This window comes from Bombina bombina, chromosome 5 (genome assembly GCF_027579735.1).
Source record: "Bombina bombina isolate aBomBom1 chromosome 5, aBomBom1.pri, whole genome shotgun sequence".
Lineage (NCBI taxonomy): Eukaryota > Metazoa > Chordata > Amphibia > Anura > Bombinatoridae > Bombina > Bombina bombina.
In genome coordinates, this window is record NC_069503.1 from 943,272,001 (window position 1) to 943,560,358 (window position 288,358).

The window sequence follows — 288,358 nt, forward strand, 5'->3', positions numbered from 1 at the left end:
ACAAATATTGGTAAATATCCCCTTATCTTTTTAACATTTTGAATATATTGAATTAAAAATGTTGCTTATATGGAGTTGCATTCTGTAGAAATTATATTTTGCCATTTCAGGTAAAATAATCATTTAAAACAAATGTATGTTTTATTGAGTTTGGTAGCATATGGGTTTGATTGTTGTATTGAGTAGATACATATAAAAACATTATATATACTGTAATTAGAAAACAAAGAAAGTGTTTTCTCTTAAAATGCAGCTCATCATCAAATCATAGACTGTTTTTCATCATGTCAGTCAATACACATGCTAATTGTCCCCTGTCATTAATACTAAGCAGTAAGAATGCTAGAAAGATTGTGACATGTGAGGTGCATAGTTTCTGTTAGATGATATTAATTTAACTAAAATGTTATATTATTCTTAGTAAGCTACAATAGAAATGTTAGCATTTTTATATTAAAGAAAAAGAAAGATTTTCATTAGAAAAAACAAATATATATGATATGAAATCCTGTGCAAAGACTAAGCTTCATTCATTTTGTGATGTTCATTTAAAGCAATTATCTTCTGTATGACAAGATACTTAAGTGTAGAATATGGGAACATATATAATTATTTAACATTTATCTTAACATGCATTTTGGAAAATAACTATAGCCATTCCAGGAACTCTATATCTCTTAAATAAAATACGAATGGCTATTTAATATAAGTTATAAACATTCAATTATTATTAGTAGTAGTAGTTGTAGTAGCATTCATTATAGTATTATTATTACTGCTACTCATAATACTAATACTACTACTAATAATAATCCCTAGCTTTTTATTTAGGACTCGGACTCTAGCAATTCAAATATATCAGGAAAACAAAACAAGCTATTTTATTTTTACTGGAATGATCCACAATCCTTTCTTTATAAGTTTATTTTCTTTTAATTTCATGGGCACAGCTCTTTTTTTAAGTGACTTGGAAAAAAAATTCAGGGCACCTGTGTACAATACTTTTTATATTCTGTTTTAACAATGACCTAAAATATTAATTTGTTAACAATCTTTATGTAACTTGTTTCAAAATTCAATAAGCTTCAACTTCTTCATCAGAATACATTTTTATAATATACTTTAGTATATGAAGACAGTAAATAGTACAAAAATAAATGTTAAATAAACAAATTCAAAATGCAAATTACAAGAATTTATGTTAATGATAAATGTTTCTTATTCTCGATAGTCTACATTTTAATAAACAACAATTGTCTGATGTAAAAACTGTTCTTTATTTAAAACTGCTATGCATTGATGCAAATTATCTCATGTTGAAGTTTCTTTTTGTCTCAAAATCAGCAATATTTTAGTAAAACAGAATGATTCACAAAATAATCTTGGGAATTGTCCTCTCAAGGTGAATCAACCTGAAAGTGGTTACTAAACTGCTGAAGTGTTCCTTTGCTCTAAATATAAGCGTGAAGAAGGTGAATTGAACCTGATAAACCATTTCAGCAAGAACTGAAAACCATTCAAAATCTCCAGTTGTGCATAATAGTGCTTCACCTCAATTACTACAAAGTAACCACATGAAAAGCACTACAAAAAAAGAAGAAAAAAGAAAACAAAAAACAATCATATACAAAGCATCTGCCATTTTTAAATTGCTTTCTTGTACTATCAGTAATAAAAAGCAAAATACTTTTTTTTAATATAAAATCAAGATTTAAACTCATATTTAAAACCTAATATCAAACATAAAAAAATGACAATTTAAATTATTATTAATATTAGTTATAAATAAAAACATATAAACAAGCAATTTTAGCTAATTCAATCACATATGAAAACTACACATTTACATGAAGCATTGCATAATTTGTATGTATGTTTCTAAAATGTATTTCTCTTGACTTGCATAAATATTTTAGAATATTTTAAAATTGTATATTTATATAAAAAAAAAATGCTTGTGTATATTTTTGTATTCTCTCCTGAATTGAAAAGGTAAAAATATTTGTTAAAAAATAAAAGCTACTGAAAAATGTAATTTCCTGTATTTAGATCATTGAGATTTTTTATTTGTTTATCATTCACGGATGTGTTAAATAGATGACTGTCAGGCTACTAAAATATGTCAACAAGATATATGTTTTGATTTTGAAATACATTGCCTCATATATTTCAGTATAGCGTTTGCATTATTTATTCCTTGACCCCACAAACATTAAAATGACAAAATACTCTGCTCATGGGTATTGGTACTATGCAATTATCAATGTGATTTTTTTTATTAATTACATGAAACAAAATTGATTTTTTATTTATTATTTTAATTAAAATGAACCAACAAACATGAATCACTTTGCAGCATTCTAATCTTTTATATATGTATATAAAATATAAATATAGTACTATGTTAATATACAGTAATACACTTCTTAAAATATATTTTTACCTCTAATAATCATTTCAGTTTTAGGGAAAATAAATGATCCTGTATCTTAGGTTACACTGGTATTATTTGAAAGAATGATGTTTCAATAATATATTTAAATCTTGCTAGATTTTATATAATTTTTATATAATTTGATTTTGTTAAAATAATCATTACAATAATACAGGAATTGTGTTTTTCCCAGTAGCTTGTCAAAAAATAGCTACAACAAAAACAAAAACAATTAAAATGAAACAACAGTAATGTATATTTATGATCAATAGGTGGCAGTACAACCTAATAGCTGTATTCTAAATCGTGATTATGTTTAAATAGTCCATTTTGCATTTAAGTGTAGCTTTGTTAAAAAAAAGATAGACAATCAAAGTAGGTTTTATAACTTTAAATAACAAAGTTCATTGCATATAACCTCAGTATTCATAATGTTTACTTATTATACTTTACAGTTTACCTAATACCATTTGTATTTGCTAAACAAAAACATTATTCTTTAAAACAATGATATGCGTATCTTAAATGATTTTCATATAAATATTATTTATCTTGCTACCCTGATACATTAATATTTAGAAAAACTGTAAGTAGAAAATTAGAATATTTCAAAATTCATATAAAAATGTACTAACAGAAATACTTTTACAATGCTTTCCTATTTTATTACGTTACAATTTAAATTATGGCACTTAATCATTAACCCTTAACAAAACATTTATGACAAACAAAACTATTAAAAATAATTTCTGCAAAGCTTTGTTTATTTTTTTTAATAGACACACAAGGGCCAAATGCATGCCTGCTCTCACACACACACATGCACACATACATACAAACACACACTTTTTGGAATCCAGTTCAAATTTTAATTCTAAAAAAATGCAATTTTAAAATATGGATTTATACATAAATAATTAATAATATTAATTTGCATTTAATAATTTACTATTTAAACTGATTATTTTGTACATACTGTAATAGAGAAGTAAAATATGATGAATAATATCTTTACTTTTTGTAATATTTCCATCATTCAAATACTTAATAATGGCGATCTTTTCATGACAAGCATATATCAAACATGAAAATACAATTATTACACCAAATGTATTTTTATTTATTTTAAGAGAAAGATATTATCTATATTAATTTGTTATGTAAGTTATAGTTTTATCAATTTTAATGTGGAAATATACTTAAAATGATCAAAGATATTTCACGTACTAAACACAAAAGGATGTTTCAAATGTTTTCCCTTTTAAAAAAAAAAAAAATCATGTTCCATTGTTTTGTATTTCACAACTGACCATCCCCAACCCACTGAATCCCATCTGGTATGCTGAGGCCAAATGGTTTATTGTTACAGCATTATTACAAAACAGCTTTCATCATTAGTTTAAGCAAATTAATCCATTATCTATGCACATAATAAATGATGTAAGCATTAATATGTCTATCACCTTCTAGCTACACAATAACTTAAATTATAGGTGACTAATAGAAGGCCGTAACCTTGATCAGCTTTTCCTATGCATTTACAATTAAAATATTATTTCTTTAAGTGTGAACAAAAACAGAAATTGTCATTTGTGATGTTTTAATTCCTTATTAAAATATATAATTAAAACACTCTTAAAAAAATATTCTGTAATATATTATATCTAAATAGCCTTAGTACAAATTGTATACTGTTATCTAATCTGCTCTCAATAGTGGAATACAGCATTAATATTAATTTATCATTCTAATTTTGCACCTTTAAAATCTAGCAAATGCTATTGTGTGCAATACATATTTTATTGTAATTTAAAAATTAATTATATACTAATACAGTCATTATACATCTGACCTAGTGCAGCTTAATTTCCAATCTATACAAGTGGTTTATATTGGTCACTTCATCTGAGGTTAGGAAACAGCTACAGCTGCTCTGTGAACTAAATGTATTCCACATTTATGAAAGTGGTTTCAGTTTTTTATGATCTGTAGTGAAACCTATTAGAAAGCATTTCCTATGCTAAAAATCCCCTTTTTCCTCCATTTTGTTATAGCTTTGGGAATGCAGCAAAATGGTGTCTATTATTTTTTATGTGAAATGTAAATTCATGCCTTGCATGTGACCGGTCCTGATGTAGTTCTATTTGGCTGCCACTCTGTTCTTGTGCCTGCAATCTGAATGTATTTCACTGAATCTTAAGGAACTGTTTCATTGATACCCTTATATCATACAAACCATATTTCTTGTCTATTTTAAATATTGGTATAAGATTAGTGTTTGTAGATAGACAGATGATAGATAGATAGATAAATATATCCATACATACATACATATATTCATACATGCATACATCAGTTGTAAATGTCCTAAAATATTACATTTATTATCACATAAAATGTCAACTCATGCTCATGTTTAGTAGAGTATATGTAAATATAAAATTGGCACCCTTGGCATTCAGGATTGATTATAATTTAAATAGTTTATAGGATTTATATGTTTAATACTATATTGTGGGTTAGATTACGAGTGGATCGCTAACAGTTACAAGAGAGCAAAAGGGGTTTATCATGGGTTTTGTGCATCTTGGGTTATAACTTATATCTCTAGTATTACAAGTTGAAAGTAATTGTAATTGCTTGAACACAATTGAAGTTAATGCTCATCGGGATATCACGTCCTCAGAGCTCTGGCTAACTGTTTCACGAAAAAAAAAAGTTGAACAAAGCACATCAGTAATACATTCAAAATAATACAATAATAAAAAGTATTTTTTAAAAAAAAATATTTCACAAAAATGTTATAAGGGCTCAAAGATATGAGGTCTCAGGTGTTAGAGAAAAACATCTGCAAAGGCTTTTAACATAGAGATACATACATATACATCTCTAAATATGTATATTTATGTATATGTGTGTGTATATATACTGTATATATATATATATGTGTGTGTGTGTACATATTCATGTATTTGTATGAGTACTGTATATATTTATTTAGAGACATAAATGCGTTTGTACACACATAAAGACATATTTAAAATTGCATTGGAGCCCTTTACAGTTGAGTAGACGAAAACGTGTGAAATCATATTTATGCAATATTCATATTTAACAAGGTGTTATACTATGTATTTACTGTAAATATTTCAAACAAATATTCCAATATATATGTCTGTATATATCTATACCTCTATATAATAATCTAGGTATATATATATATATATATATTTGTGCATAGAAATATGTATTTATGAATAAATAGAACATATTCTTCAATGTCAGTTTAGCGCACTTCATGTCAGTTTAGCGCACTTATAAATATGCGATTGTGTTTGCAAACGATTAGGGTGTTAGTTTTTTCAACTTTTTTGCTCCATAGACTTCTATAGAGGAATACGTTATCGCACACGTGATTTTCTAAGTTCAGCTATTTATGCGTGTCAGGTTAGCGTATGAGCGAAAACACTTTACATTCAAAGTTCTAGCGGGAGCATTAAATAACACTCCACTTGTAATCTGGCCCTGTAATGGGAGCAGTAATGAAAATGCTAAATATTTGCATTGTTTTAAAATACATAATAATACAGGCTCATTAATTAAAATAAAACCTTAAAATACTTGAGAATAATTCCTCTGTGCACTTTTTAAGGAAGGCATGCATAAATACATAGGAATTACATGCAATACCAATATTGTGGGGCAACAGTAATAGGAATTTTCCTGTGAAATGAGGTATACTGTTGTAAATAGAATCACAGAGAGAAAAATATGATAGGGATCCTTAAAGGAACATGAAAATAAAATGTCTTTTTTTTCTTCATTCTCATGATATCCTTTATGGAAGGAGCAGCAATGCACTACTGCAGGCTAGCTGAACACATAGGTAAACCAATGGCAAGAGACATTTATGTGTAGCTGCCAATCGGCAGCTAGTTCCCAGCTCCTGAGCCTACCTAGGAAAGCTTTTTGACAAAGGATACCAAGAGAGTGAAGCAAATTTAATAATAGACGCAAAATGGGAAGTAGGTTAAAATTGTATGCTCTATGTGAATCATGAAATAAATATTTTGAGTTTGGAAGCTGGTTCCAAGGCAAATAGAAGACTTTGGTGTTTAGCTTAAATGAAACAACTGCATTCTTGATTGTGTATTTTTTAATATTACATCCTAAAGTAGATAGTGCCTGCAAACAAATTCACATACAAGGCATACAACAACTTTATATGGACTTTTCTGAAGATGATCTATGTTAAAGAAAATCAGAAAATAAATTATAATAATGTTACTTCTTGACACAATTGAAGATAGTATAGACCAGTGTTTAGCACTCTATCAATTGCTTCTTAAATATATTTCTCCCAAAAATATGATGTGGTTAGAGACTTGGAATACTTTCAAAAAATGTATGATCTTTAATTATTTGTTTATCATCTAATTAGAAGCATTAAGAATGATTTGCATCTCTGTATAAGTTAAACTTTTGGATTACATGTTTTTAATTTTGATTGATAGTTAAATGGTTCTGTCCACCAGAACATATCATCAGGATATAAAATCAGTCTGCATTCATGTTTGAAAATATCCAGGCCATAACACTGGTGCACCCATCTCATCATGACATACCTTACCCTTGTTTCTCTGTTAAGGGCCAGGGTATTTAATGATCCTGATCGAGCGTTATCGTCACTAGAAGTAAGCTTTTCGCTTACATTGGGTTACACTCGTATTACAAGTTAAAAGTAAACTGTTTTTGCTCATTTGCTAACCCGGCAAGCCTAAAAATCTGAACTTAGAATATTGGTCATGCAATAACATATTCACTCTTTGAAGTCAATGGAGCAAACTCCCTACTAGCTCATAATTAAATCAAAACGCATATTCTCAAGTGTGCTAATCTGACATGAAAATATAAATATTTCATATTCCAATTTTCTATACATAGACGAATATGCTCTATTTATTCATAAATATATATATACACAATTATATATAGGATATATATATATTGGAATATCTATTTAAATATGCTTAGAAAATATTCTGCTATGTGCAGATCAATGGAATGTGAATTATTTAAAGTAAACACTTAGGCCTAGATTTGGAGTTTGGCGTTAGCCGTGAAAACCAGCGTTAGAGGCTCCTAACGCTGGTTTTAGGCTACCGCCGGTATTTGGAGTCACTCAAAATAGGGTCTAACGCTCACTTTTCAGCCGCAACTTTTCCATACCGCAGATCCCCTTACGTAAATTGCGTATCCTATCTTTTCAATGGGATCTTTCTAACTCCGGTATTTAGAGTTGTGTTTGAAGTGAGCGTTAGACATCTAACGACAAAACTCCAGCCGCAGGAAAAAAGTCAGTAGTTAAGAGCTTTCTGGGCTAACGCCGGTTTATAAAGCTCTTAACTACTGTGCTCTAAAGTACACTAACACCCATAAACTACCTATGTACCCCTAAACCGAGGTCCCCCCACATCGCCGACACTCAAATACATTTTTTAACCCCTAATCTGTCGACCGCCACCTACGTTATCCTTATGTACCCCTAATCTGCTGCCCCTAACACCGCCGACCCCTGTATTATATTTATTAACCCCTAATCTGCCCCCCACAACGTCGCCTCCACCTGCCTACACTTATTAACCCCTAATCTGCCGACCAGACCTCACCACTATTCTAATAAATGTATTAACCCCTAAAGCTAAGTCTAACCCTAACACTAACACCCCCCTAAGTTAAATATAATTTACATCTAACGAAATGAATTAACTCTTATTAAATAAATTATTCCTATTTAAAGATAAATACTTACCTGTAAAATAAATCCTAATATAGCTACAATATAAATTATAATTATATTATAGCTATTTTAGGATTAATATTTATTTTACAGGTAACTTTGTATTTATTTTAACCAGGTACAATAGCTATTAAATAGTTAAGAACTATTTAATAGCTAAAATAGTTAAAATAATTACAAATTTACCTGTAAAAGAAATCCTAACCTAAGTTACAATTAAACCTAACACTACACTATCAATAAATTAATTAAATAAACTACCTACAATTAACCTAACACTACACTATCAATAAATTAATTAAATACAATTCCTACAAATAACAACAATTAAATAAACTAGCTAAAGTACAAAAAATAAAAAAGAACTAAGTTACAAAAAATAAAGAAATATTTACAAACATAAGAAAAATATTACAACAATTTTAAACTAATTACACCTACTCTAAGCCCCCTAATAAAATAACAAAGCCCCCCAAAATAAAAAAAATGCCCTACCCTATTCTAAATAACTAAAGTTCAAAGCTCTTTTACCTTACCAGCCCTGAACAGGGCCCTTTGCGGGGCATGCCCCAAGAAGTTTAGCTCTTTTGCCTGTAAAACAAAACATACAATACCCAAGCCCCCCAACATTACAACCCACCACCCACATACCCCTAATCTAACCCAAACCCCCCTTAAATAAACCTAACACTAAGCCCCTGAAGATCTTCCTACCTTGTCTTCACTTCACCAGGTTCAACGATCTGTCCAGAAGAGCTCCTCCGATGTCCTGATCCAAGCCCAATCGGGGGGCTGAAGAGGTCCATGATCCGGCTGAAGTCTTCATCCAAGCGGGAGCTGAAGAGGTCCATGATCCGGATGAAGTCTTCATCCAAGCGGGAGCTGAAGAGGTCCATGATCCGGATGAAGTCTTCTATCAACGGCATCTTCAATCTTCTTTCTTCCGGATCCATCTTGCAGACCTCCGACGCGGAACATCCTCTTCTCCCGACGCCTACTAGCCGAATGACGGTTCCTTTAAGGGACATCATCCAAGATGGCGTCCCTCGAATTCTGATTGGCTGATAGGATTCTATCAGCCAATCGGAATTAAGGTAGGAATATTCTGATTGGCTGATGGAATCAGCCAATCAGAATCAAGTTCAATCCGATTGGCTGATCCAATCAGCCAATCAGATTGAGCTCGCATTCTATTGGCTGATCAGAACAGCCAATAGAATGCGAGCTCAATCTGATTGGCTGATTGGATCAGCCAATCGGATTGAACTTGATTCTGATTGGCTGATTCCATCAGCCAATCAGAATATTCCTACCTTAATTCCGATTGGCTGATAGAATCCTATCAGCCAATCGGAATTTGAGGGACGCCATCTTGGATGACGTCCCTTAAAGGAACCATCATTCGGCTAGTAGGCGTCGGGAGAAGAGGATGTTCCGCGTCGGAGGTCTGCAAGATGGATCCGGAAGAAAGAAGATTGAAGATGCCGTTGATAGAAGACTTCATCCGGATCATGGACCTCTTCAGCTCCCGCTTGGATGAAGACTTCATCCAGATCATGGACCTCTTCAGCTCCCGCTTGGATGAAGACTTCAGCCCTCCGCTTGGGCTTGGATCAGGACATCGGAGGAGCTCTTCTGGACAGATCGTTGAACCCGGTGAGGTGAAGACAAGGTAGGAAGATCTTCAGGGGCTTAGTGTTAGGTTTATTTTAGGGGGGTTTGGGTTAGATTAGGGGTATGTGGGTGGTGGGTTGTAATGTTGGGGGGCTTGGGTATTGTATGTTTTTTTTTACAGGCAAAAGAGCTGAACTTCTTGGGGCATGTCCCGCAAAGGGCCCTGTTCAGGGCTGGTAAGGTAAAAGAGCTTTGAACTTTAGTTATTTAGAATAGGGTAGGGCATTTTTTTATTTTGGGGGGCTTTGTTATTTTATTAGGGGGCTTAGAGTAGGTGTAATTAGTTTAAAATTGTTGTAATATTTTTCTTATGTTTGTAAATATTTTTTTATTTTTTGTAACTTAGTTCTTTTTTATTTTTTGTACTTTAGCTAGTTTATTTAATTGTTGTTATTTGTAGGAATTGTATTTAATTAATTTATTGATAGTGTAGTGTTAGGTTAATTGTAGGTAGTTTATTTAATTAATTTATTGATAGTGTAGTGTTAGGTTTAATTGTAACTTAGGTTAGGATTTCTTTTACAGGTAAATTTGTAATTATTTTAACTATTTTAGCTATTAAATAGTTCTTAACTATTTAATAGCTATTGTACCTGGTTAAAATAAATACAAAGTTACCTGTAAAATAAATATTAATCCTAAAATAGCTATAATATAATTATAATTTATATTGTAGCTATATTAGGATTTATTTTACAGGTAAGTATTTATCTTTAAATAGGAATAATTTATTTAATAAGAGTTAATTCATTTCGTTAGATGTAAATTATATTTAACTTAGGGGGGTGTTAGTGTTAGGGTTAGACTTAGCTTTAGGGGTTAATACATTTATTAGAATAGCGGTGAGCTCCAGTCGGCAGATTAGGGGTTAATAATTGAAGTTAGGTGTTGGCGATGTTAGGGAGGGCAGATTAGGGGTTAATACTATTTATTATAGGGTTAGTGAGGCGGATTAGGGGTTAATAACTTTATTATAGTAGCGCTCAGGTCCAGTCGGCAGATTAGGGGTTAATAAGTGTAGGCAGGTGGAGGCGACGTTGTGGGGGGCAGATTAGGGGTTAATAAATATAATATAGGGGTCGGCGATGTTAGGGCAGCAGATTAGGGGTACATAGGGATAATGTAAGTAGCGGCGGTTTACGGAGCGGCAGATTAGGGGTTAATAATAATATGCAGGGGTCAGCAATAGCGGGGGCGGCAGATTAGGGGTTAATAAGTGTAAGGTTAGGGGTGTTTAGACTCGGGGTACATGTTAGAGTGTTAGGTGCAGACGTAGGAAGTGTTTCCGCATAGCAAACAATGGGGCTGCGTTAGAAGCTGAACGCGGTTTTTTTTGCAGGTGTTAGGTTTTTTTTCAGCTCAAACAGCCCCATTGTTTCCTATGGGAGAATCGTGCACGAGCACGTTTTTGAGGCTGGCCGCTTGCGTAAGCAACTCTGGTATCGAGAGTTGAAGCTGCGTTAAAAATGCTCTACGCTCCTTTTTTGGAGCCTAACGCAGCCTTTATGTGGACTCTCAATACCAGAGTTATTTTTATGGTGCGGCCAGAAAAAAGCCGGCGTTAGTTTTTCGGGTCGTTACCGACAAAACTCCAAATCTAGCCGATAGTTAAAACCTTTTTAAAATATGAATATTGCATAAAGATGATTCTACATGTTTTCATCTACTTATCTGCAAAGAATAAGCCCTTCACCTGCCTTTTTTAACACCTGAGACCTCATATCTTTGAACCCGTATTGCTTTTTTGTGCAATATTCTTTTTAGATATTTTTTATTAGATGATGTTATTATGAGTTTAACTGTACTGTGTAATATATTTTTTATGTGTTTTGTGACACTTTTTTGTTTTGAGTTTACTTTCAACTTGTAATACAAGTGGAAAACCCGATGTACCCAAAAACACCCATGATAAACTCCTTTTTGCTTGCACATAACTGTTAGCGCTCCACTCACAATATATCCCTAAATGTGTTAAATATGACAAAACTGTAGTTTACTATTTTATCAACATTTCAAAGAAATATTATAGAATACAATGGAATTAAAACATATTGGCCATGTCCATGTCATGGAATCACTGGGCCATGCCAAATTAGCCTTGTTTAAATTCATGATTGCCCGAAAGGGATGAAAATGCTTTGCATATTACTGTATGGTAACCCTCTCTGGCAGCCAACAAGTAAACACTTTTTCCCATATACACTGTGGGCTAGATTACAAGTTGAACAGTATTTACCACTTGAGCTCTCATACCACTAAAAGTAAACTTGTAACGCACACGGGTTAGCGAGCGTATTACAAGTTAAAAGTAAATTGTTTGCACACGAATGAAACCCAATGCTCACTAACCACTAGACTTTGGATACTGCAACTGCGTTAATTTTTTTCTACACATAGACTTCAATAAAGCACATTTAAAAAAAAACAAAATAACAAAAACCTGATCGTGTTTAACCAAGTACGCTCAACCCGAAGAGAGTTATTCATAAATATATTTTCTTGTAAGTGGAGAACATTGGAATGTAGAGTATTTACAGTAAATAGTGAAACACGTTGAAAAATATTAAAATTGTTTAAAAGTTATAATTTACGTTTTTAGGTATTTGAGTGGAAAGGGCTCCAAAGTGTATGTGTGTGTGTATATATATATATATATATGTGTGTGTGTGTGTGTGTAATATGTGTATGTATGTATTTACATGTGTAAATATGTATGTATATACATATATACCACATATAAACATATAATTACACATATATACAGATATATAAATATATATACACATATTTATACATGTATATGTATGTATGCATGTATATATAATATATGTATACACATACAGAGTATATATATATATATATATGTATATATATATATATATATATATATAAAACAAGAGAAGAGGGAAGGGCGCACAGAGACATTGGTCTTCTCTGGTGTAGTATATCAGGTATAAAACAGGAAGATATATAAAAGAACCAAATTTGCACTCACATGTATAAACCTCAACGCATATGAGGTATGGTAACAGCAGGGATGGCGGGAAGCTTTTTCTCCGCTTTAAAGGTTTCCTGGCGTTCTCAACAGAAGATAAACCCTTGTCCAGATTTGATCCCCCATCTTGCTGTAAACTCCCCAGTCAGTATGTAGATCTCTGAGGTTTGGTTCTTCTCTGTCCTTTTCTTGTTGGCCATACATGAATCAGCCCCAATACTCCAAGAACTGTTTCTGGTCTTTTATTGACGTGTGCCACTGAGTAACAGGTGCTCACCTTGTCACAGTAACACTGACCTATAACTGGTTACATAGTTGAGAGTGCACAAACTGCACTGATACAAAACGAACGCAAGTTCTTTAACCCCCCAGAATACCTTGTAGTAAACTTTAAGGCCATGGAACCACGGGAAAGACAAAACTACGATTCCCAGCATGAACAGTGCATGTTCCCAGCATGTATTTATATTGTTTTTGGTGAGTTTTTTATAACCCCTTACCCTTTATGCAAGATCTTCAGTTTCGCTCAGCTGAGAATTGATTGGCAGTATGTGTTTACTTTCAACCTGTAATATGGCGCATGTTAGTGCGGTTGCGATATAGCGTATCATTTCCCACGCTAACTATAGCGTGCCATTTGTAATCTAGCCCTATGTAATTGAAATTCTAGTACTTTTTTAAATCATGCATGCCTTTTAGAGAATCATATCAAATGCAGCAGTAAATATTTTTGCAGGTATAACATTTCATAGTAATTTCATACATTCACAGATACATGATATAAACAAAGGCTCAAAAGATAAAAGCTACATTATAGAAATAAACTCACAGGTAAATATTCACAGTTCACATTTTCATGGAATCACTGTTACAACCATATCACACAATAAACAGACTTCATTTTCACAATAATCACATCCTCCTGGGGGAGCAACTATAAGCAAAGCAATTGATGTAGATTGTTGCAAACTGATTGTTATGCACATTAGCATAGTGAAGCTAGTGAAAATACACTGATCACACCATCGGTCTGATGCACAGTGGAAGAGGCTGTTTGAAGATTGGACTGTTGGGGATACGCATCCGACATCAGCACCAGATGCTACATTTACAGTTGCTTAAAAATTTGAAAGGCCATCAAATAAGCTTAAATAACAATGATATAGCTATTAATGCAGCATGGTAAATACTACAATTTTTTAAACTCCCAGTTAGATAACAAACAATTTAATTAATTGACGTAGCTATAGGCCTGGAACCTCATCACATATCCAGAAACTTTTTTATCACCCCCAGAATGTGTTAAAAAAACATACCCATGAAACCCATGAAATCATTATCATTAAGACTATTTTTAAGTTGTGGTTATTTTTAAGAAATTATTGACTTCTTGAAACTTAAAAAATATAAATCCCCCAATAATAATTACATTTTCTTATTTTGTCAAGCGTCTAATATTTTTATATAGTTATCTACTGCACAGGTGAATAATCAGCTAATTAGTAAACATGGTTATTTTACCTGCTCTCATCCAAGGAAATCCTGAAAATCTGGACTATTAAGGAGACCTGAGAACAAGTCTGAAAACCAGTACTTTAGAGTTATCACAATCCAATTATGAAAAATGAAAAAGTTGGAGTTTTTTGCAGTGTTACTTTTACTTTGTGAATGCTAATATACCTGTATATAAATATATATAAATAAACAGATTTTGTTGATTCATTTATGCAGTTAAAATGATTCATTTAAAGTTGGAGAAAGTCTTTTCCACAGGTGGGAGATACTTCAAATTTAAACAATTCCATAACAATACAGCAATGTCCTTTACAGTTGATTAATTACTGTGTCAGCTTTTCTTTTCTTTTTTGACCAAGTTTAAACCCATAAATAAATATATATGTATATTTTTATAAAGCAATCTTTTTTGTGCTGCTGACAGCTTGTAGCAGTAACACTAGCTACTGGGTTTTTTTTACGTTTAAGCTGCTGTCTGAAGATGTTCCACATAGGAAATGTGGATGAAAGGATTTTGACTAACAAACAAATTTGTAACATCTCTATTAGTGAAAATAAAAAAAAAAGTTATTTTGTGTGTGTGATAAATCATCTGAAATAAAATGCGAAAGCATCAAATCCTGTTCCTGGTAAAGGCAATTTGCAGCACTATGTAATCCAAAGTTATAGGTTTTGCTTTTCGACCTTTTTAGGGAGCATAGGACAATCACACAAAAACAAGAGGTGTTTGATGTTCATTTAAACCACTCTACCAGTCCTGAATTTGTTGGAACCTTAGCTATACTCAAAACATTTTCCACTTACTTATTGCTAGTAAAAACCTTTATCAGCTACCAAAAAAATATTGTCCCAAGAAATATTGCAAAACTAAGCACCACTCAGTATTCAATTTAAGTAAAGACAACTTTAAAACTGAATTTCGAAGTCATTAGCCCAACTGAATTAGTTCTCATCATTATTTAATCCCATATCTGACAGTACATACCATCAGAAATAAAATACTAGGGGGCTCAAGAGCAAACACCGGCAGAAGTAAATTTTAACGCAGACATATTACAATTTGAAAGTAAAATGTTTGCACGTGAGGGAGAGCCGACGGATGCTAATTTCAGGACTTCGGATATAGCATTTGTGCTTACTTCTTCTCCTCATAGACTACAATGAAGAAGGAAAAGTAATTTACACAACCTTCAAAACATGTAAGAGCTACTGGTGAGAGGAAAGACGCATTGAATTAGACATATCTTGGCAGATACCTTTAGTGCTTGAAGAGGGCCCTCCCATAAGGCAACTTATGAATCCTGCAAGTAGACTATTACACCAACAAGTATTATTTCACCACTTGTGAATCTCGTTTCACTATTTGTTTGTTGGACTAGGATAGAAACTCATTTTCTCTTTATTATTTATTTATGATTCACAAGGCTTGGATCCAGTTTCATAATTCTTCATATATTGACTTATTTTTATTGCCCTTTCCAGCGAAATACCTTGTCATTTACCATATACCTTTTAACCGTTATAAACCTTTTTTTAATTAATATTTATAGTAAATATTGTCAGAAAGTGTATAATACGTTTTTTTAATGTATTTATTTTGTGCTTGGTACAACTTTTATTTTTAACTCTTACACTTTATGCTAGGGGGCCGATTAATCAAAGGCTGAATCGCCCTTGATGCCCCGGGTTCCACGCGAGTCTTCAGGCTTGCCAGAAACAGCAGTTATGAAGACCGCTGGTCATATACGATCGGGCTGATTGACACCCCCTGCTAGCGCCCGATTGGCCGTGAATCTGCAGGAGGCCCCATTGCACAAGCAGTTCACCAGAACTGCACTATTGCGATACTGCGTTATCATGACCCACGCTAATTTTAGCTCGCCACTTGCAATCTAACCCTATATAACTTATACCCTTTAGCTTATATAAAAATAATAGCATATATTTAATTGGTACCCACATATTGTAATATACATTAGCACACAATAATCATTATAGATTATCAATATAATTAACCCCTTAAGGACCAGCGATGTACAGGATACGTCACTGGTCTTTCTATGGGATTTGTGTGAGACCGTGCTATTTCGTTTTTTGTTTACATCAATGTCTTCACTGGAGGATTTCTGGCAGGGTGAATTCCCTATCTATTGGAAATCAAGAGAAGGACTGTTATATAGGATACAAAGCTGTTTTTAGAATGGAATTTGCACAGGCCAGCCAACCCCTTCTGATGTAGAGATGGTACCTCCTTCAGATAAGAGATGTTCATCTGTTATGAAGGGTAAGAAACCTAGATGACAATTTTGTATTTAAAATCTGCAAGAACACAAAACTACTTCCCATTTTAGGTGAGGCAACAATTAACATAAATTGTAGTGTCTGATTGGACTCGTAAAGAAGCTTTTCTATATTTTAGAGAATTGCCCAGGAAAATACTTTTCATGCAAGAGACTAGATTGGCTAGTATTAAAGAGACAGTATAGTAAAAAAATGTAGTTTCATTATTCAGATGCTTCGTTCTCTTGGTATTCTTTGTTGAAAGCTAAACCTAAGTAGGCTCATAGGCTAACTTCAAAGCCCTCGAAGGCCTCCTCTTATCTCAGTGCATTTTGACAGTTTTACACAGCTAGACATCACTAGCTAATATGTGCAATATAGATAGCATTGTACTTACACCCATTGAGTTATTTATGAGTCAGCACTGATTGGCTAAAATGCAAGTCTGTCAAAAGAACTGAAATAAGGGGGCAGTCTACAGAGGCTTAGATAAAAGATAATCACAGAGGTAAAAAGTATATTAATATAACTGTGTTGGTTATGCAGAACTGGGGAATGGGTAATACAGGTATTATCTATGTTTTTAAACAATAAAAATAGGGAGTAGACTGTCCCTTTTAAGGATTTTCTTGCCTGTAGCAAAGACTGGCTTTATGGTCCATCATTTTGGTTCTTTAATACTGAAAAATGTGGGGGTGTGGCAGTATTGTTAAAAAGTTATAATGTATCTTGTCACCATCAAGTTCTGAATAAAATGCCAGGAAGATGTTTATTGTTAGATGTATGCGTAAGAAAATATGAGTACTGCATGATTAATATGTATGGTCAGCAAACAAACATCTAGATTACAAGTTTTGTGCTTTAGAGGGTGTGAAACGAACGCAACAAAAGTTGCATTATTTCACCCTCCATAGCGCTGCCATTACTTATTACTTATTTTTGAAAAGCCGCCTTGTGCATGCGATATGGTGGCGATGGGCTCCATACAGCACAAAATTCAAGGGCTGCTTTAAAGAGTTATGTTTAAACCTAACACCCTAACATAAGCTCCACGTCTAAACACCCCTAATCTGCTGCCCCCAACATCGCGACACCTAAATAAAGTTATAAACCCCTCGCCGCTCCCGGAAATCACCGCCACTAAATAAAGTTATTAACCCCTAAACCGCCAGCCCCTCACATCGCAAAAAACTAAATTAAACTATTAACCCCTAAACCTAACAACCCCTTATCTTTAAATTAAAATTACAATATCCCTATCTTAAAATAAATAAAAACTTACCTGTGAAATTAAAAAAACCTAAGTTTAAACTATGTATTAAACTAACATTACTATTATACTAACATTAAAATAACTACAAATTAAATAAACTAAATTACACATTAAAAAAACCTAAAACTACTATACAAATTTAAATCTACAATTACAAAAAATACTAAATTACAAAAAATAAAAACACTAAATTATGAAAAATAACACACTAAATTACAAAAAATAACAAACGAAATTATCCAAAATAAAAACAATTATACCTTATCTAATAAACCTATAAAAATAAAAAAGCCCCCCCAAAATAAAAACCCTAGCCTACAATTAACTACCAATAGCCCTTAAAAGAGCCTTTTCCCTGTAAAAAAATACAAAGACCCCCAACAGTAAAACCCACCACCCACCACCCAACCAAGCCCCCAAAATAAAAAACCTAACTCTAACAAAAACCTAAGCTACCCGATGCCCTGAAAAGGGCATTTGTATGGGCTATTCAAATCAGCCAATAGAATTTCAGTAGCTCTCATCCTATTGGCTGATTTGAACAACCAATTGGTTTTCAGTAGCTCTCATCCTATTGGCTGATCAAATAAGCCAATTGGAATGCAAGGGATGCCATTTTGAAATCACTCCCTTGCATTAAAGATTCAGTGTACGGCGGCGACCGTATGAAGAGGACGCTCTGCGCCAGATGTCTTGAAGGATGGACCCACTCCACCGGGATGAAAATAGAAGATGCCGCCTGGATGAAGATATAAGACGCCATCTGGATGGATGAAGATCTTGCTGCCTGGCTGAAGACTTCTCGCCGCCTGGATGTCTGGACTTCAAAAACTGTAAGTGGATTGTCGGGGGTTAGTGTTAGATTTTTTAAAACTTTTTTTGGTTGGGTTTTTTTTATGGTTGGGGTTTTTTTTTTTAGATTAGGGTTTGGGCTATCTGAAAATAGCTAAATGCCGTTTTCAGGGCAATGAAAAAGAGCTGAATGTTCTTCGAAAGGCAATGCCATACAAATGTCTTTTTCAGGGCAATGGGTAGCTTAGGTTTTTGTTAGAGTTAGGCCATTTTAAGGGCTATTGGTAGTATATATATATAGGCTAGGGTTTTTTTTATTTGGGGGGGGCTTTTTTATTTTTAAAGGGCTATTAGATTAGGTGTAATTGTTTTTATTTTGGATAATTTTGTTTGTTATTTTTTGTAATTTAGTATTTTTTATTTTTTGTAATTGTAGATTTAATTTTATTTAGTAGTGTTAGTTTTAATATGTAACTTAGTTTATTTAATTTTTAGTTATTTAAATTTTAGTATAATAGTAATGTTAGTTTAATATATAGTTTTTTTTTTAACTTCACAGGTAAGTTTTTATTTATTTTAAGATAGGGATATTGTAATTTTAATTTAAAGTTAGGGGGGTGTTAGGTTTAGGGGTTAATAGTTTCATTTATTTTTTTGCAATGTGGGGGCTGGCAGTTTTGTGGTCAATAGGTTTATCTAGTAAACACTATAATAAATTTATTAACCCCTAATCTGCCGCTCCGGACAACGCCACCACTATTAAAATGTATTAACCCCTGTTCCGCCGCTCCCCAACATCGTTGCCACTATAATAAACCTATTAACCCCTAAACCATTGCCCTCCTGCATCGCAAACACTATTTAAATATAATTAACCCCTAATCTGCCATCCGCCCACATCGCCGCTATAATAAACCTATTAACCCCTAAACCGCAAGTCCCCCACAACAAAATATACTTAAATAAACTATTAACCCCTTAACCGAAAGCCCCCCAAAGAAATATACTAAAATAAGCTATTAACCCCTAAACCTAATGCCCCCCTAACTTTAGGTTAAAATTACAATTTCCCTATCTTAAATTAAATTAAAACTTACCTGTCAAATTAACAATTAAACAAAGATAATTATTAAACTACAATCAAACTAACTACCAATTAAATTAAACTAAACTACACATTAAAAAAATCCTAACAATTACAAAATATATCTAATTACAAAAAGTAAAATAACTAAATTACAAAAAAACAACCCTAAATTACGAAAAATAAGAAACAAATTATCAAAAATAATAAAGAATTACACCTAATCTAATAGCCCTATCAAAATAAAAAAGCCCCCCCCCCAAAAAAAAAAAACCCATAGCCTACAATAAATTATCAATGGCCCTTAAAAGGAACTTTTGTGGGGCATTGCCCCAAAGATATCAGCTCTTTTACCTGTAAAAAAAATACAGACACCCCCCATCAGTAAAACCAACCACCCCACAACCAACCCCCCAAAGGAAATAACTATCTAAAAAAACCTAAGCATCCCATTGCCCTGAAAAGGGCATTTCTATGGGCATTGCCCAAGGGCATTTAGCTCTTTTACATGCCCAGAACCTAAACTAAAAATAAAACCCACCCAAAAAACCCTTAAAAAAACCTAACACTAACCCTCGACGATCCACTTACAGTTCTTGAAGTCCCGCTTGAAATATTTATCCAGCCGGCGAAATACTCATCTATGCGGCAAGAAGTCTTCATCCAGACGGCCTCTTTCATCTTCATCCAGCCGGCAAAGTCCTCATCCAGGCAGCAAGAAGTCTTCATCCAGACGGTATCTTCTATCTCCATCCATCCGGCACGGAGCGGGTCCATCCTGAAGACATCCATCACGGAGCATCCGCTTCATACGGTCGCCGCCATAAACTAGAACTTCAATGCAAGTGACGTCATCCAAGATGGCGTCCCTTGCATTCCTATTGGCTGAAAGATTTCAATCAGCCAATAGGATTATAGCTACTAAAATCCTATTGGCTGTTCCAATAGGATAAAGATAGAAGATGCCACCTAGATGAATACTTCTTGCCGCATGGATGATGACTTCACCGGCTGGATGGATCCTTCAAGCGGGACTTCAAGAACTATAAGTGGATTTTCGGGGGTTAGGTTTTTTAAGTTTTTTTGGGTGGGTTTTATTTTTAGTTTAGGGTCTGGGCATTTAAAAGAGCTAAATGCTCTTTTAAGGGCAATGCCCATACAAATGCCCTTTTCAGGGCAATGGGGAGCTTAGGTTTTTTTAGATAGTTATTTTAATTGGGGGGCTGGTTGTGGGGGTGGTGGGTTTTACTGTTGAAGGGGTGTTTGTATTTTTTTACAGGTGAAAGAGCTGATATCTTTGGGGCAATGCCCACAAAAGGCCCTTTTAAGGGCCATTAGTAGTTTATTGTAGGCTAGGGTTTTTTTTTTTTTGGGGGGGGGGCTCTTTTTTATTTTTGATAATTTGTTTCTTATTTTTTGTAATTTAGTGTTTTTTTTTTGTAATTTAGATTTTTTTTTGTTGTTGTAATTTTAGTGTTTATTTTTGTAATGTTACGTTTTAGTGTAAGGCAGGTTAGGCTTTATTTCACAGGTAAGTTTGTATTTATTTTAACTAGGTAGTTATTAATAGTTAATAACTATTAACTAACTAGTCTACCTAGTTAAAATAAATACAAACTTACCTGTGAAATAAAAATAAAACCTAAGCTATTTACAATATAAATATTAGTTATATTGTAGCTAGCTTAGGTTTTATTTCATAGGTAAGTATGTATTTAGTTTATAATTGTATGATTTAGTTAATAATTGTAACTTTAGTTTAGCTGTATTTTAATTATGTTAAAGTTAGGGGGTGTTAGGGTTAGGGTTATGTTAGGGTTAGGGTTAAGTTAGGTTTGGGGTTAATGGTTTTATTTAGTGGTAATGATGTAGGAGGCCAGAGGTTTAGGGGTTAATAACTTAAGTATAGTGGTGGCGACATCGGGAGCAGCAGATTAGGGGTTAATAGTTTTATGTAGGTGGGGGTGGCAGATTAGGGGTTAATAACTGTATGTAGGTGGTGGCGATATCGGGACGGCATATTAGGGGTTAATAACTGTATTTAGGTGTTAGCGATGTTAGGGGCAGCAGATTAGGGGTTAATAACTGTATGTAGGGCGGCGATATTGGGGGCAGCAGATTAGGGGTGTTTAGACTCAGGGTTTATGTTAGGGTGTTTAAACGTAACTTGTTATTTCCCCATAGACATCAATGGGGCTGCATTACGGAGCTTTACATTCCGAGATAGAAGGTTAGGCTTTTTTTTTGCCAGCCCTCCCCATTGATGTCTATGGGGAAATTGTGCACGAGCATGTCAAAGCAGCACTTAATTTCATTGTGGTATGGAGCTCAACGCAACCATATCGCCCTCACAAGCCTGCCTTTTTAAAACCTGTAATACCAGCGCTATAGGGAGGTCGTTAAAATCGCTATAGCGCTCAAAACTCTTAATCTAGCTGTTTGTTTAATATCCAGTTTACCTGAAAAAAGAGGATATCTGTGGGAAAGGTAAATAAAAATAAAAATATGAATAAAGAAGCTAGAAAGTAAACTAAAGAAAAGTTGACTTTACCCAAATGTTTCTAGTGTGCACAAATTTCCAGAAAATTATTATAAAAATATAAACATTACAACAAGAGACGAAAATATTGTAAATCAAAAAATAATGAAAACATTGATTAATTTACTATGCAATAAGAATTTAATATAATGCAAGTATCTTCAGGTTAGGTGTTACCCCAAGTGGGTATTATAGTCCAAAATTTTAAAACGTAACATATTTTTTGTTGTTAAGGATGTCCCGAATAGTTCGCCGGCAAATAGTTCCCGGCGAACATAGCTTGTTCGCGTTCGCCGCGGCGGGCGAACATATGCGATGTTCGGTCCGCCCCCTATTTGTCATCATTGAGTAAACTTTGACCCTGTACCTCACAGTCAGCAGACACATTCCAGCCAATCAGCAGCAGACCCTCTCTCCCAGACCCTCCCACCTCCTGGACAGAGGAGGGACAGTGTAGCTGCTGCTGATTTAATAGGGAAATCGATAGCTAGGCTAGTGTATTCAGTGTCCACTACAGTCCTGAAGGACTCATCTGATCTCTGCTGTAAGGACAGCACCCCAAAAAGCCCTTTTTAGGGCTAGAACATCAGTCTGCTTTTTTTTTTCCTGTGTAATCTAATTGCAGTTGCCTGCCTGCCAGCGTGTGTGTCAGACTCACAGCGTATACTGTGCCCACTTGCCCAGTGCCACCACTCATATCTGGTGTAACAGTAGTGTACATTTAAAAAAAACAACACTTTTTTGACTGTGAAATAATAGCAGTCAGTTTCCTTCACACGTGTGCGTTTCAGGGCCTGCCAGGGCACAGTGTCACACCAGTGCAACTCATATCTGGTGTAACAGTAGTGTACATTTAAAAAAAAACTACACTTTTTTGACTGTGAAATAATAGCAGTCAGTTTCCTTCACACGTGTGCGTTTCAGGGCCTGCCAGGGCACAGTGTCACACCAGTGCAACTCATATCTGGTGTAACAGTAGTGTACATTAAAAAAAAAAACTAGAAATTTGACTGTGAAATAATAGCAGTCAGTTTCCTTCACACGTGTGCGTTTCAGGGCCTGCCAGGGCACAGTGTCACACCAGTGCAACTCATATCTGGTGTAACAGTAGTGTACATAAAAAAAAACTAAAAATTTGACTGTGAAATAATAGCAGTCAGTTTCCTTCACACGTGTGCGTTTCAGGGCCTGCCAGGGCACAGTGTCACACCAGTGCAACTCATATCTGGTGTAACAGTAGTGTACATTAAAAAAAAACTAAAAATTTGACTGCGAAATAATAGCAGTCAGTTTCCTTCACACATGTGCGTTTCAGGGCCTGCCAGGGCACAGTGTCACACCAGTGCAACTCATATCTGGTGTAACAGTAGTGTATGTACATTAAAAAAAAAACTAGAAATTTGACTGTGTAATAATAGCAGTCAGTTTCCTTCACACGTGTGTGTTTCAGGGCCTGCCAGGGCACAGTGTCACACCAGTGCAACTCATATCTGGTGTAACAGTAGTTTACATTAAAAAAAAAACTAGAAATTTGACTGTGAAATAATAGCAGTCAGTTTCCTTCATGCGTGTACGTTTCAGGGCCTGCCAGGGCACAGTGTCATACCAGTGCAACTAATATCTGGTGTAACAGTAGTGTACATTAAAAAAAAAAAAATAGAAATTTGACTGTGAAATAATAGCAGTCAGTTTCCTTCACACGTGTGCGTTTCAGGGCATGCCAGGGCACAGTGTCACACCAGTGCAACTCATATCTGGTGTAACAGTAGCGTACGTTTAAAAAAAAGTACAATTTTGACTGTAATAGATTGAATAGCAGTTAGTTGTCTGCAAGCGTGTGTGTCAGGCTTACAGCGTCTACTCTGCCAACTTCTGCCAGTGCACAGTGCCACTCATATCTGTTGTCACAGTTGCTTGCACACATAGTACCACTAATCGGAAAAAAAATGACACGCAGAGGCAGGCCACCCCGCAGGGGCCGTCATGGTCGTGGTGCTGTGATTCCCTTTGGCCCTAGAATAATGCCCAGTGTTCAGAGGCCACGTACCTTGAACTCGAAAAGTTCTGAGGACATAGTTGACTGGCTAACACAGGACACCCAATCTTCTACAGCTTCCGCTCGGAACCTTGACGCACCATCCTACTCCAGCTTAACTTCGGGCACCTCTCAAGTTACCACTCGCCCGCCTGCCGCCACCACCAACACTAGCACCACAGCCGCTTCACTTGATCTGTCAGAGGAGTTATTTACACATCAGTTGGAAGAAATGAGTGATGCGCAACCATTATTGCTAGAGGATGTAGATAACAGGGATATGTCTCAGTCAGGCAGCATTACACACATGGACATACGGTGGGATGATGATGATGTTGTACCCGCTGCTGCTTCCTTTGCTGAGTTGTCAGATGCAAGTGAAGCGGTTGATGATGAGGATGCGTCCGTGGATGTCACGTGGGTGCCCGCTAGAAGAGAAGAACAGGGGGAAAGTTCAGATGGGGAGACAGAGAGGAGGAGGAGGAGGAGACGAGTTGGAAGCAGGGGGAGGTCATCGCAAGGAGCTAGTGGCACAGTCAGACAGCATGCATCGGCACCCGGGGTCAGCCAGACAGCACGCCAATCAATGCATGCTGTTGCCACCACCAGAATGCCATCATTGTAGAGCTCAGCAGTGTGGCATTTTTTTGTCTGTGTCTGCCTCTGACAACAGCGATGCCATTTGCAACCTGTGCCAAAAGAAACTGAGTCATGGGAAGTCCAACACCCACCTAGGTACAACTGCTTTGCGAAGGCACATGATCGCACATCACAAACACCTATGGGATCAACACATGAGTACAAGCAGCACACAAACTCAAAGCCGCCATCCTCCTCCTGGTCCAGCATCTTCAGCCACGTCAACCACTGCTGTCCTCCTTGCCCCCTCTCAATCATCCGCCACTCCGTCTCTCGCCTTGAGCAGTTCCAGCTCATCTGCCCACACTCAGGTGTCTAGTTCAACCTGTAGATTGTAGCGCTGTATTATTTCTGTAATTTCACAGTCAGGTGTCTGTCAAGGACATGTTTGAGCGTAAGAAGCCAATGTCACAAAGTCACCCCCTTGCTCGGCATCTGACAGCTGGCTTGTCTGAACTCTTAGCCCGCCAGCTTTTACCATACAAGCTGGTGGAGTCTGAGGCGTTCCAAAAATTTGTAGCTATTGGGACACCGCAGTGGAAGGTACCCGGCCGAAATTTCTTTGCACAAAAGGCAATCCCCAACCTGTACTCGATTGTGCAAAAGGAAGTAATGGCTTGTCTGGCACGCAGTGTTGGGGCAAGGGTCCATCTGACCACTGATACCTGGTCTGCAAAGCATGGTCAGGGCAGGTATATCACCTACACTGCGCATTGGGTAAACCTGCTGACGGCTGCCAAGCATGGAATGCGTGGCTCTGCAGAGGAGTTGGAAGACAGAGTCAGAGGAGGAAGGTGGCTTTGAGGAGGTGGAAGACCAAACACAGCAGGCATCCCAGGGGGCTTGTTGTCACCTTTCGGGGACACTTGGTGTTGTACATGGCTGGATGGAGGAAGAGACCCTCAATGACATCAGTGAGGACAAGGAACGGGACATGGCTAGCTTGGTATCCAACCTTGTGCAAATGGGAAGTTTGCGGTTGTGCAAATGGACTGTTTGCGGTTGTTTGCGGTGCGTTAAATGGGGAGTTTGGTCTGTCACTGTGAAGCGGGCGTAACCCTTACACTACCTGATCGATACAACATCATACCTGATGTTTTAAAGCATGTTATTCCAAACAATTTAGGAATGTTAGGTGATGTATGCCCTTTATGGATTAAAACCAGACTCTGCATCAACTATGTAATTTTCCATGGGCGTTTTGCCATGGATCCCCCTCCGGCATGCCACAGTCCAGGTGTTAGTCCCCTTGAAACAACTTTTCCATCACTATTGTGGCCAGAAAGAGTCCCCGTGGGTTTTAAAATTCGCCTGCCTATTGAAGTCTATGGCGGTTCGCCCGGTTCGCCCGTTCGCGAACATTTGCAGAAATTCACGTTCGCCGTTCGCAAACAGAAAATGTTATGCTCGCGACATCACTATTGTTTAGGCAAAAACAAAAAAAACAAACAAAAACAGTTATTTTGTTTCACGTGTACATGTTATATATCATTATTAATACTCTTCCAGTAACATACAGATCAGTGATTGACATGACATATAAATATATTGTAACAATCAATTGCTTCATTCCAGACCTACAGAGCAGTAATTAATCTGTTTGTATAATTGAAATAAAGCAAATTGTTAACTCCCTTCTAACAGTAACAAACAATATTTATCTCCTATATGCTAGAGTCAGAGAGAGCTATCATGAACCACTTCATGTAAGCCGCATAGCATTGATTAATGAAAAGGATAAATTATGAATTAATAATAAACAGTCCTTGTTGTCCTGTTTAGAGCTCACATTGCAGTAATGGTTTGCAGCATCATGTAGACAGAAAAAATGGAATGGGTTTACTGAAGATATGGGAGAAGCTATACTCTGAGCCACTCCAATAAATGTATATACATTCAAGAATACTGGAAATACCTTTTTTCATGATTTGATATGTCCCAAAGCTACTCCTGCAGTTTTTAAAAGAAAACTCAATAAATGGGGAGCGTGGAAAGGGAGAGGTCACATGTAGGGATGGGCGAATGTGTCAATTTCGGAATTTCGAATGTTAGAACGAATGTTATTACCGAAATTTGAATTATAAATCTGAATGTTGATAAGAACGAATATTCTTAAATATTCTATAATCAAATGCTATTTACAGTTTTCGAATGTCACTTTCGAATTCGAATGTTTATAATTATATAGAATGTCCACATTCGAAATTTCGAATTTAACATTCTATTTAACAAATACTATTCAGAAGTTCAATAGTTAATGTGGTAGTAAATTGATACATAATAGATACAAATATATAATTTCAAATGTTTCTATATAGAATATTGCATAATTCGAAAATTACATTTAAAGAAAGCATTAGAAATACTATTACAAATATAAATTCAAATTTTTTGAAAATAATATTTTCGAATGTAATCGTAAAAATTCGAAACCGAACATTCGAAAATCGAATGTTAGAATGTTATGTAAAAATTTGAAATTCGATTTGAACGAATGTGTTAAAATTTGTTTCATTTTTCGAATGTTGCGAAACATTCGCCCATCCCTAGTCACATGCTGCCAAGCTGCTTCGAGAAATTGTCCTCTACCCATAATTCTCCATAAGACTGGATCTTGTTCTCTCAAACTAAATATTAGACATGAACATTTTTTTTATTTTTCTTGGTTTGTTGCTCAAATGAATCATAAATAGCTGCAGTTTGCAACATTCGGTTCATTCCAACCCTGGATTTACTTGAATCAACTGAAACATACCAATATACATGTAAATACAGATATATTTGTGATGCCCTTTTTTTCTAATAAATCCATTGTTAGGATGAATTGAGTGTTGCAAACCACAGCTATATTCAACCAACAAATCATAATTAAAAAGCTACGTGTACTAAATATGCTCCATTCACTTAAATTCTTAATATTAGACTTTTTCTTTTCTTATTGGTACTGTTACAAAAATATACAGTTTTGTAGCATTCTAGCTCCATACATATATAAATCCATGAGTAGCTATAAGGCTGATACTTGAGCCATGTCTGAATCCTCAATATACATATGAAGTTATAATTGACGATCTGGCTCTGTTAAATATAGTTTTACTGCTAGTGTTTCGGTTAAAGCTTTTGTGGCATGCAATATACTTAAGGGAGAATACTATAAAACAGAAAATTATAAACTATGTGTAATGTTTCATTTTTAATTTGATAGTAATTTGATAGTAAAATATACTGTATGCATATACCAAATGTGAACCTACACAGTGTATCACAAAATTATAGTGCTTACTATAAAAATACAGGCACTATAGTTTACTGATAATATAATCTGAACACTGCTCTTTATGATTAACATTTATTTGTAAAAGTGATGCCAAATTCTGTAGCTCTGGGTTCAAGAAAAGGGGCATGCAATGAAACTAATTCATGGTGAAAAAAAAGAAATAGATACACTAACAGACTTAAGAAAACAAATGAATACAGACGTTAAGCTCACTCCAAAGAGTTTATACTATGCACCCATTCTAAGCAATGTTTGCTTGTGTCTTTGCAACTCACCATTGGATTTAATATTAGCATTACTTTGCTAAGCACTCCCTAGGAATCTGGTGTTGCGTTATAGATTTTCTATGCAATGAACTTGAGTGCTGATCAAGCAAGTAAAATCAGTGTAGGAACCTGTGTGAAACTTTGTTTCCTGCAAAATGTACGTCTTACAGTATATTTTTGTAGTTTCATGATAAGAATTACACAAATATACATCTCATTCTCTCACCAATCAGTTGTTAATGGATACATTAAAACCACCACAGCTTCAGTGCAAAGTTGTTGAGGTGCTGATCCAACATCTGCCCATTAGATGGACAACATTATGGTTTCCTGATCCCCTGAGACTTCACCTTTAAAGGCTCTTGCAGTGCGATAAACAGCCAGCAAAATATCACTGTAAGGAAGGAAATTCCTATAAAACTCCCTAAGAAAACAATTACAAATCCAAACAAGCAGTCTGTAATATAAGCATAAACCAGAGGCACTGCTATAATAAAGTCCACAGTAATCATCTTGACTTTCTGTTTACAATTCAGTACTAATAATTGCAGGTTGTACCTATCCCTTTGCACCTTTCATTTGGTTCTCTTACACTGCTTTTTTGATAATTTATCCCTCACACTGATTATTTGAGTCTCTATCCCCTCATGCTTCTTATTGGGTTTTCACATCAAAATGTTTATTTTGGTTCTCAGTCTCCTCACACTGATTTTTCTGGATCTCTGTCTTCTCACTTTGTTTTTTTGGGTTCTCTATCCCCACACACTGCTTGCTTGGGCCTCTATTATCTAACAGTGCTTATTGAGTTATCTATACTATTCACACTCACTTAGATTACAAGTTTTGCGTTAGAAGCTTGCGGTGCTAATGAGCAGTTTAAGCTCACCGCTCCCTTGCAGACAGCGCTGGTATTACGGGTTTTTACAAACCCGGCGTTATCCACAAAAAAGTGAGCGAAGAGCAAAATTTAGCTCCACATCTCACCTCAATACTAGCGCTGCTTACATTAGCGGTGAGCTGGCTAAACGTGCTCATGCACAATTTCCCCATAGGAATCAATGGGGGAGAGCCGGCTGAAAAAAACCCAGCAAAAAAGCAGCGTAAAGCTCCTAACGCAGCCCCATTGATTCCTATGGGGAAATAAAAGTTATGTCTACACCTAACACCCTAACATGAACCCCGAGTCTAAACACCCCTAATCTTACACTTATTAACCCCTAATCTGCCACTCCCGGCATCACCGACACCTGCATTATATTATTAACCCCTAATCTGCCACTCTGGACACTGCCGCCACCTACATTATAGTTATGAACCTCTAATCTGCTGCCCCCAACATCGCCGAACCCTACATTATATTTATTAACCCCTAATCTGCCGCCCCCAATGTCACTGCAACCTAACTACATTTATTAACCCCTAATCTGCCGCCCACAATGTCGCCACCACTATAATAAAGTTATTAACCCCTAAACCTAAATCTAACCCTAACCCCCCCAACTTAAATATAATTTAAATAAATCTAATAAAATTACTACAATTACCTAAATTATTCCTATTTAAAACTAAATACTTACCTATAAAATAAACCCAAAGAGAGCTACAATATAACTAATAGTTACATTGTATCTATCTTAGGGTTTATTTTTATTTTACAGACATCTTTTTATTTATTTTAACTATGTACAATAGTTATTAAATAGTTATTAACTATTTAATAACTACCTAGTTAAAATAAAGACAAATTTACCTGTAAAATAAACCTAACCTAAGTTACAATTACACCTAACACTACACTATAATTAAATTAATTATCTAAACTAAATACAATTAATTACAATTTAAAAAAATTATCTAAAGTAAAAAAAAAAAAACATTAAATTACAGAAAATAAAATAATTACAAGATTTTTTAAACTAATTATGCCTACTCTAATCTCCCTAACAAAATAAAATAGCCCCCCAAAATAAAAATCACTACCCTACACTAAATTACAAATAGCCCTTAAAAGGACCTTTTGCATGGCATTGCCTCAAAGTAATCATCTCTTTTACCTGTAAAAAAAAAGTACAAATACCCCCCCAACATTAAAACCCACCATCCACACAACCAACACTACTCTAAAACCCACCCAATCCCCCCCTAAAAAAACCTAACACTAACCCCTTGAAGATCACCCTACAGTGAGACGTCTTCACCCAACTGGGCAGAAGTGGACCTCCAGGCGGGCAGAAGTCTTCACCCAACCAGGCAGAAGTGGACCTCCAAACTGGCAGAAGTCTTCACCCAACCGGGCAGAAGTTGACCTCCAGACGGGCAGAAGTCTTCATCCAGACAGCATCTTCTATCTTCATCCATCCGGTGCGGAGCGGGTCCATCTTCAACACATCCGACGCGGTGCATCCTCTTCTAACGACATCCGACGACTGAATGAAGGTTCCTTTAAATGACGTCATCTAAGATGGCGTCCCATCAATTCCGCTTGGCTGATAGAATTCTATAAGTCAATCGGAATTAAGGTAGAAAAAATCCTATTGGCTGATGCAATCAGTCAATAGGATTGAACTGGCATTCTATTGGCTGATTGGAACAGCCAATAGAATGCCAGCTCAATCCTATTGGCTGATTGGATCAGCCAATAGGATTGAAATTTAATCCTATTGGCTGATTGCATCAGCCAATAGGATTTTTTCTACCTTAATTCCGATTGGCTGCTAGAATTCTAGATAGAATCAGCCAATCGGAATTGAAGGGACGCCATCTTGGATGACGTCATTTAAAGGAACCTTCATTCAGTCGTCGGATGTCGCTAGAAGAGGATGCTCCGCGTCGGATGTCTTGAAGATGGACCTGCTCCGTGCTGGATGGATGAAGATAGAAGATGCTGTCTGGATGAAGACTTCTGCCCATTTGGAGGTCCACTTCTGCCCGGTTGGGTGAAGACTTCTGCCCGTCTGGAGGTCCACTTCTGCCTGATTGGGTGAAGACATCTCATGGTAGGGTGATCTTTAAGGGGTTAGTGTTAGGTTTTTAAGGGGGGATTGGGTGGGTTTTAGAGTAGGGTTGGTTGTGTGGGTGGTGGGTTTTAATATTGGGGGGTATTTGTACTTTTTTTTACAGGTAAAAGAGCTAATTACTTTGGGGCAATGCCCCACAAAAGGCCCTTTTAAGGGCTATTTGTAATTTAGAGTAGGGTAGGGCTTTTTTATTTTGTTAGGGTGTAGGTGTAATTAGTTTAAAAAATCTTGTAATTATTTTTTTATTCTCTGTAATTTAGTGTTTTTTCCGTACTTTAGATAATGTTTTTAAATTGTAATTAATTGTATTCAGTTTAGATAATTAATTTAATTATAGTGTAGTGTTAGGTGTAATTGTAACTTAGGTTAGGTTTTATTTTACAGCTAAATTTGTCTTTATTTTAACTAGGTAGTTATTAATTAGTTACATTGCCCAGACCCTAATTTAAAAATAAAACCCACCCAAAAAACCCTTAAAAAAACCTAACACTAACCCCCAACAATCCACTTACAGTTCTTGAAGTCCCACTTTAAGAATCCATCCAGACAGCGAAGTCAACATCCATGCAGCAAGAAGTCTTCATCCAGGCGGCCTCTTCTATCTTCATCCAGCCGGCAAAGTCTTCATCCAGACGGCCTCTTCTATCTTCATCCAGCCAGCGAAGTCTTAATCCAGGCGGCCTCTTCTATCTTCATTCAGCCGGTGCGGAGTGGGTCCATCCTGAAGACATCTGACGCAGAGCTCCTCTTCTTACGGTCGCCACCATAAACTGAAGCGCCAATGCAAGGGGCACGATTCAAAATGGCATCCCTTGCATTCCCATTGGCTGATTTGAGTGTTAAATTCAAATCAGACAATAGGATGCAAGCTTTTAAAATCCTGTTGGCTGTTCAAATCAGCCAATAGGATGAGAGCTACTGAAATTCTATTGACTGTTAAAATCAGCCAATAGAATTTCAGTAGCTCTCATCCTATTGGCTGATTTAAACAGGCAATATGATTTCAGAAGCTCGCATCCTATTGGCTGATTTGAATTTAACACTTAAATCAGCCAATAGGAATGCAAGGGACGCTATCTTGAATCAGTTTAGGGCAGCGACCGTAAGAAGAGGAGCTCCGTGTCGGATGTCTTCAGGATGGACCTGCTCCGCGCTGGCTGGATGAAGATAGAAAAGGCCGTCTGGATGAAGATTTCGCCAGCTGGATGAAGATATAAGAGGCCGCCTGGATGAAGACTTCTTGCCGCATGGATGATGACTTTTATTTATTTTATTTAGATGTGGCTTTGTCGGGGAGCGGCGGGATAGGGTTTAATTACTTTATTTAGGTTGCGGAGGTGGCAGGGAGCGGTGGTATAGGGGTTAATAACTTTATTTAGGTTGCGGCAGGGCGGGATAGGGGTTAAACATTTTAGTATAGTGGTAGCGTTTAGTTAAATGGTATAAATAAAGTTGGGAAAAACACTAGCAGCGTCATCGATGACTGTTAGTTAACAACAGTCCGATGCTCATTGCCCCGTACTTGGTGCTCATGTTTTTGATGCCTTTATTTATAAATATGGAGATCGTATTCAGATCTGAGGCCGTGATGTTTGGCGATGTTAGGCGAGCGTATTGACACCTGTGAATGCAATATAGTTGACGCTTTGATACATATCCTCCAATATTGGCTGCTCCAATCAGCCAATAGGGTGAGAGCTCACAGACCACCACTTCCTCCAAGATGATAATGATACCATAGGTAATTTGAGTGATAGACCCCTCACTAATGCTGATAGAAGTTTGCTGAATCGGGGGTTATGATTTGTACCATCCCAGGCCACTGATGATTTTAAAACTTATATTAATATCCTGAAGCATCAAAGAATTCTCAAACTTAACGATCATTTTAAAGAAGTGAGAGGTGACAAGGCATTACTGCCATTTAGACCCACCAGCAGATTTGATCCGGTAAACACTTATGCAAGTCTGAAAACCTATACTAGGTTATTATCATCTGATCTGCTATCTCCCCCGACAAGTCCAGATTTCACCAGAACTTGAGTCAGAAATAGAGAAAGGCAATCAGAACTCTAGCGAGTGAACCTATGATTGTTATTTGCCCCGCTGATAAGGGCGGTGCTGTCGTTATTATGAATTACAACCAATATAAAGATGAGATTTATGAGCAACTGACTGATCCACTAGTCTATAGCAAATTGGATAGAAATCCTATTTAAATTTTCCAAAAGACCATTGATGAATTATTGAAGAAGGCTCTCCAACAAGATTTTATTAATGATAACACTTACAAGTATCTGACCACTGAAACTCTGATATGTCCGATCTTGTACACTTTACCAAAAATACACAAATCACTTGAGAAACCACCTAGATGCCCGATAGTGTTATCTACAACCCTGTGTAACTATAATGTCCTCCTTCCTAAGAGATTCTTCTCAACTCATTGAGGAACTGGTGAGTGGACAATACCGGCTGGATTCTGACAGTCTTCTAGTAACTGCTGACGTAAATAGTTTATACACAATCATCCCCCATGAATTGGGTATTTGGGAGCGGCACAGAAAGTTCTTCTGAAGACCCCCTATGTTGGTCCACCTATAGATGTCCTCTTTGAGATTACTTTGAGATGCTGTCTTAAATTGAATTTTTTCAAATTCAAAACCAACTTTTATTTACAAATATCAGGGACGGTGATGGGGTTGATTATGGCCCCATCGTACACCAATATTTTTATGGAGGATTATGAGGAAGGTGTTATGAGAATTTCTGACAGACCACAGGTATCTATGTATCGTAGATACATCGATGACCTGTTGTTCATCTGGAATGTCACTGCACAGGATCTGGAAGACTGGTTTCTTGAGATGAATGCCCTTCAACATCCGGTTAAGCTTAAACTAAAATACCATGAAGCTTCCATAGAGTTCTTGGACTTATTGGTCTACAAGAAAGCGGATAAGTTGGCCACGACACTTTATGCCAAACCAACAGAATAAAAAACTCTATCCGGTGTGTTACGAGTGCTCACCAGAGGAGTCTGATTAACTCCATCCCTAAGGCCCAGATGTTGAGAACTGTGTGGAACAACACTGATCCTAGCAAAAAACTGGCTAAGCTAGAAGATATGGGGAAACTATTTGTTCATAGGGGATATTCTAGTATGGCGATCAACAAACTTTTTAAAGAGATGCAACATCTGACTCAAACTGAGGTTCTATCAACACAGAAAATGAATACAACTATGGAGGGTGAAATTAAGAGTATGTTATTCACCACAGAATATTCCCCTGACAAAAGACACTTTCCAGAGAATTTGAAAAGACACTGGATGGTGGTTAATATGGATTCAACATTACCTTTTAAGGAGTATGGTCCACCAATGATAGCCTTCAAGAAGGGCAGATCACTGAGAGATCAGCTTATGCTGACAGATCCGGAGCACTGCTACCAAAACAATTGGCTGGGAAGCATGAAGAAGGGCTGCTACAGATGTTCAGGATGCACCACCTGTAACTTAATGATCCAGGGGACACACTTTAGGCACCCCCATATGAATCAACATTTTGATATAAAGTTTTACCTTACATATACAACAACACATGTTTTATATCTGCTGAACTGTACATGTGAACATTTTTCAGTGGGAAAACAAGTGACACTATCCGCACGAGGATGGCGAATCATAGATGTTCTATCCGGGAGGCTATGAAGAAATAAACTTTTGATCAATCGGCAGCCAAACACATTTATGCAATTGAAACACACAGTCAGTGACTTAAGGTTCATACTGATTGATCACGTGCCACCCCAAAAGAGAGGGGGTGACAGGAACCAGTGCCTACTTCAAGTTGAATCAAAGTGAATTTTTAAACTGAAAACCCTTTACCCTCATGGCCAGAATCATCAGCTTGACTTCCAATGCTTTCTGTGACCTCCTGTTATTCTATCGTTCCAATAGGAGTACTGTTGGGAGCTCATACTTTTAATGGAGTGAAGAGAGGGACTTTGAGTGGGTTGGTGGAGATTAGCAACTTGAGCATTATGACACACACCTCCTCAGTGATATTATTATATTTACATTCATTTCCAGTTCTATGATGTTAGGATCCACTTGATGACCATCATTATCTTGGGGCTCTGTAGGTGGTAGACACTTTGTGCCTAGCCAGGTCTCTGATTTGAGTGTGGAAAGTGGTGAACATCTTGATTTTCCCAATTAAATTGTTTCCCATGTTTATCCTTTCGGATTTGGATAGTTAGGTGCCTATACACCTAGTCCTTATATTGGTGGAGTGATATACAATGTATTTATAGTGGTTTTATTATGGTAGTTCCCATTAGATATTGGTTAGTCTCAGGTTGTGAGTGGTAGCCACACACAGGGACCTTCATTCCTCCTGTGGGTTTATGTCAGATTTTCACTCTTAAATATGTGTATTTATTTTTTAGGACAGTGTCTGTTTGCCAGTGTAACATATATTACTGTTTAAACGTCAGAGGTACTGTGACTGATGATGAGCAGCTTAACTCCTCCCAAACACATGGGCAACGTCAACATTGTAAACAAGGCTGGTGATTAACTGTTGTATCCTAAGACTTTATCTTCAGAGTCACTGAGACCACTCCCATCAGACCTACGATGTTGTAATTTGTTTACATTATATATGGACATTTCTTAGATTTATTAATGCTAAGTTGTAACTGATGATTTGTGATTATGTGCAGATCGACTGTACCCTTGCCTTCACCGATTCCCACAGTGTGTTCGTGGGGGCTACATCGTTGACACCTAATAGGAGGTTCTATGACGTTTTACACTCAGGATCAGTTTTTGGCCATGCCCATGACGCACATGTGTGGCGGTTTTGGTATAAGCAATGGCTACAATGTATACTGAATTGTTCTGAGTAAGTATTTTTTCCGATTAACGTTGCTTGAACTACAGCAATATATGATTAGATTAAGATTGATGAGGCTTCTATACGTTGCATTCTTCAGCATAGATGAGAAACGCTATTTGTTTTTATGTTATATCTAGTAATATACTCTATTAGATTTTATTTCATTTATAACAGGTGGATATAGATCACTATTTATATATTTTTCTGCACTGATTCAGCCCTTGTATGTTATATTACACAGTTTGCATCAATGCTATTCAGTTTAGATTTGCTTACGAGATTTATTTGTAATTTGTATTTTGTAACTTTAATTTTATGTTTATTGTCTATTGTTGTATGTAAAAACATATGTATCACATGTTATAATGGGGCTGTCCTGTTCTGATTAGAGGGAGGGGCTAACACTTGATTTAAGCAACTGTGTTTGTTCACTTTTCACTTGGTCTGATGAAGGGGTGATAGATCCCTGAAACTTTACCTGTTTTTTGATGTGTAAATAAAAGCACTTTACTTTCACAAATCCAGTGAGTGCATGCCTTCTTCTAATTTTATACCTATATTTGCCTGCACCCTGGTAGATGCTGCTTGAGTGGGATTGCACTCTTTTTTGCAATATATATATATATATATATATATATATACACCCACAAATAAAGCCATTTGCAGTACTTTTTTTTCTAACACCTGAGATATTTTTAAACCCTAATAACTTTTTTATGTTTTGTTTAATACTTTTGATTACATAGTGTTATTATGAGTGTTTTAAATGTATTGTGACACTTTTTATTTGAGTGTAACAGTTAACCAGAGCTCTGAGGTCACGGTAATCATTCTAGCATAAATCGCGATTACGCTCAGGCATTTATTTTAAGCTTATAATATGAGCATAATTTAACTTGCGCTCAACCAGCCACAATAACCCGATATTATTAGCGCTCCACTCATGGACTAGCCCTTTAAGGGTACCTTTTATAATGATTGGTGAAACCTTTTTTTTCTGTAGGTTTCACTAATCATTTTGTATTGATATAAGGTATTTTTACCAGTTTACTTTAAACCCCTGCACAAATGCAATGTTTCAATGTGATCTGTTCATGAAATTCAAAATTCCAGGCAAAGGTACACTATAGTACTGTGTTATTCACATTTTTATTGGTTTCTAAATTGTTTCTATATTTATGGAACATGTTTATATTTAGAAAGTTTGGTATTTTAGCAGGCTGTCCAGTAAAATCTGATAAAAAATAATGAACAGTTAAATGTCCATTGGGTGGCAGATACATTTTAAAAACCTCCAATGCCCCTATGCATTACATCTATGGCCCAGAAAGAAGTGATACGTGATACTGCTCATTTGCTACTTTAAAAGCCAAGGAGTGTAAAAAAAAAAATCACTGTTTTATGTTGCTTTCATGGTGGTGGGTTAAAACACCACACTATGAGGCCGAATTATCAAGCCGTCAACTTTGTTGAATTTGACGGTACCAATACGCTCGCCTAACATCGTGGCCGCGGACCTGAATACAATCTCCATATTTATAAAAAAATCCAGCAAAAAGCTACGCACCAAGTACGGGGCGATGAGCAGCGGACTGTTGTTAACTAACAGTCATCTCTCTTGCTGCTATTCGGCTTTTTACCAACTTTATTTATATCCTGTCACTAAACACCGCCACTGTACTAAAAATGTTTAACCCCTATCCCGCCACTCCCGGAGCCCACCGCAACTTTAATAAAGCTATTAACCCCTATCCCACCGCTCCCGAACCCCTCAGCAGCTAAATACATGTATTAACCATTATCCCACCGCTCCCGGACCCCACCTCCACTAAATAAATGTATTAACCCCTAAACCCCTGGCCCCCCACATCACTAACACTTACTAAACCTATTTACCCCTAAACCACGAGCCCCCCACATTGCCATGATCTAAATTAAGCTAATAACCCCTAAACCTAACAACCCTTTAACTTTACAAAAATAATTACCTCATTCCTATCTTATAATAAATGTAAACTTACCTTTAGAATTAAAATAAACTATATTAAACTATTAATTAACCTACCCTAACTCTTATACTACACTTAAATTAAACTATATTAAACTATTAATTAACCTACCCTAACTATTATACTAAAATTACATTCAACTACAAATTAAATTAACTATATTACATATTTAAAAACCTAACCCTACTCAAATTATTTAAATCTACAATTAAAAATTACTAAGTTACAAAAATAAAAAACACTAACACCTAGATTACGAGTTTTGCGGTAACAGGGGTGCGGTGCTAACAAGCAGTTTTCCCTCACCACTCACCTACAGACAATGCTGGTATTACGGGTTTTTAGAAACCCGGCGTTAGCCACAGAAAAAGTGAGAGTAGAGCAAAATTTAGCTCCATATCTCACCTCAATACCAGCGCTGCTTATGGTAGCAGTGAGCTGGCAAAATGTGCTTGTGCATGATTTCCCAATAGGAATCAATGGGGGAGAGCCGGCTGGAAAAAAAAAGCAGCATTCAGCTCTTAACGCAGCCCCATTGATTCCTATGGGGAAATACTTTTTATGTCTACACCTAACACCCTAACATGAACCCCAAGTCTAAACACCCCTAATCTTACACTTATTAACCCCTAATCCACCGCCCCAGACATTGCTGACACCTACATTATATTATTAACCCCTAATCTGCCGCTCTGGACACCGCCGCCACCACCTACATTATACTTATTAACCCCTAATCTGCTGCCCCCAACATCGCCGACACCTACATTATATTTATTAGCCCCTAATCTGCCGCCCCCAATGTCGCCGCCACCTACCTACACTTATTAACCCCTAATCTGCTGCCCCCCAACGTCGCCGCCACTATATTAAAGTTTGTAACCCCTAAACATAAGTCTAACCCTAACCCTAACCCCCCCTAACTTAAATATAATTTAAATAAATCTAAATAAAATAACTACAATTAACTAAATTATTCCTATTTAAAACTAAATACTTACCTATAAAATAAACTCTAAGATAGCTGCAATATAACTAATAGTTACATTGTAGCTAGCTTAGGATTTATTTTTATTTTACAGGCAACTTTGTATTTATTTTAACTAGGTAGAATAGTTATTAAATAGTTATTAACGATTTAATAGCTACCTAGTTAAAATAAAGACAAATTTACCTGTAAAATAAAACCTAACCTAAGTTACAATTACACCTAACACTACACTATAATTAAATTAATTCCCTAAACTAAATACAGTTAAATACAATTAAATACAATTATCTAAAGTACGAACCCCCCCACTAAATTACAGAAAACAATAAAATAATTACAAGTTTTTTAAACTAATTACACCTAATCTAATCCCCCTAATAAAATAAAAAAGCCCCCCAAAATAATATAAAGCCCTACCCTATACTAAATTACAAATAGCCCTTAAAAGGGCCTTTTGCGGGGCATTGCCCCAAAGTAATCTGCTCTTTTACCTGTAAAAAAAGTACAATACCACCCCAACATTAAAACCCACTTCCCACACACCCAACCATACTCTAAAACCCACCCAATACCCCCTTAAAACTTAACACTAACCCCTTGAAGATCACCCTACCTTGAGAAATCAGTCCTCAATGAAGCCGGGCGAAGTGGTCCTCCAGACGGGCAGAAGTCTTCATCCAAGCTGGGAAGAAGAGGTCCTCCAGACAGGCAGAAGTCTTCATTCAGGCGGCATCTTCTATCTTCATCCATCTGATGCGGAGCGGCTCCATCTTCAAGACATCCAACGTGGAGCATCCTCTTCAAACGACGTCCAATTGAAGAATGAAGGTTCCTTAAAATGACGTCATCTAAGATGGCGTCCCTTCAATTCCGATTGGCTGATAGAATTCTATCAGCCAATCGGAATTAAGGTAGAAAAAATCCTATTGGCTGATGCAATCAGCCAATAGGATTGAAGTTCAATCCTATTGGCTGATCCAATCAGCCAATAGGATTGAGCTTGCATTCTATTGGCTGATTGGATCAGCCAATAGAATGCAAGCTCAATCCCATTGGTTGATTGCATCAGCCAATAGGATTTTTTCTACCTTAATTCCGATTGGCTAATAGAATTCTATCAGCTAATCGGAATTGAAGGGACGCCATCTTGGATGACGTCATTTAAAGGAACCTTCATTCTTCAGTTGGACATCGTTTGAATAGGATGCTCTGTGTCGGATGTCTTGAAGATGGAGCCGCTCCACGCTGGATGGATGAAGATAGAAGATGCCGCCTGGATGAAGACTTCTGCCCATCTGGAGGACCTCTTCTTCCCGACTTGGATGAAGACTTCTGCCCATCTGGAGGACCACTTCGCCCGGCTTCGTTGAGGACTTCGGCCCGGTTGGGTGAAGACTTCTCAAGGTAGGGTGATCTTCAAGGGGTTAGTGTTTTATTAATGGGGTATTTGGTGGGTTTTAGAGTAGGGTTGGGTGTGTGGGTGGTGGGTTTTAATGTTGGGGGGTATTGTACTTTTTTTTACAGGTAAAGAGCTGATTACTTTGGGGCAACGCCCCGCAAAAGGCCCTTTTAAGGGCTATTTGTAATTTAGTGTAGGGTAGGGCTTTTGGGGGGCTTTTTTATTTTGTTAGGGGGATTAGAGTAGGTGTAATTAGTTTAAAATTCTTGTAATTATTTTATTATTTTTTTGTAATTTAGTGTTTGTTTTTTTCTTACTTTAGATAATTTTTTAAAATTGTAATTAATTGTATTAAGTTTAGGTAATTAATTTAATTATAGTGTAGTGTTAGGTGTAATTGTAACATAGGTTAGGTTTTATTTTACAGGTAAATTTGTCTTTATTTTAGCTAGGTAGTTGTTAAATAGTTAATAACTATTGTACCTAGTTAAAATAAATACAATTTTGGCTGTAAAATAAAAATAAACCCTAAACTAGATACAATGTAATTATTAGTTATATTGTAGCTATCTTATGCCTAGATTTAGAGTTCTGCGTTAGGGTTAAAAAGCAGCGTTAATGGGTCCTGACGCTGCTTTTTAACGCCCGCTGGTATTCAGAGTCAGACAGGAAAGGGTCTAATGCTCACTTTGTTTCCGCGACTCAAGGTTACCGCAGATCCCCTTATGTCAATTGCGTGTCCTATCTTTTCTATGGGATTTGCCTAATGCTGGTATTACGAGTCTTGGAAGAAGTGACAAGACTCCAACCGCAAAAAAAAGTCAGTAGTTAAGAGTTTTATGGGCTAACGCGGAACATAAAGCTCTTAACTACTGTGCTATAAAGTACACTAACACCCATAAACTACCTATGAACTCCTAAACCGAGGCCCCCCCACATCGCAAACCCTATAATAATTTTTTTTAACCCCTAATCTGCCGCTCCGGACACCGCCGCAAACCTACATTATACCTATGAACCCCTAATCTTCTGCCCCTAACATCGCCGACATGTACATTATATTTATTACCCCCTAGTCTGCCACCCCCAACGTCGCTGCCACCTACTAGACATGTGCGGTTCGTTTCGGATTTATTCGGAAATTCGGAAAATTCGGTAAATTCGGAGATTCGGATCGATTCGGATTTCCGAATTAAAATACTTCCGAATCTACCGAATGAATCCAAAATAGCTGCCGTATCTCCGAATAAATCCGAATTAGCTCGGTAAAATTCGGCATTTCCCCATAGGAAACAATGGGAGTTTCGGCTGAAAAAAAAACTAACACCGCAGCTCGATTGTTTCCTATGGGGAAACACTAAGTCTGCATCTAACACCCTAACATGTACCCCGAGTCTCTAAACACCCCTAATCTGACACTTATTAACCCCTAATCTGCCGCCCCCGCTATCGCTGACACCTGCATTATTTTATTAACCCCTAATCTGCCGACCGAATATCGCCGCCACCTACATTATAGCTATTAACCCCTAATCTGCTGTCCCTAACATCGCCGACCCCTACATTATAGTTATTAACCCCTAATCTGCCCCCCCCAACGTCGCCGCAATATAACTACAAGTATTAACCCCTAATATGCCGACCCGATATCGCCGCCGCCTACATTATAGCTATTAACCACTAATTTGCTGTCCCTAACACCGCCGACCCCTACATTATAGTTATTAACCCCTATTCTGCCCCCCCAACGTCGCCGCAATCTAACTACAAGTATTAACCCCTAATCTGCCAACCCGATATAGCCGCCGCCTACATTATAGCTATTAAACCCTAATCTGCTGTACCTAACATCGCCGACCCCTACATTATAGTTATTAACCCCTAATCTGCCCCCCCAACGTCGCCGCAATCTAACTACAAGTATTAACCCCTAATCTGCCGACCGCAAATCGCCGCCACTATAATAAATGTATTAACCCCTAAACCGCCGCACTCCCGCCTCGCAAACACTATAATACATTTTATTAACCCCTAATCTGCCCTCCCTAACATCGCCGCCACCTACCTACAATTATTAACCCCTAATCTCCCCCCCCAACGTCGCTGCTACTATAATAAGGTTATTAACCCCTAAACCTAAGTCTAACCCTAATACTAACACCCCCTAAATTAAATATAATTTAAATAAAACGAAATAAATTTACTATAGTTAAATAAATGAATCCTATTTAAAACTAAATACTTACCTCTAAAATAAACCCTAATATAGCTGCAATATAACTAATAGTTACATTGTAGCTATTTTAGCATTTATATTTATTTTACAGGCAACTTTGTATTTATTTTAACTAGGTACAATAGCTATTAAATAGTTATTGACTAATTAATAGCTACCTAGTTAAAATAATTACAAAATTACCTGTAAAATAAATCCTAACCTAAGTTACAATTAAACCTAACACTACACTATCATTAAATAAATTAACTACAATTACCTACAATTATCTACAATTAAATAAGCTAAAGTACAAAAAAACAAACACTAAATTACAAAAAAAAACCACTAAATTACAAAAAATAAAAAAATATTACAAGAATTTTAAACTAATTACACCTAATCTAAGCCCCCTAATAAAATAACAAAGCCCCCCAAAATAAAAAAAAATGCCCTACCCTATACTAAATTACAAAAGTTAACAGCTCTATTACCTTACCAACACTTAAAAGGGCCTTTTGCGGGGCATGCCCCAAAGAAAACAGCTCTTTTGCCTGTAAAAAAAGACACAATACCCCCCCCCACATTACAACCCACCACCCACATACCCCTACTCTAACCCAAACACCCCTTAAATAAACCTAACACTACCCCCCTGAAGATCTCCCTACCTTGAGTCATGTTCACCCAGCCGGGCCGAAGTCTTCATCCGATGGGGCAGAAGAGTACATCCAGACCGGCAGAAGTCTTCATCCAAGCGGGGCAAAAAGAGGTCTTCCATCCATCATACAAGTACCAAAATACAAACAAACACTAAATTACCAAAAATAATAAAATATTACAATAATTTTAAACTAATTACACCTAATCTAAGCCCCCTAAGAGCTATTAATAGGAGCTACAATATAACTAATAGTTACATTGTAGCTATTTTAGGATTTATATTTATTTTACAGGCAACTTTGTATTTATTTTAACTAGGTACAATAGTTATTAAATAGTTAATAACTATTTAATAACTACCTAGCTAAAATAAATACAAATTTACCTGTAAAATAAATCATAACCTAAGTTACAATTACACCTAACACTACACTATCATTACATTAATTAAATAAATGAATCCTATTTAAAACTAAATACTTACCTGTAAAATAAACCCTAATATAGCTGCAATATAACTAATAGTTACATTGTAGCTATTTTAGCATTTATATTTATTTTACAGGCAACTTTGTATTTATTTTAACTAGGTTCAATAGCTATTAAATAGATATTGACTATTTAATAGCTACCTAGTTAAAATAATTACAAAATTACCTGTAAAATAAATCCTAACCTAAGTTACAATTAAACCTAACACTACACTATCATTAAATAAATTAACTACAAGTACCTACAATTAAATACAATTAAATAAACTAAACTAAAGTACAAAAAAACCCCACTAAATTACAAAAATAAAAAAATATTACAAGAATTTTAAACTAATTACACCTAATCTAAGCCCCCTAATAAAATAACAAAGCCCCCCAAAATAAAAAAAAATGCCCTACCCTATACTAAATTACAAAAGTTAACAGCTCTATTACCTTACCAGCCCTTAAAAGGGCCTTTTGCGGGGCATGCCCCAAAGAAAACAGCTCTTTTGCCTGTAAAAAAAAACACAATACCCCCCCACATTACAACCCACCACCCACATACCCCTACTCTAACCCAAACCCCCCTTAAATAAACCTAACACTACCCCCCTGAAGATCTCCCTATCTTGAGTTGTGTTCACCCAGCCGGGCCGAAGTCTTCATCCGATGGGGCAGAAGAGGACATCCAGACAGGCAGAAGTCTTCATCCAAGCGGGGCAAGAAGATGTCTTCCATCCATCAGAAAAGTATCAAAAAACAAACAAACACTAAATTACCAAAAATAATAAAATATTACAATAATTTTAAACTAATTACACCTAATCTAAGCCCCCTACTAGCTATTAATATAGCTACAACTAATAGTTACATTGTAGCTATTTTACGATTTATATTTTTTTTACAGGCAACTTTGTATTTATTTTAACTAGGTACAATAGTTATTAAATAGTTAATAACTATTTAATAACTACCTAGCTAAAATAAATACAAATTTACCTGTAAAATAAATCCTAACCTAAGTTACAATTACACCTAACACTACACTATCATTAAATTAATTAAATAAATGAATCCTATTTAAAACTAAATACTTACCTGTAAAATAAACCCTAATATAGCTACAATATAACTAATAGTTACATTGTAGCTATTTTAGGATTTATATTTATTTTACAGGCAACTTTGTATTTATTTTAACTAGGTACAATAGCTATTAAATAGATATTTACTGTTTAATAGCTACTAGTTAAAATAATTACAAAATTACCTGTAAAATAAATCCTAACCTAAGTTACAATTAAACCTAACACTACACTATCATTAAATAAATTAAATAAATTAACTACAAGTACCTACAATTAAATACAATGAAATAAACTAAACTAAAGTACAAAAAACAAACACTAAATTACAAAAAAATAAAAAAAATTACAAGAATTTTAAACTAATTACACCTAATCTAAGCCCCCTAATAAAATAACAAAGCCCCCCAAAATAAAAAAATGCCCTACCCTATACTAAATTACAAAAGTTAACAGCTCTATTACCTTACCAGCCCTTAAAAGGGCCTTTTGCAGGGCATGCCCCAAAGAAAACAGCTCTTTTGCCTGTAAAAAAAAACACAATACCCCCCCCACATTACAACCCACCACCCACATACCCCTACTCTAACCCAAACCCCCCTTAAATAAACCTAACACTACCCCCCTGAAGATCTCCCTACCGTGTCTTCACCCAGCGGGCCGAAGTCTTCATCCGATGGGGCAGAAGAGGACATTCAGACCGGCAGAAGTCTTCATCCAAGCGGGGCAAGAAGAGGTCTTCCATCCATCAGAAGTCTTGATCCAGGCGGCATCTTCTCTGTTCATCCATCCGGAGCGGAGCGGCAGCATCCTCAAGACATCCGACGCAGAGCATCCTCTTCTTACTTGATCCGATGACTGTACCTTTAAGTGATGTCATCCAAGATGGCGTCCCTTGAATTCCGATTGGCTGATAGGATTCTATCAGCCAATCGGAATTAAGGTAGGAAAAATCTGATTGGCTGATTCAATCAGCCAATCAGATTCAAGTTCAATCCGATTGGCTGATCCAATCAGCCAATCAGATTGACCTCACATTCTATTGGCTGGGATAGAACAGTGCAGTTTAGTGTGAGTGCTTAGTGACAGGCTAGCAATAAAGCTGGTTTATTTTACAGGTAAGTATTTAGTTTTAAATAGGATTCATTTATATAATTAATTTAATGATAGTGTAGTGTTAGGTGTAATTGTAACTTTGGTTATGATTTATTTTACAGGAATTTTGTAATTATTTTAACTAGGTAGCTATTAATTAGTAAATAACTATTTAATAGCTATTGTACCTAGTTAAAATAAATACAAAGTTGCCTGTAAATTAAATATAAATGCTAAAATAGCTACAATCTAACTATTAGTTATATTGCAGCTATATTAGGGTTTATTTTACAGGTAAGTATTTAGTTTTAAATAGGATTCATTTATATAATTAATTTAATGATAGTGTAGTGTTAGGTGTAATTGTAACTTAGGTTAGGATTTATTTTACAGGTAAATTTGTATTTATTTTAGCTAGGTAGTTATTAAATAGTTATTAACTATTTAATAACTATTGTACCTAGTTAAAATAAATACAAAGTTGCCTGTAAAATAAATATAAATGCTAAAATAGCTACAATGTAACTATTAGTTATATTGCAGCTATATTAGGGTTTATTTTAGAGGTAAGTATTTAGTTTTAAATAGGATTAATTTATTTAACTATAGTAAATTTATTTCATTTTATTTAAATTATATTTAAGTTAGGGGGTGTTAGTGTTAGGGTTAGATTTAGGTTTAGGGGCTAATAACTTTATTATAGTAGCAGCGACGTTGGGGACGGGAGATTAGGGGTTAATAATTGTAGGTAGGTTGCGGCGATGTTAGGGAGGGCAGATTAGGGGCTAATAAAATGTATTATAGTGTTTGCGAGGCGGGAGTGCGGCGGTTTAGGGGTTAATACATTTATTATAGTGGCGGCGATTTGCGGTCGGCAGATTAGGGGTTAATACTTGTAGTTAGATTGCGGCGACGTTGGGGGGGGCAGATTAGGGGTTAATAACTATAATGTAGGGGTCGGCGGTGTTAGGGACAGCAGATTAGGGGTTAATAGCTATAATGTAGGCAGCGGCGATATCGGGTCGGCAGATTAGGGGTTAATACTTGTAGTTAGATTGTGGCGACGTTGGGGGGGGGCAGATTAGGGGTTAATAACTATAATGTAGGGGTCGGCGGTGTTAGGGACAGCAGATTAGGGGTTAATAGCTATAATGTAGGCGGCGGCGATATCGGGTCGGCAGATTAGGGGTTAATACTTGTAGTTAGATTGCGGCGACGTTGGGGGGGCAGATTAGGGGTTAATAACTATAATGTAGGGGTCAGCTATGTTAGGGGCAGCAGATTAGGGGTTAATAGTTATAATGTAGGTTGCGGCGATATCCGATCGGCAGATTAGGGGTTAAATAATGTTATTATAGGGTTTGCGATGTGGGGGGGGCCTCGTTTTAGTGGTTCATAGGTAGTTTATGGGTGTTAGTGACTTAGTGTACTAAATGGGTGTTAGTGTACTAAAACATACCGAATTTCGGAACCGAATAGAACCGAATTCATCCGAATAAATCCGAAACAAATTTATTCAAATTTTGCCGAATCCGATTCGATCCGAACCGAAATTAGAAAAGTCCTAATCGATCCGAACCGAAAACTAACTGAATTTTTTAGCCGTGCACATGTCTACCACCTACCTACACGTATTAACCCCTAATCTGCTGACCAGATATCGCCACCACTATAATAAATGCATTAACCCCTAAACCACTGCACTCCCGCCTTGCAAACACTATAATACATTTTTTAACCCCTAATCTGCCCTCCCTAACATCGCCGCCACCTACCTTCAATTATTAACCCCTAATCTGCTGCCCCCAACGTCGCTGCTACTATAATAAAGTTATTAACCCCTAAACCTAAGTCTAACCCTAACTCTAACACCCCCCCTAAGTTAAATATAATTTAAATTAAACTAACTAAATTTACTATAATTAAATAAATTAATCCTATTTAAAACTAAATACTTACCTATAAAATAAACCCTAATATAGCTACAATATAACTAATTGTTACATTGTAGCTATTTTAGGATTTATATTTATTTTACAGGCAACTTTGTATTTATTTTAACTAGGTACAATAGCTATTACATAGTTAATAACTATTTAATAGCTACCTAGTTAAAATAATTACAAAATTACCTTTAAAAGAAATCCTAACCTAAGTTACAAATACACCGAACACTACACTATCATTAAACTAATTAAATAAATTATCTACAATTATGTAAACTAAAATACAATTAAAAAAACTAAACTATAATAAAAAAAAACCCCACTAAATTACAGAAAATAAATTTTTTTTACAATAAGTTTAAACTAATTATACCTAATCTAAGCCCCCTAATAAAATAAAAAATAATAATATGCCCTACCCTATCCTAAATTACAAAGTAATCAGCACTTTTACCAGCTTTTGAAAGGGCTTTTTGCGGGGCATTGCCCCAAAGTAATCAGCTCTTTTACCTATAAATAAAAATATCCTCCTTAAAAAAACCTAACACTACCCCCCCTGAAGATCACCCTACCTGGAGCCGTGTTCACCCAGACGGGCTCCGATGGGCCAGAAGTGGACATCCAGAGCGGCAGAAGTCTTTATCCGATCAGGGCAGAAGAGGTCCTCCAAGCGGCAGATGTCTTCAACCAAGCGGCATCTTCAATCTTCAATCAACCGGAGTGGAGCGGAGCCATCTTGAATCCATCTGATGCGGAGGCATCCTCTTCTTATGATTTCCTAAGGCTGAATGAAGGTTCCTTTAAATGACATAATCCAAGATGGAGTCCCTCGAATTCCGATTGGCTGATCAGCCAATCGGAATTAAGGTAGGAAAAATCTGATTGGCTGATCCAATCAGCCAATCGGATTGACCTTGCATTCTATTGGCTTATCGGAACAGCCAATAGAATGTGAGGTCAATCCGATTGGCTGATTGGATCAGTCAATTGGATTGAACTTCAATCTGATTGGCTGATTGCATCAGCCAATCAGATTTTTCCTACCTTAATTCCGATTGGCTGATAGAATCCTATCAGTCAATCGGAATTCGAGGGACGCCATCTTGGATGACGTCATTTAAAGGAACCTTCATTCGGCCTTAGGACATCGTAAGATGAGGATGGCTCCGCGTCGGATGGATTCAAGATGGCTCCGCTCCGGTTGATTGAAGATTGAAGATGCCGCTTGGATGAAGACATCTGCTGCTTGGAGGACCTCTTCTGCCCCGGTCGGATGAAGACTTCTGCCGCTCCGGATGTCCACTTCTGGCCCATCGGTGCCCGGCTGGGTGAACACAGCTCCAGGTAGGGTGATCTTCAGGGGGGGTAGTGTTAGGTTTTTTTAAGGGGGGATCAGGTGGGTTTTAGAGTAGGGTTATGTGGGTGGTGGGTTGTAATGTTGGGGGGGTATTGTATTTTTATTTACAGGTAAAAGAGCTGATTACTTTGGGGCAATGCCCCGCAAAAAGCCCTTTTAAGGGCTGGTAAAAGAGCTGATTACTTTTGTAATTTAGGATAGGGTAGGGCATTTTATTATTTTGGGGGGCTTTTTTATTTTATTAGGGAGCTTAGATTAGGTGTAAATAGTTTAAATGTATTGTTATTTTTTTTATTTTCTGTAATTTAGTGGGGGGGGTTGTATTATAGTTTAGTTTATTTAATTGTATTTTAGTTTACATAATTGTAGGTAATTTATTTAATTAGTTTAATGACAGTGTTAGGTATATTTGAAACTTAAGTTAGGATTTATTTTACAGGTAATTTTGTAATTATTTTAACTAGGTAGCTATTAAATAGTTATTAACTATTTAATAGCTATTGTACCTAGTTAAAATAAATACAAAGTTGCCTGTAAAATAAATATAAATCCTAAAATAGCTACAATGTAACTATTAGTTGTATTGTAGCTATATTAGGGTTTATTTTATAGGTAAGTATTTAGTTTTAAATAGGATTAATTTATTTAATTATAGCAAATTTAGTTTGTTTAATTTAAATTATATTTAACTTGGGGGTGTTAGACTTAGGTTTAGGGGTTAATAACTTTATTATAGTAGCGGCGACGTTGGGGGCGGCAGATTAGGGGTTAACAATTGAAGGTAGGTGGCGGCGATGTTAGGGAGGGCATATTAGCGGTTAATACAATTTATTATAGTGTTTGTGAGGCAGGAGTGCGGCGGTTTAGGGGTTAATACATTTATTATAGTGGTGGCGATATCCGGTCGGCAGATTAGGGGTTAATAAGTGTAGGTAGGTGTCGGCGAAGTTGGGGGGGTGCAGATTAGGGGGTAATAAATATAATATAGGTGTCGGCGATGTTAGGGACAGCAGATTAGGGGTTCATAGCTATAATGTAGGTGGCGGCGGTGTCCGGAGCGGAAGATTAGGGGTTAATAATATAATGCAGGTGTCAGCGATAGCAGGGGCGGCAGATTAGGGGTTAATAAGTGTAAGGTTAGGGGTGTTTAGACTCGGGGTTCATGTTAGGGTGTTAGGTGTAGACTTAGAGAGTGTTTCCCCATAGGAATCAATGGGGCTGCGTTAGGAGCTGAACGCTGCTTTTTTGAAGGTGTTAGGTTTTTTTGCAGCCAGCTCAGCCCCATTGTTTCCTATGGGGATATCGTGCACGAGCACATTTTTCCAGCTTACCGCTACCGTAGGCAACGCTGGTCTTGAGGGTTGAAGTGGAGCTAAATTATGCTCAACGTTCCCTTTTCTGAGGCTAACGCAGCTATTCAGACAACTCGTAATACCAGCGTTGGCTTAAGGGTGCACTGGAAAAAAAGCCTCGTTAGCACCGCGTGTCTTTATCGACAACACTCTAAATCTAGGCGTTTGGGTTTATTTTACAGGTAAGTATTTAGTTTTAAATAGGAATAATTTAGTTAATGATAGTAATTTTATTTAGATTTATTAAAATTATATTTCAGTTATTGGTTGTTAGGTTTAGGGTTAGATTTAGGTTTAGGGGTTAATAACTTTATTATAGTGGCAGCGACATTGGGGTCGGCGATGTTAGGGCAGGCAGATTAGGGGTTAATAATATTTAACTAGTGTTTGCGATGCGGGAGTGCGATAGTTTATTGGTTAATATATTTATTATAGTGGCGGCGATGTGCGGTTAGGCAGATTAGGGGTTAAAAAATGTATTTTACTGTTTGCGATGTGGGGGGGCCTCGGTTTAGGGGTTAATAGGTAGTTTATGGGTGTTAGTGTACTTTTAAGCACTTTAGTTAAGAGTTTTATGCTACGGCGTTGTAGTGTAAAACTCTTAACTACTGACTTTTAAACTTACTAAAAAAACAAACCACAGTATCAAAAATAAAAAAACAATTATACCTAATCTAATAGACCTATCAAAATAAAAAAGACCCCCCAAAATAAAATAAAAAACCCTAGCCTATAATAAACTACCAATGGCCCTTAAAAGGGCCTTTTGCTGGGCATTTCCCCAAAGAAATCGGCTCTTTTACCTGTAAAAAAAAAATACAAACACCCTCCAACAGTAAAACCCACCACCCACACAACCAACCCCCCCAAATAAAACCCTCTCTAAAAAAAACCTAAGCTCCCCATTGCCCTGAAAATGGCATTTGTATGGGCATTGCCCTTAAAAGGGCATTTAGCTCTTTTACTGCCCAAAGTCCCTAACCTAAAATTAAAACCCACCAATAAACCCTTAAAAAACCTAACACTAACCACCGATGATCCACTTACAGTTTTCGAAGACCGGATATCCATCCTCATCCAAGCAGCAGAAGTCCTCAGCAAAGCCGGCAGAAGTCTTCATCCAAGCGGGCCGAAGTCTTCATCCAAGCGGGCAGAATTCTTCATCCAGGCAGCATCTTCTATCTTCATCCATCCGGCGCAAAGCGGCTCCATCTTCAAGATATCCGGATGATAGAATGCAAGCTCAATCCTATTGGCTGATTGGATCAGCCAATAGGATGAAAGCTCAATCCTATTGGCTGATTGCAACAACCAATAGGATTGTTTCCCCTTTAATTCCTATTGGCTGATAGAATCAGAATGTAAGGGACGCCATCTTGGATGACGTACCTTAAAGGGAAACTTCATTCTTCGTTGACCATCGTAAGAAGAGGATGCTCCTCGGCGGATGTCTTGAAGATGGAGCCGCTCCGCGCTAGATGGATGAAGATAGAAGATGCTGTCTGGGTGAAGACTTCTGCCTGCTTGGATGAAGACTTCGGCCCACTTGGATGAAGACTTCTGCTGGCTTCACTGAGGACTTCTGCATCTTGGATGAGGATAGATGTCCGGTCTTCGAAAACTGTAAGTGGATCGTCGGTGGTTAGTGTTAGGTTTTTTTAAGGGTTTATTGGGTGGGTTTTAATTTTAGCTTAGGGACTTTGGGCAGTAAAAGATCTAAATGCCCTTTTAAGGGCAATGCCCATACAAATGCCCTTTTCAGGACAATGGGGAGCTTAGGTTTTTTAGATAGGGTTTTATTGGGGGGGGGTTGATTGGTTGGGTGGTGGGTTTTACTGTTGGGGGGGTGTTTTTTTTTTTTTTTTTACAGGTAAAGGAGCAGATTTCTTTGGGGCAATGCTCTGCAAAAGGCCCTTTTAAGGGCCATTGGTAGTTTTTTTTTATTTTGGGGGGTCTTTTTTATTTTGATAGGGCTCTTAGATTAGTGTAATTGTTTTTTATTTTTGATACTGTCTTTTTTTATTTTTTGTAACTTAGTGTTTTTTATTTTTTGTAACTTAGTTGTTATTTTTTTGTAATTTAGTAATTTTTAATAGTAGATTTAAATAACTTGAGTAGGGTTAGGTTTTTAAATATGTGATATAGTTAATTTAATTGTTAGTTTAATGTAATTTTAGTATATTAGTTAGGGTAGGTTAATTAATAGTTTAATATAATTTATTTTAATTCTAAAGGTAAGTTTTAATTTAGTATACAATAGGGATGAGATAATATTTCATATAAAGTTAGCAGGTTGTTAGGTTTAGGGGTTAATAGCTTAATTTAGTTTATGGCAATATGGGGGACTGGCGGTTTAGGGGTTAATAGATTTAGTTAGTGGTAGTTATGTGGGAGGCCAGGGGTTTAGGGGTTAATCAGTTTATTACAGTTGCAGCGGGATCCGGGAGCGGCGAGATAGGGGTTAATACATTTATTTAGTTGTGGTGGGCTCGGGAAGCGGCAGGATAGGTGTTAATATATTTATTTAGTTGTGGTGGGCTCCGGGAGAGGAGGGATGGGGTTAATACATTTTTTTAGTTGCGGTGGGCTCCGGGAGCGGCAGGATAGGGGTTAATATATTTTATGTAGGTGGCTGCGATGTCGGGGTGGCAGATTAGGGGAGTTTAGACTCGGGGCTTATGTTAGTGTGTTAGGTGTAAACTTTACTGGTTTTCTACCATAGAAATCAATGGGATATCTGGCAGCTTCGAACATAAGGTTTTGCTGCTTTCAGACTCCCATTGATTCCTATGGAATCAGCGGCCTCCAGGGTGGCGGATTGAAAACCAGGTACGCTGGGCCGGAATAGTGACGAGCGTACCTGTTAGAAATTTGATAAATGGCAAAAGTAGTCAGATAAAGCCGAATTTGTATTCGGAAAATCTTTAATAACGTAAGCATCGATCTGTGTCAGATTGAGACCGGCGGATCGTATGTTACGTCACAAATTTCAACTTTTGTCGGTCTGTAGGCTTTGATAACTAGGTCGAATAAGGCTCGCCACAATTAAGCTGCGGAATTCCAGCGTATTTGCGGTTGATGGCTTGATAAATAGGCCTTTTATTGTGTTGAATATGTAGCCACTGGGATAGCATATCTGATATTTGTGTGTGCCACTGGCAGTCTAAGGGAAGGTAAAGCACTTCCATTTGTGGTTGTTCATAAAGGTAAAAAGATAGTTTTTTTTAATTTTCGACAGCAAAGAGGAAAACATCACTGCTCAGCTGTGAAAATTATATTCAGTGAGGTCAAGGGTAGGGCCTGAGGTTGAGTAGAGTGTTTTTGTGGTGAACAGCTAGTATTCCTGCAGATTAATCATATCCGTACTATATACTATTATTCAAGATAGCTTAATTCCAAGTTATATATTAAATACTTTTGGTAAAAAAAAAAAAAAGATTTTAGAGCTTTATGAAGAAATTAACAAGATTACAAGTGGCATGCTAATGATAACGCGTTCACATTACAAGTTGAAAGTAAATGGTTGTGCTCAACTGATTATAGAGGCCAAAATAAGCATTGTGAAGGAATAGAGAGCCCAATAAGTAGTGTTAGTGGACAGAGACCCGAAAAATTGTGCCTGAAGACCTAGGATTAAGGGTTATAAAGAATAAATGGATAAAAAAGATAAAAAATTATTCTAAATGGAGATCATTGGAATGTAAAATATTCATAACTACCTTCAACTTTTGAGCAGTTTGTCCAATTCGGTGTTGGGTTAGCACGCAAGCGATAAGTGTTAGGCTGTTTTTTTTTTAAGTCTATGGGAGAAGAAGTTAACGTGTTAACGATATACTAAGTAACTATAGATTTAATTTCCTGATATTTTTTTTTACTTTTTTAAATATTGGTTTAACCCCTCAATCCAGTGTGACATATTTATACATTGTGCAGTACTTTGCTTATAGTACTGCACAATGTAAATATACATCGGAGCTGCAGGAAGCTCCAGCAGAGCTGGAGTTCCTGAGCTCATGGCATCTGCCTGCATATGGAACAGTAGCACGATTGGTGCTCTGGTTCTATATGAAGGCAGATGCCAGATCGTTACAGACTGTAATGATTTTCTGCTGGTGCCAGCAGGAGGTGTAGAAGGGAATCCAGGAGGTGGGTGGGCTGTCCAGCAGGCATACATTTTTTTTAGAGTACATCAAATAACAAGGTATACAAGAAGCATACAAAACAAGTTTAGTTTAGTGTATAACAGTCATGATACCAGCTCTTTCTCTCACAACTACCTGCTTGTCATGTATATTCTGCATACTTAGCCCAAACCACTTCCACTTCATATCCTGCACGCTGATGTTCACAGGTGCTTAGTGATTTTGTTAGTTACAAGCTGCTGAGCCACAGGAAACATTGTCTCCGTTAACTAAAGATTTCTTCGCTGAAAGACATCTTAAGTCAAGCTGGTATTCATTGTCTCACCCTAAATCTTTCAAAGTTGCTAATCTGTATTATCGAATTCAACTAACTAAACGCTAGCACTATTCCGTGCAAGGTGTGGTCTCATCCTCCTGACTACTTGCTTTCTGAAACAGAGTTGTGTTTACTTACCATCCAGATCAAGTAAATTGTTGTACTGGATCCCTCCTGATATTCTCATACAGGTCTGGTAGTGCTCTGCTAAACAAACATTTCACTGTCAGCTCTCCGTGTATCAGAGTAAAACTCCTCCTACTTACTACATCATTGTGCCTGTGCTGAACCGGATCTCTCCGAAAATCTTTTCTGCTCTCTTAGGCCTAGATTTGGAGTTTGGCGGTAGATGGGTTGTTAACGCTACGCGGGCTTTTTTCTGGCCGCACCATAAATTTAACTCTGGTATCGAGAGTCCAAAAAAATGCTGCGTTAGGCTCCAAAAAAGGAGCGTAGAGCATTTTTACCGCAAATGCAACTCTCGATACCAGAGTTGCTTACGGACGCGGCCAGCCTCAAAAACGTGCTCGTGCACGATTCTCCCATAGGAAACAATGGGGCTGTTTGAGCTGAAAAAAAACCTAACACCTGCAAAAAAGCCGCGTTCAGCTCCTAACGCAGCCCCATTGTTTCCTATGGGGAAACACTTCCTACGTCTGCACCTAACACTCTAACATGTACCCCGAGTCTAAACACCCCTACTCTTACACTTATTAACCCCTAATCTGCCGCCCCCGCTATCGCTGACCCCTGCATTATATTATTAACCCCTAATCTTGCGCTCCGTAAACCGCCGCAACTTACATTATCCCTATGTACCCCTAATCTGCTGCCCCTAACACCGCCGACCCCTGTATTATATTTATTAACCCCTAACCTGCCCCCCACAACGTCGCCGCCAGCTACTTACAATAATTAACCCCTAATCTGCCGACCGCAAAGCGCCGCCACCTACGTTATCCTTATGTACCCCTAATCTGCTGCCCCTAACACCGCCGACCCCTATATTATATTTATTAACCCCTAATCTGCCCCCCTCAACGTCGCCGACACCTGCCTACACTTATTAACCCCTAATCTGCCGAGCGGACCTGAGCGCTACTATAATAAAGTTATTAACCCCTAATCCGCCTCACTAACCCTATCATAAATAGTATTAACCCCTAATCTGCCCTCCCTAACATCGCCGACACCTAACTTCAATTATTAACCCCTAATCTGCCGACCGGAGCTCACCGCTATTCTAATAAATGTATTAACCCCTAAAGCTAAGTCTAACCCTAACACTAACACCCCCCTAAATTAAATATAATTTAAATCTAACGAAATTAATTAACTCTTATTAAATAAATTATTCCTATTTAAAGCTAAATACTTACCTGTAAAATACATCCTAATATAGCTACAATATAAATTATAATTATATTATAGCTATTTTAGGATTAATATTTATTTTACAGGCAACTTTGTAATTATTTTAACCAGGTACAATAGCTATTAAATAGTTAAGAACTATTTAATAGTTACCTAGTTAAAATAATAACAAAATTACCTGTAAAATAAATCCTAACCCAAGTTATAATTAAACCTAACACTACCCTATCAATAAATTAATTAAATAAAATACCTACAATTACCTACAATAAAACCTAACACTACACTATCAATAAATAAATTAAATACAATTCCTACAAATAACTACAATTACATAAACTAACTAAAGTACAAAAAATAAAAAAGAACTAAGTTACAAAAAATAAAAAAATATTTACAAACATAAGAAAAATATTACAACAATTTTAAACTAATTACACCTACTCTAAGCCCCCTAATAAAATAACAAAGACCCCCAAAATAAAAAAATGCCCTACCCTATTCTAAATTAATAGAGTTAAAAGCTCTTTTACCTTACCAGCCCTGAACAGGGCCCTTTGCGGGGCATGCCCCAAGAAAATCAGCTCTTTTGCCTGTAAAAAAAAACATACAATACCCCCCCCCCCAACATTACAACCCACCACCCACATACCCCTAATCTAACCCAAACCCCCCTTAAATAAACCTAACACTAAGCCCCTGAAGATCTTCCTACCTTGTCTTCACCTCAACAGGTATCACCGATCCGTCCTGGCATCCGGTGCTGAAGAGGTCCAGAAGAGGCTCCAAAGTCTTCCTCCTATCCGGCAAGAAGAGGACATCTGGACCGGCAAACATCTTCATCCAAGCGGCATCTTCGATCTTCTTCCATCCGGTGCGGAGCGGGTCCATGTTGAAGCAGCCGACGCGGATCCATCCTCTTCTTTCTGCGTCTCCCGACGAATGACGGTTCCTTTAAGGGACGTCATCCAAGATGGCGTCCCTCGAATTCCGATTGGCTGATAGGATTCTATCAGCCAATCGGAATTAAGGTAGGAATATTCTGATTGGCTGATGGAATCAGCCAATCAGAATCAAGTTCAATCCGATTGGCTGATCCAATCAGCCAATCAGATTGAGCTCGCATTCTATTGGCTGTTCCGATCAGCCAATAGAATGCAAGCTCAATCTGATTGGCTGATTGGATCAGCCAATCGGATTGATCTTGATTCTGATTGGCTGATTCCATCAGCCAATCAGAATATTCCTACCTTAATTCCGATTGGCTGATAGAATCCTATCAGCCAATCGGAATTCGAGGGACGCCATCTTGGATGACGTCCCTTAAAGGAACCGTCATTCATCGGGAGACGCAGAAAGAAGAGGATGGATCCGCGTCGGCAGCTTCAACATGGACCCGCTCCGCACCGGATGGAAGAAGATCGAAGATGCCGCTTGGATGAAGATGTTTGCCGGTCCGGATGTCCTCTTCTTGCCGGATAGGAGGAAGACTTTGGAGCCTCTTCTGGACCTCTTCAGCACCGGATGCCAGGACGGATCGGTGATACCTGTTGAGGTGAAGACAAGGTAGGAAGATCTTCAGGGACTTAGTGTTAGGTTTATTTAAGGGGGTTTGGGTTAGATTAGGGGTATGTGGGTGGTGGGTTGTAATGTTGGGGGGGGTATTGTATGTTTTTTTTTACAGGCAAAAGAGCTGATTTTCTTGGGGCATGTCCCGCAAAGGGCCCTGTTAAGGGCTGGTAAGGTAAAAGAGCTTTTAACTCTATTAATTTAGAATAGGGTAGGGCATTTTTTTATTTTGGGGGGCTTTGTTATTTTATTAGGGGGCTTAGAGTAGGTGTAATTAGTTTAAAATTGTTGTAATATTTTTCTTATGTTTGTAAATATTTTTTTATTTTTTGTAACTTAGTTCTTTTTTATTTTTTGTACTTTAGTTAGTTTATGTAATTGTAGTTATTTGTAGGAATTGTATTTAATTTATTTATTGATAGTGTAGTGTTAGGTTTTATTGTAGGTAATTGTAGGTATTTTATTTAATTAATTTATTGATAGGGTAGTGTTAGGTTTAATTATAACTTAGGTTAGGATTTATTTTACAGGTAATTTTGTTATTATTTTAACTAGGTAACTATTAAATAGTTCTTAACTATTTAATAGCTATTGTACCTGGTTAAAATAATTACAAAGTTGCCTGTAAAATAAATATTAATCCTAAAATAGCTACAATGTAATTATAATTTATATTGTAGCTATATTAGGATTTATTTTACAGGAAAGTATTTATCTTTAAATAGGAATAATTTATTTAATAAGAGTTAATTAATTTCGTTAGATGTAAATTATATTTAACTTAGGGGGGTGTTAGTGTTAGGGTTAGACTTAGCTTTAGGGGTTAATCCATTTATTATAGTAGCGGTGAGCTCCGGTCAGCAGATTAGGGGTTAATAATTGAAGTTAGGTGTCGGCGATGTTAGGGAGGGCAGATTAGGGGTTAATACTATTTATGATGGGTTAGTGAGGCGGATTAGGGGTTAATAACTTTATTATAGTAGCGCTCAGGTCCGCTCGGCAGATTAGGGGTTAATAAGTGTAGGCAGGTGTAGGCGACGTTGTGGGGGGCAGATTAGGGGTTAATAAATATAATATAGGGGTCAGCAGTGTTAGGGGCAGCAGATTAGGGGTACATAAGGATAACGTAGGTGGCGGCGCTTTGCGGTCGGCAGATTAGGGGTTAATTATTGTAAGTAGCTGGCGGCGACGTTGTGGGGGGCAGGTTAGTGGTTAATAAATATAATACAGGGGTCGGCGGTGTTAGGGGCAGCAGATTAGGGGTACATAAGTATAACATAGGTGGCGGTCGGCAGATTAGGGGTTAAAAAAATTTAATCGAGTTGCGGCGATGTGGGGGGACCTCACTTTAGGGGTACATAGGTAGTTTATGGGTGTTAGTGTACTTTAGAGCACAGTAGTTAAGAGCTTTATGAACCGGCGTTAGCCCAGAAAGCTCTTAACTCCTGCTTTTTTTCTAACGCTCACTTCAGAAACGACTCTAAATACCGGAGTTAGGAAGATCCCATTGAAAAGATAGGATACGCAATTGACGTAAGGGGATCTGCGGTATGGAAAAGTCGCGGCTGAAAAGTGAGCGTTAGACCCTTTTTTCAGTGACTCCAAATACCGGCGGTAGCCTAAAACCAGCGTTAGGAGCCTCTAACGCTGGTTTTCACGGCTACCGCCAAACTCTAAATCTAGGCCTTAGACTTTTGCTAAGTAAACAATTACTTGTTACCTACTGTATATAGGAGCGGAGGCTTCTTCTTGCATGAACTGATTTATTACTGCAGCACCTTGGGCATCAACTTCTGTGTCTAGCAAGTATAAAGTCTGATGTGTACTCACACTGCTACTCTAGTCTGACAGTCTGATCTCCTAGCAACAAGTTGCTACTTTGTTGCTTATCATTCTATGTGTCTCTTTGGATACATATGTAACAAATTCACTTCAGGCATTTCAGATTACTTAAATAAGGTTAATCATTTTCCAAGTGATACATTCATACCAAATAAAAATCTGAGAATTTGCAGCTGAGATCCTTAAAGGCATACGTACCCAGGATATCATATTCAGACCATTACATAATCACTAAGGCCCCATGGATCCAACAGATCTCCCCCAATTTGTTCACAACGTGTATACCAACTAGGCCAAGGCCTCAGGGACTTGCAGGTGGAAAATGAGACCCTACGAAAAGTCATCAGGGATTCAGTTGCAACTAAGTCCTCTCATCTTGATATTAACCCTGAACCTCAGGTTTCCTTGCCAGATTTATTCACTGGCGATAGGAGAGCATATCACCAATTTAAAAATGCTTGCCTTTTGCTATTTAATTTGAAACCTAAAACTTATCCAAACAATAAGGTAAAGGTTTTAACCCTTATATCGTTTCTAAGAGGAGAGCCCAGGGTATGGGCTGATTCGTATTATGAATCTGATGATCCAATATTTTTATCAATAAACGATTTCTTTGCAGTAATGGATGAACTGTACCTAGATATAAATATTCAAATAACTGCAGAAATAAAGATGAGAAGTTTGAAACAAGGGAATAGACTCGTGGAGTTATATATAACTGACTTCAAGCAATATGCAACTGATTCACAATGGAATGCTGTGGCATTAAGGAACCAGTTTAGACTCGGTCTTTCTGAATTGGGAAAAGACGAGTTAGCCCGAACCGAATTGCCTAATACTTTAAATGCCTTAATGAAGTTATCCATGCAGATCGACAGAAGGCTTAGGGAAAGAAAAAGTGAACGTCAGCACACTGAACCAGCCTATAGGAGGTACAGTAACCCAGTCCAACCTACAAGCTCACCATCAACTACCCCTGAACCTATGGACATAGGAATGATTAGGGGTCCTCTAACCCCTGAAGAAAGTCTGAGAAGGAGGTCAAAAATCCTGTGTATGTACTGTGCAAAAACCGCGCATACAGTGAAGGAGTGTCCAATTCTACTAAAAAAATAAAAAGAGTAAGTTTGATTCATCATTAACTACTGTGAGAGTAAATGACAAGCCTGTTTACTGTACTTTATCTTTGTGTTTACAGTGAGACCGAAACTGTTTGTTGACTGAAGCCATTATCGACACAGGAACCTACGGAAATTATATAGACACAACTCTTTTTAAGAAATTTTTTTTTCCACTTTTGTTGAAACAAAATCCTGTGTCTATATGTGTAGTTGATGGGTCTCAAATTTCTACCAGTCCTATTACCCACCACACTGTAACTATACAAATAACCACCCCTGAATCTCATCAGGAATACATTTCTTTTGATGTCTTACCTTCACCATTATTCCCTATTGTTTTAGGTCTCCATTGGTTGTAACTTCATCAACCCACGGTCAATTGGAAGAGTCTGGAAGTTACACTACAGTCTTCATACTGCCAAGAAACTTGTTTCACTCATCCTCTTTTATTACAAACAACCAACAAACAGAACCAAATATCCAACGCATACACTGAATTATCTGATGTATTTTGTGAATGGGAAGCAGAGAATTTGACCCCACACCGTTCATATGACTGTCCGATAGATTTGAAACCTGGAACAACTGTTCCTTATGGACATCTCTACCCATTAAGCCAACCGGAACTTACTCATCTAAAGACATATTTAGATGAAAACTTAAGGAAAGGGTTCATAAGGTCTTCCGTATCACCGACTGGAGCTGGTATGTTTTTCGTCAAAAATAAAGACCAAACACTCCGTCCAATTATAGATTACAGGGAACTTAACAAAATTACAATTAAAAATAGGTATCCATTACAACTCATCCCTCAATTAATTGAACGACTACACCAAGCTAAATTATTCACTAAGTTGGATTTGAGAGGAGCCTATAATTTAGTCCGAATAAGGGAGGGTGACGAGTGGTTGACTGCCTTTAGAACCAGATATGGTCTTTACGAATACCTGGTGATGCCGTTCGGTTAATGCAATGCTCCAGCCACCTTCCAGCATTTTATCAATGACGTCTTCAGAGATCTTCTTGATATCTGTGTAGATGTATATCTGGATGATATCTTGATTTTCTCACGTAACCTAGAAGAACACATCAAACATGTCAGGTGGGTTCTCTCTAGGCTTTGAGTCCATCAACTGTATGCAAAAGCAGAAAAGTGTGTATTCTATACTGATAATGTTTAATTTCTAGGTTACTCTATCAGCCCCAAAGGCATTCAAATGCAGGAGAACAAGGTAGAAGCTGTAAAGGATTGGCCAAGACCTACCAATAGGAAGGAGTTGCAACGTTTCCTTGGATTTTCAAATTATTATAGAAAGTTCATTAAAGACTTCTCAAAAATCGCTAAACGCCTTACTCACTTAACTAGTTCCATTACACCATTTCATTGGAATAAAGAAGCTTCTGAGGCATTCGATTACTTAAAGGAGTGTTTTACAACAGCACCAATACTCCGTTTCCCAGATCCTGCTTTGCAGTATATATAGAAAGTGGATTCTTCTGATCTTGCTGTAGGTGCTGTATTATCCCAGAGGTCAAGTTTCAACGAACCCCATCATCCGGTAGCAAATTTCTCTAAAGTAATGACTCCACCTGAGATCAACTATCCAATCGGAGAGAAAGAGCTACTGATAATCAATCGATCTTTTGAACATTGGAGGCACTTATTAAAAGGTACCATGCTACCCATCATCATATATACCGACCATAAAAACCTTGAGTATCTTCAAAAAAATAAAACTCTTTCCTCAAGACAAGTACGTTGGAGTCTCTACTTTAGCAGATTTAACTACAAAATCATTTACAGATCTGGGTCCAAGAATGGTAAGGCCGATGCTCTCTCACGTAAAGACCTGAGACCTCCAACAAACCAATTGCCAATCAGTATCATTCCTCATGAGAAATTTGTTGGCTTAATGCCAGAATTTACTAATCAGCTGCAAGCAGCTATACAAAGCGACAAATAACTACCACTTCTTTCTCTTGAGAAAAGGTCAAATGGGTTTTACTACTACGGAACAAGACTTTATATACCAGTGGAACTTCGAGAAACTCTCTTACAACAATATCATGATCCACCCCTATCTGGTCATCCCGGTATTAAAAGAACCAAGGAACTTTTAGAAAGGGAATACTAGTGGCCCAAAATGTCCCAAAGTGTAAAGGATTATATTTGAGGATGTACAATATGTGTAACATCAAAACCAGAGAAAAAAACCTCCTTACAGCTTACTCATGCCTATTCAAATTCCTGAAAGATTCTGGAGTCACCTTGGAATGGACTTTATTGTCGATCTCCCTACATCTTCAGGAAAAAATACTATTTTAGTAGTAACTGACCTACTCACCGAGATGGCACACTTCATTCCTTACCATAAACTTCCTACATCAGCTGAGACCATCCAACTCTTTTTGGACAATGTGGTAAAATACCATGGTATCCCTTCCATACTCACCACAGATAGAGGCAGCCAGTTCACCTCTCGCATTCGGAACAATCTATATAAAAAGTTACAAATGGACCACTGACTCAGTACCTCATATCATCCACAAATGAATGGGTGCTCTATCTTTCTATGGCAGAATTTGCTTACAATAATACCTTAAACTCCTCTACTAATTTGACCCCATTCTTCGCAAATTTTGCATATCATCCAAAGTTTTCTCTGTACTCCTTAGAAGGTTCTCTTTGTCCTAGCGTTGACAATTTGGCCCACAATTTATCTGAAAACTTCAAGACCCTTAAACAGAACATACAACTTGCTCAAACCACCCAGAACAAATACTATGACAAACGAAGGAGATCACCCCCTCAGTACTCTGTTGGTGACCTGGTTTGGTTGTCTACCAAAAAACATTAAAATGCAAATACCAAGTAAGAAATTGGCTGGCTTGTTTATTGGACCATTCCCTATCACACGTATAGTCAACCCTAACGCAGTTACCCTGCAGCTACCATCATAACTCAAGATCCACACCACTTTTCATGTATACATACTTAGACCTGAAGATACAAGAAGATCTACTAAGACAGTGCTACCTCCCACTCCAGCCCTGATGGACTCTGATGAATATGAAGTACAAGACCTGCTTGATTCCAGACTATACAAAGGTGAACTGTAGTACTTGGTCCGATGGAAGGGTTATTCCCCTGAGGATGACACCTGGGAACCATACACTCACATCAATGCCCCAAGACTCCTCTCTCTCCTCCATAGACGTTATCCTCTACGACCTCAGTTTCAAGCCATTGAATGGCTTGCTTGAAGGGGGGTCATGTCAGGATACCTGATCTCTCACAACTACCTGGTTGTCACGTATATTCTGCATTCTTAGCCTAAACCACTTCCACTTAATATCCTGCACGTTGACATTCACAGGTGCTTAGTGATTTTGTTAGTTACAAGCTGCTGAGCCACTGGAAACATCGTCTCCGTTAACTAAAGATTTCTTCACTGAAAGACATCTTAAGTCAAGCTGGTGTTCATCGTCTCACCCTAAATCTTTCAAAGTTGCTAATCTGGATTATCGAATTCAACTAACTAACTGCTAGCACTATTCACTGTAAGGTGTGGTCTCATCCTCCTGACTACTTGCTTTCTGTAAACGGAGTTGTGTTTACTTACCATCCGGATCAAGTAAATTGTTGTACCGGATCTCTCCTAATATCTTCATACAGGTCTGGTAGCTCTCTGCTAAACAAACATTTCCCTGGCAGCTCTCCGTGTATTGGAATAAAACTCCTCCTACTTACTACATCATTGTGCCTGTGCTGAACCAGATCTCTCTGAGAATCTTCTCTGCTCTCTTAAACTTTTGCTAAGTAAACAATTACTTGTTACCTCTCTGTATATAGGAGTGGAGGCTTCTTCTTGCATGAACTGATTTATTACTGCAGCACCTTGGGCATCATCATTTGTGTCTAGCAAGTATAAAGTCTGATGTGTACTCACACTGCTACTCTAATCTGACAGTCTGATCTCCTAGCAACAAGTTGCTACTTTGTTGCTTATCATTCTATGTGTCTCTTTGGATATATATGTAACAAATTAACTTCAGGAATTTCAGATTACTTAAAAAAGGTTAATAATTTGCCAAGTGATACATTCATACCATATAAAAATCAGAGAATCTGCAGCTGAGATCCTTAAAGGCATACATACCCAGGATATCATATTCAGACCATTACAATAACAAATGACAAGTTAAAGAGAATATAACAATAAGAAATAGAATTCTGACTTGAACATCGGGGTAGACTACCCTAGTCCACAGTGACCATGGGATTATTCTGCCCATTTTTCCGGTCACTGCTCTAACTAGTGCTAATCCCAATATTGGGCTATAATTTTCACCACTCTTCCACTTGACGTAATTTTACATGAACTGTCTTCTGATACAGAAGAAGGTGATTGAGAGTCTGCTGGAAGCAAAGAAGTATCCCAGCTGTGATTTGGCTGAAGAGAAGGCACCCTTCTTAAAACAGGGGATCCCACCGGTGGTGACTCTGAGGCATACAGTCCCAAACTCTCAGGTACTGGCTTAAGATGTCTTCTATTTTGGCATGTGACTGTCCCTCCATCAGTAAAGGCTACATAAGACCTTGGTTCTGGAGAGCGTCCAATTACCGTAGGAGGCGTCTTCCATTTCTTCTCATCATCCAGTTTAACACTGACACTTTGCTCCACATTCAGCTCCTGCAAGGGCCTCGCAGAGTGTTTTCTGTCATAGAAGAATCAATAACCCCTTTTATTCTCTTCATCCCTCCTAAGGACCTCATCCTGAGGAACAGAGCTGTTTGGCTGGAAGACAACCAGAGAGGGTAAAGTGGTTCAAATCTGACGTCTTAACATCAGCTGCTCAGATTGCTTAAAAATGAATTGCCCTTTCAGCCATTCCATTGGCATGTGGGTAATGTGGACTTGACATAGAATGGACAAAATCATATTCACTGCTGAAAGAACTGAACTCCATGGAAGCAAACTGCATTCTGTTATAACTCACTAACTCCATTGGTATGCCCCAATGGGTGAACAAGCTCTTGAGATGAGTGATAACAGCTTGACTGGGGATCTTATTCAAGGGTGCAATCTCCAAATACCTGGAATAGTAGTCAATCACGGCTAGGTACTTTTTCCTATGCAGTTCACACAAATCAGCAGCTATTTTCTGCCATGGGCCTGCATGCAGCAGAGTAGAAATCAAGGGATCCCTTCTCTGAGTAGGCCAGAGTTCCCTGCAAAAGGCACATTTTGCCACTTGGCTTGCAATGTTGGAACTGATCGCATACTGCCATAGCTGCCCTTTCTCTGCACTTTGTAATGCCCAAGTGGCCATCATGAATACTGCTTAACATCTCTTGCCGCATACTAACAGGAATAACAATGCGGTCCTGGAACAGCACCAACCCTCTCTGACTGATAAGAAATTAAAGACATCCAGGCTGCCCGGCTCTTGGGTCAACCTTCTTTTATATACATAATAACTTCTAGAAGATATGTGTCTAAATGTGTCTCCTTTCTTATTTGCTCTAGCTTCCCTGACAAAATGGATTTGGATGCCAGAAATGAATCCACATACACTTTCACATCTAATTCCGTTGAAGATTCTTCAGCAGCAACCAGCGTGAGCCTGGAAATTGTATCTGCCACTACCAGTTGTTTCCCCGGCACATGCACTGCTTGAACGTTGAACCTGAGCAGCCTCATCAGAAGTCTATGGCATCTTAGAGGTGTTTTGTCAATATCATAGGAGTTGATTAGAGGGACTAGTGGTTTATGTTCCGTCTCCAGACTAAATTTCTCTAAACCCACTAAGTAACACTGGAAGCGCTCACAGGCCCAAACTGCAGCCAGGCACTCTTTCTCAATTTGGGTGTATTTAGATTCAGCAGCCATCAGTGTACGGGAACAGTAGATGATGGGCTGTAGTTTGTTCTCATTAAGCTGCAGGAGGGTGGCCCCTAGCCCATAACTGCTCGCATCAGCACTAACCCTTTTAAGAAGGGTCGTAGAACCCTAACACTGGGGCAGACCCCAGCAGGGACTTGACCTGTACAAAAGCTTCTTCCTGTGAAGGACCCCATACCCAGGCAACATCTTTCTTCAACAACTCTGTGATAGGGTATGGTACTGTGGATAAACCTGGAAGGAACCTGACCACATAATTCACAAGGCCCAATATTTGTCTCAGCTCGTTTACATCAGAAGGCCTTTTCATCTGTTCAATAGCATTTATTTTCTCAGGGTCCGGCTTGATGCCATCTCCATTGATGATATGCCCAAAGTAACGTAATTCAAATTTTCTAAAATGACATTTCTCTTTATTTAATTTCAGCACGGACTCTCTAATGGTCTGTAGCACACAGCTCAATCCCTGATCATGTTCTTCCATTGTAGACCCAATACACTAAAATGTCATCCATGACAAATGACATGCCCTTGTGGTCCCTTAGGAGGGAACTCATCTCTCTTTGAAAGATTTCAGGAGCAGAGGATATCCTGAAGGGGAGTCTGCAGAAGCAAAACCGACCTACTGGTGTGATGAAGGTAGTCAGTTTGCGGCACTGTGGATCTAGAGATATCTACCAGAAGCCACTGGAAACATCCAGTGTAGAGAAGAACTTTGCCCCAGCCAGTTTCGGAGCTATGTCTTCAAGCGTTGGCAGCACATATCTCTCTCTCTTCACCGCATAATTCAGCCTTTTCAAATCTATGCAGATGCATACTTTCCCATTTTTCTTCACAACATGCACAATGAGGGCACATCAGTCAGTTGCTTCAACAACCTCTTCAATAACTCCCATAATCTTCAAAAGCAGAAGTTCCTTCTCCACTTGAGGCATGAGTGGGAACCAAATTCTATGAGGAGTGGTAATACTGTTTGGGACTGCATCACTTTTAAGTTATATTGGGACTGGGTTGCAATTCAGTAGGCCCAATTGATCAAACTTGTCTTTCGAGATCTCATTCACTCTGGCAACAAGGCCCAAACCACAGACTGCTTTTCTGCTCAATAGGTTGTTTACACACTGACCTCTAATTTCATGTACCCACACGGTAAATTTCCTCTGCTTGTACTCACAGCTGGCAAGACATTTCCCCGCACAATCGATGCAGCCACCATGACTATGAACTTTTGTTGTAACTTTCATCAGCTGAGGCTGTCGAGGCAGTTTTATGAATGCTGCAAGGAACATAACAACGGTAATGTCTGCTCCCATGTCAATCTTGAAGGCAACCTTGGCTCCCATTACAGTAAGAGTAACCCGCCAATCTTTGCCTGAACCAGACCATTCATCAACAAACCCTACAACTTATTGACCTTCCTGGTCACTATCCATCTGCATCTCCTTAATGTATTCAGTTTTACACTCCAATTCAAAATGACCCATTTGGTTACACTTTCTACATCTCTTATCTTTAGCGGGGCATATGACATTCTGATCATGGGTACAGTTACACCTCGTGCAGCGAGCCTGCTGCGCCCATCCACTTCTGGGCCTATCTGTTGTCCTTGGTCTACCGCTCACACTGTGCCTTTCACTTGCAACTCTCCTGAACAGCTGCACTTCATCCACAATACTCTCAGACCTCAGATAAGCACTTTGGTTTTTCACCAGTTCACTCTGGTGGGCCATCCTAATAGCCCCATCTAATGTTAATTCAGCCTCCAACTGAAGCTTCAGTGAGACCTCAGCATCTCCAACTCCTATGACTTTTCTGTCTCTGATTTGCTCTTCTTTAGCAACACCAAACTTAAAGAATTCAGCTAGTTCATACAGGCTGTGCACAAATGACTCCACAGTTTCTCCCACACGCTGAGCACATTTGTGAAAACAAGCCCTCTCATGAATCACATTTCTTTGGGCACAAAGTGAGCATTGAGTTTGTTAATAACTATTTCAAAGTCAAATTCTTCCCCTTCTTGGAAAGTAAAGGCATTGAACACTGGCTCCACATCTTTTCCCATAGAGTATAAAAGATAATTAACTTGTACTTCACCACTCTCCTTGTCCAGCTTGGAAGCAATCCTGAAGCGTTGAAACCTCTGATGCCATGTGGGCCACGCTGCAGGCTGAGAAAAATCAAAAGGCTCAGGTGGGGTAAACTTCGACGTCATCGTCGTCAACTCAGGAAAAAGAAGCGCAAGCGAGTACTTCTGACACCATATCATGCGATGCAGGACACAGCATAGAAGGTACAACACTCTTTTATTGCAGAGCATAGAAGTATACAGCTTGCATCACACATCTAATGTAGTAACTGCGACATAGACAATAACGGCTATAAGCCACGCTCCATCTGGTGACGTCACCTCCAACTCTCATCAAAGGTATATAAATAATTTCAGTAAGAAACCCAAAGTATGTGAAAAAGTTAACATTTTTTTTTTATATGATCACATTTGGCGGTGAAATGGTGACATAAAATATACCAAAATAAAGCTAGATCAATACATTGGGTTGTTTAATGTTTAATGACTGATATATTCTATTTATATATATATATCCAATTTGCAGAACCAAGCACTCTCGTGTTGAAAATTGTTGCCCAGGTGCAGGTACATAAAGATATGCATAAAATCCAAAGCAGAGACCGCACACTCAGGTCTTAAAAAAACAATTGTGGTTTAATTCACCATGACGTTTCGGGGTCTCCCCCTTTATCAAATATAAAACGGTTTTATGTTTGATAAAGGGGGAGACCCCGAAACGTCATGGTGAATTAAACCACAATTGTTTTTTTAAGACCTGAGTGTGCGGTTTCTGCTTTGGATTATATATATAAATATATATATATATATATATATATATATATATATATATATATATATATATATATATTATGTACATCTAACTGTTCCCCAGTTTAGATTAATCTTCTTTTCTTTTCTATGTACAACACACTATTGTTACTTTACTCTGCAGTTGATTATTTCATGCTTCTCTGTGTTTTTGTGTATGTACATCATTTTCCATTTTTTAGAAGGACATATTACTCTTTCAATAAACAGAAATTCTAAAGTTTGTTCACTGTACCAAAAAGGACTGATTGCGGCCCATCAATTGAAAATGTTGGACACCTTTGATTTAGGGCTTTGTAAGTGAAAACAGTCATTAAAACTTTTATAGAAACAATCTGGTGGCAACAATGCATTAAATCAGAATTTAGTTTATCCTTTAAATCATAAGCCTAAATCAATGACCCAGGGTAGAGTACACATCTGCACTACCTTATTATCTTAAAAAAATGCTATGTATGTCACCATCTTTCATTATCATTTATATAATGACTTTAAAGACTGCAAAAAGCATTTGCATTGCTTAGTCAATGTTATTAAACAATATAAAGAGTAAAATAAAGCCACACATCTTGTATGCAGTAGAGTTACTGTTCCTTTTAATTTTCAGTTGTTCATAAACATCTTACATGTTAATGGACACTGCATCTCAGATCAAAACATGAAAAAAATAAAACATATAGTAAAAAATGTAGTGATTTCCAGATTTATAAACATCTCATTCTATGCTAAAGTATAGTTTGGCATTTAGTATTTTAGTATTTTGATATTTGATAACATAGCTAGTTCATTATTAAGAACCTATGTTCCATGTAATCATTGGAACAGAAGGTTACATAATTGGAGATTGTATCTCCTAGGCTAGGAGTCTTAGCTGTATAGCTGGTAACTGAAGCTACCTTTGAAAATATTGATTTTGTAATTTCAGCAAATTAAGAACAAGACAGGAAACCTATTAAACCTTTCCACAATGTACTTCTTGATTTTTTTTGTCAGAGTTGACATCAAAATGGGATACACCTTTCTCTTTAAACTCCAAACATATACAAATGACAGCAAGATAGTGTCACTGAATGAATGTGTAAGTGTAGTCTTTTAAAATGTTTATAATTGCACATTTGACATGCAAAACTTTTGATGTCAGATAATATGAATTCCAACTAGCACATCTCAAATTTTCATAAATTATAGTGCGTTAGATGTTCTTTTATTACATTTTAACAAATTAAAATTTGCACAAAGCCAGAAGAGTTTTGTAATAACAGAAAGAAAGGACTTTGGTAATATTATTATCTGTCAGAACATTATGAATAATGATTATCTAAAAAATCTATATACCAAGAATAACAGAAAAAGAGATCAAATTATAATCTTCGGTGTCAAACTATAACACAGAAGTTATATTATGTTATTGCAATAGTGTAAGCCAAAAGGTATCTTAAAGGGATTATAAAATCTAGTTTTTTTTTCTTTAAACAGTCATTTTTATTGAAATATGCATTACATATATATTGTTCTCACTTTTATATATAATTCGTATTTCTTAGTAATAGCGTTCCTATATAAAAAAAATGTTTTGCCTTTCATTCAGCAGCATTTGAATTATGCAATTACTGGTTGTTAATCTGTCGTTGGTCTAAACATTAATAATCAGGTAGACTTTTGTTGGTAAAAAAAAGAAAGAAAAACAAGTAGTGAAATAGAGATTTTATCAAGTCACCTAACCTGCAGTGAAAGATGTCAATCATCAGACACTGGGTAACAAAGAAGTTTAATACAATTCAGTACATGATTAAAGCCATTAGTGTTGAGTCATTTCTGTAATGAAGACAAAGCTGTTTTCAGTCTTTTGTGCTCTTTGCAATTAAACACAGATTTTTATTTTCCTCTGAATTAGTAATAAAAATAATTTTTTGTGTTTTTCTTTGGCATTTTTTTTAAATGTGCCTATAAATAAAGGTATATGAAAGCCATATAAGACAAACATGCGTTGATTGATGGTAGGTGGTCACTATTGAAGTGAACCTTTTTACAGTCGCCCCTCTCCGCAAAATGATATGTTAATGATGACAAGTGGCTAAAAAAATGAGGTCCTCAGAAGCGCCTCCATGTGATCGATAAGAACCCATTTTCTTTACAGTTAATAGATTTTTATTTTTTTATTTTTATTTATTTATCATTATTTTTAAGCCTTATATAGGCTTCATAGGAATGGAAAAACTTGAAATACTAATAAAGGTTTTCAGTTTTAGTGAATTAAGGAGACTGTTTAGTTTATTAGGGCGTGTGACGTGATAGATATGTGATACATAGATTGCCAAGGGAACATTTAAGGAGGAGGTATACATAAGGATTCTAACTCCGCTAGAATTAAGGTTTTTGCACGTGTCGGGTAGTGCTTGTATTACAAGTTGAAAGTAATCAGTTTTTGCTTGCGCGTTAACCCAATCGTATATTCTGAAAATATAAAATAAAAACAAACAAAAAGCAATATGGATCTTACTCCCCTCTGAATGTAGAACCATTGCCATCCAGCAGTCTCTCCCAAAGATGTTTGTAGAGAAATGTGTTTATGGAACGAGGTGCTGGTTCACAGAGCGCTCAAAGAAATTCGAAGAGATGTTGCACGGTCTCCCAAAGTATCCCATTGAGATAAGGTGTCTTAATACATCAGATGATGTATGGGCAGACAAGTCCAACATTTATCCTTGAAAGCTGAAGACATGCCAGATTTTAAGAACACCCCTTTAATAAGCAAAGAGAAAGGTAGAAAGAGGTTCTGAATGGTGTTTGCTCACTGAGTAGTTATTGTGCATTTGAATACACCCTGGGGCCGATTCATCAAGCTCCGAATGGAGCTTGATGCAGCTTTTTCCATGGGAGCCTTAAGGCTTGCCGGAAACAGGAGTTAAGAAGCAGCGGTCTTAAAGGGACATTAAACCCAAAATATTTCTTTAATTATTCAGATAGAGAATACAATTTTAAAAAAATTTCAAATTAGTTTCTATTATCAAATTTGTTTAATTCTTGTGATATTCTTTGTTGAAGAGATGGAAAAGCTATACGGGTGTATAGTGATAGAGTGCGCCAGATAAAAACCCCAATTAGTATCAAAATTGTAACAGAGCAATATAGCTAATGGATCGCTGAGACCAACAAAACAAAAAGATATATAAAAAAATGGAATAATAAAAAAAAAATAACAAACCCAATATAAAAAACAAAATAATATAACAAAAAAAACGTAAAAAGTAAGAAAAGGAAATTAGAAAAAAAAAAAATGCAAAGTGAAAAAGAAGTTAAAAAACAAAACTAGGCTAAAACTTGCAATCAAAACACTCACAGTCTATAACAAAACATATTGTAAAATAAACATATGTGTAAATAAAAAAGTTTATCTTGCTTTTGGTAGAAAGTCCAAAAAGATAGTTGTAAGTGATGTTGCAAACGATAAGTAGAAATTCCTGTGTGATAATGACGAATTAGTACTGTAGGCTGCTAGTCTTGAAACTGCGTGATCAGTCAGTGTGGTCTAGAAAATAAACAAGGAAAGACAGCGCCTCATAGTGCAGATAAGTTTCGTAAGCTTGAAATAACAGGAACAACAAACAGTTGAAAGTATACTCACAAGAGTACTGGCACTCTTATGTAAAGAAGTGCGAATGAGCAGACTGACATTCAGCAGCAGTCAGTACACTGATCCAGGTGACATCCAAAGAGCACAGCCGTGGACTCTCCACCGCAGCAACCAGAGAATCAGCACTGTGTTTGAAAGTGCAGCTCCCACTGCGTGCAGCTTCCACTGGGTGTCAGTAGAACACCCAGTGGAAGTTGCACGCAGTGGGATCTGCACTTTCAAACACAGTGCTGATTTAGAAGATCCTCTGGTTGCTGCGGTGGAGAGTCCACGGCTGTGCTCTTGAAGTTTTGGATGTCACCTGGATCAGCGTTTTGATTGCTGCTGAATGTCAGTCTGCTCATTCGCACTTCTTTACATAAGAGTGCCAGTATACTTTCAACTGTTTGTTGTTCCTGTTATTTCAAGCTTACGAAACTTATCTGCACTATGAGGCGCTGTCTTTCCTTGTTTATTTTGTTGAAGAGATACCTAGGTAGGTAGCGTGCACGTGCCTGAAGCACTACATGACAGGAAATAGTGCTGTCATCTAGTGCTCCTGCTATTGTATAATATTGTTACAAAACTGCTGCCATATAGTGCTGCAGACACGTGCACACTTCTAAGCTTACATCCATCGTTTTCAACAAAGGATAACAAGAAAACTAAGTTAATTTGATAACAGAAGTAAAATGGAAAGTTGTTTAAAATTGTGTGCTCTATCTGAATCATGAAAGAAAATTTTGGGGTTTTATGTCCTTTTAAGGCTGCTGTTCCTTAACTCGTACTCCTCTTCTGAGACTGCGGACATGAATCTGCTCAATCGAATATGATCGGGTTGATTGACATCCCCTGCTAGCGGCCTATTAGCCGCAAATCTGCAGGGGGCAACATTGCACAAGCAGTTCACCAGCGATGTAGGCATTCAGCAATGCAGGGCGGACATGATCCACTACAGCGGATCATGTCTGTCCAACAAATGATAAATTGCCCCTATATTTCAACGGGATACTTTAGGAGACTGTGCGACATCTCAGCAAATTTCTTAGAGCCCTCTGTGAACCAGTGTCTACACACACACACACATATATATATAAAATTCTGGGCAAACGCGAAATGTTTTGGGTTTTTAAATTAAAAACTAGGGTACCCAAGGGGCTAAACTCAGAGTACGATTTAATTAACTATTGGAAATAATTTAACTAAGTTTCTCTATATGGGAAACTTGAATACATCCATATTCAATTGTACTCAGTTTCTAGTGGTTGATTTTTGACTACTCTGTGTTGAGCTGTCTACTTGAGAGAAAAATATATACTTGAAATATATATCTGAACTATATACAAGTAAATAAAACAGGAACCTTAAGGGCATATTGGCCGTCAAGTAATATAACTTTACCATCTCTGGGATATTTACTAGATGGGCGGTCAGTTCAGTGGGTCTTAGAACCTTGCTCTAATTGGGAACTTGGTCTGATGCATGTAGTCTACATTAATATGACCACTTGTTCTTATTGCTGTCAACCAAGAATGATCTCTATATTTGTGACACAACATTTTTAACAAGTTTTGTTGCCTGTAGTGATAAGTATGTAATTCTCTATTGATTCACGCCATCTTTAATATGGTGTGTATTGTCATAAATTATAGAGAAACATTTCTTGATATTGAATTGAGTGCCAGCAAGTTTGCTGCCATTTGAGATATATATATATATATATATATATATATATATATATATATATATGTGTATTTGAATTTGACAGCAAACAGGTGGTCTCTATTTTTGTTGACGCTGTACACTTTTGTACCGGCATTTGGTTGCCTTATATATATTTTTTACATCGTTTGCATTAGTGTGTATATTTTTAGGGTAATTGCAAAACATCTTGCACCGTTTAAATTGGTGTGTATATTTCTCTCCTTCTTAGGGTATTTGCAAAACATTTTGCACCGTTTAAATTAGTGTGTATATTTCTCTCCTTCTTAGGGTATTTGCACCACAAACTGTGGAAAGTTTTATGATAAACATGATGAGCAATTGACTGTTTGTACTATTTTGCTTATATATATTTGATACACTTTATCATGTATGTATTTATAACTTTTATATGTTTATTTAAGTGTATTATGTTACATAACACTTTAATACTATCTCTTTTGGACTCTCTCTATATCCAATCTTAATACTTAGAATTGTTGAATGAGACTGATTCTGCATTAAGGGTTAATCCTAAAGGTTGTGGCTAGGCTTCACAGGCATTGGTTGTATTGATTGACCAATTACTTTCTTGTTTTGCTTTTAAAAGGGCATCACAGGTATACTGAATTAGCTATGATTACGGCTGTATAGCCGAAACATGTTAGCTTTCAGTTTGCCTGTGTTGCCTTGCTAACCTGTATATGGACCCTCCTGGAACCTTGTTATCGTTGGTGAATAAAATATATCATTTTTAACTTGCCCTGGATTGTCCGTTTTCTTCATTTATATATATATAAGCCTCTGACGAAGCGGTTGTTTACCGTGAAACGCGTAAGACCACGCCCACCTTATGTCATTGCCGACAGACACGCCAAAGAGTTTCTCTGAGCATTAACAAGAGAGCCATAGCGGTTACCTACAGCTCTGAATAGAGCATTTTTCGCATATTTCACAAAGTGACCTCTGGATTTCCAAAAACACATCAGGACCTTCAACCCAGCTTACCGGAAAGAAAGCCAAGCAGTCTCATCAACAAATTAAAGATTTAAGGACTGACTTCACTACTCAGCGCTTTCCAGGTTATAAGTGGGGACACTTTGAGAATCCAATTGCCTTTTCTTACCTCATTCGATTGAGGTTATATTTGTGAGTAAGGATTACCTTCCACAGTTTTTATGTATTTTATATATCTTTGTAATAAACCAAATTGATCTGCACTATGAGAGGTGTCTCTGTACGCTTGTCTTTTTAGATATCTACATATATATATATATATATATATATATATATTATAATTAACAAAATTCCGTCGTGGTGACCGAGGTGCACGGAGGTTTCAATTATGAAAATGTAGCCAAAAAGAGAAAAAATAGTAAACCTTACTTTACTAGTTTTTCTCTTTTTGGCTATATATATATATGTGTGTGTGTATATATATATATATATATATATATATATATATATATATATATATATATATAATCTCCAAGCGGTATTTGTGTATGCACTCTCACCATCAAAAGACAACTGCCAGGGTGCTATTGGAATGGTATATAAAAGTTTGTAAATAGAATATATCTTTTATTTTGTGACGTTTCGGGACCACAAACGTCCCTTCTTTGGACAAGCAACAAGTGAAAAAGAACAAACATTTAAAGGCCTGTAAAACCCTCCCACTGCAGGTTGCCAATCAGGGCAAGCCGTGTGCAAAGACAGAATCAAGCTGTGTGCAAATTAGCAACATATAGTGCAAAGTGTATATGTGTGAATAATATGTGAAAAATATGCCAAAAATATGCCAAATATATATATACCCCTTCAGTACTGATTGGTCACAGGACTGGATATAGCACCACGGCTCCACCAACTAGACGCAACTTGCTTATCATACACACTGTATTGGAGTGGTGACAAACAGCTGGGAGCAACAGATCAAAACAGAATGTAACATGTGACCTGTCAAATTCAGCACACGGGTCCATCACACTCGGCCATGCACCACGTACTGCAGTTGTCATGGTAACAAAGGTAACAACAACATTCCTATATCTTAATCAGGGAAGCTATCATAGCCCGCATGCAGAGCAGTGGAAAAATCACCCCATGTACACCACACCTCAACGAACATTGCCGGTCAGCTGACCGCAACTGCCACATCAGCCCAACTGTATTCACAATAGTAAAGATCCACCAGAGGACTGTGTCAACCTGACAAGGACAATATTAAAATATAAATAAACTCTGTAGTTAACAGCGAACCGTGATGAGCAGAAGCATGTGACAGTCATGACAACCAAACTGGCAGTGTGTATGTATCTATGTATGTGTGTATTTATTTTTATTATTATTTATTTATGAATACTTAGAACATACTCTGCTACGTGCAGAACATTGGGATGTGAAATATTTACAGTAAATACACAGTAAAACATTTTATCAAATATGAATATTGCATAAATATGAATTTACATGTATTCATTTTCTTAACTTAAAATTTCGTTTTTGGACGAATTTTGGCCGATTCAGAGATTCAAATGCATCCGAATTTCCGAATTGGCACCATAACTAAAATCCTGAAAAATTCAGAGAATTAATAATTCAGTTTCCGAATTTTCTGATCCATTCTTTATTCATATTTGGAATTTTTCATTGTTCTAATCTAAACCGCAGTTCCCCGACATCGCCGACACTAACTATATCACTAAATAAAGCTATTGTATTCCTGACATCTATGGTATTCCTGACATCGCCAACACCATCTAAATCACAAAATAAAGCTATTAACCTCTAAACCACAGTTCCCCGACATCGCCGACACTAACTAAACCTATTAACCCCTAAACCGCCATTCTCAAACATCGCCAACACTAACTAAACCTATTAACCCCTAAACCACAGTTTCACGACATCACCAACACTAACGGAAACACTAACTAAACCTATTAACCCCTAAACCACAGTTCCCAAACATCAGCAACACTAACTAAACCTTTTAACCCCTAAACCGTCATTACCGAGCATTGCCAACACTACCTAAACCTATTAAACTCTAAACCACCGGCCCCCACATTGCAACAACCAAAATTACACTATTAACCCCTAAACCTAACACCCCTAACTTTAACATAATTAAAATAGACCTAAATTAAAGTTACAATTATTAACTAACTACCTATTTAGAAATAAATACAAACTTACCTGTGAAATAAAAATAAAACCTAAGCTAGCTACAATATAACTATTTACATCGTCCATACAATAATAGAGACCAAACACACAGTTCAAACAGAGAAAAAACACACAATGATCACAACACTCATTTTAATCATAACACATCATATCAGACAGTTCAGGCATATCAACATCAAGGAGCGCATCCCCCACCACAACCAGGTAATAATTGGAAGCCAATGAGCCATTATAGATCTCAGAGGGAACACAACATCACACACGATGATAACGACCATCATAACATGCGACGACACTTGAGGCGACCTACCTCAGATCCACAAACAAATCACATATGGGCTCATAATGACAGTCCACGTACACCAAATATCAATTTTGAACAATATGAACACGCCAACAGATACAGTCCACTCACAATAGTGGAAAATGCCGAAAGTCCCAGCACTAGTCACCTTCCTCCTCCACCTTTTTTAGGGATAGGCCCCAATACAAGAACGGAAAATTTTCCAACAAGGTCGGCCAAAAGACCACATATAGCAGAAAACGAGGCGGCAGGGGCAGAGGCCTTGCCGCCAAGAAAGCGGAATTATCCCGATTAGATCAGGGATTGTTCAACTTATCATCTCACACATTATCTATTGAGGAGAAAAGGGTACTCAAAAAAGGTCTTTCTTTTTGTCCACCCAACCCCCCAAATATTTTTAACATATTCGTTGATGTGAACAATTTCACACGAAAATTATCTTTACAAAAATATTTTGTTAACAAAAAATTAAAAAAAGACCCTTACAATAACACAAATTCCCAGGTGATAGTAACTGACAACATGACACCCAACAAATTAATTCCATGTATAACGGCAAATGATAATGTTGATGTTTTAACTGATCATTTATTTGAAGATTACATACACACAACAGTCAAAAACAAATCTAATTTTAACCCTACGAACATTAACAATAAATATATAGAACTATACCAAAATATGGTCTTAGAAGATTGTGAAAAATTGTTAAAATCAGGGGCCAAAAAGAAAAATCACTCATTTTATAGACACAAAAAAGCATTATACAGCCTACAGAACAATCAGAATATTGTTATTCGCGATGCGGATAAGGGTGGTGGGATCATCATTCAAGATTACAAAGACTATATCATAGAAGCAGAAAGAATCCTAGGGGACTTCAATTATTATAAAATCCTATCACAAGATCCCACTCCTTTGTTCTTACAGACCTATCGAAAACTAATAGGGAAAGGTTTTACACAAGGAATACTGAATAAAGATGAAAGGGATTTTTTGAGAGTAGACAATCCAAGCATAGCACATTATTACCATCTTCCCAAAATCCACAAGGATAAAAATAACCCTCCCGGACGTCCCATCATAGCAGGGATTGGGAATTTAACATACAATTTATCATTTTATATAGATCAGTTCTTGCAGAAATTCGTAATAACACTTCCTTCTTACATTAGAGATAGCACTCATCTTTTACAATTGTTACAAGATCTCACTCTTACTAACACTACTAAACTTTGGATTACATGTGACGTCAGTTCTCTTTATTCAAATATCACCCATGATTTGGGGCTGTCGTCAGTATCTCATTTTCTAGAACAAGATCTGTATTTACCTAAGGAACAAAAAGCTTTCATTTTGGAATGCATTAAGTACATATTGCAACATAATTATTTTTTATACTTAGATCGTTTTTATTTACAGACCAGGGGAACGGCCATGGGTACCAGGTTTGCCCCAAGTTTTGCCAATCTCTTTATGGGATTTTTCGAAGAGGTGTACATTCACCAGGCGGACCTTGGGGCGAGCCTGGTATTCTATGGCCGTTACATAGACGACCTGTTGTTCATATGGAATGGCAGCTTAGAATCAGCCGAATCTTTTATTTCACATCTCAATAATAATGATATGGGAATCACCTTTACAGCTAACATACAAACTGTTTCAATAGAATATCTAGATTTAGTACTTAGTTGGGGACCCAATCTAACTATAACATCCAAAACACACTTTAAGGATGTGGACAGCAACAGCTATCTAGAATACCACAGTAACCATCATAGAAGCTGGATTAATAATGTCCCATACAGCCAGTTTAGACGTATCAGGAGAAATTGTTCAGAATATCAAACCTTCATCGACCAAAGCCAAATTTTATACAATAGATTCATGGAAAAAAGTTATCCTGCTCACATTTTAGATCAGGCGCTAATGAGAACGAAACTATTAGATAGAAATGTAATATTATCTAAGAACAAAAATATTAATCAGATAAGGGACAAAACAACTGAACAAAGTAGCACTATGTTCATCACACAATACAATAATAGCTTTTACAAAATACAACAGATAATTTACAAACACTGGCATGTCATCCAAAGGGACCCCATACTGAAAAATATAGTTTCAGACAAACCACAAATAGTTTATAGGAGAGCTCCTACATTGAGAAGTAGACTAGCACCGAGTAAAATAGTCAAACACACGCAACAGAGATCTAAAGACAATAAAATCAAAAAGGGTATTTTTGGCCTACAGGGAATCTATAAATGTGGTAAAATTAGATGTGTTTCTTGCAAATATATTAAATCTGGTGTTAAACAATTTAAGTCTCACATCACTGGGGAAATTTTCCCTATCCAGGGTTTTTTCAATTGCGACTCCTTTTTTGTCATATATTTATTGGAATGTGTATGCGGCCTACAATATGTTGGCCGCACCACCAGAAAGGCAAAAATAAGGTGGGGTGAGCATTTTCGCAATTGTAAAAATTGCAAGAAATCTAATATCAAACACAGTGTCCCTAATCACTGCTTAACAAAACATCAAGGCAATCCTTACATTTTCAAATATCTACCAATAGATTTTATTCCTAAATCCTCAGATTATAACAGAGTCAATAAACTTAGACAACGAGAAACCTTTTGGATTTTTAAATTAAAAACCTTGTTTCCGGATGGTTTAAATGCCAACCTGGATTTGGCAGCCTTCAATTAAGGTCTCTCAAAAACTGGAAATTTAATCTTTTTCAATATAAACTACTTCAGATCCCACTATCTCAAATCCCATATCCATTAGATCAAAACCCAATCAATTGAAGCACATGTTTTCACAAATGAGTTCAGAAGCATTCACCTTTTACATATTTTAAACATCAACATTCACACATCATCATCGTTAGCAGATTACAATTAATGAAACACACATATACTGTGATAACCAAAAGTTATCTAATAGTGTAATGATTTAAATATGGAAAAATAAAGGTTTTGTTGCTCTTTTCTTAAAATAAGCAAGAGAAAATGATTTATTAAACTTACTTATTTAAGGTGAGTCATTAATTTTGTAATTGATAGATTATTATGAAACTTCACTAAGGTATGAATATATAAATATTCAGGAAATATTATGAGTAACTGAGATTTAAGTTCAGAGAGAGTCATATGTGTTACAAAATTATGCAACTGTAAATGCTGATTAAAGTAGATAAAGCAAAGCAAAGGATTAGACTGCTTGATAAAGTATAGGTAATTTCTTCACGCACTCACACTTTCACGCAATAAAATATATACACAGTCCAGACATACTAGCTTGAATACCAAACCGCAATCTACTGAGTCAGATGAGAATCACAATAAAGGTTAAAGGTATCTCCAATAACAAACAATGGTGTTTCAGGTTTAACCTTTATGAATGAATAAATTGTAGCGTGGAGAGCGGTACTTATCTTAACAGTAGCGGTGGTATGAAGCGTGGGGAGCGGTAATGCCTTTTGGATATAAAGGTTGAGAGGTAAGTTGCAGCTCTTAGGTTCAGCGTCTGTTTGGTGTGAGCGCGACTTCGGCGTGGTGAAAGAAGTTCCGTTTGGCGGATGAATCCGGAAAATGGTCCCGGTCAGGATAGAGGCAAAAGTAGATACCCAGCGGGTATCGAAGGCGATGTAAAAGACCTGAAGGTTATGCAACAAATGCACAATGTGGTAGTAGCTCCTCAGAGGAGTAAGGAGAAGTGAGAAACAACTTCAATTTTCAGGCCCTGATTAATGGGTAAGCACTTCCTTAAATAGGAAGGAAGTGCTAATGCAGGGTTTAGATTTAAAGGGATATCACATGCCCCCCTCCTCAGGGAATCACCCCTGGGGATTCTGCGTGAGGTTTAAGTGGATATTTCTTATGGAAGAACTTGATCAATCGGGGCGAATGGACTTCGGAATGAATGAGTCAGGAGTTTTCCTCAGGGCCGTAACCTTTCCATTTAATGAGATATTCCAGTTTATTTCTGTGTATCCTAGAATCCAGTATGGATTCAACCTCGAATTCTTCTTGATGATCAACCATAACAGGTGGTGGCGGAATAGAAGAAGGATGGTTTTTGGTTGGGAATGGTTTCAACAATGAGATATGGAAAGAAGGATGTATTTTGTAGTCTTTTGGCAGTTTAAGTCTAACCACATTGGAATTTATCACATGTTCTATTGGAAATGGACCCAAGAATTGATTCGCAAGTTTCTTGCTAGGAACTTTGAGTTTAAGATTTTTTGTTGAGAGAAGTACTAAGTCCCCAACCTTATAATCAGGACCCTTACGATGTTTTAAGTCATAATATGATTTTTGATATTGTTTGGCTTCATGTAGATGTCTTTTCAGGACAATTAACCTTTCGTGGAGGTTAGATGTAAATTCAGTTGCTGTAGGAGAGTTTACAGATTTGTTAGAAAGAGATATAGTGTTTGGGTGGTAACCATATGTTGCAAAAAAGGGGGAAGTTTTGATAGAAGTATTTATGGAATTGTTATATGTGAATTCGGCCATGGGAAGATAAACTGTCCAATCATCTTGGAGATGTGATATGTAACTTCTTAAGAATTGTTCTATGGTTTGATTAAGTCTCTCTGTAAGTCCATTAGTCTGGGGATGGAAAGCAGTGGTATAAAGGTGGTCAATCTTTAGCAATTTACACAGAGATCTCCAGAAGGATGAGGTAAATTGCGTTCCCCTATCTGTAATTATGTTGGAGGGTAAACCATGTAGTCTGACTATATGATCGATAAATACCTTAGCCGTAGTCATAGCTGAGGGTAATCCCTTGAGTGGGATAAAATGAGCTAGTCTGGTTAAATGGTCAATTATTACCATGATAGTATTATATTGTTGAGTGAGTGGGAGTTCAACAATAAAATCCATGGCTATGGTACTCCATGGTTTATCTGGGATAGGCAGAGGTGTAAGTAGACCAATTGGTCTCTTATGAACTAATTTATTTCGGGCACAATTTTCACATCCTGATACATAGTCATATATAGATTTGTTCATGCCAGGCCACCAGAAATTACGTCGGGTTAGTTCAATGGTCTTTTTAATTCCAGGATGACCAGACATTGTATCATCATGAGTGTGTGTGAGTATTGATGATCTCATGCTCTTGGGTATATACAATTGACTGTTATGATAGTACAATCCAGATTGAGAGTCTTTAACACAAGTTTGGTGGGGTATTGAATCTTGTTTTAAAGCCTTGTGAACCTCTTGTTCTATAGGTGTCAGGACGCCTATGATTTTTTCAGGAGGGATAGTAAAATTAGGTGGTTCATGAGTTAAGCTTTCGTTTATACGTGATAAAGCATCAGCCTTAGTATTTTGACTGCCTGGTTTGTAGGTAATTATAAAGTTAAAACGGTCTAAAAATAGAGACCATCTCGCTTGTCTGGCTGTCAAAGTCTTGTTCTTTTTTAAATATTCAAGATTCTTATGGTCAGTAAAAATAATGAATGGAAGTTTAGATCCTTCTAGGAGGTGTCTCCATTGTTCAAGGGCACTCTTTATTGCTAACAATTCTTTGTCCCCCACACTATAATTACTTTCTGCACTAGTTAAGGTTCTTGAATAAAATGCAATGGGGTGAATTTCCCCATTCTCAACTTGTTGTTGGGAGAGTACTGCTCCTATGCCAGTATTAGAGGCATCTGCTTCAAGTTGGAATTGTAGATCAAAGTTGGGTAGTGATAAGATTGGTGCTGTAGAAAATAACTCTTTAAGTTTTTCGAAGGTTTCTTGAGCTTTTTGAGACCATTTAAATTTTTGATTAACACTAGTCAGTTGTGTCAGTGGTCTTACTATTGAAGAAAAGTTTTTAATAAACTTTCGATAAAAATTAGCGAAACCGATAAAGCGTTGTAACGCTTTTACAGTAGTGGGAGCTGGCCAATCTTTAATGGCAGACACTTTGTCAGGATCCATTTGTACATGGTTAGGAGTTATTATATAACCTAAAAATTTTATTTTAGAGACATGGAATACACATTTTTCTAATTTAGCATATAATTTGTGCTCCTTGAGACGGGTGAGTACCCATCTTACATGCTTTTCGTGATCAGAGGGTGTTTTGGAGTATATTAGAATATCATCTAAGTAAATTATAACACAGATGTCCATAAGGTCGTGGAATATTTCATTAATAAAATGCTGGAATGTTGCAGGAGCATTGCTTAAGCCGAAGGGCATTACATTATATTGAAAGAGCCCATAACGGGTTCTAAAGGCGGTTTTCCACTCATGACCTTCTTTCATACGGATAAGATTGTAAGCCCCCTTAAGATCAAGTTTTGAATAAATTGTAGCTTCGTTTAAACATTCCAATAATTCGGGTATGAGGGGTAGAGGATATCTGTTTTTAACAGTAATTTCGTTTAAAGCTCTATAATCAATAATGGGTCTTATTGTACCGTCCTTATTGCGTACTAAAAACATTCCAGCAGCAGCTGGAGATGTTGAGTGGGATATAAAACCTTTTCGGAGATTGTCGTCTAAATAGGAACGTAAGTAAGTAAGTTCCTCTTGTGAAAGTGGGTATATTTTTCCGTGAGGAATTTGAGAGCCCGGTATCAGATCAATTGGACAATCAAACTCCCTATGAGGGGGGAGGTTTTCTGCCTCTTTTAGATCAAACACCTCTGCCAGATCCTGATAAATTTCTGGTAGTTCGGATTCAATAGCAGAGATTAACTGATATGGATAACATGTTTTTAAACAGAATGGTGATGCTAATGATACCTGTGGAGTGGACCAGTCAATGCTGGGGTTATGTTTTTTTAACCATGAAAAGCCAAAAATAAGTGTATGCATGTGGATGGAAATTAAGTCAAAAGTAAGATATTCAGTATGTCCATTGTCAGTTGTCACTAGTAAAGGTATTGTTTGATGAGTAATGGGACCATGTTGTATGAGGGAACCATCAATAAGTTTAACTGAGACTGGTTGTGCCTTACAAACAGTTGGAATTTTATTTAAATCTACAAAAGATATATCGATATAATTTCCGGCTGCCCCAGAATCGATCAATGCATTAGACTGCACGTTTTTCTGATCCCACTGTATAGAAAGGTTAAGAGTCAATTGAGGGTTTTGAGTGAAGTATAAAATATTATGTTTTGAATGAATCTTACCCTTCTTCTGCTTTTGAAGAATTGGGCAATTATTAACTGAGTGTTCTTTTTGCCCACAATATAAGCATAGATTCTCAGATCTGCGTCTGGCCTTTTCTTCAGGTGTTAAAGGTCCTTTTATGGCTCCAATCTCCATTGGGGTCTGATTAGAAGTACCCTTTTCCTGGTTGGGTGTGTAAAGATACGGACGTCTAGGTGGTACGTCACAGGTAGCTCTCTCAGCCTTCCTTTCACGTATTCGCCGATCCAGGGTAGTACTTAATTTCATCAGTCCATTCAGGGTTTCGGGCATCTCCAAACGGGACAACTCATCTTTTAACAATTCTGAAAGGCCCAGTCTGAACTGGTTCTTCAAACTAATTTCATTCCATTTAGAATCATCTATCCACATTTGGAATTCAGTAATATAATCTTCTATATTCCTCTTACCCTGTTTTAGGGATCTCAATTTCGTTTCTGCCGTCATCTGTGAATGAGAGTCCTCATATAAGGATGTCATGGCTAAAAAAAATTCTTCCAAGGAATCTAAGATTGGATGGTTATTCTCAAAATATCTATTAGCCCATGAGCGAGGCTCCCCCTGGAGGAAGGAGATGGTAGTACAAACCGTGATTCTCTCAGAGTGATAAGTTTTAGGCCTTAATGAAAAAAGTAATTTGCAAGCATTTTTAAAGTCTCTATATTCACTTCGTTTACCAGAAAAGGGTTGAGGATAGTTAATGTGAGGTTCAGGGACTTCTGAGCTCTTGGCTGGTAAACATTCTTTTACTAGAGTTTTAAGTGCTTTATTTTCTGATTGTACCTCAGTTAAGGCCCTGGCTAGATATTCTAATTTTTGATGGATGTTGGTGAATTCATTTTTTATTTCACTAGGATCCATCCTATATTTTACAGGTTATAACCTTATAGGCCTGAAAATTCTGTGATAACCAAAAGTTATCTAATAGTGTAATGATTTAAATATGGAAAAATAAAGGTTTTGTTGCTCTTTTCTTAAAATAAGCAAGAGAAAATGATTTATTAAACTTACTTATTTAAGGTGAGTCATTAATTTTGTAATTGATAGATTATTATGAAACTTCACTAAGGTATGAATATATAAATATTCAGGAAATATTATGAGTAACTGAGATTTAAGTTCAGAGAGAGTCATATGTGTTACAAAATTATGCAACTGTAAATGCTGATTAAAGTAGATAAAGCAAAGCAAAGGATTAGACTGCTTGATAAAGTATAGGTAATTTCTTCACGCACTCACACTTTCACGCAATAAAATATATACACAGTCCAGACATACTAGCTTGAATACCAAACCGCAATCTACTGAGTCAGATGAGAATCACAATAAAGGTTAAAGGTATCTCCAATAACAAACAATGGTGTTTCAGGTTTAACCTTTATGAATGAATAAATTGTAGCGTGGAGAGCGGTACTTATCTTAACAGTAGCGGTGGTATGAAGCGTGGGGAGCGGTAATGCCTTTTGGATATAAAGGTTGAGAGGTAAGTTGCAGCTCTTAGGTTCAGCGTCTGTTTGGTGTGAGCGCGACTTCGGCGTGGTGAAAGAAGTTCCGTTTGGCGGATGAATCCGGAAAATGGTCCCGGTCAGGATAGAGGCAAAAGTAGATACCCAGCGGGTATCGAAGGCGATGTAAAAGACCTGAAGGTTATGCAACAAATGCACAATGTGGTAGTAGCTCCTCAGAGGAGTAAGGAGAAGTGAGAAACAACTTCAATTTTCAGGCCCTGATTAATGGGTAAGCACTTCCTTAAATAGGAAGGAAGTGCTAATGCAGGGTTTAGATTTAAAGGGATATCACATATACATATATACTTTTAAGCCTTTCTTTATATTATCCATATTACCATGAACGTCTCCCTTATATCAGATACACCCTTGTGGTAAATACCATTAATAAGGATTTGGTCTCAAGATCTCCCAATTAGCTCAACCTAGAACTGATAGACTTAAATATCCGCCCAACATCACCTAGAAGCACCATCAGCTTCACATCCACTGCTTCTATTTTTGAAAAAAACTAGCAACATTTGTGGACCAACACTATTTGGTCTGCATCAAAGATTTCCAGTAGGGTAGTCCCATACAAACTATTTAATCTGGCTTCTACTATTCTCTTTAGAACTGATAAGGACACGATTCTCATTACCTGATCAAGATCTCTCATTCCACGAATATATCTATACACTCACTACTTTCATGCACATGGGTCCATATTTTTATGCACATTGGCATTCATACAATAATGATCCTCTACTTTATTATTTTTTTCTCGACACTATATGATCGATACGGTTATTATAATATTATATATACATGCTTCAAAAATGGTTCTCATAGATGCATACCCTATTTTATCTTTAGATTAGCTAAATTTTTCATTAGCAATCTATTGTGACATCACACATCAACTTTCACATATATACACACTTTCTCAGACATGCACTACATGTTCATTCAAGACTAGGATCGCTTACACAATCATTAACTATATAAGAATTTTTACAACATAGGTTCACATAGCGTTTAGCCAAATTAGTACAACAGTGGTCATATAGGAGAATAGCAACATTTGTTCACATATATGAGAACAGACATAGGGGTTTGTTCTGATCAAATCAAAAGTCAGTAGACACTATAGATCCAACTCATTCTATTTATCATGATCAAATATTATAGGAATCCCATAGTAATATAGCTAAATTACATTATCAACTTCCATTTATTGAAGAGGAATCCGTACCGATTCCACTCTTTCCTCACACAATCTGCAAACTTTCAGATTAAAATTATTTTTATATATTTTAAAAATTAAGATATTATATACTTTTTAACAAAAATTGCCATTACATGATGTGGTACATTTTTCCGTTCTTTAGGCTAGGGCCGGGAAATCCCACCTTCTCTGTAAATCACACACCTGCATCAATAGATATTCTACACCTTTATTATCAATTTAATATCAACAAAATATCTTTTTAAGTTCTCTTTAACAAATCTTTACAGACTCAAACTGAAAACAACAAAATTTGTTTACCTTTTCTAAAATGGAAAACACTACAACTTGGTTTTTTAATTTTTAATTTTTTAGTGCAAGTGATTTTATTCTAACATACACACGAACTACATAGATTATAAAATATCATGCTTTCTTTTGTTGATGCTAGAAAAAACAACTATACCTTTACTACATGTAAGATATGACTAATATGGATAACAAAACTCCAGGTTCTTTTCTTCCCCCTTTTTCATTTTATTTTTGAGCTCAGACAAAACAGTTAAATTAAATTTTTTATACCAGTCTGTTATGGGTTAACTCACATTTGAATTTCTAATCAGGGATAATTACACTCATCGTATCAACTAAGCTATTATTGGTTACTCTAGGTGCTCTGACAACTTCCGTTTTTTAATACACACCTGTATATAAGGTTTTTACCATTATTTCATGCCTGAGGAAACGACCGGTTACGGTCGAGAAACGCGTAGCGGTACTTTATATGGAATAAATATCTTTTAACTTACACGGAAGTTGTCCTTTTTTGCTTTTACCAGCAATTTGCAAGGGTCAAGGTGTCACACTTAACCTGCAGTGTGAATTTAACAAAACAATATCACGTTGGCTGAGAAAGTGAGCGATCCGACACAGGAGTCAGACAGAATCACTCGACCTGCACACAGACGCAGTTTACCACAGACATCAGTGTACTAACCACTGTGAGTGTTAGCCGGCTTGTCAGCACCGGTCACAGTACGGTGCATTTCCATTTGGTAAGCATTTTTGATTCATTTTACCTTTGAAGTTGTCTCAAACATATTACGCTATGTGGCGCCCTCTTTCTCAACTCTATTTACAAACTACCTAGTTAAAATAAATAAAAACTTACCTCTGAAATAAAAATAAACCCTAAGCTTAAACTAATAAAACCTAACATTACTTAAAATAAAAAACCTAACATTACTAAAAATAAAAAAACTAAGATTACTAAAAAATTAAAACTACAATTACAAAAATTAATAAAACATTTAATTACAAAAAATTAAACCACTACCATTAAAAAAAATAACAAACAAAATTATCCAAAATAATTCCTATTCTAATACCCCTCTTTAAAAAAAAAAAAAACAGCACAAAATAAAAAAAAAACTAATCTATAATAAACTACCAAGAGCCCTTAAAAGGGCGTTTTGTAGGGCATTGCCCTAAAGTTAACAGCTCTTTTGCAAGCAAATAAAAACAAACCCCCCTAACATTACAACCCCCCACCCCCCAAACCCCCAAAATAAAAAAACCTAACTAAAAAACCCAGAAAAAAAGGGCATTTGTATGGGCATTGCCCTTAAAAGGGCATTCAGCTCTTTTTCGGCCCATTAAAATAAAAAAAGCCCTATTCTAAAAAAAAGACACCACAAAAAAATACCTAACACTAACCCCAAAATCAGTACTCACAGTTGCAGAGGTCCGGCGAAAGATCGTCATCCCAGCGGCAAAGCATCTTTATCCAGGCGGCTCCATCTTCATCCATCGTGGGACCGGCAACTTCTTAATCCCTGCAGATGCAGAGCAGTCAATGTGCGGAGGTCTATTCGTTCAATGTGGAGGTCCTCTTCATGTGATCGTCTGCCGCACACTGAGGATTCAATGCAGGGTACCCCTTTTATATTGGGGTACCGTCACATTCCTATTGGCTAAAAAATTTAAATCAGTCAATAGGAATGAGAGCTTCTTAAATCCTATTGGATCACTTAAACTGCCCATTGGATTTTAGACACTCTCATTCTTATTGGCTGATTTGAATCAGACAATTGGAATGAAATAGAAATATATATAATTTTTATTATTTTGGATAATTTTGTTTGTTATTTTTTGTAATGGGATTTTTTTTATTTTTGGGGTGTTTTTTTCTTAGATTATGCTTTTTTTATTTTTAATGGGCCGAAAAAGAGCTGAATGCCCTTTTAAGGGCAATGCCCATACAAATGCCCTTTTCGGGGCAATAGGTAGATTAGATTTATTTTTATTTTGTGGGTTTGGGGGTGGGGGTTTGTAATGTAAGGGGGGGTTGTTTTTATATTTTTGCAAAAGAGCTGTTAACTTAAGGGCAATGCCCTACAAAAGGCCATTTTAGGGGCCCTTGGTAATTGATTATAGATTAGGGTTTTTTATTTTGGGGTGGGATTTTTTTTAAAAAAAAAAGGGGAATTAGAATAGGAATATTTTTTATTTATTTTTTTAATAATTTTGTTTGTTATTTTTTGTAATGGTAGTTTTTTTTTAGTTTTTTGTAAAAAGGGGGATTAGAATAGAAATAATTTTTATTTTTTTGATAATTTTGTTTATTATTTTTTGTAATTGTAGTTTAATTTTTTTTAGTAATGTTAGTTTTTTTTCTATTTAGTAATGTTAGGTTTTAATAGTGTAAGCTTAGGTTTTATTTTTATTTCACAAGTGAGTTTGTATTTATTTTAACTAGATAGTTAATACATAGTTATATTGTAGGTAACTTAGGTTTTATTTTTATTTCACAGGTAAGTTTGTATTTATTTTTAAATAGGTAGTTAGTTAATAATTGTAACTTAAATTTAGGTCAATTTTAATTATGTTAAAGTTAGGGGGTGTTAGGTTTAGGAGTTAATAGTTTAATTTAATTTGTTGCGATGTGTGAGCTGGCAGTTTAGGGTTTAATAGGTTTAGTTAGTGATGGCGATTTTGGGGAACTGCTGTTTATGGTGTTAATAGGTTTATTTAGTGTTTTAGTTAGTGTTGGCAAAGCTTGGGAACAGTGGATTAGGGGTTAATAGGTTTCGTTAGTGTTGGTGATGTGAGGGGCAGGGTGGTTCAGGGGTTAATAGCTTTATTTAGTGTTGGCGATGTGGGTGGCGGCGGCGGCGGTTTCAGATTTTGTTTCCTCAATCGCCGACATATTAGTTATGTTAAGTTAAATCATTTTTTAGGACACTTTAATTTTTTCTGATCCATTCTTTATTCATATGCATTATTCTTAGGGGCGAAACTACAGGGGGTGAAGAGTCCGCAATTGCGACTAGGCCCCCAATTAAAAACGTTGACCTTCCACTGCCTGCAATGATATCATGTGAGTGTGACATGATGCTTCACTAGTGTCTCTGACTACAGGGTTTAGTGTTTTACCCATTGGTGTTTATGTGTGTGTGTGTGTGTGTATGTATGTATGTGATTGGGTGTGTATTTATGCATGTATGTGTGTATGTTTGTGTAACCAGCAAATGACAGATTTTGTTACTACAGCATGGGGGGGCGGGGGGTAAACAGTGTCAGTCTATACAGTACCACTATATACAGTACGGGGGGGCTGGACCATGTCACAGACTACTGTGGTCACTTTATAAAGTACTGTACTGTGGCGGTTAGGGTCAGGCCAGCCATATCACCGGCAGATTACAGACTGTGTCACTGACTCACTATATACAGTACTGGTGGGTTAAACAGTAATATACAGTAATATATACAGTAATAGGGGGGTCAGACCATCTCACAGACTGTGGGCACAGGGTACCTCCGTTTGCAGACATAATCATCTGATTCACATTTTTTTTCTGTGTTAAATGTAAATAAAAAAAAAAGGTATGTATCAAATTAACTTTTTTTGGGGTGGTGGTGGGGGGGGGGCTTCAGCCCTTCTTAGATTCTTGCACCAGGGCCCTGTGGGTTCTAGTTACGCCTTAACGTCATAATAGAATAATGCATATGAATAAAGAATGGATCTGAAAAAATTAACGGATCCAAGAAAACTATTTAACTTAACTAAACTAATTTGCCAAAACAAAATTATTTATTTAACTAATAAAAATAAAACAAAATGAAATTTTTAGCGTTGTACATGTCTACTGTGTATTTTTGTCTGTAAATACATAAATACACATGTACACACATAAACATATATATATATATATATATATATATATATATATATATATACAGTATATATATATATATATAATATATATACTATAGTTTCCAAGGACTCACTGTAGGTTGTGTTGCCTGGGTGCACTCTATGGTAGATAGGTAGAAACTTTCATGAAGAGAAGAGGCACTCAGAGGACTTAATACAAAATTTATTAATAGTTCATCAATTCAGTCAGTCAACGTTTCGGTCCTCGCAGGGACCTTTATCAAGACTGTTTCTCAGTAAGAGGGTGAATAACCGCTGAGTACATTATTCACCCTCTTACTGAGAAACATTCTTGATAAAGCTCCCTGCGAGGACCGAAGCATTGAATGACTGTTCATTGATGAACTATTAATACATTTTGTATTAATTAAGTCCTGTGAGTTTTTTGTATATATATATATATATATATATATATATATATATACATATATATATACACACACATCTTTAGATATGTATGTATGTATATACAATATATATACTGTATATATATATATATATATATATATATATATACACACACAGTACACAACAGAAGTGAGTATACCCCTGGGCAATATCACTTAAATATCAAATTATTTAAAATTGTATCACCTCTCAATAATTATTTTATTTTTTAGTTGACAAGTAGAGTATTTCCTATTATTAACAATAAAAAACAAATACTTTAGAAATATTATATTGAAAATACAGGCCCCAAAGTAGAAACTTAATGCAACAAAAGTGAATACACATGTGGTCACAGATACACAAGTTAGATCACTGAAACAAAATCAAGTACACATATGATTTCTAATTATCCTAACTGCATGAGCATAGTTACCAGAACAGTCTAATTTTTTGACCAAAGGGCTATGTCTATCTGCAAGTTTGCATCATGTCTCCACATGGAAAAGAATTGCCAGAGGAATTAAAAAATCTGATTGTGAGACTTCACAAAGATGGAAAAGGATACAGGAAGATTGGTGACCAACTAAAAATCAGTTAAAAGTAGTAATCAGGAGGTATAGATCAATACACAGTGCCACAAATCAGAGCCGCAGTGGCTGTCCTCCTAAAACGGTGCCACGGACAGTGCGGTACTTGCACAATCTAGCTCTGAAAAACAGGCAACAGACAAGTGCTTCAGATTTGCATCCAGGCAAGTGCTTCAGATTTAGCTCAGGGATTATCAATAGAAATTGTAGTTTCTGTGACAGCTCAGACAGTGCTAAGGACCATGCATAATGTCAACTTCTATGGACAGCATCCAAGGAAAAAACCCTTGCTTGCTCTTCAGCACAATACTGCAAGATTTAACTTTGCTAAACAACATCAAAAGACTGATGAATACTGGGAGCACATTATTTGGTAAAATGGCCAAGACCAAGATACAATTTTTTGGCTCAGATGGGGTCCAGCATGTTTAGTGTGAACCTAGTCAGGATTATTACAGTTAATGCATAGTCCCAACAGTGAATTATGGAGGTGGGAGTGTGACGATATGGGGCTACATGACTGCAAAAGATGTTGGGGCGATGACGTGTATAGATGGCACCATACATGTCTTCAATATACCAAAATACTGGCTGACAAGATAACTCCCAGTGTCCAGAAGTTTGGCAGAGGACAAATATTCCTGCATGATAACAATCCAAAGCACACTGCCAAAATCACAAAGGAGTTTCTAAAGGAGAAACAAGTGAAAACTATGACCTAACCAAGTATGTCACCTGACTTGAATCCAGTAGAACACCTTTGGGGTATTTTAAAGAGAATAGTAGAGTAACACAACCCCTCCAGCAAAGAGCAGCTGAAAATAAATTATCTCTGAAGAAGGGCAGAACATCTCTCCAGAAACTTGTATAATACTGGTTTCCTCCATGCCAAGGAGGATTGAGTCTGTCATCAAAAATAAAGGTGGACATGCAAAGTATTGAAAAAACTAAAAGATTTGAATCTCAATAATAAAAGGTGCACTGACTTTTGTTGCATTGATTTCCTGCTTTGGGGCTGGTATTTTTAATATAGTAAATCTAAACTGTTTTTAATTTTACATAAGAGTAAATACCCTACTGTAAAACTTAGACGTAATACAGTTACCGTTAGGTTATACAATTTTGAAACATTTGATATATAAGTGATATTGCACTGGAATGTACTCACTTCTGTTGTATACTGTGTGTGTGTATATATATATATATTTATTTTTTGTGTTTTTGGTTCTTTTGTGTTGTGTGAAATAGTTAACAGAGCTCTGAATATACTGTAATCATTCTAGCCTAAATCGCGATTGCACTCACCTGTTTGTGTTTACTTTCAATCTCTTTGTTGGTAACAAATTTAATGTCAGTAAAAACTATCCTGTCACAAACATGTTTTGGCCAGCAGTTAAGCAGACCAAGAGGATATTAAACAATATTTTAGGGTTCACTAAGGGATAGAGAGAAATTTTACCCCTCTACTTTTTTGCAACCTGCCACTTACAGTTCTAAATGGTAGCATAATGTTGTAAAAATTGAGTTTGAGATTCCACTGGTTACAGTACTTATCTTAAGGATTCACACACTATAATTTCAATTAATTAGAAGCTGTGAGATTTCCTCACTCAGTGTCACAGAAATGTTGTGGGAGCTTCTGGTGGCAGAAGTCAACTCGGCAGATGTCAGTTTTCTGAGAACATAGTTCATGGGAACCCACAGTAAATATCTTGAATGATGGTCTTGGTCCAGGTTTAAAAATAAAATCACAATTTTCCTCACTGATGTCCTCCGAGGTCCTCAATCAAGCCTACCTACCATAGGTCATCGTAGAGACAAGTGATACTGTCATTATTCTAAAGGATCAGGAGGTGACATTTCATCACTACATGTTCTTCAAAAATTTGCAATGCAGATGTAAAGAAGCATATGATAGTAACCTCTGATACTGCCTCAAAATCGAGATATTTTATTATTCCTGGAATTTTCTAACACTTATTAAAACTATCCTTGAGTTTCAGTTCATGAAATTGAGTTACTTCCTTGCTTTTGACATAGATATATGTAACATCCTTGATATTCTCATTGCAAAAGAGGTACATGTCTTCAGGGGTGAGGATTTGACCCTTTGTTGTCCTCTGCAAACTGGATTTTGTTGTTTCCTGCTTTGTTTTTCCTCCAACTCCATCACATGCATTTTACCATAAGACTTTGCAAAGAAGTTCCATTTGGCTTTTATACCAAAGTATTTCTCATGGTTAAACGGATTGGTGAAAGTATTCTTGGTTTACAGATCCATTGCAAAAATAGATCATCGTTCCTTTCTCTAGAAGGATCCCATGTACCTACACTAATAGTTCTGAGACATTTAATTCCTTGCTGAATTTGTTCCTGGACCATAGATTGGTAACAGACTGAGAATTTTAACTTTGTCTTATTTGTTTTCTATGGCACACTTTTGTTTAACCCCTTAGTGACCAGAGCACTTTTCCATTTTCTGTCCGTTTGGGACCAAGGCTATTTTTACATTTCTGCAGTGTTTGTGTTTAGCTGAAATTTTCCTCTTCCTCATTTACTGTACCCACACATATTATATACCGTTTTTCTCGCTATTAAATGGACTTTCTAAAAATACCATTATTTTCATCATATCTTATCATTTACTATAAAAAAAATTATAAAATATGAGGAAAAATTGAAAAAAAACACACTTTTTCTAACTTTGAACCCCAAAATCTGTTACATATCTACAACCACCAAAAAACACCCATGCTAAATAGTTTCTAAATTTTGTCCTGAGTTTAGAAATACCAAATGTTAACATGTTCTTTGGTTTTTTTGTAACTTATAGGGCCATAAATACAAGTAGCACTTTGCTATTTTCAAACCATTTTTTTTTTTCAAAATTAGCGCTAGTTACATTGGGACACTGATATCTTTCAGGAATCCCTGAATATCCATTGACATGTATATATTTTTTTTTAGAAGACATCCCAAAGTATTGATCTAGGCCCATTTTGGTATATTTCATGCCACCATTTCACCGCCAAATGCGATCAAATACAAAAAATCGTTCACTTTTTCACAAATTTTTTCACAAACTTTCAGTTTCTCACTGAAATTATTTACAAACTGCTTGTGCAATTATGGCATAAATGGTTGTAAATTCTTCTCTGGGATCCCCTTTGTTCAGAAATATCAGACTTATATGGCTTTGGCATTGCTTTTTGGTAATTAGAAGGTCGCTAAATGCCACTGCGCACCACACGTGTATTATGCCCAGCAGTGAAGGGGTTAATTAGGGAGCATGTAGGGAGCTTCTAGGGTTAATTTTAGCTTTAGTGTAGTGTAATAGACAACCCCAAGTATTGATCTAGGCCCATTTTGGTATATTTCATGCCACCATTTCACCGCCAAATGCGATCAAATTAAAAAAAAACGTTACATTTTTCACAATTTTAGGTTTCTCACTGAAATCATTTACAAACAGCTTGTGCAATTATGGCAAAAATGGTTGTAAATGCTTCTCTGGGATCCCCTTTGTTCAGAAATAGCAGACATATATGACTTTGGCGTTGCTTTTTGGTAATTAGAATGCTGCTAAATGGCGCTGCGCATCACACGTGTATTATGGCTAGCAGTGAAGGGGTTAATTAGGTAGCTTGTAGGGAGCTTGCAGGGTTAATTTTAGCTTTAGTGTAAAGATCAGCCTCCCACCTGAAACATCAGACCCCTTGATCCCTCCCAAACATCTCTCTTCCCTCCCCTACCCCACAAATGTCCCCGCCATCTTAAGTACTGGCAGAAACTCTGCCAGTACTAAAATAAAAGGAAAATTTGGGCTTTTTTGTGCATTTTTTTTTGCATATTTACATATGCTTCTGTGTAGGATCCCCCTTAGCCCCCAACCTCACTGATCCCCCACCAAACAGCTCTCTAACCCTCCCCCTCTGACTTAATGTGCGCCATCTTGGGTACTGGCAGCTGTCTGCCAGTACCCATTTTAGTGAATAATATGCTTTTTTTTATTTAAAAATGTCCCTTTTCTGTAGTGTAGCTTCCCCCCCCAATACCAACCCCCCACCCCTTCCAGATCTCTTATATGCTTTTGAAAAAATAAGTGTATTTAATTTTATTTGACATTTTACTTTTAACTTTTTTTCTGTAGTGTAGCGGTTCCCACCCGCTCCCGCCCCGTGCACGCGCCCGCCCGCCCCGCCCCGTGCACGCGCCCGCCCGCCACCGCCCGTGCGCGCCCCCGAAGGCTCCGCCCCCGATCCCGCCCCCCTCCACCTTCCAGATCTCACCGATGGCCGCCCACCCGCCTCCCAAGTCGGCTCCCACCCACCAACGATACCGGCCATCAATGTCCGGTGCAGAGAGGGCCACAGAGTGGCTCTCTCTGCATCGGATGGCCAGAAAGTGTTATTGCAGGATGCCTCGATGTCGAGGCATCACTGCAATAACCGGAAAGCAGCTGGAAGTGAGCAGGATCGCTTCCAGCTGCTTTCCAGACTGAGGACGTGCAGGGTACGTCCTTGGTCGTTAACTGACATCCTTTAGAGGACGTACCTTGCACGTCCTCAGTCGTTAAGGGGTTAAGAGACTCAATTAATCTGTCATATTCTTATGTTGGCAGAGTTTTTGCACTGTTAATACTCTGGAGTTGCCTCAACAAACGATTCTTACAGATTTATTTTCAAAGTTTCAGAAATCATTTCTACTTTACCTCTCAAAGCACTAATCTCAGATGCAGGGAACCCTTCAAGAGCAGCACAAGCGTAGTCAACCATCTAAAGAGAATCTTTGGGTAATACATAGTTCTCTCTCTGCTTTATACATGTTTTTTTTCCACAACCATTTTTATAGAAAGTGGGATCTCAGTGACCTACCAGTGACACGTTTTAGAGGATATATATATATTTTTTACTTTGATATGTGTGCTAGTCAGATTTCTCATAGTCCTTTAGTAATAGATTTGTTGTGATATTCCAAGGGATTACAACAACTGTTACCAAATAGGTGATGATATTTCAATATAAATTTGTTTTCATATTACTTAAAAACTGATGTTACATTACATTCTACCATTCAAACCAGTAAATGCTTTTCTTCTGAGCTGTAGTCACTTACTGCTTTTATCACAATAGAAATAAAAACCAGAGCCTTCTTTATGATACTGATCATTTGTAAAACACCCAAGTGAACACTGTATTTCCAAATTTGGATAAAATCTATTCCCACATCACTTGACACTAACACACTTCAGCTTCTAGCATCTTACTCAGAAGAAAGCAGCCAACACACTGACAAGCTGTGTCCATCCACTTGCAGGTTTGGGCATGCAGAGACAAGGCTTCCTGCCATAATATTATGTTTGTGCCTGCACCAACAGGATAGCTCATGCTTCACTGTAGCCGATATCAATGACAAGCATAAGCTATTGTATGTCAATCATAAGCATAATTAATGTAAATACTGTTTATTTTTATTATTTGTTATGTTTATATTGCACCTTCTCATTTCTCAAAACACATGCATAAAGTAGGCTTTTCCCCAGATTTCTACTAGCCTTAGCTCTGTAACAAGTGGAATCTGAAACTTAAACTTTTTACATCAGAATGCTACCATAAATAACATATCTAAAAAAAAATATTTCCTATCTGGTCCTCACGAGAGATAATCAACCTGAAAGAAAGAAGAAATGTTAAAACATTGCAATTTCTCGCACTCATAAAAAAAAAGAGACAAACCTCAAACCTAAAATGTTCTGTATGCACACAATACATATTTAAGTACCCCCTTAAAAAAATAGGATTGAAACTCGAATCCTTCTAATTATAAATTGACCCTAAAAGTAGAACTTACAACGATTTTTATCATTACTTTAGGATATAAATAAGGAAGTAAAGATAAAATATTTATATATGTACACATACCTTGTAATGTGATCTAGAAATCAGTATTCGTTCCAAGGAGCTAGGACCATTCTGAGTTGAGATATTGAGGTTATTATTATTCTTTATTTATAAAGCGCCAACAGATTCCTCAGCGCTGCCCATGGGTACAAGGATAACAGTACAATGGAGAAACAATACGATAAGACAAAATTTTACAGACAAAAACAGGGGGAATTGAGAGCCCTATTCCCGTGGGAACTTACACATCTGTATAACCAACATTTGTTGTGCACCATGACACAAAAATGTGGTTAAACCAAGTAAATTAAAAATTAAAACTGCTGATTTTGCAACACCAAAACATAAAGATAATCAATAAAAAAAAAAAAAAATAGGAAAATTAAAAATGGTTAAGCAATCTATGTTAGACCACTTGAGATTGTTGACCCTGGTTCAAACATATGTATATATGCTGGTCCTGATTGGTTAACCTAATATGGAATGACATTACAAAGAACCCAGGTTCAGGACTTTGGCTATAGCTGAGTTTATATTGGTGGTGTTAATCATTTTCTGGCTGGTATCCAGAAGTTTACAAAACTGATAGACTATTGTTTGCACTACTAAAAGTAGTTTTAATTTTGCACAGCTTATAATTAACTTTTTAATGTCTTTCAGCTTGTACTAAAATGTCAGTACTTACTGGGTCTAAGCAATCCTGTCTTAGCGAACGCAGAGAGTGCAGCTCTCCATTTCGGCATCTCACCTTGCTGACCTTCCTCCTGTGACCAAAGCATACTTACTAGATTCTTGTGTATGCTCACCTTGCTCCTGAGACCAAAGCATACTCACCTGATACTTTTGTATGCTCACCTTGCTGCTGAGAACAAAGCATACTCACCTGATACCTGTGTATGCACAACTTGCTCCTGAGAAGAAAGTATACATACCTCATACCTGTCTATGCACATCTTGCTCCTGAGACCAAAACATATTTACCTGATACCTGTGTATGCTCACCTTGCTCCAGTCTACACGCATACTTACCTGATACTTGTGTATGCTCACCTTGCTCCAGACACTACGCCTACTTACCTGATACCTGTCTATGCTCACCTTGTACCAGATACTAAGCATACTTACCATGCACCTTTGTATGCTTACCTTGTTCCAAAGCTTGTACCTATCTGGCAGTATTACAAACAATACCCACTGGATATCCTGTGCCTGCTGTGAAGCATGTGTCTACCATACAAATGACAGCCTTCTTCAAACCAACTGTGCCTGCTGTAACTATCTGGTATCTCATGACAGTCTCACCAACAGTACATGTTAGGTATAATGTGTCTGCTGAGAATTCTGTGTCTACCTTACCAGTGACAGTCTTCCTCAAACCAGCTGTACCTGCTTTATCTATCTGGTACCCTGAGACAGTCTCACCAACAGTACCCGCTGGGTATTCTGTGCCTGCTGAGAAACCTGTCTCTTCTTTCCTCTCAACAGTTGTGTCTGCTGTAGGGATGGGCGAATGTGTTTATATCCGAATTCGAATGTTAGAACGAATGTTATTGTAGAAATTCAATTTACATAATATAATGTTGATAAGAACGAATATTCTTAAAAATTCGAATTTCGAATGTTATTTACAGTTTTCGATTGTCACATTCAAATTCGAATATTACTTTTATGAAACACAATTGTAGACTAGAAACACTATTTCAAATGTCACATTCGAATCGAATATCACATTCGAATTGAATGTCACATTCGAATATTACATTTATAAAACACAGTACAGTATTAGACTAGAAATACTATCTCGAATTCGAATGTCACATTCAAATTGAATATCACATTTGAATCGAATATCACATTTAAAACACAGTATTAGACTAGAAATACTATTTCAAATTTGAATGTGACATTCAAATTCGAATGTAGCATTCAAATTTGAATATTACATTTATTAAACACAGTTGTAGACTAGAAATACTATTTCAAATTTGAATGTCACATTCGAATTTGAATTTCACATTCGAATTCGAATATTACATTTCGAAATTGAATGAATACATAGCTAAACATTCTATTATTCGAACAAATATTTTTAAATTTTATTGAAAAATTTGAAAATGAAAATTCGAAAATAGAATGTTTGAATGTTATATAAACATTCGAAATTCGATTTGAACGAACGAATGTATCAAAATTCGTTTTAAATTTCAAATTTTTAGAAACATTCGCCCATCCCTAGTCTGCTGTACCTACCAGGTATTCTGTGACAACCTCGCCCTTTACCGTTCAGTTTAAGCACCAGTGTCTATTGGACTTAGTTACTGTAAAATACTTAAAGTATTCTGAACCTTGTATTTGACTTTAGTGTTTTGCATAAGGCCTTTGATCAAACTTGTTGTTTCTGTGATTTTCAATAGGAACTATCAATCAGTAAAACTTTCAAAAATTCTTTCATTGTTGTGTTTATCTGTTCCTGAACTCTGAGTTCCACACACCGTAACCTTCCCATATATATTGTAGTTAATTAACTCAATTATTTTCTCATTCTCCTTGTTCATCATGCCCATTATGACCAGTGTTACTAAAAATATAAAACACACATTAAATAAAATAATTAAGAATTAATTCACTTTAATACTTTAAATCTAAAATGTACTTATAAATATAAAAATAAAATATGAAATCATGAAATTGTATATATTAAAGTAATCATTCCTAATTATATACACATATAGATTAAAACCATAACATTTTTTTTTAACTTAACATAGGAACCTGGCAAAATTATAAATTATTAGTTATACTGTATCTGTATTTCTATTGTGATGAGTCAAGGGTAATGAGTGCAAAACAAGTCTTTTACACCACTGTCTTAGACTTGTTAAACAACATAGGGGTCATCTTATCAAATTATTTATATACAAAAATTCCCTAGACTTTAATGGTGAACTTTATAGAAAAATCATTAGCTTTTCCAAAGGTTTGTGATTGGCCCTATTTGAGAATGAATACAGGCCTGTTGCTTTAACATCTGATGGTTTGAAATGCTTTGTTTGAAATAATTATGCTTTGCCTTTTATAATCCTTGACTTGACACCCTTCAAGATCCACTACAGTTTGCATATATACATAATAGATCTGTGGATGATGTGATTAATCTATTTTTATATTATATTTTACATCATTTGAATAATCCTCGCACCTATGTCTGAGTTTTATTTGTGGATTTTATGTCTGCTATTAATTCTATTGTTCCTGGTTGACTTTTTGTTAAATTAAAACAATGTATTGTGCCCTGTTACATATGTAAATGGATTTATAGCTTTTTAACTAAAATAAAACAGTTTTATGAAGTGAATGGGCTGATTTCCAACCCTGTCTTCCTGAATACTGTTGTCCCACAGGGCTGTGTTCTTTCTCCCTTGCTCTATTCTTTATACACCAATGATTGTACTTCTGCAAAGGAATCTGTGAAGTTTTTGAAATTTGACAACAACACTAAACTGATGGTACTTATCTCAGATGAAGATGAACTGAGCTAAAACATGGAAGTAGACAGGCTGGTAACATGGAGTAAAGCAAACAATTTAGAATTAAATTTTCAAAAAAAACCAAAGAGATGGTAACTAGTTTTAGAACAAAAAAATCTCCATCAACTTCTTATCTGAATATTAAAGAATGCATAGTAGGAGGGGGCGGAGTTTGCCACTACAGGGAAGAGACGTGTTTTTCTACAGCTCCTGCTCACAAATATAATATTTGCTGAAATATGAAAAATCCAGCCAAGAAAAAGCCTTCATTATTCTCCTATGATCATATACTCAGAGATTTAGGCTCTCAGGACTTTTTATTTGCGAGATATTAGCAGAGCAGGAGCTGCAACACCATACTCCTACATGAAGAGGCCCTGATCACATGAGGTACCGGCTCTTTACCTACATCAACTCAGCGTGGCTTCCAGAACAATGACTTTGAGTAATTAAGAATACATTATAGCCACTCATTAGAGCGCTCCGGACCAGCTTCTTTTTACTGATATATCCGCAGATCAGGGCCACGGAACCCCCACCTTCTACCCGGACACTCAGGAAGTTATTTGGACTATCCCTTTTTTTTTCACTGCCAAGCACTCAGGGAATAGCCTTTTGGGCCGTGTGAAAATTGCAGGAACATTGGAACGCTAACTGGAGAGGAATGTAGCACCCTGTTATGTTTAGATAACTCCTTTGCGGATCTCAAGCAGAGTTTGCTGGTTCTTTTAGAACTGGCAAAACAGCTGCCACAGAACTCTTCTCCTCCCTACAACTGTGAGACGCAGCAAGAGTGGTCCCCTCCTATAATCCGTCAGACAGGAAGAGGTTGGGATACAAAGGGTTATCATGACCCCTCAGTGGGAACTGACCTCAGATATACAAGATATACAAGTCCTAATGTAGGCATAATCTTCTCCGACCGCTGCGGGAGCACTCTGTCAAATGAACCTTTGCTTTTATTCTCACGAGAGCTCCAACATGGCCATGAGGTCCCTGCCGTGCCTGCTCACTACAAACGACGAGAGATAGCGTTGACACGCTTCTTTACTGATATGGAGGAGAAGCTTCACTCGACCACATACTCTCCTAGAACCCTAGCCCACCCCTCCACGATTACACTTTGTGAAAAATGGACAAATATGGGACTGCTGGAAATTACTCCCTTCAAAGTGCTACCGCTTTACAGGTTAGGTGTGGGCTAGAGCTTGACTATCAACATCGGATCCTCATTTATAGTATCCCTATACTAATGTTATGGTAGTTCACTGTTTCTATACTTAGCTTATATTCTCATTTTCTGTTTGGCCTGTTTGCACACTTTACTGAGAATTAGTAGGTATAGTAATTCTATTTAGTCACAATTATACCCCTAGATTAGGGAGCTCGCAGTCACTCCTGAACCAATAGCGATAAGTAGAGTGTAAAATATTAACATTAATCTCCTAATTGACTCGACTCCCTAGCTAGACACATCTTTGTCTTATTCATCTATTATTTATCTATTTGTTTTTATTTTATGTAATTTTTTCCTTATTGATCTCACCTACCATAAAGCAATCTTTCATCGCCAATTGAACCCCTTTTTTTTTTGTTGTTGTTGTTGTTGCGAACCAAACTCATCAAGGTCCCCCCCACCCCACATCCACCTTCCATGTCATACAGCTCATGGGGTAGACTCTGGTCATTTGTGGATAGCTCTGTAGGGGCCACACTAACTTCGTATGGAATTAGTTTTGCAGGAAGTTTATTTAACATACAACCTATAACATTCCGCCTAATACCATCTATTACCAACCTACTTATGAGCCCTCTAATTATACCCTCAGATTCTTTTGCACCCATCAAACCTTTTACTACAGATGAGTCTTGCTAATATTACTGCCCTACGTACTCATTTAAGTGACTTCAATACTAAAGCTGCCGGCGGCCGAGGCAGCGTAGTAAATCTTAGGGGCAGAACTGGAAAGACCGACAGCTCTGTATAGTTTTTAGATAGGAATACTTTCTAGGGGTGTATAGGTAGCAGTCAGGCACCATTGGCGCTTGAACTTTTTATTTTGCACCCTTCAAAAGGTTTTCGTATATAGGATTGGTCTCTACATCCCAACACACATTCACCTCTCTCAAATTGACAGCTGTATTACTAATTTGATCAGATCATTCATTTAACCCCACGTCAGGTTTAGCACATATGGCGACCCATAGGGCTGTGAAAGATAATAGACTGCAACACTAGGGCAGAGTCTCAATACATATAAGTCCGAACATTAGTTAAAAATATTATTAGTAGTGTTCTTAAGCTTAAGCAAATGCATCATCTCACTTATCTCTCCCTCCCACCTATACTCCCAATTTTGAGCGGCTCTTGCCCGCTGATTCCCTCTCCCCCTCAATAAATAATATCAACTTATAACTACGGGTATGTACTTTACTCATTTAACTCTCACCCCCTAGTCTTAATATACCGCTGTTTATTTAGTAAACCTAGGGTTGCTCCTCTCCACATAGACGGTATACCTGTGCTTTATCAATAGTATACACCCTTCACTAACCCTATCAATTAATATAAAAAAATGAGGTTTCAGCGTCATATACCCACTTTCTTATCTAGCTAACACTCCAGTTATGGTACTTAAGGTTTGTTTTTGTTCTTTGTTTGCTTGTATTGTTTTACTATGTACATTACCTGCTGTATACTTTTCCTTTATACTTGTTCATACGCTATCTAACAGTAGATATATTTGTTATCTCTTTCTCTTTGACAATAGTACCAAGTAAATGACTTGTAACATCATAATTCAAGGATCTGAACTTTACTTAGTAATATGCCTCAGGTTATCTGCATATAACCTTTTCTTATAAACCCTTGTAACTGGATTAACATTGTTCTCTTTCTTTTTGTATTATGTTTATATAATACCTCAATAAAAATTTGGAAAAAAAATAAATAAAAAATGACCATGCTATGGTGGTCACCTGTACCTAAAAAAGAATGCATAGTAGACAGAGTTACATCGTACAAATTCCTTGGCACAATGATTCAACATGATTTGAAATAGGATGTTAATATTTTTACTGTAGTTATAAAGGCTAAATAATGTTTGAACTTATTAAGGCAACATAAAAAATGTGGCCTATCTCAAAATCTGTTATCTTGTTTTTATTCAGCCAGTTAATCAGTTTTATAATCCTCTGTTTTAACCTGGTATAACTCTGCTACATTATCATTAAATGAGGAACTACACAGAATTGTGAGATCTGCAACAAATTAATTGGGTGTCATAGTATTTCTCTTACATTTCAAGGATGAATAAGAGTCAGAAACATTTTATTTGATTAGTCTCACCCTGGCCATTGTTGTTTTTTTTTTAATTGTCTATCTTTTTATCGTAGGCCAGGGTTGAGAGTTTTACAAACTCGGACCAACCATTTTCCAAATAGTTTTGTTTACCCAGGCAATTAAAATAGCAAACAGGAATGCTTCTCATTTCATTTTTGGTAAATTACACTTTAGTCACTTTTTTGTAATATATTTGATGGTTAGATTTTTACACCGCTGATTGTATTTGTTTGCTCTTTGTCATCTGATACCTTTGCATCTTAAAACATCCCTTTCATTTGTTTAATACTTGGCAACAAAATGATTCTGTTTTATTCTATTCTATACACGATGCCAATTTGCCTCTAAAAACTACCAAGCTGCTGAAAATTTATTAAAAAATGCTCAAAACCTAAGATTTCTGTTCACCTGTAAAACTAAAGGAGGAAAGTTTATAAACCGTGAAACAAGGGATGTATGTTTACACTTTAGCACTAAGGTAACTAAGGTAGAACGAGGTAAGGTAATGTTAAAAAAAGTGTTATAATTGTATTGCTCCCTTAATAAATGTTAAATTTGTGTATAAATATTGTTAATTTGGACTTTGACAAATTTAAAAAAACAACTATTTGTTTTTTTATTTATTGAATTTGTCTAAAAGTGAAAATGAGCTGTCCCTTTAATGAAACATACATTAGCAAATGTAAGTAAGAAGAAAGGGGGTTTCTGCTAGTGTTAAAGGCTTTGAAAAGGTCATGTTTATTGTATTTAAACAGGAAATGCTTCAACAATTCAAATTATACTTTTCAATAAAGATTTAGTAAAGTTTTTATCAGTTGATTAACAAACCTATCTGCCAATAAGTAAGTAAGATTTGGGTTTGTGTTTGGCCAAACCTGACCTTATTAAAAATATAACACATGTGCTTGTAGCAGTAGCATTAGCTGCTTGTCTAACTTTTTTAAGTTTAAAGGACATTACATATAGTAGAATTGCAATACTGATATCTACATAATAACATGTAGAATGGAATAACATTCTGAATTTCAAACAAGCAGTGGATTTTTTTTCTGACAATTTCTTTTTTTTCCCCCTGCTTGCCGGACCCGCGCCTGTATCATTGGACAGCCATCAGCCAATAAGAGAGAAGTATACGTAACACCATAAACAAGTGCACATACTTAGTAAGGGCTGGTGCTTCAGAAAGTGTGCATTCAAAAAGATTAGATAATAGAAATTAATTGGAAAGTCTCTTAAAATTGCATTCTCATTCTGAATCATGAAAGTTTAATTTTGAATTTAGTGTCCCTTTAATGTGCTGCCTCTCTGCTGATCTGAATATGTTCCTCATAGGAAATAGTTGATGAAAATATTTTCAATAACAAACTAATTTTGAACAAACCACCTGAGTGAATAATGGAAGAACCAATATAATGGCCTAGATTTAGAGTTTGGCGTTAGCTGTCAAAAGCAGCGTTAAGGGGTCCTAACACTGCTTTTTACCGCCCGCTGGTATTTAGCGTCAGCCAGGAAAGGGTCTACCGCTCACTTCCTTTCCGCGACTCCAGGCTACCGCAGATCCCCTTACGTCAATTGCGTATCCTATCTTTTCAATGGGATTTGCCTAACGCTGGTATTTGGAGACTTGGAAGAAGTGAGCGGTAGAGCCTCTACCGACAAGACTCCTACCGCCAAAAAAAGTCAGTGGTTAAGAGCTAACGCCGGAACATAAAGCTCTTAGCTCTTAGCTACAGTGCTACAAAGTACACTAACACCCATAAACTACCTATGTACCCCTAAACCGAGGCCCCCCCCCACATCGCAAACCCTCTAATACATTTTTTTAACCCCTAATCTGCCGACCGGACACCGCCACCACCTACATTATAGCTATGAACCCCTAATCTGCTGCCCCTAAAATCACTGACACCTATATTATATTTATTATCCCCTAATCTGCCCCCCCCCATGTCGCCGCTACCTAACTACACTTATTAACCCCTAATCTGCCGACCGGACCTCGCTGCCACTATAATAAATGTATTAACCCCTAAACCGCCACACTCCCGCCTTGCAAACACTATAATAAATTGTATTAACCCCTAATCTGCCCTCCCTAACATCGCCGCCACCTACCTACAATTATTAACCCCTAATCTCCCGCCCGCAACATCGCCACTACTATAATAAAGTTATTAACCCCTAAACCTTAGTCTAACCCTAACCTTAACACCCCCCTAACATAAATATAATTTAAATAAAATGAAATAATATTCCTATAATTAAATAAATTATTCCTATTTAAAACTAAATACTTACCTAGAAAATAAACCATAAGATAGCTACAATATGATTAATAGTTACATTGTAGCTATCTTAGGATTTATATTTATTTTACAGGCAACTTTGTATTTATTTTAACTAGGTACAATAGCTATTAAATAGTTAATAACTATTTAATAGCTACCTAGTTAAAATAAGTACAAAATTACCTGTAAAATAAATCCAAACCTAAGTTACAAATACACCTAACACTACACTATCATTAAATTAATTAAATAAATTAACTACAATTAGCTAAACTAAAATACAATTAAATAACCTAATCTATGATACAAAAAAAAAAAAAAACACTAAATTACAGAAATTAAAAAATATTACAAGAAGTTTAAACTAATTTCAACTAATCTAAGCCCCCTAAAAAATTAAAAAGGCCCCCAAAATAATAAAATGCCCTACCCTATTCTAAATTACAAAAGTAATCCGCTCTTTTACCAGCCCTTAAAAGGGCTTTTTGCAGGGCATTGCCCCAAAGTAATCAGCTCTTTTACCTGTAAAAAAAAATACAACCCCCCCAACATTAAAACCCACCACCCACATACCCCTACTCTAACCCACCCAAACCCCCCTTAAAAAACCTAACGCTAACCCCCTGAAGATCTTCATCCAAGGTGCGCAGAGGAGGTCCTTCATCCGGTAGAAGTCTTCATCCAGGCGGCGTCTATCAGCCAATAAGAATTAAGGTAGGAAAAATCTGATTGGCTGATTTAATCAGCCAATCAGATTGAAGTTCAATTCAATTGTCTGATCCAATCAGCCAATCGTATTGAGCTCGCATTCTATTGGCTGATTGGAACAGCCAATAGAATGTGAGCTCAATACAATTGGCTGATTGGATCAGCCAATCGGATTGAACTTCAATCTGATTGGCTGATTGAATCAGCCAATCAGATTTTTCCTACCTTAATTCAGATTGGCTGATAGAATCCTATCAGCCAATCGGAATTGAAGGGACGCCATCTTGGATGACGTCACTTAAAGGTACCGTCATTGTTTTAGAAGACTCTGGATGAAGAGGATGGCTCCGCGTCAGCTCCTTGGAAGATGGCTCCGCTCCGGATGGATGTAGATTGAAGATATCGCCTGGATGAAGACTTCTACCAGATGAAGGACCTCCTCTGCACACCTTGGATGAAGATTTCGGCCCGGTTGGGTGAAGACGACTCAAGGTAGGGAGATCTTCAGGGGGTTAGCGTTAGGTTTTTTAAGGGGGTTTGGGTGGGTTAGAGTAGGGGTATGTGGGTGGTGGGTTTTAATGTTGTTTTTTTTTTTTTTTTCAGGTAAAAGAGCTGATTACTTTGGGGCAATGCCCCGCAAAAAGCCCTTTTAAGGGCTGGTAAAAGAGCTGATTACTTTTATAATTTAGAATAGGGCATTTTATTATTTTGGGGAGCTTTTTATTTTATTAGGGGGCTTAGATTAGGTGTAATTAGTTTAAACTTCTTGTAATAATTTTTAATTTTCTGTAATTTAGTGTTTGTTTGTTTTTGTATTATAGATTAGTTTATTTAATTGTTTTTTAGTTTAGCTAATTGTAGGTAATTTATTTAATTAATTTAATGATAGTGTAGTGTTAGGTGTATTTGTAACTTAGGCTAGGATTTATTTTACAGGTAATTTTGCACTTATTTTAACTATTAGCTATTAAATAGTTATTAACTATTTAATAGCTATTGTACCTAGTTAAAATAAATACAAAGTTGCCTGTAAAATAAATATAAATCCTAAAATAGCTACAATGTAATTATTAGTTATATTATAGCTATCTTATGGTTTATTTTCTAGGTATTTAGTTTTAAATAGGAATAATTTATTTAATTATAGGAATATTATTTTGTTTTATTTAAATTATATTTATGTTAGGGGGGTGTTAGGGTTAGACTTAGGTTTAGGGGTTAATAACTTTATTATAGTAGCGGCGACATTGCGGGCGGGAGATTAGGGGTTAATAATTGTAGGTAGGTGGCGGCGATGTTAGGGAGGGCAGATTAGGGGTTAATACAATTTATTATAGTGTTTGCAAGGCGGGAGTGTGGCGGTTTAGGGGTTAATACATTTATTATAGTGGCGGCGAGGTCCGGTCGGCAGATTAGGGGTTAATAAGTGTAGGTAGGTGGCGGCGACGTTGGGGGACAGATTATGGGGTATTAAATATAATATAGGTGTCGGCGATGTTAGGGGCAGTAGATTAGGGGTTCATAGCTATAATTTAGGTGGCGGCGGTGTCCGGAGCGGCAGATTAGGGGTTAATATTATAATGTAGGTGTCAGCGATAGCGGGGGCGGTAGATTAGGGGTTAATAAGTGTAAGGTTAGGGGTGTTTAGACTCAGGGTTCATGTTAGGGTGTTAGGTGTAGACTTAGAGAGTGTTTCCCCATAGGAAACAATGGGGCTGCGCTTGGTGCTGAACGCTGCTTTTTTGCAGGTGTTAGTTTTTTTTCAGCCAGCTCAGCCCCATTGTTTCCTATGGGGATATCGTGCACGAGCACATTTTTCCAGCTTACCACTACCGTAGGCAACGCTGGTATTGAGAGTAGAAGTGGAGCTAAATTATGCCCAACGCTCCCTTTTCTGAGGCTAACGCAGCCACTCAGACAACTCTAAATACCAGCGTTGCCTTAAGGGTCCGCTGGAAAAAAAAGCAGCGTTAGCACCGCGGGTCTTTACCGACAAAACTCTAAATCTAGGCGAATATGTCCAAAACATTGTTTTTTTCTGTGCAGACATGTAATAAATCATTATTTGACTGCATGAACGGTATTGTATTAAATGTATTTGATTAATGTTTCTCTTTTTTTAATTAACAGCAGACATTTAGATTTTGATATCATAAAAATCTTTTACTTCATCACTCATGTTCAACTTGGATTTTACTGAAAAGCTTCATTTGCCTTAAGATGTATTGTGCTGAAAACAATCAATATACTTTTTGCAATAACAACTGTGTCATGAAACAATTCCTTCTTGCTCCTTAGAAGCCATTCTGGTTAATCCATGCTTGGTTAATCCGGACATCTCAGTGAACATGATATCTAAATGGTTACAATCTTGCAACAATAAGTAATATTGACAGAATGCTTTGGGAAATGCTATCAATTCATATAAAAATTGATTGAACAATGCATTATAGATTACTAGGCAGCTGATGGCATTGAGCTTTATAAAGTTTTGTCAGGTTAATAAATATGATATCGTTTTCAACTAGATCACCAGAATTTATTTTGAACATATAAATTCAAAATTCTATGTACAGTAATGTGAGCATTTCCCCTTTAGAGAGAAAACCAAAGAGTGAAGTGAAAAGGTTTATCTGACTATGGGCCAGATTGCAAGTGGTGCATAGTTACACGCACGCAATATCGGGTTTATCAAGGCTTTTTGAGTGCATTGATGTAGCGTACGTATTACAAATTGAAAGTAAACATCATTGCTTGAGTGAAATTAAAGTTATTGCACGTCACAATTGCATATATATGTATAAATATGCATTGTATATGTATGTATGTATGTATGTGTATGTGTGTGAGAGAGATACATACAATGAAGGTATCTTGCCCTCACGTTTATGTGTGTGTCTGTGTGCATATGTATTTATTTGCGTAAATATGTATTTACATATATACACAAATAAACAAATAAATATATATGTATACATATATAGAAATATACATGTGAGTGCATTGGATCCCTTTGCAGTCAAGTAGATGAAAACATGTAAAGGCATTTTTATGCAATATTCATTTTTCATGAAATGTTTAACTATGTATTTACTGTAAATATTTCCCATTACAATGTTATGTATATATATATATATATATATATATATATATATACAAATAAATATATATATATATATATATATATATATATATATATATATAAATATGTATATCTGTACAATCCAGGTGTGTGCACTCTGCCAGGGTGCTGTAACGCTTAATAACACTGTCTTGAAATAAGCACTCACTAGACTTCAGCCAACTGTGACAACAAGTATATTCTTTAATGTGACGTTTTGGGACACAAATAGTCCCTTCCTCTGACAAACAACAAGTTATCAAATCAAGCCTTTTATTTCTCTCTGTGACCCTCCTCCCATTATTTAGCCAATCATAGCTGTCCTAGTGTGTAATCAATTAATGACATCATATGCCTTTGTTAAGGTGAACACATGTGTAATAAAACAATGGTGTAAACAAATTGAACATCGAGACTGATCACCCCTGATCCCATCCCTGCTGTTATAGTAGAGAAAATATGTGAACTGTAAACAAACCCAATGTGTAACCAATGGGGAGCTGAAAACCTTGTCACACCCCTTGGCGTGTCATCATATATGATCACATATACAATACATAAATATTGTTACCATAACATTCCAATGGCTTATACGCATATAGAGAATTACTGACATAATGTTTAGCAAAAACATTGCCTATAAATAGAATCAAAGAGGGTACCTAATAGCGATCATACATCAGAGGGTGTTGTCTGTATTCATCACTCACTCTATATCCCCGCCCATACCAGGGCGTGTACAACCTGTCATAACAAACAACGCCAGTTGCCAGGGAAAAACTGTCTTTATTGTATGTGCATAAATCTGTCATCATAATAAACCGCTAATTGGGTGTCTTCAATAAGTACTTGACATCTGATCAAATTACCAATGTAACCACTATCTAGCATATCATGAGAGTGTGCAGCTGATCACATAATACTACTTCCTATGGGCGTGTATTCCTGTACATTGCGATGATCAATATCTATCACCCTGCATCACTGTATCAATGTTATTAAAAAAACAAAAACATCATCCTGGTCTCTAACTGTTAGTACTTGGCTAAATATGAGAACCAGAATAAAGAGCACTAACCATTCTGTATTAATATCTGATGATGGTTGTCATAGCAGCCCCAGACAGCAAAATTCTCAAACTGTGTCATGTATAGCAGAATAACACACCTGTGACAACTTAATCATATTTAGCAAAAGGTTATCTTAGTAAATAGGTACAACAACACACTCAAATCGTAAAGTATCTAACCGAATTGTGAAGCACACTCATGCCAAAAATGCTCATGTGTAGCCTAGGTTACCTGGCTATCCTGCTCATCAATGTCCACAAGTAGTATAGTGTGTGTCATCACATCAGTACATCCACCTATACAGATAATCATCACAGATCTAAAACCAACTACATCGGTGCAGCATCACACATGGAGGAGCACCCAAAAAACCATATGAACAAACAATCAAACTGTCCCCATGCAACAACACCCCATGGGGCCCACCCAACATCACCACGCCACCGGGCAAGAGTTGCCATCAACCATCATTAATAAAAAACATCCCAAAGGCAAAGTTCCAGAGGGTCATCTGTAAAAACACAGATGAAACCAAGTGTGCTATTCAACTTGATGAGATGACACAGAGATTCCTCGAGAGAAGCTATAAGAAAAAGTACTTATCTGAGATGCAACGATTAGCTCTTGAGTCCACAATATCTACATACAAAGATGATGCCACTAACCAACAGATGACATTTGTAACCACATACTCCCCTCACAGCTATACTATCACTAAAGCAATCAAGGAAGAGTGGAAGTTTATTGAAGCGGATCGATCATTACCGTTCATGAAGTGGCAAGCCAACAGAATTGGCTATAGGAGGGGCAGGAGCCTAAGAGACACTTTAATTAAAACAGATATTGATTCGACTACACAACAAATGACTTGGCTCAGCAAGAAAAAAGGGTGCCATAGGTGTATCAGCTGTGTCACGTTCAGTGGCATGATTTCGGACACACACTTCCAACATCCAGATAGAAAAGGGAAATAAGAGATCAAATACTTTCTAACTTGCACCACACAATTTGTGGTTTGTCTTCTCAACTGCCCTTGTGAGATGTTTTACATCGGGAAGACCGTTGATGACGCCAGAACCAGAATGGCTAATCACCAGTCGAGTATTCGAGCAGCTATACAGAAAGGGAAGTCCGATTTACCGGCGGCTCAAAACTTTATGGAGGCAGGTCACGAAGTGGGTGACCTGAGATTTCGGTTGCTAGACCATGTCCCTGAATTGAGATGAGGAGGAGATAGATCCAGGATCCTTCTACAAAAAGAGGCGAGATGGATCTATGAATTGGGTACCCTCAGTCCGAGGGGACTAAATGTGCATTCTGGATGGCAGTGCTTTTTATGAAGAATGAACTATTCTTTACATTGAGAGTCAATGATCCATAACGATCCATTATGAGAGTTTGTGGGTCTGAAGGTTTTTTGTTATGGGCGTCCATAACATACATGGTGTCATGAGAGTTCATGATCTGTAAATGAGAGAATTTGATGAGTAAGTTGTTTCTTTTAATATTTTTGTTGCTCTAACAATGCGGAAGTGGCTTTAATATTTCTCTTCGACAATAGCAGATAGGTATATATGTGTTGTGTTTAATTAATTTAATGTTTATATTTCACACACACTTTGGTGTATCATCTTTATGGATCACCCTAGATCCCATCTCATTATGTTTGGGTATGTACCTTTAATATGACAGTACTGATTTGTTACTGATTTCACAGTTAGGTGTTTTGATATTTGGAGTTATGATGTTCATGCCATAACAGGTTGTTTTTGAGCTTATTTTCTTTCACCTATGGGGATTTTATAATATACAGTAGATCATATAGATAAGGTAATGAACATAAATAGGTTTATACTTTAATGCACATTGATGTTGTAATGCCCGATTGGTGGCTTATTTTGCACTATGGATTATGATTATATATTGGAGAAGAGGTCAGCTTTGTGTCTACACATGAGGAATAGTTTAGATATTGTGCCTAGTTAGTTGTATATTGATGTAAGGTTAATGGACAGATTCTTTGGATGCTATAGCTCTGTGATTACCTAATGATAGTGTTAATACTGAGAGGATTTTGAGACTCGTGCCCGGTGGCGTGGTGACGTGGGGTGGGTCCCATGGGGTTTTGTTGCATGGGGACAGTTTGATTATTTGTTTATATGGTTTTTTTGGGTGCTCCTCCATGCGTGATGCTGCACCAATTTAGTTGGTTTTAGATCTGTGATGATTATCTGTGTAGGTGGATGTACTGATGTGATGACACATACTAACCTAGGCTACACATGAGCATTTTTGGCACGAGTGCACTTCACAATTTGGTTAGATACTTTACGATTTGAGTGTGTTGTTGTACCTATTTACTAAGATAACCTTTGCTAAATATGATTAAGTCGTCACAGGTGTGTTTTTCTGCTATACATGACACAGTTTGAGAATTTTGCGGTGTGGGGTTGCTATGACAACCATCGTCAGCTATTGATACAGAATGGATAGTGCTCTTTATTCTGGTTCTCATATTTAGCCAAGTACTAACAGTTAGAGACCAGGATGATGTTTTTGTTTTTTTAATAACATTGATACAGTGATGCAAGGTGATAGATATTGATCATCGCAATGTACAAGTAAACACGCCCATAGGAGGTAGTATTATGTGATCAGCTGCACACTCTCATGATATGCTAGATAGTGCTTATGTTGGTCATTTGATCAGATGTTAAGTACTTATTGAAGACACCCACTTAGCGGTTTATTATGATGACAGATTTATGCACATACAATAAAGACAGTTTTTCCCTGGCAACTGGCGTTGTTTGTTATGACAGGTTGTACACGCCCTGGTATGGGCGGGGATATAGAGTGAGTGATGAATACAGACAACACCCCCTGATGTATGATCGCTATTAGGTACCCTCTTTGATTCTATTGACAGGCAATGTTTTTGCTAAACATTATGTCAGTAATTCTCTATATGCGTATAAGCCATTGGAATGTTATGGTAACAATATTTATGTATTGTATACATGATCATATATGACGACACGTCGAGGGGTGTGACAAGGTTGTGAGCTCCCCCTTGGTTACACATTGGGTTTGTTTACAGTTCACGTAGTTTCCCTACTATAACAGCAGGGATGGGATCAGGGGTGATCAGTCTCAATGTTCAATTTGTTTACACCATTGTTTTATTACACATGTGTTCACCTTATGCTTTTCACACCATTTGATGTTTAACACTAAACGATATATATAACAAAGGCATGTGATGTCATTAATTGATCACACACTAGAACAGCTATGATTGGCTGAATAATGGGAGGAGAGTCACAGAGAGCAATAAAAGGCTTGATTTGATCATCACTTGTTATTTGTCAGAAGCAGGGACTGTTTGTGTCCCGAAACGTCACATTAAAGAATATACTTGTTGTCACAGTTGGCTGAAGTCCAGTGAGTGCTTATTTCAAAACAGTGTTAAATATGTATCTCTCTCTCTCTCTCTCTCTCTCTCTCTCTATATATATATATATATATATATATATATATATATATATATATATATAGGTATCAATATATATTGTACCAAAATACCATAAAATATAAGTAGACATATGTATTTAAGAATAAATAGAACATAATCTTCTATGTGAAGAACATTGGAAAGTGAGATTTTCATATTTGCATATCGGGTTAGTACACTTGTACGTGAGTAGGGTGTTAGTTTTTTTCCACTTTTTTTCTCTATTGACTTCTATGGGGTAATTTGTTAATGGACACAATATTATAACTTCGACTTTTTATGTGCATCGGGTTAGCACCCAATCGAAAACTTTTTTATTTTTAACCTGTAATACGCACGCTACCCGACACCTGCAAAAAGATTACTTCTAGAGGAGTTAGCATGTGAGTGGGAGAGATAAATACTGCTCCACTTGTAATCTGGCCCAATATAGGTGTCAGCTTTACCTGTGCAACTTAATTGCACCTTTTTGGGGTCACAAACTCCTATATGGGATATTAAAGGGACATTAAAAACCTCTTGGTTGTGTATAAAAATTGTGCTTGGTCCCACATTGAAACCAAAATGCAAAAATCTGTAACCTAGGTACTTAAGCAAATTGCCTTATTTGCAGGTTATCCTTTTTTTATTTTATTTTCCTACGGAGAATAGAGCAAGAACATGCAAGAGGTGCTTTTATTTTCTGTACATAGATCAGCAATTAATTATTGGGTTCCAAATGTCTGAGTAAAATGCATTAAAAAGTATTTAAAACTATTCTTTTGCAGGGCTGTCTCTATAATAGGACCATGTTGTGTCACAGGACACAGGCAGCATGTGACATGGGCAGCACATAGGAAGAGCATTTTCTGGATAATAGTGTGAAATTAATCTTATATGATGCCCACCTGCATGTTCTCATGTACAGTTTTAATCTGCTGAACTTTAATCTCTGAGACAGCTGACTCTGGTTGGGTTAAGACTGTAGTGTGAAGAGAGTTGAGGGACCTCATTATATACTTTGACCCTGGCACCACAAGGTCTTCAGCTGGCCCTTTTCTTTTGTTTGCAAATTTTGGACTATATTGCATTTCAGGGATACAGCCATTGAAATACTTTTTTGAGTGATATTTTTCTTATCTCAACTGAGTTAATAAAACATGCTATTTTTATTAATTTTCTGTAAATTAGATAAACAAAATGGAAAATAAAATCAGAATTTGATAAAAGGTTTAATTAGGATAAATAGAGTTTATATATAGAAAGTTATTGATCTGCACAGCAAAGTATCCTAGAAAAATTCTATGCATTGGCAAAATGTGTTGGAACTCAGTTGTTTGTTTTCAACTATGTTGCATCAATGTATTATGCCATTGGGTGGACCTAAATTGTGTCTAACTAGAGGAGGGACAAGAAGGGTGTGTGCAGAAACCACTGAAGTGGTGGCTTTTATTTGAACACTTACTCTCCTTTCTAACTAGTAATTCAAGTCCTAAATAATTTTAATAATTTTTTTATACTTCTTTTTTTTCAAATACTGTAACAGTCAAATAATAATATTGGATTCTTTGATTGATTGTTTACTGACAGAAAACTTTAAGAAGCCCCCAGAAGTAAATATGATCTTATCAGCATACAATCTTCTAAAGCTACTCCTGAGGGATTCCTGTGAATCAGTTACTATCACATTACAGATATTGCTTCGATAAGACAAATATTGGAAATGAAAGAATTGAAACCAAGATTTAAATATATAAGCCCCCATTTATTAAAGCTTCAACTGTGAACTCGCCCAAACTTTGTGTCAAATTCTGAGCATATCTCACTATGCAAAGTTATGAAACTGTCATGTAGCCACAAATGCAGGTGAATTTGACACAATCGAATGTTCATTGGCAAGCTTCACTTGCCATCTAATTTCAGCATATTTTGCATGTATAATGACTGACAATTCAACAGACTTCAAAGCTATCAAACCTTGCTAATCTGCTTCATGAACGATGCCTATGACATGAGTTTAAATCTGCAACCTCAGAGCTTGTGAATATGTCACAGTCTGTTTGCTAAACAAACTATCTATGAAACAAAAGAAATGGAAACTTCAATTAGACCACAGCTGCTGAGATAAAAGTATGTAATTGTGGATTAGAATTATATGAAAAACACATAGGTTACCATAAAGATAACGTGAGTCACGATTATAATTCTAAACAGTTGATATGAGTTTCAAGGAAAAAAAAATAATAGCTTAGAACTGCCACCTGTATGTTACTACAGTTGAATGCAGTTAAGTTTAGTAAATGAAACTTGTGTGGAATAATGACAGAAGTTATAGGAAAAAATATAAGCTGAGATATGTAGTAGCAAAAAGTATCAACTTGCTGAAAACAATTTGGAAAATGAAAGATACAAATGAGACTAATTTGAAAATAATAGGCAGAGTTAAATAGAACTTACATACTCCTGATAGTATTTTGTTAGAGCATGATAGCTGCAAGTATTTGGTTAATTATAATAAGCCATGAAAGAAGAGTGGTACCTTATCAGAGCCGGATGGCAAGTTTAGATTTGAGAGGTAAGTTCAATGTCACTTAGAGTTCCGATGAGTATGAGAGCTGCGGCAATTGCCTGGTTGAACGATCCTGTTGGCGTGTGACGTCACCGCGGATTGATATTGTAGATCCGGCCGGAATATCTGATGGTATCGTAACAACGTGAAAATCTTGAATAAGAGCACAGCAACGAAGTAAAAGGCTTGAAAGGTATTTGTAGATTTGTGCTGAATCACTAGAAAGTAAATCTGTAAATTCTCAAGAGAGCATAGTATCAAAGTTGACTCAATACCAAGCACTGAACTAAAGGAGTGGCAGTCTTTTATAGGAAACAGGAAGTGAAGCAACCTGTTGTTAAAGGTACAGCATCCCTAATTCTTGTTAACAAGTGATACTTAAGGTGAATCCTGACAGGACCCCCTCCTCAAGGAGCAACTCCGGGGCTCAAGGACTGGGACGGTCAGGATTCCTACGATGGTACAGTGCAACCAGTCTAGGAGCGGAGATGTTAACAGCGGGTTCCCACGAATCATCATCTGGGGTATAACCCTTCCAACGGACAAGATATTGAAGAACTCCACGTTGAATACGAGAGTCCAGGATAGAAAGTACCTCATATTCAATGTTAGGGTCCACAACAACTTCAGGATGAATGGTACCAGAAGAGGAATTCCTGAGAGCTTTGTATGGTTTTAGTAGGGATACATGAAAGGTGGGGTGTACCTTCATTGAATCAGGCAACTTAAGACGAACAGCATTGGAATTGACAATGTGAGTCACAGGATAAGGTCCAATAAAAAGTGGAGCGAACTTCTTACAAGGAATATTAAGTTTGAGGTTTTTGGTTGATAACCAAACTAAGTCACCAATCGAGTATATAGGAGATGGTATTCTTTTCCTGTCATAATAATACTTTTGGGTCTTCTTTGCATCTTCTATAGCAGCCTTAACCGTGGAAAAATTGGACGAGATAAGAATGGAGAGATCTGAGATTTTGGGTGAAAAACTCTGGTTGTCGGGCAGTAGTTGAAATCTGGGATGATAACCATAATTGGTATAGAATGGAGTTTGTTGAGTTGTGGAGTGAGTGGTGTTATTGAAGCAGAATTCAGCGTAGGGGAGATGCTTCGACCATTGCAGTGGTTGAGACGAACAGTAAGTCCTAAGGAACTGCTCGAGCCACTGATTTGACCTCTCAGTCTGGCCGTTGGTCTGAGGATGATAAGCCGTACTCAGCCGCTTGTCAATTGAAAATACCTTACAGAATTCAGTCCAGAGTTTGCTAGAAAATTGAGTTCCTCTGTCAGAAAGCATAGTATCGGGGATACCATGATGCTTGAAAACATGATGAATAAGTAGTTGAATAGTTTCAGATGCAGAGGGAAGTTTATGGTAAGGAATGAAGTGTGACATTTTGCTGAACAGATCGACAACAACTAAGATGGTAGTGTTGTTGTCTGATTTTGGAAGATCAACTATGAAATCTAGAGCGATCTCTAGCCAAGGTCTGCTAGGCGTAGGTATTGGAATCAAGAGTCCATAGGGAGGATGTTTAGCTCTTTTGGAAATTGTACATTCTGTACAGGTTAGGACATGCTTTTTTATGTCTTGACAGATTCCTGGGCACCAATAGGAACGTGTGATAAGTTCCTGTGTCTTTTTAATGCCAGGATGCCCAGCGAGTAATGATTCATGTGAGGATTGCAGAACAATCCCTCTTAGTTTAGGAGGGATGTATAATTTATCCTTGAAGTAATATAAACCATCAGCCTTCTTCTGCAAATGAGAGATCGGTTTACTGGAGTCCAATGATTGTTCATGGGAGAGACTTGTGTTGGTGTCTATGACAAAAGAGACAAAATTTTCTAATGGGATAATAGTATCTTTTGGACAATCAAAACGAGAGTAGTTAGGTAACCTTGATAAAGCGTCTGCTTTATGGTTTTTGTTCGCAGGTCGGTAGACAATTTGAAAGTTAAACCTAGAAAAGAATAGGTTCCAGTGGACCTGTCTAGCGGAAAGTGTCCTTGTAGTTTTAAGGTATTGGAGATTCCTATGATCCGTATATATGACAATGGGAAGTGAAGTGCCCTCTAATAGGTGACGCCAGTGTTCGAGTGACAACTTAATGGCAAGGAGCTCCTTATCTCCAATAGGATAGTTTTGTTCCGAGCTGGACAAACATCGAGAAAAGTAAGCTACAGGATGGAGGGGTTGGTTTATACCAGAACGTTGAGATAGGACTGCTCCTACAGCTACATCCGAAGCGTCTACCTCCAGGGTATATGGTAGTTCAGGGTTAGGAAATCTGAGAATTGGTGCAGTAGTGAAACGGTGTTTTAATATATCAAATGCTGATTGAGCTTCGGTATTCCACTTAAAAGGTGAATTGGATTTAGTTAGGAAAGTTAGAGGTTTTGTTATGTTCGAGAAGTTCTTTATGAACTTCCGATAAAAGTTCGCAAATCCAAGGAACCTTTGAACTTCTTTCCTTGTTTTAGGCGGGGGCCAATCGATAATGGCCTGAATTTTGGTTTCTTCCATGTGAATTCCAGTGGATGTTATAACATAGCCTAAAAAAGTAATACTCTGTGTGTTGAAAATACATTTCTCGGGTTTTGCGTAAAGTGAATTACTCCTCAACCTAGAGAGTACCTGTCTTACGTGTAAAATATGTTCAGAGAAGGTCTTTGAGTAAATGAGTATGTCATCCAAATATATGACAAGGAAAACATCTAGAAAATCCCTAAAAAGATCGTTGATAAGATGTTGAAAGGTGGCCGGGGCATTACATAAGCCGAATGGCATCACGGTGTACTCAAACAGGCCGTATCGAGTACGGAACGCCGTGAGCCATTCGTCACCACTTCTTACACGTATTAAGTTATAAGCCCCTCTGAGGTCTAATTTGGTAAAGTATTTAGCCCCTTCTAGTCTTTCAATCAATTCAGGGATAAGTGGTAGAGGGTACCGGTTCTTTATTGTTATCTTGTTAAGTTGTCTGTAATCTACTATAGGCCGTAGAGAGCCGTCTTTATTTTTTACGAAGAATATGCCCGCTCCAGCTGGAGAGGTGGAGGGGCGAATGAATCCTTTTTTTAAATTTTCCTCAAGGTAAGTTTTTAGATGTGAAAGTTCTGGTTTGGATAAAGGAAAAATATGGCCATAGGGTATCTGTGCCCCTGGGACTAGCTCAATAGGGCAGTCATACTTCCTATGTGGGGGAAGATTTTCTGACTGAGTTTTACTAAACACGTCTGCAAAATCCCTATACTGTTCAGGTAGAAGTATATCATCTTGTACCGGGGTGATGTGCATAATGTTTAATGGGAAACATGTGGTACTGCAGTATTTAGAAGAAAAAGTAAGCGTCAAAGTTGTCCAATTTATGTCAGGGTTGTGTAATGTTAGCCAATTTAACCCTATTATGACTGGGGATGCAGGGGAAGCAATGACATCAAACGTAAGATATTCCCTATGTTGTTCAGGGGTAGAGACAAGTATGGGTATTGTTTGAAACTCTACAAGACCTGAAGAAATAGGCCTTCCATCAATAGCCTTTAATAAAACAGGAGACTTTTTGTGGATAAGCGGAATTTTATTGATAAATGTATAATCTTTATCAATATAACAAGCTGTTGCTCCAGAGTCAATTATTGCGGGTACGTTGATCCGATGTTGATCCCACTGAAAAGAGAGTGAGAGTTTACAGTATGTTGTTCTTAGTTCAGAAGTATTACAGCAAGTACTGGAAGTAACAAACTCACCCTTGTTAGATCTCTGCAGGGCTGGACAATCCTTAACTGTGTGTTCGTCAGAAGCGCAGTAGAGGCACAAATTATTTTCCCTGCGCCTAATTTTTTCTTGGGGGCTTAAAGGGCCTTTTAGAAAGCCAATCTCCATTGGTTCTATGTTAGACTTATGCGAGGAAGTGGCAGGTGTACTACTAGTAGTTTTCTTAGTGTACGTCTCTGGGTATGTTCTTTCATGCTGTCTTTCCCTCAATCTCCTATCGATAGTAATACTGAGCTTCATTAACTCTTCTAGTGTGGGAGGAATATTCGTGCGGGAGTGTTCATCTTTAACAGAGTCTGCTAGACCCAGGCGGAACTGATTCCTTAGAGAGAGGTTATTCCATTCGGAATCTTTTGCCCACCTCTTGAAATCTGTAATGTAGTCCTCGACTACCCTTTTCTTTTGTTTCAGAGCCCTGAGTGCTGTCTCTGCAGTCTGCTGTTTAAAAGGGTCCTCATACAATTGACCCATGGCTAAGAGAAATTGATCCAATGAGTTGAGTATCTCTTCATTGGTCTCAAAAAAAGTATTGGCCCAACTGCGTGGTTCCCCTCTGAGGAACGAAATTATAGTCAAAACTCTGATTCTATCGTTGGGGTATGACTGTGGTTTTAAAGTAAACAGGAGAAGGCAAGCATTTTTGAAATCTCTGTAGTGTGCCCTATCTCCATAGAATTTTTCAGGAAGACTAACTTGTGGCTCAGGTGTATGTACTTTAGTCTCTAGGTAATCTTTTATGTAAGCTTTAAGTGCTACATTCTCTGCTTTTAATGTGTTAAGGCCATCAGCAAGTAAATCTACTTTTTGATTAAAAGATTGTATTTGTGCGGTCATCTCAGCTGGGTCCATGTTATAAATAGGGCTTGGTATTCTGTCACAGTCTGTTTGCTAAACAAACTATCTATGAAACAAAAGAAATGGAAACTTCAATTAGACCACAGCTGCTGAGATAAAAGTATGTAATTGTGGATTAGAATTATATGAAAAACACATAGGTTACCATAAAGATAACGTGAGTCACGATTATAATTCTAAACAGTTGATATGAGTTTCAAGGAAAAAAAAATAATAGCTTAGAACTGCCACCTGTATGTTACTACAGTTGAATGCAGTTAAGTTTAGTAAATGAAACTTGTGTGGAATAATGACAGAAGTTATAGGAAAAAATATAAGCTGAGATATGTAGTAGCAAAAAGTATCAACTTGCTGAAAACAATTTGGAAAATGAAAGATACAAATGAGACTAATTTGAAAATAATAGGCAGAGTTAAATAGAACTTACATACTCCTGATAGTATTTTGTTAGAGCATGATAGCTGCAAGTATTTGGTTAATTATAATAAGCCATGAAAGAAGAGTGGTACCTTATCAGAGCCGGATGGCAAGTTTAGATTTGAGAGGTAAGTTCAATGTCACTTAGAGTTCCGATGAGTATGAGAGCTGCGGCAATTGCCTGGTTGAACGATCCTGTTGGCGTGTGACGTCACCACGGATTGATATTGTAGATCCGGCCGGAATATCTGATGGTATCGTAACAACGTGAAAATCTTGAATAAGAGCACAGCAACGAAGTAAAAGGCTTGAAAGGTATTTGTAGATTTGTGCTGAATCACTAGAAAGTAAATCTGTAAATTCTCAAGAGAGCATAGTATCAAAGTTGACTCAATACCAAGCACTGAACTAAAGGAGTGGCAGTCTTTTATAGGAAACAGGAAGTGAAGCAACCTGTTGTTAAAGGTACAGCATCCCTAATTCTTGTTAACAAGTGATACTTAAGGTGAATCCTGACAGAATACCATAGGAATTATTTATTTTTATGAATCATAAAGAGAAAACATTAATATGATTGGTACAAAATATAAACGTAGAGGGTTCATTAAAAGATGCTGTAGCCACCTTTTTTTTCTTTGATTCATTTAAAAAATGGCATTTCTAAAAGCAATTCGGAAATAAATAAAAAAAACACCTCATGTTCCTATCTTAAAGAAACCAATGTTTTCTTGTCATACTTGCAAAAATGTGCTCCTCTCCCTCAGTAAAGCAGTGGCAGTTGTCATTTTCCGCTAGTAAAGATTAGCAGAGAGTACAAAACAAATACTGAAGTATTAGTTTGAATTTTCATTTAAACAACAGCTGCTTCCTCTCTACCATCTCTGATTGTTCAGGGTGATTGACAGGCCCTGCTCTCGCACAATTGGTTGAGCAAGAACAGTGGGTGCTGGCTATAAATATGAGTGGACTGGTACCCTAGCTTGGAACCATGAATACCCACATTTTTAAAACTTGAGCCCACTGCCAGAGAAAGTACACACACCAAGACAAAGATATCCATCTAATTTTAAAAGAGATATTTAATGGATTTTATAATAAAAAATAAACGTCTTAATATTACTAGAGGTGTTTATTGCTTTTACTAATTCTGTTAATATATTTGTTTGATACAATTTAAATATAAAAATAAACCTACCCTACCCACACTTAGCATTTCAATTTATGGGTAGCAGCACTGTACATGTCAGAGAGCCCACTATAAAGTTCACATAGACTAAACTATACTTGCCATATCAACATGTGCGTTGCTTATTAATATGTTGACATTAGTTATTTTTTTCAGTCAGTGTTTGTAATAAGTCAAAAATAAACTTATTTCAAATATTTATCAGTTTATTTATTTATTTAATTTTTTACTACATTTAAAATTCTAGGGCTCCATTACACATGCGGCATCGCCCGCAAAAGCCAGCGACACCGTTTTTTACATGGTTTTGGTATCCAATATACAGCGCCGCATATAAAGGCGGCACGTGTATTTCACCTGTCGGCCGCAAATCAGCCAATAGAATTTCAGTAGCTCTCATCCTATTTTCAGATTTGAACAGCCAATAGGATTTCAGTAGCTCTCATCCTATTGACTGATTTGAATTTGAAGAATCAAATCAGCCAATAGGAATTCAAGGGATGCCATCTTTAAACCTTGAATTTACTATTCAGTGTAGGCGGAGATTGTACGAAGAGGATCCTTCACACTTCATGGCTCCGTGGTCATTGGTCTTCATTTCCAGGGTCGCTGCTCATCAGTTCCAATTTTTGACAATTTGTTTATTATTTTCTGTAATATTAGATTTTTTTTATTTTCATAATAGTTTTAATAGGGACTTTGCAATGTGGGTTAATGGCGGATTAGGGGTTAATACATTAGGTAGTTTGTGATTTTGGGGTTGGTGGATATATGGGTTAATAATGTAATTATTACTTGCGGTGTGGGTTTGATGGCGGATATAGGGGTTAATAGTTTAATTAGGCATATTGCGTTGTAGGGGGGGTTGTCGGTTTCGGTGTTAATACTTTTATTAGTTCCAATGTGGATTTGATGGCAGATATAGGGGGTTTTACTTGTTAGGTTTATTTTTGGGAGACGGGTTAGACATTTACGGGAGATTTGATATATTATTTGTTTTTCTTAGGCGCCGGCAGTTTCTAAAGTGCTGTAAGTCACTAGCGGCTCCAGAAATTTGTATTTACACTCATTTCTGGACATCACTAGTTTATCCGACCTACGGCACTTTATGAACTGCTGGCGCCCTATATGTAATAACCCGATGTGCAAGGTGAAATTACGGGCGGTGCGGGTTGCAGCACTTGCGCAGTATATGTAATTTTGCCCCTAATGTTTAACAGTAAACAATACAAGGTATATTCAAAGAAGGAAATTTTTTTTTTTTTAAATAAGCCCTTTTTATACGTTGTAAGCACACTGATGTGCTTATTGCCATTTCAAGATTATAAAATAAAATAGGAATTGCTTTCTTATAAGATAATTAATAATCAACCAATTGGTATAGATCACAAACCTTTAAAGAAGTTCAATTTTAGTTTATTTTATTAATCAAAAAATGCATTTTGCATTGTTTATTTTTTATGCAAGTCTTTGATTTATGTGTGCTATGAAATTTACTTTAATCACAAAGAAAAAAGGAATTAAATATATTCATTATAAACTGCTGGTAGAAAAACTGAAATTATCTAAGACATTAGGCATGTTCATGTTTATTCACAGATTGCTTGAAGATAGTAGTTATCACTTGTTAAGATATCTTAATTAAAATACTTAAGAAATATCTTTAATTCATTAGTGATAAAATCTTGATTAGTTAGCTTTCCTGCTAGGTGACCTAATTTAAAAGAAAATTAATTTTTAAATGGTAAAAATGCCTTTGGCAGAGATTTCCTTTGAGCGTATAGAGTTTGCAGTACTCAAAGGGATATAATTGAGTCTAATTAGTTAAAGTGCAACTGAATTTTTATTTCATATAAAAAGTGTCATTGATGATCCATGGCATTGAACACAAAATGCATTCAGATTGACAGTGTGGGCTTAAAGTCTGTAAGAAAATCACAAGCTAATTCATTGATTGCCCCTTGGAAATTTCTGTTGTTAATTGTTAGGTAATTAACATGGAGCTACAATTATATTGGCTTAGTGGGTGATTAATGTTTCAACATGTCAAATTAGCATTGACTGGATTCTAAAAGCTTCTCTTTACACATGGTTTACAGACAGATGGCACATTGAGGATAGCAAATTAGCAAATATACGTAGATTTTTTTTTTACAAGTTGAAGCTTTCAAGTGTAGATTTCTCTTCTGTATTTATCACTTCCACACTTGTCCTGTGTGTTTTTTTTAATTACCTATTAGAGTTAATACATTTGAGAAAGATAAAACATGTTTTTTATTATTTAAAGGGATAGAAAAGTCAAAATTAAACTTGCAAGAATCAGATAGAGCATTAAATTTTAAGATACATTAAAAATCTATTTCCACTTCTATTTTCAAACGTGCTTTCCTCTCTTGGTATCCATTATTGAAAATGAATAAACACATACCCCACACTAGTGGGAGCTAGCTGGTGATTGGTGCCAGCATACATTTGTCTCTTGTAATTGGCTAACTAGATGTGTCCAGCTAGCTGCTAATAGTGCAATGATGTTCCCTCAGCAAAACATAGCAAGTGAATTAAGCATATTTGATAATAAAAGTACATTTGAAAGTTGTTTAAAATTGCGTGTTCTATCCAAATCTGGAATGGAATTTTTGAGGGTTTCCTTTCCCTTTAAAAGAAAAAAAACAACAAATCTTTTGCTCATTAACTACATATAGTTTATAAAACAAGGCTTTGTTACAAAATGTGTTTATTTTATATATATATATATATATTTGACTGAATTCAGTTACATTTCGGTTTATAGAGTAGCTATAATTAACTGTACTATTTTCTTTATGTTTATAAACTTTAAGTATATGAAATGATGTAAGTAATTTCTGAAAGCTATTAAGGTTAAATTCTTCATAACTTAAACAAAGAAGAAGAAAAAAGGCTGATTGGAGGACAATCCGCCGTTCATGTTATATCATGTTACACTTATTCGTATGTTTAGTGAATGGTATCATGTTAAACACTTGTCTCCAAAAACTGACTAATAACTAACAAAATTCTAAATCCATAATGCCCATAATGTGTATCTTTGAAATCATTCCATATAAAAAACAGGTGGACTCCTATCCTATGATTTAGAATAGTTTAAATACTTGTAAATTCAGAGAAGCCACTTACTAGCATGCATTTAAAAAATGTAGCTAGAGTCATTGACCCTTAAAGGGAAATGAAACCCAATTTTTTTCTTTCATGATTCAGATGGAGAATAAAATTTTAAACAACTTTCTAATTTACTTCTTTTATCTAATCTGTTTCATTCTCTTGGCATCATTTGTTGAAGGAGCAGCAATGCACTAATGGTTTCTAACTGAACGCATAGGTGAGTCAATCACAATCGATATATATATGCAGCCACCAATCAAAAGCTAGAACCTAGGTTATCTGCTGCTCCTGAGCTTGCTTAGATAAACCTTTCAGCAAAGAATTACAATAGAATGAAGCAAAATAAATAATAGAAGTAAATTGCAAAGTTGTTTAAAATTGTATTCTCTATCTGAATCATGAAAAAAAAATTGGGTTTCATGTCCCTTTAAGCTTCCTATTCCTTGTTTGAGTATACACTACATCCACTTCACTAACTCTTTAATCAGTCAACTTATCTCTCTTTCTTTGTGTTTGCAAAAACAATGTGTTATTGAGAAGAATCCTATATTACTTTACTGTTAGATATACCTAAAAATAATTTGATGTGGTGAACAAAATGTTTGCGAGTAAATATACTGGCTCGTTTTAAAAGGGTTGGAGTTTATAAGTTTGTGGTTGTCCAGTGTAAATTCGAAAGAGATTGAAAGAGCCGCAGGAATTCCCTGAAAAGTTGCTTTGTTTGTAAAAAGAATATTTCCATTTCATCTATTGAAAATATGGAGTTTAGATCAAATTAATATATTGAAACAGCTTATCTTTGGTCTTTTTTGGGAGATGACAAGGATCTTTGCGTCCATTTATGTATTAATATATGTTTAGGTATGCGCATTGATATTTTTTTAAAAGACCTGGGGGACGATTTATCAATGTCTGGCGGACATGATCCGCTGTAGCGGATCATGTCCGCCAGGCATCGCTGAATGCCGACAGCATACACTGTCGGCAATAAACATTGCACAAGCAGTTCTGTTGAACTGCTTGTGCAATGGCGCCCCCTGCAGATTTGCGGCCAATTAGCCGTTAGCAGGGGGTGTCAATTAACCCGATCGTATTCTATCAGGCGGATTGATGTCTGCTGCCTCAGAGGAGGCGTACAAGTTAAGGAGCAGTGGTCTAAAGACCGCTGCTTCTTAATTCCTGATTCCGGTGAGCCTGAAGGCTCACATGGAATTAGAAGCATTGGGGCCGATTGACCGCTTGGTAAATCGGCCCCCTAAAGTTTAAGCTCAATGGCATAATAATAATTATTGCTATAGGTACAATATATTATTTCAAATTACTATATGCATCTAAAGCGGGGTGATTGCACTGAGGAGACTCATCTATACATGAGTTGCAAAGAGATACCAACAAGAAAGAGTGCTGACCCCCTAGAAATGATAGAGAGTAATAACTAAAGAAGACTTATACAAAAACAAGGTGAATTGAATATTACTATTCGGATCCTCACTTTATTAAACAAAATTCAACACAAAATTTGAAAACACTTAAACTCTGCAGCCTAATATCAACTAGTGGGGTGATAGTCAATACGGTGTAATTAGTCTCTGAGAGTAAAACTACTGGTTAGGTATAGATACATTCGAGTTGAAAAGTAGGGTCTGATGGTATGATCATTTTTCAGTTAATATTGTACTGATCTCTAAAATGACACACATTCAGAAACCCTGATATCTTTTTCTCAACTAAACTCCTTCTATAGCGGGAGTTATTTTACAATTATCTTTACAAGTTTCTTAAACACAGACACAGATCTAGGTATGATAGCCGAAATCAACAACCTCACACACCGCAAGTTAAATAAATATCAACCATGCATTACAATTATTATAAGCAGGCAGGCAGAGTAAGCTGATTAAAATGCGAGAGACATAGCTCTCACTAGCCGGTCCCCTGACACGTGTTTCACTGTCACGCTTCCTCAGGGGGATATACGCGCCAGCCATTTGTTTGGGTCTTATATTGTGTTTTAGCCAATTAGTGCTGAGGCATAATGTATCTATATGTCACACATGAACTAGCACTGTCTAGCTGTAAAAAAAAAAGTGAAAATGCATTGAATTAAGAGGCAGACGTCAAGGGCTTAGAAATTAGCATATGAGCCTACCTAGGTTTAGCTTTAAACAAAGAATACAAAGATAACAAAACAACTTTGTAAAGTAAATTGGAAAGTTGTTTAAAATTGAATGCCCTAGGATCTAGAAAGAGGTTCCGGAGGTGGAGTCTGAGCACAGGTCTGCAGGTCGTGCTCTTGCTCTGTACTTCCAATACTGCTGCTGGCGGGGAAATACTGCGCTGAAACCCTGAGACCTGGGGTGGCTAACGGCTGACCATAAGACTGTCACTGGAACCTCGATTGGTGTCCCAACAACCCACCTAAAGATTACCCTGAGAAACCTCATCTAAGACTGTCTGCCCCCCTGGTTGGCATAATCACAAGCTATTCTGCACTTTTTTATCCCCCCTTCTCCCACCGGTGCTGCGCGAGAGGGGGTGACCAATAAGAGACTAATACAGCTTCCATTAAGCAGTTGATGAACCATCAGTCTCTCTTAGCGCCACAGAGCAGGGGAGAAGAAAGAACTGCTGGAGAAGCAGGGAACCGCTTATCTGACTCCCACCTTGACAGGATGGCAATTGCCTTGATCGAGTGAGACCCTGAGAAACATCTCATTGGCTGTAGACAAGGCGGTCCTGGAGAGGGGGTCCACAGGTATTGTGCTGAGTGAGTGGCTTGTGGCAGCTGGCTCCTGCTCTTCGTCGCTGTGACGTGAAGGAGTTGTGATACATCTCAAAGCGGAGGTGACCGAGACCTGGAGCAGCTGAAGCAGACAGGCGTGGAGAAAGCCCGGGATAATCCAATACAAGTGCAGTTAAGCCGCGGAAGATACCGGGAGGTATCTCGGCCCCTCCTCCCACCGATGTTGCGAGAGGAGGCCCGAGTGAGTTCCTGAAGTTTTTGCAAGCCCATCCGGCAGAAGTCTGTGCGGACTTTATTGTTTTTCTAATACACCGAGGAGCAGAGTGGAGAACTGCATGCTCGGAGTAGGGATGGACGAATGTTTCGCAACATTCGAAAAACGGAACGAATTTTAACACATTCGCTCGTTCGAATCCAATATCGAATGTTTACATAACATTCGATTTTCGAATGTTCGGTTTCCAATTTTACGATTACATTCGAAAATATTATTTTTGAAAAAATTCGAATTTAGATTATAATAGTATTTCTAATGCTTTTTCTTTAAATGTAATATTCAAATTATGCAATATTCGAATTCAAAAAATTCAAATTTAGATTGTAATAGTATTTCTAATGCTTTTTCTTTAAATGTAATATTCGAATTATGCAATACGTGTATTCGAATTCGAAAAATTCGAATTTAGATTGTAATAGTATTTCTAATGCTTTTTCTTTAAATGTAATATTCGAATTATGCAATATTCGAATTTGAAAAATTCAAATTTAGATTGTAATAGTATTTCTAATGCTTTTTCTTTAAATGTAATATTCAAATTATGCAAAACGTGTATTCGAATTCGAAAAATTCGAATTTAGATTGTAATAGTATTTCTAATGCTTTTTCTTTAAATGTAATATTCGAATTATGCAATATTCGAATTCGAAAAATTCAAATTTATATTCCAATTCGAAAAATTCAAATTTATATGTTTGTAATAGCATTTCTAATGCTTTCTTTAAATGTAATATTCGAATTATGCAATATTCTATATGGAAAAATGATATATTTGTATCTATTATGTATCAATTTACTAGATTCCCGCCCTACCACATGAACTATTGAACTTCTGAATAGTATTTGTTAAATAGAATGTTAAATTCAAAATTTCGAATGTGGACATTCGATATAATTATAAACATTCGAATTCGAAAGTGACATTCGAAAACTGTAACTAACATTCGATTTTCGAATTTTTAAGAATATTCGTTCTTATCGACATTCGGATTTAGAATTCGAATTTCGGTACTAACATTCATTCTACATTCGAAATTCGAAAATTTACACATTCGCCCATCCCTATCCCGGAGCTGTTTAACAAGGTACTGTTGGGGAAAATACCTCTCTCTCCTGGACGCTGAAAATGGATAAGAGAAAAGAGGAGAGAAGGGAGGAAAAGAAGGGGAAAGAGTGTTCTGAGGGGAAGGGGGGAAAGGGGAAGGGAAAAAAAAAGTTTAACTCTGAATTTATCCTTGGGTCTGATACCTCATCAAGAGGACTTTTTCCTGTCCATTGGAAGAAAGACTTTTTGAAACTTGGCTATAACAGAGCTGCCTAAGATCTCTCTGACCCATGTAATCTTAGTTATATGTAGCCAATCGTTGTGTTTTCACTCTCCTTGTTTTAAGGGGAATAACTTATATAACAATCTGATTAGCTAAAAAGATAGAGCTAGAGGTGCAGTGGATAAGGTGTATGCTACTCGGTTTATCATGCCTAATTAACAAGTTTTTTTTTCTCTCTCCTTTTTCTTTCTTTTTTCCTTAAGTTTTGGTTGACTATGTGTAGTCTTAAGGCTGAGTGGCTGATTCCTCTCTCTCCTTAAGTACCTTTATTGTGCCAAGGTTAAGAGCATACTATAGATGGGGAATGTATGCTAATTATCTCCCTCCTAAACACTGTAATATTGTGAATCCTGGTTCTCCTTTTGCACCTGCAATTTAATTTCTAATAACACAGTTATCAGCATAGTGACCTGGAATAAAGCCTGTCTGATTGTAGTTCCTGCATAGATCATATATCCATATGTACAGAATTGGTTGCTCTGAGTAAGAGAGGAGGAGTGAGGTGAGGCAAGAAAGATATTAGTAACTCTCTTTTCTACCAGGGCTGACATAAATTCACTTTGATTGCTGAATTTTTTTTGTTGTTGTTGCAAATAAGGTATATTGTGTATAGATAAGTGCTACAAGGGAAGGAGAGGGGAAGAGAAGGGGGGTTCTTTCCTTTTTACCTTCCCTCCCTAGGTCCCCACATACTGCTGATTCGCTCCGTGGCTGGTCCTGTGACTCCCTTCTTATTGGACTCCACATTACACATCACACCAAATTGTAAGTATCTTTTAGGCACTAGTTTTTGTTTTATTTTTTTTGCACTCCCTTCCTTCACGGGGTTTCCTCTCCCTCCCCCCTTTCTTTTCCTTTTTTTTTTTCAACGTCACATGGGGAATTTTTAACCAATTAGGTTGGCTTTCCCTCTTACTGATTCCTTTTATTCACTTCAACTATCACGGTATATGGATAAATTCCTCCACAGTCACTCCCGCACTCCTTCGCCAGCCATGGCAGCAAAGCAGAGAGAAAGAAGAACCAAAATCACTATAGACCCTGTCACTGACATACAGCCAGCTCCTGTAAATGGTCTAACCACTAATGAGATGATCAATATGCAAGCCCTAGTAGCGAACATCGCAGAGGCCTTAACTCCCAAATTCGATGCTCTTGGAATGGAGATTAAACAGGATATTACTTTACTATCTCAAGAAATGAAGCATTTTACCAATAGAATCAATGAAGTAGAGCAGAGGGTATCACCACTGCCCAAAGCACAAGTTTAGAAACTACGATTGCTACTTTAACCAAAATGCAGATTAAAATTGAGGATCTTGAAAATCGTGCCAGGAAAAACAACATCCGCATTATTGGGGTACCGGAGGGAAAACAACCTGAAAATTTAAATCTGTTTATTTCAGAGACTCTGGGGCAGCTTCTTAAAATCTCCCCCAGTAATTCTCAGATAGTGGTTGAGAGGGCACATAGAATAGGGAAGCTACAAGTGGATAGCAGAGGTAATAGCAGACCCAGACCAATAATAGCTAAGCTGCTTAATTTTAATGATAAGATAACGCTATTGCAACACTTCCGCAAGAATCAGCCCATCATTTTCAAAGAGAATAGAATTCTCCTATTTCCGGACTATTCAGCAGAAACAGCATTCAAAAGAAGGAATTTGGCCCCAACATGCTCTAAATTTATCCAACAGGGCTACCAGGCCCTAATTATCTATCCCTCTAAACTGAAAGTCTTTGTTAAGGGAGAGGTCTATCTCTTTGAAAATGCACAAGATGCAGAAAAACTCTTGAGTCAACTAAACTCTTCTGAGAAATAACGAGTCTGCATGAAGGACATTTTGCTAACTCTTTATTAGTATAAGAATGCAGGGTCCTATGCTGGACATAACGGGGGCTATAATTATGTTGTTGTTTTTTTTTTTCTTTCTTCTTCTCTGCCCCTCTTCCTTACACTAGCTAAATTACATGGCTAACTTTAAAATGGTATCCTGGAACATTGGAGGTATTACTACTCCCATAAAGAGAAAATTGATCCTTTCTCATTTAAGAAAAATAGATACAGATATAGTGTTCCTCCAGGAAACGCATCTTAGCCTGGAGGAAGCCTTAAAGCTAAAATCATCATGGGTCAAGGAGGTGTTTGCCTCATCAGGTCCTGGGAGAAAGAGAGGGGTGGCTATTTTAATAGGGAAAAAGATTAACGTAGAAGTGTTATATGTCGGGGCAGACCCAGAAGGGAGATCAGTAATTATAAAAATAAAAATTGGTAATCGTGTCTTCACGCTTTGTAATATATATGCACCCAACACTCTTGATCCAGAATTCTGGTACCAGATGCAATCTAAAATCCTTTCTGTACTGGAGGGCTACTTAATTCTTGGAGGGGATTTTAATATGTCCCCAAAATACCCTATTTATAGACTAAGGCAAAACATGAAGCAGAAAAAACACAAAAAGGATAATTTGGAAACTAAATTACTTACCAGAATCATGCAGAATTTAGACATTAAAGATATATGGAGGATGCAAAATCCTGAGGAAAGGGAGTATACATGTTTATCTAAAGCCCACAAGACTCTATCAAGAATTTACCTTTTCCTAATAGATGAAAGGCTTTGCACATATGAGGTAAAAGCAAAAATACTACTTATTTTTTTATCTGATCATGGGCTGATTACCTTAGAAGATTTTCAGGTGAAACACCTTAAATCTAAATCTATTCAGTTTTATTTTCCCTCTTTTCTTTCTTCAGACCTGAAATTTAAGGACTGGCTTAAAAATAAGTTTAATGATTATGACCACTGTAATTCGGAGTATAGAGATCGTCCTGCCATATTCTGGGAGGCTGCAAAGGCAGTATTAAGAGGTGAAATTATCGCCTATACTGCTATGATAAATAAAAAATTGCAACGAAGAGAGAAAGAATTAACAAATGCAGTTACAAATGCAAATAACCGACTCCTCCTTGACCAGAACTCGGCTAATTAGGCTAAATACACCAGAGCTAAGAGCAACAAAGACGCATTTGCGGTATTTCGAGAAACCCAGAAAGATTTAAAACTACAGTCCAAATTATACAGATTTGGAAACAAGTCTGGAAAACTACTAGCTAGACTGGTCAAAAGTGATAAAAAGTCTCCGCTGATTGAGAAGTTATCAGTAGGGGGAAAGCACGTTTTTAAATATGAAGAAATAGCGGAGGAGATGGTTAAATACTATCAAGATATATACGCCTCTAGAAACTCAGATTTAGCTCAGGCGGAAGATTTTTGAAGCAAAATTTATTTTCCTAAGATATCTGAGGAATCAGCTAAGGCTCTCAATGCTCCACTGGTAGAAGAAGAAATTAAGAAAGCCATCTCTGATCTGGCCTTGAACAAAGCTTCTGGCCCGGATGGGCTACCCAACGAATTTTACAAAATTCTATCTCTAGAGATTTCACCACACCTTTGTAGATTATATAATCATATGTACATAGATGGAGAGCCAGTAGCAAAATCCTTTTCAGCTTCCTACACAACTTTAATTCTTAAAAGCGGGAAGGATCCAACTCTGAAAGAGTCATACAGGCCTATTGCTTTATTAAATTCTTATTATAAGATTTTCACTTCAATTCTTGCCCAAAGACTGCAAAAAAATACTTATTAACATTATTCATAAAGACCAAGCCGGGTTCTTAAATGCTCGCAATTCCTCAGCAAAAATTAGAGAGGCCTTGATGGTGTCGGATTTCTTTTTCAATGCGGGGGTTGGGGGGGATGGGGGGAGAGGCAGCCCCAGATCTAGCATTTGACTCAGTTCAACATGATCATCTTTTTTTTCCCTAGAAAAGTTCGGCTTCAGAGGAGGATTTCTCAGCTTTATTAAAAATTTATATGACCAACCTTATACGAAAATAATTGTAAATAATACACTCTCTCTGCAAATCATGCTGGGCAGGGGAACCCGTCAGGGCTGTCCTCTCTCCCCCCTCCTCTTCAATCTCTGCATTGAACCTTTAGCAATTATGATCAGACAACAACTCAATGGCATCAAAATAGGTAAATATGAATTAAAAGTAGCCCTTTATGCAGATGATGTGCTTATATATTTATCAGATACTAAATCTAATGTACCTAAATTGTTACAAATTATTAGTCAATTTGGCTCATTCTCGGGCTACAAAGTAAACACCACAAAATCAGAATTATTTTGGCTTAGAAGAAACAATAGCTCCTTTAGCAATATTCCTTTTCGCTTGGTTAAAAATCTTGGTATCAATATTCCAAGTAACCCAAAAGACCTATATAATCTTAATATACTTTCAGTCTTATCCAATTTTAGAGAAAAGCTTAGAAGTTGGGAAAACTTGCCTCTTTCTATGTCAGGAAGAATAGCGCTATTTAAGATGGTTCTCTTTCCTAAATTGCTTTATATCTTACAGAACACTGCAATAATGCTTTTAGAGAGAGATGTTCGGGCAATAAATAGTATGCTTAGAAGATTCATCTGGCAGAACAAGAGGCCTAGGATATCGCTAATTAAATTATCCTCTTCAAAAGATTATGGAGGCTTTGCCCTACCGGATATACAGCTGTACAATCTTGCTTTTCTAGCACAAATAGTGGCTGATTGGATTTTCTCCAAGGATTATGTTTTGAATAATGAACTTGAAGAAAGAATTTGTGATCCATATCTACCAAGAGCATTGATACACTGTGAACCAAAAGAATGGCCAACTAGTATTAGATCACTTAAAATGTTTTTCAACCCATTGAGGGCCTGGTGGAAAATAGGAAAGCTTTTAGATATAAACTGTCAGATCTCGCAATATTTACCTCTAATGGGCAACCCAAAATTTCAGGCAGGCTTGGATTCATTGGTCATTAAAAATTGGCATTTATCAGGATTGGACAGGATTGTATATTTTGCAGATCAAGAGAAAAAAATGTATTAAAGTATTTGAAGAACTTAAGAATGACTTTAATCTTTCTAACAAAGAGTTTTTTGCATATCTGCAGACAAGGCATTATGTCTTAGATCTAATGAGGGCAGCTAAATGGTGCTGGGATTTAGGCAGCCTAGAGGGTTGGCTCACTTTAGTAAAGAAAGGGTTGATGTCCATTACTCCATGCTATTATATACTTGGAGCTGACAAAGGGAAGCATCTCCTTGGAAAAGCTGCTCATGAATGGGATTCAATGCTGTCACAAGACAATATTGATATCAAATTTATACAAACCTCTATTCACAAAGTATCTCAGGCTACGCTTTCAGCAACATGGAGGGAGGCGCATCTTAAACTTCTACACAAATATTATTATACCCCTGAAATAGGGTATAAGCTTCGGAACCCAAATTTTAACAAATGTCCCAAATGTTCCTTGTTGGCTGCAGACCTGATACATATGCTTTGGAACTGCCCATTGATTAGACAGTTCTGGTATAGGAAAGAGTTTTGGATCAAAATATCACTTAAGATCTCCCCTCTGGCACTTTCACTGACTCGGTTATGTTCTGTCTAAAAACCCAGGAAGAACAACAGCTTAATGAAAGATTAATTATCTCAATCATCCTGGTGGCTAGATATCTAATCTTTAAGAAATGGAAATTAAGAGATCTACCAACCGTATCAGAGATTAAAAACTTCCTTAAGAAGCAATGTATTTTAGAACAGTGAGATATGAACATCGACAAGGAGTCTGATATTAGGCAATTCTTTAGTAAGTGGGCAGCATTTATTAAATCACTTCCGGCCTCAGAAATCGATCAGATAATATTTCCCTTTCAAAACTCAGAATTGGTACTTCTGGGGCTATGGTAACTGAAGTAGGGAAGAGAGACGGACCTTGTTCCTTGTTCCTTTCCCTTCCGCTCCCCCCCCCTTTTGTTTTTTTTTTGTTTTGTTTGTTTGGGATAGGTGGACAGCTGTTGGGTTATCAGAGGTTGAGATGGGTACAATTAGAAGGTAATTTTGAGAACAAATGGATCCATCTGTACAAATCATAATATATAATCAAAGTGGTAACTATTTTAGTTAACTATAAGTAAGAATATGCTAAGAGCATGATCAGGCTACTGATCATTAATTCTGTAATTATTAACTTTGGATGTATTAACAAGATAGCTAGGTATAGGTTTGGACTATGTTTTTGATTAATTTAAAGTAATAATTATTTAATTCTATTTTTGTTAGGATCCAGCCTTCATATGTCAATATTTTTTGTTTTATTAACTTACGGAAATTTAGAGTTTGGCGTTAGCCGTCAAAACCAGCGTTAGGGGCTCCTAACGCTGGTTTTGGGCTACCGCTGGTATTTAGAGTCAGTCAGGAAAGGGTCTAGCGCTCACTTTGCAGCCGCGGCTTTTCCATACCGCAGATCCCCTTATGTCAATTGCATATCCTATCTTTTCAATGGGATCTTTCTAATGCTGGTATTTAGAGTCGTGGCTGAAGTGAGCATTAGAAATCTAACGACAAAACTCCAGCCGCAGCAAAAAGCCAGGAAATAAGAGCTTTCTGGGCTAACTCCGGTTCATAAATCTCTTAACTACGTTGCTCTAAAGTACACTAACAGCCATAAACTACCTATGTACCCCTAAACCAAGGTCCCCCCACATCGCCGCCACTCTATTACATTTTTTAACCCCTAATCTGCCGCCTAATCTGCCGACCACACACCGCCGCCACCTACGTTATCCCTATGTACACCTAATCTGCTGCCCCTAACACCGCCGACCCCTATATTATATTTATTAACCCCTAATCTGCCACCCCAAACGTCGCCGCCACCATCCACACTTATTAACCTCTAATCTGCCGACCGGACCTCGCTAAAACACTATAATAAATGTTTTAACCCCTAAAGCTAACTCTAACCCTAACACTATCACCCCCCTAAGTTAAATATAATTTAAATCTAACGAAATAAATTAACTCTTATTAAATAAATTATTCCTATTTAAAGCTAAATGCTTACCTGTAAAATAAATACAAATATAGCTACAATATAAATTATAATTATATTGTAGCTATTTTAGGATTAATATTTATTTTACAGGCAACTTTGTATTCATTTTAGCCAGGTACAATAGCTATTAAATAGTTAATAACTATTTAATAGTTACCTAGTTAAAATAATTACAAAATTACCTGTAAAATAAATCCTAACCTAAGTTACAATTAAACCTAACACTACACTATCAATAAATTAATTAAATAAAATACCTACAATTATCTACAATTAAACCTAACACTACACTATCAATAAATTAATTAAATACAATACCTACAAATAAATACAATTAAATAAACTAACTAAAGTACAAAAAATAAAAAAGAACTAAGTTACAAAAAATAAAAAAATATATACAAACATAAAAATATTACAACAATTTTAAGCTAATTACACCTACTCTAAGCCCTCTAATAAAATAACAAATCCCCCCAAAATAAAAAAATGCCCTACCCTATTCTAAAATACAAATAGAAAAGCTCTTTTACCTTACCAGTCCTTAAAAGGGCCTTTTGTGGGGCATGCCCCAAAGAATTCAGCTCTTTTGCCTGTAAAAAAAACATACAATTCTCCCCCAACATTACAACCCACCACCCACATACTTCTAATCTAACCCAAACCCCCCTTAAATAAACCTAACACTAAGCCCCTGAAGATCTTCCTACCTTATCTTCACCACGCCGGTATCACCGATTGGCCCAGGCTCCGAAGACTTCACCCAAGCCCAAGCGGGGGCTGAAGACGTCCATCCTCCGGCTGAAGTCTTGATCCAAGCGGCGGCTGAAGAGGTCCATCATCGGGGAGAAGTCTTCATCCTATCCGGGCAGAAGAGGATATCCGGACCGGTAGACATCTTCATCCAAGCGACATCTTCTATCTTCTCCCATCCGACGACGAGCGGCTCCATCTTCAAGACCTCCGGCACGGATCCATCCTCTTCTTCCAACGTCCTAACACAGAATGAAGGTTCCTTTAAGGGACGTCATCCAAGATGGCGTCCCTCGAATTTCGATTGGCTGATAGGATTCTATCAGCCAATCGGAATTAAGGTAGGAAAATTCTGATTGGCTGATGGAATCAGCCAATCAGATTCAAGTTCAATCCGATTGGCTGATCCAATCAGCCAATCAGATTGAGCTCGCATTCTATTGGCTGTTCCGATCAACCAATAGAATGCAAGCTCAATCTGATTGGCTGATTGGATCAGCCAATCGGATTGAACTTGAATCTGATTGGCTGATTCCATCAGCCAATCAGAATTTTCCTACCTTAATTCCGATTGGCTGATAGAATCCTATCAGCCAATCGGAATTCGAGGGACGCCATCTTGGATGACGTCCCTTAAAGGAACCTTCATTCTGTGTTAGGACGGCGGAAGAAGAGGATGGATCCACGCCGGAGGTCTTGAAGATGGAGCCGCTCGTCGTCGAATGGAAGAAGATAGAAGATGCCGCTTAGATGAAGATGTCTACCGGTCCAGATCTCCTCTTCTGCCCGGATATGATTAAGACTTCTGCCCGATGATGGACCTCTTCAGCCGCCGCTTGGATCAAGACTTCAGCCGGAGGATGGATGTCTTCAGCCCCCGCTTGGGCTTGGATGAAGACTTCGGAGCCTGGACCGATCGGTGATACCCGGCGTGGTGAAGATAAGGTAGGAAGATCTTCAGGGGCTTAGTGTTAGGTTTATTTAAGGGGGGTTTGGGTTAGATTAGGGGTATGTGGGTGGTGGGTTGTAATGTTGGGGGGGGTATTGTATGGTTTTTTTTATAGGCAAAAGAGCTGAATTCTTTGGGGCATGCCCCGCAAAAGGCCCTTTTAAGGGCTGGTAAGGTAAAAGAGCTTTTCTATTTGCATTTTAGAATATGGTAGGGCATTTTTTTTTATTTTGGGGGGCTTTGTTATTTTATTAGGGGGCTTAGAGTAGGTGTAATTAGCTTAAAATTGTTGTAATATTTTTATAATGTTTGTAAAAAAAATTTATTTGTAACTTAGTTCTTTTTTTTTTTGTACTTTAGTTAGTTTATTTAATTGTATTTATTTGTAGGTATTATATTTAATTAATTTATTGATAGTGTAGTGTTAGGTTTAATTGTAGATAACTGTAGGTATTTTATTTAATTAATTTATTGATAGTCTAGTGTTAGGTTTAATTGTAACTTAGGTTAGGATTTATTTTACAGGTAATTTTGTAATTATTTTAACTAGGTAACTATTAAATAGTTATTAAATATTTAATAGCTATTGTACCTGGTTAAAATAAATACAAAGTTGCCTGTAAAATAAATATTAATCCTAAAATAGCTACAATATAATTATAATTTATATTGTAGCTATATTAGGATTTATTTTACAGGTAAGTATTTAGCTTTAAATAGGAATAATTTATTTAATAAGAGTTAATTTATTTAGTTAGATTTAAATTATATTTAACTTAGGGGGTGTTAGTGTTAGGGTTAGACTTAGCTTTAGGGGTTAATACATTTATTAGAGTAGCGGTGAGGTCCGGTCGGCAGATTAGGGGTTAATAATTGTAGGTAGGCGGAGGCGACGTTGGGGGCGGCAGATTAGGGGTTAATAAATATAATATAGGGGTCGGCGGTGTTAGGGGCAGCAGATTAGGGGTACATAGGGATAATGTAGGTTGCGGCGGTGTATGGAGCGGCAGATTAGGGGTTAAAAAAATTTGCAGGTGTCAGCGATAGCGGGGCGGCAGATTAGAGGTTAATAAGTGTAAGGTTAGGGGTGTTTAGACTCGGGGTTCATGTTAGGGTGTTAGGTGCAGACTTAGAAACTGTTTCCCCATAGGAAACAATAGGGCTGCGTAAGGAGCTGAACGCTGCTTTTTTGCAGGTATTAGGTTTTTTTTCAGCTCAAACTGCCCCATTGTTTCCTATGGGGGAATCGTGCACGAGCACGTTTTTTAAGCTGGCCGCGATCGTAAGCACCGCTGGTATTGAGAGTTGCAGTGGCGGTAAATATGCCTATACACTCCCTTTTTGGAGCCTAACGCAGCCCTTCTGTGAACTCTAAATACCAGCTGTATTTAAAAGGTGCGGGGGGAAAAAGCCAGCGTTAGCTACGCGGGTCGTTACCGACAAAACTCTAAATCTAGCCGTTAGAGATTATAATCTTATTTGGAATTAATAACACTAAGGATTTTTTGGATTTAATAATGTTTATGTTTATACCAAGTACTCTATGTACAAATGTAATGTGTTGAAAACTAATAATAAAAATTCAAAAAATTTAATGCCCTATCTTAATTATGAAAGTTTAATTTTGACTGGACTGCCCCTTTAAGTAGTTGTGGTCCTTTTAGTAAATGGAGCCCTTTGCTAACAATTTAGGCCACATCTTTAAACCAGGCTCAACCTTAGCCCCTATTATTTATCACTCCAAAACTGACATAGGGCTAGATTACAAGTGGCGCGCTAAACCCAGATGTCAGGTTTATAGCGCTTGTTTCTGTACAACAAGGGTTTACAATGGCACTACTGTGGCAATTCCCACAAGTGAATATCTAATTAACTCAGTCCTATTTATAGCCTCTCAATTATGCCATAAGTAGACTATACTTGATTAGAGAATGTGGGTTGGTGCTATGCATTGAATTGAACTTTAGCAAAGGGATAGCGGATAGAAAGAAATCCACTGAAAGAATGCAAGCAGCACTCTATGCCTGGACTTGAAGGCGTGCAGACCGGATGTAATTAAAACATAGCTTTTATTGGTAAATGATAAAAACACACACAAACACACATATAAATGTTAAAATTCACACTCTGTTAAGTGCTGATTCTATATCAAGGTGATAGCTATTGTATTCCTAAATATGGCCTACAGTAAATTGTGCTATCACACAAATAATAGGTATGGTCTCCTCAGTTGAGTTGAGTGGGGGACTCAATGGCCACCTGGGATCAGATAACTGAAATAAAGTTTACTGGGTTGTGAAGCTTGGTGCTGCTGGCACTATATATGTGTGTATATGCCTATTCCTGAATCTCTCTCTCTCTCTCTCTCTCTCTCTCTCTCTATATATATATATATATATATATATATATATATATATATATATATATATATACTGTATGTATATATATGTGTGTGTGTGTGTGTATATACCTATACCTGAATATCTATCTAACTATCATCTATCTATCTATCTATCTATCTATCTACCTATCTATCATCTATCTAAATATAGGCATGGATATTATTTTACATGAACAATATCAGACATAAATAAATTTAAATTTCATGATAAAATGTATATTATTTCCTATGTAAAGAGCTTAGGAATGTAAAATATGTGTTTCATGTTTCTCCATTTAGATCTTAACGCGGTCAGGTTAGCACAATGTAAACTAGTATTACCAAGTGATGGAAAAGTCACTTGGTAAGTAGAGAGTACTAAGTACAAAAACACTAAGTAGAGAGTACTAAGTACAAAAACACTAAGTACAGAGTACTAAGTACAAAAACACTAAGTAGAGAGTACTAAGTACAAAAACACTAAGTACAGAGTAATAAGTACAAAAACACTATGCCAAATATAAGCAGTTGATGAGAAAGAGCAATGATGGAGAAAAATTACCAGAGTGAAAAAAAACAAGACAGAAACAATAAAGAACCAGACCACGGAGAGAAAAATTAATGGGAGATATAAAACAGGAGCATAGAAAACATAAATAGAGTAAGGGGCCTAATTATGAAAGGCTTGTCGGACATGATCCGACATTGCGGATCATGTCCGACAGACCTTGCTGAATGCGGAGAGCGTAATTCAGCATTGCACCAGCAGCTCTTGTGAACTGCTGGTGCAACGCCGCCCCCTGCAGATTCAATCAACCCGATCGTATTCCTTAGAGCAGGCGGACAGGTCTTTAGACCGCTGCTTCATAATTTGTGTTTCTGGCAAGCCTGAAGGCTTCAAGCTCCATATGGAGCGTGATAGATAGGCCCCTAAGAGCGAAGGGAAATAAATCTAACACAAGGTAATAAAGAGTGGAAAAGATCAGGACTCATTCACCTCATTCAGCATATGTATGTGTATGTGGTAAGAACAAGGGTAAACAATGATCTTGAAATGGGGGGCCAAAAGAGCATCCTGATTTTCCAAAAAGAGATAAGCACTAATTAAAAATGAGAAAAGAAAGTTGGAGAATCTGGGTCAATCATATGTGAGCTTGAGCTTCTCCTATTGATAGCTTCACTCAAAGAGACACCAACAACCTGGATTGGGAAATAAAGAAAAAAGCCAATAGTTAGCAACATTTAATAATCTAACAGTAATCACAGTAGCTTACAGTGAAAATGTTGGTACCTGTGTCCTTCCAACATATTACTGAGTAAAAGGGGAGGTAGGATTTGGACAACCAATAGCTAGCACTAACTGCACCAATGGCGAAAATACAGGAAAGTGCTTAGTAGTCAAAAAAATAAAAAAAAATCAATAATACTAACAAATAGGCATATTATGCAGACATTTTCATTTATTGAAATTCAGAGACTTCATGGCATATACTTTATCAATATGTTAAAAACTAACGGCTAGATTTAGAGTTTTGTCGGTAACGACCCGCGTAGCTAACGCTGGTTTTTTTCTGGCCGCACCTTTTAAATAACTCTGGTATTGAGAGTTCACAGAATGGCTGCGTTAGGCTCCAAAAAGGGAGCGTACAGGCATATTTAACGCCACTGCAACCAGAGTTGCTTACGGACGCGGCCAGCCTCAAAAACGTGCTTGTGCACGATTCCCCCATAGAAAACAATGGGGCTGTTTGAGCTGAAAAAAACCCTAACACCTGCAAAAAAGCCGCGTTCAGCTCCTAACGCAGCCCCATTGTTTGCTATGGGGAAACACTTCCTACGTCTGCACCTAACACCCTAACATGTACCCCGAGTCTGAACACCCCTAACCTTACACTTATTAACCCCTATTCTGCCACCCCCGCTATCGCTGACCCCTGCATATTATTTTTAACCCCTAATCTGCCGCTCCATAAACCGCCGCTACCTACATTATCCCTATGTACCCCTAATCTGCTGCCCCTAACACCGCTGACCCCTATATTATATTTATTAACCCCTAATCTGCCCCCCCACAATGTTGCCTCCCTCTGCCTAGACTTATTAACCCCTAATCTGCCGAGCGGACCGCACCGCTATTATAATAAAGTTATTAACCCCTAATCCGCCTCACTAACCCTATAATAAATAGTATTAACCCCTAATCTGCCCTCCCTAACATCGCCGACACCTAACTTCAAACATTAACCCCTAATCTGCCAACTGGAGCTCACCGCTATTCTAATAAATGTATTAACCCCTAAAGCTAAGTCTAATCCTAACACTAACACCCCCCTAAATTAAATATAATTTAAATCTAACAAAATTAATTAACTCTTATTAAATAAATTATTCCTATTTAAAGCTAAATACTTACCTGTAAAATAAATCCTAATATAGCTACAATATAAATTATATTTATATTATAGCTATTTTAGGATTTATATTTATTTTACAGGTAACTTTGTATTTATTTTAACCAGGTACAATAGCTAAAATAGTTAAAATAATTACAAAATTACCTGTAAAATAAATCCTAACCTAAGTTACAATTAAACCTAACACTACACTATCAATAAATTAATTAAATAAAATACCTACAATTACCTACAATTAAACCTAACACTACACTATCAATAAATTAATTAAATACAATATCTACAAATAAATGCAATGAAATAAACTAACTAAAGTACAAAAAATAAAAAAGAACTGTTACAAAAAATAAAAAAATATTTACAAACATCAGAAAAATATTACAACAATTTTAAACTAATTACACCTACTCTAAGCCCCCTAATAAAATAACAAAGACCCCCAAAATAAAAAAATGCCCTACCCTATTCTAAATTACTAAAGTTCAAAGCTCTTTTACCTTACCAGCCCTGAACAGGGCCCTTTGCGGGGCATGCCCCATAGAATTCAGCTCTTTTGCCTGTAAAAAAAACACATACAATACCCCCCCAACACTACAACCCACCACCCACATACCCCTAATCTAACCCAAACCCCCCTTAAATAAACCTAACACTAAGCCCCTGAAGATCTTCCTACCTTATCTTCACCATACCAGGTTCACCGATCGATCCAGAAGAGCTCCTCCGATGTCCTGATCCAAGCCCAAGCGGGGGGCTGAAGATGTCCATGATCCGGCTGAAGTCATCATCCAAGCGGGAGCTGAAGAGGTCCATGATCCGGCTGAAGTCATCATCCAAGCGGGAGCTGAAGAGGTCCATGATCCGGCTGAAGTCTTCTATCAACGGCATCTTCAATCTTCTTTCTTCAGGATCCATCTTGCAGACCTCCGAAGCGGAACATCCTGCTGGCCTGACGGACTACCGACGAATGAAGGCTCCTTTAAGGGACGTCATCCAAGAAGGCGTCCCTCAAATTCCGATTGGCTGATAGGATTCTATCAGCCAATCGGAATTAAGGTAGGAAAATTCTGATTGGCCGATCAGCCAATAGAATGTGAGCTCAATCTGATTGGCTGATCGGATCGGCCAATCGAATTGAACTTGATTCTGATTGGCTGATTCCATCAGCCAATCAGAATTTTCCTACCTTAATTCCGATTGGCTGATAGAATCCTATCAGCCAATCGGAATTCGAGGGACGCCATCTTGGATGACGTTCCTTTAAAGTACCTGTTCTGATACAGAAACTAGGAGACCTTATGAAATTGAAACATACAATAGTCCATTCACACCTCTTAAGGTTACATTAATGTTCTATTCATGTAACCCCTTTGTTCCCTCTGCAAGCACAAAACTCATTTGCACGTGGGACATTAAAGAGATAGTATAGACCCAATACATAATTTTGATTACTTATTATTACATACCAGAGAAGCATCATGCAACTGGTCCCACATCTATAAGCTTGTTAGAAGTACAGGAAACATTTAAATATTCATAGTTTGTTAGGAGCCAAAAATGGCTACCCAAGCTTAGCCCACCTATTGGATGTATATATTGGTTAGGTTGTGCATGTGCAAATAGCTAACTGAAAAATAATAAACATGCACTGCTAAACTGTTATACAAGAAAAAGCTAACTGGACAAGAATAAAGATGTGGGTGAATCATGGCGGCCATATTCAGCTGCTTATAAATTATTATTTAAAAGTTTCTTATAAGTACTTCTTATAAGCTTATAGATGTGGAACCCATTCCAAGATGATTGTCTGGCATGTAACAATAAGTAAAAAAGAATAAGTATTGGGTCACCTTTAACCTATTGTCATCATAATACATCCTCAACACTCAGCAAACATATGAAGGCCATATGTATCTTCACATTATTATTATTATCAGGTATTTGTAGAGCTCAAACAGGTTCTGCAGTGCTATGAACATAGGTGCTATATAAAAACAATTACAGAGATCAAATGGGTAGAGGGTCCTGCTAAGAGTTGCACTGTTGTAGTCAGCTCTTATGGAGGGGGACTACAAACAGCTGGGCTCATAGGCTTACATGCTATGTGGTTTAAGGGGATAGCAGTGGAGATAGGAAGGTTAGTGTAGGTTGTATGCGTCCCTGAATAGTAGAGTCTTCAGGGAGCACTTGAAGCTTTTAAAACTAGGGGAGAGTCTTGTGGAGTGAGGCAGATAGTTCCATAAGATGGGAGCCAGTCTGGAGAAATCTTGTAAACGGGAATGTGAGGAAGTAACAAGAGATGAGGAGAGTAGGAGATCATGAGCAGAGCGAAGGGGACAGGAGGGAGAGTATCTGGAGACAAGGTCTGAGATTTAGGGGGGAGCAATACAATTGATGGCTTTGTGTGTCAGAGTGAGAATTTTGTGTTTAATCCTGGAGGCAATAGGAAGCCAGTGAAGGGATTGGCAGAGAGGTGCAACAGATGAAGAGCAACGTGTAAGGAAGATGAGTCTGGCAGAGGCATTCATTATGGATTGTAAAGGAGCTATGCGGCGGCTAGGGAGACCAGAGAGGATGTAGTTGCAGTAGTCGAGGCGGGAATGGATGAGAGAGTGGATTAAAATCTTAGTTATGTCTTGTGTAAGGAAATGTCTAATTTTAGCGATTTTTTTAAGGTGGAAGTGGCAGGCATTAGTAGGGGGGGACTGAGACCAACCAGGACCTCCGGGCAAAAGTGTGGCAGGGCCCCCACCCCCTTTTTACTCCACCTACCTACTTCCTCTGCCCCTCCTTCACCATATTGCCCCTCCCACCTCATATGACCCTCCACTGCCATGTTTTTAATTGCAAAATTGTCAGGGTGCCAGGAATAAGAAGTGCAAAAATAATGACACCTTTATTAATAGCAAAAAAAAAAAAAAAAGTCCACAAGTCAAATAACAAACCAGGAATCAAAACCAGAGCTGGTAGTCAGACGAGCCAAGTTAGGAGACAAAACGAGTAGTCAGACAAGCCGGAATCAGGAACAAGGAGAACAGCAGAGTCAGGAACAAGCCAGGGATCAGGAACCAGGAGGGACGTCAGACAGCCAGGTAATACACAGGAGCTCTCACAAACAGGTCTGAGACAACGCAAGGGCAAAGCATACTGAACAGAGGCCCTTTAAATAATAAGTGATGACATCACAATTCTGAGACTGCATCCTGTCTCACATGAATGATTTATACCAGTCTGGCCATAAAAGGAAGTGCAGGATATGAGCAGCATCACACAGTATGCACCATAGTCAGCAAGAGAGGTGAGTAAAATGGCTGCCAGCAGCACATGGCAAACAAAACAGGGAAAAAACCCTGACAGTACCTTTCCCTTAATGACCCCTCCCCCGTGGGAGGACAAAAGGCTTATTGGGGAAACGGGCATGGAAGACAGGGAGGAGGGCAGGAGCATGAACATCAGAGGAGGGTACCCATGAACGCTCCTCCGGACTGTAGCCCCTCCAGTGAACCAAATACTGTACACAGCCCCTGGACATACAAGAGTCAATAATGCTGCTGACCTCATACTCCTCATGGTTGTCAACAAAGATAGAACGGGGACGAGGCAACACAGTGGTAAACCGATTACAAACCAATGGTTTCAAGAGGGAGACATGAAAAACATTGGAGATGCACATTGCAGGAGGAAGGTCAAGAGCGTAGGCCGTTGGAGTATTCGGAAAGGACCAACGTTACGGAGAGCAAGTTTATTGGAAGGCACACAATGGTTCAAGTTGCGGGAGGACAGCCAAACTCTCTCACCAACCTGGTAGGAAGGCGCAGGCAGACGCCTACGATCAGTCTGGAACTTTTGGCGCTGCATAGAACATGAAGGCAATCCTGAATCTGCACCCACATGGAACTGAGTTGCTGGAGATGCTACTCCAAAGCCAGAATACCCTGAGACATGAATGAATCGGGCAACAAGGATGGATAAAACCCATAATTCGCCATGAACAGGGATATCTGGGAGGTAGCATTAATAGTACTATTACGAGCAAACTCTGCCCAAGGTAGCAGTTCAGACGAATTATTGTGGTGATCTGAGACATAGCAATGAAGGAACTGTTCCAGAGCTTGATTAGATTGTTCCGCAGCCCCATTGGATTGAGGGTGATATGCCGAAGAGAAGGAAAGCTGGATCCACATTTGAGCACAAAAGGAACGCCAAAATCTGGAGTAAAACTGACTCCAACACTATCTCCTAGGGTAACCCATGTAGAGGGAAGACCTCCAGGGCAAAAATTGAAGCAAGCTCCTGAGCAGTAGGCAACTTCTTCAAGGGAATGCAATGTGACATTTTAGAAAAACGGTCAACCACCATAAGGATAACAGTATTACCACTGGAAAAAGGGAGCTCGACAGTGAAGTCCATGGAAAGATGTGTCCAAGGATGCTCACCATTAGCAATAGGTTGAAGAAGACCCACAGGAAGACATCGAGAAGTCTTATTCTGTGCACAAACTGAGCAGGAGGCAACATGCACAGCAACATCAGAAGGATCACCTGGCAACCAGAATTGTTGAGTGACAGACCAAATCATTTGGTTCTTGCCTGGGTGACCTGCGGCTTTAGGATAGTGGTAAGTGTGCAAACGTTTAGTTCGAAGATTCTCAGGAACAAAACACTTACCATTAGGTTTCTCAGGAGGTGCATTGGTTTGTGCAGCCAGGATCTCCTCCCCCAAGGGAGAAGTCAAATTAGTACATATGGCCTGTCGGAGCGGCAAACGTTTTGCTTCAGATAGATAAGTTAAATTCTTGTGGTCAGTAAGAATGAGCACTGGCATTCTAGTACCCTCGAGAAGATGCCTCCATTCCTTGAGTGCCAAAATTATGGCCAGTAATTCCCTGTTGCCAATTTCATAATTGTACTTCGCTGGAGACAATTTCTTAGAGAAGAAACCACACGGATGCAAGGAACCACCAGGCATAGGACGTTGAGACAATAGGGCACCTGCTCCAGTCTCAGATGCATCGACCTCAAGAACGAAAGGCAGGACAGGGTTAGGATGAGCCAGAACTGGAGGTGCAGCAAAGGCTTAATGGCAGTAGGTGACCAATGGAGTGAATCATTCTCTTTACGGGTCATGTCTGTGATCGGTTTGACCAAGGAAGAAAAGTTTTTAATAAACTTACTATAGTAATTGGTGAACCCCAAAAAATGTTGAATAGACCGAAGACCAACTGGGCGCGGCCACAGCAGAACTGCAGATAACTTGTCAGGATCCATGGAGAACCCTGCAACAGAGATAACATAACCTAGGAAGGTTACTTGAGCCTGATGGAACTCACATTTCTCGAGTTTACAAAACAGGCCATTCTCACGTAGTCTCTGAAGAACCTGTGAAACATCAGAATGATGAGCCTCAAGTGTGGGTAAGTGTATGAGGATGTCGTCTAGGTACACCACAACACACTGTTGGAACATATCTCGTAGGACATCATTAATAAATTCCTGCAAAACAGCAGGAGCATTACATAGGCCAAAGGGCATTACAAGATACTCATAATGCCCCCTCCTGGTGTTAAATGCTGTTTTCCATTCGTGGCCCTCCTTGATCCTAACGAGATTGTACGCTCCTCTCAAATCAAGTTTAGTAAAGACCGTAGCTCCCTTGAGACGGTCAAAGAGTTCCGTAATGAGCAAAATAGGGTAAGCATTCTTAATGGTAAGACGATTAAGACCCCTATAATCAATGCATGGTCTTAACTTGCCACCCTTTTTCTTCACAAAGAAGAAGCCAGCCCCTGCAGGAGACCAGGATTTGTGAATAATCCCTGTGACAGAACATCTGCAACATACTCCTCCATAGCACAATTCTCTGCAACAGACAGAGGGTAAACCCGGGCCGGAGGAGGAATGGCTCCAGGTTGCAGGTCTATAGCACAATCGTAAGACCAGTGAGGAGACACGTCCCGGCACACACCTTTTTAAAAAAGTTTAGGAACTCTCGGTACTCCTCTGGCAATTGAGATACCGAAGAAGTGCACAAGACTTTAACTGGTTTCTGAAGACAAGTGGAAATACATCGCAGAGACCACAACAACATTTGGACCTGCGCCAGTCGAGACTGGGATTATGCTTTTGGAGCCAGGGATAACCCAGAGCAAATGGAAAATGTGGAGAGTTTATCATCTGGAACTGGAGGGTTTCAAAATGAAGAGCTCCAACAGCCATGGAAAACGGAGCAGTTTCGTGAGTAACGAATGCAGGCTGAAGGTGCCTGCCATCAATGGCCTCAATAGCAAGCGGAACGGACTGAGGCAAAACCGGAATGGAGTGCTTTGATACAAAAGCACTGTCAATGAAATAGCCCGCAGCACTGGAGTCAACAAGAGCCTGGGTGACTATGGAGGAGTCAACCCAGGAAATGACAACCGTGACCAAAGGTTTCTCCTTAAGTGTTTCCGGGGACGAGGATAAACCACCCAAGGTTTGCCCACGACAGGACCTTAGGTGTTAGAGTTTCCCGGCTGTGCAGGACAAGACTTTAAAAGGTGGCCCTGTAACCCACAATAGAGACAGAGCCCCTCCCTCCTCCTAAATGCCCTCTCCACCGTGGAGAGACACGTGAATCCCAACTGCATCGGCTCAGCAGTACCTGGTGACTCGTGACCAGGAGGCATGGGTGGGAATGAACACATAGGAGACAACGGAACAGGAGGCTTCCGCAAGCGCTCCTTGAAAGAGGGCCGCTCACTTAGTCTGATGTCAATTAGGATAAAAAAATACACCAATGCCTCGAGATCTTCTGGTAAATCTCTGGCAGTAACTTCGTCTTTAATCGCATAAGAGAGCCCATGAAAGAAGGCTGCAACAAGGGTTTCATTGTTCCAACCTACCTCTGCAGCAAGCGTACGGAACTCAATGGCATACTGAGCAACAGATCGTGTACCTTGCTGAATGGACATGAGTCATTTAGCAGCAGAGGAGGAGCAAACTGTAACATCAAATATCCTTCAAAAGGAGGCCACAAATTCTGGGTAATTTTAAATCACAGGTTTATTAGTCTCCCACAAGGGATTAGCCCAGGCAAGAGCTGTGTCAGAGAGCAACGAGATGAGAAATTCCACCTTAGCTCTGTCAGAGGGAAATGCCTGAGGTAACATCTCAAAGTAAATGCCCACCTGGTTCAAAAACCCTCTGCACTGATTAGGATCGCCTCCATATCGCTGAGGTAGAGGTGCAGAACCGGACATGCTTCTGGTAGGACTAGGTGCAGCAGCGGAAACAGGAGCAGCCATTACTTGTGGGACACTTTGGTCCAAATGTGCAGTGCGAGTCAGCAGGGCTAGTGCAAATTGATTCAAGCGGTGATCCTGTTCATCCATCCTGGAAATTATGGCAGGTAAAGGTGGATTATTAGCACCATCAGGATTCATGGCCCTTGCGTAATGTCAGGGTGCCAGGAATCACACCTTTATTAATAGAAAAAAAATAATAAAAAGTCCACAAGTCAAATAACAAGCCAGGAATCAAAACCAGAGCTGGTAGTCAGACGAGCCGAGTCAGGAGCCAAAGCGAGTAGTCAGACGAGCTGGAATCAGGAACAAGGAGAACAGCAGAGTCAGGAACAAGCCAGGGATCAGGAACCAGGAGGGACATCAGACAGCCAGGTAATACACAGGAGCTCTCACAAACAGGTCTGAGAAAACGCAAGGACAAAGCATACTGAAGAGAAGCCCTTAAATAATAAGTAATGACATCACAATTCTGAAACTGCATCCTGTCTCACACGGATGATGTATACCAGTCTGGCCATAAAAGGAAGTGCAGGAAATGAGCAGCATCACACAGTATGCACCAGAGTCAGCAAGAGAGGTGAGTAAAATGGCTGCCAGCAGCACATTGTAAACAAAACAGGGAAAAAACCCTGACACAAATAAAGAGAGACAATTTTGTTTCCTTAAATATTTTATTAAGAAGCATTTACAATCATTTACACACACACACATATATATATATATATATATATGTTTTGATAGGTAAATATAAAAAAGGCTCCATTTCTGTTTAAATGTAGTGATGGCAAAAATGTTAAAAATACTCTTTTGGGGACGTTTTAGTCTGAAATGCCCGGTCCTTAAGGGGTTAAAGAAAAATAGAATTTAACCCAATTCAAGTAACAACTATAATATTTATTTTTATTGTCATTTACACTTTGACTTCCCCCCTTTAGATGAATACTTGAAGTCAAAGTATAAATTATATTAAAAATACATATTTAAATTGTGCATTGCATATTTGTAATAAGAAAGTGAATCTGTTTAGTTTGCATATATTTTGCAATCAATTAGGGCAGACACAGAAATGAAAGCACTATTTTAAGGAAGGTCAAATATACAGTATATTTTAAAAATAAAAAATATTCCCAAATCACAACCCAAATTAGTAACAAGGGACACCTTTTCGAGAGTTGGTGTGTGTGTATGTATATATATATATATATATATATATATATATATATATATAGGCATTCCTGAGCCATAAAACAGAAGAAAAATTATATTTAGCAAATGTATGAGTGTTTACATGGGAGTGCATGAGTATATTTGTGTGTGTGTGTTTGTGTGTGTGTGTCTGAGCATATTTGTGTATACATGAAACAGAGAGTCCGCAATGAAAGAGGCAATGCAATTTTAAGCCTATGTCTTGACTGTCAGATATACAGACATAATTATAAAAAGAGGGAGCGCCAGCTGCAGGCTAAAGTATCAAAATATCAGAATTATTTAAAATGATATTTAAAAATACATTTATTACATTATCATAAACTAGGGTACCCTATGTACATATAACAATTCAAAACAGTTAAAAACAACTAAAAACAATAGAGTAAGTACCCCTCAGGCGAGAGGGGAAGGACCAAAACATATAAACATAAAAAATATATTAAAAGTCCCAAATAATATAAAAAGTATTAATAAGTTATGAAATCCTTATCCTGAGCCCTTGTGAATCCAATTATAATCCTGTGTGTATGATGGAGTATCCAAAAAATCGAAAGCAAAAATAAAAAATAAAAATAATAAAAATATAATAAAAATAAGAATTGGAAAAAGGTGAAAAAAGTGAAAATAAAAAAATAAAAAAGTAGATAAGGAATTCAATGGGATCCAATAGATACCTGTGAAAACAAAAATCACATAGTGCAATAACGCTAGTATAAATCGAAAATAGGCTTACCCTATATTTAAACTCGAGCAGTGACTACTTATAACATGTATATCGACGCGTTTCGGCCCCAAACTGGGCCTTTCTCAATTACAGGCATAGTAATTAGATAGCCATTTTGTGCTGGCAATGGAAAACTGTTTTACAATCAGTGACTGCCATAGATCACACACATGAAAACAATGATAATATCAAGAATGCTTTCAAATTCTATAACCCTTCTAGCTTTACAGGTTAAGTGACATAGCCTGTCACTTTTGCTTAAAGGGATGCAGTGCTTAGTGGTATACTGAGGTTGTAGGTTGTGTTTTCCTTGCAGAAGTTGCTACTAAAGCAGCATATTTATATATATTAATTTTAAAAATGTGCGATCCATGCACACACTGACTCCATCTTACACAGGTACTGACAGGTATGTATCCTCTGTGTAGTTAGCATTTTTATATACTCTGTCTTGCATACTAAGTAGTTCCTGCTCCCTAAAACAAAAATCAGGAGGTGATCCTCATCAGCTTTTTAGCAGTAACTGGGTTAAAACCGGTCTTTAATAAAAAAATAGAAATGGTCTACAGAAACCATGCAAATCAATGTTTTTTTTTTTTTTATTTACCAAAAATGATTATTTTATAGTGCACTTACACACAAATAAATAAAACTACGTAGAAATCACACAAGGGACACACGTTGCATTTAACACATGCATGCAATTATGCAAATTAAATTATAAAACACATCTAGTTTAACCATTTGTTTTCATGCACCTGCATCTTTAAGCACATCCCCCTTTAAAAAAAATAATTCTAAACTAAAGCCCCTTTGAATTCCATGTCAGTCACACTAGCCTCTTCAGGGAAACAAGATAGTATAGTATGTGTTAATGTAGCAGTGTAAGGGTTAAGGTAGAAGTAAGTTGTCAGCCTAGTGATTTATTTCATGCAGGAATTTAGTGAGGGGGAGTTCAGCTCACTAACATAAAGGGCTACCAGATAAAATAAACAAGTTTGCTCCCTGGAGAGAATTCAAATTAAAGCATTAATTACAGCTATTGTCCCTCAATCTGTCTGTGCCTGACCTTTAAATAATGGTAGCACCACAGATTCTTGCCCCCAAGATCACCTTACCTTCTGTCTCTGCACTTTTACTTCTACTCCTAGAGAACAGCAGGCAGGGAGGGACTTCAGCATGGGGACTAGGGAGAAGAGGGATGTTGAACATTCCAACACAGCGTGGCTAGTAAACTACATTGCACCATTAAAGTTTGCCAGGCTTCCTGGTGAACTCTTGTCAATAATCCCCCCACTGACAGTGGGGGAGTGACGATTGTCACAATAATGCCCCTGCCAAGTCAGTCCCCACATTAAAATACTGGCTGCTCTAATAGGAACCTGGAGGCATCCCAATTTCCCCTGAGTACAAACATCAATCTCAATCTGTCCACTGCTGTCTGTGTCCTACTTTCAATCTTGCCACGCTGCTAGTTCTAAACTACGCCTTCCAAATTCTGTCAACATGAAAACAACACAGCTAGCTGCTTACTGGCTAAGGGGCAGGGGAGGGCAGTTTGTATAAACATCACCGTCTGGCTCGTTCCTGCTCCAAGTCTCCCTGCACGATTGTTGATTTGATCTGGCCCCACACTGCGCACAATCCACCACCACCAGCCGCAAACATTATTAAGGGACCCCCCCACCAGTACAAAAGCCGAAATAATTTTTTAAATTTTTTTTTTGTAATTAATACATTTTTATTTTATTTTTATTTTTTATTGAGGTTTTTCAACAAGTACATTAATATAATCATATACAACAGATATTAAAAATGATATATTGCTGATTGTTACATTTTAAGAATATCTTGATAATAAATTGAGAACAGCATACATAATATAGTAAATATTAAAGGTATAACTTCATTTTAACATTCTTTTCTATGTTTAAGTTATATGATAAAATATATAGGTACGTTGCATTAGATATAAAAGCTAAGATTTGACTTGTAAAAAAAAATGCTAGACAATCCTGCTAAGATAGGGAGGGGAAAAAAAGGACAATATTATGTTGTACTGCAGGTTGCATTTATAAGGAGAATAGTTAGGGTGTGGTATAGGCTAGATAAACCGCATATTTAACCCTCCTGGTATTGGAGGTTTATTATGTGGGGGGGGGGAGGTGGTAATGTGAGTATGTTAAGAACCAAATATACAGTCTCAGGAGCATAAGAGGGAAGAATAGGAATAAACTAGGTACATATTGAACTAAGGTGATACCTGGCATATGAGGGTTTCAGGGTCGATGTTCTCGGAATGGACATGCTTTATTTGGTTTATTCATGGTGTAGCGCATGGTAAGGCCTTACATTGTGAGATGAGCGCAGGACCATGTCGGAGGTTTTACAATTAAGCTATGAGTCACGGTATATTAATGGTCACAGCAGCTAATTGTAAATTTGCCTCTATGTTACACACCAACCCACTCTCTCAATCATAAACAATTAAAATGAAAAGATATGAACAGGTATGATGGTAACTGTAACACTATGGAATTAGAATGCCTAAAGTAAAGGGTCTCAAGTCCCATTATTAATAGTGTCTGTAGAAACTAAGAGCCAAAATGCGGGTATACCAGGCTCAAGCTGAATGTGAGTTTGTGTTCAACTTTGTCAAGCAATTAAACCATATGGCTCGGGTATGGGCCCTATACCCAAAGACAGGTGTGCAAGCAATGATGAGAAACTGGATAAGTCTTAGTGATCAGCTATTCCTTGATTACCACCTGTAGGCACGGCATAACAAGGTATGGTATATGTCATGCCTATCCCTCAAGATCCGTATAGGTTCAACATATATTCTTGTAGGCATAGACCCACAACACTAACGCCTGGCAGTGCAATTGTAACCCACTATTGCCAGCCCCAGAATAATATTGCTATAGCTAACAATAGATAAAATATACATTAACAGTAGGTAAGTTAAACAGTAACATAAGAACAGCAGCCCCATAATAATATTACTATAACTAGCAGTAAATAGAATAAACATTAACCGTAGGTAAGTTAAACTGTTACATAAGAACAGTATGATAAAATACTGGCAAATCAATCTTGTAATACTGATGCAAGGTGACCATAAAAATATACTGTCTCCCTGACATGGTGTAATGAAATGGTAGAAGGAGACTTTTAGCTCACTCCTAGTCTCATGTTCAGAGCTAATGCATAATCTGAACCAATCAATTTAGTGCTTCAAGATGACATAAAAGAGTGGGACCACAAAGAGCCCGCAAAAAAAAGCACATATAATTACAGTAAATGTAAAATGAAATGCATCTTATTACAAGCGAAAAGTGGCATATAGTATGTTTGCGGAATATCCATATATTGAGTCAATCTGTATAACAGTCTAAAAGAGGAAACGTGGTAAACTCAAAAGGATTAGTGTTAAACTCAGTGGGTGATAGAAACAAAACCTTCATGATATAGCATTGGTTAGCCTCACATGTATTAACTACCCCCTGTTTTCACATTTTCCACAGGGAGCATATGGAACAGACCTTCCTCTTTAAGCGCAGATTTGTTACCATCCTCTACATCGTGATGTGTGATGTATAACAGGCGCAATGGACACCAAAATATAAGGAATATTGCTAAAAGCATAAGAATATTGTCTAAGTGCCTTTCTCGGTTATCATCCGACCTCTGAGCATATTTATAGTGTATTAACAGTGTCAACTATTGTAGTAACTTGCTATATATAACATTTGTATGTGAAACTTTTAGGTTAATTTAGATTAGCACAAACACAGATTAACTCCGGTTGTGTATTTGAGTCAGAAAAAGTTACTAGTCCACGCCTGCACCGTAAATGTGGTAGTTGTTTGGGGCAATGCAATAAAAAAGGGCAAGGGGTAAGTGAAGGAGGGAGGAGGCTTGCTATACTGCTATCCCCCAGTAAATATAAGGCATAGAGCAGTTCCAAAAGAAATTGAAAATACTGGAATTAAAGCTGTGTACTAGAATTATGTTATAGATTTAGCGTGAGGAGTCTGTTCTAGTGACACCGCAAATTGCCAGCTTAGCCCACTCCTAAACTCACGTTTAGAACCGGAGGACTTACCAGCAGCCTCAGTTCAACAGAGGGATCGTAGAGCAGAGCCCTAGAGGTAGGTTAGCAGTAAGAGTTCAGAGTTTTGTAACGGTAGACCTGTAAGTCTCACCATATTATAGTGATCCTGTAGCAGGGCCAGGCCAAAATGCGGAGCAAGGTGAGCCCCAATATCTGTTTCATGAGTGGGCCATGTGGCTTCCTTTAAAGTTAATACCAGGCTACGATGTTCATTAGGATTGTCCCCTCCATGAAAAGTCGCTGTGTGGTCAGTGTCATCTGTCTCACAAGACACCGATTTTTCACATGCTTGAGCTGTAGATGTTTGAGGTATATTTGGTATATTTGGTTCCTCCACTCTATGAGCACTCCCAAAGGCCTCCAACATTGAAAACTCCAGCCTCAAGAAATGTGCCTGTAGCATCTGTGTAATTTCCTCTTTCAGCGCAGTAAGCAGCATGTTGGCCACCTGCAATGGGATATTTCCACATCGGTCAGATTGTAATGTCGTCAGTATGCTGTGAGTCACAAATATTAGGTACTCAGGAACTCCACCATCTATGATTGTGCTGAGTGTGTAGGCAGTCAGCAGGCTATGGTGGCAACTCACTGCATGTTGCGGTCTGCTCCGTTAGGTATTCAGTGCACCTTAATTTTTCAAACTCTATAGTCACCACTTGATGTGTACCAGTCTCCACTGGGCTATTTCCAGTCCTCTATACATATTTTTTGCAAGTTATAGGCAGCAATAAGGCATGTTAGATGGCTTGTAACACAGAGCTCCCATGAGATGCGACCATCCTGGTCGCTAGTTGGCTCCGCCCCCCTAATTAATACATTTTAATATATATAAAATCCAGCAGCACTGCTGCAGTATTATGCATGGGGCCCGTAAGATGCAGGGGCCCTCGGGCAAGGGCCGATTTGTCTGACTTGTCATTCCACCCCTGGGCTTTAGCCAAGGACTGAATGTGAGGAGTGAAAGAAAGATCTGTGTCAAGTGTGACCCCAAGACATCAGGCATGTGAGGTTGGGGTAATGATGGAGTTATCAACAGTTATAGAGACAAGGAGGGTGGAGATTTTGGAAGAAGGATGGAAAAAAGGATCTCAGTTTTAGAGAAATTTAGTTTGAGGTAGTGAGAGGACATCTAAGATGAGATATGAGAGAGACAGTTAGTGACACGGGTTAGCAAGGAAGGAGGTAGTTCTGGTGCAGAGAGGTAGATTTGGGTATCATCGGCATATAAATAATAATGAAACCTGTGGGACTTTATTAAGGAAACTAATAAGGACATGTAGATTGAGAAAAGAGGGGACAGAGGACAGAGCCTTGCAGTACCTCAAAAGAAAGAGGTAACCAGGCAGAGGATGTCCCAGAGAAGGCTACACTAAAAGTATGGTTAGACAGATAGGAAGAGAACCAAGAGAGAGCTGTGTCACAGATGTCGAAGTATTGAAGGGTATGGAGCCAAAGAGGGTGGTCGACAGTATCAAGGCTGTAGACAGATTAAGGAGGATAAGTAGAGAGAAGTGGCCTTTGGGTTTTGCTGTAAATAGGTTTTTGGTAACCTTAACAATTGCTGTCTCTGTTGAGTGAAGGGGGCGAAATCCAGATTGCAGTGGATAAATGAGGGAGTTTAATGTAAGGAAATGGGATAGATGTGCATATACTAGCTTTTCAAGAAGCTTTCAGGCAAGAGGGAGTAGGGAAATAGGGTGGTAGTTGGATGGGGAGGTTGGATTGAGAGAAGGTTTTTTGAGGATAGGTGTAACTAATGCCTGTTTAAGAGATGTGGGAACTATATCAGTTCTGAGGGAGAGGTTGAAGATGTGTGTGAGTTTAGGGGTAAGGGTAGAAGAGAGGTGTCAGGGTTTTTCCCCTGTTTTGTTTGCCATGTGCTGCTGGCAGCCATTTTACTCACCTCTCTTGCTGACTCTGGTGCATACTGTGTGATGCTGCTCATTTTCTGCACTTCCTTTTATGGCCAGACAGGTATACATCATCCGTGCAGTCTCAGAATTGTGATGTCATCACCTATTTTTTTAAAGGGCCTCTGTTCAGTATGCTTTGCCCTTGCGTTGTCTCAGACCTATTTGTGAGAGCTCCTGTGTATTACCTGGATGTCTGATGTCCCTCCTGGTTCCTGATCTCTGGCTTGTTCCTGACTCTGCTGTTCTCCTTGTTCCTGATTCCGGCTCATCTGACTACTCGCTTTGGCTCCTGACTTGACTACTCGCTTTGGCTCCTGACTCGGCTCGTCTGACTATCAGCTCTGGTTTTGATTCCTGGCTTGTTATTTGACTTGTGGACTTTTTATTATTTTTTGCTATTAATAAAGGTGTGATTATTTTTGCACTTCTCGTCTCAGTCTGATTCCTGGCACCCTGACATTACGCAAGGGCCATGAATCCTGATGGTGCTAATAATCCACCTTTACCTGCCATAATTTCCAGGATGGATGAACAGGATCACCGCTTGGATCAATTTGCACTAGCCTTGCAAATCCTGCCGACTTGCACTGCACATTTGGACCAAAGTGTCCCGCAAGTTATGGCTGCTCCTATTTCTGCTGCTGCACCTAGTCCTACCAGGAGCATGTCCGGTTCTGCACCTCTACTTCAGCGATATGGAGGCGATCCTAATCAGTGCAGTGGGCATTTACTTTAAGATGTTACCTCAGGCGTTTCCCTCTGACAGAGCTAAGGTGGGATTTCTCATCTCGTTACTCTCTGACACAGCTCTTGCCTGGGCTAATCCCTTATGGGAGACTAATAAACCTGTGATTTCAAATTACCCTGAATTTGTGGCCTCCTTTTGAAGGGTATTTGATGTTCCGGATCGCTCCTCCTCTGCTGCTAAATGACTCATGTCAATTCAGCAAGGTACAAGATCTGTTGCTCAGTATGCCATTGAGTTTCGTACGCTTGCCACAGAGGTAGGTTGGAAAAATGAAGCCCTTGTTGCAGCCTTCTTTCATGGGCTCTCTGATGCGATTAAAGACGAAGTTGCTGCCTTGAGGCATTGGTGTCTTTTTTGATCCTAATTGACATCAGACTAAGTGAGAGGGCCTCTTTCAAGGAGCCCTTGCGGAAGCCTCCAGTTCCGTTGTCTCATACGTGTTCATTCCCACCCATGCCTCCCGGTCCCGAGACACCAGGTACAGCTGAGCCAATGCAGTTGGGATTCATGTGTCTCTCTGTGGCGGAGAGGGCCTTTAGGAGGAGTGATGGACTCTGTCACACCTAAAGTCCTGTCGAGGGCAGACCTTGGGTGGTTTATACTCGTCCCCGGAAACACTAAAGGAGAAACCTTTGGTCATGGTTGTCCTTTCCTGGGTGGACTCCTCCCTAGTCACCCAGGCTCTTGTTGACTCTGATGCTGCAGGCTATTTCATTGACAGTGCTTTTGTATCAAAGCACTCCATTCCTGTTTTTTTTGCCTCGGTCTGTTCTGCTTGCTATAGAGGCCATTGATGACAGGCCCCTTCAGCCCGCACTCGTTACTCACGAAACTGCTCCATTATCTATGGCTGTGGGGGCTCACCATTTTGAAACCCTCCAGTTCCTTGTGATAAACTCTCCGCATTTTCCGGTGGTTCTGGGTTATCCCTGGCACCAAAAGCAGAATCCCAGTCTCGACTGGTGCAGGTCCGAAATTTTGTTGTGGTCTCTGCAATGTATTTCCACTTGTCTTCAGAAACCAGTTAAAGTCTTGTGCACTTCTTCGGTATCTCAATTGCCAGAGGAGTACCGAGAGATCCTAGACGTTTTTGACAAGGGGCGTGCCGGTACGTTGTCTCCTCACCGGTCTTACGATTGTGCCATAGACCTGCAACCCAGAGCCATTCCTCCTCGGGGCCGGGTTTACCCTCTGTCTGTTGTGGAGAATTGTGCTATGGCGGAGTATGTTGCCGATGCTATGTCACAGGGGATCATCCGCAAATCCTGCTCTACTGCAGGTGCTGGCTTCTTCTTTGTGAAGAAAAAGGGTGGCGAGTTAAGACCCTGCATCGATTATAGGGGTCTTAATCATCTTACCATTAAGAATGCTTACCCTACTCCGCTCATTACGGAACTCTTTTACCGCCTCAAGGGAGCTACGGTCTTTAGTAAACTTGATTTGAGAGGAGCATACAATCTCGTTAAGCTCAAGTAGGGCCACAAATGGAAAACAGCATTTAACACCAGGAGTGGGCATTATGAGTATTTTGTAATGTCCTTTTGCCTATGTTATGCTCCTGCTGTTTTGCAGGAATTTATTAATGATGTCCTACAAGATATGTTGCAACAGTGTGTTGGGGTGTACCTAGACGACATAATCATACACTCACCCACACTTTGAGGCTCAGAGAATGGCCTGTTTTGTAAACTCGAGAAATGTGAGTTCCATCAGACTCAATTAACCTTCCTAGGTTATGTTATCTCTGTTGCAGGGTTCTCCATGGATCCTGACAAGTTATCTGCAGTTCTGCAGTGGCCTCGCCCAGTTGGTCTTCAGTCTATTCAACAATTTTTGGGGTTCGCCAATTACTATAGAAAATTTATTAAAAACTTTTATTCCTTGGTCAAACCTATCACAGACATGACCCGTAAAGAGAATGATCCACTCCATTGGTCACCTACTGCCATTAAGGCCTTTGATAGTCTTAAGACTGCCTTTGCTGCCGCTTCAGTTCTGGCTCATCCTAACCCTGTCTTGCCTTTCGTTCTTGAGGTCGATGTTTCTGAGACTGGAGTAGGTGCCCTCTTGTCTCAACGTCCTATGCCTGACGGTTCCTTGCATCCGTGTGGTTTCTTCTCTAAGATATTGTCTCCAGCAGAGTGCAATTATGAAATTGATGACAGGGAATTACTGGCCATAATTTTGGAACTCAAGGAATGGAGGCATCTTCTCGAGGGTACTAGCGTGTCAGTGCTCATTCTTAATGACCACAAAATTTAACTTATCTATCTGAAGCAAAACGTTTGTCACCCTGACAGGCCAGATGGGCATTTTTTTTTTCTTGGTTTAATTATGTGGTCTCCTACCTGCCTGGTAGTAGGAATGTTAGGGCTGATGCCCTCTCTCAACAATTTTCGCCTCTATCCAAGGAGGAGTCGGTACCTACTCCAGTTATAACTCCTGACCATATTTTGGCTTTCATACATACCAATTTGACTTCTCCCTTGGGGGAGGAGATCCTGGCTGCACAAACCTATGCACCTCCTGAGAAACCTAGTGGTAAGTGTTTTGTTCCTGAGAATCTTCAAACTAAACTTTTGCATACTTACCACTATCCTAAATCCGCAGATCACTCAGGCAAGAACCTAACGATTTGGTCTGTCACTCGACAATTCTGGTGGCCCGATCTTTGTTCTGATGTTGCTGCGTATGTTGCCTCCTGCTCAGTTTGTTCACAGAATAAGACTCCTTGATGTCTTCCTGTGGGTCTTCTTCAACCTATTGCTAATGGTGAGCGTCCTTGGACACATCGTTCCATGGACTTCATTGTTGAGCTCCTTGATTCCAATGGCAATACTGTTATCCTTATGGTGGTTGACCGTTTTCCTAAAATGTCACATTGCATTCCCTTGAATAAGTTGCCTACCGCTCAGGAGCTTGCTTCAATTTTTGCCCTGGAGGTCTTCCGTTTACATGGGTTACCCAAGGAGATAGTGTCGGACCGGGGTAGCCAGTTTGTCTCCAGACTTTGGCGTTCCTTTTGTGCTCAAATGAGGATCCAGCTTGCCTTCTCCTCTGCATATCACCCTCAATCCAATGGGGCTGCAGAATGGTCTAATCAAGCTCTGGAACAGTTCCTTCATTGCTATGTCTCAGATCACCACAATAATTGGTCTGAACTGTTACCTTGGGCAGAGTTTGCTCGTAATAGTGCTATTAATGCTTCCTCCCAGTTATCCCCGTTCATGGTGAATTATGGGCTTCAACCATCCTTTTTGCTCGAATCATTCATGTCTCCAGGTATTCTGGCTTTGGAGGAGCATCTCCGGCAACTCCGTTCCATGTGAATGCAGATTCAGGACTGCCTTCATCGTTCTATGCTGCGCCAAAAGTTCCAGGCTGATCGTAGGTGTCTGCCCGCGCCTTCCTACCAGGTTGGTGAGAGAGTTTGGCTGTCCTCCCTCAACTTGAACCTTCATGTGCCTTCCAATAAACTGGTTCCCTGTTATGTTGGTCCTTTTCGAATACTCCGATGGGTCAATCCTGTGGCCTACGCTCTTGACCTTCCTCCTACAATGTGCATCTCAAATTTTTTTCATGTCTCCCTCTTGAAACCATTGGTTTGTAATAGGTTTACCACTGTGTTGCTTCATCCCCGCCCTATCTTTGTTGACAACCATGAGGAGTATGAGGTCAGCAGCATTATTGACTCTCTTATGTCCAGGGGCTGCGTACAGTATTTGGTTCACTGGAGGGGCTACAGACCGGAGGAGCGTTCATGGGTTCCCTCCTCTGATGTTCATGCTCCTGCCCTCCTCCGTGCCTTCCATGCCCATTTCCCCAAGCCTTTTGTCCTCCCGCGGGGGAGGGGTCATTGAGGGGAGGGTACTGTCAGGGTTTTCCCTGTTTTGTTTGGCATGTGCTGCTGGCAGCCATTTTACTCTTGCTGACTCTGGTGAATACTGTGTGATGCTGCTCATTTCCTGCACTTCCTTTTATGGCCAGAGTGGTATACAACATCCGTGTGAGACAGGATGCAGTCTCAGAATTGTGATGTCGTCACTTATTATTTAAAGGGCCTCTGTTCAGTATGCTTTGCCCTTGCATTGTCTCACACCTGTTTGTGAGAGCTCCTGCGTATTACCTGGCTGTCTGATGTCCCTCCTGGTTCCTGATCTCTGGCTTGTTCCTGAATCTACTGTTCACCTTGTTCCTGATTCTGGCTCGTCTGACTACTTGCTTTGGCTCCTGACTCCGCTCATCTGACTACAAGCTCTGGTTTTGATTCCTGGCTTGTTATTTGACTTGTGGACTTTATATTATTTTTTTGCTATTAATAAAGGTGTGATTATTTTTGCACTTCTCGTCTCAGTCTGATTCCTGGCACCCTGACAAGAGGGAGGGGAGTAGTTGTGAGGGGATGGGGTCGAGGGGATAGGTAGTGAGCTACATGTATGGCTATGTGGGTTTTTGGATGATTGTGAGCTTTTGAGGGGGTGGGAAACTGGTAGTATGTTGAGAGCTGATTTCATTTCTGATGGAGTCGATTTTGTTGTTGAAGTAGCTGGCAAAATCTTGAGCTGAGAGAAAAGTTGTTGTGGGAGGTGGGAGGTGGGGGTGGGCGGACAAGAGTATTGAATGTGGACAACAGATGTTTTGGGTTTGAAGAAAGAATAGAGATAAGAGTAGAGAAGTAATGTTGATGAACTTATAGTGAAGAAAGTCAACAGAACTCAGAGATTTCCTCCAGTGTCACTCAGCAGTACAGGAACATCTGCGTAGGTACCGTGTCAGAGGGCTGAGGATGAGTGTATGTTTTCTGAGCTATGGTAGGTGGGGCCAGATTATCAAGAATGTAAGGGTGGAGTAATAGTGGCAGATAGATTCATCAGAACAGGGAAAGGAGGGGATGAAAGAGAGAAGAGGTTCGAGAGAGCTAGCGAGCTGTTGCTGATCTAATGGCTTGATACTTCTGTGAAGTTTAGTGTGAGGGGTAGAAGGAGGGAGAGTTGTAGGGAGGGAGGTGATGTTACAAGTGAGGAGGTGGTGGTCAGAAAGAGGAAAAGGTGAGTTTTGTGAGTTGCTGAAAATCAGATCAAGGGAGACCATCTTTGTGAGTGGAAGAGTCAGTCCATTTTGACAGACTGAAAAAGGAAGTGAGTTGCAGAAATTGTTTTACAGAGTAGGCAGTGAAATTATCACCAGGAAGGTTGAAGTCACCGAAACTGAGGGCAGGGGTATCTGAGGAAAGGAAGTAAGGTAGCCAGGCGGCAAAGTGATCTAGAAATAGAGTTGCGGAGCCAGGAGTACGGTCTATGACTGCAACGTGCAAAGAGAGGGGAGATAATAAGTGAATCATGTGTGTTTCGAATGAAAAAAATGTGAGGGAAGAGAAGGGCTGTATTTGTTGAAAGGTGCAACGAGAGGAAAATAAAATACCGACACCACTTCCTTGTCTATTGTCAGACCCAGGAGTGTGGTTTAAGTGGAGACCCCCATGTGACAGTGCAGCAGAGGAAGCAGTGTCTGAAGGAAAGAGACAGGTTTCTGTGAGAGCCAGAAAAATTAGAGAGTGGGAGATAAAGAGGTCATGGATAGAAGTGAGCTTGTTTCAAACAGAGCGAGAGTCCCAAAGTGTACAAGTGAAGGGGGTGGTGGCTTTAGATGCAAGAGGAAAGAGATTAAGGTTACCAGAGTTTTGTTTTTGAAGCCTATTGAAGGGCACACATGGGTGTGCAGGGCAAGGAAGTTGCGGGGGACCAGGATTAGGGGAGATGTCGCCAGCAGCTAGTATGAACAAGAGGGAGAGTGACATGAGATGAGATGTGGATTTGCAGCAGGGAGACTGTTTTTGTGATGAGTTGCAATGGGGAGAGAGAGTCTTTAGGAATGTGTGAAGTTCATGAATACAAATGTAAGGTGAGGTTAAGAGAAATGGGCTAATGAGCAGTGCAGGTGGTGAGGGGTAAGGAGTAATTGAGTAAAGTAGTTTGTTAAACAGACAAAAGGTAGCAAAAAGGGATATTAAGATATTATGCATTTTTTACAAAATAGTCAGTGTATAAAACTCAGTATTAAAACAGAACTTGCCTTATCCCTTGTTTAATTCTTGTCCAATCCTTGTATAATTCGTTGTGCCTCACTTATAAATTTTCACTTAAGAGATGTGAACAGATGATCTTTTAATACTGCTACCTAAGCCTGTATTGCTACCCCTGCATTGCTTTCCCCATAGCAGTGTTAAATTTAGAGGCCAGAGCATTCAGCTGAATGCAATATATTAGGGAATGACATGATCAAACACAATCAAAGGCCAATTGGGAAAATTTGATTCAGGGTGAGATAAGTTAAAAAAAAACAGACAATAGATTTTGTGGGAGGCTGGGATTATACCATTAGTGAAATTATAAATTTAGAAATTATAACAAGTATTTGCAAGGTTTGAACATCACATAGATAGAGACAAGATATCAGCAAATACATAACTTATTACACAGACTACAGACAAATGCAAAAAGAGACTTGCATTACAGATGACACAGAAACAGGGAAATTGGCAGGATTTGAATCACTTCAGGACAACAACATCTATAAATGGCGTGTTTTTAATTTTTCACTCTTAGAGACAGATTACGTGTGGAGTAAAAAATATTGCTTACAAATATGCTGACAAATGTGTGCTGGTATTACAAGTAAAGCACAATGCTTTGTGTTCACTTTGCACAGAAGCTTTGTGCTCACGAGAGCGTGCTTCAATAGGCTCCACAGCAGAGAACCTAGCACATAGAAGGGGGTAAGTTGTGCAGCTTTGGGTTGTAAATATTAAAAATATATGTATATGAATATATACATATATATGTATGTGTTTATACAGCTGTAATCAAAATTATTCAACCCCCATTGGAAATCAGGTTTATTGTCAAAATGTACAGACTTTCAACTGTTTGCAATAAACAAATCAAACAAAAGCAATTGAAATAGCTCAACACAATGAATGCTTCAATTGGTTTCCCCAAATTTAACTGAAAATGCAACTTTTAATGAATTCTGCAGTCTCTACATTATCCAACCCCCTAAATATAATCCCTCACAATTATTTATAAAATATTTTACCAGGAAGGATACATACTGTATGCAAAACAGGTATTGTCTAAAGCTAGAACACATGAAATACCTGAACTGGCTAGGAATTTGTTGAGTGTCACATTTGATTAGATGTTAGAAATATGGCTAATTTAAAAGAATGGTCCAAAATGTTAAGATAATAGATCATCACCCCTTTACAAACAAGTAACAGGATAAGAAAGATAGCAAAGGAACTAAATGTTTCTAGAGACACCGTTGGAAGCATAATTTGCAAAGTTCAAAGTTAAAGGAACAGTTGTTACACTACCTGGATGGGGCAGAAAAAGGAAGCTATAAATGGCTGCAACCAGATTTCTGAGTGACTGCAAAAGATCTGCAGCAAGACTTAGTGGCAATAAGCACTGAGGTTTCAGTTTGCACAGTAAGGCGTGTACTAAGCGCAGAAGGTTTCCATGCCAGAACTCCAAGACGTACACCACTACTGACCCAAAAGCGCAAGCTCCAATATGCTGAGAATCATATAAATATGTCACTTATGTTTTCGGATTCTGTTCTGTGAAGTGTTGAAAAAAACTGGAACTTTTCAGCCCAATGGATCAGCTGTGTTTTTGGAGGAAGAAGAATGAAACATACGGTGAAAAGAACACTCTGCCTACAGTTAAGCAAGGTGTGGGCTCGGTGATGTTCTGGGGCTGCTTTGCATCCTCTGGCACTGGAAATCTGCAGTGTGTGGAAAGCAAGATGGATTCATTAAAGTATCAGGAGAAAATGTTATGCCATCTGTGAGGAATCTGAAGCTTGGGCGTCATTGGACCTTCCAACAGGACAATGATCCCAAGCATACCTTAAATTCCACCAAGGCTTGGTTGCAGAATAATTCCTGGAAGATTCTACATTGGCCATCAGAGTCACCTGACTTGAACCCCATAGAAAACCTTTGGTGGGATTTGAAGAAGGCGGTTGCAGCACGCAAACCCAAGAATATTACTGAACTGGAGGCCATTGCTCATGAGGAATGGGCAAAGATTCATCAGGAGCGCTGCCAGAATCTGGTGTCTGGCTATGCATCTCATTTGCAGCAGGTCATAACAGCAAAAGGGTGCTCTAATACATACTAAAGATGCTTGCCATGAATGGGTTTAATCCTTTTGAGACTGCAGAATTACTAAAAGTTGCATTTGCAGATGAATTTGGGGACATTTGGGGAAACCAATTGAATCATTAGTTGTGTTGAGCTATTTCAATTGCTTTTGCTTGATTTGTTCATTGCAAACAGCTGAAAGTCTGTAAATTTTTACAATAAACCTGATTTGCAATGGGGGTTGAATAATTTTGATTACAACTGTATGTGTATATACACATATGAACCCATAAATATATATGTATAAGAGCATATAAATATATATATTTATAGAGAAAAAGCATTCCCCATAGACTGCACTATAAATGCACAGTGCCATTTTTTGTTAACACCCCACACCTATGCAAATAAACCCCTAAAAACCACTTAGTACAGTTATTAACCCCTTAACAACTAACGTTGTACCCTGTTCGACATTGGTCATTATGCCCTTAAGGACCAGTGATGTACCCTGTACACAAGTGGGGCACTGCAGAAATAGAGTTGCAGCGTTGTCGATGAAGAGAAGGGGGGGCGGGGTGCACGCGCATGGGTGCTTGCACATATTACATTAATGTGATTGAGAGAGGGAGAGGGAGGGAAATTAATTTTTGTAAAGGGATCAGGGAGGGTGTTGAGTGGGGGCAGCTACACTACAGAAAATGATTAAGGAAAAAAACAAACAAAAAAAAACCCATGTATTAATGCCAAATGGGTACTGGCAGACGGCTGCCAGTACCCAAGATGGTGGAACATAGGTAAAGGAGGGGGGGTTAGAGATCTGTATGGGGTGGATCAGGAAGGTTGGGGGCTGAAGGGGGATCCATCACTGCAAAATAAATATATATATAAAAAATGCCTTTTATTTTAGTACTGGCAGACTTTCTCCCAGTACTTAAGATGACGGTGACAATTGTGAGGTAGGGGAGGGAAAAGAGCTGTTTGAGGGGGTCAAGGAGAGATCAGGGGGTTGGATGTGTTAGGTGGCAGGCTGATCTCTACACTAAAGTGAAAATTAACCCTACAAGCTTGCTACAAGCTACCTAATTAACCCTTTCAATGCTGGGCATAATACAAGTGTTGTGCACAGCGGCATTTAGCAGCCTTCTACTAACCAAAAAGCAATGCCAAAGCCATATATGTCTGCTATTTCTGAACAAAGGGGATCCCAGAAAAACATTTACGACCATTTGTGCCATGATTGCACTAACTGTTTGTAAATAATTTCAGGGAGAAACCTAAAGTTTGTGAAAAAGTTTGTGAAAAAGCGAACGTTTTTTTTTTATTTAATCACATTTGGCGGTGAAATGGTGGCATGAAATATAACAAAATGGGCCTAGAACAATACATTGGGTTGTCTACTAAAAAATATATATACATGTGAAGGGTTATTCAGGGATTCCTGACAGATATCATTGTTCCAATGTAACTATCGCTAATTTTGAAAAAAAATTGTTTGGAAATAGCAAAGTGCTACTTGTACTTATAGCCCTATAACTTGCAAAAAAAGCAAAGAACATGTAAACAGATTTTGGGGGTCAAAGGTTAAAAAAGTATGTTTTTTCATCATATTTTATAAAAAAATTTATAGTAAATTATAAGATATGATGAAAATAATAGTATTTTTAGAAAGTCCGTTTAATGGTGAGAAAAACAGTATATAATATGTGTGGGTAGAGTAAATGAGTAAGAGGAAAATTACAGCTAAACACAAACACTGCCGAAATGTAAAAATAGTCCTTGTCCTTAAGGGAAGGAAATTGAAAAATGGCCTTGTCCTTAAGGGGTTAAAAAATAAAATTGCTACATTTTTTTTATTATTAAAAACTACAACACATATTACTTTGGAAAGCGCTATTTGCTACCGTGAGCTCACAGACATTAACGGGTGAATTTGCCAGTTTACGGAGCGTGCAATATATTAGCGTTCCACTTCACTAACAGTACTGTTTTTAAATCTGTTTTTTAAATGAGATTGCTTAGTTGTGACTTTCATAGTTAACTATTTCAATCTGTTACCATTTACATCACTGCCAACCCATCTAAATGCATATTTTATGTTGTTAGGATGGGCAGAATGTACACTGTTTTTTCCTATCGCTATATGGTCACTTTCCAACATAGATAAATATTTTTTTCAACATTTCTTAGAATTAGTGTTTGTTAAAGCACTGTTTCCATTTTGGCATGTACTTAATTTGTGACCCCATTGACTTTCTATTTTGAATCTTCCTAAATCTCTTAAAAGAGATTGCACCTTTGTGAATTGGTTTATATAGGAGATGTGCCTCCCTGCACTCTAAGTCAAGCGTGTTTACGAGAGAGCATTTCAATGTGTTTGCATCCACATTATAGAACTCACAGTCACGAATACTAATTTCAGTTTACAAATTTAGTACTGTAGGTGCAGACACTATTATATGAGTAATAACATAAAGGGAGGGTTTAAAAAGGGATTTCCGCTGAGAAATTAAATCACAACCCCAATATTTTTTCTTTTTTTGCATGCACTTAAAATTAATCAAATAGGCAAAAAATCAAACTGAGACAGCTGCCTGCTGAATCTTCCTACCAAAAGCTGCTTTAGAAGAAGCTAAAACATCAAAATGGTAGAATTTTGTAAAAGTAGGCAAAGAAGACCAAGTAGCTGCCTTGCAAATCTGTTCAACCGAAGCCTCATTCTTGAAAGCTCAAGAAGTGGCAACAGAGCTTGTAGAAAGAGCAGTAATCTGTTGTGGTGGAGACTGACCTGCCTCCGAGTAAGCCTTGTGAATCAAAAGTTTCAACCAAGAGGCCAAAGAAACAACAAAAACATTTCTAACATTTCCTAGGACCATAAAAATGAATGAACAAACTAGAAGTTTGTCTAAAGTCCTTAGTAGCATCAATGTAATATTTAAATGCTCTAATAATGACCAAAGTATGCAAAGATCTTTCTGAAGCATTCTTGGGATTAGGACACAAAGAAGGAACAACAATCTCACTGCAAAAGGGAAGAAGTGAAATGAAGAAACAACCATAGGCAAAACGTCAGAAGTCTGTAAAACTGCCTTATCCTGATAAAAAAAAATTCTAGCAGAAGAGATAGCCAAAAGAAATAAAACTTTCTTAAAAACCCACATTTGTATTTCATGTTTCAGATAAGCATGTAATTTTAAGCAACTTTCTAATTTACTCCTATTATCAAATTTTCTTCATTCTCTTGCTATCTTTATTTGAAAAAACAGTAACCTAAGCTAAGAAGCAGTCCCATTTTTGGTTCAGCACCTGAGTTACGCTTGCTGATTGGTGGCTAAATGTACCCAACTATCAGCAAGTACTATCCAATGTGCTGAACCAAAAATGGGCCAGCTCCTTAGTTTTAATTCCTGTTTAAATTCCTGCTTTTTTAAATAAAGATAGCAAGAGAATGAAGAAAAATTAACAATAGGAGCAAATTAGAAAGTTGCTTAAAATTACATGCTCTATCTGAATCATGAAAGAAAAAAATTGGGTTTAGCATTCCTTTAACACCAAGTTAAGATTCCATGGAAGAGAAATTTACAGGTTTAATATGGACCAGAGCCTGAACAAAACTATGAATAAAACGAAGATTAGTAATCTTCCTGTGGAACAAAACTGAGCAGAAATCTGCCCCTTCAGAGAACTGGCAGATAGGCCTTTATCCAAACCATCTTGTAAGAATTACAAAACCCTAGGCATTCTGAAAGAATGGAAGGAAAAACCATGATCTACACATCAAGAAATGGAGGCCTTACAGACATTGTGATAGATTCTAATTTTTATAGGCTTATGAGCTTGAATTAAGGTTTCAATCACAGAATAAGAGAAACCCCTATGTCTAAGAAATAAAGGTTCAATTTCAATCCCATCAAATTCAGAGACTTGAGATCCAGATGGGAAAATTAACCTTGAGACAGAAGGTCTGACCTCAGAGGCAAAGGCCAAGGAGGCTGTTAGACATTTGAACCAGATCTGTATACTAAATCCTGTGAGGCCAAGCTGACCCAATCAGGATTACTGAAGATTTCACTAGGCTTATCTTGGAAATTACTCTGGGTAGAAATACTAGAGAAGGAAACAGATAAGAAAGCTGAAATGATGAAAAAACTACTTGAGTGACCACTAGCTCCGCTTGAGGATCCCTGGACCTCACAATCTACCTGGGAAGTTTGTTGTTCAAATGAAAGGCCATCAGATCTATCTCTGAGAGACCCCAAAGATCTGCAACCTGATTGAACACATCCAGGTTAAGAGACCACTCCTCTGGATGTAGACATTGATGACTGAGAAAATCCACTTCTCAGTTGTTCACCCCTGGGATATGAATTGCAGAAAATAGAGATATGTGATAATTCAAGACACCTTCCTCATGGCTAGGGAACAGTGCGTTCCCCCATGATGCTTTGCACAAGCCCCTGCTGTGACATTGTCTGACTAAATAAAAACAGAGATAAGACTCTCTTTTCAGCAGAAGCCAAGCTTAAAGAGCCCTGAACATTGCATAGAGTTCTACAACATCTATAGGTAACCTTGCCTCCCGAGAATCCAAATCTCCCTGTGCTCTTAGTGGAAATGTCCCCATCCACTTTGGGAACAGTTTCCCATAAATCAACATTAGCAGCAGGTAAAGGATATAACTCTTTAAACCTTGCAGAAGGAGTAAATTAATTAACTGGCTTAGACCATTCACTAGTAATCATGTCAAAGACAGCATCAGTAACAGGGAAAAACTCAGGGAGATTGACAACAGGCTTAATGGGGCCTATTTAACAAATGTCTGTCTGACAAGATCCGATCAGCGGATCATGTCTGACAGACATCGCTGAATGCTCTCTGCATTCAACATTGCTCCAGCAGCTCTTGTGAACTGCTGGTGCAACGCCGCCCTGCAGATTCGCGGCTGCTAGCAGGGGGTGTCAATCAACCCTATTGTATTCGATCGGGTTGATTTTCTGCAATGTCTGTCCACCTCCTCAGAGCAGGCGGACAGGTTATGGGGCAGCAGTCTTTCAACCGCTGCTTCATAACTGGTGTTTCTGGCGAGTCTGAAGGCTTGCCAGAAACAAGGCCCTTCAAGCTCCATACGGAGCTTGATAGATAGGCCCCAAAATCTGAATTTAAACTATTATAAAGCTTATCATCAGAAACTTTAGGATCTTTACACTTGTTTAAAGGTGGGAGAGCAGCCAATGCCTCAAATAAAAATTTTCATAGTAGGTAAAACATTACCAACATTCTCCCGTAATGAACAAAGAGAAGGTGCATTAATACCCAGAGAAACAGCATTTGGTTGAACTAATTGCATTAATAATTATAAACATGAGTCACATAAATGAGCTGGAGAAGGAACCTCAGCTTTTTTACAATAAGTACAACTTATAATGGTAGAAAAATATTCAAGAGACTCAGTTTCTCAAGTAGATTTAGCGACAGAATCAGACTGCTCCATTTTAGCATATGACAAAGCAATGCAATAAACACTACAACCCCCTTCAAAAGCTCTTGAGGAATGGAAATAATTTACCCCCTTTTAAATTGCTTTTAAATAAACTCACAGGTACAATATGTCCTAAGCCGAACTTCCACAAAAAGCAGAGGATGAACGTGTGCTAACCCAATCTGTGTAAACCAGCCAAAGTGCAAAAGTATGTATATTGAAACTAAAGGGAGGGACATGTAATAACCCGACAAGCGATAAACTGACGTGCGCAACCTCGACAAGATGTGCATAATGCAAACTAAGGCCTAGATTTGGAGTTTGGCGGTAGCCGTGAAAACCAGCGTTAGAGGCTCCTAACGCTGGTTTTAGGATACCGCCGGTATTTGGAGTCACTCAAAATAGGGTCCAACGCTCACTTTTCAGCCACGACTTTTCCATACCGCAGATCCCCTTACGTCAATTGCATATCCTATCTTTTCAATGGGATTTTTCTAACTCCGGTATTTAGAGTCGTTTCTGAAGTGAGCGTTAGACATCTAACGACAAAACTCCAGCCGCAGGAAAAAAGTCAGTAGTTAAGAGCTTTCTGGGCTAACGCCGGTTTCTAAAGCTCTTAACTACTGTACTCTAAAGTACAGTAACAACCATAAACTACCTATGTACCCCTAAACCGAGGTCCCCCCACATCGCCGACACTCGAATAAAATTTTTTAACCCCTAATCTGCCGACCGCCACCTACGTTATCCTTATGTACCCCTAATCTGCTCCCCCTAACACCGCCGACCCCTGTATTATATTTATTAACCCCTAATCTGCCCCCCTCAACGTCGCCTCCACCTGCCTACACTTATTAACCCCTAATCTGCCGACCGCAAAGCGCCGCCACCTACGTTATCCTTATGTACCCCTAATCTGCTGCCCCTAACACCGCCAACCCCTATATTTATTAACCCCTAATCTGCCCCCCTCAACGTCGCCTTCACCTGCCTACACTTATTAACCCCTAATCTGCCGAGCGGACCTGAGCGCTACTATAATAAAGTTATTAACCCCTAATCCGCATCACTAACCCTATAATAAATAGTATTAACCCCTAATCTGCCCTCCCTAACATCGCCGACACCTAACTTCAATTATTAACCCCTAATCTGCCGACTGGAGCTCACCGCTACTCTAATAAATGTATTAACCCCTAAAGCTAAGTCTAACCCTAACACTAACACCCCCCTAAGTTAAATATAATTTACATCTAACGAAATTAATTAACTCTTATTAAATAAATTATTCCTATTTAAAGCTAAATACTTACCTGTAAAATAAATCCTAATATAGCTACAATATAAATTATAATTATATTATAGCTATTTTAGGATTTATATTTATTTTACAGGTAACTTTGTATTTATTTTAACCAGGTACAATAGCTATTAAATAGTTAAGAACTATTTAATAGCTAAAATAGTTAAAATAATTACAAAATTACCTGTAAAATAAATACTAACCTAAGTTACAATTAAACTATCAATAAATTAATTAAATAAACTACCTACAATTACCTACAATTAACCTAACACTACACTATCAATAAATTAATTAAATACAATTCCTACAAATAAATACAATTAAATAAACTAGCTAAAGTACAAAAAATAAAAAAGAACTAAGTTACAAAAAAGAAAAAAATATTTACAAACATAAGAAAAATATTACAACAATTTTAAACTAATTACACCTACTCTAAGCCCCCTAATAAAACAACAAAGCCCCCCAAAATAAAAAAATGCCCTACCCTATTCTAAATTACTAAAGTTAAAAGCTCTTTTACCTTACCAGCCCTGAACAGGGCCCTTTGCGGGGCATGCCCCAAGAAATTCAGCTCTTTTGCCTGTAAAAAAAAAACATACAATACCCCCCCCCAACATTACAACCCACCACCCACATACCCCTAATCTAACCCAAACCCCCCTTAAATAAACCTAACACTAAGCCCCTGAAGATCATCCTACCTTGTCTTCACCTCACCATGTATCACCGATCGGTCCTGGCTCCAAAATCTTCATCCAACCCAAGCGGGGGTTGGCGATCCATCATCCGGTGGCTGAAGAGGTCCAGAAGAGGCTCCAAAGTCTTCATCCTATCCGGGAAGAAGAGGCGATCCGGACCGGCAACCATCTTGATCCAAGCGGCATCTTCTATCTTCATCCGATGACGACCGGCTCCATCCTGAAGACCTCCACCGCGCACCCATCTTCTTTCGGCGACGTCCAACTGAAGAATGACGGTTCCTTTAAGGGACGTCATCCAAGATGGCGTCCCTCGAATTCCGATTGGCTGATAGGATTCTATCAGCCAATCGGAATTAAGGTAGGAATATTCTGATTGGCTGATGGAATCAGCCAATCAGAATCAAGTTCAATCCGATTGGCTGATCCAATCAGCCAATCAGATTGAGCTCGCATTCTATTGGCTGATCGGAACAGCCAATAGAATGCGAGCTCAATCTGATTGGCTGATTGGATCAGCCAATCGGATTGAACTTGATTCTGATTGGCTGATTCCATCAGCCAATCAGAATATTCCTACCTTAATTCCGATTGGCTGATAGAATCCTATCAGCCAATCAGAATTCGAGGGACGCCATCTTGGATGACGTCCCTTAAAGGAACCGTCATTCTTCAGTTGGACGTCACCGGAAGAAGATGGGTCCGCGGTGGAGGTCTTCAGGATGGAGCCGGTCGTCATCGGATGAAGATAGAAGATGCCGCTTGGATCAAGATGGTTGCCGGTCCAGATCGCCTCTTCTTCCCCGATAGGATGAAGACTTTGGAGCCTCTTCTGGACCTCTTCAGCCACCGGATGATGGATCGCCAACCCCCGCTTGGGTTGGATGAAGATTTTGGAGCCAGGACGGATCGGTGATACCTGGTGAGGTGAAGACAAGGTAGGATGATCTTCAGGGGCTTAGTATTAGGTTTATTTAAGGGGGGTTTGGGTTAGATTAGGGGTATGTGGGTGGTGGGTTGTAATGTTGGGGGGGGTATTGTATGTTTTTTTTTTACAGGCAACAGAGCTGAATTTCTTGGGGCATGCCCCGCAAAGGGCCCTGTTCAGGGCTGGTAAGGTAAAAGAGCTTTTAACTTTAGTAATTTAGAATAGGGTAGGGCATTTTTTATTTTGGGGGGCTTTGTTGTTTTATTAGGGGGCTTAGAGTAGGTGTAATTAGTTTAAAATTGTTGTAATATTTTTCTTATGTTTGTAAATATTTTTTTCTTTTTTGTAACTTAGTTCTTTTTTATTTTTTGTACTTTAGCTAGTTTATTTAATTGTATTTATTTGTAGGAATTGTATTTAATTAATTTATTGATAGTGTAGTGTTAGGTTAATTGTAGGTAATTGTAGGTAGTTTATTTAATTAATTTATTGATAGTTTAGTTGTAACTTAGGTTAGTATTTATTTTACAGGTAATTTTGTAATTATTTTAACTATTTTAGCTATTAAATAGTTCTTAACTATTTAATAGCTATTGTACCTGGTTAAAATAATTACAAAGTTGCCTGTAAAATAAATATTAATCCTAAAATAGCTACAATGTAATTATAATTTATATTGTAGCTATATTAGGGTTTATTTTACAGGTAAGTATTTAGCTTTAAATAGGAATAATTTATTTAATAAGAGTTAATTAATTTCCTTAGATTAAAATTATATTTAATTTAGGGGGGGTGTTAGTGTTAGGGTTAGACTTAACTTTAGGGGTTAATCCATTTATTAGAATAGCGGTGAGCTCCGGTCGGCAGATTAGGGGTTAATAATTGAAGTTAGGTGTCGGCGATGTTAGGGAGGGCAGATTAGGGGTTAATACTATTTATTATAGGGTTAGTGAGGCGGATTAGGGGTTAATAACTTTATTATAATAGCGGTGCGGTCCGCTCGGCAGATTAGGGGTTAATAAGTGTAGGCAGGTGGAGGTGACGTTGAGGGGGGCAGATTAGGGGTTAATAAATATAATATAGGGGTCGGCGATGTTAGGGCAGCAGATTAGGGGTACATAGGGATAATGTAAGTAGCGGCGGTTTACGGAGCGGCAGATTAGGGGTTAAAAATAAAATGCAGGTGTCAGCGATAGCGGGGGCGGCAGAATTCGGGTTAATAAGTGTAAGGTTAGGGGTGTTTAGACTCGGGGTACATGTTAAAGTGTTAGGTGCAGACGTAGGAAGTGTTTCCGCATAGCAAACAATGGGGCTGCGTTAAGAGCTGAACGCGGCTTTTTTGCAGGTGTTAGGTTTTTTTTCAGCTCAAACAGCCCCATTGTTTCCTAATGGGGAATCGTGCACGAGCACGTTTTTGAGGCTGGCCGCGTCCGTAAGCAACTCTGGTATTGAGAGTTGATGCTGCGTTAAAAATGCTCTACGCTCCTTTTTTGGAGCCTAACGCAGCCTTTATGTGGACTCTCAATACCAGAGTTATTTTTATGGTGCGACCAGAAAAAAGCAGGCGTTAGTTTTTCGGGTCGTTACCGACAAAACTCCAAATCAGCAAGGGGAATAATTATAAAGGATTCTGTCGCAGGGCAATATACAGTATATTAGCAAATATATATATATATATATATATATATATATATATATATATATATAAACTTATAAAATGCCCATAACATAGCTATACATTGTCTAAATGTTAATAAATTAGAAGTATATTGAAGATCCATAAAGGGAGGCAAAAGACAATTCACTGTGACCAGCTATGAAAGGTATATGAAAATTTTCCTACAAGGTGAAAAAAAGAATCACAAACCATACCCCACATATATCCCTCTGACAATCACTATACTCTAAAGGGAAAATGGGCCTCAATATAGACTGAAAGCCCCTCGATCTGGAGAATCAAATGCATTTCTTTATTCTCCAGCAGAGGCAAAGTAAAGACTGAGGTATGTGTAAGATTGGTGGGGTTTTATAGGGCTCTTAGGGTTTGGGAATCTTTGCCTCCTCCTAGTTGTAAAGAAGAGTAATTCCCAGTAGTAATGGATCATGGACTCTCACCACCTGTATCAAAGAAAAGCCACTGATGATAAATTGTGATCGAGGAAATAATCTTCTATAATGTGATTTTAAAGGGACAGTCTAGTCTACTCCAGAAATGTTATTTATAGATAGATAATCCCTTTATTACCTATTCCCTAGTTTTGCATAACCAGCACTTAAAGTGAATGTCAATTTTGATGCTAAAGTGCCCGGTTTTAAAAAATTTGATTAAAAACTGGTGCACTTTAATTCATCAAAATTTACATGTCACTCCTGTTGAGAAAAAAAAACTTACCTTTTAATCTTCGCAGCAGCTCCAGCTTCCTCTGCCCATCGCAAAGCCTCTTCCTGGGTCTAAAATGAGGAGTCCGGCTTCCTCCAATCATAGCGTTGAATCAGACACTGATTCCCCCCGGGGGGGAAGCTGTGATCGGAGGATGACCTATCCATCAGAAATGGCTTGCAATGACCGGAGGAAGCTGGAGCTGCTGTGAAGATTAAAAGGTAAGTTTTTTTACTCAACAGGAGGGAAATGTAAATTTTGATGAATTAAAGTGCCCCTGTTTTTAATCAAATTTTTAAAAACCGGGCACTTTAGCATCAAAATTGACATTCACTTTAATATACTTTTTACCTCTTGATTACCTTGTATCTAAACCTCGACACACTGCCCCCTTATTTCAGCTCTTTTGAAAACCTTGCCTTTTAGCTAATCAGTGCTTTCTCATAATAACTCCACGGGCGTGAGCATAATGTTAACTATATGGCACCCATGAACACCCTCTATATGTGAAAAACTGACAAATGCATTCAGATAAGAGGCAGCCTTCAAGGGCTAAGAAATTATTATATAAGCCTACCTAGATTTAGTTTTCAACTAAGAATACCAAGAGAACAAAGCAATTTTTTTTTTTTTTTAAATATTTTTTTTATTTTTTTAAATATTTTTTATTTTAATGTAAATCGTAAGACATTACAACTATATTTCAAACATTACAAAAGTTGGATAAACACAGAAACCACACACCACACCGGAATGGAGAAACAGTAGTATTAATTGACTTTGTCTTTTTGTAAACCAGCAGGGTCAATGGTTGTGTCTAGAGTTGGTTAGAGTCGTAATCTGTATGGGGTTTGATAGGTATAGCAAAGGCCGCCTAACCTAGTGTGCAGTAATAATGCTAGTAGTGCCTTAATTGTCAGGATGTTGTATACTGAAATGGGAAAAAATCTATGGGCAAACTAGCAGGGCTCACCTCAGACACGCGGCGAGGTCTCCTGCACGTTATATGCATCCTTATTTTTCCCTATTGAACCGAAGTGCTCCCAGTGAGAAGGAGAGGGGGTTCTTGCAGTGAAGCTAGCAAAATGGTCAGGGGGGGAAGATAGGGGGGTTCATCCTTGGGCAATGGGGAAGGGGGGGAGGGAGGTATACAGTAACTGAGTCTTGGGGTGTCCAGCACCCTCACTTTAGTATTCATCAAATATTTATTTTTATTAAGGTATCATATACATACAATAAATGTCAACAAAAACACATCAAAATACAGGTAAACATGAGTACATAAGATAAATCGATATGTGTACTATATGTAATGTGTTACTCATTACAACCTCTCAAGTTCTGCATTGATGTACATTTCTATACCTATTTTCTAACTCAAATACACTACATTAAATAGTATGGCTAGCAACTTATAGTCATAAAATTTAATTGTATCTGACAATTTATATTTTAGCCCATTTAACATATTAAAGTGATATACTTAGGTAACCTAAACATTAAAGTTTATATAAGCATAAATCACTGTTCTATAACCACCGATATAGCAGAGTGTCCAACAATGTGTTATTAAAGGGACATTAAACACTTTGAGATGGTAATATAAAATGATAAATTGTATATAATAAAACAACTCTGCAATATACTTTCATTATTTATTTTGTCCTCTTTGCCTGTAATTCCATTCTGAAATTGTGAGCTTTTTAGTTCCTGTTAGAAATGGAAGCGCAGAACACTGTTAAATCCAGCACAACCATTGGCTGCACACTCTAGTAACCTATTTATAACTGACCCTAATTGGCCACAGCAGAGAAGGTAACACAAGTTACAACATGGCAGCTCTCAGTGTTTTATAGACACTAAAACTTTACACTTATTTTGTCACTTTTTAAACAACTAATGAAACTTTAAAAAATACATCTACATGTTAGTCATGGACTAATCTTTTCTTTGAATGCATCATTCTATCTAGCACGTATTTAGTGTTTAATGTCTCTTTAAGATTTGTGCCAAGAAATAGTTTGGAATAGCGGACCAAAGCCGCTCTCTAAATAACCCAGCCGTACTACTGGGAATATAGGACCACCCCCTATACAATGTAAATATATTATTATGAACTTGCTAAATAGAAGTAAAAATGAAATATTCACCAACCTTGGAGTAATACATTAAAATTGAAATAAGGGGGGGGGGGGTGCAGATTAGAGCAAAACCACACTATATATAGATAGAAAGTTACTGTTGAGCACTCTGTGAGGTTTTTATCCGTGCAGGCTGCCTGGGTCTATACCAAAACCCAATAATTGAAGAAAGTCCAAGCTGCAGCAGCACTGTGTAAAAAGGTTTTTATTATAGCCAAAAAATTAATACAACGTTTCGGACCAACTGTCGTTAATCATGTATAAAATTACACTGACACACACAGGCTTAAAATACCCATAACCCCTCCCACTTAATTACAGCACACACCTGTCTTCATCTACCAACATCAATTAATTTACCAACTCCCTTTAATGTGCACAAACCTCCTTTTCAACATACTCTGTAAATAAAGTAGAGATTCTCATGCAAATACATAGCCCCACCCACATACGCATTTGATTAGATATACGGCAAAATCTGTGTTGCAGGTAAAATACCCCCTAATCCAAAATTTCTTGCCTGTAGGAGAGACCACCCGTAAGGTGCGTGAAAGGCTGAATCAGCATAAGAGTAGTATAAGAACGGGAGACGTAGATGCACCTGTGGCCCACCATTTTTTGACAGCTGGGCATAGCCTGAGTCAAATAAGATTTCAGATTATAGATCATGTTGAGAAACCTAGGAGAGGGGGCAATAGGGAGAAAATCTTCAACAAAGAGAATTGTTCTGGATTTAGACACTGGGTACTATGTGGCCAGGAGGTATGAACAGAGAGATGGAGTGGAGTGTTTTCTGAATGACTATCCTTTAATCTATGTGAGATAGATAGTATTAAGGTTAAATAATAAAATTCCTTGGGGATAACAAATTATTAGACATCTTTGTTTTAGGATGTCTATACTGTGTACATATGATGATATAACAACCATGTATTTGCATGAGAATCTCTACTTTATTTACAGAGTATGTTGAAAAGGAGGTTTGTGCACATTAAAGGGAGTTGGTAAATTAATTGATGTTAGTAGATGAAGACAGGTGTGTGCTGTAATTAAGTGGGAGGGGTTATGGGTATTTTAAGCCTGTGTGTGTCAGTGTAATTTTATACATGATTAAGGAAAGTTGGTCCGAAACATTGTATTAATCTTTTGGCTATAATAAAAATCTTTTTACACAGTGCTGCTGCAGCTTGGACTTTCTTTTACTATATATAGATAGAAAGTGGTAATGATACAATATGCCGCCAATCAATATGGGGGGCCTCGTGAATCAAGGAAGTCTAATACTTAGAAGCTATTATAGCTGGCCTCAAGTTCCTAGTTTTGCCATATAAGGGTCACTTTTAAATATATTACAATGCACATACAAAACCAAATTTAAAGGCTATACAGTATTAAACAAACCCGTTTTATGCAGGCATACGATTACATAGTATAGACAAACCAATAACATGGGATATTTACAAAGATTGATTTCGCCCCCTAGGCATGGGCCCTATACCCAAGGGCAGGTGTGTAATAATAGTAGAGAAACAATCCCTATTGATAAACTTAACATTCATAGTAGGCTACCGCCTACTTTAATTATGGTATGTCTGCAATAAAAAAGATATGTCTATAACCTATAAACCACTATGTACTATTATGTAACCATCTGCAGGATTTTGGTTTATTGAGTATAGAGTGTATGTCTAGCTACATTTGCATAAAATAGGTTGATAAGTTGGCTAACATATGATCCAAATGCGACAATGAAAAGAACAGTATAGGGAGATCCCAACCTCTTGAATAAATATCCTTCAAAGCTTTGAGGGGACATGAAATATTTGGGGTCAGATTTGCATCATACAGTAATGCGGAGGTAGTAGGCCTCTACCTGCTCTATCTCATAGTTATTGAGGCTTGCTATGAAAATATAAGTTTGCCGCCCTAAAATTTCTTCCAAATACATGGATGCACAATACGGCCAGTATAGCTTGCTCTATTTCAAAGGCAGAAATGAATGATATATCTGTGATGATAGCAGGATGTGATGTCACTAGCTGGTGGGCGGGGCTTAGGTCCGGTGTCTGTGTCGCAGTTAGTTTAGTACAATCAACCTGTCTGGATGTGTATTGCTATGCTCTGTAATAAAATAGAGTTGTACCATCATTGCTGTGTCCTGCATATGTCCTGCATCTCATGACATGGTGTCAGAAGTTCTGGACTACGCTTCTGTTTCTGATGATGACGATGTCAAAGTTTACCCCACCTGAGCCTTTTGACTTTTCTCAGCCTGCAGCTTGGCCCACATGGCGTCAGCGGTTTCAGCGCTTCAGGATTGCATCCAAACTGAACAAGGAGAGTGGTGAAGTACAAGTTAATTCTCTTTTATATTCTATGGGGAAAGATGTAGAGCCAGTGTTCAATGCTTTTACTTTCCAAGAAGGGGACGAAGTTAACTTTGATATAGTTATGGATAAACTCAGTGCCCACTTTGTGCCCAAAAGAAATGTGATTCATGAGAGAGCTTGTTTTCACAAACGTAATCAGCGTGTGGGAGAATCTGTGGAGTCATTTGTGCGCAGCCTGTATGAATTAGCTGAATTCTGTGAGTTTGGTGTTGCTAAAGAAGAGCAAATCAGAGACAGAATAGTTATTGGAATTGCAGATGCTGAAGTCTCCCTGAAGCTGCAGTTAGAGCCTGATTTAACGTTAGACGGGGCTATTAGGATGGCCCGCCAGAGTGAACTGGTGAAAAAGCAAAGTGCTGATCTGAGGTCTGAGAGTATTGTGGATGAAGTGCAACAGTCTAGGAATATTACTAGTGAAAGGCACAGTGTGAGCGGTAGATCTAAAGTATTGGAAAGGCCTAGAAGTGGATGGGCGCAACATGGCCGATGCACACGGTGCTACCGGGCTCATGATCAGAGTGCTATATGCCCGGCCAGAGATAAAAGATGCAGAAAATGTAACAGAATAGGCCATTTTGAAGTGGTGTGTAAAACTGAATACATTAAGGAGATGCAGGTGGACAGTGACCAGGAGGGTCAGGAAGTGTCTTTTGTGGGGTCTGTTGTGGAACGGACAAGCTCAGAGGAAGATTGGAAAGTTACTTTTACTGTAATGGGGGCCAAAGTTGATTTTAAGATTGACACAGGAGCAGATATCACTGTAATGTCTTTTGCTGAATTTATGAAACTGCCTCGACAGCCCCAGCTGGCGAAGGTTACTACAAATGTTCATAGTCCGGGTGGCCGCATTGATTGTGTGGGGAAATTTCTTGCCAGCTGTGAGTACAAACAAAGGAAGTTCACCATGTGGGTGCATGTGATCCGAGGTCAGTGTGTTAACAGTTTATTGAGCAGAAAAGCAGCCTGTGACTTGGGCCTCGTGGCCAGAGTGAATGAGATCTCTGAAGATATGTTTGGCGAGTTGGGCCTACTGAGCTGCAAACCTGTCCGTATAGCACTTAAAAGTGACGCAGTCCCGTACAGTATTTCTACTCCTCGTAGAATTCCGTTCCCGCTCATGCCTCAAGTGGAGAAAGAGCTCATGCGCATGAAGTCTATGGGGGTTATTGAAGAGGTTGTTGAAGCAACTGATTGGTGTGCCCCCATTGTACCAGTTGCAAAGAAAAACGGAAAGGTGCGCATCTGTGTGGACCTGAAAAGGTTGAATGAGGCAGTGAAGAGGGAGAGATTTGTGCTGCCGACATTGGAAGATATAGCCCCGAAGTTGGCTGGGGCGAAGTTCTTTTCCACATTAGACGCTTCTAGCGGCTTTTGGCAGATCCCCCTGGATCCAAAGTGCCGCAAACTGACTACCTTCATCACTCCGGTAGGTCGGTTCTGCTTCTGCAGACTTCCCTTTGGGATATCCTCCGCTCCTGAGATCTTTCAGAGGGAAATGAGTTCTCTCCTGAGTGGCCACGTGGGCACAGCAGTCGTCATGGACGACATTCTAGTGTATGGATCTACAGTGGAAGAGCATGATCAGCGTTTGAGTTGTGTGCTGCAGGCTATCAAAGAGTCTGGGCTGAAGCTGAATAAAGAAAAATGTCATTTTAGGAAAACTGAATTATGCTACTTTGGGCATATCATCAACGGGGATGGCATCAAGCCGGACCCCGAGAAAATTCGGGCTATCGAACAGATGAAAAGCCCTTCTGATGTACATGAGCTGAGACAGATATTGGGCCTTGTAAATTACGTGGGCAAGTTTCTTCCAGATTTATCTACAGTTTTGCACCCTATCACAGAGTTGCTTAAGAAAGATGTTGCCTGGGTTTGGGGACCCTCACAAGAAAAAGCGTTCCTGCATGCTAAGTCCCTGCTGGGGTCTGCCCCAGTGCTGGGGTTCTACGACCCTTCAAAAAAGACTGTGGTTAGTGCTGATGCAAGCAGTTATGGGTTGGGGGCTGCACTTCTGCAGCTGAATGACAACAAACTACAGCCCATCGCCTACTGTTCCCGCACACTGACGGCTGCGGAGTCAAAATACGCTCAAATTGAGAAAGAGTGCCTGGCTGCAGTTTGGGCCTGTGAGCGCTTTCAGCGTTATCTAGTGGGTTTGGAGAAATTTAGTCTGGAAACTGACCACAAACCGCTAGTCCCTCTTATCAATTCTTATGACATCGACAAAACACCCTTGAGATGCCAGAGACTTTTAATGAGACTGCTCAGGTTCAATGTTCAGGCAGTGCATGTGCCGGGGAAGCAGCTGGTTGTGGCGGATACACTGTCCAGGCTCCCGCTGGCTGCTGCTGAAGAATCCTCCACAGAGTCGGATGTAAAAGTGTATGTTGATTCAGTTCTGGCCTCTAAGTCCATTTCTTCAAGGAAACTGGAAGAGATAAAGAAAGAGACATATTTGGACACAGATCTGCAAGAAGTTATAAGGTACATAAGAGATGGCTGGCCCGAGAGCCGGGCAGCCTGGATGTCTTTAAATGCTTACCAGCCAGAGAGGTCGCAGCTCACGGAGCTGGAGGGGTTGGTGCTGTTCCAAGACCGTATTGTAATTCCTGTCAGCATGAGGAAGGAGATGTTGAACAGGATACACGATGGGCACTTAGGCATCACAAAGTGCAGAGAAAGAGCAGCTACAGCTGTGTGGTGGCCTGGGATCAGCTCCGACATTGCAAATCATGTGTCTAAATGTGCCTTTTGCCGGGAACGCCGGCCTACTCAGAGAAGGGAGCCCTTAATGTCTACTCCGCTGCCTGCGGGGCCGTGGCAGAAAATAGCTGCTGATTTGTGCGAACTGCACGGGAAAAAGTTTCTTGTTGTTATCGACTACTATTCCAGGTATTTGGAAATAGCACCCCTGAATGATATCACAAGTCAGGCCGTTATCATTCGCCTGAAGAGCTTGTTCGCCCGCTGGGGCATTCCAATGGAGCTGGTGAGTGATAATGGCATGCAGTTCGCTTCTACAGAGTTCAGTGCTTTCAGCAGGGAATATGATTTTGTACATTCCATGTCAAGTCCACATTATCCGCAGGCCAACGGAATGGCTGAAAGGGCAGTTCAAACAACAAAATTCATCCTAAAGCAATCTGAACCGTACCTAGCCCTCTTGTCATACAGGGCGACGCCCATTCAAGCCACCGGGTTTAGCCCGGCACAGCTGATGCTAGGACGCCAGATTCGCACCACTTTACCCTCAGTGGGTGTCTTCAAGCCGCCTGGCCCTGTTCCTCGGGACGAAGTCCTTAGGAGGGATGAAGAGGCCAAAAAGGGTTATTGTTTCTTCTACGACAGGAGACATTCTGTCAGGCCTTTACAGGAACTGAAAGCGGGCCAAAGTGTCAGAATTAAACTGGATGATGAGAAGAAATGGAAGACGCCTGCTACGGTAGTGGGCCGCTCTCCAGAACCAAGGTCTTACACAGTCCTTACAGAGGGAGGGACGGTTACACGCCGTAACCGAAGACATCTTCAGCCTGTACCTGAGAGTCTGGAACCGGATACCTCAGTACCACCGCCGGTGGGATCTCCTGTTCTAAGAGAGGTGCCTTCCCCTCAGCAAGATCATAGCGGGGATATATCTTTGCCTCCAGCAGACTCTTGTTCACCATCTTCTGTATCAGAGGACAGTTCATGCAAAGTTACATCAAGCGGAAGAGTGGTGAGGCTTCCGGCCCGATACAGGGACTGACTTTAGCTAGAACAGTGACCGGAAGTATGGGCAGAATAATCCCATGGTCACTGTGGACTAGGGTAGTCTACCCCGATGTCCAAGTCAGGATGTAATTTATTTGTTCATGTTTTCTAATCCATCTGTTCTTATAATGTTCTAAAACAAAATGTTGTTGTATACCCTGTTGGTGTACTTTGTTATTTAATATATGCGAATGTATGCTTTGCCTTTGAAAAAGGGGAAGATGTGATGATAGCAGGATGTGATGTCACTAGCTGGTGGGCGGGGCTTAGGTCCGGTGTCTGTGTCGCAGTTAGTTTAGTACAATCAACCTGTCTGGATGTGTATTGCTATGCTCTGTAATAAAATAGAGTTGTACCATCATTGCTGTGTCCTGCATATGTCCTGCATCTCATGACAATATCTATCCACTAGCCTTAGATATGCTGAAACAGGGGTAAATAGTTATGTACACAAGTGGGGAAACAGGTCTGCAAACCACATAAGTAGTTATAGTTCTCAGCTTATTTACAAAGTGGTAAAATAGATTGCTTAGCGGAGATGCATGGATAGTTGACCCTCACCAGGACACACTCCGATATTAGTCATTATAAATGCATGCAGCATCACCTATGTAAGTGACGGTACATATGGGAGTATATGAGGGTAAATTATGGACTAGAACTTGAAGTATATAGAGTGACAGCATTCAGTTCATATGAAGATAGTTCTTGGGTCCCTAGGTCGTCTGAGAGGCAGAGGCCCCCCAACATTAAGAACGCAAGAGTCACTTATCCAATTCCCAGTCTATGAAGAATCTATGTCAACGGCTCTATATCTGAGTCCTCCATAAAGTAATGACCATTTCCCACGGTCTGCAGTATTGCCAGGGCAACCGTCAGTATGAACAGTAGCTTGCCCCTCAACCGATCATTGCCCTGTGGTTTTATTGGGCTAACGTGCCAATGATCTCCTGTAGCGATGTTCCTCATCAAATACATCCTAATTGCTACAGCTCTACCTCTGATGGCCGGGGTAATGGCTGAAGCGCCCCCGCAGCCATCCTGAGTCAACAAGTCAGCTGTCTCCCTCGGCTCTGAAGGATGCCCGTCAATGTTGGAGCTGGAGCCCGGGTTCCTTGAGAAGACGAGCGCCTTCTGTGAAGACCGGGTAATATCTTCTAAAGTATTAGGTTGGTGATCGTCCGTGTATGAATGGTGAGCCCCATTTTCAATTTCAGATCTTTGCGGTGGAGAGGAGGAGGAAACGGCTGATAGATTAGCCACATACTGTAGCTTCCTAGTGTGAGGTCTGTCTTTCTCTCCTATAGTACACCACTCTGTAGCGAGCGCTTCTTGTAGCTTGACGGAGTGAGAGTCCAGCTTTGTTTCTCGCTGTTACAATAAGAGAGTGACCTTCGCCATCTTGATAAAGGTTCAGCACTATTATGGGTTGATAAGTCTTTTGAGTAGTTATCCCTGTGGGCAGAAATGTCAAGCGTTGTTGTCATATCTTTCAGTATAAATTCTTGCCAACAAGTTTACTGCCACAGATGAGCCATGGTATTGATTAACTCTCCATTCTGTGATATGCATTGTCGCATGGCTGATCTTCGGCAAGAGAGTAAGATCTCCTTTAACCTTCTGTTCTTCCAGCCCTTCCTCGGCTCAATGACTGCTTTTATTCCATCAGAGATGCTAAATCACATAAATTTGGTGATGGTTTTCAAGGACAATAGCTGTTATAAAGGATATAAAGTCAGGCGCTTCATTGAAACATGTCTTGCTCCATGAATGGCTAGCTCCGCCCCAGAACAAAGCACATTTAATGATAAAAGTACATTGGAAAGTTGTTTAAAATTACACGTCCTATCTGAATCAAGTTTAATTTTGACTAGACTGTTCCTTTAACAATTCTCTGCAAATTGTTAAACCTCACTGTACAGAACAAAGTTTGTTTTCACCACATAATCATAAAAAAAAATGGGGTTATAAAAATAAAAAAAAATCTATTTAAAGCCACCTGAAATGACAGGTTTAATATGTAGGAAAACACATAGGTTAACAACATCATAATAATAATTTTAAGGAGCAGGCAATGTAATGTTATAGATATTGTAATTTATAGTTATTCAAAACACAAATTTTAAGACTTCTGATTTTTTTTAAAAATGTGTGAAAAATCTCTCATTTACCAACAAACAAGACAAAATGACAAACAGTTAAAGCATGATCACGACAATGTGATTACTGTTAGCTATCCAGTTTAAATAGATGAAAGGACTGTACATTACAATCACAAGTGTGAGTATAAAATACAAATAAATATTTAAGAACAGGTTGCTGAAATTGCATTATGTAGACTTAAAAGCTCCCACCTGCAATATGCTACACTGTGATTGCAGTACGTGCAGAATGATTTAAATATCCCTTTGGGGAAAATGATATAATAAAATAAAAAAGGTAAAAAAAAAACAACATAATGCAGTTATTGTTACTGCATTGAAGAAAGAAAAACGGAACCTAAGAGAAACCACTGAATAGATTGATAAAATAAAAAACAAAAGCTTGCATCATACTAGAGTTTAAAGTCTCAATGAAAATTCCTGGTTTTATTTGTCTCTTAACTTTCAAAACATAAACTCTGATATACCCCATAGTTACATGTAAAGACAACTAGAAAACAAAAATCCACTACCTCTTTAAGGCAAACTGAGCCAGCAGTATTGCAAGTCCCTGCTCCTTAGAGAGCTTACATATAAATGTAAACCCTAGCATGAATTTATGTTTTATTTTCTTCTTTAATTTCCCTGTTGTTTAAAGACGTTTACTTCTAAATATCCTTAAGTGGTTAAGGTTATTATGACCTACAGAGGCGTAACTAGAAACCACAGGGCCCAGGTGCAAGAACCTAAGAAGGGGCCCCCCCCACCACCCCTCCCCCCTCCAAAAAAAGGTGAATTTAATACATTTTTTTTTTTTTTTACATTTAACACAGAAAAAAAATGTGCCCACAGTCTGTGAGATTGTCTGACCCCCTATTACTGTATATAGTGACACTGTTTAACCCACCAGTACTGTATATAGTGAGTTAGTGACACAGTCTGTAATCTGCCGGTGAGATGGCTGGCCTGACCCTACCCGCCCAGTACTTTATAAAGTGACCACAGTAGTCAGTGACATGGTCCAGCCCCCCTTACTGTATATTGTGGTACTGTATAGTGACACTGTTTACCCCTTGCCCCCCCATGTAGTAACAAGGTCTGTAATTTGCTGGTTCCACAAACATACACAAACACACACATACATGCATAAATACACACACAGTCACATACATACATACACACACACCATACACACACACATAAACACCAATGGGTAAAACAGAAACACTAACCCCTGTAGTCATGTCACACTCACATGATATCAGTGCAGGCAGTGGTAGGTTAACGTTTTTTAGTAAAAAAAAAATATATAAAAAAAAAAAAAATAATAAAAATTTTTTAAGGTGGGCCCCCACCCTCAGGGGCCCAGTTGCACCTGCGACCTCTGCACCCCCTGTAGTTTCGCCCCTGATGACCTAAAACTTTCTATTTATAAGTCATTTTTAATAATTTTGGTATGAGCTCTAAAATATGATTAAAAAACAAACTATTTACTACCAGTAGTGTTTGTTAAAACCTGTACATTTCAACAAAGGAAAAAGGTGGTCTATTTTCTGCGCCATATGGATATATCCTTTAGTATTTAAAAAAATTCATAATGATATTACGTACAGACTTTTACATCATTATAGACACAGGTTAAAGGTAATTACAAACAAACTCTCTAAAGAAATTCAAATATTATGAGAATTTGAAAACCAATATTTAACATGGAATGCTAAGTTTACTATTATTGTAATACAGTAGTAATATGTAGTATAGGAAAGAGAGGAATAGGAAACAGTCCATGGGGTAGATTTATTAAAGTGCGGACGGACATGATCTGCTGCATACACTGTCGGCATTTAACATTGTACAAACATTCCTTGTGAAATGCTTGTGCAGTGCCTCCCCCTATAGCAGCCAATCAACCTCTAGCAGGGGGTGTCAATCAACCCGATCGTGTCCGATCGGGCTAATTGCTGTCCGCCACCTCAGAGGTGGCAGACGAGTTAAGGAGTAGCGGTCTTAAGACGGCTGCTTCTTAACTCCTGTATCCGGCGAGCCTGAAGGGTCGAGCGGAAACAGGTGTATACGGCCCTATTCGGGCCGTGATAAATCGGCACCATAGTCTTAAATATTACAACTAGGGAAGAAGATGAGAATACAAATAAGAGAGAGCAAGAGTTGAGTGAACAGCAAATAAAAAATGTTAAAGTGGAAATTCAATTTAGTGGGGAAAAACACCATAGGTGACAAAGAGGGCCAGGTTACAAGTGGAGCACTATTTAAAGCTCCCGCTTTGCATGCTAGAAGTAAGGTTTTTGCCATTGCCAGGTAGCGCTCATATTACAAGTTGAAAGTAAAAAAACAGATATACGCAGAAAGCCAAAGTTAGAATATTGTGATTTCATTAACATATTCCCCTATAGAAGTCTATGGAGCAAAAAAAGTGGAAAAAAACACCATACTCGTTAGCAAACCTGCGCTAACCCAACATTAAAATAATGAATATTTCACATTCCAATGTTCTTAACATAGCAGAATATGTTCTATTTATTCATTAATACATATTTCTACATATATCTGATTGCTATTTTGGTACAATATATATCTATAAGTTTAGATATATACATGGTTATATATAAGTATATATATATATATATATATATATATATATATATTTATAAATACATAGAACATATTCTGCATATTCTGCAATATTGCATAAATATGCTTTTACATGTTTTCCTCTACTTGACAGCAAAGGGCTTCAATGTACATATATATATATATATATATATATATATATATATATATATATACTGTTTCTATTAGCCTGTGGCCCAGCACTCCAACCTGGGTGGTGTATAGCAGACCTGGGTGCAATCCTCAAAAGAAAGAAGTATGTAGATCCATGTATAGAAGGGCACTCTCAGGATTTGCACATAAACCCAATTTTTTCTTTATTCATAATATCAACAAAATATGGTCGATGTTGCGGCCCTCATTCAGGCCTTCATCAGGACATATTTAATCTGCAATCAGCTGTGCAGTGGAACTCCCAGTTTGAAAAAAGGTGTTTTTTTTTCGACTGGGAGCTCCGCTGCACAGCTGATTGCAGATTAAATATGTCCTGATGAAGGCTTGAATGAGGGCCGAAACGTCGACCATGTTTTGTTGATCTTATGAATAAAGAAAAAAATGGGTTTATGTACAAATCCTGAGAGTGCCCTTCTATACATGGTATAGTGATGTCACGAATATCCCCCGCCAGGAACCAGAGCAAGCACAGAGTTCTCGCAGGCTTCCAGCTGCACATATTCCTGTGTGTCCCTTATGATATGCGGGTTGGTGTCAATTAGGATGTCGCCACATAATCCAGAGAGCTCCACATTTGCTCCTCTCCCATTTCCGGATGAGTCCATCTTGAAATGAGTAAGTATAATCTGGGACTGTAGGCTACAGCAATCCGGTCTGAGAGTCCCTAAAGTTACACAATATAGGTATTACTTTTGCCAGCACACTCTTTACTTTCAAATGATGCTCTTTCTTATGCTAGATGGCTTCTAATATTTTAATTACATGGCGGAATGTAATTCAGTTTACCAGAGCTCTCAGTTTTGCAGCCATCTTCAGCCTAAGCCCGGACACGCCCCCAACAACACTTTTTTGACTGTAAAATAATAGCAGACAGCTGCCAGTACCCAAGATGGCCGCCAATAAGGCAGATGGGGAGGATTAGAGAGCTGTTTTGGGGGGATCAAGGAGGTTGGGGGCTAAGGGGGGATGCTACACCACAGAATATGTAAATATGCTAAAAAAAATTATTATTTTTTTTTAAAAACGTTTATTTTAGTACTGGCAGACTTTCTGCCAGTACTTAAGATGGCGGGGACAATTGTGGGGTGGGGGAGGGAAGGGAGCTGTTTGGGAGGGATCAGGGGGTCTGATGTGTCAGGTGGGAGGCTGATCTCTACACTAAAGCTAAAATTAACCCTGCAAGCTCCCTACAAACTACCTAATTAACCCCTTCACTGCTAGCCATAATACACGTGTGATGCGCAGCAGCATTTAGCGGCCTTCTAATTACCAGAAATCAACGCAAAGTCATATATGTCTGCTATTTCTGAACAAAGGGGGTCCCAGAGAAGCATTTACAACCATTTGTTCCATAATTGCACAAGCTGTTTGAAAATAATTTCATTGAGAAACCTAAAATTGCGAAAAAAATTAAGTTTTTTTTAAATTTGATCGCATTTGGTGGTGAAATGGTGGCATTAAATATACCAAAATGGGCCTAGATCAATACTTTGGGTTGTTTACTACACTACACTTAAGCTAAAATTAACTCTACAAGCTGCCTACATGCTCCCTAATTAACCCCTTCCCTGCTGTGCATAAAACATGTGTGGTGCGCAGTGGCATTTAGCAGCCTTCTAATTACCAAAAAGCAACGCCAAAGCAATATAAGTCTGCTATTTCTGAACAAAGGGGATCCCAGAGAAGCATTTACAACCATTTATGCCATAATTGCATAAGTTGTTTGTAAATAATTTCTGTGAGAAACCAAAAGTTTGTGAAAAAGTGAACAAATTTTTTTTATTTTATCGCATTTGGCGGTGAAATGGTGGCATTAAATATAGCAAAATGGGCCTAGATCAATACTTTGGGTTGTCTACTACACTACACTTAAGCAAAAAAATTAACTCTACAAGCTGCCTACATGCTCCCTAATTAACCCCTTCACTGCTGGGCATAAAACACGTGTGGTGCGCAGTGGCATTTAGCAGCCTTCTAATTACCAAAAAGCAACACCAAAGCCATATAAGTCTGCTATTTCTGAACAAAGGGGATCCCAGAGAAGCATTTACAACCATTTATGCCATAATTGCATAAGTTGTTTGTAAATAATTTCTGTGAGAAACCTAAAGTTTGTGAAAAAGTGAACAAATGTTTTTATTTGATCGCATTTGGCGGTGAAATGGTGGCATTAAATATACCAAAATGGGCCTAGATCAATACTTTGGGTTGTCTACTACACTACACTTAAGCTAAAATTAACTCTACAAGCTCCCTACATGCTCCCTAATTAACCCCTTAACTGCTGGGCATAAAACATGTGTTGTGCGCAGTGGCATTAAGCAGCCTTCTAATTACCAAAAGCAACGCCAAAGCCATATAAGTCTGCTATAATGGCATGTCTGGCACACAGTGTTGGGGCAAGGGTCCATCTGACCACTGATACCTGGTCTGCAAAGCATGGTCAGGTCAGGTATATCACCTACACTGCGCACTGTGAAACGGGCGTAACCCTTACACTACCTGATCGATACAACATCATACCTGATGTTTTAAAGCATGTTATTCCAAACAATTTAGGAATGTTAGGTGATTTATGCCCTTTATAGATTAAAACCAGACTCTGCATCAACTATGTAATTTTCCATGGGAGTTTTGCCATGGATCCCCCTCCGGCATGCCACAGTCCAGGTGTTAGTCCCCTTAAAACAACTTTTCCATCACTATTGTGACCAGAAAGAGTCCCTGTGGGTTTTAAAATTTGCCTGCCTATTGAAGTCTATGGCAGTTCGCCCGTTAGCTTACAAATTTTTATGTTCGCGACATTACTATACATGGATCTATATATATATATATATATATATATATATATATATATATATATATATATATATATGTCTATATACTGTATGTATACATACATTTTTATGTGTTTATATGTACATTTCTGTCTGTATATATATATGTGCATAAATATATATCTTAAGACATGTATATGTATGTATTGTTAATGTTAAAGTCCTTTGCCTAACACCTGAGACCTCATATCTTTGAGCCCTTCTAATTTTTTTATGCAATTTTTTAAAATTATTTTTGTTAGATGTTGCTATTATGAGTATAACTGTACTTTGTTATGTATTTTTTATGTGTTTTGTGCAACTATTTTATTTTGCAAAACAGTTAATCAGAGCTCTGAGGACACTATAATCATTCTAGCATAAATCACGATTGTGCTCACGTGTTCACATTTACTTTCAACTTGTAATACGAAAGGTAAACCCTTGATAAACTCCTTCTCGCTCACAAATAACTGTTAGTGCACCAATAGTAATGGGGCCAAGAGTTGTTAATGAGTTAGACAGGGGGAGTTTAATTAAGAGCACAGTGATTGGCAGAGCTCATAAAATACATCACTATGGGTCAGATTATCAAAAGAAAGTGGGTAATGGGAGGAAGTCTAAGAGGGAAAAAAAGGAAAGAATGATTTAGATTCATGAATAATTCAGAGGCAAATATTCCCAATTCATTTGCTATTTTATAGAACTGATTCCATAAATCATGTGAGATCTTCCCATACTTTACAATAGCCAGTCCTCTCAATATATAGCTTTAAAGTTGACAAAATATGTATAAAGTGAAAAGTTATTTGTCAGAAGTGTATCTAATTCAGCAAATGAAAACAATTGTGAGAAAGGGCAGAAATGGATTTCAATTTATATCTTTATTGAATTTTAGACTAAATCCTTCTTGTCAATTAATTTAAGATTACTATTCAGAGCTTTAATTCTCTTTGTAGTTTATATATTTATAGATAGTTTCAACAAATATTTGCATATCTGAGATTTGGGACAGCAGCTGACCTATATAGAGGTGACCTTTTTAATTTTATTGCAACCATAGTACATTTACAACATCATGCTGAGGCCATTTCCAATTTGAAATAACGTTTTAATCATGAGTTGTTCTGCAAAAAAAAAAAAAAAAAATTAAGAACAAATCAGTATATGCAGAAAGGATTAATTCAAATGCGTATTAGAAGAGTAAAGAAATCTCAGAGACAAGACTAATCATCATTTAGATTATCAGTAGAAGATGATTAAAAACAATGGATTGTATGACAAGTTATGTTGATGCTATGTCTATGCAGCCAAATGTTTTAGCTTCATAAATGAAAAAAAGCCTAAGCTGCTTACAATGAGCGAAAGTAATCATTTAAATGAGAAACTTAAGATTTTTTCAAATTACATACTTCATCAAGTTAAGTCTATTTAACTTGCAATACAGAGAGTAGATGAGTTATTTTAGTAAAGTTGTTGCATTTAATATTTTAATAACAAAACCCAAATAGAAAAGTCATTTAAAATCCTGTGGATGAGTACATTGCTTATGCATTGGTAAATAAATACACATTTTCTGTTCATTTCAAAAATTAGGAATAATGTACTTTATAAATATTTGAATTGTCAGAAAAATGTAAGTAAATTTATGATTTTAGCTATTGCTTGTTACTGCTTATTATGTTTTATATTATTTTCCCTGTCTTTGGATATTAGCCTCTAAGATGACAAAAAAATTAGGTTATATACCATCTTGTATGTATATATATGTACTTAATTATAATTCAATTCAAAAACAACGTGCAAGACAACAATGTTCTATTTTCATTTTGAAGCTCCTATTATCTCTTTGCTATTTTAAGCTTTGTAGTTTTAGGAAAATGTATTTAGTTTATACTCTTGATGATAAATGTATCTGTATAATGAATTTTGACTGTACTGTTTTACAGTTATTATTTATTAGATAGAATGTTTCCTCTATTGTATTGTTTGCAAGCACAAATGATTACTTTGGGTCCTCATCAATATAGTACATATTTATCTTAAACCCTTAAAGGGACATTCAAATGCAATCTGCTAATTAACGGAATGTTAATGGCTGCAGATGAGCCCTTTTCGATGTCAAGATGGTCACAATCAGTCATTTTTATTGTATATCTGCAGGATTTTTTTTCTTTATTTTTTTTCAGTGAAAAATGGTCTTATACTTAAAGGAAAACTAAAGTCAAAATGAAAGCATGCAATTTAAAACAACTTTCCAATATACTTCCATCATCAAAATGTGCACTTTCGTTTTATAGGCACATTTATACGCTCCAACTCCTACTGAACATTTGCATTGTATATAGGTATATGTAGTGCTATACCCATTTATTATTTATTGATATGTTGTGCTCATTACACAAAGGGACACATTTATATACAATGCTTGATATATTTTGCAGTACCCTCATGTAAAAACTAGAGTATTTGCATGATGCATTTTGTAATTGGCTGATAGCTGTCACATAGATATGGTACAAGGGGAGAGAAAATTGGATTAATTTTGAAATTTGCCAGAAAATATTCTACTGCTTATTTCAAGTTCAAAGTCTCATTGTGTATTTGTCAATTATTCAATTCTACTGTATTTTGTGGTCTTTTAACATGTGCTAGTCATTTTTTCTGATCACAATCCAAATTCTTAATAGTAATCAACACATTTAAATATTTTCAGTTTTTTTAATTATTGATCACCACAGCTTAAAATGAGTTGACAAATCCAAGATAATGCTTTTCAATTTATTACTAAGTAGTTTAACTTTATTTATGTGTTTAACCCCTTAAAAGCGGTTAGACACATATTGCCAGATTATATAAACTTTACAGGATGTAACGTACAAAAAACGCTGACAATTGTGTGGCTGCGCTAAGGGAATTATCTAATAAAGGGGCTGTCCCAACGAGTTATGGGATGTCTCCCCTAGAAATTAATGGAGCTTGCTAGAAAAAGAAGCTTTTGCTGGGAAAAGCAAAGTTACCAAGGAGCAGGCAAACTTTTTCAGCATTTATTATAAAATTGTCTCTATTTTATTGTACAAGTGTTTTGCGTATCTTGACACAATCTCACCCCCATTCAGTTTGTGAGATAAAACTGGGAGATTCGCTGGGAGAAAATATGTAGAGAATGCACCAGACCAGGCAGAGAGCTTTCAGCGACATCCTTGAAACACCCCTGTTCAGCTCACTTGCAGAGGAGGGAATCTCAATTTAAACAAAGGAAAACAATAATATTTAAAGTTTATATTTTAATTGAATTTCACATTGTTTTTTTCTGGGGTTTTTTTCATGTGCAGTCTAGTTTTATTACAATTTCTATTGTGTACCTTAAATTGATTGTTGGCAAGACTTTAATACAGATTTTCATTTTTCCATAAAATACAAATTTGCAGAGCAATTGTTTAATGGGATTTAACAATACATTTATACAGCACAATTTTACTTCAATATTTAATTTATTTGTTTTATACAAATTTTAAATTGCAAGTTTTTGTGAGCCCTGTAATAATGTATGCATTACCTTATCATACATCAATGCAGGGAACACCCCTGTGAATCACACAATGTTATCAAGGTAAAAATTGCCTTTAGAGAATTATGATGGGGGCTTTATTGTACTGCTGAGGTTTCTTAGTCAATCTCACAAGCCCAAAAAGCTTTACATCATAGTAATCTAAGGTAAGTAATTTAATAATAATGAACTAGAAGAGGTACATTTTACATCATAATGCCATTTTAAAAACAAAGAATTTAATATATGCATTTTTTCAAACCTCACCAGTACCTCTCAATTTCTGGAAGCTTATTTTAATTAGAGTCTTGTCTGCTGATATGATTTCTAATTTCCGACTTTTATCTCTTTTTTTAAAGAGAAAAAAAATATTTGGTTCTGGTTTGAATTTCCATTATCTCTATGGTATCTGGGTTTAAGGAGCTTGTCTTTCTTAGGGTTAGTAGTCCAAGAGTATGCTTTAAGCTCAGATTTGTGTTTTGTACCTTCCTTGGAATATGGCTCAGAATTTTTTTGTTCGCCTAGTAGTACGCCAGAGTTCTGGTTCTGTCTGGAAATAATACAATAGTTTTTTTCTCAATGTTTCAGTGACTTTTACTGAATTTGAGCACTATACCCTGTGCTTGCAAGGCTGCAAAGCTAGATACCAGGCAAATGTATTTGCTCTGGGGAATACTGACAGGGTCAGTGCCCATTAGTTAAACTAGAACAGGCCTAAGCATTTTAAGATTGTATGCCCCATACAAGTTTGCATGTAGGTGTGTGAGGCTTTGGTAGGTGCAGGTTACTTCTTTTTCAGAAATTCAAGGATATTGAATAGGTTTCAGATATAGGTCTCCCAAGGGAGGGATTTTTTTCTTTTCAATGTTCCTAGGAACTCTGTAGACTCAGGTAGATAGGAACTCCAACCTATTCATTGTTCCATAAGTAGGAATTAACTTTCAGATCTATTTTGATCTAGAGACTTTGAACAAGTTTCTTAAATTTCTACTTTTGAGATGGAAACCATTAAACTTTTATGTAAGGTCAGTTTATGCCCTCAATAGATTTTAATGATGTGTATCTTTATGTTCCTATTTCTAGGAATATCATCAGTTTCTGATATTTGTTTTTTGGAAAAGTTTTTTCAGTTTGTTGCTCTTCCGTTTGGTCTGACTGCAGCTCTCAGAATATTCTCAAAGATCTGGATACCATCTTATCTATAATCAGGTCTCAGGGTATTGCAATGTTTCCTGATTATGATATCTTGGTTCAAGTTCCAGCTTTTTATTTGGCAGTATTTCACTCCTGCAGACTGTTTTTGTTTCTTAAACAACATATTTGGAAAGTCATTTTTCCAAACAATTTACTGGTCCCTGAGATAATGGTTGCTTTCCTGCAGGTTTTATAGATTCAGTTCCTATAAGACTTTATTTGGCAGAGCTAGGGTTTACCTGTTAGGTCCTTGAGTCTCTGTTTTCTCTTTCAGTTGCTCTTTGCATTGAGGTGTCAGCTCTCATATTCTATTTTATCGCTTCCATATGAGTCCTCTTCAACTTTGCATCATTTTTTATTTGATGCAGGGACCTGTCTCAGTTGTTTCTGAGGACTCATTTGCATTCCAGAACAAGTCTGTTTCTGTTTGGTAGATGAGCTATTAGCTCTTTATGCAGGGAGGTTCTTTTGTCTGTAATCTATAGAGACACAAGTTTTTTTCAGGATAGCAAAGTAGTCTTGGCATCTCAGAAGGCATAAGAAGTTTTATTTCCTCATGAGGCGACAATACTAGTTGATGTTTTAAAACTTTGTGCAATATTCAGGGCCCTTCAAACTTTGCTTCTATTGAAAGGGAATTTTTCTCTGTTTCAGGTTAAACTATGTTACATCTGTAACCTATGTCATTCGTCAGGAGGAACATACAGTTCCCTAGTTATGAGGATAGTATCTCTATTTCTTTTTTAGGCAGATGCTTATTACTGTCTGATTTATGCTTGTTCCAGGACTGAATAATTAAAAACAGTTTTTTGGAAGATTGGTCTCTTCATCTGGTTATGTGCCATCAGAGAATAGATCTTTGGGGTAGCCCAGAGAAAGTTCTGATGACTTCCAAGTTAAACCTCAATTTTCCCAGGTACTGTGTAAGATCAAGGTGTCTTTTTATCTAGGGTGATTGCCCTGATTTGGCATTAGTGCTTTGGTGATTCTTTTTTGCTCCAGCTTGTTCCTGCAATATTTGGTATGAAGATCTGGTTCTGTTGTCCAGCTTCTCTCCTTGATAGAACCTAAATGCCGCTCAGATCCTCTGTGAAAGCGTATATCAGACTCCACCGGAAATGGGGTAATCTCAGAAAAGGTCACCCAGCCCCGAGAGGTGCAGACTAAGCACAGCTGAGCAAAACTATTATCAATAAAAGTAAAATTTGAATTTCACTATATCGGTGCCTTTGTGTGCAGCTTCTCCAATTCTTCAGTTTCTCTCCTTGGCTGCTTCTTTTGTATCCAGTCCTTCTTTTTTAAGGTCCTTCTTTCTATCTTGATTCTAGTTCTCTTGGCTTGATGGAATGGAGATAGAATCAGAAACTGTTGTTGTCTTTTATGTTTGTGACTAGATGAATTGTTGTTTAAAGGCCCGGAAGGCCTTTATTTCTTGGTGTTCAAAATGAGGTTTTCTCTTGGCATTTTTTTTCCAGATTTCTTGCTATTTGTATAAGGGTTTATCTGCCAGTTTTTTTGAACAATCAGTTTTCTGTCCATTTTAGTTTTGTTTTGTGAGAAGATTGCTAATCTTTCTGATATTCGTAATTTATTCCTAGCCTGGCTAAAAGTTAAGCCTGTTTTTATTCATTTTTTTTCACCTTGGAGCCTTTATTGGGTCTTAAAGATTTTGCAGATTCCTTCATTTGGGCCTCTGCATCAGCTAGATATTAAACTTCTTTCTGGATGTTTTGTTTCATTTAGCTATTTTATCTGTTAGTAAAGTTTGTACTCTTTATTGTGTTCCTCCTTATCTTATTTTTCTTTAGAATAAGGTTATGTGTTCCGTCTATATAAGTGGGAACATTGTTGTTCCTTCTTTATTATTTAGAGTGGTCTCTTCATGTTTTGGTTTCTTTTATGTTGAAAAAGTTTTTATTGACATTTTAATATCTTTACAAAAGGAATAGAAAAACAATAGTAACAATCAAGTATTAAGTCTTTGTCTAATAGGATGAAAACAACGCCCTAAAAAAAGGACTCAATTGAATTTAACATGCTGAAGACATACAAATTACCTGTAAGGTAACACAATATAATGGAAAGATAACACCGCCTGTTGATACCGTGCGCTATGAATGTAACCTGAATAGTGGACTTTATCTATCATTGAGAGAAAATAGTAAAGAGGAAAGATAAGTAAGAGAAGAAAAAAGAGTTGGGTTTGGGGGGAAGGGAAGGATAATACAGGAAGGACTGGGTTTGATTCTAACCTCCCATCTATTATTGCTGGATTAACACTTGTTGTGACTTTTTTGAGACACGGAGGGGCCCTGCGAATGCAGACATTATTAGGTCTAGGCTCTAGACTGTGGCACATCATGCATAATCCAATAATACCAAACCTTCTGGAAGGTTTCTTGCGTGTCTTGGAGAATAGCTGCTTGTGCTGACATGTTGTAATAATGTTTAATCTTTAAAACAACTTCTCCCCAGGGTGGAGCCCCTACCTTCTAGTGGCACGATATGCACACTCATGTAGCTGTACAAGCTAATCTGATGAATTGGTTTATGTACTTGTTAAACTCTCTAAGTCTGGTATGTAGTAGTGCCTGGTCCATGGTTAACCTAATGGGGCAATTAAAAATTGTGCTTAAGAGTTGAGATAACTGGGTCCACGTACTATTTGAATGGGGGCAGTCCCACCACATATGTCTATAACTACCCTCCTCTCCGCATCCCCTATAACAGAGTTTGGAGCCATTTTTTGTAGCGTGTGATGTAATCAATGGCGTTAAATACCATCGAAAACTGGTTTTAATACAACTTTCAAGCAAGTCTGCGCTTGCAAGCCCCTGCCCGCATTATATAATATCAAATGCCATTGTTCTACTTCAATTTCGAAGTTAAGATCTTGTTCCCACTTAATTTGTAAAGGAATTTTGGAGTTCGCCCTTGTTGCTTGAATTGCTTGGTATATGTTAGTTATAGTTTTCTTAGGTATGAAGGGTGAGCTACATATAGATTCTAATGTGGTGAGGGAACCTCCCAACCCTAGAGGAAAAAGGTGGTTTAGAGTAGAGGTAATTTGTAGATACAAAAACCATTGGAGTCTAACTGGGTATAGCTTGTCTTATAATTGAGTAAAGGTAAGTAGTTTACCCCTGTCCATCAGTTCAGCTATACTATAAAGTCCTCTGTTTTCCCACTTCCGAATAATCGTTTATATTCTGGTGTTAGTATGCATCTGAGCGGTGTTTTAATGGATCTAAAAGGTAGTAACTTAAGAGATGAAGTTAGTTTGGACCACTGTTCAATCATAAAGTCTGAAATTGGAAATTTTTGGGGAGTTTTTACTGAGTGTTGTTTTGGGGCCCATACAATTAATTCACGTGGGTGATTTTCCGTAATATCTGATTCCAGTTTCGTCCAGATTATTTTGTCTTCCAGAGTATTAAGAAGAGTGGTTTGTGCGAGTCTAGCCGCCTGGTAGTAATGCTTAAAATTAGGGACCCCGACCCCCCCAACCTTCTATGTCTACTAAGAATGTTTGAAGGGATTCTAGCTCTTTTGTTGCCCCTTATAAAGCTGTCAGTGTATTTTTGGAGGTCTTCTAGATCTTGTGTTGGGACTTTAATTGGCAAGGTGCGAAATACATATAATATGCGCGGTAATACTGACATCTTAATCGCCGATAACCTTCCAAACCAAGAAAATCCAAGTTTGTTCCAGTTGTTTAAGTCTACCTTAATAGACTTATATATTGGGGGATAATTGGCATGATATAATTCTGAAGAGCGACTGGTAAGATTAATCCCTAAATATTTTAGATGGTTCTGGACCCATTTAAATTCAAAATTAAGCTCTATTAGCTTTCTAGTATGAGTTGGGAGCTCTATGGGCATAGCTTCGCATTCTACCAGATTAACCTTGTATCCAGAAATGTTGGAGAATAACTCCAGGGTTTTATATAAATTTGGTAAAGTGATCAAAGGTCTGGTCAAAGATAAGAGTATGTCATCCTCGAAGAGAGTGAGCTTGTACTTGCACTGATTTATGATAACTCCTGTGATGTCCGGGGAATTTCTAATGTGTTGAGCCAGGGGCTCTATATACACTGCAAACAGTAATGGGGATAAAGGGCACCCCTTACGGGTGCCATTAAGGACCGCAAAACTATTAGACTGATGACCCATTGCTCTAACTCTTGCTGAAGGAGAGGAATATATATTTTTGACGGCAGCCATAAATGGACCTTTAATACCAATCACTGATAATACCCGCATGCATGAAGTCCCAGTCGACTCTGTCAAACGCCTTCTCTGAAGCCAAAGCGAGCAGCAGAGAAGGCGTCTTTGTCTCGTGTAAGTAATCTAGCAATGCCACCATTCTTCTAATGTTATCAGGAGCATCTCTATTTTTAATAAAGCCCACCTGGTCAGGGTGGATTATTTTAGGAAGAAGGTGTTTAAGGCGATTGGCTAAAATTTTTGTAAAGATTTTTAGGTCCTGATTAATCAAAAATATTGGTCTATAATTATGGCATAATGTCTTATCTTTACCTGGTTTGGGAAGAACTATAATTTTAGCCTCTAGTAGTTCAGGAGGAATGGGGTAACCCTGGAGTATATGATTACAAAACTTGACTAAGTAAGAGACCAGAGATGATTTAAATAACTTATAATACTCTGCAGGGAAGCCATCAGGGCCCACTGCTTTCCCTGGTTTCAAGTCTTGTAGAACATTTAGTACCTCTTTGTTCGTAATATCTGCGTTTAGGGTGTCTAGTTCTGATTGGGCAATCTTAGGCATGTCCGCCTCTTCTAGGAATTGTTCAAGTAAAATTTGTGTTTGCTCTGTTTTATTGACTTTTCTCCCGTCATATAGTAAGCCGTAATACTTGGCAAAAGTATTAACTATATTTAATGGTTTAGAAGTCATTATCCCATCTGAGTTATGGAGTGAGGGAATGGATATGTCTTTAATTTTGTTTCTGATTTTATTGGCTAAAAATCTGTCTGGCTTATTTGCATAAACAAAGTATTTAGATTGTAGCCGCAACCCAGCCTTTACTGAATGGTCATTAAGTATGGAATCTAATGCTTGGCGTTTATCCTGTAGTGTTTTATATATGCTGGCAGACCCAGTCAGCTTGTGTCTCTTTTCTAGAATTGCTATTTCTGCTTGAAGGGCGTTAAATTGCTCTTTTGCTTTGCGTTTAGCTTGTGATTTAATCTGAATTAGTAAACCCCTTAAAACGGATTTGTGGGCCGCCCACACCTGTATAGGATTATCTACTGTGTCAGTGTTAATGTCCCAAAATTCTAGCATGTTCCTCAGTATTGCCTCCCTGTGTAATGAGTTTTTCATAAGTGTGGGGTCGTAAGTCCAACTTTTCATGGAATTGGGTGGAAGGAGCCCCTCCACTCTCAGCTCAACTATGGAATGGTCAGACCATACACATGGAGAAATGGAGGAGGACCTCACATTCGTTAGAAGTGTCTGACTTACGAATATATAATCCAATCTAAAATATTTGTGGTGTGCCGTAGAGTAAAAGGTATGGGCAGAGGTAGTCCCGTATAATGCCTTCCAGGAATCTAAAAGATTATGACCCTCCATAATGTTTAGTATTGACTTTATTTTCTTGTTACTTCTATATTGCGGGGTGGGCTGATGTGTTTGTATTAAATGGCCATGATTATATAAAGATACATTGAAATCCCCCGCAAGGAAAATCCTTGCTCCATTCCAACCTCAGAGGAGATATGATCTTGCCGTTCATTTGGAGCTCAAGTCCTGGAAGAAGTGGATGACATTACCTCTGAATTTAAAAGTTTGCTGTTTCGCTGCTTCCCTAAGAATTTTGTCCTTCTCTGGGTATCTTAAAAATGCCACAATAACATCTCTGAGTGGAATATCAGCCCTAGGCCTAGGTTTCAGGGCTCTGTGGGCTCTCTCAATTTCTATCTCAGTGGACTGATCCACCCTTGTAATGGCACAGAACAAGAGATGAAGGTAGGAGGGAAGATCCTCAGATTTGACAGATTCTGGGATAAATTTCAGGCGAATATTACTTCTCCTATTTCTGTTTTCCATATCTTCAATCTTGTCGAGTAACTCGTTGATTACTTGTTGTTGTTGAGTCACCTGTTGAACCGCCATTTCTACATCTTCCACCAGATTGTCACTATTATCTTCTAAAGTTTCCACTCTTGAACCGAGCTCTGAGATATCCTTTTTAATGTCGCTAAGACTCTCCGTCATGGAGGTGTGCATAGAGTCCATTTTAGCCCACAGCTTGTCAAAGCTACTAGTTATGTCTTGTTTAGAGACAAGCAGTTGCAAATCGGCTCTGGTTAAAGGGGTATTATCCCCCACTGGGTCAGACCCTGTAAAAATGGATTGATTAACTTCCTTCATGTCCTTAAGCTGGATTTGAGTGTTGTCCCCTTGAGAGGGCTTAAAAAAGGAAGAGACTGACGTTGACTTATTCGACTTCTCTGGTCTGTTTAGTCTTTTTGAAGCCATTCCACTCTTCTTAAATTTTGTTATCAGAAAAACAATATATCTAGTGTCTGCACCTTTTGTGAATTTAATTCATGGCCCTTTTGACCACAAGGTGTCAGTCTTGTACCGTTTATAGGGTGTTTCTTGAAGATTTGGAGCTTATAGAGGGAATAGAGGTAGGCCCTGTCCCTGGGCTGTAGTTATTTCTATAGGTTAAGTTCTTGGGATTTTTTAGACTAGTGGGCCATAAATAAAAGGAACCCTCTACCTGTAACTGATGTTAACAATAAAGAACCTTTGAAGGTGCTCTTTTCCTAAACATTCCCTTTTTCAAACTATTGTGTAGCAGTTAGAGGATTTTGCCACCTTTGCCACGTGTAATGTAATGCAGCCTGAGGCCTTTTGCTAAATCAAGTGTCGCCCATGAGACTTGCACCTTTTTTATGGCAGGGGACCTTTTATATGTATAAGGTTTTATTTGGCTTGATGGGGGTACCTTGCCCTAGAAGTACCTGTTTATTATCTAAAGCAACATTCTCAGCGATGTCCGGGTGCTTTTTATGAGCCTGGGTGAGTTTATGCTTTTTCTTTATCCCTTGTTTCACCTTTTAAGGTGCAATTAAAGTAGCGTGGACCCTTTTACAAATGAAATTTTACTTTGATTGCCGCCTTTCCCTCGCTTCCCCCATGTCTAGTGCCAAAGGTTGCTCCATACCCACATGGCTTGCTGAGTGAACATGGCCGGTACTCACTGTTCCGTTGCTATGTACAAGGCGATGAGATATGTGTCCGGTCTTGTAGCGGTTAGGTGCCGTAGCACTAGATAAACCCCATTAGAGTCGGAATCCTCTTCAGCGCTGTGCGCCTGTAAGCCGGAGCTATTCCCAGTGCGGGAACTTGAGGGGAAAGATGGCAGCGACCGGGCTGTGGGTAACGGACCTCTGGCTCCTGCAGCTGTAATTGAGCTCTTCAAAAAGGCTTCCTCTAAGTTCCCAGTGACTTCGTAAGGTGTCCCGGCTATGTAGAGTCACACATCCTGTTAAAAAAAAGCGGAGTGATGGGCTTTCTACTTTGTCTCAGTAACGGAGCTCTAGCTAAACACCTCCATCTTGGTGCTCCATCAAGCTCCGCCCCCTTTTGGTTTCTTTTAAAGCTGTGAAGTGTTATGTTGACACTACTAAGGATTTCAGGCAAACTTCTCCTTTGTTTGTTCCTTTTGCTGGTTCTAGGAATTTTTGGCTGTTTCTTTGGCTTCTTTGTTGAAGCTTTTATTTCATATAGTTTTCTTGGAGGCAGGTCAGCCTCCACTTAGATGACTTTCTAAATGATGCAGACTACAAGTGTGGTTTTACTGCTAAAAAGCTCACAACACTGGCCTTAGAGGGGACACCAGTGGCAGGTAATAATAAAGTCTATCTAGTCTGCCTATGTTGTTTTATTATTATGTATATCTTGTTTAAACTTGAAAAAGCGAAAGAGATCCCAAATAATTTAAATGCTAATATCAATAATGAATTATAACTAAATAAGTATTTGGCACGTAAACTAAATAAATGCAAGAGGAAAACATGAGACTATAAAAAAGTGATAGTATTACATAGAAAAAAACAGCTAATCAGATCCCAACTTAGGCCTAGATTACAAGCAGAAAGCTAACACATCTCGAGTTTAATCAATGGTTTGTACTATTACTACTATTCTTGAACTCATATTACAAGTTGAAAGTAAAAGGTTATCATTGCAGCAAAAGCCTCAGGCACTCTAACATGTGGAAGTTGGATAGCATTTGACGGGATTCAACGGGATGTGCTACAAAAGCCTGTTCTGGCTTTTGTTCATATGCTAAATAAGTGAAATATGCTTTTATACATTTCCAACAAATATTATACAATGAGACAAACATCAGACAATGGTTAGTTAAACAAGATTCTAATCCCATCCTGATTTACAAAAGGACAATGGATTACTCACACAATAACAGAAAGACACTTTACACCTAGACTAGATATGCAGACATAAAACAGCAAGAGGTCCCAGCGCTAGAGCAGGAGGTTGCAATCAACTCAAACATTCTGAGTCTCTGAGTCTAGGGTGGGGGGTTGGAGCAGGCAATGCTGGATTTGGCTGTCATCTTATACTACAACAAAACACAGGAACCAAAACTCAGGGCCCTCCAGTTCTCAGAGTCTCTGGGAATTCATGGAAACAGGGTAAACCTGAATCCAGGGTAAAAGTATTCCAAATGTACACTGGACACCCGCCTCCCAAATCATAGAATCCCCTCAAGTTCCAGGGTCCATAGTCGGTGGGGAGGAAGCTGGCTTGCAGTCCTCTCCAAGAAGCTTACGTTACATTTCTCCCCCCCTGGAGTAGACTAACCAGGTACCAGACCTCTCACTGGTTTGGACCTGTGTTAGTTGGATGGCCCAGCCCAAAACTCTCTCCCATTTTTGTTTTTGGCCACTACCACTGGAGAGTGAGAATGCTGACCTCCTCATCCTGGAACACGCTAACCTGCTGGGGAGAGAGGCCAGCTACCTCCTCTCCCTGGGCCCTGCTTTTTTGCTGGTCGGAGAGGCTGGCTACCTCCTCTCTCTGGAACTGATTCTGCTGCTGAAAAGAGAAGTTGGCTACCTCCTCTCCCTGGAAACTGCTCTGCCGCTGGGAAGATAGGTCAACTACCTCCTCTTCTCTTCCTGGAGCTGGTTCTGCAGCTGTGGAGAGAGGTCGGCTACCTCCTCTCCCTGGAAACCGCTCTGCCGCTGGGGAGAGAGGTCAGCTACCTCCTCTCCCTGGAACTGGCCCTGCTGCTGGGGAGAGAGGTTGGCTACCTCCTCTCCTTGGGCTCTGCTTTGTTGCTGGGGAGAGAGGCTGGCTACCTCCTCTCCCTGGAACTGGTTCTGCCACTGGGGAGAGAGGTCAGCTACATCCTCTCCCTGGAACTGGCTCTGCCGCTGTGGAGAGAGGTTGGCTACCTCCTCTCCCTGGAAACAACTCTGTTGCTGGGGAAAGAGGTCAGCTACCCCCTCTTCCTGGAAACCGCTCTGTCACTGGGGAGAGAGGTCAACTACCTCCTCTTTCTGCAACTGACTCTGCTGCTGTGGAGAGAGGTCAGCTACCTCCTCCCCCTGGCTTCCCGGAGCTGCTACAGGTGCTGGGCAGAGGCCAGCGGTGCTCTGCTTTGTTGCCATCTCTTCCACTGGAGGATCATCGGTCTGTCCCTCCTCAGAGGAAAAGTATATTAAATTATCAAATTATCCATATCTTTGATTATGGATACATCTTAAAGTGTCAGTAAACCTTAAAAATAATGTTATATAATTCTGCACATAGTGCAGAATTATATAACATTATATTATCCTTATCTGTATAAAACGTAATATTCCCTTTTAATTTAAAAAAAACCTGGCTGTTTTACAAACCCGCTCTCTGCTCTCTGCTGAGCGGGTCTGTTTTATTCACACAGCGCATCGAGCAAGCCGTATAGTCACAACCCGGCCCGATCGCGCCATTATACACAGTGCAGCTCGCTCCTGCTGTCAGACAGAGCAGGAGCGAGCTGCACTTTGTGTTATGGCGCGATGCACTGTGTGAATAAAACAGACTCGCTCAGCAGAGAGCAGAGAGCGGGTCTGTAAAACAGCCGAGTTTTTTTAAAATGAAAAGGGAATATTATGTTTTATACAGATAAGGATAACATTATTTTTGAGGTTTACTGTCCCTTTAAGGAAGAAACCATACACAACATATTATTTTTCTGAACCATAAGTGCCTAGAAAACTTGTCTAGCCAAAATCTTTCAACATATCCTATCTGATTAATGTTCTATTCAAGATTTAATTTGTACGTAACATAAGCCCTAACTACCATCCCAGATGAGTCCCCTTTCGTTATGTCCCTGTTGCGATGTGTCTAATTAATATGACTATACTTTTATGCAACCTCTCAAATCTGCAATTTTAGATATCTAAACACTACATTCTTTGAAAAATGTACAATTATTTTCATAATTATTATTACATGTGTAGTTTTTATTGTTCTCAATATAAATAATGCAAATTCAAATGTTTAAGATGTTTAGAAGAAAACAGCTAAAACTTCACTGCACTCATGTATCAGATGAGTGTCAGTGTTTAAATAAATAATAAAATGGTTTCAGTTAACATTTATTTCTCATGTGTTCTGCTTGCCTCTTCCTTTAATTACACCTAATACTACACAGCTAGTTTACTTGGCCCTATAGGGTATGAATTTTTCATGATATTTTCCTTTCTCATTGCCTGCATTTCTTTTGCTTCCTTGAAGATCCATGAAAAGCCTTCAGAATGTGTCTAATGAGCTTTAAAGCAAGTGTGTTGCATTGATTGGATTACCATTTTAATGAGAGCAAAATTTAGTTAACAGGAAAAAAAAATATTTCAGGCCTCGGGTATGAGTTTGGAATAAATCCCAAAGATTACTTTTAGGTGCAACAGACCCAGTGAATTATATTGGGTATAACAAATTGTCAGCAGAGCCATGAGATTAGAATGTCAAAATTGAAAATTACAAGTCTAAGAGCTTTTTTGTAGCTAGTTATCCAATTTGCTACAGAAATTAGTAGACATGTGCATTTGGTTTTCGGACAGATATATTTTCATTCAAATATTGGCTCATTTGTACATTTGGCGACATATCGTACTGGCTTGTCCAATCCACTGGTAACCTAGCATAAGGAGGTGTTAGTCTTAGTGAACATCAGCAATCTTCTAGTCATTTTCACTTCAGCTTCTGAGCAGTGCATTGGTGTGTGCTTGTGTTAGCTTGCTGTGTTGTTTTATACTGTAAAATTGTGCAGAATATTTTTTTTCTTGCAGTGCAGTGTAAACTGCACGTATACTGCATATTTTTTTTCCCCCTCTGGGGACCATGGAATTCATTTTGCTTTATTTTAGTATTAACAGGTTGTAGCTTAATATTAATATTGCTGTTACGTAGGACTGCTGCCTTTATTTGGGAAAATAATAATTTAGGTTTATCCCTTAATGTGCAAAAACATTCTATTTTTTTGCAGTTCATTATAAACTACACATTTAGGGCCAGATTACAATTGGAGTGCTAATTATCACTCCCGCTTGAATGTTAACTGTGCTAGAAGTAAGCTTTTTGGTGGTATAAACTGTTGCTACGGAAGGATAGTAAAGATACTGTAACATAGAAATACTAACAACAAAATGGCAAAATATACAAGAGTTAGAAGTAGATACCTCAACAATTAATATAAGCCTCAGGAAAATAGAAACGAATCTCCATCAGTGAGAATCTCATGTTAAAATATTAAACAGACCTTACTTAAAGGGACAGTAAGTCCTACTTTCACAATTTGGATAGAGCATGCAGTTTTAAACAGCTTTCCAATTTACTTCTGTTATCAAATTTGCTTTGTTCTTTTGGTAAATTTATTGAAGAGTAAACTAAGTAGGCTCATAAGCGCTCAGGAGTGTGCACATGTCTTTAGGACTCTATGGCAGCAGTGTTTTGCAACATTATTTGTAGCTTTGTTATTCAATGTTGCAAAACACTGCTTCCCTAGAGTACTAAAAAACTTACACACTCCTGAGCGCTTATGAGCCTACATTTTACTCTTCAATAAAAAATACCAAGAGAATGGAGCAAATTTAATAACAGAAGTAAATTGAAAAGTTGTTTAAAATTGCATGCACTATCTGAATCATGAAAGTTTAATTTTGACTTTACTCTCACTTTAACTCCTGCAATTATAGCCATGTGGAACTTAAATTTAAAGGGACAGTGAAGTCCAAAATAAACCTTCATGATTCATATAGGGCATGCAATGTTAAACAACTTTCCAATTTACTTTTATCACCCATTTATCTTTGTTTTCTTGGTACTCTTAGTTGAAAGCTAAACCTAGATAGGCTTTTATGCTAATTTCTTAGACCTTGAAGGCAGCTTCTAATCTGAATGCATTTTGACCACTAGAGGGTGTTAGTTCATGTGTGTCATATACAGGGAGTGCAGAATTATTAGGCAAATGAGTATTTTGACCACATCATCCTCTTTATGCATGTTGTCTTACTCCAAGCTGTATAGGCTCGAAAGCCTACTACCAATTAAGCATATTAGGTGATGTGCATCTCTGTAATGAGAAGGGGTGTGGTCTAATGACATCAATACCCTATATCAGGTGTGCATAATTATTAGGCAACTTCCTTTCCTTTGGCAAAATGGGTCAAAAGAAGGACTTGACAGGCTCAGAAAAGTAAAAAATAGTGAGATATCTTGCAGAGGGATGCAGCACTCTTAAAATTGCAAAGCTTCTGAAGCGTGATCATCGAACAATCAAGCGTTTCATTCAAAATAGTCAACAGGGTCGCAAGAAGCGTGTGGAAAAACCAAGGCGCAAAATAACTGCCCATGAACTGAGAAAAGTCAAGCGTGCAGCTGCCAAGATGCCACTTGCCACCAGTTTGGCCATATTTCAGAGCTGCAACATCACTGGTGTGCCCAAAAGCACAAGGTGTGCAATGCTCAGAGACATGGCCAAGGTAAGAAAGGCTGAAAGACGACCACCACTGAACAAGACACACAAGCTGAAACGTCAAGACTGGGCCAAGAAATATCTCAAGACTGATTTTTCTAAGGTTTTATGGACTGATGAAATGAGAGTGAGACTTGATGGGCCAGATGGATGGGCCCGTGGCTGGATTGGTAAAGGGCAGAGAGCTCCAGTCCGACTCAGACGCCAGCAAGGTGGAGGTGGAGTACTGGTTTGGGCTGTTATCATCAAAGATGAGCTTGTGGGGCCTTTTCAGGTTGAGGATGGAGCCAAGCTCAACTCCCAGTCCTACTGCCAGTTTCTGGAAGACACCTTCTTCAAGCAGTGGTAAAGGAAGAAGTCTGCATCCTTCAAGAAAAACATGATTTTCATGCAGGACAATGCTCCATCACACGCGTCCAAGTACTCCACAGCGTGGCTGGCAAGAAAGGGTATAAAAGAAGAAAATCTAATGACATGGCCTCCTTGTTCACCTGATCTGAACCCCATTGAGAACCTGTGGTCCATCATCAAATGTGAGATTTACAAGAAGGGAAAACAGTACACCTCTCTGAACAGTGTCTGGGAGGCTGTGGTTGCTGCTGCACGCAATGTTGATGGTGAACAGATCAAAACACTGACAGAATCCATGGATGGCAGGCTTTTGAGTGTCCTTGCAAAGAAAGGTGGCTATATTGGTCACTGATTTGTTTTTGTTTTGTTTTTGAATGTCAGAAATGTATATTTGTGAATGTTGAGATGTTATATTGGTTTCACTGGTAAAAATAAATAATTGAAATGGGTATATATTTGTTTTTTGTTAAGTTGCCTAATAATTATGCACAGTAATAGTCACCTGCACACACAGATATCCCCCTAAAATAGCTATAACTAAAAACAAACTAAAAACTACTTCCAAAACTATTCAGCTTTGATATTAATGAGTTTTTTGGGTTCATTGAGAACATGGTTGTTGTTCAATAATAAAATTAATCCTCAAAAATACAACTTGCCTAATAATTCTGCACTCCCTGTAGATAACATTGAGCTCACGCATGTGAAATTACCTAGGATTTAGCACGGATTGGCTAAAATGCAAGAACTGAAATGAGGGGGCAGTTTGCAGAGGCATAGATACAAAGTAATTACAGCGATAAAACATGTATTATTATAACAGTGTTGGTTATGCAAAACTGGGGAATAGGTAATAAAAGGATTATCTATCTTTTTAAACAACAAAAATTCTGGTGTTGACTGTTCTTTTAAGCCCCAATTGTATAAAATGTGTATTACCCACTGTTTTGGTATTGTCCAAAGATTAATGCTTTTTAGTATAAAGTTGGTTTTTGGCTATCCATAATAGTAGGCATTAAAATTGATTTTGATCTATATAAAGTTATATCTCTTGTCGACAATTATATTTATTTATTTATAAAATATTTTACCAGGAAGGATACATTGAGATTTTTCTCGTTTTCAAGTATGTCCTGGGTTCACAAAACATTACATTGATACAATAGGGTACAATTATTGACAATTATATATATATATATATATATATATATATACTGTATATATATATATATATATATATATATATATATATATATATATATATATAAAGAACTTTCAGTTACTAAATACAGTTATTTTTATAGTTAGGAATCAGATTCTCAAGGACTGGAAGTTTAAATCATCATTAAAGTTTAAAGAATTTAAAAATAAGTTGCAGCATCAGCTTTTTATAGAGCACAATTTAGTAGATATTCAATCTGAATTAAGTATCAAAGAGTTAATTAAAATGGGAGAAAGTAATTACATCTTATCTAATTAACTTTCAAAGTTATATAATTTATCCTTTCAAGCACTCCAACTGTTTGAAGAGGTACCAAGGTTTTTGTTTCCTTACTAAAGGGACAGTCTAGTCCAAAATAAACTTTCATGATTCAGATAGAGAAGGTCATTTTAAACAATTTTCCAATTTACTTTTATCACCAATTTTGCCTTGTTCTCTTGGTATTGTTAGTTGAAAGCTAAACCTAGGAGGTTCATATGCTAATTTCTAAGCCCTTGAAGGCCGCCTCTTCTCTCAGGGCATTTTTACAGTTTTTCACCACTAGAGGGTGTTAGTTCATGTGTGTCATATAGATTTCACTGTGCTCACGCACGTGGAGTTCAGGTGAGCCAGCTCCAATTGGCTAAAATGGATGTCTGTCAAAAGAACTGAAAAAGGGGGCAGTTTGCAGAGGATTGGATACAAGTTAATCACAGAGGTAAAAAGTGTATTTATATAACTGTGTTGGTTTTGCAAAACTGGGGAATAGGTAATAAAGGGATTATCTATCTTTGTGAACAATAACAATTCTGGTGTAGACTGTCCCTTTAATGGTAAGGGAGGTGACGCCAAGAGGGAATAGTTAATTTTGGATATGTGCATACAAATGGGTGTATGTGTATGCATTAATTGCATTTCTATTTTTTTTTTGTCTGTGAATTAACAGATTATAATATTCTAGTTTGTAGAAGGTTGTTGTCGGATCCCACTTATTTTATTTTTATTTATTTATTTATGATTAACATTATTTGTACTTGCAATATTTGTGTTACTGATATCACCTTTATTATCTATGTACTATTTGTATAATTTTCATCTCCTTAATAAAAAAGTAAAAGAAGTAAGCTTTTTGGGTGCGTCGAGTTACGTTCATATTATAAGTTGAAATTAAACAGTTTTTGCTCACGCGCTAACCCGATGAGCGTAAAACCCAAGCTTAGAATATCGAGCGCAATGATCTATTATCCTATAAAAGTCAATGGAGAACAAAAAGTGAAAAAAAACTAACATGTTACTCGCACGCAAACTCGATCGCATATTCTCATGTGCGCAAACCCCAAATGAAAAAATATTAATAGTTCACATTCCAATGTTTTTTTTTTTACATGCAATAATATGTTCTATTTATTCATAAATAAATATTTCTACACATATCTAATGGTATATTGGTACAATATATATCTATACATTTATATATTGATTATTATATATAGTTATAGATATTTAGAAATGTATATATCAAAATAACAAGAGTATTGCATTGAGCAATGATACTTTTTTATTCGACTAACTATACATTAATGTATAGTTAGTCCAATAAAATAGTATCAGTGCTCAATGCAATACTCTTGTTATTTTGATATCTAAATCTCCGGACTAACACGGCTACTCCAATCAATGTGAGATGTATATAGGAATACCTATATATCTACAACTATACATAATTTGCGTGCGCTGGTATTACTAATTGGAGTGCAAATATTACTCTAGTGAAATCTAACCCAAAATGTTATTTTTCATTTTTTATTTTACCTTGTAGTTTTTTTGCAGAATGCTTAATTTTAAATGTGTTTGTTATGCAATGTATGTGCTATAAGAAGGGACAGAGGAAGCAGGGAGGAGCCCTATGAAACACGTCAGGCCATGCCCATGGAACAACGAGAGTACACATTGTGTGTGTCCGGCGTGTGTTGTGAGCCGGCATTTGCAAAACGCTAGGCAACATCGGTGTACTTGTCCCCACAGTAGATTGTATGGGGGAATTGTTTCTTCACGGCTTGTTGTGAGCAGCTTTAAAACCAGTTTAAGAGAAGAAAGGATTTTGAGCGTCTTGAAGTCTTACAGTTTGGAAGCCATAACCATACAGGTCAGAGGAAACTGAGACCTGGAGGGGATTTTACATATATGCTGTATACATACCTCACATGTTTGAGGTTACACTCAGCAGTAGATTTGCATAATCAACAAATGCATGGATAACAAGACTATGCAATAGCATTTAGTCTGAACATCAAATCAGTAGTAGATTCTTTTCTGACAAATTTTAAAGTTATGCCTATTTTCACTCACTCTGTATCATGTGATAGCCAACAGCCAGTCATAAATGCATATACACATATTCTATGAATTCTTGCACATGCTCAGTAAGGACTGGTGACTCAAAAAGTGTAAATATAAAAATACTATGCAGATTTTGTTAATGGAAGTTGTTTAATATTACATTCTCTATTTGGATCATGAAAGTTTAATTTTGACTTAAAGGGACATAATACCCAAATGCTGTAAAAAGCTGACTAGAAAATATCACCTGAACATCTCTATTTAAAAAAGAAAGATATTTTACCTCAAAAGTTTTTCAGTAGCCACATCCCATTGTAAATGATTTCTAAGCAGCATATAAGTATGTCTGTCCCGGGACAGCCGAAGGGATGAGCCTTGTGCACTCTCATGTTATTTCCCTATTCAGTGTAAGGAAGTTTACAATGAAATCTCATGAGAGTTAAGTCAAAACTCATGAGATCACAGTAAAAAAGTTTATGACCTCAGCACTGCTGATGCTGATTGGCTGCTGTTCATTTCTTCATTTTTTTATTTTTTTTTACCTGCAACTGGGCTGCAGCTGAGTATAACTTTTTACACAGAACTTACTCTGCTGAGCTGAGGAGATTGTGAGTTTTTTACATAGAGATGCTCAGGTGATATTTTCCTGTCAGCTTTTTACAGTTACAGTGCATCAGTTTCAAGTGATTTAGCATATGAGTATTATGTCCCTTTAAGTGTCCATTTAAACATTTTAATACTATACATACAGGAAGATTACAAGTAGTGCGTTCTAAATTTTCTGTGAGTGATGCATTTTTTTTGCAATCAATTTTCATTACATAGGTATTACAAGTCTTGATTCTTGAACAATTGTGATTGCTTGTGCATTCGCCTTTTACGCAACAATCCTTTCCTCACTTGAAGAGCTGTAGTTAACAGTTTTCCGCAACACAAAAGTTTCACGAAACAATTCAAAAATACATTACAAGGTACAGTTACACTAATATTAACACTGTGTAATAAATATTATTAAAAAAGATATTGCACAGAAAAGTTATAAGGGCTCAAAGATACAAGATATTGGGTATTAGAAAAAAAAGCCGACGCAGGGAATTCACATTGACAAACATACACATATATAGAGAAACATGGATTTATATTTATAGACATATGTTTAACTATGAAGATAATTAAAATATTTTACATTACAATCTTATGCACATTAAACAAAATCTCAGATGTATTTTCAATGCAAAATTTGCATAAAGACCTCGAAATATCTTGGCATATATATATATATATATATATATATATATATATATATATATATATATATATATATTCATATACAGTTACAGTACATATCTTGCAGTAAATAGATATATCAGTCCAAATATCATCAGATATACAAATAAATATTTATTTATAAATACATAAAACATATTCCGTTGCAAAAAACATTTTTGCAATATGAAATATTTACATTATCATGTACACTTTTTAAGGAAAATACATCATGGGCTTTCCGCAACATATTAGGTTTTTTTTTTCTATTTGTCTTCTCCATTGACTTCTATGGGGAACATATGTACGCACACTTTTCTTTTCTTTTGGGAATCAATTAAAGGGGAACCTAACCTTTAAGTTGTTAATATTGTTGAGGGAATCTGAAATGTGGGAGGTTAATTGCAGATTAGGACCTGTGAGTGTATGGTTTACTCTGATAGGTGGGTCACATTTAATGTTATAATTATTTACAGCATGTATATAATTATTATATGTGTATATAAATGAGTATGTATTATATATATATATATATTGTTATATATATATATTGTTATATATGTATCATTTATATTTGATATATGTGTTGTAAGTTGACCATTGCCTTGTGTCTTAAGTAATAATAAACCATCAATCCAACTTTATGAAAGTGGAATTGTATGGCATAGCAACAATGTGGAGGAATTTTCAAACATGATAGCACAGCTACATTCCTTTTGCACATGCCCTTTAAGAATAGTGAAACATAATTTATAGCAAACTCTCATTGATAAGGGTTTTGTTAATTATTTATTTATTTCTAAGTAGGATTTTAGTCATACATGAGCCGCTAGTAACATTATATAGTAACATTATATATTATGGCAATCTTGTTTCTGTTAATTGCAGTTCAGTAGTAATTTAACAATTAAGGGCCAAATTACAAGTGGAACATTATTTAACTCTCCTGCTCAAGTGTTAACTGCCCTAGAAGTAAGCTTTTTGTGCATGTCGGGTAGCACGCGTATTACAAATGGGAAGTAAACTCGACTTGCATAAAGATCAAACTTAGAATATCGTGTGTGCAATAACCTATTGCCCATAGTCAATAGAGCAAAAAAGAAAATAGGAATATTACACATTCAAATAGAAGAATATGTTCTATTTATTCTTAAATAAAAATTTCAGTTTTTTTTAGATTTATATATGTATTATATATATATATACATATATATATATATATATATATATATATATATATATAAATGTTTATGTGTATATATATATATATATATATATATATACAAACACATATGTATATGCATATAAATAGGAAAATATATTTAAAAATGCATAGAACATATTTTGTTATGTGCAGTAAATTGAAATATCAAATATTTACTGTAAATACACAGTTAAACAATTTATTAAAAATGGATATTGCATAAATATTGCACATATATGTCTATATGTGTGTACATATGTCTTTATGTGTTTATATGTATATATTTGTCTGTAATTACATATATATATATATATATATATATATATATATATATATATATATATATATATATATAAATACATATGTACAAAAATATACAAACAGCTAACCAGAGCTCTGAGGTAATGCCAGACGCACGTTAACTTCAATTGTGCTCAAGCGATCCCGTTTACTTTCAACTTGTAATACGAGCGAAAAACCCAACGTGCGCAATAAACCCCTTTTCGCTCACAAGTAACTATTAGCTCTCCACTCATAATCTAGCCCTTAATAAGTCAGTAAGCAAAGGAACATTGGTTTAAAAAATTGCATATTGGTGCAACAAACAAAAAAATATAATGCCCCTAAGAAAGAGTGTTTGTCCCTCAAAAGAGAAACATCTGCAAGGTATGAATAGAAAATATTTTATCTGCACTCTATTACAATGTTTATTATAAAAACAAAAACTTTTTTATGCAGCAACAATTGCTTCATTGAAAATAGTCTTTTTTTCATAATAAACGTCAAAGTAACAATGTGGTAGTTACATATGTTTATTAAGTTAAGTTATGGCAGAAATCATTAATATCAAAAATACATTTATTGATTTATTGTATGGTACCCTTTAGCCAAGCCACTGAAATGAAAAAGTCATTGAATCTGCCAATAAAAGAGCTAGTAGTAGTAACCCCTGCTGGAAATTGGTATTGAAAAAAAAAATTCTTCCCTGTACTCATATATCTTTCCTAGTGTATTCAAAATAGTACTTTACTGCACAATGCAAATACAAGTTATAAAATATAATAAAATAAATAAAATATATCATTTAAAATAGTAAAAACCAATAATCTCCAAACAGTTAAGGAACATAAAAACATCAGTTTTATATATATATATATATATATACTGTATGCAAAGCATGTCTGCTTGGTAATCACGTAATCACAAAGTCATGTATATTTTTTAAATATATACATTTTATAATATTATGTATATTTCTTTATGATTAAACAAGTTTGTCAACTTACTGCATGCAATATAACATAAAAAGCATGGACCTTGTAGATGCTGGATTTCTGAAACCAGTGACCATAAACATTTAATCCACAGTGAACATCAATGAACACATGTTTGTATTTATTTTCTGTATTATTCAGATTATATCTAAATGCTTGTTAAGTGGCATCTGACTATAACTTTCCAAATGTATTTTGTCTGGCACTGTAAAATTTACTTGTTATTAAAAGTAAAAAGCTTTTCTAAAAATGAATTTAATTGAACAAGGCATATTCATTGTCGATTGCAATATTATGTTTGAATGTTTTCTTTTTTATATTTCAGGGCCAGTTACATTTTCCTTTTAAGAAAATTCTGTCTGCCTGCCAACAAAAAAATTGTGTCTTGCTCACAGATTTTTTTTTTAAGTGCATGCTTCTAGCGTTAAATAGTTTTTGGCAGCAGTATAGCACAAAAAAAGAAGAAATGCAACTGTGGTTTATATTTTTTCACACAATACCTTTATAACAATGCATAAAAACAAACAAAGAAACAATTAAAATCAAAGAAACTGCATAAAAAATGAATCAGCTTAATAATGTTAAAATATTTCTTAATAGTGCTTAAAATATGATATTTTAATATATAATATAAAAGTAAAATAATTTAATGATGTAAATTATTAAACCATTAGTATTTTTATATATATATATATATATATATATATATATATATATATATATATATATATATATATATTTATATATATATATATAAAAGATATTTTTTATTAACTTCCATTTAATTTAATATCAAATATTTTATTGACCCCCAAACTGATAAGAATCACACAGAAACCAAAATGATGGCCTGGATCCTATACCACCCACAACCAATGGAGCTGGTATGAAATATTAACCTAGTTCTGTCACTTGAACCATATGTTGAAGGACCAAACTGTGGGCAATAGTGGATGATCAATGGGCAGATGTCACGACAGGTGAACGCAGAGTAATATATGTTCCAAGGGTCAGTCTGAGCAGTCGTGTGTGTTTAGGACCCTAGGGGGTTGCAAAATAGAAGATTGGGGTACCTTTGAACCCCTTGCTTCCCAGTAGAATCAAAACTAACTTTCACCATTATGAATAGCAGTGTGCAGTGCTACTGTTGAGGTAAGTATACCTTTGGGGGGTTCAATCTCTTGTTTTGCCACCTCCACTCCACATCATCTTTTCTTCGGCTCTCTTCCTCAAGCCCTGCTCTTTATGTGGTCGCCACTGCACAATGTATTTCCAAGTGCGGAACCCCTTTATGTAGGGTTACCCCTTCATCCCAATTGGCTGTTTTTAAGTTAGTCAATCCCTATTGGCTGATTTTAATCAACCAATAGCAAGAACTTTTTAATTTTTAAATTCTAATGATCCAATAGAAAAGTATAATTAGAATTTAAAATAAAAACATTTCTTGCTATTGGCTGATTAAAATCATCAAATAGGGATTGACATATTTTAAAACAGCTAATAGAGATGAAGCGGCACTCCTTTATAAAGAAGTTCCACACTTCCATAAATTCAGTGTACGGCGGCGAGTGCATGAAAAGCATAGCTTGAGGAAAAGAGACGAAGAAAAGAAGATACAGAGCAGAGGCGGCGGAATAGGCTACCAAGGACTGCCTCCATGAAGATAGGCCACTAGCACCAGGAGCCAGGATAAAGAGGGCATGATGTTTGTATTTTAACTTACATTTCAGTTAGATTTTATTATTTTGGGGGGTGGGAGTTATTTGTGTTGTTCAGAGCGTGTTGTAATTTCTTTTAATTGTAAAAGAGCTCAATTATTTTTAGGGAAATGCCCTTTAAAAAAACTATTTTAAGTTCTGTTGTAATTCATTTAAGTGTTAGGGTTTTTTGTTTTTTTTATTGGGTGTGTTTTATATTTTATGGGCCATGTAGATTAGTGTTAGGTTAAATGGTGGGTTTTTTATTTTGGCTACTGTATTTTTTTATTTTCTGTAACTTGGATTTTTTTTAATGTAATTTCGGTGATTTAGTTTAGAGGGGAGGTTAGGTGTTAATATAGTTATACTTTGCATTTGGAGGTGTTGGTTTAGGCTTTAATCACCTAACCACCCCTGTATGGGGGTTGATTAGGGGATTATTGAAGTTATGCATACAGTAGGCCTTATGGGAGTTGATTATGTGATTATTGAAGTCAAGCATACAATATGCCTTAATCTCCTAACCACCCCCCATACCTGTATGGGGGTTAAATAGGTGATTAGGTAAGAGCATCTTAGGGGTTAATAGTGCATTTACAATGTTTAAAATAGTATGCATTACTATAATGCAACTGTCTTTTATAACATAAATATATATTTTCAAACTATATTTATATTTAAAATAATAAACACATTAAGCAAGATATCTACATTTTAATTTATATTTAACACTTAAACTAAAATGCATTATACATGACAATGTATTTTATTTCAAACATGATAGATATAATGTAGTCAGGTCTTGCATTGATATTCAATATTTAAAATGTTATGTGTGTGTGTATTGCATAATTTTTTAAGTATTGAATATACATTCAAATGTATGTATGTTAACTTGTTGTGTTTGTTAGTGATAAAATATATATATTATAGTAGTCAGTAGCATTAAATTATATTTTTACAAAACAGGCATGCAGTTATGTAGAACTATAATTTTAATTATACTGTCCTTAATATCATATAATATCATATAATTAACACAAGCAACATTCATTTAATTTTAATTTATATGCAAACATCTAACTAATATGTATTCTACATAACAATGCATCATTTTAAATACTGAACATTTATGTGTAGGGCCTTAGCATCTACAGTTACTTTTAGGTTATGGCATTTTAAGGATCAATGATTAAATGATATGCATAGTCATGTACAATGCATTTTGTTTAAAGTATTGTGTGAGAGAGATTAAAAGGTATTTAACCCCTTAAGGACCAACAACGTACAGGGTACATCCTACAAAAAAAGGTCCTTAACAACTAAGGACGTACCCTAGACATTGTTGGTGCTTGAAAGTGGTGGAAGCGATACTGATAGCTTCCAGCTGCTTTCATGTTATTGCAGTGATGCATCGATATTGAGGCATCCTGCAATAATATTTTCTAGGGGTCAAGTCTGGTGTTCTATGGCCGCTACATTGATGATTTGATTTTTTTGTTCAAAGGGTCCTTTGAAGAAGCATCAATATTTATAGACTCTCTCAATACCAATGACTTTGGTTTAGCGTTCACTAGCAATATTCAACCTACTAAAATAGACTATCTTGATTTGACACTCCCTTTTTTATCATCAGGACAGATTATGTCCGAAACCTATTATAAGACGGTTGACTGTAATAGTTTTTGGATTACAATAGTAATCATTACCTAAGTTGGAAAAAAAAAGTCCAATACGGGCAATTTAGGCGTATTAGGAGGAACTGCAGTACCATTAAAAGTTTTAAACTACAGTCAAAGGTTATCCACTGTACCTTATTCAAAAGGGTTATCTCAGAGCCCTTAATCACAATAGGACAACATATTTCACTAACAATAGAAACAATAAACAGAACCTAATAACTAAGAATTCTTTGGATGAATTAGATGCTCCACTTTTCATAACCGGCTTTAGCAGTCACCATCGTGAGATTAAAAAGATCATTCTAAAATATTTGTCAATTATTTGTGATGATCCTTTTTTGAAGAATAAGATATCCTCTAAACCGAGAATAATCTTAAGAAGAGCCCCTACTATAAAAAATATGTTAGCACCTAGTAAAACTGTTAGGGATAAAATATATCCAACCACTATAGTCACTCAAAAAAACTTTTTTGGGTAATTTTGTTCCCCATTGTGGTATTTTTAGATTCCATAAACCAAGATGTAATATGTGTAAAGTCGCCAATAACGCCACTGAGACTTTGCATTTAAACATTACGGGGGAGACTTTTGCTGTTAAGAAATGCCATGTGAATCTTCCTATGTTGTGTATTTGGTCCAATGTAAATGTGGGGAGCACAAGCCGCAAAGTAAATAGACGCTGGGGTGAACACATATATAATGTTAAAAATAAAATATAGTGTCTGTACCTATGACCATAAAGGGAGTTTCAAAACTCTATCTATTGTTCCTATAGAACAGATTTAAAAAAATACCCATAACCCTATGTTGCTCCTTCGACGTAGGGAAACTTATTGGATTCACAAACTACACAGCCTGACCCCCGAAGGTCTCAATGGATGCGTAGATCTAGCAGCTTTTGACATACCTTGACTGATGGCTAAAATTACATATTGCACACATACGCCTAGATTTAGAGTTCTGCGGCCAAAGGGGTGCGTTATCTACGCTGGCTTTTTTCTCGCCGCACCTTTTAAATACCGCTGGTATTTAGAGTTCACAGAATGGCTGCGTTAGGCTAAAAAAAAGGAGCGTATAGCATATTTACCGCAACTTCAACTCTCGATACCAGTGGTGCTTACCTACGCGGCCAGCTTCAAAAACGTGCTTGTGCACGATTCCCCCATAGAAAACAATGGGGCTGTTTGAGCTGAAAAAAAACCTAACACCTGCAAAAAAGCCGCGTTCAGCTCCTAACGCAGCCCCATTGTTTGCTATGGGGAAACACTTCCTACGTCTGCACCTAACACTCTAACATGTACCCCGAGTCTAAACACCCCTAAATTTACACATATTAACCCCTATTCTGCCGCCCCCCGCTATCGCTGACCCCTGCATATTTTTTTTAACCCCTAATCTGCGGCTCCGTAAAGCGCCGCTACTTACATTATCCCTATGTACCCCTAATCTGCTGCCCCTAACACCGCCGACCCCTATATTATATTTATTAACCCCTAATCTGCCCCTAACAACGTCGCCTCCACCTGCCTACACTTATTAACCCATAATCTGCCGAGGGGACCGCACCGCTATTATAATAAAGTTATTAACCCCTAATCCGCCTCACTCCCGCCTCAATAACCCTATAATAAATAGTATTAACCCCTAAACTGTTTAGGGATACATAGGTAGTTTATGGGTGTTAGTGTACTTTAGAGCACAGTAGTTAAGAGCTTTATAAACCGGCGTTAGCCCAGAAAGCTCTTAACTACTGACTTTTTTCTGCGGCTGGAGTTTTGTCGTTAGATTTCTAACGCTCACTTCAGCCACGACTCTAAATACCGGCGTTAGAAAGATCCCATTGAAAAGATAGGATACGCAAATGACGTAAGGGGATCTGCGGTATGGAAAAGTCGTGGCTGGAAAGTGAGCGTTAGACCCTTTCCTGACTGACTCTAAATACCGGCGGTAGCCTAAAACCAGCGTTAGGAGCCTCTAACGCTGGTTTTGACGGCTACCGCCCAACTCTAAATCTAGGCCATAATCTGTTAAGGATTTTTTGTATTCTCCATATTATCCTTTTCCTCTTTTTTTGTAGGTTCCTGCCATTATATTGAGGATATGCACACACCAATCACTTCTAGGCTTTCACTTTTGTTTTAGTTTCACATATTATATTTTATCCTATTTTATTATACACATTTAAAAGTACACTATGGTCCAACTACTACTGAGGAATAAGATATCCTCTGTAGTATATTTTAATAATATTTTATTATTGAATATCCTTAGAAGGTCAGTACTTTATATGACATTCCACTGGGTAAGGATATGTATGTGTATATATATGTATGTTTTAGAATATTATTGTGTTGATGGATGTCTATTATGTATATATATATATATATATATATATATATATATATATTTTTTATATATTTATATATAGGCAAAGTAATATGGTATACACCTGTTATCCCAAACCGAATAGTAGCATTAGTTATATAGTATCCCCTTCAGCAATGTCAGTGTTAATCGCCAAACAGTCCTCAATGAAATCAATAGATGAGTAGATGAGTATCATTCATATACTTCTCCTTGCATGCAAGACTGAGCTCGAACGCAACTGGGAGTATATCTGTACAGCAAAACGATTACTGCCATGAGCCGAAACATGTTAGCACATTTGTACTCCTAAGTATGTGCAATGTTTTATTTGGACCTCCAGGTTTCCTTTTATCCTGATTGGAATTTACAATAAAGTATTTTTTACTTTAACCTTGCCACAGTATTTTCTTCTATTGTGTGGATTACATATATATATATATAAAATATATATATATATATATATATATATATATATATATATATATATATATATATATATATATACTGTATATACCCAATATTCTCATTTGAATTGGTATATGTAGCACCCTAGTTATGAATTTTGGAGATGTGAGTATATCACTAATTATTTAGCTTAGGCACACACTATTAATAATTTTTGATCACTAGTTAATTCCACATGACCATAGCAGACTTTTGTCACATAATTATTATTATTATTCAAATTAATTTTATATTTTTATTTGTTGCTTATTTAGGATGCCATTTAATTTGGCTATTTTTGACACACCTAGATTAATGTATAAAAATGACACATAATCTGATAAGGAGTTTCTAATTTTTTCCTTTTTCCTTAGCCTTTAAGATCTTGTTACTTCACTTATGACAGACACAATTAGTCATTTATAGGCACCCCTACCTCTTGTTTAGTCCCATTTATTACTATATCATTTAATTTCCTGAACACACTATGGTATAATTATTATTGAGGGATCACATTGCCCTTTTAGAATATCCACATACTACACTTCAGATCACTTTAGAAGGTCACTATTTGATATGACGAATGACTGGCTAGGGATATACACACACACATATATATACTGTATATATATATATATATATATACTGTATATATATATGTATACATATGTATATATGTTTTTTGGAACATCATCTTGTTGATGGCTATCTAGTATATGTATATATGTCCACTATTCTTAATTGAATTGGTAGCATTCTTGTTATAAACTTTGAATCTATGAGTAGATTACTAATTATTTAATCTAGGCTTACATCAACTTAAGATCACTAGTTACTCCATATAGTTCAAGTAGACTCCTTTAACATAACTAAGTCTATTATTATTACTATTATTCTCTCTGAGATCTCACATCGTATTCTAGTGTTCCATTTATAATTACAATCACTCATATCATTTAGCATATGGGACAATTCTATTTGATAACACTCATTTGCTGATGTGGCAAACATATATTATACAGTTCCTTTAGTTCTAGTTAGGATTCACAATATAGCTATTTATAAATATCACAATTTATTACACCTTGAATACACTGTGATGCATAACGTTATTGGATGGCATCCATAGTCTCTCCATATCTATTCTCATGTAACACATGACGTCATAAAGAAGGAGGGACCCAGCCCCTTTGCGGACATTTAGTATAACATTTGACACTACGGTATTATTACAGCTCTGCCTCCCCCCTAGATCATTGGTCTGACGACTAATGCGTCAGTGATAGGGGTTTTTTCCTGTCTACGTTCTACATTACGTGTCTGCTATAGCCATGTGTATTTAGAAGTTGCATTGTTTCGTATTCGCCCCTGTATTAAATCTTTGTTAAATCTTTGTGAGTAGCCTGCAGTTTACTCACGATAATCGTCTTCTATATTTTATACTAGAATGCAAATTTCATAATCATACTATATTTAGTTAGTCTCTGTTTAAACAATACATTGAGGGGAATATTTATCAAAGCCTCAACTATGCTGCATTCGCTGGTACCAATACGCTCGCCTAACATCGCCTAACATCGTGGCCGCAGACATGAATACGCTCTCCATATTTATAACAAAAGCTGTTTATTGTAGATAGGGTTTTTTTTTATTTTGGGAGACTTTTTATTTTGATAGGGCTATTATATTAGGTGTTATTCGTTTTTATTTTTGATACTGTGGTTTTTTTTTTTAACTTAGTGTTTGTTTGTTTTTGTATATAGTATAAATACGATATGAGTGTGGCTCTCTGACTCTGTGGTACCTTTGGGACACATTAGGACACCATTGGGAATCGTTTACCACCTGCTATCACGTATCAACCTCACAGTCACAAGGAAGAAATACCTGCTTAAAGCAACACCTGCTTAAGGTGTATAAAAATATATCTACATACCTTTACTTACCTCATATCGATTGAGGTTGACTTATGTGAGTGCATTTCCTATTCCTGCTTTGAATGTAATAAATTTTATTTATACAGTATCACACTATGTACTCTTTCTCTTTCTTTGCTATATTTCATCCAATACGGTGAGAGCCAAGATCCAGATTGAACTACCATACTGCGGGGAGACACCAAGTCAGCGATACCAAAGACCAGGAAGTTTCAAGGTTGAAAGTAGCATACACAAGTCTGCATGAAATAAAAGGACCAGGATATCTTCTAAAGCAGGAGGGAAAACCAAGACAGACCGGAGAGAACCAGATGCGCAAACATTACCTCATATGATTGAGGTACCCTCTGGTAAGGGAATATTACTTGTCTCTCAGTGTCATTGTTGCAGTTTTACTATTGACAATTATTGCTCATATGCAAACAGGACCAGGAACTTGTATATCTAACTGACTACATCCTAATATTTTTAGCTTTGCATTCTTGTGATCCAGGACATTTGCCTATACCACTTTAGAGACATTTATCTCTTTATATATATTTGACATGCTATCATTTATATACAACCATATTTGATGTATTTGTAGCGCTGGATTTCTTTCGATATTGATTCTCTTTTATGTAATATATATATATATATATATATATATATATATATATATATAAATACTTTGAGTAGGGTTAGGGTTTTGTAATATGTAATATGGTAATTTAATTGCTAGTTTAATGTAATTTTAGTATAATAGTTAGGGTAGGCTAATTAATAGTTTAGTGTAGTTTATTTTAATTCTACAGGTAAGTTTTAATTTATTATAAGATAGGGATGTGGTAATTTTAATGTAAAGTTAGCAGCTTGTCAGGTTTAGGGGTTAATAGCTTAATTTAGTTTATGGCGATGTGGGGGGCTGGTGGTTTAGGGGTTAAAATGTTTAGTTAATGGTAGTGATGTGGGAGGCCAGGGGTTAATACTTTTATTTAGTGGCGGCGGGGTCCGGGAACGGCGGGATAGGGGTTAATACATTTATTTAGGTTGCAGCGGGGTTGGGGAGCGGCGAAATAGGGTTAATAACTTTTATTTAGGTTGCGGCGGGGTTGGGGAGTGGTGGAATATGGGTTAATAACTTTTATTTAGATGTCGGGCGGCAGATTAGGGGTGTTTAGACTGGGGGGTTTATGTTAGGGTGTTAGGTGTAAACGTTACTGGTTTTCTACCATATAAATCAATTATATATCTGGCATCATCGAACATAAGCTTTCGCTGCTTTCAGACTCCATTGATTCCTATGGCATCCGCGCCCTCCAGGGTGGTGGATTGAAAACCAGGTACGCTGGGCTGGAATAGCCGCGAGCATACCTGTTAACTATTTGATAACTTTGAAAAATTGTAAAATAGTGTAAAATAGTGCCGAATGTGTATTTGGAACATCTGCAATGACGTAAGCATCAATCTGTGTCGGATTGAGACCGGCGGATCGTATGTTATGCCACAAATTTCAAATTTGCCGGTCTGTAGGCTTTGATATAACTAGGTTGAATCAAGCTTGCCACAATTACGCTGCGGAATTCAAGCGTATTTGCGGTTGACGGCTTAATAAATATCCCTCTTAGTCTTTACTAAATCATGAAAACACTTAATCAACGAATTTATTAACATCATGTCAAATCTGAATTTGTGTGTATATGCGTTAGCATACACATGTGTGTGTGTTTTTGAGTGTGTATATATATATATATATATATATATATATATATATGTGTGTGTGTGGTTATATGTGTATGCATGAATATATATATATATATATATATATATATATATATGTATAAATAGAACCCGCTCTAAAGGATGTATGGGTAGATAAGTAATGGGCCACCTGACTTACAAAAATATATGCAGGTGAACCAGTGCACGGAACTCATAAATAAATTTATGTCCAAAATAAGAATGGAAAAAGATGAGTTAATCCAGCACTACTAATATATAAACCAAATAATAAAATTGAAAAAGGTCTTGAAATGATCACAGAGCAACTGCTGCTTGAGGTCAAAAGAAGGCAATTTATTAAATAAAAAAATCCTCAATGAGGAATAGCAATGTAAAGCATACATATATAGCATACAACAAAATGAAGCAATCCTAAATACCCCCGGGGGTTAAGTGACCAAAATTAAGAAAACTAAATTGCTGTATATGTACTGCTGATAGTTGTACAACATCAAATAGATCATCCTAAAAAAGGAATACAATGTGAGCAGCAGAATAACATAAACGGCAACAAAGTGTCAACAGTTCCATAATACCAAATTGCAATAATCTATGCATAGCCCAAAAAAATACACATCAAGATAATACATATTAACAAAATCATAGTCATCAATTATGCATCAGCTGTGTAGATCAGACATGAATAGGTATAAACAGTCTGTAAGTTGGTAACAGACATCCAATGTTACTGCCAAGCTTGTGTGTTAATCAAGAGCAAAAAAGATTTCCACAGCATAATGAAAAAGCATGAACAATCGTTAATTGCATGTAGAAAAAGTCAGCTTGTATAACAAAGATCATGCATAACTTCCAATTGTGATTAAATGCAGCCGATTCTATCCTTAAGATAGACTTGTTATGATAGGGTTAACTTAGATGAAATGCAACAGATCTGCAAAGCGTCCTGTATATAGAGACACCATATGAGACCGGGTATAGAAAGGCTCAAAAGCCCACAGCTTGTTGTAACTGCATGCTAGACGGAGCAGCGTGTTTGGAGACAGACGGAGACGGAGGGGCAGCTCAATACCGCCTACGGAATACTGACCCGGTCTGGTGAGCGAGAGGCGTGAAGCTGATGTTTGTGAGCTGTGGGCTTTTGAGCCTTTTTATACCCGGTCTCATATGGTGTCTCTATATACAGGACGCTTTGCAGATCTGTTGAATTTCATCTAAGTTAGCTGCATGATGTCTGATGCATGTGTTCTATGCTTAACCCTATCATAACAAGTCTATCTTAAGGATATAATCGGCTGCATTTAATCAAAAATGGAAGTTATGCATGATCTTTGTTATACAAGCTGACTTTTTCTACATGCAATTAACGATTGTTCATGCTTTTTCATTACGCTGTGGAAATCTTTTTTGCTCTTGATTAACACACAAGCTTGGCAGTAACATTGGATGTCTGTTACTAACTTACGGACTGTTTATACCTATTCATGTCTGATCTACACAGCTGATGCATAATTGATGACTATGATTTTGTTAATATGTATTATCTTGATGTGTATTTTTTTGGGCTATGCATAGATTATTGCAATTTGGTATTATGGAACTGTTGACACTTTGTTGCCGTTTATGTTATTCTGCTGCTCACATTGTATTCCTTTTTTAGGATGATCTATTCGATGTTGTACAACTATCAGCAGTACATATACAGCAATTTAGTTTTCTTAATTTTGGTCACTTAACCCCCGGGGGTATTTAGGATTGCTTCATTTTGTTGTATGCTATATATGTATGCTTTACATTGCTATTCCTCATTGAGGATTTTTTTATTTAATAAATTGCCTTCTTTTGACCTCAAGCAGCAGTTGCTCTGTGATCATTTCAAGACCTTTTTCAATTTTATTATTTGGTTTATATATTAGTAGTGCTGGATTAACTCATCTTTTTCCATTCTTATTTTGGACATAAATTTATATATATATACATGTGGGTGGGTATCTATGTGTTCACCTTAGTCAATCTCCTCTATGATTGGTGTGGCAACATTTGATAGCAATGATAAATCTTTTTGCTTTATTTTTATCCTTTCTCTGGGGGGCATTGCACATATATAAATCAGACTAATTCTTCTGATATATTTCAAAATGATCTTATGTTTATATTCTGTTGCTATGAGATGCCTAATTGGTTAACACCCACTTCAGGTGTTTTACATTGTACCAGATATTTAGTATGGTATATATATATATATATATATATATATATGGCAAGTGGTTTTACACATTTCATATTCTTTGTATTAAGCCTGATAAAACAACCATAAGTGGCTGAGAAACACGTTGCTTGTTTTTATGATTTTTAATAAAGTAAGTTTTTACTTACCACTTGCTGCCATACTTTTTTTTTGTATCTTGGTTGATGCATCACCAATTTTTGGACCACTTGCCTCTGGTATTCTGACCCATTGGAGCTTCCAAACACACCGCAGGTCAGTCTGCTGGGTGACTGTTTAATTCCAGCCTGCCTCTAATGTAACAAGAGAGGTGCTCTACTAAATGTGAGTGTAACTTTTATTGATACCACATTTGTCTCAGTTGTACAGTACTAGGCCATATTGGCGCATTTGTTTGTTTTCTTCACAACATCTGCAGATTGCTGCTACCATACCGAAGGTCAGTCTGCTGGGTGACTGTTTGATTCCAGCCTGCTTTATTTGCACCGCTGGGCTCGATCCATTACAGACAGCTGTCTGGACCTTAATATCACCCATTTTTTGGGGTTCCATCTCTTATTATATGGGACTATAATAATTATTATATCATATTGTGTTACACACAATTGTTACCTGTTATGTTATATTGTTAAATTGTTTTAAATTTCTTTTTAATTTCTGTTTTAGTTTATTTTAAATCCTCCCATTTAGTTTATTTTAAATCCCCCCGTTATGATTGTTGGTTTATCAAGGGTGTCCCCTATCTATATTTATATTAGCATCTTAGTATAGTCAAAAGATTTATACTCTATTGGTCCACTAGGGGCTGCTGACCTTGATAAACATGCTTTCATCTATAGAAAGGTCTAATAGACACAAAAATAAGATTAACACTGACACAATGGAACTAAACACTAATGAGAGCCCTACAAATCCATCAATGCCCACACTTTTTTATAAATTAGAAAATCTTCTAGAAATTGAACATAGACATTGGTGGGATTCAGAGACCCTCAAAAAATACAGATTTATAAAACAGATCCCAAGAGGTCTCAGAGTTTTCAAAAGCTGTTCTTTTAAAAATAATACCGAGGTACTAAAGGAATGGGAGGATGCCCTTTTTGTGTGTGCCAATACTTTTTTGGACATTTTGATTAAACATTGTCTAAAATTATATAATGAAACAGGTATTGAAATACACAAAACCTAAAAAGAATTGGAGAAATGTATTAATCAGAATAATTTTGAAACACAAAGGAAACAGTGTATGATAGAGCTGACGAATATGAAAGTGAAATTATTAAAAATAAAAATAAAACATTTGCTAGGGATGAAGAGGATTATTCAAAAGGGGAAGTTTATACCTTTAATCGTGTGAAAAACAGGGGTTATAACTAATACCCCGATGAATTATCCTCAGGCTCATCAAACCAAACTTATGGTTATAACAACACTAATACCCACTCCAATAAAAATACCTCAACATATGATAGACACTACTCGTATTATGACAATCAGAAATCACATGAGCCTAAAGCAAGGACTATTTATATAGGGAACAGACAGTATAACACTAATTCCTATCATAGGAGGCATTATGAGAATAATCATAGTCATCATAATAGACAATATTATGACAGCCATAATAATAAAGGTCGGATGAGATCAGACGATTATGAATATCATGACTACCAACAACCACACAAATTTAACAGACAATCATATGATAGACCTATCCAACATCCTTTTAATCATAGATCTTCACATAATAACTTCATACCACCTAGACCCTCTGACCCCCAGAGGCCTTTTGAGACTCACAATAAATTTCAACCTCTAAGATCTAATAGCTTAGAGGATCCCAAATCTAATTGTGATTCCACTACATAATATGAGGGTAAACACTGTTCAACTCCTTTTTTAGAAGTGGGCCCGGATCACCGGGTAAAAGAATTGTCGATGTCTCCTCGACCGCCACACCAAAAAAGAACTTACACAAGCGTGGCAGTAGAGGAAAATCTACAACCGCCAAAAAAGAGAAACGTCTGAAATATCAAAAAGGTATATTTAATCTGTCTGAACATACACTGAACACCAATGAAATTATAGTGTTGGGCAAAGGTTTATCCTTTAGCCCATCAAATACACCAAATATGTTTCAACTTTTTGTAGATGTTAATAATTTTAACAGAAAGTTATCTCTACAAAAGTACTTTGCAGAGAAATGTTCTAAAAACACTGGTAATATCCCCATTGTGTTGGATACTATGGATGAACGTTTGAAAGACAGTTGTTTTACTTATGAGCCTGATACCCTTTTGGATAAATTGATTGAAAACTATCAACATACGGATTTCAAACCGAAATCCAACTTCAATCCACCAAGAACTTAACACTCCCATATTAATAGTTTTCAATCAATGGTCCTAAAGGACCTAGAACAACTTCCTAAAAAACAAATATAGGCATAATCTTAGTTCAGGTGAACAACATGCACTAACTACTTTAAAGAACAACTTAAATTTGGTGTTCCGCTCGGTGGATAAAGGGGGCGGTAAAGTCCTTAAAAACACCAAGGACTACATAGCTGAGGCTGACCGTATTCTTAATGATTCCAGCTATTATATGAGGCTTTCTAACAATCCCACTGTCATTTTTAAAAAATATATATATTCCTTGTTGCAAGAAGGCTTGGATGAAGGTATTCTAACCAAAAAAGAAAGAAATTATATCTACCCTAAAGATCCCAATATAGCATTTTACTACCATTTACCAAAAGTACATAAGAATGCCCAAAACCCTTCAGGACGCCCTATAATAACTGGCATCGGGATCCTTATGGAAATCTATCAGCCTATATTGATTCATTTATGCAAAAACATGTTATAGCTTTACCCTCATTCATCAGGGACTCTTCAGATTTATTGACTAAATTAACTGGTTTGGAGATCACTAAAACTAATGAAGAGCTGTGGTGGATCATCAGTGATGTGAATTCCCTCTACTCTATATTCCCCACGATAAATGTCTATCAGCTATCCAATTCTATTTAGAAACAGATATTTATATGCCGGTTAAGCAACAGAATTTCATTAGTGATTTGATTTATTTCATTTTACACCACAATTATTTTCAGTATCAGAGTAGTTTTTATTTACAGGTGAAAGGTACGGCCACACCAGATTTGACCCCAGTTTTGAGACCTTTTATATGGGTTGCTTTGAGTATACCTATGTTTATGGTTCCTCAATGGAGGCAAGTCTGGTGTTCTATGGCAGCTACATTGATGATTTGATTTTTTTATTCAAAGGGTCCTTTGAAGAAGCATCAATATTTATAGGCTCTCTCAATACCAATGACTTTGGTTTAGAGTTCACTGGCAATATTCAACCTACTAAAATAGACTAGCTTGATTTGACACTCTCTTTTTCATCATCAGGACGGATTATGTCCGAAACCTATTTTAAGAAAGTTGACTGTAATAGTTTTTTGGATTACAATAGTAATAATTACCTAAGTTGGAAGAGAAATGTCCCATACAGGCAATTTAGGCGTATTAGGAGGAACTGCAGTACCATTGAAAGTTTTAAACTACAGTCAAATATTCTAAAGGATAGATTTCTTTAAAAAGGTTATATACTGGACCTTATACAAAAGGATTATCTCAGAGCCCTTAATGACGATAGGACAACATATTTTACTAAGAATAGAAACAATAAACAGAACCTAATAACTAAGAATTCTTCGGATGAATTAGATACTCCACTTTTCATAACTGGCTTTAGCAGTCACCATCATGAGATTAAAAAGATCATTCTAAAACATTGGTCAATTATTTGTGATGATCCTTTTTTGAAGAATAAGATAAACCGAGAATAGTCTTTAGAAGAGCCCCTACTATAAAAAATAAGTTAGCACCTAGTAAAATAGTCAGGGATAAAATATCTCCAACCACTATAGTCACCCAAAAAAGTTTTTGGGTAATTTTGTACCCCAATGTGGTATTTTCAGATTCCATAAACCAAGATGTAATATGTGTAAAGTCATCAAGAACGCCACTAAGACTTTCCATTCAAACATTACGAGGGAGACTTTTGCTGTTAAGAAACGCCTTACATGTGAGTCTTCCTATGTTGTGTATTTGGTCTAATGTAAATGTGGGGTTCAATATGTGGGGCGCACAAGCCACAAAATAAAGAGACACTGGGGTGAACACATATATATTATGTTAAAAGGAAATTCTTAAAACATAGTGTCTCTAGACACTGTACCTATGTCCATAAAGGGAGTTCTAAAACTCTATCTATTGTTCCTGTAGAACAGAATTCTAAAAATACCCATAACCCTATATTGCTCCTTCGACATAAGGAAACTTATTGGGTTCACAAACTACACACCCTGACCCCTGAAGGTCTCAATGGATGCATAGATCTATCAGCTTTTGACAAACCTTGACTGATGCCTAAAATGACATATGGCACACATAATCTGTTAAGGATTTTTTGTATTCTCCATATTATCCTTTTCCTCTTATTTTGTAGGTTCCTGCCATTATATTAAGGATATGCACATATCAATAACTTCTAGGCCTTCACTCTTGGTTTAGATTCAGATATTATATTTCATCCAATTTTATTACATACATATTTAAAAGTACACTATGGTCCAACTACTACTGAGGAATTAGATATCCTCTGTGGTATATTTTAATAATATTTTATTATTGAATATCCTTAGAAGAGTTAAGAGGGAGAACAGACAGACAATTATAGAACAGGACCAGAAGAAATGGCTTACATGAAAAGTGGTTGGATGCTTCTGCAAAATCTTTGATTGGGAGTTTCATCTAAACCAATATACAGCTCAAAGCAATACAGACGACTGGGTATAAATACAGAGATCATCACAACCAGTATCAGGGGGATACACAGCTCCGGTGATCCAGTTCCATACTCCAGGAGGTGCCAAGTATTTATCTGACACAAATCATCCTTACCTCATATGATTGAGGGTTTCTGAAGTAAGTGCACATCTGAGTGGGGGTTATATATGAGGAGATCCCACACCAGTCCACATCACCACAGATTCGATATGAACTTTGATTGTTTGACTATATTCTGAATAATTTATTATTGTTCTTTTCGTTTCTTTAATATCATTTGTATATATGTGTATATATATATATATACATGCAGGTTTTACATACATATATTGAAGCTAGTATTAATATTATTATTATATCTATCTGCAAACTATATTTATATGTGAGCGCTATCCAGGCTATTTTTTGTATTTACTTTTGAGAATAAGCCTGAGGGACTTATTTGTACTTTGTTTTATGTATTGGCAGCTATATATAAGTATTGTACTACCTTTCAGGGAGATATTTGTGAGAGCATTTATTGAAGGTGGTTTGTGGTTTTTTACCCTTTGAGATAGCGCTGGTAAGTCTTTCAGATGATCTTTTTCTCTGATTAATCGTGAAGATTTCTTTTTGTAGCTACACACATATATATATATATATAATATAAACTTCAGCTCAACCCTCCTAACTACAGCAGCCTGGGTGCAAGGATACAATAACATACAGGAACAAAGGATGCACTCTCAGGTCTTTTTCCCTCCAAGTATACAATACTTTATTGTGTAACGTTTTTGGGGATCTAGTCCCCTTCGTCAGCATGCAAAAGTGATAAAACAAACATCTTTTATAGTGTGAATAATAGCAAATCAAACAATCCTGGTTATTCCCAGTAGCGCCAAATTTTCTGTGTGTGGAACGCATATTGCGTTCCACAGTTAGAGCTGAAACTGGAAGTTCAACTACGTCACTTCCGGTCCGTGTCAATATGTCGAAATAGCAAAATATGCTCGCTATACAAACATAATGCAAGTGTCAACTAAAGACATAATAAATATATCACAGCAACATCACCTGTGTGTGTGTAAATGAATATGTGATAAAAATAAATTGATTTAGCAATACGCCATAATATACAAATGGTTGCCATAGAAACCAGTGATGCTCTAGAAGCGTAGGGGCCACAACAAAAAACAGTATTGAGTGAAAACATCATTCATTGCATACAAGTCTAGAGCGCAAGGCATATGTATAAACATGTAGCAGTATGTAACATAAAAGGTGACATGAACAGATTATATCTAATATAAAATACAAACGATAAAGGTTATAATCCACTGATCAGTTTCTCTTGTAATTACATACTGGTCAGTTATAACACAGAATATCGGATCATTTATATCAATCCTATAACGGACTTACTAATATCTTGGAATTAGTTGTTGTCCTAACAACCAAACAATATTATTTATTTTAAAAAAAACACGGAAAGGCTATATCGTAACGGTATGTTACTGTATATTAACAGTGTAGAAGCAGGAGATCTTATCCAAATACCAGTGACCCATCATCTTCAGAGAACCAAAACGGTTACATGGGATAATTTAAATTATAGACCTGGATTTGTATTTCGATCTGCTGTCTAAAACAGTGTGAAACTCTTCTATATACAGGTTTGCACAGAAATTAAGCCCAATTCTTGTGTATTCATATTCAGATACAGGTTTCCCCAATAAGGATTTTTCAAACCCTGCATTATAGAATAATAACATTTGTTAGACTTAATGCATCCCCATCATCACAATAACATCAGCAACCTACTCCAGAACATAGGTATGAGAATATGACCACAATCACTCTCACAATGTCCCAAAGCTAGAATGTCCTGGGGTATGCCTTATGATGGCATTGGATGTAGAAAATATGAGAAATATGAGAGAACTTTCCGAAAGTGTGAAAAACGAGTGACAACCACCAGGAGGCCCGACTTCTACACAGGGAGAGGGATGCAAGATGTTTCCAATCCCGTGTGCTGTGAGCATAATGTGAACAGACACCCACGGTGTGGGATGCCTATGCACAGTGCAAACACAGAGTCTCAGCTCCCCAGGGACGCACTCCCAGTCTGTATCACACTAATCAGATCTATAACAGACCCTTAAAGTCTGGAATCATATTTAAGCCACCAGGGTATATGGTTCCCAACCGGTAGATCCATTGTGCCTCACACTTGAGTAGTAACTTATTCCGGTCACCACCCCTCTCCAAAAAAACTGGGATGTGATCGATTAGAATGTATCGAATCGAGGAGGTGGAGTGGCCTTTCTTGGCGCAATGCCTCGCCGTTTTATCACTTTTGCATGCTGACGAAGGGGACTAGATCCCCGAAAACATTACACAATAAAGTATTGTATACTTGGAGTGAAAAAGAACTGAGAGTGCATCCTTTGTTCCTGTATATATATATATATATATATATATATATATATATATATATATATATATACAGTATATATACCCAATATTCTAATTTGCATTGGTATATGTAGCACCCTAGTTAAGAATTTGGGAGCTGTGAGTATATCACTAATTATGTAGCTTTGGCACATACTATTAATAATATTTGATCACTAGTTAGATCCATATGACCATAGCAGACTTTTGTCACATTATTATTATTATTATTCAAATTAATTTTATATTTTTATTTGTTGCTTATATAGGATGCCATATATTTGGCTATTTTTGACACACCTTGATCAATGTATAAAAATGACACATGATCTGCTAAGGAGTTTTTACTTTTCCCTTAGCCTTTAGGGTCTTGTTACTTCACTTAGGACAGACACAATTAGTCATTTATAGGCATCTCTACCTCTCGTTTAGTCCCATTTATTACCATATCATTTAATTTCCTGAACACACTATTGTATAATTATCATTGAGGGATCACACTGCTCTTTTAGAATATCCACATACTACACTTAAGATCACTTTAGAAGGTCACTATTTGATATGATGAATAACTGGCTAGCGATATACATATATATATATATATATATATATATATATATGTGTGTGTGTATATATAGTATATATATATATATATATATATATATATATATATATATATGTGTGTGTGTTTTGGAACATCATCTTGTTGATGACATTCCTGACATGACCAAGTTATATCCTCTACCATCAATACCCTATCTTTTCACACTAAGCGTGGTGATTCACGCCCCATAGTTTACATGACATATGTGACGTTCACACCCTCCTTTTTAATTATGAGAACCGGGATCCCATTGATATCTGTCTCTAGTTTGCTATATTATATCAATAAAAATTAGTCACTTAGAGGAGAGTAAACTATCTTTGTGTTGGGTTAGCTCTGAACGCGATTTAGATGCCCTTTTCATATATTTCCATTCCTTGCGTGTCTAGTCACGCCTCCCATACAGACAATATTAGCTCCATACGAGTTGTACACACCTCTGTAGTCATGGCAACAAGGGGATCCTTTCTGTATATTATACTGCAATGGTTTATGTTATACTATAGAACCTATTAGCTATGTAGTTTGCTTATGATGGGCTTCTGGTCTCTTAGGCCTAGATTTAGAGTTCGGCGGTAAAAGGGCTGTTAACGCTCCGCGGGCTTTTTTCTGGCCGCACCATAAATTTAACTCTGGTATCGAGAGTTAAAACAAATGCTGCGTTAGGCTCCAAAAAAGGAGCGTAGAGCATTTTTACCGCAAATGCAACTCTCGATACCAGAGCTGCTTACGGACGCGGCCGGCCTCAAAAACGTGCTCGTGCACGATTCTCCCATAGGAAACAATGGGGCTGTTTGAGCTGAAAAAAACCTAACACCTGCAAAAAAGCAGCGTTCAGCTCCTAACGCAGCCCCATTGTTTCCTATGGGAAAACACTTCCTACGTCTGCACCTAACACCCTAACATGTACCCCGAGTCTAAACACCCCTAGCCTTACACTTATTAACCCCTATTCTGCCGCCCCCGCTATCGCTGACCCCTGCATTACACTTTTAACCCCTAATCTGCCGCTCCGTAAACCGCCGCAACCTACGTTATCCCTATGTACCCCTAATCTGCTGCCCTAACATCGCCGACCCCTATGTTATATTTATTAACCCCTAATCTGCCCCCCACAACGTCGCCGACACCTACCTACACTTATTAACCCCTAATCTGCCGAGCGGACATGAGCGCTACTATAATAAAGTTATTAACCCCTAATCCGCCTCACTAACCCTATCATAAATAGTATTAACCCCTAATCTGCCCTCCCTAACATCGCCGACACCTAACTTCAATTATTAACCCCTAATCTTCCGATCGGAGCTCACCGCTATTCTAATAAATGTATTAACCCCTAAAGCTAAGTCTAACCCTAACACTAACACCCCCCTAACTTAAATTTAATTTACATCTAACGAAATTAATTAACTCTTATTAAATAAATTATTCCTATTTAAAGCTAAATACTTACCTGTAAAATAAACCCTAATATAGCTACAACATAAATTATAATTATATTATAGCTATTTTAGGATTTATATTTATTTTACAGGTAACTTTGTATTTATTTTAACTAGGTACAATAGCTATCAATAAAATAATTAAATAAACTACCTACAATTACCTACAATTAACCTAACACTACACTATCAATAAATTAATTAAACACAATTCCTACAAATAAATACAATTAAATAAACTAGCTAAAGTACAAAAAATAAAAAAGAACTAAGTTACAGAAAATAAAAAAATATTTACAAACATAAGAAAAATATTACAACAATTTTAAACTAATTACACCTACTCTAAGCCCCCTAATAAAATAACAAAGCCCCCCAAAATAAAAAATTCCCTACCCTATTCTAAATTAAAAAAGTTACAAGCTCTTTTACCTTACCAGCCCTGAACAGGGCCCTTTGCGGGGCATGCCCCAAGAAGTTCAGCTCTTTTGCCTGTAAAAAAAAACATACAATACCCCCCCCCCAACATTACAACCCACCACCCACATACCCCTAATCTAACCCAAACCCCCCCCTTAAATAAACCTAACACTAATCCCCTGAAGATCTTCCTACCTTGTCTTCACCATCCAGGTATCACCGATCGGTCCTGGCTCCGATATCTTCATCCAACCCAAGCGGGGGCTAGACATCCACTGAAGAAGTCCAGAAGAGGCTCCAAAGTCTTCCTCCTATCCGGCAAGAAGAGGACATCCGGACCGGCAAACATCTTCTCCAAGCTGCATCTTCGATCTTCTTCCATCCGGAGCGAAGCGGCAGGATCCTGAAGACCCCCAGCGCGGAACATCCATCCGGACCGACGACTGAACGACGAATGACGGTTCCTTTAAATGACGTCATCCAAGATGGCGTCCCTCGAATTCCGATTGGCTGATAGGATTCTATCAGCCAATCGGAATTAAGGTAGGAATTTTCTGATTGGCTGATGGAATCAGCCAATCAGAATCAAGTTCAATCCGATTGGCTGATCCAATCAGCCAATCAGATTGAGCTCGCATTCTATTGGCTGATCGGAACAGCCAATAGAATGCGAGCTCAATCTGATTGGCTGATTGGATCAGCCAATCGGATTGAACTTGATTCTGATTGGCTGATTCCATCAGCCAATCAGAAAATTCCTACCTTAATTCCGATTGGCTGATAGAATCCTATCAGCCAATCGGAATTCGAGGGACGCCATCTTGGATGACGTCCCTTAAAGGAACAGTCATTCGTCGTTCAGTCGTCGGTCCGGATGGATGTTCCGCGCTGGATGTCTTCAGGATCCTGCCTCTTCGCTCCGGATGGAAGAAGATCGAAGATGCCGCCTGGATGATGACTTCAATCGGATGGAAGATCCTCTTCTGCCCCGCTTGGATGAAGACTTTGACCGGATCATGGACCTCTTCAGCCCCCGCTTGGGCTTGGATCAGGACATCGGAGGAGCTCTTCAGGACGGATCGGTGAACCTGGTATGGTGAAGACAAGGTAGGAAGATCTTCAGGGGCTTAGTGTTAGGTTTATTTAAGGGGGGTTTGGGTTAGATTAGGGGTATGTGGGTGGTGGGTTGTAATGTTGGGGGGGGGGGTATTGTATTTATTATTTTACAGGCAAAAGAGCTGAAATTCTTGGGGCATGCCCCGCAAAGGGCCCTGTTCAGGGCTGGTAAGGTAAAAGAGCTTGTAACCTTTTTAATTTAGAATAGGGTAGGGAATTTTTTATTTTGGGGGGCTTTGTTATTTTATTAGGGGGCTTAGAGTAGGTGTAATTAGTTTAAAATTGTTGTAATATTTTTATTATGTTTGTAAATATTTTTTTATTTTCTGTAACTTAGATCTTTTTTATTTTTTGTACTTTAGCTAGTTTATTTAATTGTATTTATTTGTAGGAATTGTGTTTAATTAATTTATTGATAGTGTAGTGTTAGGTTAATTGTAGGTAATTGTAGGTAGTTTATTTAATTATTTTATTGATAGGGTAGTGTTAGGTTTAATTATATCTTAGGTTAGGATTTATTTTACAGGTAAATTTGTTATTATTTTAACTAGGTAACTATTAAATAGTTCTTAACTATTTAATAGCTATTGTACCTGGTTAAAATAATTACAAAGTTACCTGTAAAATAAATATTAATCCTAAAATAGCTATAATATAATTATAATTTATATTTTAGCTATATTAGGGTTTATTTTACAGGTAAGTATTTAGCTTTAAATAGGAATCATTTATTTAATAAGAGTTAATTTATTTCGTTAGATAAAAATTATATTTAACTTAGGGGGGTGTTAGTGTTAGGGTTAGACTTAGCTTTAGGGGTTAATACATTTATTAGAATAGCGGTGAGCTCCGGTCGGCAGATTAGGGGTTAATAAGTGTAGGCAGGTGTCGGCGACGTTGAGGGGGGCAGATTAGGGGTTAATAAATATAATATAGGGGTCGGCGGTGTTAGGGGTAGCAGATTAGGGGTACATAGGGATAACGTAGGTGGCGGCGATTTGCGGTCGGCAGATTAGGGGTTAATTATTTTAAGTAGCTGGCGGCGACGTTGTGGGGGGCAGGTTAGGGGTTAATAAATGTAATACAGGGGTCGGCGGGGTTAGGTGCAGCAGATTAGGGGTACATAAGTATAACGTAGGTGGCGGTCGGCAGATTAGGGGTTAAAAATTTTAATCGAGTGGCGGCGATGTGGGGGGAGCTCGGTTTAGGGGTACATAGGTAGTTTATGGGTGTTAGTGTACTTTAGGGTACAGTAGTTAAGAGCTTTATAAACCGGCGTTAGCCAGAAAGCTCTTAACTCCTGCTATTTTCCTGCGGCTGGAATCTTGTCGTTAGAGCTCTAACGCTCACTGCAGAAACGACTCTAAATACCGGCGTTAGAAAGATCCCATTGAAAAGATAGGCTACGCAAATGGCGTAGGGGGATCTGCGGTATGGAAAAGTCGCGGCTGTAAAGTGAGCGTTAGACCCTTTAATCACTGACTCCAAATACCAGCGGGCGCCCAAAACCAGCGTTAGGAGCCTCTAACGCTGGTTTTGACGGCTACCGCCGAACTCTAAATCTAGGCCTTAGTGTTTTACCCGATGTTTGTTCACTTTTGTTGTGAACTTCTGCACTTCCATGTTCGGCGATTTTGTTCACACCCCTCCCCCTTTTCTGACATCATTATGGGAAAACTTTTTTTTTCATTACACATGTACAAACTGACGAACTATATCATTCTGACAACTATATGCACTCCTGAATCTGGTTGTAACAGACTAATGGCAACAATTAAAGTATTATTACTTAGTATAAATCATATCTCTCTAATGGAATGTTTTCATTGAATAATGGGACATACCACTATCAGGTTCTCTGATTACTAGATTTATTTTCTCAAAAAAACAAACAAGTATATTGATATTATTAACCTACATATACACAAATATTAGTGATCTGTTGTCCTTGGAAAATGATCAGCGAGTTCCTATTACCAATATGATTTACAATATTGGTTCTTTAAAATATACTATTTTTATTCATGTTAATTCCTCACCCCTACCACATTTATTTTGGTATGTTCCGTTTGGGGTGTGTATTTTTTCTGATCTATGATTGGTCCCTTTTGGTTTTAAATATGGCAGCTGAGAGTTTGTTTGTATAGCCTGATGAAACAGTGTGTTACACTGAGAAACGCGTTGCTGTTGTTTTTATTATTATAATAAATTTTAACTTTTTTAACTCTCCATTTGCTGCTGAATTATCAATTTTGTTCCTGCAAAATATCTTCCGGACCATCTGGATACTTTGCACAGAGTCTCTGGACCTGCTGGCTGACCTCTGTTCCATTGGCTCGTCCTGACTACTCCACTCTGGGCATCTTTGGACTCTCCCTGGTGAGACGAGGACCCCCACTGGTGACATCTTCCTCTGGTCTACCAGACGACGTGTGGTTCCGGACTGCTGGTATTGCACAACAGTGCTTTACATTGTGTGAGTAGGATTCTTTAGTTCCTATCACTCCCCATTCTAAGTTGCTTTTGATCTGCACTATGTGGCACCCTCTATTCTGTTCTCCTTAGCTTATCATCTTGTTGATGGCTATCTAGTATATGTATATATGTCCAATATTCTTAATTGAATTGGTAGCATTCTAGTTATGGACTTTGAATCTATGAGTAAATTACTAATTATTTAATCTAGGCTTACATCAACTTAAGATCACTAGTTACTCCATATAGTTCTAGTAGACTCCTTTAACATAACTAAGTCTATTATTATTATTACTATTATTCTCACATCGTATTCTAGTGTTCCATTTATAATTACAATCACTCACATCATTTAGCATATGGAACATTTTTATTTCATAACACTCATTTGCTGATTTGGCAAACAAATATTATACAGTTCCTTTAGTTCTAGTTAGGATTCACAATATAGCTATTTATAAATATCACAATTTATTACACCTTGAATACACTGTGATGCATAACGTTATTGGATGGCATCCATAGTCTCTCCATATCTATACTCATGTAACACATGACGTCATAAAGAAGGAGGCGCCCAGCCCACTTGCGGGCATTTAGTGTAACATTTAACACTACTACTGCTCTCCCTCCCCCCTAGATCATTGGTCTGATGACTAATGCGCCAGTGATAGGGTTTTTTTCCTGTCTATGTTCTACATTACGTGCATGCTATAGCCATGTGTATTTAGAAGTTGCATTGTTTTGTATCCGCCCCTATATTAAATCTTTTTGGTCTGAAAGTAGCCTGCAGTTTACTCATGATAATCATCTTCTATATTTTATACTAGAATGCAAATTTCATCAACATACTATATTTAGTGAGTCTCTGTTTACACAATACATTTAGTATTTACTAAATCATGAAAACACTGTATCAACGAATTTATTAACATCATGTCAAATCTGAATTTGATTGTATATGCATTAGCATACATAAGTGTGTCTGTGCTTTTGAGTGTGTATATACTGTATGTGTATATATATATATATACTGTATATGTATACATATATATATATATATATATATATATACTGCATATGTATATATATATATATATATATATATATATATTTGTGTGTGGTTATATGTGTATGTATATATATATATATATATATATATATATATATACATGTGGTTGGGTATCTATGTGTTCACCTTAGTCAATCTCCTCTATGATTGGTATGGCAACATTTGATAGCAATGATAAATCTTTTTGCTTTATTTTTATCCTTTCTCTGGGGGGGGGGGGGGTGCATTGTACATATATAAATCAGACTGATTCTTCTTATATATTTCAAAATGTTTGATCTTATGTTTATATTCTGTTGCTATGAGATGCCTAATTGGTTTATGAAGATATATATATATATATATATATATACCTATATATCTAATAGGGCTCTATATAAAGCCTTGCCATTTATGTTATATTACTGTATTACTGCATAATCATATAGTCATATAATCAAATAGTTAAATATTTTAACAGAAATATTTAATACACTATATTCCTTAGTTTTTCTGTAATTTCTCAATATCAGAGCTAGCTTCGAAGTTCCTGTCCACGAATGATTGCAAAATGTCGTTTTTTGTTCCTAAATAAAAACCACAAATATTGGGGGATGTTTTTGCATTATTTAAATCTCTGATTATTACAATTTATAAAGAAATTGTCGTATGCCCATGTTTGTAAATTGTCGTATGCCCATATTTGTAAAAATGACTTCCCGTATTTTATGAACGTAGTTTTGTATAACAGGAATGTTCACGCGCAAAATAAATCAGAGTTGTCAGATACCAGTCTGTGTATGTGTGGTTTATTTGGCGACTCTCCAGGTGCCTGCCTTTTGTAAGTTGGTAACCAGCCTTGCAAGTCAGGTGATAAATATATCTTCGGCCGAAGAAAGGAAATTATTACCTACAGTTTATGGTGACAGCGGTGGAAGGATAAATATAGCTATTCAAATCCCCGAACGAGGTGAGTTGAAATTTTGTTTGTTTTTCTTTTAAACATATGATTTTTTTTCCACTTTATTTCGGGGGTTGGCTAAAATATCCTGTTGTTTACCTATAAAAAATTAAAAAGTAAAAAAAAAGGGGGTAGAGATATAAATTGTTTATATTATCTCTATTATATCAGGATTAGGTGAATAAAATTTGGTAGGTAAACTAAATTGGTATAAACAGTTTGAGGTAAACTGTTGTTTTTTTAAGGTTAAAGGTTAAGGTTAAATGAGTTTCTTAGATGGAAGAAACATAATGGAATAATAATAGTATAATAGAATACTGACTGGTAAGTTGCTGGTTGCTGACTTTCAAAGTTTTTATGTGTGTTATATGTCTTATGTCATTTTTTCTTTTATGTACTGCATGTATTGCTTTAATTCTTCATGAGATTATAAGATTGTTTCTGTACTAATTTGATTATTGTGGTTTGTGGTTTAAGAAAAGTTATGAAATCTTCCCTGATGTTTCAAGACGCACAGATTATTTTTCTGTAGTATACTGAACGGAAGATAAAGTAACTATTAGAAAAAAATTATCCTTTTGCACAAATTAAGCTTTTTGCACGATATTTAATTTCAGTATTGTGGTTTCTAAGCAGTTGAATTAAATTAGTATGTTTTTTTGCAAGAGAATAGATTACTAACCATTGTTTACCAACTTCAGGTGTTTTACATTGCACCAGATATTTAGTATGGTATATATATGGCAAGTGGTTTTACACATTTCATATTCTGATGAAACAGCCATAAGTGGCTGAGAAACGCGTTGCTTGTTTTTATGATTTTTAATAAAGTAAGTTTTTACTTACCACTTACTGCCATACTTTTTTATTCTATTTTGTATCTTGGATGATGCATCACCAATTTTTGGACCACTTGCCTCTTGTATCCTGACCCATTGGAGCTTCCAAACACACCGGAGGTCAGTCTGCTGGTTGACTGTTTGATTCCAGCCTGCCTCTAATGCACCAAGAAAGATGTTCTACTAAATGTGAGTGTAACTTTTATTGATACCACATTTGTCTCAGTTGTACAGTACTAGGCCATATCGGTGCATTTGTTTGTTTTCTTCACACCATCTGCAGATTGCTGCTACCATAACAGAGGTCAGTCTGCTGGGTGACTAGATTCCAGCCTGCTTTATTTGCACCGCTGGGGGTGCTCATCTAAATGTGAGTATAATACCTTACACACTGAATCTCATATTTTCCATACAGTACTAGACCATGTGGGGCTTCTGTCTCTTTTTCTTACATACAGATTATTGATCCTGGATTGTGGCCTTAATCCATTACAGACAGCTGCCTGGACCTGAATATCACCCATTTTTTGGGGTTCCATCTCTTATTATATGGTACCTGTTATGTTATATTGTTAAATTGTTTTTTAATTTCTTTTTTAATTTCTGTTTTAGTTTATTTTAAATCCCCCCATTTTGATTGTTGGTTTATCAAGGGCGCACCCTATCTATATTTATAATAACATTTTCTAGCAGTCCGATGCAGAGAGAGACACTCTGTGGCCCTCTCTCCATCGAACATCAACGGCCATTATCTTTGGCGGGTGGGAGCTGATGCAGGGAGGCGGGTGGCATAAAATATACCAAAATGGGCCTAGATCAATACTTTGGGTTGTCTACTACATTATAGTAAAGCTAAAATTAATCCTACAGCTCCCTACAAGCTCCCTAATTAACCCCTTCACTGCTGGGCATAATACACGTGTGGTGCCCAGTGGCATTTAGCGGCCTTCTAATTACCAAAAAGCAACGCTATTTCTGAACAAAGGGGATCCCAGAGAAGCTTTTACATCCGTTTGTGTCATAATTGCACAAGCTGTTTGTAAATAATTTCAGTGAGAAACCTAAAGTTTGTGAAAAAACTTTGTGAAAAAGTGAACTTTTTTTTTATTTGATCGAAATTGTTTGACAAATGGTGGCATGAAATATACCAAAATTGGCCTAGATCAATACTTTGGGTTGTCTACTACACTAAATTAAAGCTAAAATTTACCCTACAAGCTGCCTACATGCTCCCTAATTAACCCCTTCACTGCTGGGCATAATACATGTGGTGCGCAGTGGCATTTAGCGGTCTTCTAATTACCAAAAAGCAACACCAAAGCCATATAAGTCTGCTATTTCTGAACAAAGGGATTGCCATAGAAGCATTTACAACCATTTGTGCCATAATTGCACAAGCTGTTTGTAAATAATTCAGTGAGAAACCTAAAGTTTGTGAAAACATTTGTGAAAAAGTGAACGTTTTTTATTTGATCACATTTGGCGGTGAAATGGTGGCATGAATTATACCAAAATGGGCCTAGATCAATACTTTAGGTTGTCTTCTATAAAAAATATATACATGTCAAGGGATATTCAGGGATTCCTGATAGATATCAGTGTTCTAATGTAACTATCGCTAATTTTTTAAAAAAAAGGGGTTTGGAAATAGCAAAGTACTACTTGTATTTATGACCCCATAACTTGCAAAGAACATGTAAACATTGGGTATTTCTAAACTCAGGACACAATTTAGAAACTAATTAGCATTGGTGTTGTTTTGGTGGTTGTAGATGTGTAACAGATTTTGTGGGTCAAAGTTAGAAAAAGTGTGTTTTTTTTCAATTTTTTCAACATATTTTATAAAAATATTATATTGTAAATTATAAGATATGATGAAAATAATTGTATCTTTATAAAGTCCATTTAATGGCAAGAAAAACGTTATATAATATGTGTGGGTACAGTAAATGAGAAAGAGGAAAAATAACAGCTAAACACAAACACAGCAGAAATGTAAAAATAGCCTTGGTCCCAAAGGGTCAGAAAATGGAAAGTGCTGTGGTCCTTAAGGGGTTAATGATGATTTCTATTATTTTAAACAAAAACATATATTTTAAAATATACGTTTATGTTTGAAATAATATCAAACAATCATTAAATCCCTTTAAATATATCTACTCTACAATGCTTTACATAATCTACATTGTACATGACAATACTTATTTTGTCAAGGAGATGTGGTAAATACTGGAGAGCCAGCCAAACCTCATTGAAATATCTGGGCTCTGGAAACTCAGCGCCGGGCCAGAATTGAGTCTGGTCTTAAAAGGGATTGAGGAGGATTCAAATCGCCCTTTCAGTATGTTGTTGGCAATTTGATGAGGCACCTAGGGATACTACTTGTTTGGCAGCGCTACTTTCTGAAAGGAATTAGGGACACTTCAATTCTGGTCCCCCATTCCTCCCAGAAGGTAGTACCCCCAAACAGGTGGAATTCCTAGATGCCTCATCAAATTGACGACAACATACTAAAAGGGTGACTTGATCCCCTACACCATGCTAGATCGGCATCCCTTTAAGACGCATTGGATTGGGGCTAATTTCTGGGTGGCACTGTGTTTCAGGAGCCCGGCTAGGCTAGTGTGGTTTTGCAGGGCCCTCTGACAGTTGGTCGCCAGCATTTTAGCGCATCTCTGTGACACATCATTTAAACATTGATTAGAATTTTAGCGACATAGCTCCTATAGTTATAATGGGGAGGTTTACTATTTAGTATAGTTTATTAAAGTCAGGTATTTTTCTGACAGTAGGCAGTATGCGGAAATTAGCTGGGGCATTTCAGGGGAGTGCAGGTTAGACATTAGGTAAGTATAGTCGGTATTAGGGACTTAGCTGGGCTTTTCAGGGGTGTGTAGGTTAGTCATGACATACTGTAGGTATAGGAAGTCAGGGATATTTAGCTGGTCAGTGCAGGGGGAGTGTAGGTTAACTCTGATGTAGGTGTAGGCAGACAGTGGAAGGTAGGGAGGTTGTCGAAGGGGAGTGTAGATTAGGCGTGACATAGTTATAGGCATTCAGGGGAAGTTAGCGGTGCTTGCTAGTGGAAGTAGACTGCACTTTGATTCAGACACATCGATACCAGAATGATATGTTCAAATCCGTGAAGTGCAGGTTGCAAGGAGGGTAGCGACCATGTTTGTATCACCAGCTGTTTACGCCATGTAGACCCGCTTCAAATAGGACCCCCCAATGACTTCTATAGGAAAGACATCACCGATCGCTGGCACTGGGCAACCACGCCCCTTTTCTTTGAGAATCGCAACAGACCAAAGGACTGCAAAGCCAACATGGCCAGTAAGGCAGTTTCTTGTCGGTCTGTCGATAGGGAGCCATCTTGATCAGAGTGATGGCTTCTCTGCATAAATGTCTACTTCTCCAGGCCCAATAAGGTCAAATTTAAAGGAACATGAATCCTTACTCTTTTCTTTCATGATTCAGTTGGAGCAAACAATTTTACACAACTTTCCATTTTATCAATTTGTCTAAATTCTATTTATCTGCATTATTGTTCTATCTGAATGATGAAAGAAACATTGTGGGTTTCATGTCCCTCTAAACTGTGCATTCCCTCTTCTTGGTTTATAATTGGACCAATAAAATTGACTGCAAACAGAAATGCAACATATAAAATTTGAGCAAACTCAATGGTACAATTACTGCAGAGTACAGTAGTACCTTGGATGCATTAGAAATGCCCTCCCCACTGGGGTCCTGAGAGGAGCTTTGCTATCCTACCGTACTAACTGATAAGTATAAAGGCAGGATGCTATAACCTATCTCGCATACTGTTTCTATTGTGAATAAGGTGATATATGGCTCCAATATTTGTTATATACAGGCAACATATATATTAAAAAAATGTCTATGATATTACTTAACTAAGCTTTCATTTTGAATAGCTAATCCAATCCACAGGATTTGTAGCATATAATACTTGTCATGAAACTAATAGAAGCGTGAATTTAAAACACCTGTTCTTAACTACAAGTTTTTTTACAATCACATTTTGTTGCTTAAAAACATGAAGCCTCATAGTTACACAATATACCTTAAAAGTAAAGGACATTAGAAGCTATAATTTCATATGCTTTGCTTCTGCTTAAACATCACCGTATTGGAACCTGCAGCTTGTTAAAAAAAATGAATGTGTGCTGTTTCAATATTTACAAATACAAAAAAAATACAAATATATACTGTATATATATATATATATATATATATATATATATATATATATATATATATATATATATATATAAATATATATATATATTGTCTATTGTGCCTGTACATTTTGGGGGAAATGTAATGTTTGTTTTGTTATGTTTGTTATGTATTATTTTATTCTCAAATTAACGTGAGAAAACTTTTATTGCTTAAAAAAAGAAAGTTTTCTTTTTATTTAAATTAATTACATTTTGCTATTTGTACTTCAATGTTTGTGAAATGTTTTTTTTTTCTCTAAAAAAGGCAAAACCTTAATACTTTTTTTGTGTTAAGTTAAAAAAAGATATACCTGATTAAAGTGAACTCCTATAACGATTGTTTGTTTTTAACATAAAGACCTGTTAAGTTGTTGCTAAAGTAAAAAATGTGTAATGATCTGATGGGAACAATATGCTCCTGATGTTCTGAAGAAGCCATCTAAGAGTTGAGGTTAGAAATAAAATCGCTTTGGTCTGTCATGTTTTCTTGATCTGATTTTCAGGATTTAACCTATGTTCTCTATTAGGCTGTTGCATCTTTCTTCCTGCTGTGATGCCACAGGGTCGAAGGCTGCTAAGAACAAAAAGACCTATAAGTAAGACACAGACTGATATCTTTTTTTTTTTTGTTAACATTTCGTTTGTAATTTTTTTTTGTAATCAGGTAGGCTATTGTAGCATTTAAAAAGTAGAGATGTTAGAAACTTTCTTACAATTGTGCTAAAAATATCAGAACTTCCAATCAAATTGCAGATCAGAAATGTTCTTCATAATATCCTGTTAGATACTGATGATAGCTCATCAGAAGATTAATAGAGCAGTTGAATAGATCATCAATAATATAATGTTTTGGGCTTTTATCAGAACACAGAATTGTACGGTTGCCTAACAAAGAGGTCTATTCCCATCGATCAGAATTCCCTTCCGAAGTGTTTCACATGGGTTTTTATGTTTTTTTTTCTCTCTCATTCAAATCCATTCCAGATCATTCATTAATCAAATCTAAATGAACGACTTTACAGCCAGTATACCTTACATAGGTAAAACTTTTTATCAATGTAAAAAGGGACGAATAAGAGTACTGAAACTTAAAAACATCACCTTTATCACAAAAAATTAAAAATAATTTACAAACAACCACATGGGCTTGTACATAATAGCATCAGTCCAAACAGCTGACATGTTTTGGCTCTCAACGTAATGATAGCCGTCTCAATGCAATACACTCCATGTTCATTTGAAGAGAGTTCTCTCTCTAATGCATTTGGATAAAATCTCTGACGTCATAACAAAAATGCCCTCTATCCATTTTCCTCATATATTAAAGATAGTAACTAATTTTTAAGGTGATATTACATAACATAAATTCTATTATAATTTTGTATTCATAGAGAGCGCAATATAATTTGATTATTTTTCACATGCAACCATATTGTCATTTAACCATAACAATCATTCATAGTGTTATAGAATTTCTTGTGTAGCTGTATTATCATTAATAATTGCCATAACACAATTATTTTTGTCATTAAATATTTTTTTTTAAAATCTTAAAATAGCAGAGTATATCCATAGGATATTTAATATATCAATATTCCATTTTACAAGTTCTAATTATGCTTCCATTCATTATTATAGGGATTAAACATAAAAATAATATTTGGCAGTATAACAAATATTTAAATCCCCCAACATAACAATTGTCATTGCTTAAATATAATTTTTATTTTATTTTATAATTCTGCTGTTTACTTAAATTAATTATCCAAATTATTGTTTTAGCTAGCATTATGCAATAAATTGTATTTAACATCTTTGCAGAGGGACAGGTTAAAGTAGAGTTAAGACCCTTTGGTACTTTGGTTTGTAGTTTATGAATCCAAAACATCTTTCTCTTGTCTAGTAATAGATACATTTTACCTACTCTTTTTCTTAAATTTACTTCCTCAATAAAAGTCCACCTTAGACTATCTACTCTTTTTTAGTGAGCACGTTTAAGGTATTGAATAAGGGGAGTGGCAAGAGTAAAGTTGTAATGCTTAATAAATGTTCACGTATGAGTGAGCTGACTTCTCTGGTGGTAAGTTCTACGTATTGTAGTTTGCAATAAATACAGCTTAGCAAATATATTGTATATGTGGATCTACAATTGACACATGATTTATGTTGAAACTTCTCTCCACAGACCATGCTCTTAAAACAGTTATCCACTAATACATGTTCATAGGTCTTGCATTGGTTATTCCCTCACATTTATACACCTTTAAATAAAAGCCAGTTACTCTTTGTATTAGTCTGTTCCCTCAATTGTGTTTGTGAAACTAAATTTGAAATTGTTTTCCTTTCTTTTCTATTGGAATAACTACATCCTTTTTGTACTGTATTTAACCACCCATCATCGGCAGATAGAAGAGGGAAATGTTTTTGCACAATGTCTATATATATATTTGCACTGATTGCTATATTGTCTAACAAATGTGACCCCTTCAAAGACAATGGGGCCCATTTATCAAGCTCTGAACGGAGCTTGTGGGCACTTGTTTCTGGCGAGTCTTCAGACTCGTCAGAAACACCAGTTATGATGCAGCGGTCTAAAGACCGCTGCTCCACAACCCTGTCCGCCTGCTCTGATGAGGCGGACAGGAATTGCCGGAAATCAACCCGATCGAGTACAATCGGGTTGATTGACATCTCCCTGCTGGCAGCGTGAGTCAGCAGGGGGCGGCGTTGCACCAGCAGCTCTTGTGAGCTGCTGGTGCAATGTTAAATGCAGAGAGAGTATTGCTCTCCTCATTCAGCGAGGTCTTGCGGACCTGATCCGCACTGTCAGATCAGGTCCGCAAGACCTTTGATAATTAGGCCCCTCTATCTCTCTTTCTGTATTTGTTTCTCGGCTCCCAGAACCTGCACTAATTTTACCCAAGACAAACAGGATTACTTTAGACCACCCTTGAGTCATTTGGGGATACTCAAAATAATTTAGAAGTCATCTGCACATCATCAAACATCATCAGTCTTGTAAAGTCATCAGCTCAGATAAAAACATTATTGGTGATGACTTCTGAAAGATAAGCAGATAACATTACTGATTACTTCACATGCATGAACAGCCAGCAAATGACTCTAGCATTATCTTATTTAAATATTTTGGCCTGTGGGCATAATTCAGGATGGCTTCTGATGACTATGACTAGTCTGGAGTCATTGATTACTTCAGAATGACTCCAGGAAGATCATCCTTTTTGTCTAGGTTAGTGCAAGGTCTGGGAACTGACCGCACTAAGCCTCCTATTAGTTCAGCCATGGCTTTGGTAATAAGATGATAAGGTTAGCCAGCTCTTCAGTGCGCAAAAGGTAGCCCAAAAAAATAAAAATAAAAATAAATTAAACAAATGAATACTCACAAATGTCATCATTATTTATTTGTTTTCTTACATTTGCATTGGTGCATTCATGTATTCATTTTCTAGATAGTCTATTGAATTTTTATTAAAACTGTGTAAACCCAATGCCTACACTATTATTATTATTTAAAATCTCTACAAAGGTATGTGCCCTTATCTCATCTCTATTCCATACTAAAATAAGGTCATCTATAAACCTTCAGTTTAAATTTACCCACTGCCTCATAGGATTTGAAAATCCAAAAATGTGTGAAAGCTACCACAAACCCATAAGTAGGTTGGTGTACAACGGGTGACCTTGGCCCCCATAGCTGTCTCAATAGTGCTCTAATGTTAGTGCTGGTATTACAAGTTGAAAGTAAAAAGTTAGTATGCTAGTGAAAGCAAAGATGTGTTAACTTCTGGAGTTCAGATATTGTGACCGCCTTGACTTCCTCTCCCCATAGACTCCTATGCTGTGTGCTAAAGAAAGCCTTGTCTTTCTATCGCTCGCACGTTAACCCAAAACTGTGCTTGACCAACTGCACTAAAATAGGAGTAATTCAAATTCCTATGTTCTTCATTTAGGAAAATGTATTCTTTATAGATGGATAGATAGATAGATAGATAGATAGATAGATAGATAGATAGATGATAGATAAGCAGACATGCATTGAGGTTAGCAATTCTTCATGTGTACTAACCTGACACCACGTTAGACCTAAAGTGCAAAAAGCAAAGCGTGCTGCACATATTTTACAATCCTATATTCTTCACATAGAAAGAAATGTAATTTTTATTATTAAACATATATTTCTAAATATATGTGATAATGTTAATGAAATATATATATATATACCTATATATCTATAGGAAAATATATACAAGTGTAGGTATATACAAATATATATATAAACATATGCATTTACAATAAAACAATGATATTGTCCTGTATGTGAAAAACATTGGAATGTGAAATTCATACAGTATATATACACACATAAATACATATGTACACACACACACACATATATATATATATATATATATATATATATATAAATGCATACATACACATTTTTATATATGTTTATATATGTATATATATATATATATATATATATATATATATATACAGTGTAGCCTTTTGCATTTGATAAAATGGTCATAAAACATATACCTTTTAACCCTTTTAACTTTTTAAATAAATACTAAATACTGCCCATTTTATAGCAGTCACACTGTCTCTCTCTCTCTACACACTCACACACCTTCTTTCTAACATCCATATTTAGCTTTTCTTTTATATGATTAAAAAAAAGTAAGAGGGAAGATGGAGGGCTCAGGGCTGTTGCAAAGTTTTTTGGGACACAGAGGAAAAGACAATTTTGTTGTTCCTAGACAAAACACAGGCTTTAAAGAAGATTACATTTTTTAATATGCGTAGTAAATACAAAAAAATAACCTTGCAAAATATGAGACTAAATTATTGCATATACAGTATATGATGTACACACACACACATACATATATATATATAATAATCCATGCAACTAATCTGAAGTATTACATCATTAGGCCAAGTAAAAAAATTCATAGGGACATATGTACATTAATAGAATATATGATAAATTATATGATTTGTGAAGCTTTGTAAGTACACAGATACAGGGAGTGCAGAATTATTAGGCAAGTTGTATTTTTGAGGATTAATTTTATTATTGAACAACAACCATGTTCTCAATGAACCCAAAAAACTCATTAATATCAAAGCTGAATAGTTTTGGAAGTAGTTTTTAGTTTGTTTTTAGTTATAGCTATTTTAGGGGGATATCTGTGTGTGCAGGTGACTATTACTGTGCATAATTATTAGGCAACTTAACAAAAAACAAATATATACCCATTTCAATTATTTATTTTTACCAGTAAAACCAATATAATATCTCAACATTCACAAATATACATTTCTGACATTCAAAAACAAAACAAAAACAAATCAGTGACCAATATAGCCACCTTTCTTTGCAAGGACACTCAAAAGCCTGCCATCCATGGATTCTGTCAGTGTTTTGATCTGTTCACCATCAACATTGCGTGCAGCAGCAACCACAGCCTCCCAGACACTGTTCAGAGAGGTGTACTGTTTTCCCTCCTTGTAAATCTCACATTTGATGATGGACCACAGGTTCTCAATGGGGTTCAGATCAGGTGAACAAGGAGGCCATGTCATTAGATTTTCTTCTTTTATACCCTTTCTTGCCAGCCACGCTGTGGAGTACTTGGACGCGTGTGATGGAGCATTGTCCTGCATGAAAATCATGTTTTTCTTGAAGGATGCAGACTTCTTCCTGTACCACTGCTTGAAGAAGGTGTCTTCCAGAAACTGGCAGTAGGACTGGGAGTTGAGCTTGACTCCATCCTCAACCCGAAAAGGCCCCACAAGCTCATCTTTGATGATACCAGCCCAAACCAGTACTCCACCTCCACCTTGCTGGCATCTGAGTCGGACTGGAGCTCTCTGTCCTTTACCAATCCAGCCACGGGCCCATCCATCTGGCCCATCAAGACTCACTCTCATTTCATCAGTCCATAAAACCTTAGAAAAATCAGTCTTGAGATATTTCTTGGCCCAGTCATGACGTTTCAGCTTGTGTGTCTTGTTCAGTGGTGGTCGTCTTTCAGCCTTTCTTACCTTGGCCATGTCTCTGAGTATTGCACACCTTGTGCTTTTGGGCCCTCCAGTGATGTTGCAGCTCTGAAATATGGCCAAACTTGTGGCAAGTGGCATCTTGGCAGCTGCACGCTTGACTTTTCTCAGTTCATGGGCAGTTATTTTGCGCCTTGGTTTTTCCACACGCTTCTTGCGACCCTGTTGACTATTTTGAATGAAGCGCTTGATTGTTCGATGATCACGCTTCAGAAGCTTTGCAATTTTAAGAGTGCTGCAACCCTCTGCAAGATATCTCACTATTTTTGACTTTTCTGAGCCTGTCAAGTCCTTCTTTTGACCCATTTTGCCAAAGGAAAGGAAGTTGCCTAATAATTATGCACACCTGATATAGGGTGTTGATGTCATTAGACCACATCCCTTCTCATTACAGAGATGCACATCACCTAATATGCTAAATTGGTAGTAGGCTTTGGAGCCTATACAGCTTGGAGTAAGACAACATGCATAAAGAGGATGATGTGGTCAAAATACTCATTTGCCTAATAATTCTGCACTCTCTGTAGATGACAGAAACTGGAGATTAATACAAATATATGGAGATGGAATATACAGATAGACAGATAGATAGAGAGAGAGATAAATAGATAAAGTAAGATAGATAAATATATAGCTTAAAATGAAAGTAAATTTGAAGGTCCACGATTAATGCTATGCATTAACCAAGTTGTAAAATATGTAGTCGCTAGTTTTTTTATTTTAAACTTCGTCCCGAAAGATAAATAATTTATGTTTTGTAAATCCTACCGTTTGCGAGGTTCCTCCGCCCCCTGCTCATTTCCTGGTTTGTGAGTGTTACACGTAAGAGTGGTCCCACCCTCTCTATACGTAGTTATCGGTGCTCGCTCTCATGAATAATTTTTAGCGCATGCGCTAAAATACAATCTCTGCTCTGATACATATTAAACAATGAATCACTCAATTAATTTAGTATAGTATAGATCAGAGCATAGTAGTTGTTGCGATCGCTGTGTGTGGATGCAGTGGCATACTACTTGGATTTCCCTGCTCATGTATCTGAGCATGCGTGAGTACATGAACGCACTTCTAGCATAATTCACAAAATCAGTAAAAGCCGCATGCACATTTCAACATGGGGGGAGTTTGTACAGGGGACATAGACGCCACTGGGGGGAATATTCAACTTGATAAAGCAGTATTCATAAGCACACACCTCAAATATTTATTTGATGCGGGCGGAGGAATGGCAGCTTCATAGGTAAAAATTAAGAGAACAAAGCTGCACAAAAAAAACCCATAATGAATAAGACTGACAATTTTTTTCACAAGTATTTTAATGTCACGAATAGCAAATATGTTAAGTTTACTTTCATTTTAAGTAAGTTAGATAGATAGACAGATAATGTATAGAGAGATAGATACTGGATAGATAGATAGATAGATAGATAGATAGATAGATAGATAAACTGAGATAGAGTGAGATAGATGAGAGAGAGATAGGATAGATAGATAGATAGATAGATAGATAGATAGATAGATGATAGATAGATAGATAGATACTGTATAGAGATATAGATTTCTAGATACTGCAGATAGAATAGAGAATGTGAGATACATATGGAATTTTAGAGAAAAAAATGACAAAAATGTCTGATTATACAATATATATATATATATAATGATGATGATGATGATGATGATGATGATGATGATGATGATGATGAATCCAGGTAGTGCACTCTCACTTGCCAACCATAAACACAGACCAGGGTGCTTAGAGTAATATTCAATTAGATCAGATAATAAGCACTCACTGGATTTAAGCACAGCACACTTTTATTAGGCAGTGACGTTTCGGGGCATTCACCCTTTCTTCAGACAACCCAAAATGTGATACAAGCAGTGTTAAATACCCAACAAGCCCCTCCCCAATCTAAATTCAGCCAATCCAATAAATCAAATCAAATCAATAGGAGATGATATTACATCAGCTATATTTAATTTTAAAATTATAATGGCAACAAACTAGTTATGGTGCGATTTTCGAGAAACCTGACGTCGGATGGAAGCATTAACGGAATGTTAACTTACACATACATGGAAAGTGCATGCAATGTGCAAAATACTTCAATGGATACCTAGTACTACAATGGAGCTGTAAACTACTTTTAGCTGTCGGCCGCTTTGGTATGGTTCTATTTTTAGCAAATCAATGGAAACGAACCCCATGTCAGTTATGCTTTCATTGAAGGCACCACTTGTACTCTGAGCAAGAGTAAAGGGTGGATAGACAAGCAAGGAGGTTGTAGTTAAAAGATTATAACTAAAATAAGAATTTTTAATTTTTTTGCAAAAATAAGTACATTACAAAAAATGCTTTAAATGGAATTTGAAATATACTTCTATGCATTTTATCTTTCAGTTTTATGTCCCAGCATAATTATTAAACTCTTATACAACCATCTATTACATACTTGAATAAAACAATCACAAATAATAATTACTATTTGTAAAATAACAATCCAAAGAAAGCACAATACAAAAACAATGCAAAAATACTTATTTGCCTAGGTTTATCAATAAGTTAATATTATAGTGATTTTCCACAACATAATCTCTGAGCATATTAGCGTCATATTGCGGTTTCACTGAAGTGCAGTGATCAGCACATGTAATCAATATTGTACAAGATGCCTAAATATTGTACTTTTTTTCACACTGTATGTGAAAAAAATATAATATTTAATTTTTATTTACACATATTCATAGATTTATTGAGCAGGTTTTTTTCAAAGAGAACTAGTAGACTTGAAGATTCATTTTTCTGACAAATGTATAGTTAATCCTTTTAAGATGTTTTTGATGTAGCTCTATTGTTACATTGCTAATTGCACACTATTAAGAAACAGATAAAAATAGATTCCCTAAATAAGTATTAATCCTATTTACTATACACCTTTTAGTGAAACCAGAGTTTGACATTTGATTCAAACATATAGGGGACGATTAAGCAATGTCCGCCCCACATCATATGATGTCTGCATTTATCATTGCACAAGAATGTCTAGTGAAATGCTTGTGCAATGCCGCACATTTGCAGCCAATTAGCCGCTAGCAGGGGGTGTCAATCATCCCAATCGGATCGGATCGGGAAGATTGCTGTCCGCCGGTTTAGAGGTGGCGGATAAGTTAAGGAGCAGCGATCTTAAGACTGCTGCTTCTTAACTTAAAGGGACACTGTACCCAATTTTTTTCTTTTGTAATTCAGAAAGAGCATGCTATTTTAAGCATCTTTCTAATTTACTCCTATTATCAATTTTTCTTCGTTCTCTTGCTATCATTATTTGAAAAAGAAGGCATCTAAGATTTTTTTTTGGTTTCAGTACTCTGGACAGCACTTTTTTAGTGGTGGATGAATTTATCCACCAATCAGCAAGGACAACCCAGGTTGTTCACCAAAAATGGGCCGGCATCTAAACTTACATTCTTGCATTTCAAATAAAGATACCAAGAGAATGAAGAAAATTTGATAATAGGAGTAAATTATAAAGTTGCTTAAAATTTCATGCTCAATCTGAATCACGAAAGAACATTTTTGGGTACAGTGTCCCTTTAAGTTTCCGGCGAGCCTGAAGGCTCACGCATAAACAGCTGCATTCGCAGCTACATAAATCAGCCCCAAAAAGTCTTGAAATTCACAAATTTAGGTTCTCATTTCGGGAGAAATTGCCAAAGGATATTCAGATCAGCTAGAAATGCTTATTTTAGTCTCAGCTATCCCACAACCCATCTGCTGGGCAAAATAATATAAAATGATTGGGCTGACCCTGGCAATGCGTTTTCCATAGGAAACAATAGGTATCAAGGGCTGTTCAACAATACACCCACATTGCCAGTGAACGCAGAACTCATAAGTGTAGAGAGGCATCTTTTCAAAGCATGTGTATATCTTGAGAAAGGCTCAGAACAAGCTGAAACGCGTTGAAGTGGTAAACTATGAGATACTTGGACGTTTTGTGAATAAAGTTTACAAAACAATAGAAGAAAAGGATTGAAAATTTGCAAGCTGGAGCCAGAAATCCTAGCTGTTCAAGAAGTGTATTAACGGTGCAAATGAGCCATAGATGCTTGGAGCACAAATTGGAAGAACTACCGAAGTGATTACTACTAACTCTGTGTGAACTCTGAGGCTCTAATAAGGATGAAATAGCCTGGAGACACATTGCAGTAACATTATTGTGTCATTGGAAGGCAAGTAAAATAGATCATAGAAGATTTGGGCTAAAGCATGGGCAAGAGGATTGTAGTAAGAAGAAAGTGCACCACCAAGGCAAGGATTAATATTATTTGTTTGGAGCAATAATTGTTTTACACTTACATATCAAAATTGAATAACAACGGCAAATAAGGAGTTAACATAAGATACACATATCCTTAAAACTCTTGGATACAATTAATTAACAAATATCCTTTACATTTTGAAATTAAGGGTAACATGATCCTAGGCATATTACTGGCCAGTGGAGGACACGTGTTGTCAAAGGATACAAAGTAGGTTTTGTTTGTTTGGAAAAACACTACGGGACAAAAACACATACGATAAGTAACTCTCAAATAGAAGTGGTAATTTTATAAGTTTTATAAGATAGATAAGCATAGAGTGCGCACTCTTTATTATTGAATACTAACGCCTAAATTACGAGTCTTGTGTTAGCCTTAAAAAGCAGCGTTGAGAGGTCCCAAAGCTGCTTTGTAACGCCCGCTGGTATTACAGGTGTACCGCTCACTTTTCTTCCGCGACTCAAGCTTACCACAAATCCCCTTACATCAATTGCGTATACTATCTTTTTAATGGGATTTGCCTAATGCTGGTATTACGAGTCTTGGAAGAAGTGAACAGTAGACCCTCTCCTGGCAAGATTTTTACCGCATTTAAAAGTCAGTAGTTAAGAGTTTTATAGGCTAACACGGGAACATAAAACTCTTAACTAAAGTGATAAAAAGTACACTAACACCCATAAACTACCTATTACCCCCTGAACCGACCCCCCCCACATCGGAAACACTTTAATAAATATATTAACCCCTAATCTGCCGATCGGACATCCCCGACACTTTAATAAATATATTAACCCCTAAACCGCCACACTCCCACCTCGCAAACACTAGTTAAATTTTATTAACCCCTAATCTGCCGTCCCTAACATCGCCGACACCTACTTACATTTATTAACCCCTAATCTGCCACTCCCAACGTCGCCGCTACTATATTAAAGGTATTAACCCCTAAACCTAAGTCTAAACCTAACCCTAACCCCCCCTAATTTAAATATAATTTAAAATAATCTTAATAAAATTCTTGCAATTAAATAAATTAATCCTATTTAAAACTAAATACTTACCTATAAAATAAACCCTAAGCTAGCTACAATATAACTAATATTTACATTGTATCTAGCTTAGGGTTTATATTTATTTTACAAGCAACTTTGTATTTATTTTAACTAGGTACAATAGTTATTAAGTATTTAATAACTACCTATTTAAAATAAATACAAATATACCTGTAAAATAAATCCTAGCCTAAGTTACAATTACACCTAACACTACACTATCATTAAACTAATTACCTAAACTACCTACAATTAATTACAATTACATTAAATAAACTAAATTACAAAAAAAAACACTAAATTACAGAAAAAAAAAGTATTTTAAACTAATTGCACCTACTCTAATCCCCCTAATAAAATAAAAAGCCCCCCAAAATAATAAAATTCCCTACCCTACACTAAATTACAAATAGCCCTTGAAAGGGCCTTTTGCGGGGCATTGCCCCAAAGTAATCAGCTCTTTCACCAGTAAAAAAATACAATACCCCCCATCATTAAAACCCACCACCCACACACCCAACCCTATTCTAAAACCCACCCAATCCCCCCTTAAAAAAAAACTAATACTACCTCCCTGAAGATCTCCCTACCTTGAGCCATCTTCACCCAGCTGGACACAGGTGGATCTCCAGAGGGGCAGAAGTCTTCATCCGATCCGGGCAAAAGAGGTCCTTCAAGTGGCAGAAGTCTTCATCTAGGCAGCATCTTCTATCTTCATCCATCTGGAGCGGAGCGGATCCATCTTAAATCCAGCCGAAGTGGAGCCATCCTCTTCCATCGACGTCCTAACGAAGAATGAAGGTTCCTTTAAATGACGTAATTCAAGATGGCGTCCCTTGAATTCCGATTGGCTGATAGGATTCTATCAGCCAATCAGAATTAAGGTAGGAAAAATCCTATTGGCTGATTGGATCAGCCAATAGGATTTTTCGTATCTTAATTCCGATTGGCTGATAGAATCCTATCAGCCAATCGGAATTCAAGGGACGCCATCTTGAATTACGTAATTTTAAGGAACCTTCATTCTTCGTTAGGACATCGATGGAAGAGGATGGCTCCGCATCGGCTGGATTGAAGATGGATCCACTCCACTCCGGATGGATGAAGATAGAAGATGCCGTCTGGATGAAGACTTCTGCCGCTTGGAGGACCTCTTCTGCCCGGATCGGATGAAGACTTCTGCCCCTCTGGAGGTCCACTTGTGCCCGGTTGGGTGAAGACGGCTCAAGGTAGGGAGATCTTCAGGGGGGTAGTGTTAGGTTTTTTTTTAGGGTTGGGTGTGTGGGTGGTGGGTTTTAATGTTGGGGGTATTGTATTTTTTTTACAGGTGAAAGAGCTGATTACTTTGGGGCAATGCCCCACAAAAGGCCCTTTTAAGGGCTATTTGTAATTTAGTATAGGGTAGGGAATTTTATTATTTTGGGGGGCTTTTTTTATTTTATTAGGGGGATTAGATTAGGTGTAATTAGTTTAAAATTCTTGTAATTCTTTTTTATTTCTCTGTAATTTAGTGGGGGTTTTTTTTCCGTAATTTAGTTTATTTAATTTAATTGTAATTAATTGTAGGTAGTTTAGGCAATTAGTTTAATTGTAGTGTAGTGTTAGGTGTAATTGTAACTTAGGTTAGGATTTATTTTACAGGTATATTTGTCTTTATTTTAACTAGGAAGTAATTAAATAGTTAATAACTATTTAATAACTATTGTACCTAGTTAAAATAAATTCAAAGTTGACTGTAAAATAAATATCCTAATCGTAACATAGCTACAATGTAACTATTAGCTATATTGTAGCAAGATTAGGGTTTATTTTATCGGTAAGTATTTAGTTTTAAATAGGATTAATTTATTTAATGATGGTAAATTTATTTAGTTTAATTTAAATTATATTTAAGCTAGAGGGGTGTTAGGGTTAGACTTAGGTTTAGGGGTTAATAAATTTAATATAGTTGCAGCGACGTTGGGGGGGGCAGATTAGGGGTTAATAAATATAATGTAGGTGTCGGCGATGTTGGGGGCAGCAGATTAGGGGTTCATAGGGATAATGTAGGTGGCGGCGGTGTCCGGAGTGGCAGAGTAGGGGTTAATACTTATAATGCAGGTGGCGACGATGTCGGGGACGGCAGATTAGGGGTTAATAAGTGTAATATTAGGGGTGTTTAGACTCAGGGTTCATGTTAGGGTGTTAGGTGCAGACATAAAATCCCTTTCCCCATAGGAAACAATGGGGCTGCGTTAGGAGCTGAACGCTGCTTTTTTGCAGGTGTTAGGTTTAGTGATGCCGGCGAACATAGCATGTTTGCGTTTGCCGCGGCGGGCAAACATATGCAATGTTCGATCCGCCCCCTATTCGTCATCATTGAGTAATACTTTGACCCTGTACCTTACAGTCAGAAGACACATTCCAGCCAATCAGCAGCAGACCCTCCCTCCCAGACCCTCCTACCTCCTGGACAGCATCCATTTTAGATTCATTTGGAAGCTGCATTCTTAGTGAGAGGAGGGACAGTGTAGCTGCTGCTGATTTAATAGGGAAATTGATAGCTAGGCTAGTGTATTCAGTGTCCACTACAGTCCTGAAGGACTCATCTGATCTCTGCTGTAAGGACAGCACCCCAAAAAGCCCTTTTTAGGGCTAGAACATCAGTCTGCTTTTTTTTTTTACCTGTGTAATCTAATTGCAGTTGCCTGCCTGCCAGCGTGTGTGTCAGGCTCACAGCGTATACTGTGCCCACTTGCCCAGTGCCACCACTCATATCTGGTGTAACAGTAGTGTAGATTTAAAAAAAACAGCACTTTTTATTATTTGTTAAATAATAGCAGTCAGTTTCCTTCACACGTGTGCGTTTCAGAGCCTGCCAGCCAGGGCACAGTGTCACCCCAGTGCAACTCATATCTGGTGTAACAGTAGTGTAGATTTAAAAAAAAAAACAACACTTTTTTGACTGTGTTAAATAATAGCAGTAATTTTCCTTCACACGTGTGCGTTTCAGGGCCTGCCTGCCAGGGCACAGTGTCACCCCAGTGCAACTCATATCTGGTGTAACAGTAGTGTTGATTTAAAAAAAAAAAAACACTTTTTTGACTGTGTTAAAAAATAGCAGTAATTTTCCTTCACACGTGTGCGTTTCAGGGCCTGCCTGCCAGGGCACAGTGTCACCCCAGTGCAACTCATATCTGGTGTAACAATAGTGTAGATTTAAAAAAAACAACACTTTTTTGACTGTGTTAAATAATAGCAGTCAGTTTCCTTCACACGTGTGCGTTTCAGGGACTGCCTGCCAGGGCACAGTGTCACTCCAGTAGGGTTGCCACCTCGGCCATGTTTTCCTGGACACTTATGAGTTACACATGCTGCAGGGTGTGCAGAGAGGAACATGTATTGTGTTTCTGGACAGCACTATTCATATTCCTCCCTGCCACCCTGCAGCATGTGTAACTTATAAGTGTTCTGTATTTTAAGGGACAGGTGGCAACCCTACACCCCAGTGCAACTCATATCTGGTGTAACAGTAGTGTAGATTTAAAAAAAAACAACACTTTTTTGACTGTGTTAAATAATAGCAGTCAGTTTCCTTCACACGTGTGCGTTTCAGGGCCTGCCTGTCAGGGCACAGTGTCACCCCAGTGCAACTCATATCTGGTGTAACAGTAGTGTTGATTTAAAAAAAAAAAACAACACTTTTTTGACTGTGTTAAATAATAGCAGTCAGTTTCCTTCACACGTGTGCGTTTCAGGGCCTGCCTGCCAGGTCACAGTGTCACCCCAGTGACACTGGGGTGACACTATCTGATCGATACATCATACCTGATGTTTTAAAGCACTTTATTCCAAACAATTTAGGAATGTTAGGTGATTTATGCCCTTTATGGCTTACAACCAGACTCTGCATCAACTATGTAATTTTCCATGGGAGTTTGCCATGGATCCAGGTGTTAGTCCCCTTGAAACAACTTTTCCATCACTATTGTGGCCAGAAAAAGTCCCTGTGGGTTTTAAAATTCGCCTGCCCATTGAAGTCAATGATCATTCGCCCGGTTTGCCGGTTCGCAAACTTTTGGGGAAGTTCGCGTTCGCTGTTCGCGAACCCAAATTTTTAGGTTCGCGACATCACTAGCTAGGTTTTTTTTTCAGCCAGCTCAGCCCCATTGTTTCCTATGGGGAAATCGTGCACAAGCATGTTTAGCCAGCTCACCGCTGACTTAAGCAACACTATTATTGAGGTGAGATGTGTAGCTAAATTTTGCTCTACGCTCACCTTTTTGCGGCTAACGCCAGGTTTAAAAAACCTGTAATACCAGCGTTGTCTTAAGGGAGCAGTGGGAAAAAAAGGCTTGTTAGCAATGCAAGCCTTACCGACAAAAACTCGTAATCTAGCTGTAAATGTTTTCATAGAAATTTTAATTTTAATTGTTGATGAACTTTTGCATTTTTAGCTTTATATGTTTAAAATAAATCTATGTCTTTAGCCTTATGAGCGCTTCTCTAGATTTTTTTTTTTTTTTAAATAGAGACTGTAATATCTTATTTACGGTAAATATTGAGCATATAAATTATAGAATGTGTTTGTTGTATGACCTAAACAACCCAAATAAAAATAAATACAATGTGTAAGTTATATATTATGGGCTAGATTACAAGTGAGGTGCAAACAGCTTTGTGCATGCGATATTGCCTTTTTTTTTGTGAGCATTTTTAATTACGCTGATATTACAAGTTGAGCAAAATTGAGATTTACTCCTAAATCTTTACCGCAATCTCAGAGCTGCAGTTAACTGCTTTCCAAAACTAAAAAGTGTCACAAAACACATCAAAAATACATTACAAAGTACAGTTACACTCATAATAACACAGTCTAATAAAAATTATTAAAAAAAATATTGCACAAAAAAGTTATAAGGGCCCCCCAAAAAAGCCGCCAAAGTACTAATATAGAGATACATACAGATATATTGCTAAAGATGTATTTGTATATATACTGTATATATATATATATATATATATATATATATATATATATATATATATATATTTATTTATTTATATGTGTATATACTGTATGTATTTACAGACATATATACACACATAGATATATATGTACACACACACACACACATATATATATATATATATATATATATATATGTGTGTGTACATATATATTTATGTGTGTATATATGTCTGTAAATACATATATACACATATAAATACATTTATATATATATATATATATATATATATATATATATATATATATATATATATATATATATATACAGTGTATATAGTATATAAGTGCATTAGAGCCCTTTGCCATTAAGTAGATGAAAACATGATTTTATGCATGCAATATTCAATATGCAATATTCATATTTAATAATGATTTTAACTATGTATTTACTGTAAATATTTTACCTTTGCAAATGCGAATACGCTATGTGTTTTGTGCGATGGGTGTTTTTTTTTTAAAAAAAAATTTCTCCATTGACTTCTATGGAGAACGTGAAAATGCGATCATGTGTAAATGATAGTCGGGTGTTGTGGTTTTTTTCTACTTTTTTTTCTCCATTGATTTCTATGGGGGAAGACATGCATACAAACGCAATAATTTAAGTTAGGATTTTTGCACTATTCGGGTTACTGCTTGCACAAAATTTAAAAAAAATAACTGGGAGGGGGCGGAGCTAGCACTGGAGCTGAGCGGTCGCATCTCATGGTAGCTCCGGCTACACTTCATACAAAAAACAAATTTGGCGACCGCTCTAGCTTCCTTATTCTAATGCCAACTGGAACTTGTAGGGGTAGAGGCTTCAGAGACTTAAAATTTAACAGCGAGATGACTCTTGGATACAACCCTACCTCACTTATGGTGGTTTCTCTGACCAGAGTGCTAAGTGGCGGCCATTTTTTTTTAACCTACGCAGCGAGCAGCTAATGAGGGGGTAACATTGATATTTTGCAGTTACATGGCCTTTTGTATTGAAAGTTATCGTGAGAGATAATATGGATCCAGCGGCATATATCCTTAGAGAACTGGGTAATCTCCTGGTCAGTTATCAGGCTGCATTTGCTCATACACTCCAAAAGGCAGTTTGTTCGACCGAAGCAGTTATCACAGGCCCCTCCATATTACACCCTGCTACCACGACTGATTGGGATGTGGATGGCGCCTTGGGGCCCCGGCGTCCACCACTCACCCTGCATGACACATGGAAAGGAATGGTAGGGAGCCCTGTGAACGCAGCATTCCCAGCTGAAGCACCGGATGACAGATGGCTCCGATATAAGGTGGAGGGTATAATTTCCCTCTGTTATATGCATCGCTCCATGGAGACAGAAGTCTACACTATTTCTGCACCTGCTCAGATATCTCCCATGCTTGAGGTTTGGAGATTCTTTCCCTCACTAACGGAGTTGTTTGTTAAGAAGATTTTAGGAGATGCTCACTTACCTGCTGCCGTAATTGAAGAGAGCAGACAAAGTCCATTACAGGGTCTGGAGTTAACAAGCCCTAGGGGCATTGGCTAGATGAACTGTCCGGCAGATCCCTAAGTCCACCATCTTCTATGTGGTCACTGTAGAGATCATTAGATAGACTTGTCTGGTTGCCTTTGGACTGATAACCATTTGTAATACGGCTGATTATAAAGAATGTTAACCATGTGTTTTGAGCAGGACAAAATGTTAGTTATTTCTTTGTTATCTTTAGTCCTTTGCACTCCTTATTTCCTTATCCTTCTTCATTTTACTGTTTAAGTATGCTGTGTTGCGCAAAGTAAGTGGTTGTAAGAGTACCTGCTACCTACCATATACACACTCTCCATATGTGTGGTTTCCTATATATGTATTTAAGTATTTGTAGTGTACATCACGATCCCTGTTTTGTTTGCCTATGTAATGATTCTTTGTACGATGGGGCACCACTCATGGGGATTCTTGCTTTAAAAGTGCATATGTTTTATACATGGGGTTTGTAGCTTATATCTGTAGAACGCCCTTCCTCACATTAGGTTGTTGCTTGCATGTGTTTTTTTTTATAATTCGGCCATATTTTAATTTATATAGGGGGTTGGTATTTGGGCCATTTTGCTATACCTAGTCTAACTGTTACACTATGTTTTGGAGGTATTTGAAGGATAAATGACCCAGATGTCCAAATGTTTAATATTTCTGAAGTGGCTCAGACTTATTGCAGATTGTGTTGTTAGCTATTTATTTGTTTTTAATTGCTGCCGATCGTAAGTAGATGTGATTGCCAAGACACACCACTAGAGGGGAGTCTTGGCTTGTTTTTAAAGCATTTCCTGCGTGTCAACATTTAACTTGCAAGACATTTGTCTGATGTTTTCCTATGCAGATCGGTAGTTTTGATACTTTGTAGCTACTTTTATGATTGCTGGGCTTCTGGCTGTTTACACTTTCTAGGCTGTAATTAACTGCAGTTGATCAAGGTATGTAATTTAATGTCTGTCTCTCTATATCCCTAATATAAGTACAGGAAGTCTGTCTACTTAGTACACTTAGCATCTGATAAAATAATTAACCCTGCCTTCTCACCATTTGTGAATGATCACCTCCCCCTCCCCCCCCCCCCCCCCTCCCCCCCCCCATATAATGTACCTTCCAGATAGGGAGGACTGCTCAAGCGGTTTACCTCCTTCATACCGCAACCTTAATAGTAGTATATCCATTTCTAATGCCCAGAGTCAGGTGGCTTCGGTTCTAAATTGTAAGCCACATACTTCTACTAGTTCATTATGCTCTCTGGGCCTCGGTATGACATTTTGTTATCATATTATATTTCCCCATATAATTTATCTACAAATAAACAGACCCATGAGGTCTTAAATGCTCTTTCCGGGGAATATCTCTAAGAAAATTGAGGTTCATCTTTTACATATTCAGCTGTGTGTGTGCTGCGCTAGTTTCAACTGTTAAAATTTATGTTTATTTTAAATACACACTACAAATTGATGTATTTTTGTGCTGTATCTTATATGTTGATTACTTGTTTGTTCTGAAAACCTCAATAAAGATAAATATTTAAAAAAAAAAAAAAAATAACTGGGGCGGAGCCAGCAGCCGAAACAGCAAGACGTGTTTGCCTCGAGCTCCCAAAACTTGATCAAACTAACCAAGATTATGAGCAGCTTATAAAGTTCTTTTTACATACCCCTGCTAGTCTGAATCCTAAACAGAGAAGTGAGCGTTCTGGGAACAGGAAACAAAGTAATAGATGACTATTCTGCATGAAGACTGGTGCGGTAGTTAGATAGTGAAGCAGGGCGATCCGCCATTTTGGACTGTGAATGCATCCCACTGCTACTCTCAGTGAACTGTCCTATGCACGCTCAGCTGATGTCTATTTGGAACATTGTGGCATTCATCGCAATTTAACCTCCCACCAAGGTTATAGGCTGGGTCTAAGTCTCTAAAGCTTACAGAAGAATACTGTTCCAGAAGCCATGACACCTTCAGCTATGGAGATGCAGACTGTTACCTTGATGGGCAGTTTGCTTCATATGCTAGACAAACTCTAATATGGCCTCATTTGGGAGCTGAAAGATGCCTTCACCTTGCCCCAGACTGCACTAGAGGAGCATGGGTCTGCAGAAGACAGCAATTACAGTGCAGCTGACACACTGCAGCAATCGGGAGAGATAATCCACAGCGTGGTAGACAGTGCTACTGAGGTATACTATGAGATGAGGGATCAGGTTGACGAACCTACCACCAGAAGTGCTTGGCAACCACCTGGCCCAGCTCCATCTCATTTTTGAAAAGGGTAACTACGATCTAGAGAAGCCAGATCTATACCATAGTGAAACCGCTTTATCCAAGACAAAGAGAGACAACTACAACATGGGAGAGAGTGGGTTAACTTTACCCTAGAACCTTACAGTTTCACCGCAGAGGTCTTTGCGCTGTCTCTCAATGATCCTCCACAGTTCCATAGCAAAAGTGGAATTGGCTGAGTTGTAGCCACATCGCTGCAGCAGATCTCCTAAGGTTGGAGCTCATAGGCTTAAATGAAGTACCGAACTGTCTCTACCTCTTGAACTTAAGGTTTGGACTTTGTGAAAGCAGTGCGCTTGAATTTAACTTATACGGATCTTAGAGCTTACTTACATATATTCCCTAATCTTGTAATTCAGCATTGTCATGTGTTAATATTTACAGCTTGTTCCTCCTAATTGGTTTTTCCCAGAACAAGCTATTATGCTATTGTTCGTTCCCAGGTTGAGCACTTCTCTCTTTTTATTTATGCAAATTATGACACTTAGGGAAGTCTCCCTAAGTGTGATGCGGGAATCTAGATGTGGACCTGTTGCTCAGTGTGCCTAGAGGGATATGGCTGCACCTCACTGACGAGGCCCACAATAGGCCGAAATGATCAGCTGAGGTTGCTTCCCGGGCCTTTGGCTTGGATCAAGTGCAGTTTTCTGTGCTTGGTCTTGGTTGAAAGATTTGCTGCCTGGAGACCTGCTCCTTCGGCCTGGTGTCCTTTCCCTTTGGGGTTTGGGCTCCTGCTGCTATTGGGGGGGGTGGCTACTCCTTAGGCGTAGAGCAACTGGGTAGTAGGGCCATCCCCTTGGCCTTGTGGCATCGTCCCTGGACTTCAGCCACATGCTGCTTTTGGGGGGTGCTCTGAAATCCAGCCTAAAGAGGCAATAGGGCAAATATGGCTACCAATGTGCCAAATGTTCCCCATACACTTCGAGTGTTGATTTCTGAGGACTTTCAAGAGAAGTTTGGTTTGGCTCATGTCCAGCAGGTGGTTTTGGAGGGTGTTTTGAAGATGCCAAGAGCAAGTTTGCATTGTGTTCAGTCATTCCCTTCAAGAGGGATTTTTGATGTGGCTTTCACCGATAAGCATTATTTACAGACCTGCTATCAACGGACTATTGATATGGCTGCTGCTCCAGAGTTGGTTGGCATGAAATTTGTTGCCTGTGTGCAGAGGGAGAGAAGAATCCTGGTGACAGTACATATGTACAACCCTTGGGTCACTGATGTGGAAATTCATCTGTTTCTTTGTCGCTACTTTGATGATGTTCAAGGAGGTAGCAAGCTGAAGAATCAGTTTGGGACTTTCAATGGAAAGCGCAGGTTCTGGGTGCAGTTTATGCCATATTAATTAGGTATTGGTGGAAAGAAACACCCTCCACAGACTTTCGCCATTGGTGGAAATAGAGTTTCCTATACTATGATGACATGCCTCTTTTTTTGCCGTAGTTGCAACCTGTTTGGTCACATTGCTGAAAATTGCCCAGGTGCCAGATGTCGAAATTGCGGTGAAGAGGATCATCTTGTTGCCCACTGTAGTAAACGCCAGACCTGTGACCTGTGTGGTTCTTCAAGTCATCTGTGCAGGATGTGTCCTTTGATGATGTTTCAGGGGCTTGATAGAGTGAAGCCTTCCTATGCTGATGTTGCAAAAAAAACATCTTCAGTTGCAGTTGAGCCATCTGTGAATGAGGAGGAGGTCTCTGATGAGGCATTGAACTCTATATTACCTCTTTTGTGTAAGAAATCTGCAGTTGGGGTCCCTGTCGGAGAGGTGTCTGATGCTCCTGTGGTGGTTCCTGTGTCTGAGAAGGTAGAGGAAGCCCAATCTCATCTTCAGGAGGTGGATCTTGATACAACTAATGTGATAGCTGCTTCAGATGTTCTTGAAGCCCTGTTGCCCAATTCTGTGGATGATACTGTTGCTGTTCCTGGGACAGAAATTTTTTCCTTCACTGAGTCATCTTGTGATGTTGCTCCTGATGCTGTTCTTGGTGAAGGGGAGAACATTGATTGGTCTGCTGTTGTGTCCTCTAGTTCTGAGGAGGATAAGGACACTGAAGGGAAAAAATCTGCCGCCAAGCGAAAAAAAGATGCAGATTCTGATGGATGGGAGAGTCCTGATTTGAATCTTCCAGTAGTTAAGGGTGCAGATCCAGATACTACAAGTGATGCTGACTCTTTAATTTAAGAGTTTCCTTCTGTCTCTACTAAAGTCGTTCCTTCTGACTCAAGCCAGTGTATAGGTGACTTTTCTGATGCCTCTTCTGTTGGTTAGCTAGATAAAAGAGATGTGAACCAACTTGCTGAAGTTACTGGTTATGAGGCTGGCAAGGGGGAGCCTAGGAGGTCGGAACGGCACAGAGGCAGATTTAAAGGATCTCCTTTGAGTCCTAAGAAAAAGAAAGGAAAGAAGAAGTCCTGATGTTATTTCTTTTTTTGTTTTTCTTTAATTTATTTTTGTGATGTATCTGACCATTTCTTCCCTTAAAGGAACAGTCAAGTATAAATTAAACTTTCATTATTCAGATAGGACTTTTAATTTTAATTGACTTTCCAATTTACTTTTATCATCAAATTTGCTTTTTTCTTTTGGTATTCTTAGTTTAAACTAAACATAGGTAGGCTCATATGCTAATTTCTAAGCCTTTGAGGGCTGCCTCTTATCACATGCTTTTTAAATCTCTTTTCAACACAAAGAGACAGAAAGTACACGTGGGCTATATAGATAACACTGTGTTCAGGCACAGAAAGTTATTTAAGATCTAGCACAATACAATGCTAAATTTAAGACAATAAATAATAAACAGTCACAGTCATGTGATCAGGGGGCTGGAAGAAGGTTCCTAGATACAAGGTAATCACAAAGGTAAAAAGTACATTAATATAACTGTGTTGGTTATGCAAAACTGGGGAATGAGTAATAAAGGGATTATCTATCTTTTAAAACAATAACAATTCTATGGTTGACTGTCCCTTTAATGTCAGGTGTATGACAACTATAGCAAGGAGAGCTGTAATTTTTAAATTATTATCTGTATGTTCTGCTCATATTTTTTGTTTGCAGGAATTTGGTCTCTCTGAACATCCTAAATGTGCTGACTGGGAATATGATCTTAAAGTATGGTCTTGTTCTTCTGATAGGAATGGGGGGTGGGAGTTTTGTTTAAGGGGTTTAGTTTTTCAATCCTATTAATGTAGTTCATATTGTCCCAGGTCGGGTACTTTTGGTTAGTTTTAGTTTTTGTGGGACTGTTTTTCGTTTTTTTAATGTATATGCTTCTTCAAATAGGGTAGAACGTTTGCTTAATTTTGAAACTTTAAAGTTTTTTCTGCCAGGTCGAGAGCCAACTTTTTTGGTTGGGGATTTTAATTGTATTATTAAGAATGGGGACAGAGAGGGTGGGAGTGATTGTAGGGTGGATAGCTCAGGGAAGTTTTTACTTGATTTGCTTAAATCTTTCGGTTTGAAGGATGCCTTCGGGTCTGTTTCTTTTTCAGGGGAGGGTTTTACTTTCTTTAGTGATAGTGGTGGGATAAAATCTCAAATTGATTTTTGTTTTTTATCTAAATTTTTATGTGTTGATGATTTTTCTTTAAAGCGGATGCCCTTTATGGATCATGCCCTTTTGATGTGTAAGGTGAATTGTGATTTGAAGATCAAGTATGGTAAGGGTGTTTGGAAACTGAATGTGGATTTGTTAGAAGATGAGAATTTTAAGCGTCAGTTTGTTTGGATGTATGAAAGGTGGCGTGAAAGAAAATGTGATTTTAGTAATGTGCTTATGTGGTGGGAATGGTTGAAGGTGGAAATAAAGAGGTTTTTTATTAAGAAAGGCTGTGAGAAAGCTAGAATGGAAAGGGAGTTGTATGATAAATGATATCTGAGGTTGTTGTATTTGTATGAATTGAGAAATTGTGGTATTGATGTGCATGAGGAAATTGCTGAAGCAAGAAAGATAATTAAAAAGTGTATGCATGAAAAAGGAAAGAAAATTGTTTTTATGGCAAGATTGGAGAAAATGGAAAAGGATGAGTCTTGTAGTAAATATTTTTTTAAGAAAGCTTTTGAAGGAAAGACTGGTTTTGTTAGTGTTTTTGATAAGGTTGAGTGTGAAGTTAATGGTACGGATGGTGTTTTGCATGAAGTTCATGAGTTTTACAGTGAGCTGTATAAAGAAAAAACAAGAGATGTTTTATTGGAAAATGAGTTGTTGGAAAACATTGAGGTTAAGTTGGAAAAATATGATAATGATTTGTTAGAAAGGGATCTAAGTTTGGATGAGATTGCAGAGGTTGTTAGGAGTTTTATGAATGGGAAGGTACCTGGTTGTGATGGTTTGCCTGTTGAATTGTATACTTGTTTTTGGAATTTGATTGGGGTTGATATGTTGGATGTTTGTAAGTTTGTTTTTAGAATGAATATTTTGCCTGTTTCAATGAGGAAAGGTTTGATTGTTTTGTTATTTAAAAAGGGTGATAAGAGAGATTTGAGGAATTGGAGGCTGATTACATTGTTGAATGTTGACTATAAGGTTATTGCAAAGGTGCTGGCAAATAGAATGAGTGGAGTGATTGGTAAGGTTGTGGGTAAAGAGCAAGTGTGTGCTGTTCCTGGGCGTCAGATTTCTGAAAGTTTGTTGTTACTACGTGACGTACTGTGGTATGTGAGGGAGAGGATGAGGTCTGTTGCTGTTGCTATTGTGGATTTTGAAAAAGCGTATGATAGGGTAGTGCATGATTTTATGTTTCATGTTTAGAATGTTTAGGTTTTTCTGGTAAGATTATTGGATGGTTTAAATGTTTGTATAGTGATATTGTGAGTCAAGTCCAGGTTAATGGTTTTTTGACTGAGGAATGTTGTGTTAAATCTGGAGTGCATCAAGGATGTCCTTTGTCTCCTGTGTTATTTGTATGTGTCATTGAGCCATTATTAACTAGTATGAGGAAGGATAAATTAGTTAGAGGTGTGAGTGTTCCTGGTAGTAATGGAAGGTGTTTAAAAGTGATTGGGTATATGGATGATGTGAGTGTGGTATGTGAGACTCAGGCTGGTTTGAGGAGGGTGAAAACTTTAGTTGAATGTTTTTGTATGGCAAGTGGTTTCAGAGTTAATTGGAATAAGTGTAAAGTTAAAGTTTTTGGTAAGTATAGGGAGATTGATTCCTGTGGATGGCCTGTGACTGAAGGTGCAATTGAGGTGTTGGGTGTGAAATTTGATGTGGATTTGAAAGGCTTGGAAAGTTGGGAGAATGTTTTTGATAAAGTGAGTAGAAAACTTCAGTTTTGGTCTTTAAGGACTTTATCTTTGGAAGGAAAAATGTTAGTTATTAAATCGGTTTTAAACCCTATTATGTTATATTTGGCATTAGTTTTTCCGCCACCTGAGAGGATTTTTCGGAGAATTTTGAGAGTGTTGTTTTCTTTTTTATGGAGTTCTGGTATGGAGCGTTTGAAAAGAGATGTTGTTGTTAAGAGTAAGAATGTTGGTGGTAAAAGTTTTCCAAATGTGGAGAGATTTTTGGCTGTGAAATATGTTAGTAGGTGTGTGGTTCTGAGTGGTAAGGATAGCATGGAAGTATGCTTGTGGAAATGTTTTAAGACAATATGGTTTATTTGAGATTGATAGAAAGAAACCGGTATGTTTTGCAGTTCCGTGGTTTTATGTAAGGGTGGAATGTTGGATTAAAAAATATGGTTTGGAGAATGTTAGTAGGGAGATGTGCTGTGCAAATAGAATGGTGTTGAAAATGTTGGAGAAGAAGGAAGGTCTTGAGTAAATTGGGGGTTTGAATGAAAATGAATGTGTGTTGGTATGGAAAAATGTGTGTAATAAGTATTTGATGAATAGGCAGAAAGATATTAGTTGGATGAGTGTGCATAAGTGTTTTGCCAACAAGGGATTTTCAGAGAATGCATCGTTTAGTGGCTTCAGAAGTGTGTCCTAGAGATGGTTGTTTTCAAAGCGAGAGTGTTATTCATTTGTTTTGGAATTGTGAGTATGCTAGGGATGTTTGGAGAAGTTTGAAAAGGATGATTAAGGGTTTGACTGGAGTGCAGTTTTTTACTTTTAATATGATGATGTATGGTTTGTGTGGAAGTGGTGTTGAAAAGGAGAAAGCAAGATTGATATGGTTGTTGGCATGTTGTGTGAAGGAGGTGTTGTGGGATGTGCGTAAAATTTTGATTTTTAAGAAAGAGGTAGTTACTGTAGGTAATTGTGTGGGTATGATCCGTGGGAAGTTGTTTTTGTATTTTTCTTTTGATAGGAGGCGATATGGGGAATTAGACTCTGAAGGCATCTGGAAGACAAAGAAGTGGAAGGATTGGATTATTTAGTTTTTTTTTTTTTTTCTCCAGTTTGTTTTTGTCTGTATTTGAAATATGTTTAATTTTATTTTGTGTGATTATTTAAGTTTAATGTTTGCATTTTTTTTTTTCTGATGACAAAAATTTGGGTCAATATTTCAGTTTTGTAACAAGAGATATTTTGTTTGCATTTGTTATTATGATTTTATTTTGTATATATGCATATATGATTATTTTTCTAATAAAAAAATTACGAAACGTACGTCTGGGGTTTTGCTGATTCTCTCGTTCAGAGAGGGATTGCCTGATATTTGGGGGCTGGACTGTAGTATGAAGTCAGAACAAGCTATTATGCTATTGTTCGTTCTCAGGTTGAGCGCTTCTCTCTTTTTATTTATGCAGATTATGACACTTAGGGAAGTCTCCCTAAGTGTGATGCAGGAATCCAGACGTGGACCATTGCTCAGTGTGCCTAGAGGGATATGGCTGCACCTCACTGACGAGGTCCACAATAGGCCAAACTGTACGTCTGGGGTTTTGCTGTTTCTCTCGTTCAGAGAGGGATTGCCTGCTATTTTGAGGATGGACTGTACTGTGAAGTCAGAATCAGACTGTTATGCTTCAGGAAAGTTCTTCTCTGTCATAGGCACATTTTGAGCAAAAAGAGGCTGCTTCTTGGGTGGTAACTAGCCATAGAACAAGCTATTATGCTATTGTTCATTCCCAGGTTGAGCGCTTCTCTCTTTTTATTTATGCAGATTATGACACTTAGGGAAGTCCCCCTAAGTGTGATGCAGGAATCCAGATGTGGACCCGTTGCTCAGTGTTCCTAGAGGGATATGGCTGAACCTCACTGATGAGGCCCACAATAGGCAGAAATGTTCGTCTGGGGTTTTGCTGTTTCTCTCATTCAGAGAGGGGTTGCCTGATATTTTGGGGCTGGACTGTCCTGTGAAGTCAGGATCAGGCTTATATGCTTTAGGAAAATTCTTCTCTGACAAAGGCACATGTTGAGAAAAAAGAGGCTGCTTCTTGGGTGGTAACTAGCCATAGAACAAGCTATTATGCTATTGTTCGTTCCCAGGTTGAGCACTTCTCTCTTTATATTTATGCAGATTATGACACTTAGGGAAGTCTCCCTAAGTGTGATGTGGGAATCCAGACATGGACCCGTTGCTCGGTGTGCCTAGAGGGATATGACCTGTACCTCACTGCGAGGCCCACAATAGACTGAAATGTACATCTGGAGTTTTGCTGTTTCTCTCGTTCAGAGAGGGATTGCCTGGTATTTCGGGGCTGGACTGCACTGTCAAGTCAGGATCAGACTGATATGCTTCAGAGAAGTTCTTATTTGTCAAAGGCACATGTTGAGCAAAAAGAGGCTGCTTCTTGGGTGGTAACTAGCCATAAAACAAGCAATTATGCTATTGTTCATTCCCAGGTTGAGCGCTTCTTTCTTTTTATTTATGTAGATTATGACACTTAGGGAAGTCTCCCTAAGTGTGATGCAGGAATCCAGACTTGAACCCGTTGATCGGTGTGCCTAGAGGGATATGGCTGCACCTCACTCGACGAGGCCACAATAGGCCGAAAACATACCTCTGGGGTTTTGCTGTTTCTCCTCGTTCAGAGAGGGATTGCCTGGTATTTCAGGGCTGGACTGTACTTTGAAGTCAGGATCAGATTGATATGCTTCAGGAAAGTTGTTCTCTGTCAAAGGCACATGTTGAGCAAAAAGAGGCTGCTTCTTAAGTGGTTAACTAGCCATGTCTCAAAAGCTAAACTTGAGCTAGTTATGAAAGTTTACCCCACTTGCACCTGTTTAATTAATTCATAATGCCTACTCTACGTCGCTACTTAGATTGAGATCTCTGCAGTAATACAACAATAGAGAAAGAGGCGGCCACAATGTGTAGAACATATGAACAATGGATAACAGACAATAAGGAGATACAGGGGTACTCAAAAGTTGTGGAGGCCCTCTCTTGTGCCAGTAGAAATCAGGCTGTATTATATGCAGCAAACCAGCTTGTCTGGGCTTCAGGCAAGATCTTGGGATCACCAGGATGCACAGGTGCAGGAATACTGGAACCAGAGATCAGCTGCAAATGGTAAAATGGAGTAGAGCAATATAGCCCCTCTGGTAGCAAAAGTAGAAATCAAACACACACCGTATGCCAGGAGTGATACTTAAAACAAAGGTTTATTAAAATGTATATAACAATACCAAAAAGTAAAAACAACTCCAGCTGCGTATATAAAAATCTCTACAATGAGATAAAAGTTGCAACACATTTTCTCGGATAACCCGTATCTTCAGCCATATATAATCAAGGTCCTCACAAGGCCCTTTAAATAGGGCTAAGCTTCCAAACAATCATGTGATCCCTCCCCTTCCCATTAACAATACTGACCAATGGAAACCCATCGTCTCAAACACACCCCATTGTCACTAATAGTATATATTAAATATGGAAGAGTTCAATATAAATACATATTGTCCCATTCACTAACCCTAATGATAAATCATGTAGATAAAATATCAAGGAATATAAAGAATAGGATTTAAGTGTAGTATAATACATACATGTCCCCCTCTCAATAAAGTAAGCTGCCGCTAATATGTAAATATATATGTGTCTGATTTTTTTAAATCAAAGAAACCTGACATTTTAATAGGGTGTGTAGACTTTTATATCCACTGTATATATATATATAATATATATATATATATATATATATATATATAGGCATCAAAATACCAACTTGTTCCCACAGGTGGGCATCCGCCTGGGTGCAGACTTGAAAACAGTATAAGAAAAAAATGAAGATGCACTTCAGGACTTTTGACAGCAAAGTAAAGATTACTTTATTTGTGGAACATTTTCCGGGGATCAGGTCCCCTTCATCAGGTAAAAGTAATCTTTACTTTGCTGTCAAAAGTCCTGAGAGTGCATCTTCATTTGGTTCCTTATATATATATATATATATATATATATATATATATATTATATATATAAATATATATATATAATATGAAAATATGTTTATACAGGTAGTGCAGATTATTAGGCAAATGAGTATTTTGACCACATCATCCTCTTTATGCATGTTGTCTACTCCAAGCTGTATAGGCTCGAAAGCCTACTACCAATTAAGCATATTAGGTGATGTGCATCTCTGTAATGAGAAGGGTGTGGTCTAATGACATCAACACCCTATATCAGGTGTGCATAATTATTAGGCAACTTCCTTTCCTTTGGCAAAATGAGTCAAAAGAAGGACTTGACAGGCTCAGAAAAGTCAAAAATAGTGAGATATCTTGCAGAGGGATGCAGCACTCTTAAAATTGCAATGCTTCTGAAGCGTGATCAACGAACAATCAAGCGTTCATTCAAAATAGTCAACAGGGTCGCAAGAAGCGTGTGGAAAAACAAGGCGCAAAATAACTGCCCATGAACTGAGGAAAAGTCAAGCGTGCAGCTGCCAAGATGCCACTTGCCACCAGTTTGGCCATATTTCAGAGCTGCAACATCACTGGAGTGCCCAAAAAGCACAAGGTGTGCAATACTCAGAGACATGGCCAAGGTAAGAAAGGGCTGAAAGACGACCACCACTGAACAAGACACACAAGCCTGAAACGTCAAGACTGGGCCAAGAAATATCTCAAGACTGAGTTTTCTAAGGTTTTATGGACTGATGAAATGAGAGTGAGTCTTGATGGGCCAGATGGATGGGCCCGTGGCTGGATTGGTAAAGGGCAGAGAGCTCCAGTCCGACTCAGGACGCCAGCAAGGTGGAGGTGAGTACTGGTTTGAGCTGGTATCATCAAAGATGAGCTTGTGGGGCCTTTTCCGGGTTGAGGATGGAGTCAAGCTCAACTCCCAGTCCTACTGCCAGTTTCTGGAAGACACCTTCTTCAAGCAGTGGTACAGGAAGAAGTCCTGCATCCTTCAAGAAAAACATGATTTTCATGCAGGACAATGCTCCATCACACGCGTCCAAGTACTCCACATGCTTGGCTGGCAAGAAAGGGTATAAAAGAAGAAAATCTAATGACATGGCCTCCTTGTTCACCTGATCTGAACCCCATTGAGAACCTGTGGTCCATCATCAAATGTGAGATTTACAAGGAGGGAAAACAGTACAACCTCTCTGAACAGTGTCTGGAGGGCTGTGGTTGCTGCTGCACGCAATGGTTGATGGTGAACAGATCAACACACTGACAGAATCCATAGATTGCAGGCTTTTGAGTGTCCTTGCAAAGAAAGGTGGCTATATTGGTCACTTTTTTTGTTTTGTTTTTGAATGTCAGAAAATGTATATTTGTGAATGTTGAGATGTTATATTGTTTCACACTGGTAAAAATAAATAATTGAAATGGGTATATATTTGTTTTTTGTTAAGTTGCCTAATAATTATGCACAGTAATAGTCACCTGCACACACAGATATCCCCCTAAAATAGCTATAACTAAAACAACTAAAAACTACTTCCATAAACTATTCAGCTTTGATATTAAAGAGTTTTTTTGGGTTCATTGAGAACATGGTTGTTGTTCAATAATAAAATTAATCCTCAAAAATACAACTTGCCTAATAATTCTCTGCACTCCCTGTATGTGTGTTCATATGTATTTATACGTGTATTTACAGACATTATACATATATAAACATAAAATACCTATGTACACACACACACACACATATATATATATATATATATATATATATGTGTGTGTGTGTGTGTGTGTGTGTGTGTTGGAGCCCTTTGACATTAAGTAGATGAAAACATGTAAAAGCATATTTATGCAATATTTAATAACAATTTTAACTATGTATTTTATGTAAATTTTTCACATTACTATGTTCTGTCACATAACAGAATATGTTCTAAGTATTTATAATAGATACTCCTATATATATATATGTAATATCTATACCTATATATAATTATGTATATATATATATATATATATATATATATATATATATATATATATATTTGTGCAATATAACATTAGATATAGCAGTGATCTAGTGCTCATGCACACGAAATGCGTCCTGCATGTGAACCTGTCATATAACATTAGATATAGCAGTGATCCAGTGCTCTGTGCACATGAAACGCGTCTGCATGTGAACCTGTCCATTCTAACCTGAAGGTTTTTATCTGTGCTGACTTCTGTTATGCTGTGTTGTTAACTTTTTGAAACAAAACTTTTGGAACTTTTATCTATGGATGTGGACAACTTTTGAATACAACCTATTGATTTCCTAAGCCCAGTGCGCTACCTCTTTTGAATTTCTGTTGCAATATGTTTGTGGTGTGAGAAACAGTTCCGCCTGTGGTAGCAGCCCTCGCATTGGTCTACTTTAGGGGTGTGTCCCCACCCATCTTCCCATTGGGCTTTTACATTAAAGATGTTTACCGGTGAGCGCTCCTTGTTGAAGTAATTTATGTATGATATATATATAAATATGTATTTATGAATTAAATAGAACATATTT